The 238,513-nt window shown below is 50.9% G+C and overlaps 11 protein-coding genes across 47 annotated transcripts; 7 read left to right on the forward strand and 4 right to left on the reverse strand.

Moving 5' to 3' along the window:
- The first annotated feature begins 7,993 nt into the window (after nt 1-7,993).
- On the forward strand, nt 7,994-49,655 carry LOC101709785 (uncharacterized). 9 transcript variants are annotated; one of them, XM_087183604.1, is made up of 14 exons: nt 43,372-44,353; nt 44,444-44,741; nt 44,809-44,931; nt 45,172-45,290; nt 45,366-45,525; nt 45,591-46,076; nt 46,244-46,396; nt 47,545-47,699; nt 47,778-47,937; nt 48,162-48,413; nt 48,615-48,848; nt 48,951-49,035; nt 49,142-49,284; nt 49,404-49,655. In XM_087183604.1, the coding sequence occupies exons 2-14, from the start codon at nt 44,490-44,492 to the stop codon at nt 49,647-49,649; spliced, it is 2,568 nt and encodes an 855-aa protein (XP_087039730.1). In that variant the 5' UTR covers nt 43,372-44,353; nt 44,444-44,489; the 3' UTR covers nt 49,650-49,655. The 9 variants fall into 9 exon arrangements, 7 of the variants coding, with proteins under 7 accessions (XP_087039738.1, XP_087039730.1, XP_087039733.1 ...); XM_087183607.1 differs by having other exon boundaries at nt 45,591-45,675; nt 45,868-46,076; nt 47,545-47,937; XM_087183612.1 differs by lacking the exons at nt 43,372-44,353; nt 44,444-44,741 and adding exons at nt 7,994-8,290; nt 14,263-14,408 and having other exon boundaries at nt 47,545-47,937.
- A 209-nt stretch (nt 49,656-49,864) lies between these two features.
- On the forward strand, nt 49,865-81,547 carry Eppk1 (epiplakin 1). Of its 2 annotated transcripts, none has more exons than XM_087183443.1 (2): nt 49,865-50,133; nt 54,316-81,547. In XM_087183443.1, the coding sequence occupies exon 2, from the start codon at nt 54,362-54,364 to the stop codon at nt 78,434-78,436; it is 24,075 nt and encodes an 8,024-aa protein (XP_087039569.1). In that variant the 5' UTR covers nt 49,865-50,133; nt 54,316-54,361; the 3' UTR covers nt 78,437-81,547. The 2 variants fall into 2 exon arrangements, with proteins under 2 accessions (XP_087039569.1, XP_087039564.1); XM_087183438.1 differs by having other exon boundaries at nt 49,865-50,069.
- Nucleotides 81,548-86,734: 5,187 nt separating this feature from the next.
- Nucleotides 86,735-93,677, forward strand: Nrbp2 (nuclear receptor binding protein 2). The gene is made up of 18 exons (XM_004837790.4): nt 86,735-87,071; nt 87,411-87,533; nt 87,603-87,704; nt 87,807-87,896; nt 88,069-88,109; nt 88,199-88,293; nt 88,399-88,422; nt 88,490-88,573; nt 88,653-88,708; nt 88,804-88,899; nt 89,801-89,933; nt 90,040-90,142; nt 90,232-90,282; nt 90,365-90,500; nt 91,524-91,577; nt 91,659-91,722; nt 91,807-91,862; nt 91,957-93,677. The coding sequence occupies exons 1-18, from the start codon at nt 86,943-86,945 to the stop codon at nt 92,023-92,025; spliced, it is 1,506 nt and encodes a 501-aa protein (XP_004837847.1). The 5' UTR covers nt 86,735-86,942; the 3' UTR covers nt 92,026-93,677.
- A 3,551-nt stretch (nt 93,678-97,228) lies between these two features.
- Puf60 (poly(U) binding splicing factor 60) lies at nt 97,229-110,743 on the forward strand. 4 transcript variants are annotated; one of them, XM_087183716.1, is made up of 13 exons: nt 97,291-97,374; nt 98,724-98,763; nt 102,619-102,720; nt 104,950-105,045; nt 105,159-105,248; nt 106,165-106,215; nt 108,531-108,692; nt 108,776-108,868; nt 109,020-109,233; nt 109,317-109,507; nt 109,641-109,776; nt 109,981-110,216; nt 110,298-110,743. In XM_087183716.1, exons 4-13 carry the CDS (start codon nt 104,968-104,970, stop codon nt 110,595-110,597), a joined length of 1,551 nt encoding a protein of 516 aa, XP_087039842.1. In that variant the 5' UTR covers nt 97,291-97,374; nt 98,724-98,763; nt 102,619-102,720; nt 104,950-104,967; the 3' UTR covers nt 110,598-110,743. The 4 variants fall into 4 exon arrangements, with proteins under 4 accessions (XP_004837850.1, XP_004837851.1, XP_087039842.1 ...); XM_004837793.4 differs by lacking the exon at nt 98,724-98,763 and having other exon boundaries at nt 97,229-97,374; XM_087183718.1 differs by lacking the exon at nt 106,165-106,215 and having other exon boundaries at nt 97,301-97,374.
- An 825-nt stretch (nt 110,744-111,568) lies between these two features.
- On the forward strand, nt 111,569-132,702 carry Scrib (scribble planar cell polarity protein). Of its 8 annotated transcripts, none has more exons than XM_013069354.3 (38): nt 111,569-111,733; nt 112,762-112,879; nt 112,963-113,041; nt 113,126-113,215; nt 113,300-113,356; nt 113,443-113,506; nt 113,619-113,693; nt 113,760-113,904; nt 114,378-114,496; nt 115,377-115,576; nt 115,651-115,817; nt 115,912-116,042; nt 116,138-116,263; nt 116,834-116,992; nt 117,550-117,930; nt 118,741-118,803; nt 119,189-119,278; nt 119,899-119,976; nt 120,623-120,946; nt 121,059-121,139; nt 121,214-121,459; nt 121,771-121,881; nt 121,976-122,269; nt 122,339-122,527; nt 128,273-128,383; nt 128,462-128,518; nt 128,664-128,738; nt 129,743-129,805; nt 130,292-130,375; nt 130,535-130,633; nt 130,741-130,900; nt 130,978-131,128; nt 131,210-131,389; nt 131,463-131,605; nt 131,684-131,721; nt 131,857-131,931; nt 132,183-132,234; nt 132,325-132,702. In XM_013069354.3, exons 1-38 carry the CDS (start codon nt 111,575-111,577, stop codon nt 132,468-132,470), a joined length of 4,980 nt encoding a protein of 1,659 aa, XP_012924808.2. In that variant the 5' UTR covers nt 111,569-111,574; the 3' UTR covers nt 132,471-132,702. The 8 variants fall into 8 exon arrangements, with proteins under 8 accessions (XP_012924808.2, XP_012924825.2, XP_012924820.2 ...); XM_013069371.3 differs by having other exon boundaries at nt 120,623-120,871; XM_013069366.3 differs by lacking the exon at nt 131,857-131,931.
- Nucleotides 132,703-132,824: 122 nt separating this feature from the next.
- Nucleotides 132,825-154,943, reverse strand: Iqank1 (IQ motif and ankyrin repeat containing 1). The gene is given in 17 exon segments (XM_087183826.1): nt 132,825-132,943; nt 132,945-132,992; nt 132,994-133,159; nt 133,243-133,279; nt 133,282-133,536; nt 133,625-133,740; nt 133,951-134,045; nt 134,135-134,189; nt 134,268-134,407; nt 141,800-141,925; nt 142,014-142,153; nt 142,156-142,204; nt 142,283-142,446; nt 142,599-142,721; nt 148,556-148,645; nt 152,016-152,104; nt 154,784-154,943. Coding segments are annotated over 16 exon segments (1,773 nt in total). The 5' UTR covers nt 152,101-152,104; nt 154,784-154,943; the 3' UTR covers nt 132,825-132,859.
- On the forward strand, nt 149,788-162,585 carry Sack1h (scaffolding CK1 anchoring protein H). The gene is made up of 5 exons (XM_021250718.2): nt 149,788-150,712; nt 156,929-157,390; nt 158,464-158,628; nt 158,698-158,822; nt 158,988-162,585. Exons 1-5 carry the CDS (start codon nt 150,146-150,148, stop codon nt 161,779-161,781), a joined length of 4,113 nt encoding a protein of 1,370 aa, XP_021106377.1. The 5' UTR covers nt 149,788-150,145; the 3' UTR covers nt 161,782-162,585.
- Nucleotides 154,860-191,453, reverse strand: Mapk15 (mitogen-activated protein kinase 15). Of its 14 annotated transcripts, none has more exons than XM_087183671.1 (14): nt 170,173-170,327; nt 168,944-169,042; nt 168,758-168,787; nt 168,538-168,628; nt 167,889-168,019; nt 167,637-167,800; nt 167,318-167,457; nt 166,574-166,631; nt 166,082-166,219; nt 165,881-165,986; nt 165,585-165,786; nt 165,374-165,483; nt 165,181-165,288; nt 154,860-155,016 (listed from the first exon to the last, which is right to left on the reverse strand). In XM_087183671.1, exons 1-14 carry the CDS (start codon nt 170,239-170,241, stop codon nt 154,963-154,965), a joined length of 1,500 nt encoding a protein of 499 aa, XP_087039797.1. In that variant the 5' UTR covers nt 170,242-170,327; the 3' UTR covers nt 154,860-154,962. The 14 variants fall into 14 exon arrangements, with proteins under 14 accessions (XP_087039797.1, XP_087039776.1, XP_004837858.1 ...); XM_004837801.4 differs by lacking the exon at nt 154,860-155,016 and adding an exon at nt 162,722-165,078; XM_004837802.3 differs by lacking the exon at nt 154,860-155,016 and adding an exon at nt 162,722-165,089.
- Nucleotides 190,374-192,808, forward strand: Ccdc166 (coiled-coil domain containing 166). Of its 2 annotated transcripts, XM_087183729.1 has the most exons (3): nt 190,374-191,081; nt 191,242-191,683; nt 191,766-192,808. In XM_087183729.1, the coding sequence occupies exons 2-3, from the start codon at nt 191,252-191,254 to the stop codon at nt 192,705-192,707; spliced, it is 1,374 nt and encodes a 457-aa protein (XP_087039855.1). In that variant the 5' UTR covers nt 190,374-191,081; nt 191,242-191,251; the 3' UTR covers nt 192,708-192,808. The 2 variants fall into 2 exon arrangements, with proteins under 2 accessions (XP_087039855.1, XP_087039851.1); XM_087183725.1 differs by having other exon boundaries at nt 190,374-191,683.
- A 4,427-nt stretch (nt 192,809-197,235) lies between these two features.
- On the reverse strand, nt 197,236-208,732 carry Znf707 (zinc finger protein 707). Of its 4 annotated transcripts, XM_087183745.1 has the most exons (6): nt 208,530-208,725; nt 206,586-206,739; nt 202,149-202,218; nt 201,301-201,463; nt 200,940-201,053; nt 197,236-200,211 (listed from the first exon to the last, which is right to left on the reverse strand). In XM_087183745.1, the coding sequence occupies exons 3-6, from the start codon at nt 202,161-202,163 to the stop codon at nt 199,379-199,381; spliced, it is 1,125 nt and encodes a 374-aa protein (XP_087039871.1). In that variant the 5' UTR covers nt 202,164-202,218; nt 206,586-206,739; nt 208,530-208,725; the 3' UTR covers nt 197,236-199,378. The 4 variants fall into 4 exon arrangements, with proteins under 4 accessions (XP_087039871.1, XP_004837872.1, XP_087039879.1 ...); XM_004837815.4 differs by lacking the exon at nt 206,586-206,739; XM_087183753.1 differs by lacking the exons at nt 200,940-201,053; nt 206,586-206,739 and having other exon boundaries at nt 208,530-208,732.
- A 14,345-nt stretch (nt 208,733-223,077) lies between these two features.
- On the reverse strand, nt 223,078-229,603 carry Znf623 (zinc finger protein 623). Its single transcript, XM_004837817.4, has 2 exons — nt 229,467-229,603; nt 223,078-224,869 (listed from the first exon to the last, which is right to left on the reverse strand). Exon 2 carries the CDS (start codon nt 224,788-224,790, stop codon nt 223,294-223,296), a length of 1,497 nt encoding a protein of 498 aa, XP_004837874.1. The 5' UTR covers nt 224,791-224,869; nt 229,467-229,603; the 3' UTR covers nt 223,078-223,293.
- Between the last annotated feature and the right edge of the window lie 8,910 nt (nt 229,604-238,513).

The raw sequence follows: 238,513 nt of genomic DNA on the forward strand, positions 1-238,513 counted from the left end.
CTGGGTAAATTGGAACAAAATAAGGGCCTGTGAGAATTCTTAAGGCTTGAAGGCCTAAAATTTAAAACTTCTGCATTAATGCAGCCCAGGCTGGCCTTGAACTTGTGGAGATCCTTCTGCCTCAGCCTACCCCCACCCCCATCCCGAGTGCTGGGATCACAGGCATGTACCACCATGCCTGGCAAGGGACAGATTTCTTGAAAGACACAAATTGCCAACCTCACCAGGGAGAAACAGAGAGCATGGATGGCTATATCTGGGAAAGAAGTTCAACTTCTAGTTTAAAACCTTACCTGCCAGGCATTGGTGGCCCATGCCTGTAGTCCCAGCACTTGGGAGGCTGAGGAAGGAGGATCACCCTGAGTTCAAGGCCAGCCTGAGCTACCTGAGACCTTGTCTCAAAAAATAAAACAAATTTTAAAAAAACCCCATAACAAACAATGTTCAAGATCTGGGCATGCCTATAATCCAAGCTATTTGAAAGGCTGAAACAGGAGGATAACAAGTTGAGGGCCACCACGGGCAACTTTTTGACTTAGGGAGACTTTGTATCAAAATAAATAAGGGCTGGTGATAGAGCCCAGTGCAAAGGCCCTGGCTTCAATCCTGGTAACTGCAAAAAAGAAATATGTTTAAAAAATAATAAAACCTTCCCACCTAACAAGCTCCAGGCTCAGATGGCCTCACCGGGGAATTCTACCAAACATTTGTGGAGAAATAATGCCAGGTCTACATAAACTCCAGGAAATGGAAGAGTAGGGAATTTCCTTAACCAGATAAAGGACATCTATGAGAAACCTACAGCTAACATCATGTTTAGTGGTGAAGGACCAAAGGCTTTCCACCTAAGATTTTAAAAAAAGCAACATTATACTGGAGGTTCTAGCCAGTGGCAAAAAAACCAACAAAAACAAAACAAAACAAAAAAAGCATAAGAAAAGGCATCCATATTGAAAAGGAGACAGTAAAACTGTCTTTATTCACCAATGACATGATTATCTCTGTAGAAGATCAGGTAGTATCTATAAGACAGTTACTAGGATTATTAGGTGAGTTTAGCAAGATTGTAGAATATAAGATCAAAATACAAAAATCAATTGTAGCTTTACATTCTACCAGTGAACAATGAGAAATTGAATATTGAAATTTAAAACCTCATTTAAAATATATCTGAAGTTTTTAGGAATAATTCTGATAAAAGATGTGTAAGACTTGAGCTGAAAACTATAAAACATCACCAAGAGAATTAATCACCTGAGTCAACAGAGAGATTGACCTGGTTTACAGACCGGAAGACTCAGTGCTGTTAAAATACAATCTCCAGCCAGGTGTGGTGGTTCATGCTTGTAATCCCAGCATTCTAGGAGGCTGAGGCAGGAGGATTGGAAGTTTGAGCCCAGTCTGGCCAATTTAGCAACTTAGGGAGATCCTGTCTTAAAATTTTTTTTAATTTAAAAAATAAAATGAAAAGAACTGGAGATGTAGCTCATTGTGAAGGCCCTGGGTTCAATCCCAGTACCACCCCCTCACCCTAAAAGAATCTCACACAATATGCAAAAGTTATCTTAAAGTGGATTATAATCAGGGACCACTATGAAGCATCTAAAGGAAAACAGGAAAATCCTTATGATTTTTTTAATCAGGAAAAGATTTCTGATATACAACACTGAAAATGTGCATGGAGGAAAATATTGATGTCAACTTAATCAAAATTAGGAATTTATGCTCTTTAACATATACTGTCAACAGAATAAAAAGACAAGCCACAGTCTGGGAAAAATACTTATAAATCACATAACAGATAAAGTACTTGTATTTAAAACATATGAAGAACTCTCAACACTTAGTAAAAAGAAACACATTTTAAAAATGGACAAAATATTTGAACAGAGACTTTACCAACAATGACATGGAGAGGGTGAACAGCTCATGAAAAGGTGTTCAACATTATTAGCCATTACACTGAGATACTGTTATACACATGTCAGAATGTCTGCAATTGAAAGGGGTAACCATAACAAGAGCTGCTGAGGATGTAGAGCAAGTAGAATCCTCATGCACAGCTGGTGGGACTAGGAAATGGTTCAACCATGCAATCCACCCATTCCAGGCCTAGATTTACTCAGCAGAAAAGAAAGTATATGCCCACATGGAGGCGTTCAATAGAACATCTTGAGGCAGCTCTGTTTGTAACAGTCAGAAACTAGTAATACCCAGATGTTCATCCACAAGTAGATGGATAAAAAAGCTGTGGTATATTTATACAGTGGAACACAACTAAGTGATAAAGAGGATTGCACTACCAGTGTGCACAGCTACACAGATGGATCTCAACACGTGGAAAGAAAGACCAAGACCAAAAAAAAAAGCAGTAAACACACATTTCTTGTTTGATTCCATTTATACAAAATGCTAGAAAATGAGGTGGCCATGGTGGTGCATGGCTATAATCCTAGGACTTTGGGAGGCTGAGGCAGGGGGGTTGCAAGTTTGAACCCAGGCTGGGCAACTTAGTGACTTTGTGAGACCCCATCTCACAATTTAAAAAAGGGCTGGGGATGTAGCTCAGTGCAAAGGCCCTGAGTTCAATGCAAACAAACCTATGGTGATAGCTAATCAGTGATTGATGGGGACAGTGTTGTATAGAAAGGCTGGAAGGAGGGATTCTAAGGGACACAGAGCAATTTGAGAGTGGCAATAGTTTTGTGGTGTATGTGTCAAAACCTATTTAAGGGCCAGAGGGAGACAGAGGAATCTGTGGCCTCTGGCCTGTTCTGTGGGGCCCAGAGCAAGACTTCTCCATTGGGCCCTCGGCACATACAAATCATGAGGTCAGTGGATATGGAGACATTAGCCAATGAATTGCATATGTCCTCCCTCCTTGAGATGACCTTCAGAGTCCTAGCTCTGGCTTTGAGATTGAGTTCAAAGCTTAAGATTGAGTTCCAATGCCTTAAGATATGCGAGCAGCTGTCCAGGAATGTGTCCAGAAATCTGCTGGGGCATGGAGGGAGTAGGATGGAGCTTCTGAGGATGTGACACTGTGGGGTCATAAGACAAATCACTGGCTTGGCTCTTCAGGAGAGGGGACGCCTGCAATAGATGGCACAGATGAGAGCCAGAGGACGAGTTACAGGTCTTGAAGGAGTTCTCCTCTTACAGGAAGAACTTCATGGAGTTTCCAGCCCAAGTGTAAAATGAGTCCTGGTTTGGAGCTTTGTCCTGGTGCTGTGGTTTTTCTTGAGAACTGACAGGTGTTTATTAGAATGAATGACTCGAGGCTGTGCCACAAGACCTGCAGATATACATGTTATGAGAATATACATCACCAGGGAGCAAAATTGCTAATGCAACACACATTTCTGAAACATAATGACACATCTCCATACTCATGAGTGACTGGTGGTCACACTGAAGAGCAGGCGATGAGGGAGTTCTTCTTGGGGTGTCTGACTGGGCATCTGTTTGTGGAGGGTATTCCAGTTATGAGAATGAGCTGCCTTATTTCCAGGCAGATTTTCTGTAGACTTTTTTATTAGTACATGTTTTCAGTACATAATGATTATATTCATTGTGAGGAGTTGTACATGTACATAACACATCTTCTTTTTATATCATCTTTCCTCCCTCTGGGCTGCATTTTCCCCCCCTACCCTCTTGCACCCTTCCGTCTATTTCTTTTCCCCCTCTGTTACCTATCTTTTATTTTGCTCTTTATTTATATTTTGGGTTTCTCATATAAGAGAAATTTTTTGGATACTGTATACTTCAGGCTGGCCTTAAATTCTCTGTGTAGCCTAGATTGGCCTCAAACTCATGGTGATCTTCCTGCCTCTGCCTCCCAAGTGCTGGGATTATAGGTGTGTGCCACCACACCAGCAAAGAGAAACCATTTAGTATTTCAGCTTGTGTGTCTGATTTATTTCACTTAACATTGTGGTCTCACGATGTATCCATGTTCCTACAAATGGAATTTCCTACATTATCCTTCTTTATGGCAGAGGAGTACTCCATTGTAAATACATTTTCTTTATTCATCTGTTGATGGACGTATAGGACCCTTTCAAGATTTAGCTTTTGTGAATTGTGCTGCTATAAGCATGGATATGCATGTATCACTTTAATATGTCTTTATTTTTGGGGGAGTACTGGGGATCGAACTCAGAACCTTGCACTTGCAAGGCAGGCGGCAGCACCACTGAACTAAATCCCCAGCCTTGTAATACGTCTTTAACTCTTTTGGGAAGATACCTAGGAGGGGAGTTGCTAGGTCAAATGAAGTTTCTTATTTTAGTTTTTTGAAGAAGCTCTATACTGATTTCCATAATAGTTGTACTAATTTACATTCTCACCCACATTGAAGAAGGATCCTTCCCCACCAGCTTTGTCAGCATTTGTTGTTACCTGATTTCTTTTTCTTTTCTTTTCTTTTCTTTTTTTTGAGACAGGGTCTCACTATATAGTTTAGGCTGGCCGGGGATTTAGCTCAGTGGTTTTGCCGCCTGCTGCGCAAGTGCAAGGACCCAAGTTCAATCCCTGGTATCAAAAAAAGAAAAAAAGACATCTTTGGGGCCAGGGATTTAGCTCAGTAGTTCCGCCGCATACCTCACAACTGAAAGGACCCGCGTTTGATCCCTGGTACCAAAATAAATTAAATAAATAAATAAAAGAATATAGTTTAGGTTGGCCTCAAATTCACTATGTAGCCCATGCTGGCCTCAAACTTGCAGCAATCTTCTGCCTCAGCCTACTGAGTGGTGGGATTACAGGTGTGCACCACCATGCCAAGTTTGTTTCCTGATTCTTAATAGCCATTCTTTCTGGAGTAAGATGGAATCTCAATTTTGTTTTAATATGCATTTCTCTAATGGCCAGAGATGTTGAACATTTTTTCATATACTTATTAACCATTTGTATTTCTTCTGAGAAGTGTCTGTTCATTTCAGCTGCCCGTTTTTTGATCGGATCTTTTATTTTGGAGGGCCTAATATTTTTTAGTTTTTTATGTATTCTACATATTAGTCCTCTGTCCGAAGAATAGCTGGCAAACATTATTTTTTTTCCATTCTGTAGGTTGGATCTTCACTCTGTTGGTTGTTTCCTTTGTTGTGAAGAAGCTTTAAAAGTTGAAATGATCCCACTTGTTGATTCTTGATGTTATCTCTTGTGCAATTGGGGTTCTGTTCAGAAAGTCCTTGCCTATGCCTATGTCTTTAAGAGATTTACCTATTTTGTCTTCCAGCAGATTTTGTTTTAATATTTAGCTCTATGATCCATTTTGATTTTAGTTTAGTACATGGTGAGAGACATGAGTCTAGATTCAATCTTCTGCATGTGGATAGCCAGTTTTTCCAGGACCGTTTGTTAAAGAGGCCGTCTTTCCTCCAGCGTGAGTTGAGCCCCATGCTAAAGATCAGGTAGCTGAATGTTGTGGTTTCTGCATCCTCTCTCTATTCCGTTCCACTGATCCAGATGTCTGTTTTTTGTTTGTTTGCCAATACCACGCTGTTTTTATCACTGTAGCTTTGAAGTAAAACTTGAAGTCTAGAATTGTGATTCCTCCTACTTTGCTCTTTTTGCCCAGGATTGCTTTTGCTATTCTTGTTCTCTTCTGGTTTCATATGAATTTTAGGATTGCTTTCTCTGGTTCTGTGAGGAACACTGTTTTGAATGGTATTGCATTAAATTTTTATATCAGTTTTGGAAGCATGGCCATTTTGACTATATTGGTTTTGCCTATCCAAGAACAGGATATCTTTCCAGTTTCTCTCTCTCTCTCTCTTTCTTTCTTTCTTTTTTGTGGTACCAGGGATCGAACTCAGGACCTTGCGCTTGCAAGACAAGTGCAGCGCCACTGAGCTGCATCCCCAGCTTCCATTTTCTGATGTACTTTTCAATCACCTTTTTCAGAGTACTGTAGTTTTCATGGCAGAGGTCTTTTACTTCCTTGGTTAGGTTAACCCCTAGGTATTTAATTTTTCTTGATTCTATTATGAAAGGTATTGTTTCCCTGATTACTTTCTCGGTGACATTATTATTATTATTTATTTATTTATTTTAGTTTTTTTGAGACAGAGTCTCACTGTGTAGTCCAGGCTGGTCTTGAACTTGCTAGGTAGCCCAGGCTGGCCTCAAACTTGTGGCAATCCTCCTGCCTCAGCCTCCCAAGTACTGAGATTACAGGCTTGCATCACCACACTCAGCTATGACTTTATTATTGGTGTACAGGAATGCTACTGATTTTTGTGTGTTGACTTTGTATCCTGCTACACTACTAAATTCGGTTACTAATTCTAGGAGTCTATTGGAAATTTTGAGGTCTTCTGTGTAGAGGATCACGTCATCTGTTAATAACAATAATTTGACTTCCTTTCCTATACATATTCCTTTTATTTCTTTCTCTTGCTTGATTGTTCTGGCTCACATTTCAAGAACTTTATTGAACTGCAGTGGTGTTAGTGGACATCCTTGTATTATTACCAATTTTAGAGTGGAACTTTTAACTTCTGCCCATTTATATGGTGCTAGCCATTAGTTTGTCAAGCTGAGACAAAGTCCCTCTATACCCATTTTCTTCAACCTTTTTTTTTTTTTTGTACCAGGGATCGAACTTGGGACCTTGTGCTTGCCAGGCAGGCAGCAGAACCTCTGAGCTAAATCCCTGGCCCTCTCTTCAACGTTTTTAATCATGAATGGATGTTGGATTTTGTCAAAAGCTTTTTTTGCACCTACCAAGATTTTTGTCCTTGCTTCTGTTTATGTGATGAATTACATTTATTGATTTGCATATGTTGAACCATCCCTGCATCCCTAGGAGGAATCCTACTTGGTCATGATCTATGATCTTTTCAGTAATTTATTACAACCTGTTGCAGTATCTTGCTGAGGATTTTTGTGTCAATGTTCACTAAAGAGATTGACCTGTAGTTCTCGTTTTTGGTTGGGTCTTTTTCTGGTTTTAGAATCAGGGTAATGCTAGCTTTCAGGAATGATTTTGGGAGTACTCCTTCCCTTTTGATTTTATTAAAGAGTTTGAGGAGTATTGGCATTATACAGTGGTATCTCAGTTCATGAACTTAATTTGTTCCAAGATTCTGGGGAAAATGGCCACATTCGTGTTCAGGTGGGGGAAATGGCTGCAGTCGTGTTCATCACCTGATGCAGAGTTCACAAATGGAAGCAAAATTTTGCTGAATCTTCTGTTTGTAACAGAATTGTTCATGAAGAGAAGCATTCATGAACTGAGGTATTATTGTATATTCCCTAAAGTTCTTGTAGAATTTGGGAGTGAATCTTTTGAGACCTGGGCTTTTCTTAGTTGGTAGTTTTTTTTTAATTACTTCTTCAATCCCGTTGCCTGATATGGTATTATTCAGGGTTTTTAAGTCTTCTTGGTTTAGCTTTGGTAATTCATATGTATCTAGGAATTTATCTGTCTTCTGAATTCTCGCTTTTATTAGAGTACAGGTTCTCAAAGTAGTTACTAATAATCTAGATTTTGGTACAGTCCATTGTGATTTTACCTTTTGCATTTTTAATTGCTTTGATTTGGGTTTTTCTTCCCTTTTTTTTTTTAAAAAAAAAGATTAGCTAGGGGATTGTCTATTTTCTTTGTTCTTTCAAAGAACTAGCTCTTCAATTCATTGATTTTTTTGTATTTTTAGTCTCAATCCCATTAATTTCTGCTCTGATCTTTATAATTTCCTTCCTTTTACTAGCTTTGGATTTGTATTGTTCTTTTTTTTCTGGGAACTTGAGGTACATGATTATGTTATTTACTTGGGCTCACTGTGTTTTCTGATGTGGGCATTCATAGCTATAAACTTTCCTTTTAGTAGGGCTGGGGATGTAGCTCAGTGGCAATGCGCCTGCCTCGCAAACTCAAGGTCCTGAGTTCGATCCCCAGTGCTACAAAAACAACAACACAACAACAACCCCCTGCCCCCCCCCCAAAAAAACCTTCCCTCTTAGGACTGCTTTTATTATGTCTCATATGTTCTGGTATGTTGTACTGACATTATCATTTGATTCTAAGAGCTGTCTAATTTCTTCTGTGACCCATTGATTATTCAAGAGGATATTAATTTCCATGTAATTTCTGTGATTTCTTTTGTAATTGATTTCTAGTTTTATCACACTGTGATTGATAATATACATGGGATAATTTTGATTCTTTTACATTTACTCAAGCATGCTTCAGCTGGATGTGGTGGCGGATGCCTATAATTCCAGTACTTGGGAGGCTGCGGCAGGAGGATCATTGCACATCTGAGCCAGTCTGGACTACACAGTGAGTTCAAGTCCAGTCTGAGCTACACAGTGAAACCATGTCTCGAAAAAACAAAACAAAGCAAAAAACAAAAAACAGAAAAAAGAAAACATGCTTTATAGGCTAGCATGTGGTCTATTTTGGACAAAGTCCCATGTGGGGCTGCGAAGAATGCACATTCTGTTGTTGGGCGGAACTCTGTAGGTAACTATTAAGTCCATTTGTTTGAAAGCTTGGTTCTACTCTGATGTTTCTTTTTTTTTTGGTACTGGGGATCAAACTCGGGTCCTTGTGCTTGTGCAGCAGTCAGCGAAACCACTGAGCTAAATCCCCGGCCCAACTCTGATTATTTCTTTGTTGATTTTTTTGTCTAGTTGATCTGTCTATTTGTGACAGTAAGGTATTGAGGTCTCCCGTTATAATTGTTTTGGTGTTTATCTGATTTTTTTCTGTTCAGTAGTGCTTGTTTTATGAAATTGGATGTGCCAGTGTTTGGTGCATATAATGTTTATAATTGTTATCTCTATCTGTTGAATTGTTCTCTTAACCAATATATAGTGACCTTATTTGCCTCTTCTGATCAGTTTTGGCTTGAAATTCACTTTGTCTGAAAATAGGATAGCTACTCCTCCTTTTTTCTGGGATCCTGTTGCACAGAATATTATTTTCCATCCTTTGATTTTCAATCTGTATATTTCTGTTTTGGATTAAATGTATTTCTTGCATACTGCATATTGTTGGATTTTGTTTCTTGATCCATTTTTCCAATCTGTATCTTTGGATTGGGAAACTTAAGACCATTCAAATTGAGAGTCATTACTGAAAGGTATTGACTCATTCCTGTCATTACATTATTTTCTTGTTTCTGGTACCCACCCCCCTTTCAGCTTGACTCCTTACCCTGCCTAATGTATTCATTCTATTAGACTTTTTAACATTTTTATGTTCATTGTCTATATGTAGGTTGTCCTTGAGAATTTTTTGAAGTGCTGGTTTTGGTGGTCATGAATTTCTTTAGGTGATCTTTGGCATGGAAATACCTTATTTCACCATCAACTTTGAAATAAAATGTTGCAGGGTATATAAGTCTGGGTTGAACATTTTTATCTTTTGGGGCTTGAAACACTCCACTCCAAGATCTCTTGGCTTTAAGCTTTTTGTTGACAAGTCTACTGTAATTCTAATGGGTTTACCTTTATAAGTGATTCATTGCTTTTCTCTTGCTGCCTTTAGTTTTCTGTCCTTGTGTTGGACTTCTGGGTATTTTGAATATGATGTGATGTGGAAAAGTTCCCTTTTGATCATGGCTATTTGGATTCTATATGGATCTCTTATCTGTATGTTTAATTCTTTCCCAGTATTTGGAAAGTTTTTTTGCTATTATTTTTGTTAACGGGTTTTTTAAGGCCCTTTGTACTGTCTTCTGACTTTTCACTTATTCCAATTAATTTTATATTAGTCTTCTTTGCATCATCTAGCAGCTATTGAATCCATTCTTCATGTTCTCTTATTGCTTTTAAGCTATCTCTGAGTAATCGGTCTTTGAAAGCATCCTTATCTTCTAATTCTGATATTTTGTCCTCACATTGGTCATTTTTGCTGCCCATACTTCTAATACAATTTTTTTTTGGTACTGGGGATCAAACTCAGGACCTCCAGCTTGCCAGGCAGGCACTGTGCCACTGAGCTACATCCCTGGTCCCCTAATATAATTTTTATTTTTTATTTTTTTATTTTTTTTTATTTTTGGGTACCGGGGATTGAACCGGGGCCTTGTGCTTGTCCTAATATAATTTTTAATCTCCTGGATTTCTGTTTGGAACCTTTTCATGGACTCTCTAGTTCTTTGCTAAACTGGTCATTTATGTTTTGTATCATTTTGTTTAGCTCAGCTAGCTTTCTTTTCCTCTGGAATTCCCTTGTCCTTATTCCCTCTTTTTTATATAACTCACTCCTCTTTCTTTCTTTCTTTTTTTTTTTTGGTGGCGGGTACTGGGGATCAAACTCAGGACCTTGCGCTTGCCAGGCAGTTGTGGTGTCACTGAGCTGCATTCCCAGCCCCTAGCTCAGCTAGCTTTTGATTAGTGTCTTCTATAAGCTCCCTGATTGTTTTGTTTATTACCTTCATTATCTGATTAGTTATAGTTTCTGTGAGCCCACTGAGTACCTCATTTGTCTATTGTTTTTTTTTTGGTACCGGGGATCAAACTTGGGTCCTTATGCTTGCGCAGCAGGCGGCGAAACCACTGAGCTAAATCCCCAGCCCTCATTTGTTTATTTTTTAATCTCTTTTGTTAACCTTTAAAATAATTCAGCTGTGTGGCTTTTGCTTTCCTCTGCCTTAATGCTCTATGAGTTGGCTTTGGGGTAGTTGGGAGTTTTGAAAGGCATTTTGTTGCCTAGTCTGTGTTACTATTGTTTTTTGTTTGATTGGTTTTGTTTTGTGCTAAGGTTTGGAAATTAATTATAGTGGAAGACTTTGTCGCTAGAATGGAGATTTCTTTATTTAGTCTGCTTTTCTTTTTTTTTTTTGTATCAAGGATTGAACTCAGGACCTTCCACTTGCAAGGCAGGCACGGTGCCACTGAGCTAAATCCCCAGCCCTTTAGTCTGCTTTTTTGGTGATGCATTCAGGGCATGGCTAACTATAGTCCTTTGCCTCTGCCCCAAGATCCAATCACTTCTGTTAATATGGGTGGGAGGATCTAATGTAATTGGCCCAGTATCCAGTTCTTTGGGAATGGACCATGGTATTGTTAGTATCGCAAAGGTAATTTGGGTATTAGCATACAAGGTAAACCTATTACTAGCAATAACTATGCAACCTAGGCAATATCAAGTAAATAAGCAATAATAAAATTCCCCAAGACAAACTGGATATTGAAATACCATAAGAACCAACAAGGTACCGCCCTTAGCCTTAGAAAAGAAATCTACGGTGATAGTATAAATCCTAAGACAAACCAAATATTAACATACAGCAAATATCTACTAAATATGATAACTATACCGCCACTAATGAAAGAAAATACTTCAAAAGTAGTAAAATAGAGTCAAATAACTATCTAAAGATTGATAGAGCTTAATAGTTATACTATTGAAGGTATAGGGGGCTGGGAATGGGAGAATGCAAAAAAGAAAAACATTTTTTAAGGGTTTTTTTTTTTCTTTTTTGGTACCAGGAATCGAACTCAGGGCCTAGTACTTGCTAGACAGGTACTGTGCCATTGAGCTATATCCCCAAGCCAAAAAGAAAAATTTTAAAAAAGTAAACAATAGGATATGAGAAGGAGAAGAGAAAAATGAGACAAAGGATCCTATTATGAAGTGGAAGTATATTAATAGAATTAGATAAAGGTAACAGAAAAAACCCCCAATAAGAAATAGAAGATAAAAGAAAGAGGGAAAAAGAAATAATATGGAGATTAAAAATAGGAAAAATTATGGTTCTGCCACCTGCCTCACAAGTGCAAGGTCCTGAGTTTGATCTCCAGTACCAAAAAAACCAAAACAAACAAACAACAAAAATAGGAAAAATTAAAGGGAAAATAAAGTAAGAAAAAAGAAAGAAAGAAAATTAGTCCAAGAATAGAGGAAATATATTTTTTTCTCTGTATTTTTGAATGAATGGTTTCCTTCTAGGATCTACAGCTTGGGAGTCCAGCTAGTCTTAGTCTTTTCCACCTAGCCTTACAGTCTGTAGGTTTGTGAGGTGCACTCCCTAATCCAGAGGCCTCTCTGTTTACCCCAGGCTGTGTCAATGTCCACACTGAGGTATGTCCTTGCTCACATTGGTGGATAGGAAAGGCAATCAGATCTCAGATCTGTGCTAGATGTAGGCACCAGGGCAAGGGTTCACAGGTACTTAATAGTAGCAGGCACTTTCAGACCCAGCTGTTTTTTTGTTTTTTGGTACCAGGGATCAAACACAGGACCTTGCATTTGCGAGGCAGGTGGTGGAAAGACCCAGCTGTTTTTGAACACAACTCAAGCTGGACCTGACTTCTCACCCCAGGGGTTAGGGCCCATGTTCTTCCTGAACTGAGTTTAAACTTCTCAGGGGATCACTTTCTAGACTGCTCTCTGTTCAAGGCTGTTTACCATGGCTGCCTCTCACCCAGTCACCGTGGGAGAGTACACTGGGAGCCCTGAAGTGAAGTTGGTTTTCAGTTGTTCTGAATCCTCAATTTAAACAATCAGTCCCTTCCCAAAATGGTATCTGACCAAGCACTCTGGTGATGCAGTGGGTGCCATTGCTTGAATCCCTCTCTAGCTTTTTCCTGCCATGTAGAAGGAGTTCCCTTGGAGCAAAATCCCACACTGTTTTTGCAGTTCACAAAGGCCATGGACTCCACTGCCATTTTCCCCTGGATCTTCCAGCTCCAGGTACTTGCCTTGCTTCTTGGGAGCCAGGTTCTGCTCCCCACAAGCTGCAAGAGCTAGGGAGAGGGTACAGATTGTTTCCTTTTTTTCCCTTTTTCTGTGTTGTAGACTATTTTTCCAACTTCTCTGTAGCTTCTATTTTTTTTTTTTTTTTTGTCAGTTCCTTCCCAGTTCCTGGTGATCTGTTTCTCTTTTTTTTCTTTGACAAGCTGTTACTTTCCAGTGTTTGGATTCTGGATCTTGGAGAGGCTGAATTTTGCTACCGATCACCATTCCACCATTTTCTTTCTCCTATGTAGTCTTAAAGGAAAAAAATATAAAACACTCTTGTGGGCAGTTTTCATTCAACTGCAGTTTGCACTGTCTACCATCCAATCCATTCTCCAGGTCCATTTTTCTGGAGTCAAATGTAGATTTCTGAATTATCACAATGTGGGATATCACTCATAGTCCTGCTGTGCACATGTCTCATGAATGGTAGGGTAATCTGAATCATTGAGGAGCACCATCTTCCATCACTTGGTCTCATGGGCTCTTGGTAGCACATGGTCATGTACTTACAGGTACTTTGCTTTGGGTTTCTTGATGTCTCACCTAGGAAATTAACCTGATAGTTTAGTCATCTTCATCCACAAAAATTTTTTACATGTATTCATTCTTCAATTTTAAATTGGCTTTGAAATTTAAAGAAAGCTCCAGACCTAAAACCAAAATGCCATGGTATTTTGGAGAACCTGAACTTTTTGCACATGGGAAGAGATCATGGTTCACAAGAACAGCAGCTCTTCCTCCCTCTGTAGCACTTTTAGCCCAGGACTTAGGCAGCTCAGCGAGCATGCAAAAGTAAATTCAAATCCATTTGGTTATTTTGGTGATGACTCTGTGGACATTTAATATTCTTTTCTGCCTTTCTAAATGGCCTTCAAAAAATAGATGTGGTTATAAAACATCACATAAGGAATTACTTGAAATAGAATTCTAAAAATAATTTTTTAGAGGGCAGGGGAGATAGTCATCCTTTTTGCTCTTACTAGAAATAATTATTGTATATATTTCCACTTCATGGAGAAATCATTTAATAAGAATATTTACTTGAAAGTATCATCAAGATAAATTATGGTGAAACAAATACACCTGGATATTCATTATTGCCCAAACATTGCTGCATTGTTATGACCTATAGACTGAGTGAATTAGCCAAATCTGATCACAAATAATTTTGGTATCTATCTTGCTTTCTGCATAACTTCCAAGGTATAGGAAATTAGGGTTTTATTAGCTTTAACAAAATATGTGGTTTAGTCCCTGTATATTAAATGTATCTGTACTTTAATAATATCTTTGTCCCCAAGTCATCTTAGGTTACTCATTTTTAAGAATCCATTACTAAAAATTGTAGAAAATTAAAAGAATTGATTTTTTAAAAAAGAAGATGGGAGGTAAGATGAATGTGCTTCTGAAAATTTTATTAGTTTATGGCTATGGAGAATACCATGAAAATGTATACTTGGCCATTTTGTATTTATTTGTTGAGATAATACACAGTAAGAAATTACTGGGGAGAAAGTCTTTTTAAAACAGCCCCTATGACCAGACATTTTCTCAAATAGGTCTCCACTCTGAAAAAATGTCACAAGCATGCACAAGATGTGCCCATGCTCGCTGCATTCCTGGATGTGGAGTAGAGTTGGAAAGAACCAACAGAGCCTGGATCACTTCCAACAGCTAAGCTATTCGCACACGGGAATAAGCAGAGGTGAGATGAAAGACAAAAGCAGAACTAAAGTCTCAGGCATCAGAGACATGTAAAATGGAAGGTGAGATGTGCTCTGAACACTTGAAAGCCTATATGTTTTTCAGGAGAGAGTAGAGATTTAAGAGCGTGACCTTTAAAGCCTGGCAGCATAGAGTGTCTGCCCTCAGGAAACAGGCGGCGGGGGCGAGGGACAGTAACAAAGGGGTCATTAACAGAATCATGGGCCGGAGGGCGGGTAGGAGGTGGTTTGGCTGCCTCTATGACCTGCCAGCACTTGCAATTGCCATACCAGGCGGGTCCAGGGCAGATGCTGGTGAGTAGGAACTACTTGTCCCTGAGAGGGCGGAACATATGTCTCCTCCCTGTTTCCAAGGTATTTTATCTGTGTTATTTGCCTGGTTCTGGGAAGGCCCCAGATGACTGCAGAATTTATTGTCCAACAGCTGACCCCAATCTGAGAGCATGTGGTACCTAGAAGCTTCCAGAAGCCCCTGAAGCTATGTGGTCGCCTTGCGGTGCACTGGCTTGGAGAACAGGATGGGGGTGGCTTCAGTTCTGGAGTCACATGTGTCTACAGTTCTGGGATGATGCCAGGGCATCCCCTTGCACAAAATTGGACTAATCTATCTTGGGCCAAGATCTGCTGGAGACTGTGCTTGTGGAATACCACTTCTGTCCCCCAGGGGAGGGTCAGCCCAGCACATATGGTAGCCTCAGGTTTCTGGGCCTTAGCTTTCCTGCACCTGAACTCTTCCTCCCACTGGATGGCTATGGATGGGTTGTGTCTCCCGCTCACTTGACTGAGGTCTCTGCTAGCTGATTTGAGGGTCCCCCAGGGCCTGCACCTGGAAGAGTTGAGGCTTCTTAGTTGAGTCCTTTTAGAACATTAGAAACGTTGGGAAGATGGGGTGGTGGAGTGCTCTCCATCCAGCAACTGTACTCCATGCGCACGCACGGGGTGGGGGTCACACTGTTCATCCTTACAAGACTCTAGACACCAATTTAAAATTCTAAATAGTCAGGGGGCTGGGATTTAGCTCAGTGGTTTCGCCGCCTGCTGTGCAAGCGCAAGGACCCAAGTTCGATCCCTGGTACCAAAAAAAAAAAAAAAATTTTTTTTTAAATAGTCAAAAAAGGAAAAGAAGGAAGCACTCACCCTATGTTTTTGCACAAACTGGACCTCTGGGGAACCAAACATTCAGACAAGGGACATTTCTCTGACCTGGAGAGTGACGGGGTGGGAATGTCAGACATTCTGGGGACACAGATGGACACTCCCATGGGCTGATTCACTAATACCACGGGTGTCATTTCACCAACACCAACACATTCCAGAGCCTTTGGGGGCAAAGTCGAAACGGCCCAAGTGGGCAGGCAGCAGTCATCACAGGCTCCATGGAGGGGCAGAGCTGTGACAGACTGCTAGTCCTAAGCCCCAACTGGATCACAACCTAAAGGTCTGTAAGCCACATGGGGTTAGAGGACAAGGGTTGGGGAATGTTGGAGGGCTCTTTTCCCACACTTCTCAAGACGAGGCTCCTCTCAGGACTGATCTGAAGATAGTGGGCCATGGGGCAGTACAGATATGGGCTGGCCAGGGCTGCTGACTGTGCTCCCCTTGCCCCCAGCTCCCCTAAAGAGTTGGGCTCCACTTTCCCCTTACTAAGCATGAGACTGTATGGAGCCAACCCTGCAAGACATGGCACTCCCCCCACTTCTTTGGGGTAGCATCTGCAGACCCTCTCCTGTCTGGGAGACTGGCTCAGAACCAGGGTGAGGAGGAACAATGACTTCAAGCCCGCTAGTAAGTGCAAGATGCACCTCCTCAAGGGCACCATCCCATCATCAACATCTTCCTTAGTTTAGACAATCCCTTCTTATTTTCAGGATCTTATATTTTTGTAGGGCTTCATGGTCAACAGTGCCAACAGCAATGTATTTGTTATGAGACTTTTCCAGCAGATGGCGGCAAAGAGTCATGTTCCAACAAAATCTCTGTTTTTACTCTTGTTTTCTGAGAGAAGAAAGAGAGCATTGTGTTTGATCTGTGAGGCTCCACCTCAATCCCTGAAGAACACCGCCCAGGACCAGAGGCCTGGTCTGCCTGACGTCATCTCAACAGCCTTTGCCCATGAAGCTGGAATGCTCAGCTGATCAGGGGCCTCTTAAATGACATCGCCCTCCGGGGATCTCAAACAGGAACAGTGGTCTGGAAACTCACCCTTCTCAAACGTGAATTTCTATCTCCAAAACATGTCACGGGCAAGATATTTTAAGCAACCTATTAAATAGGGATTCTTCTAATTGGAGAAATTTGTAAAAATGTAAGTCCCTTTATTTTATAGTTTTATTTATTTTTTTAACTTCTTTGGACTAGGAAAAAAAAAACACCTGACAAATGAGCATGGGTGTCAAGTGTGGGAGTGTCCATGGTACCATTTCCAAGCCAACACAGGTAGTGGGGTTGTCTACCCTAACCCTAATCCTAACCCAGAGAAGAAGGTGGAGACAGGTGGGTCACTGGGCACACTGGCAGGGCACTAGCAAGAGGGTTGTACTCCATGGTGGCAGCAAAAGACCGTGCTGTTATTATATTATTTAAAATACCTTGGGCCGGGGATTTAGCTCAGTGGTTTCACCACCTGCTGCGCAAGCACAAGGACCAGAGTTGGATCCCCGGTACCAAAATAAATAAACAAACAAATAAATAAATAAATAAAATACCTTGGGCCAGGGATTTAGCTCAGTGGTTCCGGTGCCTGCCTTGCAAGTGCAAGGTCCCGAGTTCAATTCCCGGTACCAAAAAAAAATCAAAAATAAATTATAAAATAAAATACCTAATTTTTAACAAAAAGTTTCAAGACATGCAAAGAAAAAAGTGTGTTCATGCACAGGAGAAAAATGGTTCAACAGAAACTGTCTCTGAGAAGCCCAGACATTGGACTTACTTGACCAATGCTTTAGCCACTTTACATATATGTTGAAGGAGCCAAGGCAAACAATGTCTAAAGATCTGAGAGAAGGATGAGAACAACATCTCATCAGATCATCTCACCTTGATGGAAAATATCCATAAAGAGACAGAAATTATAAAAAGAAATGGGAAACAACACAGAGGTCCACTGGCAGAAGAACGGATAAATGGTAGGCATTAGATACATAGAACAGAACCTTCTTCAGCTCTTAAAAAGATTACTAGCTGGGCATGGTTGTCAAGACACTGAGGCAGGAGGATTGCAAGTTCAAGGCCACTCTGGGAAATAAAAGTGGCGGGGGGACTGGGGATGTAGCTCAGTGGTAGAATGCTTGCCTAGCATACGTGAGGCCCTGGGTTCAATTCTTTTTTGGTACACCAAAAAAGAAAAAAAAAAAAAAAAGAAAGGATGACATTCTGACACATAATACAACATGGATGAACATTAAAGACATGGCAAGTGAAGTAAGGCAGTTATAAAAGAGCAAATACTGCATGTTTTCACTTACATGAGGTGACTAGAATGGTCAAATCCATAAAGACAGAAAATAGAAGGGGTTTCTAGGGCTGGACACAAGTGAGGAGCTGGTGTTCAGTGGTTGCACAGTTTCAGTTTGGGAAGATTTAAAAAATTCTTGGAAGCCAATCAGTGCCACAGACCTATAATCTCAGCACTCTGGGAGACTGAGGCAAGAGGATCACAAATTCCAACCCAGTGTGGGTAACTTAGTGGCTTAGCAAGACCCTGCCTAAAAAATAAGAAAGGGCTGGGAGTGTAGCTCAATGGGAAGGCCCTGCATTCAATACACAGTATCACCAAAAAGAAAAAAAACTTGGGGATAGAGAGTGGTGGTGAGTGGATGAATGTATGCCACTGAACCGTGTACATGGAAATTATTAAAATAGTAACTATATTGTGTACATTTTAACACAATAAAAGATTTAGAGGAACTAAGTGGAAGTTCTAGAGTTGAAAATTACAATCCCTGAAATAAAAACCTCACTTGGACTCACCCGATTTAAGCAGGCAGAAGAAAGCCCTGAACTTGGATGAAGGTCAACTGAGTGTTACCCCCCACACCACCCCCTGTACCTGGAATTGAACTCAGGACCTTGCACAGGGATGGCACCACTAAGCTACATCCCTGGTCCTACCCTACTTTCTTTTTGTGTCTCAATTTAAAATTAGAGCCTTGACTGTTCATCAGGTATTTCCCAGTAGGCTTGAGACCAAACTGGGGCCTTGACATACTCAGGTACTGACACTGAAAGAAATGGTCCTGGTCCTGAGCCAAATTCCTTAAACTTTCATATAAATGCAAATCCTGTCCCCCTTTCCATGGACACCTGTCTTACTTACTTTTCTTGTTGCTGAGATAAAATACACAACACTCAGAGTTAAAGAAGGAAAGCTTTGGGACTGGGGACGTAGCTCAGTGATGTCATGCCTGCCTGGCAAGCACAAGGTACTGAGTTCGATCCCCAGTAGCCACACCCCCAAAGAAGAAGGGAAGGTTTATGTCACCTCGCAGTTTGTAGAGGTTTCAGTCCATAGTCTGCTTGTTCCAAAGAAGAGCAGCAGGGCAAAGGGGCATTGCAGAGAAGAAACAGTCCATGGTGTGGCAAGCAGAAGGCAGCAAGCAGCAAGCAGCAAGCCTCCCTTTCCCTTTTATTCCATCCAGGCTACCAGCCTTTTGGGTGATGCCACCCACATCCAGGGTGAGCCTTTCCATTATTCACATCTAGAACTATACTAAACCAATCAGTGGACTAATTTAGTACCACACACCCTTAATCCCAGTATCACACACCCTAAATCCAGATAGCTCCAAAAAAACCCCACCTATGAGCACATGAGGCTTTGGGGGGACATCTAGATACAAGCCATAACAATACCTAGGCTAAATATCCTTTTTCTGTTGCATTCCATTCCAAGGATAAATGGCAGTATTCTGTGTAGTTATCCTAATAAGTGCTATGAACAGGTCACCCTGATGTTTAATGTTTCTTTTTTTTGGAATCCCAACTGGCCCCATTTTGGAATAGTCTGGGGCTTTCCCACATGGATTCCCCTTCTACAACTTTTTTGTTGTTGTTCCAGGGCATTGAACTCAGGACCTTGTGCTTGCAAGCCAGGTGCAATACCACTGAGCTAAATCCCTGGCCCTGTTCTGCAACTTTTGAGGCCACTCATGCTGTGGACTCAGAGTGACAAAACACTAAGATTATCCAGTATGAGAAAGGGAAAGAATAATAAAATGAATAAAAATGAACAGAGCTTTAGATATCTGTGAGGCACCAATGACCTGCTCATAATAGGAGTCCCAGAAGAGGAGAGAGAGACAGTGACGGGAAGACTATTAGAAAAAATGATGGCCCAAACGGTCTCAAATGATGGAAGACATTAATTTACATATCCAAGAAGCTCAGAGCTGGGGATTTAGCTCAGTGGTGCTGCTGCCTGCCTCACAAACACAAGGTCCCGAGTTTGACGCACGCCCCCCAAAAGAAGCTCAACTAACTCCAAATAAGAGAAACTCAAAGAGATTTACAGCTACTTATTAATCAAATTGTTGAAGTCAAAACAGAGAATCTTGAAAGCAATAAGAGAGAAGCAACTTATGACATATAATATAAAAGAACCTCAATGAGATCAACAGCTGACTTCTCAGTCACCACAGAGGCCAGGAGACTGTGGGTGACGTACTCATGTTGGACATACAATGTTGGAAGAAAAAACCCAGCCCAGGAGTCTATATCCAGCAAAATCACCCTGCAAAAATGAAGAAAATTTAAGACATTCTTAGATAAATAAAAATGGAGAAAGTCTGTTGTTAGTAGACATGGATTTGTTCTGTCATATAAGAAATACTAAAGGGAGTCCTTCAGGCATCTATGGAAAAAGAATAGACCATAACAAATTCATATGATGAAATATAGGTAAGTACATAGGTAAATATAAAAGACAGTTTTTTGGCTTGTAATTCCCTTTTTCTCTACTTGATTTAAAAGAAAATTACTTAAAGCAATAACTCTAAATCTATGTTGACAATAACAATGTACAAAGATGTAATTTGTGACAATAATAGCAAAAATGAGGTGGAAATAGGAACAAAATTTTTGTATATCGATTAAATATATTAGTTTGTAATAATCCAAATTCAATTATTAATTAAAATGTCAATCATAATCCCTAAGGAATCTACTAAAAAATCTATTGTGAAAAGGAGAGAGCCAGGATGGACAGTAACAGACAAAATAGATTTTAAGCTAAAAGTTGTTACTAGAGGAACAGAAGAACATCTTATAATGATGAAAGAAGATAATGTATATATACCCTCAAAATACATGAAGCACACACTGACAGATTTAAAGAGAGAAATAGACAATTCAACAATAGTAGTAGGAGACTTCAACATCCTAATTTCAGTAGTGGATAGGACAACTAGACAGAAAGCAGCAAAGAAGGAAAACACTAAATAGCTCTACAAGCCCGACAGATATCAACAGACTATCTACCCAACAACAAAAGAACACATAATTTCCTCAAGTGCACATGGCACTTTCTCCAAAATAGATCATATATTAGGCCAAAATTTGATAAATTTAAAAGGACTCAAATAAATAATATAAAGTATATTTTGTGACTATGATGGAATAAAATTTAAAACTAATAAAAAAAGAAATTTGGAAAATTCACAAATATGTAGGAAATTTAACAACATACTCCTAAGTAAACCATAGGTCAGGGAGGATGTTCAAAGGGCAAATTTTAAAACTTTGAAATGAATAAAAACAAAAATATAACTTATAGAACACAATGAAAGCAGTGCTCAGAAGGAAATTTATAGCTATAAACATCTCCACAGAAAAGAAAAAAAATGTTTTTTTTTTTTGGTACCAGGGATCAAACTCGGGACCTTGCACTTGCGAGGCAGGCAGTGGAACCACTGAGCTAAATCCCTGGCCCAAGAAGAAACATCTTAAATCAATAACAACCTTTTTCCTTAGAAAGCCAGAAAAGAAGAGCAAACTAAACCCAAAGCTTCAGGAAAATGGAAATAATAACGATTAGAACAGAAATAAATGAATACAGAATTTTAAAAAAGAGTAGAGAAAAATCAAGAATACCAAAAGCTGATTCTATGAAAACATAAAATTAACAAATCTTTATCTGGACTGATCAAAAGAAAAAAAAGAGAAGGCTTAAATTACTAGAATTATGAATAGAAAACGGACAATTGCAATTGATCTGACAGAAATAAAAATGATTACAAGAACATAATATGAACAACAAATTAAATAACCTAGATGAAATAGAAAAAAAATAAAAAGATGTAAGGACCAAATAACTTAAGAAGAAACAAAAAATCTTAGTAGACCTATAATAAGTAAAGAGATTTAGAGATCTGAAATTCCCACAAATCAAAGCGCAAGAGCAGAACTGTTGAGTTCTACCAAAATCTTAAAGAATTAACACCAATTGTTCATAAAAATTACCCCAAAAAATGAGATGAAGGAAGACTTACTAACTCATTCTATGAGGCAACATTATTCTGATACCAAAACTAGGCAAAAATATCCAAGAAAAAGAAAGGTATAGACAAATAATCCCTAATGAATAAAGATGTGAAAATCCTCAGAAATACTACTAAACAAAATCCATCAGCATATAAAAATAATTATTCACCACAGCAAGTAAAACTTCTGCCAGGAATGCAAGATTGGTTCAATACATGAAACTTAATATAATAAACCACACTAAATTATTAAAATAACCCACAGGACGATTTCAATAGATGCAACAAAAGAATTTGACAAAATCCAACATCAATTCATGACAAAAAGCGTCAACAAACTAGGAAAAGAAGGGAACTTCCCCAACCTAATAAATTGTATCTGAGAAAGCACCTCCAAAAACATTATACTTGATAGTGAAAGGCTGGAAACTCCTCTTAAGATCAGGAAGAAGATAAGGATATCAGTGCTCACCGTACTCACTGTAATACTGGAGGTTCTAGCCAGGCAAGTAGACAAGAGAAGAAATAAAAGCATCCACAATGGAAAGGAAGAAGTAAAACTATTCCTTTTTCAGATGACATGATTATAATATGTATACACATGTATATATAATATATACATATATTATATATATAAAACTCTAGAGAGTGCATCAAAAAACAGCTGATAAGTGAGTTCAACATGATTTCAGGATACACACACAAAAGTCAGTTGTATTTCATGCTAGCAATGAAATAAAAATTCCATATATGATAGCATTAAACATAATAAAATACTTAAGAATAAATTTCACCAAACAAGTGTAACATTGTATACTGAAAACTGTAAGACATTGTGGAATAGACCTTAAGAGGATGTAAATACATCGCATCATCTCATCTTGGTGGGTTGGAAGACCCTATATTATCAAGATCCAAAAATTCCCCAAGTTGATCTGAAGACTCAATGCAGTTTCTGTCAACATTCTAACTCCCCTGTTTTTGCAAAAATGAACAGAGTGATACTAAAATTCAGATGGAATTGCCAGAGACACAGAATAGCTACACAAGTCTAAGAAACAGCAATACTGAAGGACTCACACTTTCCAATTCCAAAATTTCCCCACAATTACAATAACCAATACAGTGTGGGAATGGCCATGAGGAGAGAAAAATGGAAAAGAACCGAGTTCAGACATCAATTCATGCGTTTGTTATCACCTGATTTTGGAGAAGAGTGCCAGACCAGTCAGAGGGAAAAATAATCTTTTAAGCAAATGGTGGTAGACAAGAGAAATCTATGTATAAAGAATGAAACTGGACACTTTCTTCTTCTTCTTTTTTGGTACTGGGGATTGAACTCAGGACCTTGCGCTTGCAAGGCAGGCTCCAGAACCACTGAGCTAAATCCCGAGCCCTGGACACCTTCTTCATACCAGAAATTAAAACTAACTTAAAATGGACCAAACATCTAAATGGAAGAACTAAAACTATTACACTCTCAGAAGAAAACAGGGATATTTGTTACTTTGAATCAAGGAATGACTTTTTTAGGTATAACACAAAAGCACAAGTTGCTGTAGGACCAAAACCAAATAAATATGACTTCATCAGAATTTAAGACTCAAGTGCTGGGCCGGGGATATAGCTCAGAGGCAACCACCTGCCTCATAAGCATGAGGCCCTGAGTTCAATTCCTGGTACCAAAACCAAAACCAAACAGAACAAAAAAACTCCAGTGCTTCAAAGGATGTCATCTTAAAAAATTAAGGCAACACACAACATGGGAGAAAATATTTGGAAATATTTTATCTGACAAGAGACTTGTATTTAGAGTCCATAAAGAGCACTTGTGACTCAACAACACAAACAACCTGATTTAAACGTGGACAAAGGGACTTAGCTCAGTGGCACTGCGCCTGCCTGGCAAGTGCAAGGTCCTGAGTTCAATTCCTGGTACCCCCCCCCCCAAAAAAAGGAAGAAAAGAAGCTAAAGGTGAACAAAGGATTTGAGTATGTATTTTTTTAGAGAAGACATGCAAATGGCAGAGAATCTCAAACAGATGCTCCATGTCATTAGTCATTAGGGAAATGCAAATTAAAACCACTATGAGAAATGGTGTAGCCACTTTGGAAAATAATGAGCTCTCAAAAAGTTAAACATGACTTACTATATGCCCAACAATTCCATTCCTAGAGATATAATCAAGAGTATAGAAAACATATGTCCATCCAAAAACTTATACACTAGTGTTCACAGCAGCATTTTTCAAAATGGCTAAGAAGTAAAATCCCAAATGTCCATCAACCGATGAATAGATAAAGAAAATATAGTGTTTCCATACAAGAATAGTAATCAACCATGAACAGGAACAAATCACTGACATATACTGCAACATAGGTGAGTCTTGAAAAAAATATATCGGTTAAAGAACCCAGACCTAAAAGACCATATGTTGTTGGTTCCATTAAAAGGAGGTGCTCAGAGTAGGCAAATTCACAGGGAGAGTCAGTAGGTTTGTGGTTTCAGGTGTAGAGAGTTGCTGTTAAAACTTATGGGGTGTCAGGCACTGCGATGTGCGCCTGCAATCCCAAGTACTCAGGAGACTGAGGTAGGGGAGTCCTTTGAGCCCGGCCTGGGCAACACAGTGAGACATTATCTACAAAACAAACCCCCCAGAAGATATGGGGTTTCTTTTTGGATGTTGACATGTTTTGGAGTTAGATAGTGATGATAGTTGCACAACTTTATGATTATACTAACAATCACTGAATTGTACATTCTAAAGGGATGAATTTTATGGTATGTGAATTACTTCTGGAGAGAGAGGTGCTTAGATAAGAGCAGGCTGGTTTGCAAGCAGGAATGAAGGGGAAGGGAGCCAGTCCATAATGTCAGGGGCTTATAAAGTTGGAAGAGACAACTGTTTCTCAACCTCAAGCTGAAATCCTTTGAGTGACAGCAGCCGATTGTATCTCGGCCTGAGGTTAAGGGTTAAACTGGGCAGGATGGCACACCCATAGCTAAGTCTCTATGGATTAGGCAGGCACCTGGTTAACCCTTTCAAGGACCAAAATGGCCTAAGAAAAAGAGACTGAAGGTACTGGAGTGATCAAAACACTCGTGATTAAATCAAGAAAATCAGCTCCAGCTGTGCAAAGCAAAGAGGTGCAAAGAATCTGTTAAGTCTCTGGAAAGATCTGAGGGCCTGGCTGATGACATGGGAGCTGTTTCCAGTCAGACAGGTGTGAAACCCATTAGTTTTGTTATTTCTTTAAAGTTTTCATAATGGAGGATTGAAGCACATGCAGAAGTAGAGTACAACCACACAGCCATCAGGTACCTATATCTACCTGGTACAGCTGCCCTGTACAACCACCAGCCACAGCTGTCCCTGTCAGCAAGTTCACTTTCAGCAGGTACAGCTGCCTGCAGTCTGCTACAGCCTGAAAATATTAAAAGGAAATTTCCAGAAATAAACAATTCAGAGGTTTTTAATTGTGCACATTCCTGATCTAAACTGTAACACTATTATATCTAGATGTTTTAAATTCCTTGATTATAACATTCCTTTTTCAGAAGTTTCTGTAGTTATTACCTTTTTATTGCCATTATAATTTTATTTTCATTTTTCTCTCTAATTTTGTATCATTTTACCAACAACCTGTTTATTTTAATCTTTTCTAAAAACAGTTTTTGGGTTGTTTTTCCTTATTTGTTTTGATGTTTTGTTTCACTGATTTCTTTTCTTTTTTTTGGTACCAGGGATCGAACTTGGGTCCTTACACTTGCAAGGCAGGCAGCGGAACCACTGAGCTAAATCCCTGGCCCTATTTCACTGATTTTTTTGTCTTACATAATTATGTATTTATTTCATATTCCTTTGGCTTACTCTTTTTTTTTTTTTTTGGAGACAGGGTCTCACTTTGTAATTCAGGCTGGCCTTGAATTCACTATGGAGTCCAGGCTGGCCTTGAACTCATGGCAATCCTCATGCCTCAGCCTCCTGAGTGCTGGGATCACAGGCATGCACCACCCCGCCTGGCTCTGGTTTACTTTATTCTTTTGAAATTGCTGAGTGGTGGTCTTAACTCTTTTGCTTTTGTTTTCTCTTATTTCCTGATAAAATGTTTCTCAAATAGGTAAAGTTCAATTTTTTTCTTTCTGGTATGGGGGATTGAACTCAGGACCTTGTGGTTTTGAAGCGGGCACGGTGCCACTGAGCTAAATCCCCAGCCCAAAATGTTTCTAAAATAGTACATTACTTCAAAAGACTGATTTAGCTGCACCTCAACAAAATGTGTTATGTGATACTTTGGCATTTAGTCCTCACTATTTTAAAGTGTGCTCCATAAGTCCCATTTTGCTTATTTATTTACTTATTTATTTTTATTTTGGTTTTTGAGATAGAGTCTTTTTTTGCAGTTCAGGATGGCCTTGAACTCACTATGGAGCCCAGGTTGGCCTCAAACTTGAGGCAATCCTCCTGTCTCAGCCTCCCAAGTGCTTTGATCACAGGCATGTGCTACCATGCCTAATTCTATTTATTTACTTATTTGGTTTTTGAGACAGGATCTCACTTTGTAGTTCAGGTTGGCTCTAAACTCACTGTGTAGCCCAGGCTAGTCTTGAACTCATGGCGATCCTCCTGCCTTTGCCTCCCAAGTGCTGGGATTACACCATGCCTGGGCCTGCCTTTTAATACACAATTATCTGGTGCCATGCTGTGTAGCTTCTAGCTGTGGGTACGACTGAGGTGTGAGCTGGGCTGGGGCTACAAAGAGACTGAAGAACACAGGGACTTAGGGCCCGGGATTTAGCTTAGTGGTGCCGCTGCCTCCCTTGCAAGTGCAAGGTTCTGAGCTCAATCCCCAGTACACACAAAAAAGAACACATGGGTTTAAATAAGAGAAGCTGGGTTCTCTATCATGGATGAGTGTGTTTGTGTGTGGGCGTGGGGTCTGGTGTCCCTTTATAGTTCTGCTGTGACATAGGCAGCTGCTTCCTCCTGCCTTGGGGCAAAGCTCTGACCTCTGTTGTGCATCCTGGCTGATGGGAAGAGGAGAAGGTGGCCAAGGCAAATGGACAATAAAGAACTCATTGGCCCAAACCTGGTCACAGCCACAACTTGCTGCAAGGACCGGAAGTGCAAGAACTGGGAGGAAGTGTGGTCCTGGCTGGAGGCCTGTGCATCACACTCTCTGGCTAGGGGGTCCATGAATAAGGAACTGTCACACCCGGGGTTTTTGTTGTCAGAGGTTAATTAATATTGGGCTACCTTTTGGTCAGAGGACAGTCTGTGATTTTGATCATTTGGGGTGTTCTAATATGTCTCTGTGGCCTGTAACTGAGAAGTGTCTTTTGGCATCCACAAGCATATGTTTTGTGTTTGTGGGGTACATGTTGTGAGTCTGTTGGCATCTGAAAAATTAAATTTTCAACTGTGTTGCTTGGGTCTTCAGTATAACACTTTACATCGTGTCTCCCTGAGGTGTGTGCTATTTGCTCGTTTGCCTTAAAGATTTGGGGGGCCTTGGGGTGCTATATTTGTATGTTCTACTGTTCCTTTTTTTTTTTTTTTTTTTTTTTGGTACCAGGGATTGAACTCAGGACCTTGTGCCTGAGAGGCAGGTGGTGGAACCACTGAGCTAAATCCTCGGCCCTACTGTTCCTTTTTAAAAGCAATATGACAACCCTCTTTTCCTGTAAGACATGTCCAAAATTCTATGTCAACTTAAATAATGGAGGGATTCTCCAAAGAAAATGAGTTTAATGGGGAACAGCAGGGCTTTGCATACCCAGGACAGTGTGTGTGATGCTCATAGGCCCATCCTGGGAGGCTGAGGCAAGGGAAAGCCTTTATAGCCCAAAAGGCAGCATCCACACAGTTGTTTTGAAACAAAGCTCATTAGTGGAAGAGGATTGTTGCAGGAGCTGGTGATTGTTCATCAATGGCAGGACTGTTGCTGGGAGATGTCTCCATGGAAGCCATTTATCTGGAATTCTTCACATTGTCAGAGTCCTTGGGAAGAGTCTCATCAGGGACAAAGGTGCATCTCAGCCTTTGGAGAGTCTTTGTAGTAGTTCTTGTTATCAGGCAAATGTGTGTGGGGCCTCCCTTTGTGGTCTGACAGCTTATTTATTTTTAAGGTTTGATTTCAATCTTGAAACCTCTCCCATCTAACTGATCACAGAAGAGATTAAGCCCATTGTGTGTGTGTGTGTGTGTGTGTGTGTGTGTGTGTGTGTGTGTGTGTGTGTGTGTGTGTGTGTGTGTGTGTGTGTGTGTGTGTGGTACCTGGGGAGCTCCACCACTGAACTATATCTCCAGCCCTTTTTATTTTTTATTTTGAGACAATGTCTTGCTAAATTCCCTAGGCTGGTCTTGAACTCACAATCCTTCTGCTTCAGCCTCCTGAGTAGCTGAGATTACCAGCATGTACCTCCACACCCAAGCCTTTCTTTTGGTTCATGTGTGTCTTCATTTTATTTTTTTATTAGCACATGTTTGCAGGGCTGGGGATTTAGCTCAGTGGCACCACATGTGCCTCGCCAAGCACAAGGTCCTGAGTTCAATCCTCAGTACTGGAAAAAAAAAGTTAGCACATGTTTGCAATACATCATGATTACATTCATTGTAGGGAGGGAGTTGGTTCCTAGGCTTGACACATCTTAATTCTTTTTATGACCTTTCCCCCCAGCCTCTCGATCTCCTTCCCATTTACAAAAGATCCATCACCCTGTTTCCTATTGTCTATCTTTTATTTTGCTCTTTCATTTATTTATACATATAAGAGAAATCACACAGTATTTAAGCTTGTTTGTCTGATTTATTTCACTTAAACTTATGGTTTCAAGGTGCATCTATTTTCCTATAAATGACTCAACTTTATCCTTCTTTAATGGCAGTTATACTCCATTGTGTGTAAATACCACATTTTCTTTATCCATTCATCTGTTGATGGACATATAGGCTGCTTCCAACATTTCGCTATTATGAACTGTGCTGCTATAAACATGGGTGTGCATGTACCATTGTCATATGATGTCTTTAACTCTTTTGGGAAGATACCTAGTAGGGGAATACAGTAGTTGGGCCAAGTGGAATTTCTAGTTTTAATGTTTTGAGGAATCTCTGCACTGGGATTTCCGTAATGGTTGTACTAGTTTACATTCCCATCAACCATGTAGGAGGGTTCCTTTTCTCGCAACCTTGCCAGCATCTATTATTTTTGATTTTTTGATGATAAGCATTCTTAAAGTGTCCCTTTAAGCCAGGTGTGGTGCAGAACATCTATAATCCTATAAACTATAAACTTATAAACAAATAATCATATAAACTTATAAACTTATAATCCTATAAACATCTATAAACTTTGGGAGGCTGAGGAAGTAGGATCTAAAGTTTAGGCCGGGGATTTAGCTCAGTGGTTCTGCTGCCTGCCATGAAAGTGCAAGGTCCCAAGTTCAATTCCTGGTACCAAAAAAAAAAAAAGTTTGAGCCCAATTTGGGCCAGTTAGTGAGACTCTATCTGAAAATTTAAAAAATAAATAAATATAAAAAGGGCCAAGGATATAGCTCAGTGTGATGGCCCTGGGTTTAATCTCAAGTATTAGGGAGAAAAGGTACCCCTTTTGCCAATACATTGAGTCTTGTATGTTTATGTTACAAATCCAATCCCAGAATCATTTAGGCTATTCACATTAAGTACCTGCTGTTTGTTATGTTGATACCAATTTCTGTCATCTTATTTTACATATTATTATTTTAATTATTTTATTATTATTTTACATATTATTACTTTTGTGTTTTCTTTCTCTCTCACTCTTTTTTTCCTATTTTCCATTGGACACATCAGATTTTCTTTTGCTGATTTAATAAGTTATATGAAGTATGATAAAAAATACAATGAATATTTAAATTAAAAAATTTGTTACAGTAAAAGATACATTGCCATTACTCAAAATACTCTCCTTGCTTCAAATATACTTAGCTCATCATTTTTTTTTTTGAGATGGTCTCACCATATAGTCCAGGCCAGCCTCAAACTCGTGGTGATCCCCCTGCCTCAGCCTCCAGAGTCCTGGGATTATAGTCCTCTGCTATCATGTCTGGCTTCCCATTATTCTTACCTCTTTTGCATCTTTACTTGCACTGTTGTGGCATCCTTGATGTTCTGAATCGATTCAAAATGTTTACCCTTCATGGTCATTTTGACCTTTGGGGAAGAGTAAGAAGTTGCGTGGTGTCAGATCTGGTGAATAAAGTGAATGAGGAGACAGTGTCATTTTTTTCTTTTTGACAATAATTTGTTTTGTTTTTTGAGACCGGGTCTCGCTATGTAGTTCAGGTTGACCTCAAACTCGCGGCAGTCCTTCTGCCTCAGCCTCCCGAGTGCTGGGATTACAGCCATGTGCCACCACTCCTGAATCTTACTTGATTTTGTTTTTTTCTTTTTTTGGTTACTGTCACCTTTGGGAGCACTTCGAGGTCTCCTCATGGTGACCTCTGACAGTACCACCTCTGAGGCCAGTCCCATCTCAGTTCAGCGGCTCAGGCTCTGCCCCCTCTCTTCCTTTCTTCTGGTCCTGTGGGTGTTACCCATCTCTAGGGTCTCTCACATTTGCTTCCTTCTCCTCCTGTCATTCCCATAAAATGCTCTCACCCTGGGAGGGCTCAGAGTCTGAGAATACCAACATTTTCACAGCCTTGAGTTTGAATGCTATCTGAGGGGCTGCAAGGAAAATCCAGTCCAGAGTTCTCTCCCTTCACTGCCTTAGAACAAGGTACCATTGTCTGTGTGGCTCCCCAGAGGCTGAGAACCTGGCCCCCACCCTGCTATCCAAAGATTTTCTCTTCCTCTGCCAGTTTTAGAATTTTCCTCTTGTCCTTGGTGCAACAGCCTCACCCTGTGAGGGGTGGAGCTCCTCTGTGTCTCTGTCATAACCCTCCCTGACTCTTCACCTGCAGGCAATTCAGTTCCCAGCTCTTTGGAGTCCATGTGTCCTCACCTTGGGGGACCCCTTAGTGCTGGCTGGGTCAAACCTCCATCCTCTGCTGCATTCAGCTTTTCTTTGTATTTTGGGTCTCCCTTTTCTTGATCTGTGGTCTGATTTCCAGGCCAGAGACTCCCCTGTGTCCCTCCTGGCTACATCTCCCACTATCCATATACCAGTTCTCACTCTTACTTCATATTCCTGATAATCTCCATTTTTTTCTTAAATTATACTTACTACAGTTTATTGTACATCCCTCAATATCTTGACTTCAGGTGTATGTGTCACGTAGCTGTCATCTGTTTCTGGTTCCTCTTGGCCTTCTCGATCATGTCCTTCATTGGCAGTTTGCAGGGCACTGCCACCCAGGCCTCAGATGCCTGAGTTTGAGGACACCTCAGGGCGACAAGAGGGCATTGTCTTCTGTGGGTGTGCTATTGGGCAAGAGCACACTGGGGAAGGTGGGCATCTGCAGCCTTGGAGTTAAGAGGAAAGAAAAGGGCTGCAGGAGAGGCTATACTTATTATCAATGGTCACCAGTTGGGCCTGGGTGGTTAGGATCTTCCTTGTCCATGGTAATGACCCTGTAATGAAGTGAGTGGATAGGACTGGCCCAGGCCAGGCCAGGGGACAGTGACCACAGAGCCCGGAGCTGGGCTTTCTCTGTGCCCAGCTGCTTGCTGAGGTCTCAGGAGGTAGATCTCAGAACCCACACTCCCCTCCTGCTCATGGGGTCCCACCAGCAATGGCTTGGCTGAGAGAGGGCCATGCTGGCAGGAGGGGCTGGCTCAGGTGTTCTGGGGACCACCCCTGCAGTGCTCGTAGAGTGACAGAGCCTGATCCAGGCTTGGTGGGGTGAAGACTCAAGACACTACTGGAGAAGATGGAGCAGAGTGTGTGTGGGAAGACCTTGGGGTGGGCTTAGTGGCCACTGCCTAAGCTCAAGAAGGCAGAGGGAAACACTACCTGCAAAGACCTCAGGTGACAGGACCCAGAGGTAGCAGGACTGCCAGAGCCAAGGAGCTGCCAGGGGAGCTGAAGCTAGGCCCAACTAGCCTCTGTGCTGAGGGGTGAGGGGTCTTCCAAGGACAGAGGTCTGAGGGATGTCTTTCAAGACCTCAGCCCAGCTACCTCACCAGTGTGCCCAGGGCAGATCTGTCCAGACCTCAGGCGACTTAGATGCAGCCCCTTCATGAATCCTGAGCTCAGGACAGTTTTGTGGCTACTTTCAGAGGGGCCAGACTTTAGTGCAATACCAGCTGGGGCTGCTAGTCCAAGAATAGCAAGCTGGGCAGGAAAACAGCAGAAACACATTCTACACAGGCCTAGGGACCAAGACTAAGTACAAAACCCAAGACTCAGCAGGGCAGGTTCCTTCTGAACCGATTCCTGGCATCTCCCCAGCTTCTGGTGGCTATGGGTCATACTCAGTGTTCCTTGGTTTGTAGGTATTTCACCCAGTGTCTGCCCTATCTGTGTGTCTTCATCTTCACATGGCACTATTTTTTTTTCCCGTTAACTTTATTGGTACATTTTAGGTATACAATACAGTTACATTCATCATTGGGATCTTGCACCATTACATGAGTCTCTTGGTTCCTATTTTTTTCCCCTTCCCTTGCCCTCCCTTCACCCCCTCCACCCTTCCCTATTTGCAAAGACCTTGTTTCCATTTTTTTCCTCTTCTCATATTTTTTCCTTTCCCTTTTTTCCCTTCCCCTACCCCTCCCAATTCCCCTGCTCTTTTAGACCTTTTCTTCCTGTTACACACTATCAGTTATACATTTTTAAAATTACAATATCTAGGAGACATTACCACAGATTTTACAGAATTTAAAAGGATATAGAAAGCATATTACAAAAATCTTTTTTGAAATAAATTTGACAACTTCTAAGAAGTAACTTAGAAGACAAATTAATGAAACTAACTCTAGAGGAAATATAAAATTTGAATAGCACCTATTAAAGTATATTCCTAGCTTGAAAACCTACCTATATGACAATAGCAGGCTCATAAACATTTTAACTGATAAATTATATCAAACAATTAAAACAGAAAAAAGAAGGAACACTTCTCCCCTCATTTTAGGAACTCAACATTGTGCTAATCCTAAAATTGGATAAAGATAATAGAAGAAAAAAATATGGACATAGACAGAAATTTGTTTAACAAAACAAACTATTAGAAGTCAGAGGGGCCGGGGATTTAGCTCAGTGGTTCTGGCGCCTGCTTTGCAAGCGCAAGGTCCCGAGTTCGATCCCTGGTACCAAAAAAAAAAAAAAAAAGAAGTCAGATCTGGCAGGATGTAGAAAGTGGTTTTGTTATAGGGATGGTAGTGTTGGTTCAGCATTGGAAGATCCACTCCCAAAAGTCATCATTTTAACAGAGGAAAGGAAAAAGCCATATGATCCTGTCACGAGTTAGAGAAAAAGTATTGGACCAAATTCTACAGCCGTTCATGGTAAAAGCTATCAGGAGACTAGAAGTAGAACAGAAACTTCTCAACAAATTAAAGACATTACTCCATACTTCCAGTGAGAACGCCTTGTATGAATGGAGAAGATACAATGCTTTCTCCTTAAGGTGGGGAACAAGGGCAGATATGATTACTCTATCTGTCCATTGAACTTTGAAACCTAGTCCCCACCAAAATAGTCTGGCAATAAAATGACACAACTAGGATAGGATTAGCATGGCAGAAGCAAAATCTTTATATGTAGATGAAATGATCATCTACAGAGAAAATACTAAGAAATCTCTAGGAGCCCCTAGAACTTGTACTTGAATTTAGCAGGATTAGAAAACACAAGGTATATATAAAAATTCAGGTCTGTGTATACTTGCTATAAATGCAGAACTGGATATTGAAATTTAAAAGTTATGTAGGAGTACAAAGGACCCCAAAAAGCCAAAAACAAAATCAAAAACAGTGTTGGAAGACATTTAGCACCCAATTTTAAGACTTCTTCTAAAGCTACAGTAGTCAAGGCAGTGTTGGTGTAAGGAAAGACATATAGATCATTTGAATAAAACAGAGAATCTAGAAATAGAACCACACATATATGGTCCACTGAGTTTTGAAAGATTATTTAACATTAGCATTTTATATAATATAAACTCGATTCAAGAGCCGAGGAAGAGATAGTGTCTTCAGCAAATAGCACTAGAACACCTGGTATCCATATATAAAAAATTAACCTCAACCCTTTTTTTCCATACATGAAAATAACTTGAAGGGATCTATGAACCTAAATATGAAAGCCTAAAAATATAAAACTTTAAGAAGAAATTATAAGGGAAAATATTTATGAATTCAGGATAGGCAAGCACTACCTAGGATACAAAAACCATGATGTATAAAAGAAAAAAATTGATAAATGAGATTCCACCAAAATTTAGAACTTTAAATGACATCATTAAAATGAAAAGTAGTCCTAAACAGAACATATTTACAATGCATATAACCTATGAGCAGAATATATAAAGAATTCTTAGAGCTCATTAATAGACAATCCAATTAAAATGTAGACATAAGAAGATGATAAATAGCCAGTATAGCACAAGGAATGGTGTGCAACTCTAGAATCAGAAAAATACTAATCAGGGCCGGAGATTTAGCTCAGTGGTTCCGCCGCCTGCCTTGCAAGTGGAAGGATCCGAGTTCAATCCCCGGTACCAATAAATAAATAAATAAATAAATAAATAAATAAACTAATCAGTACAATAATAAGATTGAATTATACACTCATTAGGGAGATGAAGTCAAAAGTTTTAAAAGCCTTGTCATGACTTTTTCTTTTGGAAAAGATTCTCCCACTTTGCATTTAATTTGTCACGCCCAATGGATTCATTCTGCTGGGTTTCCTGGGGTTGTGATCCTCATTGTCTTTTCCTAGGGTATTGTCTAAAATTTTTTGGAGTGCCGGTTTGGTATTCATGAAGTTCCTGAGGTGCTCTTTATCATCAAAGTATCTTATTTCTCCACCAGTTTTGAAAGATAGTTTTGCAGGGTACATCAATCTGGGTTGGAGGCTGTTTTCCTTTAGGGCTTGAAATACATCACTCCAAGCTCTTCTTGCCTTGAGAATTTGCATTGAGAAGTCTGCTGTGATTCTGATGTGCTTTCCTTTGTATGTGATTTGGTTCTTTTCTCTCACTGCTTGTAGAATTTTATTCTTCTGTTGGATTTCTGGAATCCTAACTATTATATGCCTATGTGTAGATCTTTTTTGATTAAGGCTAGCTGGAGTCCTATATGCCTCACTTATCTGTATGTCAAGTTCCTTTCCCCTCCTCGGGAAGTTTTCTGCCATCACTTCTGTGAACAGTTTTTTTATGTCATCTGCACTCTCTCCTCTTTCTTCATTGACTCCAATCAGTCTTATGTTATTCTTCTTTGCATTGTCTAGCAGCTGCTGGATTGATTTCTTGTGTTCCCTTACAATTTTAAAGCAATTTTTCTTTTCCTGGTCACTAATTGCAATCTTATCTTCTATATCTGAAATTCTATCCTCACGTTGGTTCATTCTGCTGTGCAGACTTTCGATGGAGTTTTTAATCTCTTGGAAATCTGTTTGTATCTGTTTTATGGATTCCATTTGTTTCCTATGTTGGGATTCCATCTTATTCCTCAGATCCTCTATTTTTTTTATCTATGTTTTCTCTAGATTTATTAATCATGTCTTGCACCATGAGCAAAATCTTTGCTGTTATCTGAGTAATTATTTCTGATTTCATTTTTCCCAGATCCTCTTTTGTTGCCACTTCAGAGAGTCCAGGTGGTTGAATATCAGATTGTTCCATCTCATTTCCCTTTGGGGTTGCTGTAGGTGATCCAGAAGTCTGTTTTTGAGGCTTGTTTATATGTCTTCTCATTTCCACGGTGTGGGGGGGTGCTTCTGGTGCCCACACGGCTCACCTTCTCTGCCCTAGGAGCTTGGGATGACAGCGGGGGAGCTTCCTTCTGGGTGCTAGGACTGGCTCAGCTTTGCCCTAGGAGCCTGGGATGGCGGCGGGGAGCTTCCTTCCAGGTGCTGGGACTGGCTGAGCTTCACTGCCCTAGTCGCCTGGGATGGTGCTGGGAGAGCTTCCTTCTGGGTGCTGGGACCGGCTGAGCTTCACTCCACATGGCACTATTTTTAAAAGGACAACAGACATATTGGACTAAGGCCCACCCTGTACCAGTGTGACCTCATCTTGACTACTCACCTCTACATCATCTTATTTCCAAATAAGGTCACACTGTGAGGTACAGGTAGTCAGAACTTCAACATATCTTGGGGAAGGACACAATTCAACTATTTGTCACCTGATCCTTCTCACAGTGGGCCCAGTGGGTTTATGAGCGAGATGGGGCTATGACTGCAGTCCCAGAATGGAGATAATGTTGTTCATGCTGCTGCTGAGGAACTGGGGTGTGTGGGTTTGGGGTCACCAGTGACAAGGGCACAGAAAGCAGCGGTCAGGGAGAGTTGGCCAGAAACTGTCAGAGGCTTCATCAGGTATATCCACGTGCACCTGGTGCACCCAGGTACACTCCAGGTCACCCAGCTATGCTCCTGGACATGCTGCCCACACAGCACTGATACCCAGGCCCTTCCTCCCTCCCTCTCCTTCCTTCCTTCCTTTCTTTCTTTCTTTCTTTCTTTCTTTCTTTCTTTCTTTCTTTCTTTCTTTCTTTCTTCCTTTCCTCTGTCTGTCTGTCTTTTTTTTTTTTTTGAGACAGGGTCTTGCTATGTAGTTCAGACTGGCCTTAACTCACTATGTAGCCTAGGCTGGCCTCGAACTCCAAGATGATCCTCCTGCTTCAGCCTCCCAAATGCTGGGATTACAGGTGTGTGCCAACATACCTGGCTTCAGGCCCTTTCTTCTCTCCCTTCCAATGCATAGAAAATGGCAGAAACTGGGGCAGCATTTATGCTCCTTCCTTAGGATGAGCCCTGGGTGCCCTGGGGAGATGTTTGCATACTGGATCCAGGAGCAGAGGCCCATGAATCATAGAACAGGGGCTGTTCCAGAGACTTCTCTGCCACTGAACATGCAGCTCCCTTTGTCCCCAGCAGACCTGGGTGGTGTGTCACCCAGAGAGCGTCACACATGTGTATCCTTTTTTTTTTTTTTTTGGTACCAGGGATCGAACTCGGGACCTTGCACTTGCTCAGCAGATATGTGTATCCTTTTTGCTGGGAATAAGATGCAGCTTAGGGGGTCTCAGGATGAGGCTACCTTGCTTTACCCAAGTGACAGGTGTCATCGTGTAAGACTTGGGATGGTGAGAAGAGCAAATGGTAGAGCAGAAACTGGAGCCATCAAAAACTAGAAAAGGCAAAGAAGAATCTGTTTCAGAGCGGCTGGAGGGAATGTCATCTGCGGACACCTTAGCTTTGGATTTCTGGCTTCCAGAGCTGTGAGAGAGTGTGTTCCTGTTATTTTAGGCATGAAGGTTGTTACAATAGTCACAAAAAATTAGAATACAATCCTTTTCCACTTAAAAAGGAGCATGGTATGGGATGGTTTGGCCCTGATTTTTCTTTTAGGTTCCAGAGTGAAGAGGACCCAGAGACTCCAAGACCCCAGTGGTCTTTGTGAGGCCTCCCCTCTCCACAGCTGCTAGCACTGGGAGGTGTGCTTCTTCACTTCCTCACCAGCCCCAGTGATGTCCATTCTGATCGTTTCTAAACCCTTGGCCTTGCTAGCCTGGCTGAGTTAAATAATGGAGTCTTTGCTAAGAGGACAGGTGTCTGCCTGTGGGGAATCCCCAGGATCTGCTCAGATCTGAATGCTGTGGAGCTGAATGCACTTGCGATTTCATCATTCCTGCCAACTTGTCCGTTGTGGGTTTTTCTATCTCTCACAGATGCAAGGAGGCTCCCTTTTGGTTGTTGGCCTTCCTCTTCTTCCTGATATGTGGAGTGACAGTGGACCCAGAGCAGCCTTCTTATAACCATGAGGACTGAAGCTAGGCTGAGAATGGTGGATCAGAAACAGATAGGGTCTGCACCTCAGATGACTTTGACAAGCAGTGTACCAGCCTCAGATGACTCCTACAGACTCAAGGGGAGAGAACAGCCCTTCCTGTACATAGACCCAGGCATACAGGGTAGGGATTCATCTCTGGAGGTGTCCCCATTCTCAGCTCTCAGGCTGAGTCCTCTGAACAGGACCTAGGTGAGCAGCTCTACCCAGGGCTGGGATGTGGAGATAGATCCCTATGGACTCTTGATCACCCCTAAGTGACCTGTCCTCTGTGGACCCTGCTCCTGAGCCCTAGTCAAGGTGAATCATGGGGCCAGGGCAGCAGGAACAGGTGTCCCAAGCTGCCCATCATACACTGGGTTCTGTCAATCCACTGGCTACCAAGTTGAGCTGGTAGCAGTGCTCTACCACACAGAGAAAGCAGCGCAGTAGGTCCAGCAGGTCCCCAAGACCCTGTTTGCTGCACCAGGTGTTTGCATCCTGTGCACTCTCCCTGCTCTTGCCACCTTCCTCATCCCCTAGCCCTGGAAACCCTCAGGTGATGGAGATGTGGGTCCAAACCTGCAGAGAGACATCCCATAGTCCCACCAATGGTGACTAAGGAAGTGCTCCCAGCTGGCAGTCTTTGAAGCCATGCTTCCACTGACCGTAATCCTGGAGGAGGGACCACAGGCAGCTGCTGGTGCCCAGGAAGAGATGCAGAGAAGACAAAGACAGGATGGTATGGAGGGGGCTGGGGGCCACGGGGATGATGGGAAAGCACCACTGGAATGGACACAGGTGTCAGGAGGGCCCTATGCTGAGGAGGCACCCAAGGTCTGGGGACAATGACACATCTGCATATCAGGCTGTTTGCCACCCAGGATCTGCTCAGTGAGGTCCTGAGCCAGGTGGGCCATGGGACTGAAGCTCTGCCTGGGCCCAAGCACAAGCAGTCTTCTTCCCAAGGCTGGTCACTTCTGGTTGCCCCATCTACCCTTGGCAAAAACCAACAATACATCTGAAACAGTGCTGTGCCTGGGTAAACAGACCACCTCCCTTGAGGACCTGGCCCCCTTCCTGCAGGGCTCCAGGCCTGGGAGCTGCCTCTCTACTGCAGCGATTTTCTGAGGGCCTCGGGAGCCCTCCATGGTGAAGCCCCTGCTGAGATGACCTGTCCGAGCCAGTTGAGAGAGGGTCCACATGGCACAACCCTGCCCACAGTGATCCACTCCAGTGTGGACGACCACCCCAAGTCCAGAATCCTCAGTTCATGTGGTCATCGTGCTGACAGGATTGGCTAGATCTGAATTTCTGCTGAATTTTTGCTTATTCAGGGACCCCAAGCTCACCCTTCACCCCACCCAAGTTTGCCCTGACTTGTGAAAATGGAGCAGGTCCCCCAGGAGGATGGCATGAGGGTACTTGGCTGACAGGCAGCTCAGTGCCCATCAGCAACTGTGTCAGTCTCAGAAGGATAAAGGAAGGTCCCAGAGCCCCTGTCCATTTGGGAGCCTTCACCTTGCAGGACTTTGCTGTCAGAAATCAGTTGGTGGTGTGATGGGGCCCTATAGGCTCAGGTCCCTCATGATTCTGTCCACGCCTGGCTACGAGTTTAGAGACTTGGACTGCTTGCTTGCTTCTGGTGTACAGTTTGCTGATTATAAACATCAGAAATCAAAGCAAAGACAGTTTTCTGGGAAGATAATGGGAACCTTATGAACTGTTAGGGGCTGAGGAACAAGCATGGGAAGATGGGGCCAGAGGGTCCCAGGAGGTCAGAGCAGGAGGCACAACAGCGAGGGGAATAGGAGTGGTGGCTAGAACTCCCCTTGAGTTACCTCCAGATGGCCATAGCTGTGGTCAGCTTTGTGCTGACCCATCCCAGCCTCCAAAATTAGTTTTGGGTCCAAATGGAGGTAAAGCCCCAAGATAGAGACCTGAGGAGCAAATGGGCTCTGTCATTCCTGCTGGGGAGAGCTCCTAGGACACACAACTGGGGCCAAGGAACCCAGAGGCAATTGATCCTTCCCTAGGGGCCATAGGTCAAGAACCTCCCCCCCCCCTTTTTTTTTTCCTTGAGACAGGGTCTCACTGAGTAGTTCAAGTTGGGCTTCAACTCACTATGTAGCTCAGGCTAGCCTTGAATTTGCAGTAATCCTCCTGCCTCTGCCTCCTGAATGCTGAGATTACGGGTGTGTGCCACCATACCTGGCTAAGAACCCCTCTCGAAGCTGGCACAGGACATTTTGCCCAGGTGCTGTCACACCTAGATTGGACCCGTTAATACAACATTGATTGTACACCTACTGTGTGCCTGTTTCTGTCTGGATGCAGCTTCTACAGCTGGATGACATGCTTTAGCCAAGGTGCTGTGTGACCAGGGTGAAGGTGTCTTCCTGAGAGCCGTCCTGTGTACCGGGTGTCACCTGAGCTTTCGATGTGGCTAAGAGGCCTGGCCTTGGGCTGGGCTCACCAGGAGCAGAGCCTGAGACAAGGATTCCAGTGAAAGTGATTATGGAGTGAGATCAGAAAGACAGTAGAGGAGTGGGGAAGGGGGCAGGGAGGAAGGAAGGAGGCCAGGAAGAGTGACACAGGGTCTCTGCCCCAGGCTGGGCAGGGCTGTCACAGGGTGCTCTGGGGACTCGCATTCACAGGCACTCTTGTCTGAGGGCACCTTCCCATGCAGGCCCAGTGGGTGTGCATGGCAGGGGCCCTGAGGTTCAGGGACACTCCGATGCTTCCACTGCAGCCCACCCAGCCCCTCAGGTCCACTCACTCCCCTCATTAGATTCACCCCACTGACACCCGTCAGAGCTGTGTCTGCCTTCTAGGAAAATGAAAGACTTGCAAGGGAGGTTTGAGACACAATGAGCATGTCACAGTGTCCTTTGCTCCCACTCCTGGCTTCTCATCTTTGGCCAGCATGGCTATGAGGCCCGGAGAGTAAGCTTTGAACTTGCCCCACTTGGCCCTTGCTGGGAACTGAGCCCCCACCTGCAGGCCAGGTGTATCAGGGAGTCCCAGGGATGAGCTTGTGGACTGGCCACTGTAATTGGCTCACAGCATGTGGGTAGTCAGTCTCCTGGGGCTGTCATAGGCAAGAACCACAAGTGGGGACTTGGGACACTAAATGTGTTCTCACTCAGTCCTGGTCTCAGAAAGCTGAGTTGAGGTTGTTGGTGGGGCATGTCCCTCCACTCCAGGCTGAACCCTCCCTGCCCTTTCCAGTCTTGCCCTTGGTCATGCTGACCTCAGTGGACCTCTGCTCACAGCTGCAGCTCTCACCCTCTGCCTTGGGGTCACACTGCTTCTCTTGTTGTGTCTCTATCTTTGCGTGCCATTCTCTCATGAGCACACCAGTTCTATTGCATCAGGGCCTATTCTAATAACTTCATCTTAACTTGATGATATCTGCAAAACCCCATTTCCAAATAAGGCCACACTTATAGGTCTTGGAATTAGGACTTGAATGCAGCCTTTAGGGGAACAGAATTCAACTTGTAACCTCAGATGACATAGCCAGAATTGTGACAGTTAATCTGATTTTCTTAGAATTTCAGGGAGAGAGACTGGTGGACTTTATCATCAGTGCAGCCCTGCAGATCTGAGACTTCCCATGCTGGGAGGCCAGAGCAGGCTCTCTGCTTTTACTTTTTAACCCAGTGTGTGTTGGATTTCTGGTGCTGGCCAAAGCTCAGGTTCTGCCCATTCCAAAGCACCCTGGATCTGCCAACTAGCTGTTCCAACCACCCTGGCTGCAGGAGGATTAGGGCTGGGGCTAGGGTTGGGGCTAGGGCTAGGGTTTGGGCTAAGTCTAGGGTTAGGATTAGAGTTAGGGTTAGAGTTAGGGTTAGGTCTAGGGTTTGGGGTTAGGTTTAGGGGTCAGGTTAGGGTTGGTGTTCAGGTTAGAGTTAGGGTTAGTGTTAGGGTTAGTACTAGGGTAGGTTTTGCATTAGGGTTAGGACTGGGGTTAGAGTTAAGTTTAATTTAGGGACTATAGTTCTCCTTCAGGTTAGTTTTGGGTATTAGATTTTGGTTAGGGTTTGAGTTAGGCTTAAGGTTACACTGAGGTCTAGATCTAGGCTTATATTACAACTAGGGATAGGAATAGGATAGTGGTAGGTTTACGGCTAGATGTAGCTTTGGGCCTAGGTGTAGGGTTAGGGTTAGTTTTTGGATTTGGTTTAGGCCTAGGAGTAGGATTAGACTTATGTTTTGGGTCTTGTGTTACTTCTAGCCTTAGGGTTAGGTCTAACAGTAGTGTTTGGACTACAGTAAGTGTTTGTGTTACAGATAATGTTAGAATTAGTGTTAGGTTTCTCTGTGCTATTCTATCACAAAGATACTCGCACTATATGTGTAACAACTGTGACTCTTGCCATGTTTTGTTTACTATTTCAGCTTTGTATCTGGCAAAGGAAAAAGTACTTGTCTTGATATACATCCCCCCAAATCCTCATCTAGGTTCTCTACCTGAGCCTGTCCTCCCAAGACTCTCCTGTGTGGCCCCTTTCTCTCAGCTTCTTAGCACCCCCAAGGAAGAAACCTCACACACCAGAGTGCTCAGAGAATCCACAAGTCACATGTTCATGAGTCACGTGAGCAGGAGAGTGGAGCATCTTGGGCCTGTGCTGCTCCTTCCTGGTCCTGGCTCACTAACTTGCAGTGGCCCAGGAGTCCATGATGAAGAGAAGCTTCAAGGTTGGCTGAGCTGTTAGGAGCCTGGGGAGTGGCAATCAGTGCCCTTAGGGCAACAGAACTGGCACATCTTGAATGGGAATCACTGTCCCTGTCCAGCGAAGGGTCTTTCTGGTGTCTGTTTCTGTCCCTGTCCAGGATGGATGGGCTCTGCAAAGTGGCTGGGCTGGCTAATGGCCCAGTGGCTGTGGGAGATGTGGGAAAGGCCCTGAGTTGGTCCCACAGCTTTTCTGGGCCCTCACAAATCCACTTCTCAGTCATTGCCTTGCAGAGGCTAAAGCAGAAATCAGATTTGGGCTGGCCTTGGTTGGTGAGGCAAACAGGCCCAGAGTAAAGGGCAGAGGGTATTGACTTCCTCTCCAAGGATTTGAGGGAAGAAGGGCCTGGGGCATTGCTGCCCAGGCAGAATCTCAGAGCGGAGATGGTACCACTGGTCGTGGGAGCTCCCTGGCCCTAGAGAGCCATTTTAGTATCTGGGTGTGCATATGGGGCTGAAGTCTGGGTGTCAGGAGTGGGCAAGCCTGTGGTGGGACACACTGAGGCCTGTGGAGACCTACATACTCCGGCACCCGCAGGGGTGGGAGCTGAGTAGGTAGGACAGGGTGGGCCGTCCCAGGGTGTGAGACAGACAAGCCCTCCCGGGAGAGGCGTCCACCACCCATCCACCCACTGTGCATCTGCAGCCTGCCCTGGCCTGTCTGCCTCCCCACCTCGCCCAACATTTTCCGATGGAAAGTTCCCAAGGCAACAGCAACACCAACTCATGACTGATGAGCCTGGGCAGGGGTAGGCCTGGGGGTCATAGGCAAAGGAGGGGTGGGGAGGGTGGGGCTGGCTTTGGGCCTGGGACTCTCAGGACTGTCAGCAGCTGAGAGGCCAGTCCACACCCCAGACAGGGATGACTCTTGGGAGGCCAGAGCCTTCATAGTGTTAGACACAGGTGGGCTCTTGGCTTGTCACAGTGTCTACTCCTAGGGAGAAAAATCAGTGGGGGTGGGAGTAGAAGGATAAGGCAGTAGGTGGGCCCATGCTAGAGCTCACAGCCTACAAAGCACCCCATGAACCTGCAGAACAGCAGGGACCTAGGAGTTCCCACACCTTCTGATGGGGTGTTGCCACCTCCTTGTCTGGCAGGCCTTCAAGGAGGGGACTTCAGGCTGGAGGAGGAGCAGGTTCATTTCTGGGCCCAGTGGAGAAAGGTGTGGCTGAGCTGTCTGGGTGTGGGGAAGCCTTGGGTGGGGCAGCTGGAGAAGGGTGAAGAGGAATCAAGGACCACACCCTCGAGAGGCAGATGAAACCCAGAGGTTCCTGGGGTCTTCATGGCTGAGAAGAACTCTTCTGTGGCTCCCCAGCCCCCACTCCCAGCAGTGTGTGCAGTGTCCCTCCCTCCTCTGACCATCCATAGGCTGGGCTTGGGGACCACTGTGGCAGCACCTTACTCAGGCAGAGCTCAGCCCCACAGCAGCAAGGTGGCTTGGATGAGCCTGGGTGGGGAGTGAACTCCTTGAACCCCCCCCCCCTTTTACCCCACACTGTACAGGGAACTGAGGGGAGGCGCAAGAAGCTCCAAATGAAGCCCCTTTCCCAGCCCCTCCCCCACAGCATGGCTGAGGCCAGGCACGGGTTTCCCAGGAAACGGGAAGAAGGAAAGAAAAGTGTTGAGGCCAGACTGGCTGGACTGATAGCTAGAGCGGGCTGAACAGTGCCTGAGGGAAGCCCAGGTGCTGGACGTGGGTGGAAGTGGTGCTGGACTCCTCCAGCCCCCCAGGCTCACTCTAGGCTGCCCAGGCTGAGGCCAGCAGCAGAGAACCCTGGAAGGTAAGTCCTCGCCCAGCCTGTACCCAGGGCGCGGGGTACAAGAAGGCCTTTGGCTCCCAGGCCCTGATCTGGATCCTTCTGCCCCAACAGGGCTATCCTTGGTGTCCTGGTCCCCCTCCCCCTCTTGGAGTCCATCATGGGAAACTGGGCCTCGAGGCTAGGCTGCCTGGGGGAAAGGAGAAGCCGCTTGAAGGCTGGCCCCAAGGCCCAAGAGGGCCCCACCCCATCTGCAGACCTCCAAGGCCTGCACCCACCAGGAGTCTCCTGGGCCTGGTGGGGTACCCATGCCATCCAGGTGACAGAAGTGACAGAGACGGTGGTGACAGAGACTGTGGTGACAGAGGCTGTGGAGGTGGGGCCTGGTCAGCAAGGAAGGCAGCCAACCCAGGTGAGGCCAGGCAGCCTGGGGGCTGGCACTGTGGAGAGGCAGCAGGCTGAGCCTATCCATCTTGCAGGCACCCCCTGAGCTCCTGAATACACTGCAAAGCTGGCTGGATGGTATGGAGGAGCTGCAAGCCTCCCAGGGACCTCTGGCTGCTGATGCCACAGTGGCTGCTGCCCAGTTGCAGGAGCAGGAGGTAGATGGTGTGGGGAACAGAGTCAGGTGGCAGCACCTAGTCCTGAGCCTCAGGTCAAGCCACCAGCACACAAGACTGCTCCACCAGGAGCAGGACCACAACAGATTCCCCAGGGATGGGCTGAATGCAGATACCTGTTCATATTCCCATGGCCAGTAACCCCTTAAGGAGGCAGAGATGGGAGGATGGGGCATGAGCTTCCAGAACACAGTGTCCAGCTCCAACCTCATGTCCCCAAAGCTGCTCCAGTGCCTGCTGGAGGAGCGGGCACCACAGATAGAGCCAAGGCTGCGGGAAGCGGGGAGCCCGGCAAAGCTGTGCGCACAGTGGCACCGCTTGGTGCAGTGGGCAGAGACCAGGTGAGGCCCTAGGGTGAGGGTGGAAGGGTCCCAGGGGAGGGAGAGTGATGCCAACTGACCCATCTTGGTCCCTAGGTTGGGGGTGCTGCAGCAGCTTGTCCCAGCAGCACAGAACTTTGATGCAGCCCATGAGACCCTCCTGGCACGGCTGGGCCCGGGTGAGCGGCTCCTGGCTGAGCTGGGACAGGGCCAGCTGGGACCTACAGGCCAGGAGAGGGTCATGCAGTGCTTGCAGGTATGACCCAAGCCCAGGGTGGGGGCTGGTGGGCTGGCACAGAGCTCAGTGGGATATGTTCACAGCGTGTGTGCAAGGGAGCTACAGCATGTGCTGAGGACCTGGGGAGGGCACTGGAGACTGGTCAGAGGCTGGCAGAACTGCTTGCAGGTGAGTGGACATCAGCCAGGTCACTCAGGTGGGCCAACCAAGCCTGCCAAGATGGCTTCAACCTCCTCCAGCCCCTCATACTTCCTGATCCCCAGTCCAAGTTCCTCCAATGCCTTTGTCCCTGCCTGGTCCTCAAGGGCCCCTCCAATGCCCATGTCTTGGTCCTGGCTTGTCTCCTGGCATGTTTTGCAGAGGATGAAGCTCGGATTGTAAACCAGCAGTTAGAGGGACTCCAGGAATGTGTGAAGCTGACTTTGTCTGGTGCTGTCCGAGTTTGGCAGATGCTGCTATGTGCCCAGAAGATAGGGTCCTGTGAGCTCTTACCCCCAACAGGCCTAGAGGCTCAGCTTGATCTGGAGGGGGTAGCCTCAGAGGGTCCAGGGCTCAAGGATCAGGAGGAGGTATGTATCTCCTTGCCTCCAACCCCCAGAAGAGGGCCCTACCATCCCTGGCCCAGTTTGGGGATTACAGTCCTCCACCCTGGGGAGCAGGGATGGCTGGGAGTCCATCCTCAGGGCCCTCTGTCCCCAGCTGGGGTGCTTGGAACAATTCTGGTCTCTTCCCCCAGCTGAGTGTCCAACTGGCCCAGCTGTCAGAGTGGCTTGAACAGCTGGCATCGCAGGCAGAGGCCCCTGGCCAGGCAGTAGCACCCATGGTGCCCATCCAGGAGCAGTGCCTCCCACCAAGTACCCTGGGGGCTTCAAGGGTACAGCCAGGCCTGGTAGGTGAGGGTGAGGCTGTACCTAAAGATGGGTTCTCAGATGGTTGTGACTGTCCCCAGCTGTGCTACAGGTAAAGCTGGAAGCCCTGAGAGGGTGCTGGTCAGAAACTCAGGAGCAGGATGCTGGGCTGAAGACCACATGGGAGCCCAATGGATTCCATGTGGCCTGGCTGAGCCAGGACTGAAGGCTGAAAGGACTGAAGCCGGAGGGTGGCTGGGTCCCAGGCTTGTAGGTGCTGGGTGGAATGGAGGAGAGTCCTTTCAGAGTTCCCTGAGAGAAAAGGGGTGACCACAGGGAGGCTGAACAAGTAGGGGACCTGAGGTTGAGCTGCTGCCTGCTGGTGAGCCAAAAGGTATGGCAGGGGAAAGGAGCAAAGTGGGGCCATTGGGTCAGCTGGAGGAATCTGGTAGCAACTTCATGGGTTGACCTGTGCTTCCAATAGCCTCTGGTCCCCCAAGATATGGCCACTCTGCTCTCCCAGCAGGGTCAGGGCTGGAGGTGCCAGACAAGGGCCACACTGTGCAGCTTCTAAGGGATAGGGTGAGAAACAGAGAGGGCTGAGGAATATGGGCACACTGTCCAGCTTTTCTAGCCAACTAAGATCACAGTACTGGGCAGGGGATTTAGCTCAGTGGTTCCGCTGCCTGCCTCCCAAGTGCAAGGTCCTGAGTTCAACCCCCGGTACCAAAAATTAAAATTAAAATTAAAAAACCCCACACAGACAGGGCTTCTCTCCAGGGTTTAATGCAACCTTGATGCCAGAGGGGACTCAGTCACATCTGTAGGGTGGGAACAGAGGGGCTTGCCTGGGGGCTGCATGAGTTTCAGGTCCTCTCCACCCGCTGGTGTTTTTCACACCACTGGGACTGGATTAGTTTCCCGGGCGGCAGTAACCAGCTGCCACAGACCAGGAGGCTCAACCTATAGGAACAGACTCCCTGTGCTCAAGTATAGGTGGATGGGTGCTCCTGCGGGCCCAGAAAGCGTTTGGAGCCCACCTTTCCCTGGCTTGTTGATAGCATCTTCTTCCTGTGCGTGTCTGTGTCCAAATGTCCCCCGTTTCAAGGATACCAGTGACGTTGGTGGCCCTACTCCAGTGTGATGTCACCTGGAGAACAGACAGGTCACCAAACTGTTCTGCTGGCAGGAGTTCTCATGGGGACAGCAGACCTTAGTGGTGTCTTGGCCGTGGAGGGGCCCAGAATGGCAAGGAGGGATCAACTTCGAGGGCACCTGCCACCTGAGTCTGCTGATGAACCTGCCAGGCAGCCAGGCTGCCATGTCCTGCCCTCCCAGGGAGAGGTCAGCTTATCACTTGATACTCCCCACCTATTCCCCTGGTCCTCCATACGGCCCACATCTGCCATGTCTCCTCTCCAGGCCTCTCAACCTGGAAGGGCCACTGCTGCTCATAGGTCACCTCTTGGAGGAGCCGCTTACATGCCCCCATGGATTGAGCCAGGCTGAGCCCCTCAGGACCAAGGTGGGGCCTATGACCAGAAGCTCCCACCTGCACAGTGACTTTGTGGAACAGCCCAGGGTCAGCATTATGCCCTGCTCTCAGGTGTCCTGGGCCCTCCTCAGCCCATGTCCTCTGAGAGCCCCTATGACCCACAGGGGGATGCTGGGCAGCACAGGCAGAGGCACTGGCTTCAGGCAGCAATGTGTAAAGCTGTGGGCAATGTTGAGTACAGGGGCCCACCTCACTCAAATCCTGATACTTTCACCCCTCTCCATTCCCTCATAACCCTCCTCACTGCATAGGTGGCACATGCCCAGGGCTGGAGGCTGGAGGTGCTTCCTGCAGTCCTGGGGGCTGATAGGTGGAAGCCCTGGACTGCAGTCCCAGTGCAAGTGCTAGCTCAGAGGGGCCCTGACCAGGCTGGCCTCCTAGGGGTGTCCCTAGAAGAGCTGAGCTGGAGGCTTCCACGGGCAGAGGCCACCAAGGGGAGCTGGAACCACAGGAAGTTGGAGACCAGGGAGAGGAGTTGGCAAGACAAAGATCACCCTGAGCAGGTGAGGGGACAGCACACTGCCCACCCTGGGCACACCAGAGTCTTGGCCTGGCCAGCTTACACTTCCTCACTTGGCTGGCATATACGTGGATTTTTTGGCCTGGCAAGGATGCTATCTGCACTGGCTTGGCCAAAGAAAGAAGGGGGCCTGGGGTCTACTCGCACCTTAAGCCACAGCTAACACTGCCACTCTTCCCGGCAGGATCTCATTGACAATGTGTTGGCATCTGATGAGCAGGGAAAGGATGGATTGGGCTGCCTGGCTACCTCTGGGGGACATGAGCCCACATCCCAGGTCATCACCATGCTGGTGTCAGAGCTCCCTAACGGCCAGCAGCTACCGCCACATAGCATGGCCAGAGCAGGGGACACAGATGGGAACAAGCACACAGGTTGCCAGAGATGGGTCCACAGTCCAGGGAGCCTTGGTGAACAGGTGAGTTTGGGTGGGACGGGTGTGTGTGTGTTAGGGTAGAGCCCCGGAACCTGTTCCCATACCCCACAGGAGGCCTGACCTGACCCTCCTGAGTCTGTGCAGGTGGCTCGGGGTGCCCTGATGGTTCGTGTTGGAGGAGGCTGGGTGGCTCTGGATGAATTTCTAGTCAAGAATGACCCAGGCCGAGGTGAGGGGGAGGGTGGGGGCTAAAGTAAGCCTCAGGCCCTGCCCAGGAGGGGTGAAGGGCATGTACCGTAGCCCTGACCCCCACCCCACATGGGATCTCTGGGCAGCAAAGGGGAGGACCAGCCATAAGATCCACGAGAGGTTCCAGTGCTGTGCGGGGGCTCAGAAGAGCAGGAGGGCTCAGGATATCATCACCCTGAGGCTCTGGGCCTCCATCCCCAGTGCCTCCAGCAGACCCCTGCCTCGGAAGGTGGGTGTTGGGATGGGCTTCAGGGAGGGGGTTAGGTACTCCTCTGTGCACAAGGGACCTTCTCTTGAGACCAGGTGGAGCGGCTGGGCATGGGGGTAAGGCCTGGCCACCGCTCCCAGACAGGAATGCTAACCTGCTCGGCATACAGAGACCCCTGCCTTTCCAAGGTCAAGGCCACTGAGAGGCCCAAGGAGCAAAAGCCCGGAGGACACCAGGACCCAGGAGACACTGGACAGAAAGCAGTTTGTGGAATCATCCTTAGGGGGCTGAGCAGGTCCCAAAGGACAGGGATGGATGAGGAGTGGCTGGGAACAGCAAACCTCAGTGTGCTTGGCTTACGCCTCTCGGGCAATAAAAGGCAATAAAGTCGAGTGTGGGGAACCGAAACTGCAAGTCCGAAGGTCCACATTTCCCTTGCAAAGTCCACTCAAAGGCAGTCGGGGCAGGCGCAGGTCACTCTTCGATCCACCCTCGCGCCCTCGCCCCGCATTCCTCCACAGTGACTCGAAGTGGGAGGGGCCGGGCAGGGTCCCACACTCCGCTGCCCCTCCTCGCCGCCGAGGGGTGTTCACCGGCTGCCCAGCTAGCCCCAGGTTCCAGAACCGGCACCTGCAGCCCCACCTGACCGCCACCCTGCTCCCCGCCCCGGCCCCCGCCCCCTGACGGAGGGCGGGGCCGCCACGACTCTAGGCAGGGGGTTTAAAGGCGCGGGGCGTGGGGCCTGGAGAAGCTGAAGAGCAGAGGAGTGGAGGGACTTCGGACTCAACGCCGGCGCCTTGTGGCAGGTGCGGATCTGCGAAACCGAAACACCTTCTTCGGGAGCTGAGGCAGAGGCCTACGCTGCCCGAGGTCCTGGCTGGGGGCGTGGTGGAGGGGCGCACTGGCCCGGGCTCCTGTCTCTACCTGGCCGGTCTCCTGTCCTGGGCACTCTGAGCTCTCGGGTTACGGTTGGAGAGGTTGAGACCCAGGCCTGGGCATGCCCGGGGCGGGGATCTTGCTGGCCCGGGGGTTCTGGGCAGGATGGGTGCTTGCACTGCCAAGTGGGCCGCAGGTCCCTTTCCTCCGGCAGTTGACCACTCGCCTTCCATTTGTTAAGGAGGCATCTACCGAGCTGCTCGGGGCACCCACGCAGGAGGTAATTAGGCTAACAAATTGAGAGAGAAGCTCCTGGCAGCATTTCTGGGGTAGGGAGGTGGAACTTCCCTGTGGAGGAGCTACCTGCTGTCTGGGATCAGGGGCCGCTGGGAAGGAGAGGCAGGAAGGTCTCTGCCTCCATATCCCCAGCAACTCATCATGCCAGCCCCTATGAGGGCCATTGCTTTCTGTCTGCTTGGGCAAGGTGCAGGTGGGTAAAGTCTACTAGCTGTCCACAGGGAGGCAGAATCAGCCTGGCCTCCTGGTTCTGTTCTGGCCTGACTTCAGGGACACCTTGTCCTCAACCAGAATGGAGGTCCACCCTTTTGTGTGGTGACAGATGGTGGCCCATACCAAAGTGATGTGTATCCACCCAGCTCAGGAATGGCCTTCCCACCCTTTGGCACCTGGGGGGCATCTGAGGTGGGACCCTACAGGGAAACAGGAGGGGCCTGCTTTCCTTCAGGTGCCTTTTGCCAGGGAAATCTCCACCCCCTGACCCCAGTCCTTGAAGGCTACCAGCCTCTTTGTCACACACACAGCTCACTTATGCTGGTGACCCACTCTCTGGAACACTGATCTTTGTTTTGGGGTGTTTTTTGTTTTTGTTTTTTTGGTACCGGGGATTGAAATCGGGACCTTGTGCTTTCAAGGCAGGCGTCAGAACCACTGAGCTAAACCCCCGGCCCCCCGAAACACTGATCTTTGCCCAGGCCATCTATCTGCTTCCTGGCAGATCCTACTCCAGACACCCCTAAACATCCTAGTCTGTCTCTGTCCAGCCACCTTGCCAGGCTCCCACCACAGGCGATAGACATCCTGGTGGTGGCCTGGGAAGAGGCAAGGCCTGGCAAGACTCCTACCCTCAAGGTCACCCACAAGCCAACAGGGCATGGTGCAGCCAGCCATAGGCTGAACCTCACACACTAGAACTCACAGTGGAGCCTTCCATTCCCCCACCCCATTTCCTGCTGAGGCTCCCTGGGTCAGCAGGCTTCTCCCTAAATCTCCTTTGTTCAGGGAACTAGAGCCACTGACCAAGCTTACCTTGGCTCTCTGGTTTCTCATCCAAGTGTTGCCCTTCTGTACATGGCCTGTCCAGCTGGCTAACCATGTCCAGGGCAAGAGCCACCCAAGGCCATGCCTACCTCCTGGCTGACCCTGCCCCACTGTGGCCCCAATGCCCTGTGTTCCACCTTTGCTGGGGAGCAAGCTGGCTACCAACACTTGTCCCTGGGCAGAGGTCAGAGGACGGGCATCTGGCCCTAAGACAGCCCAGTGGCCCTCCTGCCTGTGATCTGTCCTGACCCAGCTGGGCTGAACAGCACCATGCATGAGGCCCTCAGGCTCACAGGCCCTGAGAGGCAGTGCTGTACAGATGGGCACCAAAGGTGCCTGGGCAGGTTCAGTAAGTAGAGTCTGAAGCAGAGGTGATTAGGAAAGGGGGACAAGATGGCCCTCACTGAGGGAGGAGGAGGCGGGTTGGCAGGGGCAGGTCCCTGAAAGCAGGTCTGGGCAGCTGTGTCTACCATGGCCACACTGTGCCCCAGAGCTAGCCTCCAGGATGCTCTGAGCCTCTTCTTGAGGAAGTGCTTTAGATGGACCAGCCATTTTGAGGTTCACTCTTCTGGTCTTGGGCCCCCTCAGTGGAATTGCCTATGCTTCCTGGACCTATCAAGATAAGAGCCCCGAAAGTGTCCGGCTGCTCACTCAAAGCCTTTTGTGATCTGTTCCCAAAGCTTGGTTGCTTAGAAAGAGTCCTCATCAGGCTGTCTCCTGTCCTCTGCATCCTCTCCACTGCTCTGGACGGTATCCCATGCCCCTTTTGGAAAGCTGAAAGATTGCACCACTTCCTGGAGGCTCGGCTCTGTCCACTCCTCCAGAAGGCAGTGGGAGATGGACTCTGTTGGCCCTGTCAAGGTATCTGCCTGGTCTTAGCAATGATGTCCAAGAGTCTGTAGTAGGATGCTCCAAAATGAAGGAAAGGGAAAGGCAGGATTTTGCAAAGGTGTGTGTGTGGGGGGGCGGGGGCTGGGACACAGTCTTAGGGGTAGCCCCATGGGTGCTTAGAAGCTGTGACAGCCCTTAGAGTCACCCCAAGTCATGTGAAAGAACTGAGCCTCTCATTGGCCACTCCAGAAAGGAGGTGCCCTGGGCTGAGGTGGTTCCTGAAGGGACTGACAGTGGATCTGTGTGCCCATAGCCCTCCCTAAGCTGGGTGACATCTGCATACCCACCAGGACATGTGACATCAAAGCTCCCGGTTTATCACGGACTGGGTGATAAACTCATTTTACCCTCAACCCCACTCTTCACCATTCACCTGCTTCTCATGCACATGGTGTTGGGAGGGCAGAGACCCCCTGAGGTGGCCAAGGATGGTCAGGGAGGCTCCCTGATATGGACGCCCAAGCAGCAGGAACAGGAAGGCTGCCAATGAGGTGCCAGGACACAGGTGAGGGAGGTGCACCAGTGTGGAGTGGCATCCTGCAGACGAGCTGTGGGGAGAATCTTGGTGCCATCCAGGGGCAGAGTGAGAGTGGGTGGAGGGCACCCAAGACTGCCAGATGAAGGCCCTCTCTCCTCTTGATGTCCTGGTCACCAGCAGCACTGAGCAGCTTGCTGGGCCAAGCTGTAGATTTTGGGGTCTGAAAGCAGGCTGGGGAGCTTTCTGATTTTATTGCTAAATGGAAGCAAAGCAGGATCCTATTACTCAGGCAACACTCCACATATCCCTAATAGTCAGATCCAAAGTGCATTTGTTGAATTAGACAAAGTGAGTGGGGTGAATGTGGTTGGGGCCAATCCCTCAGACCTTGCAAAGAGGGAACAAGCCCATTGGGGTCCTGGATGGGCTTCTGAGCAGAGGGAAGGGTCCGGTAGCACTGAGAGTATGGAGCAATAGAGGGGCCAGGCCTTGGTTCTGAGGACATAGGGTGCAGGCCCAGCTTGTCAGGGCAGGTGAGTACAGGGTAGGGGCGGGGTGTACAGTGAGCCAGACTGGGGCCAAAAACAGCACAGTCCAGAGTTCTGTGATCAAGGTGTGAGAGAACACATTCCCTCCACAGGCTTCTAGGGGAGGGCTCTTCCTGCCCTTCCCAGCTCCTGGTGGCTTCAGGCTGTCACATGGCCATCTTCTCCTATGTGTCTGACTTATAAGGACACTGGGTATACTGGATTAGGGCCAGCCGCTTGCAGTATGATCTCATCATAATTAAGTCCACAGACATCCTGTTTCCAAATAAGGTCACACTCTTCACAGGTACTATAGGTTAGGACATTGATGAATCTTTTTTGAGCAGTCAGTCCAGCCCAGCTCAGAAGGGGACAGGCCTGGGCAGCTATAGTTGGTGGAGTACTAGGGCCTGGAGCTAGATTACCAGGGCCAGGCAGGGGTTGGGTAGGAAACATGTTTGTGGGGACTGGGGCCTCCATGGCAGAGGAGCAGAGGGGCCATAGCAGGGCTCATGGGGCAGACTGAACTCTCAGCAGTGCTATGGGCAATGAGAGGCCCAGGAAGGGCCCCACTTTCCTGCCTCGGGACCCTGGGGTCCTGGAGTGGAGGTCAGAGGATGATCCAGCGAGAGAAACAGCCCTCAAGCCCTGACAGGCAGCCTGCTGGCCAGTCCTGGGTCCCTGTGGGCACACTGTCCCTTAAGTCTACTTTGGTTGCTGAGTAGCACCTGTCGCCCCTCCACAGGTGACCTGTGGGCAGAGAGATCTCCCCTCCCATAGAGTACCCCCTATGTCCCAGGAGGCCAGCTGCGCCTGGGCCCTCCGCTACCATCCCACGCTCTTGGGCTTCAGCTGGGGGAGGTCTGGAATTGACCTCATGACTGTCTTCCCTGCCTGCCCACCCACTCAGGGTCCCTGATTGAGACTTTTTGTCTCCTACAGGAAACGAGTGGACCTTGGGCGAGTTCTGCACCATCAGCTGTGTGCAATGAATGGCCAGGCTTCTCCTCTTGATGTCCTGGTCACCAGCAGCACTGAACAGGCACCAGTCACCAAAAACATGAAGGCTGGGCTGGGAGCCAGCAGCCCCTCCAGGACGCATGTGGAGACAGCCCTGTGCACCAAAGCCAAGAGCATTGCTGGGGTGTACGTGGAGGCCTCAGGGCAGACCCAGAGCATCTATGCTGCCACCAAGCATGGTCTTCTGCCCACTGTGCTTGGGCTGGCTCTGCTGGAGGCCCAGGCAGCCACTGGGGGCCTTGTGGACCCCATTCAGGGCCAACTGCTCCCTGTGTCCAAGGCCTTGCAGCAGGGCCTGGTGGGGCTAGAGCTGAAGGAGAAGCTGCTGGCTGCTGAGCGTGCAGTCACTGGCTACCCTGACCCCTATGGGGGTGGGAAGCTGGCCCTTTTCCAGGCCATTGGGAAGGAAGTTGTGGAAAGGACTCTTGGGTGGAGATGGCTAGAGGCCCAACTGGCCACTGGGGGCCTGGTGGACCCCACCCAGGGTGTGCGAGTGGCCCCTGAGGTTGCCTGCCAGCAGGGCCTCCTGGACCAGGAGACCTGGCTTAGTCTGTCCAAGCTGGAGCCCAGCACAGATGCCCAGGGCTTCTTTGACCCCAACACCCTGGAGCAACTGCGGTATGGCACACTGCTGGCCAGGTGTGTGCAGGCCCCTGGGTCAGGGCTGGCTTTGCTGTCCCTCAAGACCTCCTTCCGTACCCTGGGAGGGGCAGCCAGTGTTGCTGAGCTGCTGGAAGCAGGAGTCCTGGACAAGGAGGTAGTCCAGGGCCTACAGGAGGGCACACTGGCTGTGTCAGATGTGAGCATGCGCCCTGAGGTGCAGTGCTACCTGGAGGGTACCAGCAGTGTGGTGGGCATCGTCCTATTGCCTGAATGCCACAAGAAAGGCTTCTTCCAGGCTACCACTGAGCACCTACTTTCGATGGGCACTGCACTCCCTCTCCTAGAGGCTCAAGCTGCTACCCGCACTCTGGTGGACCCAGCCACAGGCCAGCGGCTGTGGGTGGATGAGGCAGTCAAGGCAGGCCTGGTTGGCCCAGAGCTCCACAAGCAGCTCCTGGTGGCAGAGCAGGCAGTAACTGGTTACTATGACCCTTTTAGCAGCTCCCGGATCCCCCTCTTTCAGGCCATGAAGAAGGAGCTAGTGGACCAGGCACTGGCTCTGCGACTCCTGGATGCTCAGCTGGCCACAGGTGGGGTGGTTTGCCCAGCCCGCAAGTTCCGGCTGCCCCTGGAGGCTGCCTTACGCCTTGGCTGCCTGGATGAAGAGACTCAGCAACATCTTTCCCAGGCTACAGGCTTCTCAGACCCCAGCACCCATGGCAGTGTGAGCTACAAGCAGTTACTGGCCTGCTGTGTCACTGACCCAGAGACAGGGCTTGCTTTCCTGCCCCTCTTGGGGGAACCCCATGGAGAAGTGCTCCAGGGACCCACATTCATTGAGCACCACACTCGACAGGCCTTGAGTGCAGCCGCAGCCTCTGTCTCTGTGGGGAAGTTCCAGGACCGGCCCATGTCCCTCTGGGAGATGCTCTTCTCTGAGGCAGTCCCTGTGGAGCAGAGGGTACTGCTGGCCCAGCAGTACCAGGAAGGGACCCTTTCTATTGAGGAGCTGGCAGCTCAGCTGAAGGCCACCATTGAGCAGGCTGCAACTACTACTAGAGTCACTTTTGCTGGGCTGAGGGACACTGTGACACCAGGAGAGCTACTGAAAGCTGAAATAATTGACCAAGAGCTATATGAGCAGCTGGAACGTGGGCAGGCCTCAGCCAAGGATGTGGGCAGTCTGGACTCAGTGCAGAGGTACCTGCAGGGCACGGGCTGCATCGCTGGCCTGCTACTGCCTGGGTCCCAGGAACGCCTCAGCATCTATGAGGCCCGCAGCAAGAGGCTCCTCAGGCCAGGTACTGCTCTCATCCTCCTTGAAGCCCAGGCTGCCACAGGCTTCATCATTGACCCGAAGGAAAACAAGAGATACTCTGTGGAGGAGGCTCTGAGGGCTAATGTCATTGGTCCTGATGTGTATGCAAAGCTGCTGTCAGCGGAGCGCGCAGTCACCGGCTACATCGACCCCTACTCTGGGGAGCAGATCTCCCTTTTCCAGGCCATGCAGAGGGACCTCATTGTGCATGACCATGGCATACGCCTGCTGGAGGCCCAGATCGCCACAGGTGGCATCATTGACCCCGTGCACAGCCTCCGTGTGCCTGTGGATGTGGCCTACCAGCGCGGCTACTTTGACCAAATGCTAAACTCAATCTTGTTGGACCCATCTGATGACACCAAGGGCTTCTTTGACCCCAACACACATGAAAACCTCACCTACCTACAGCTGTTGGAGCGCTGCAGGTGCGATCCTGAGACAGGCCTGTACCTCTTGCCACTCAGCAGCACGCAGCCCCAGCTGGTAGATGGTGCTACCCGGGAGACCTTCCGGAACTTGCTGCTGTCTGTGAAGTATGGACGGTTCCGGGGACAGAAGATTTCTGCATGGGAGCTGATCAACTCGGAGTACTTCAGTGAAGACTGGAGGAGGAAGCTGCTGCAGCGGTATCAGCAGCGCAAGGTTACACTGGAGTGGGTCACACAACTGCTGAAGAGAGAGATGAGGAGGTGGGCTGACATCACACTACCTACACTGCGGGGCCAAGTCACTGTCTACCAGCTCCTAGAGGCTCACATCATTGACCAAGAGCTGTTGGACCAGGTGCTGGAGGGGGTGGTCACCCCAGATATCCTCCTCCACAAGGACAGAGTCCACAGGTACCTGCAGGGCTCGGGTGCTGTGGGTGGCGTGTTGTTGCAACCCTCCAACCAGAGGCTCAGTCTCTACCAGGCCATGAAACAGAAGCTGCTGGCACCAGGTGTGGCTCTGTCCCTGCTGGAGGCTCAAGCAGCCACTGGAGCCATCATGGACCCCTGGAGTCTGGAGACCCTGTCAGTGGATGAGGCTGTATGCAGGGGAGTGGTGGGGCCAGAGGTATATAGCAGGCTGAAGTGGGCTGAGGACTCTGTCACTGGCTTCAGAGATCCCTTCTCGGGGAAGAGGGTATCCCTGTTCCAGGCCATGAAGAAGGGCCTTATCCCTGTGGAGCAGGCCACTCGCTTCCTAGAAGCCCAGGTATCCACAGGAGGAGTCATTGATCCCATGGGCCACTACCACCTCCCCATGTCTGTGGCCATCCAACGTGGCTGCATCGACCAGGAGATGGAGGCTACTTTGTCTAGCTCTCCCAAGACCTTCCCCATGCCAGATGGCCAGGGTCACACCAGCTATACCCAGCTTCTGGAGCAGTGCCCCCAGGATGAGGCCTCAGGTCTTCACCTCTTGCCCCTGGAAGAAAGTGCTCCTGTTGTGCCCACTGACACTCAGATCCAGGAGACTCTGCAGGCTACACCAGGGACTGAGGATGGCTTGTCTCTCTGGGACCTGCTCAGCTCCTGCCACTTCACCGAGGAGCAGCGCAGGGGCCTCCTGGAGGATGTGCAGGTTGGGAGGACCTCTATTCCACAACTGCAAGCCACTGTGTCCAGCCAGGTGCAGGAAGCAGAGCTCCTGGCCCAGACCCGAATCATGGTTCCAGGTCCAAGAGGCGAGGTCCCTGCTGTCTGGCTGCAGGATGCGAGCATCATCACCCGGGAGACACTGGTAGCTCTTGCTCAGGGCACACAGTCACCAGCTGAGGTTGCTGAACTGCCTGCTGTGAAGGCTTGCCTCTGGGGAACAGGTTGCGTGGCCGGTGTGCTGCTACAGCCCTCTGGGACCAAAGTGAACATTGCCCAGGCTATGAGGGATGGCCTGCTGCCCATGGGACTGGGCCAGAGGCTCCTGGAGGCCCAGGTAGCATCTGGCTTCCTTGTTGATCCACTGACCAGCCAAAGGATGTCAGTGGAAGACGCAGTCAAGGCTGGTCTGGTGGGCAAGGAACTGAGCGAGCAGCTCAGGCAGGCTGAGAGGGCTGTGGTGGGGTATGTTGATCCTTACACAGGGGGCTCCCTGTCACTGTGGCAAGCCATGGAGAAGGGGCTTGTGTCCCAAATAGAGGGCTTCCCCCTCCTGCAGGTGCAGCTTGCCACAGGGGGTGCAGTGGAGCCTGTTTATGGGGTACACCTACCCCAAGCAGTGGCCTGCAAGCTTAGAGTCCTAGATGAGCAGACCAGCCAGGCACTGACAGCCACCAAGGAGGACAATAAGTTCTTTTTTGACCCCAGTGCCAGGGAAAAGGTGACTTACCAGCAGCTCAAGGAGCGATGTGTGCTGGACAGTAACACTGGCCTGTGGCTGCTGCCATTACCACAGGACACTGTGCTTGCAGTAGATGACCACACTGCTGTGGCACTGAGGGCCATGAAAGTGCCCATTAGCATGGGGAGGTTCCAAGGGCACAGTGTGTCACTCTGGGACCTGCTACGCTCTGAGTACATCAATGCCAACAAACGTCAGGAGTTGGTGGCACTCTGTCAGTCTGGGCAAGCTGCAGCCCTGCGGCAGGTGGTCACTGCAATCACGGCCCTGGTGGAGGCTGCAGAGAAGCAGGCCCCACAGGCCACCTTCAGAGGACTCCGGAAGCAGGTGTCAGCCAGTGACCTGTTCAGGTCTCAGCTGATTAACAAGCAGACGCTGGATGAGTTGACTCAGGGGAAGAGAACAGTTGAAGAGGTAACAGAGATGGACAGTGTGAGGCAGTCCCTGGAAGGAGGCAACTTCATTGCCGGGGTCCTTATCCAGGCAACCAATGAGAAGATGAGCATCTCTGAGGCCTTAAGAAGGAATATCCTGCGGCCTGGCACAGCCCTGGTGCTCCTGGAGGCACAGGCAGCCACTGGCTTCATCATTGACCCGGTGCAGAACCAGAAGCTGACCGTGGAGGAGGCATTTGCAGCTGGGATGTTTAGCAGGGAAACCTATGTGAAGCTGTTGTCAGCTGAGCGCGCCGTCACCGGCTACACTGACCCCTACTCCGGGGAGCAGATCTCACTCTTCCAGGCCATGCAGAGGGACCTCATTGTGCGCAACCATGGCATCCGCCTGCTGGAAGCTCAGATCGCCACAGGTGGCATCATCGACCCCATGCATAGCCATCGAGTGCCCGTGGACGTGGCCTACCAGCGCGGCTACTTTGACCACGAGATGAACCGTGTCCTGGAGGATCCCAGCGACGACACCAAGGGGTTCTTCGACCCCAACACACACGAGAACCTTACCTACCTCCAGCTGCTGGAGCGCTGTGTGGAGGACCCTGAGACAGGACTGTACATGTTACAAATTGTAAAGAAAGGAGAGACCTACACATACATTGATGAGGCCACAAGATGCACTCTGAAGTCCAGAACTGTAGAAATGCATGCAGGGAGGTTTGCAGGCCAGGCTGTGTCTGTCTGGGACATCTTGTGCTCTCAGTACTTCACAGAGAAAAGGAAGAAAGAATTGGTGTGGGAATACAGAGCCCAGAACATGGACCTGGACAAACTGCTGGCAGTCATAACCACCACTATTGAAGAAACAGAGAAGCAAAACCAAGCCATCAGGGTGCCAGCCATCCAGGGGGATGTGACAGTTGCAGAACTGTTCAACTCTGGGGTCATCGACAAGAAGACCCTCGATGCAATTCATAGTGGGGAAAGTCAGTGCCAGGATCTCCGCCAGCTGGAGCATGTGAACACGTACCTGGAAGGCATTGGCTGCATTGCTGGGATGACTGTACCCTCTACTGGGGAGGTCCTGAGCTTTGAGGAAGCCAGCAGGAAAAAGCTGATCCCTGCAGGGTTTGCAGCCCAGATGCTAGAGGCTCAGGCAGCAACTGGGTTCCTGCTAGACCCCCACACCCACCAGAAGCTGTCTGTGAATGAGGCTATAGCAGCCAATCTGGTAAGCAAAGAGCTGCAGGAAAGGCTTGTGGCTGCTGAAAGAGCTGCAAAGGGTTACACTGACAAAGCTACAGAGGAGACAATCCCACTGTTTCAGGCCATGAAAAAGAAGTTAGTCCAGAGAGAGGAGGCACTGAGGCAGCTGGAGGTGCAGGTAGCCACAGGGGGCATCGTGGATCCCCTGCATCACCATCGGCTGCCCCTGGAAACGGCCTATAGACGTGGATGTCTACACAAGGACATATATGTGCTCATTGCAGATCAGAAGCACATGAAGAAAAGGTTTGTGGATCCCAACACACAGGAGAAAGTCACCTACCAGGAGCTTCAGAATAGATGCCAGAAGGATGAGTCAGGCTGGAGTCTGTTTCCACTGATCAGGGAGGCAAAGGATGCTACATATGTGGATGAGGCAACCAAAAGAGCCTTAGAGACAGAGAGGGTAGATATAAAGGTGGGACGGTACAGAGGTCAGAGGCGATCAGTATGGCAGCTGCTGAACTCAGAATATATAACAGAGGAGAAAAAACTGGAACTGGTTAGAATATACAAAGGAGACACAACCCGAGCACTACAAAGAGTGGTACAAGTTATTCTACAAATAATTGCAGACGAGGAAACAAAAAGCAAACAACTATGGTTCAGAGGTTTGAGAACACAAATAACTGCAGCAGAGCTCTATGCATCGAACATCATCTCAATAAAGACGCTGGAAGACCTACAGGAAGGAAGGAGTACAGTGGTCCAGATTGAAGGAAAAGAAGAAGTAAGGCGCTACCTGGAGGGCACCAGCTGCATCGCGGGGGTCCTGGTGCCCACCAAGGGCCAGCCCGGCCGCCAGGAGAAGATGAGCATCTACCAGGCCATGTGGAAGGGGCTGCTGCGGCCCGGCACGGCCCTGGTGCTCCTGGAGGCACAGGCGGCCACCGGCTTCGTCATCGACCCCGTGCACAACCGGAAGCTGTCCGTGGAGGAAGCCGTGGCCGAGGGCGTGGTGGGCGGTGAGATCCGGGAGAAGCTGCTGTCCGCTGAGCGCGCGGTCACCGGCTACACCGACCCCTACTCCGGGGAGCAGATCTCGCTCTTCCAGGCCATGCAGAGGGACCTCATCGTGCGCGACCACGGCATCCGGCTGCTGGAGGCCCAGATCGCCACGGGCGGCGTCATCGACCCCGTGCACAGCCACCGAGTGCCCGTGGACGTGGCCTACCAGCGCGGCTACTTCGACCACGAGATGAGCCGCGTCCTGGCGGACCCGGGCGACGACACCAAGGGCTTCTTCGACCCCAACACACACGAGAACCTCACCTACGTGCAGCTGCTGCGCCGATGCGTGCGCGACCCCGACACGGGGCTCTACATGCTGCAGCTGGCGGGCCAGGGCTCCGCCGTGCACCAGCTGGGCGAGGAGCTGCGCAGCGCTCTGCGAGATGCCCGGGTGACGCCGGGCCTGGGCGCCTTCCAGGGCCGGAGCGTGTCCGTCTGGGAGCTGCTCTTCTACCGAGAGGTACCCGAGAGCCTGCGCCAGGACCTCCTGCGCCGGTACCAGGCGGGCGCGCTGACCGTGCAGGAATTGAGCACCACCCTGACCTCGCTGCTGGCCCGGGCCGAGGACGGGACCCCGCGCACCGACCCTCGAGGGCCCCTGGCAGCGGCCACCATGGAGGTGAAAGTGGGCCGCCTCCGGGGGCACGCAGTGCCCGTGTGGGACGTGCTGTCGTCCAGCTACGTGGGCGGGGCCACCCGCGAGGAACTGCTCTCCCAGTTTGGCTCAGGAGCACTGTCCTTGCCCGCGCTGACCAGCAGGCTGAGCGCCATCATCGAGGAGGCCGAGGGGGCCGAGGAGCCCCGCGGGGCCCGGCCAGAGGTGCGGGCCTCCTCGCCCGACAAGCGGGAGCCCGGGCCCTCCCCACGCGAGGAGGAGCCTGAGGCCGCTGGCCGCAGCCAGGAGCAGGCCCTGCGGGCCTCCCCCATGGAGGTGCGTTCGGGGCAGTTCCAGGGCCAGCCGGTGTCCGTGTGGGACGTCCTCTTCTCCTCGTACCTGAGCCAGGCCCGCCGAGAGGAGCTCCTGGCCCAGCATGCGGCCGGCACCCTGGCGCTGCCCGACCTCGTGGCCATCCTCACCCGGGCCGTCGAGGAGGCAGAGGCACGGCTCAGCAGCGTGTCCTTTCGGGGCCTGCGGCGCCAGGTGTCCGCGTCCCAGCTGCAGAAGTCCGGGATCCTGGGCCCCGAGACCCTCCGGGACCTGGCCCAGGGCACCAAGACGCTGCAGGAGGTGACGGAGATGGACTCGGTCAAGCGCTACCTGGAGGGCACCAGCTGCATCGCGGGGGTCCTGGTGCCCACCAAGGGCCAGCCCGGCCGCCAGGAGAAGATGAGCATCTACCAGGCCATGTGGAAGGGGCTGCTGCGGCCCGGCACGGCCCTGGTGCTCCTGGAGGCACAGGCGGCCACCGGCTTCGTCATCGACCCCGTGCACAACCGGAAGCTGTCCGTGGAGGAAGCCGTGGCCGAGGGCGTGGTGGGCGGTGAGATCCGGGAGAAGCTGCTGTCCGCTGAGCGCGCGGTCACCGGCTACACCGACCCCTACTCCGGGGAGCAGATCTCGCTCTTCCAGGCCATGCAGAGGGACCTCATCGTGCGCGACCACGGCATCCGGCTGCTGGAGGCCCAGATCGCCACGGGCGGCGTCATCGACCCCGTGCACAGCCACCGAGTGCCCGTGGACGTGGCCTACCAGCGCGGCTACTTCGACCACGAGATGAGCCGCGTCCTGGCGGACCCGGGCGACGACACCAAGGGCTTCTTCGACCCCAACACACACGAGAACCTCACCTACGTGCAGCTGCTGCGCCGATGCGTGCGCGACCCCGACACGGGGCTCTACATGCTGCAGCTGGCGGGCCAGGGCTCCGCCGTGCACCAGCTGGGCGAGGAGCTGCGCAGCGCTCTGCGAGATGCCCGGGTGACGCCGGGCCTGGGCGCCTTCCAGGGCCGGAGCGTGTCCGTCTGGGAGCTGCTCTTCTACCGAGAGGTACCCGAGAGCCTGCGCCAGGACCTCCTGCGCCGGTACCAGGCGGGCGCGCTGACCGTGCAGGAATTGAGCACCACCCTGACCTCGCTGCTGGCCCGGGCCGAGGACGGGACCCCGCGCACCGACCCTCGAGGGCCCCTGGCAGCGGCCACCATGGAGGTGAAAGTGGGCCGCCTCCGGGGGCACGCAGTGCCCGTGTGGGACGTGCTGTCGTCCAGCTACGTGGGCGGGGCCACCCGCGAGGAACTGCTCTCCCAGTTTGGCTCAGGAGCACTGTCCTTGCCCGCGCTGACCAGCAGGCTGAGCGCCATCATCGAGGAGGCCGAGGGGGCCGAGGAGCCCCGCGGGGCCCGGCCAGAGGTGCGGGCCTCCTCGCCCGACAAGCGGGAGCCCGGGCCCTCCCCACGCGAGGAGGAGCCTGAGGCCGCTGGCCGCAGCCAGGAGCAGGCCCTGCGGGCCTCCCCCATGGAGGTGCGTTCGGGGCAGTTCCAGGGCCAGCCGGTGTCCGTGTGGGACGTCCTCTTCTCCTCGTACCTGAGCCAGGCCCGCCGAGAGGAGCTCCTGGCCCAGCATGCGGCCGGCACCCTGGCGCTGCCCGACCTCGTGGCCATCCTCACCCGGGCCGTCGAGGAGGCAGAGGCACGGCTCAGCAGCGTGTCCTTTCGGGGCCTGCGGCGCCAGGTGTCCGCGTCCCAGCTGCAGAAGTCCGGGATCCTGGGCCCCGAGACCCTCCGGGACCTGGCCCAGGGCACCAAGACGCTGCAGGAGGTGACGGAGATGGACTCGGTCAAGCGCTACCTGGAGGGCACCAGCTGCATCGCGGGGGTCCTGGTGCCCACCAAGGGCCAGCCCGGCCGCCAGGAGAAGATGAGCATCTACCAGGCCATGTGGAAGGGGCTGCTGCGGCCCGGCACGGCCCTGGTGCTCCTGGAGGCACAGGCGGCCACCGGCTTCGTCATCGACCCCGTGCACAACCGGAAGCTGTCCGTGGAGGAAGCCGTGGCCGAGGGCGTGGTGGGCGGTGAGATCCGGGAGAAGCTGCTGTCCGCTGAGCGCGCGGTCACCGGCTACACCGACCCCTACTCCGGGGAGCAGATCTCGCTCTTCCAGGCCATGCAGAGGGACCTCATCGTGCGCGACCACGGCATCCGGCTGCTGGAGGCCCAGATCGCCACGGGCGGCGTCATCGACCCCGTGCACAGCCACCGAGTGCCCGTGGACGTGGCCTACCAGCGCGGCTACTTCGACCACGAGATGAGCCGCGTCCTGGCGGACCCGGGCGACGACACCAAGGGCTTCTTCGACCCCAACACACACGAGAACCTCACCTACGTGCAGCTGCTGCGCCGATGCGTGCGCGACCCCGACACGGGGCTCTACATGCTGCAGCTGGCGGGCCAGGGCTCCGCCGTGCACCAGCTGGGCGAGGAGCTGCGCAGCGCTCTGCGAGATGCCCGGGTGACGCCGGGCCTGGGCGCCTTCCAGGGCCGGAGCGTGTCCGTCTGGGAGCTGCTCTTCTACCGAGAGGTACCCGAGAGCCTGCGCCAGGACCTCCTGCGCCGGTACCAGGCGGGCGCGCTGACCGTGCAGGAATTGAGCACCACCCTGACCTCGCTGCTGGCCCGGGCCGAGGACGGGACCCCGCGCACCGACCCTCGAGGGCCCCTGGCAGCGGCCACCATGGAGGTGAAAGTGGGCCGCCTCCGGGGGCACGCAGTGCCCGTGTGGGACGTGCTGTCGTCCAGCTACGTGGGCGGGGCCACCCGCGAGGAACTGCTCTCCCAGTTTGGCTCAGGAGCACTGTCCTTGCCCGCGCTGACCAGCAGGCTGAGCGCCATCATCGAGGAGGCCGAGGGGGCCGAGGAGCCCCGCGGGGCCCGGCCAGAGGTGCGGGCCTCCTCGCCCGACAAGCGGGAGCCCGGGCCCTCCCCACGCGAGGAGGAGCCTGAGGCCGCTGGCCGCAGCCAGGAGCAGGCCCTGCGGGCCTCCCCCATGGAGGTGCGTTCGGGGCAGTTCCAGGGCCAGCCGGTGTCCGTGTGGGACGTCCTCTTCTCCTCGTACCTGAGCCAGGCCCGCCGAGAGGAGCTCCTGGCCCAGCATGCGGCCGGCACCCTGGCGCTGCCCGACCTCGTGGCCATCCTCACCCGGGCCGTCGAGGAGGCAGAGGCACGGCTCAGCAGCGTGTCCTTTCGGGGCCTGCGGCGCCAGGTGTCCGCGTCCCAGCTGCAGAAGTCCGGGATCCTGGGCCCCGAGACCCTCCGGGACCTGGCCCAGGGCACCAAGACGCTGCAGGAGGTGACGGAGATGGACTCGGTCAAGCGCTACCTGGAGGGCACCAGCTGCATCGCGGGGGTCCTGGTGCCCACCAAGGGCCAGCCCGGCCGCCAGGAGAAGATGAGCATCTACCAGGCCATGTGGAAGGGGCTGCTGCGGCCCGGCACGGCCCTGGTGCTCCTGGAGGCACAGGCGGCCACCGGCTTCGTCATCGACCCCGTGCACAACCGGAAGCTGTCCGTGGAGGAAGCCGTGGCCGAGGGCGTGGTGGGCGGTGAGATCCGGGAGAAGCTGCTGTCCGCTGAGCGCGCGGTCACCGGCTACACCGACCCCTACTCCGGGGAGCAGATCTCGCTCTTCCAGGCCATGCAGAGGGACCTCATCGTGCGCGACCACGGCATCCGGCTGCTGGAGGCCCAGATCGCCACGGGCGGCGTCATCGACCCCGTGCACAGCCACCGAGTGCCCGTGGACGTGGCCTACCAGCGCGGCTACTTCGACCACGAGATGAGCCGCGTCCTGGCGGACCCGGGCGACGACACCAAGGGCTTCTTCGACCCCAACACACACGAGAACCTCACCTACGTGCAGCTGCTGCGCCGATGCGTGCGCGACCCCGACACGGGGCTCTACATGCTGCAGCTGGCGGGCCAGGGCTCCGCCGTGCACCAGCTGGGCGAGGAGCTGCGCAGCGCTCTGCGAGATGCCCGGGTGACGCCGGGCCTGGGCGCCTTCCAGGGCCGGAGCGTGTCCGTCTGGGAGCTGCTCTTCTACCGAGAGGTACCCGAGAGCCTGCGCCAGGACCTCCTGCGCCGGTACCAGGCGGGCGCGCTGACCGTGCAGGAATTGAGCACCACCCTGACCTCGCTGCTGGCCCGGGCCGAGGACGGGACCCCGCGCACCGACCCTCGAGGGCCCCTGGCAGCGGCCACCATGGAGGTGAAAGTGGGCCGCCTCCGGGGGCACGCAGTGCCCGTGTGGGACGTGCTGTCGTCCAGCTACGTGGGCGGGGCCACCCGCGAGGAACTGCTCTCCCAGTTTGGCTCAGGAGCACTGTCCTTGCCCGCGCTGACCAGCAGGCTGAGCGCCATCATCGAGGAGGCCGAGGGGGCCGAGGAGCCCCGCGGGGCCCGGCCAGAGGTGCGGGCCTCCTCGCCCGACAAGCGGGAGCCCGGGCCCTCCCCACGCGAGGAGGAGCCTGAGGCCGCTGGCCGCAGCCAGGAGCAGGCCCTGCGGGCCTCCCCCATGGAGGTGCGTTCGGGGCAGTTCCAGGGCCAGCCGGTGTCCGTGTGGGACGTCCTCTTCTCCTCGTACCTGAGCCAGGCCCGCCGAGAGGAGCTCCTGGCCCAGCATGCGGCCGGCACCCTGGCGCTGCCCGACCTCGTGGCCATCCTCACCCGGGCCGTCGAGGAGGCAGAGGCACGGCTCAGCAGCGTGTCCTTTCGGGGCCTGCGGCGCCAGGTGTCCGCGTCCCAGCTGCAGAAGTCCGGGATCCTGGGCCCCGAGACCCTCCGGGACCTGGCCCAGGGCACCAAGACGCTGCAGGAGGTGACGGAGATGGACTCGGTCAAGCGCTACCTGGAGGGCACCAGCTGCATCGCGGGGGTCCTGGTGCCCACCAAGGGCCAGCCCGGCCGCCAGGAGAAGATGAGCATCTACCAGGCCATGTGGAAGGGGCTGCTGCGGCCCGGCACGGCCCTGGTGCTCCTGGAGGCACAGGCGGCCACCGGCTTCGTCATCGACCCCGTGCACAACCGGAAGCTGTCCGTGGAGGAAGCCGTGGCCGAGGGCGTGGTGGGCGGTGAGATCCGGGAGAAGCTGCTGTCCGCTGAGCGCGCGGTCACCGGCTACACCGACCCCTACTCCGGGGAGCAGATCTCGCTCTTCCAGGCCATGCAGAGGGACCTCATCGTGCGCGACCACGGCATCCGGCTGCTGGAGGCCCAGATCGCCACGGGCGGCGTCATCGACCCCGTGCACAGCCACCGAGTGCCCGTGGACGTGGCCTACCAGCGCGGCTACTTCGACCACGAGATGAGCCGCGTCCTGGCGGACCCGGGCGACGACACCAAGGGCTTCTTCGACCCCAACACACACGAGAACCTCACCTACGTGCAGCTGCTGCGCCGATGCGTGCGCGACCCCGACACGGGGCTCTACATGCTGCAGCTGGCGGGCCAGGGCTCCGCCGTGCACCAGCTGGGCGAGGAGCTGCGCAGCGCTCTGCGAGATGCCCGGGTGACGCCGGGCCTGGGCGCCTTCCAGGGCCGGAGCGTGTCCGTCTGGGAGCTGCTCTTCTACCGAGAGGTACCCGAGAGCCTGCGCCAGGACCTCCTGCGCCGGTACCAGGCGGGCGCGCTGACCGTGCAGGAATTGAGCACCACCCTGACCTCGCTGCTGGCCCGGGCCGAGGACGGGACCCCGCGCACCGACCCTCGAGGGCCCCTGGCAGCGGCCACCATGGAGGTGAAAGTGGGCCGCCTCCGGGGGCACGCAGTGCCCGTGTGGGACGTGCTGTCGTCCAGCTACGTGGGCGGGGCCACCCGCGAGGAACTGCTCTCCCAGTTTGGCTCAGGAGCACTGTCCTTGCCCGCGCTGACCAGCAGGCTGAGCGCCATCATCGAGGAGGCCGAGGGGGCCGAGGAGCCCCGCGGGGCCCGGCCAGAGGTGCGGGCCTCCTCGCCCGACAAGCGGGAGCCCGGGCCCTCCCCACGCGAGGAGGAGCCTGAGGCCGCTGGCCGCAGCCAGGAGCAGGCCCTGCGGGCCTCCCCCATGGAGGTGCGTTCGGGGCAGTTCCAGGGCCAGCCGGTGTCCGTGTGGGACGTCCTCTTCTCCTCGTACCTGAGCCAGGCCCGCCGAGAGGAGCTCCTGGCCCAGCATGCGGCCGGCACCCTGGCGCTGCCCGACCTCGTGGCCATCCTCACCCGGGCCGTCGAGGAGGCAGAGGCACGGCTCAGCAGCGTGTCCTTTCGGGGCCTGCGGCGCCAGGTGTCCGCGTCCCAGCTGCAGAAGTCCGGGATCCTGGGCCCCGAGACCCTCCGGGACCTGGCCCAGGGCACCAAGACGCTGCAGGAGGTGACGGAGATGGACTCGGTCAAGCGCTACCTGGAGGGCACCAGCTGCATCGCGGGGGTCCTGGTGCCCACCAAGGGCCAGCCCGGCCGCCAGGAGAAGATGAGCATCTACCAGGCCATGTGGAAGGGGCTGCTGCGGCCCGGCACGGCCCTGGTGCTCCTGGAGGCACAGGCGGCCACCGGCTTCGTCATCGACCCCGTGCACAACCGGAAGCTGTCCGTGGAGGAAGCCGTGGCCGAGGGCGTGGTGGGCGGTGAGATCCGGGAGAAGCTGCTGTCCGCTGAGCGCGCGGTCACCGGCTACACCGACCCCTACTCCGGGGAGCAGATCTCGCTCTTCCAGGCCATGCAGAGGGACCTCATCGTGCGCGACCACGGCATCCGGCTGCTGGAGGCCCAGATCGCCACGGGCGGCGTCATCGACCCCGTGCACAGCCACCGAGTGCCCGTGGACGTGGCCTACCAGCGCGGCTACTTCGACCACGAGATGAGCCGCGTCCTGGCGGACCCGGGCGACGACACCAAGGGCTTCTTCGACCCCAACACACACGAGAACCTCACCTACGTGCAGCTGCTGCGCCGATGCGTGCGCGACCCCGACACGGGGCTCTACATGCTGCAGCTGGCGGGCCAGGGCTCCGCCGTGCACCAGCTGGGCGAGGAGCTGCGCAGCGCTCTGCGAGATGCCCGGGTGACGCCGGGCCTGGGCGCCTTCCAGGGCCGGAGCGTGTCCGTCTGGGAGCTGCTCTTCTACCGAGAGGTACCCGAGAGCCTGCGCCAGGACCTCCTGCGCCGGTACCAGGCGGGCGCGCTGACCGTGCAGGAATTGAGCACCACCCTGACCTCGCTGCTGGCCCGGGCCGAGGACGGGACCCCGCGCACCGACCCTCGAGGGCCCCTGGCAGCGGCCACCATGGAGGTGAAAGTGGGCCGCCTCCGGGGGCACGCAGTGCCCGTGTGGGACGTGCTGTCGTCCAGCTACGTGGGCGGGGCCACCCGCGAGGAACTGCTCTCCCAGTTTGGCTCAGGAGCACTGTCCTTGCCCGCGCTGACCAGCAGGCTGAGCGCCATCATCGAGGAGGCCGAGGGGGCCGAGGAGCCCCGCGGGGCCCGGCCAGAGGTGCGGGCCTCCTCGCCCGACAAGCGGGAGCCCGGGCCCTCCCCACGCGAGGAGGAGCCTGAGGCCGCTGGCCGCAGCCAGGAGCAGGCCCTGCGGGCCTCCCCCATGGAGGTGCGTTCGGGGCAGTTCCAGGGCCAGCCGGTGTCCGTGTGGGACGTCCTCTTCTCCTCGTACCTGAGCCAGGCCCGCCGAGAGGAGCTCCTGGCCCAGCATGCGGCCGGCACCCTGGCGCTGCCCGACCTCGTGGCCATCCTCACCCGGGCCGTCGAGGAGGCAGAGGCACGGCTCAGCAGCGTGTCCTTTCGGGGCCTGCGGCGCCAGGTGTCCGTGTCCCAGCTGCAGAAGTCCGGGATCCTGGGCCCCGAGACCCTCCGGGACCTGGCCCAGGGCACCAAGACGCTGCAGGAGGTGACGGAGATGGACTCGGTCAAGCGCTACCTGGAGGGCACCAGCTGCATCGCGGGGGTCCTGGTGCCCACCAAGGGCCAGCCCGGCCGCCAGGAGAAGATGAGCATCTACCAGGCCATGTGGAAGGGGCTGCTGCGGCCCGGCACGGCCCTGGTGCTCCTGGAGGCACAGGCGGCCACCGGCTTCGTCATCGACCCCGTGCACAACCGGAAGCTGTCCGTGGAGGAAGCCGTGGCCGAGGGCGTGGTGGGCGGTGAGATCCGGGAGAAGCTGCTGTCCGCTGAGCGCGCGGTCACCGGCTACACCGACCCCTACTCCGGGGAGCAGATCTCGCTCTTCCAGGCCATGCAGAGGGACCTCATCGTGCGCGACCACGGCATCCGGCTGCTGGAGGCCCAGATCGCCACGGGCGGCGTCATCGACCCCGTGCACAGCCACCGAGTGCCCGTGGACGTGGCCTACCAGCGCGGCTACTTCGACCACGAGATGAGCCGCGTCCTGGCGGACCCGGGCGACGACACCAAGGGCTTCTTCGACCCCAACACACACGAGAACCTCACCTACGTGCAGCTGCTGCGCCGATGCGTGCGCGACCCCGACACGGGGCTCTACATGCTGCAGCTGGCGGGCCAGGGCTCCGCCGTGCACCAGCTGGGCGAGGAGCTGCGCAGCGCTCTGCGAGATGCCCGGGTGACGCCGGGCCTGGGCGCCTTCCAGGGCCGGAGCGTGTCCGTCTGGGAGCTGCTCTTCTACCGAGAGGTACCCGAGAGCCTGCGCCAGGACCTCCTGCGCCGGTACCAGGCGGGCGCGCTGACCGTGCAGGAATTGAGCACCACCCTGACCTCGCTGCTGGCCCGGGCCGAGGACGGGACCCCGCGCACCGACCCTCGAGGGCCCCTGGCAGCGGCCACCATGGAGGTGAAAGTGGGCCGCCTCCGGGGGCACGCAGTGCCCGTGTGGGACGTGCTGTCGTCCAGCTACGTGGGCGGGGCCACCCGCGAGGAACTGCTCTCCCAGTTTGGCTCAGGAGCACTGTCCTTGCCCGCGCTGACCAGCAGGCTGAGCGCCATCATCGAGGAGGCCGAGGGGGCCGAGGAGCCCCGCGGGGCCCGGCCAGAGGTGCGGGCCTCCTCGCCCGACAAGCGGGAGCCCGGGCCCTCCCCACGCGAGGAGGAGCCTGAGGCCGCTGGCCGCAGCCAGGAGCAGGCCCTGCGGGCCTCCCCCATGGAGGTGCGTTCGGGGCAGTTCCAGGGCCAGCCGGTGTCCGTGTGGGACGTCCTCTTCTCCTCGTACCTGAGCCAGGCCCGCCGAGAGGAGCTCCTGGCCCAGCATGCGGCCGGCACCCTGGCGCTGCCCGACCTCGTGGCCATCCTCACCCGGGCCGTCGAGGAGGCAGAGGCACGGCTCAGCAGCGTGTCCTTTCGGGGCCTGCGGCGCCAGGTGTCCGCGTCCCAGCTGCAGAAGTCCGGGATCCTGGGCCCCGAGACCCTCCGGGACCTGGCCCAGGGCACCAAGACGCTGCAGGAGGTGACGGAGATGGACTCGGTCAAGCGCTACCTGGAGGGCACCAGCTGCATCGCGGGGGTCCTGGTGCCCACCAAGGGCCAGCCCGGCCGCCAGGAGAAGATGAGCATCTACCAGGCCATGTGGAAGGGGCTGCTGCGGCCCGGCACGGCCCTGGTGCTCCTGGAGGCACAGGCGGCCACCGGCTTCGTCATCGACCCCGTGCACAACCGGAAGCTGTCCGTGGAGGAAGCCGTGGCCGAGGGCGTGGTGGGCGGTGAGATCCGGGAGAAGCTGCTGTCCGCTGAGCGCGCGGTCACCGGCTACACCGACCCCTACTCCGGGGAGCAGATCTCGCTCTTCCAGGCCATGCAGAGGGACCTCATCGTGCGCGACCACGGCATCCGGCTGCTGGAGGCCCAGATCGCCACGGGCGGCGTCATCGACCCCGTGCACAGCCACCGAGTGCCCGTGGACGTGGCCTACCAGCGCGGCTACTTCGACCACGAGATGAGCCGCGTCCTGGCGGACCCGGGCGACGACACCAAGGGCTTCTTCGACCCCAACACACACGAGAACCTCACCTACGTGCAGCTGCTGCGCCGATGCGTGCGCGACCCCGACACGGGGCTCTACATGCTGCAGCTGGCGGGCCAGGGCTCCGCCGTGCACCAGCTGGGCGAGGAGCTGCGCAGCGCTCTGCGAGATGCCCGGGTGACGCCGGGCCTGGGCGCCTTCCAGGGCCGGAGCGTGTCCGTCTGGGAGCTGCTCTTCTACCGAGAGGTACCCGAGAGCCTGCGCCAGGACCTCCTGCGCCGGTACCAGGCGGGCGCGCTGACCGTGCAGGAATTGAGCACCACCCTGACCTCGCTGCTGGCCCGGGCCGAGGACGGGACCCCGCGCACCGACCCTCGAGGGCCCCTGGCAGCGGCCACCATGGAGGTGAAAGTGGGCCGCCTCCGGGGGCACGCAGTGCCCGTGTGGGACGTGCTGTCGTCCAGCTACGTGGGCGGGGCCACCCGCGAGGAACTGCTCTCCCAGTTTGGCTCAGGAGCACTGTCCTTGCCCGCGCTGACCAGCAGGCTGAGCGCCATCATCGAGGAGGCCGAGGGGGCCGAGGAGCCCCGCGGGGCCCGGCCAGAGGTGCGGGCCTCCTCGCCCGACAAGCGGGAGCCCGGGCCCTCCCCACGCGAGGAGGAGCCTGAGGCCGCTGGCCGCAGCCAGGAGCAGGCCCTGCGGGCCTCCCCCATGGAGGTGCGTTCGGGGCAGTTCCAGGGCCAGCCGGTGTCCGTGTGGGACGTCCTCTTCTCCTCGTACCTGAGCCAGGCCCGCCGAGAGGAGCTCCTGGCCCAGCATGCGGCCGGCACCCTGGCGCTGCCCGACCTCGTGGCCATCCTCACCCGGGCCGTCGAGGAGGCAGAGGCACGGCTCAGCAGCGTGTCCTTTCGGGGCCTGCGGCGCCAGGTGTCCGCGTCCCAGCTGCAGAAGTCCGGGATCCTGGGCCCCGAGACCCTCCGGGACCTGGCCCAGGGCACCAAGACGCTGCAGGAGGTGACGGAGATGGACTCGGTCAAGCGCTACCTGGAGGGCACCAGCTGCATCGCGGGGGTCCTGGTGCCCACCAAGGGCCAGCCCGGCCGCCAGGAGAAGATGAGCATCTACCAGGCCATGTGGAAGGGGCTGCTGCGGCCCGGCACGGCCCTGGTGCTCCTGGAGGCACAGGCGGCCACCGGCTTCGTCATCGACCCCGTGCACAACCGGAAGCTGTCCGTGGAGGAAGCCGTGGCCGAGGGCGTGGTGGGCGGTGAGATCCGGGAGAAGCTGCTGTCCGCTGAGCGCGCGGTCACCGGCTACACCGACCCCTACTCCGGGGAGCAGATCTCGCTCTTCCAGGCCATGCAGAGGGACCTCATCGTGCGCGACCACGGCATCCGGCTGCTGGAGGCCCAGATCGCCACGGGCGGCGTCATCGACCCCGTGCACAGCCACCGAGTGCCCGTGGACGTGGCCTACCAGCGCGGCTACTTCGACCACGAGATGAGCCGCGTCCTGGCGGACCCGGGCGACGACACCAAGGGCTTCTTCGACCCCAACACACACGAGAACCTCACCTACGTGCAGCTGCTGCGCCGATGCGTGCGCGACCCCGACACGGGGCTCTACATGCTGCAGCTGGCGGGCCAGGGCTCCGCCGTGCACCAGCTGGGCGAGGAGCTGCGCAGCGCTCTGCGAGATGCCCGGGTGACGCCGGGCCTGGGCGCCTTCCAGGGCCGGAGCGTGTCCGTCTGGGAGCTGCTCTTCTACCGAGAGGTACCCGAGAGCCTGCGCCAGGACCTCCTGCGCCGGTACCAGGCGGGCGCGCTGACCGTGCAGGAATTGAGCACCACCCTGACCTCGCTGCTGGCCCGGGCCGAGGACGGGACCCCGCGCACCGACCCTCGAGGGCCCCTGGCAGCGGCCACCATGGAGGTGAAAGTGGGCCGCCTCCGGGGGCACGCAGTGCCCGTGTGGGACGTGCTGTCGTCCAGCTACGTGGGCGGGGCCACCCGCGAGGAACTGCTCTCCCAGTTTGGCTCAGGAGCACTGTCCTTGCCCGCGCTGACCAGCAGGCTGAGCGCCATCATCGAGGAGGCCGAGGGGGCCGAGGAGCCCCGCGGGGCCCGGCCAGAGGTGCGGGCCTCCTCGCCCGACAAGCGGGAGCCCGGGCCCTCCCCACGCGAGGAGGAGCCTGAGGCCGCTGGCCGCAGCCAGGAGCAGGCCCTGCGGGCCTCCCCCATGGAGGTGCGTTCGGGGCAGTTCCAGGGCCAGCCGGTGTCCGTGTGGGACGTCCTCTTCTCCTCGTACCTGAGCCAGGCCCGCCGAGAGGAGCTCCTGGCCCAGCATGCGGCCGGCACCCTGGCGCTGCCCGACCTCGTGGCCATCCTCACCCGGGCCGTCGAGGAGGCAGAGGCACGGCTCAGCAGCGTGTCCTTTCGGGGCCTGCGGCGCCAGGTGTCCGCGTCCCAGCTGCAGAAGTCCGGGATCCTGGGCCCCGAGACCCTCCGGGACCTGGCCCAGGGCACCAAGACGCTGCAGGAGGTGACGGAGATGGACTCGGTCAAGCGCTACCTGGAGGGCACCAGCTGCATCGCGGGGGTCCTGGTGCCCACCAAGGGCCAGCCCGGCCGCCAGGAGAAGATGAGCATCTACCAGGCCATGTGGAAGGGGCTGCTGCGGCCCGGCACGGCCCTGGTGCTCCTGGAGGCACAGGCGGCCACCGGCTTCGTCATCGACCCCGTGCACAACCGGAAGCTGTCCGTGGAGGAAGCCGTGGCCGAGGGCGTGGTGGGCGGTGAGATCCGGGAGAAGCTGCTGTCCGCTGAGCGCGCGGTCACCGGCTACACCGACCCCTACTCCGGGGAGCAGATCTCGCTCTTCCAGGCCATGCAGAGGGACCTCATCGTGCGCGACCACGGCATCCGGCTGCTGGAGGCCCAGATCGCCACGGGCGGCGTCATCGACCCCGTGCACAGCCACCGAGTGCCCGTGGACGTGGCCTACCAGCGCGGCTACTTCGACCACGAGATGAGCCGCGTCCTGGCGGACCCGGGCGACGACACCAAGGGCTTCTTCGACCCCAACACACACGAGAACCTCACCTACGTGCAGCTGCTGCGCCGATGCGTGCGCGACCCCGACACGGGGCTCTACATGCTGCAGCTGGCGGGCCAGGGCTCCGCCGTGCACCAGCTGGGCGAGGAGCTGCGCAGCGCTCTGCGAGATGCCCGGGTGACGCCGGGCCTGGGCGCCTTCCAGGGCCGGAGCGTGTCCGTCTGGGAGCTGCTCTTCTACCGAGAGGTACCCGAGAGCCTGCGCCAGGACCTCCTGCGCCGGTACCAGGCGGGCGCGCTGACCGTGCAGGAATTGAGCACCACCCTGACCTCGCTGCTGGCCCGGGCCGAGGACGGGACCCCGCGCACCGACCCTCGAGGGCCCCTGGCAGCGGCCACCATGGAGGTGAAAGTGGGCCGCCTCCGGGGGCACGCAGTGCCCGTGTGGGACGTGCTGTCGTCCAGCTACGTGGGCGGGGCCACCCGCGAGGAACTGCTCTCCCAGTTTGGCTCAGGAGCACTGTCCTTGCCCGCGCTGACCAGCAGGCTGAGCGCCATCATCGAGGAGGCCGAGGGGGCCGAGGAGCCCCGCGGGGCCCGGCCAGAGGTGCGGGCCTCCTCGCCCGACAAGCGGGAGCCCGGGCCCTCCCCACGCGAGGAGGAGCCTGAGGCCGCTGGCCGCAGCCAGGAGCAGGCCCTGCGGGCCTCCCCCATGGAGGTGCGTTCGGGGCAGTTCCAGGGCCAGCCGGTGTCCGTGTGGGACGTCCTCTTCTCCTCGTACCTGAGCCAGGCCCGCCGAGAGGAGCTCCTGGCCCAGCATGCGGCCGGCACCCTGGCGCTGCCCGACCTCGTGGCCATCCTCACCCGGGCCGTCGAGGAGGCAGAGGCACGGCTCAGCAGCGTGTCCTTTCGGGGCCTGCGGCGCCAGGTGTCCGCGTCCCAGCTGCAGAAGTCCGGGATCCTGGGCCCCGAGACCCTCCGGGACCTGGCCCAGGGCACCAAGACGCTGCAGGAGGTGACGGAGATGGACTCGGTCAAGCGCTACCTGGAGGGCACCAGCTGCATCGCGGGGGTCCTGGTGCCCACCAAGGGCCAGCCCGGCCGCCAGGAGAAGATGAGCATCTACCAGGCCATGTGGAAGGGGCTGCTGCGGCCCGGCACGGCCCTGGTGCTCCTGGAGGCACAGGCGGCCACCGGCTTCGTCATCGACCCCGTGCACAACCGGAAGCTGTCCGTGGAGGAAGCCGTGGCCGAGGGCGTGGTGGGCGGTGAGATCCGGGAGAAGCTGCTGTCCGCTGAGCGCGCGGTCACCGGCTACACCGACCCCTACTCCGGGGAGCAGATCTCGCTCTTCCAGGCCATGCAGAGGGACCTCATCGTGCGCGACCACGGCATCCGGCTGCTGGAGGCCCAGATCGCCACGGGCGGCGTCATCGACCCCGTGCACAGCCACCGAGTGCCCGTGGACGTGGCCTACCAGCGCGGCTACTTCGACCACGAGATGAGCCGCGTCCTGGCGGACCCGGGCGACGACACCAAGGGCTTCTTCGACCCCAACACACACGAGAACCTCACCTACGTGCAGCTGCTGCGCCGATGCGTGCGCGACCCCGACACGGGGCTCTACATGCTGCAGCTGGCGGGCCAGGGCTCCGCCGTGCACCAGCTGGGCGAGGAGCTGCGCAGCGCTCTGCGAGATGCCCGGGTGACGCCGGGCCTGGGCGCCTTCCAGGGCCGGAGCGTGTCCGTCTGGGAGCTGCTCTTCTACCGAGAGGTACCCGAGAGCCTGCGCCAGGACCTCCTGCGCCGGTACCAGGCGGGCGCGCTGACCGTGCAGGAATTGAGCACCACCCTGACCTCGCTGCTGGCCCGGGCCGAGGACGGGACCCCGCGCACCGACCCTCGAGGGCCCCTGGCAGCGGCCACCATGGAGGTGAAAGTGGGCCGCCTCCGGGGGCACGCAGTGCCCGTGTGGGACGTGCTGTCGTCCAGCTACGTGGGCGGGGCCACCCGCGAGGAACTGCTCTCCCAGTTTGGCTCAGGAGCACTGTCCTTGCCCGCGCTGACCAGCAGGCTGAGCGCCATCATCGAGGAGGCCGAGGGGGCCGAGGAGCCCCGCGGGGCCCGGCCAGAGGTGCGGGCCTCCTCGCCCGACAAGCGGGAGCCCGGGCCCTCCCCACGCGAGGAGGAGCCTGAGGCCGCTGGCCGCAGCCAGGAGCAGGCCCTGCGGGCCTCCCCCATGGAGGTGCGTTCGGGGCAGTTCCAGGGCCAGCCGGTGTCCGTGTGGGACGTCCTCTTCTCCTCGTACCTGAGCCAGGCCCGCCGAGAGGAGCTCCTGGCCCAGCATGCGGCCGGCACCCTGGCGCTGCCCGACCTCGTGGCCATCCTCACCCGGGCCGTCGAGGAGGCAGAGGCACGGCTCAGCAGCGTGTCCTTTCGGGGCCTGCGGCGCCAGGTGTCCGCGTCCCAGCTGCAGAAGTCCGGGATCCTGGGCCCCGAGACCCTCCGGGACCTGGCCCAGGGCACCAAGACGCTGCAGGAGGTGACGGAGATGGACTCGGTCAAGCGCTACCTGGAGGGCACCAGCTGCATCGCGGGGGTCCTGGTGCCCACCAAGGGCCAGCCCGGCCGCCAGGAGAAGATGAGCATCTACCAGGCCATGTGGAAGGGGCTGCTGCGGCCCGGCACGGCCCTGGTGCTCCTGGAGGCACAGGCGGCCACCGGCTTCGTCATCGACCCCGTGCACAACCGGAAGCTGTCCGTGGAGGAAGCCGTGGCCGAGGGCGTGGTGGGCGGTGAGATCCGGGAGAAGCTGCTGTCCGCTGAGCGCGCGGTCACCGGCTACACCGACCCCTACTCCGGGGAGCAGATCTCGCTCTTCCAGGCCATGCAGAGGGACCTCATCGTGCGCGACCACGGCATCCGGCTGCTGGAGGCCCAGATCGCCACGGGCGGCGTCATCGACCCCGTGCACAGCCACCGAGTGCCCGTGGACGTGGCCTACCAGCGCGGCTACTTCGACCACGAGATGAGCCGCGTCCTGGCGGACCCGGGCGACGACACCAAGAGCTTCTTCGACCCCAACACACACGAGAACCTCACCTACGTGCAGCTGCTGCAGAGGGCTACAGTGGATCCTGAAACTGGGCTCTTGTTTCTCTCTTTATCTTAGGGCAGTGTTCTTTTATGTCTATGTTTTTCTTGTGTCTTTCAGAATATTTTTCAGCATTTTTGTCATTCCAATTCTGTTATACTCTGCTTTTCTCCTTTTATGTTTGAAGGAATTTAGGTTTTCTGTTCCTTTCCTTGGTATAGCCCATTTCTGCATTTCCAGCCTCTATGCCTTTAGCTTATTCTTTGTATTCATAGATATTTTTTTCTGCAAACTCCCATTGTTTCTGTGTGATTTTCACTAATTTATTTCTTTTTCTGTCATTTTGTTTTTGCTTGTTTGTTTGGCTTTTTTCCCTGAACAACTTTCATGTCATCTCTTGTTCACTTGCTAAGCATGGAAGGAAGTGTCTGTTCTCTGGGACCCTCTTATGTCATCCTGATGTGTAGGTTGCTCGGACTATTCTTGACTTGATTGAATTCTGGACATGTAGAGGTCTCTGGATTTTGAGTATCCTACCCTCATCAGAGAATGAGCTTTTGGCATTGTGGCCTCCTTTGAGCAAGAGCGTCACTGAGGCCATGACTTTGAAGGGCATAAGTTTTCTTATGCTTATCCAGTCTCACTGCTTCCTGAGGGCCCCCAAATAAGAGACCACCCTGCCTCTGCTATGATGTTTCTGCATTGGAGCCAGCCAAAATGGACAGAGATCTGTAAAACTGTTAGTTAAAAACAAATCTTTTCATCATTTAACTTGTGGGTATCAGAAATTTCATCCCAGCAATGGAAAGGTGACTAATACATCGTGTCAATTTGTTATGTTCCAATTTCAATAAATGCATTTATTTTCATTATAAAATGATTTTCATGTGTTTGGATGAGCTAAGGTCTTCTGGCTGTGGATTCATGAAAGGCAGGAAACTCCAAACACCCTCCCACTTTAAGAAAGATCCTTCAGGGCCACAACGTAGGAGCAAATTGCTCTCAACCTTAACGTCCACCCATTAGGGTAGTCTCTAAAGTCTACAGCCTTAGTTCAGGCTAAAGTGGCTTCAGGCCAGGCACATTTCACCAAGTCACAAGTGGACAAGGTCCTCTGGATGAAGATGCACCATGTGGCTCCTTTAGTTCATTCCTCTAACTACATCTTAGAGAAGAGTCAGTTGATCAGGGGCAAGCATCTGTGGTTCTAGCTAATTGGGATGCTAAGGCAGAAGGATCACTTGAACCCAGGAATTAGTTCAAGAACAGATCAGGTAACACGGTGAAACTCCATGTCCAAACAAACAAATGAAATAATGAAGTGCCCAGCATATAATCAAAGAAACCAAGGTGCACCAGGAGCTATGACTGCACAGATGAGAACTCCCAGAAAATACAGATCAAGCAAGAGACACAGAACACAGCAACCTTGCATCAGCCAGTCACCCTGCCCAGGATTCAAGCCTGGACACCTACCAGGAATGTGGAAACTATACCAAGAGAAATTCTAGAACTGAAAACAACAATAACTGGGATTAACAATTCAATATCCAGCTTTACCTAGTATGTGAGAAAAATCTGCAGGGCAGCAGGTATGTGTAGAGTAGCACAGGGATACTGTAGAGAGAGCCACCAAGGGGAGGAAAGCAAGAGCAGTAAGGTCATTCAGCATTGCCAGATGCACTCTTCAGAAGAAGGGGGCTGGAAAATGAGGCAGAGGATCCAGTGGGAAGGATATTGGCATGGAATTTTCCAGCTCTGATCAAAGACATTAATGTTCAGATTTAAATCCCAACCTATGTCATAGTAAAAATGCAAATATCCAAGGGACAAGAGAAGGCGTTAAGGCAGCCAGAGAAGAATCTCAGGTCACCTCATAGGAGCAGAGGTGGACTGACAGACAGCTGAGCTTTCAAAAGCAGCCGGAAGGAAGACAGGGGAGACAGAGAAAGCTCGACAGATAGCCAAGGACCCAGACCCTTCCTTCCCCACACATCCAGACATGGGCCCTGAAGAGGAGGTGTTGTGGAGATAGAGCCATCTAAGAGGACCAGTTCTCAGTCTGGCAATATTAAGCATCCCCTTCCAGGACCTGTTTTAATTACTACAAGGAGCTGGGCCAAATCTAGCTTCTGTGCCCTCTACTCTATCATGAGTCTTGTAAGTAATGCTGAGGGGGTTCAGATGTCCCTTTCTTTTCCTGTGCGCTACAGTTATCACAAAGTAGAGAAAAAAGAGAAATTGAACTAGTGGTGTTGGCAGAAGGAAGCCCTAGACACTAGAAGCTGCTTGGGCTGGGGGAGAGGGGCTGTCCTGGCAGACCCAGAACAGCCCTCAGCCAAATTCCTGCCCTTGTAGTCTGAGGAATTTCTTCTTCCTTATTCCATGTACCATCTCAAAATACACTGCATGCTCTTAGGCATTTGGGCACATTCACATGCTTTATGTCCTTCATAATGAATGAGTCAGAGAGTTCTTTTTTTTTTTGTACTGGGGATCAAACTTGGGACCTTGCGCTTGTGAAGTCAGAGAGTTCTGATGCAGAGGCTAATGACACCGTTAACAAATATTTTCCCTGAAGTGTTTTGTTTTTATTTGCTTGTTTGTTTTATGTGGTACTGGGGATTGAGCCCAGGGCCTTCATACTGAGTTACATCCTTATCCCCTTTTATAAATTTTTAATTTTGAGACAGTATCTTAATAAGTTGCCCACTCTAGGCTTGAAGTTGCCATTCTCCTGCCTCAGCCTCTCAGAGTACTGGGGTTATTGGCATGCACCACCACACGTAGCTTTCCTGAAATTCTTAATAGTCCTCACAGAGCATGATCTACACTATAATATAATCAAAGACAGTCTTGTGGACCATGAGATCAATGCCCAATAGCTAGATGGTGAGATTGGACACAGGTTGGGTACAATTATACCTATTCATACCTGTCCAAGGAATTCCCCACAACCATTGAATTAGATGTGGTTTTTCCTTTTATTTCTGAAAAAAATCCAAGGATCTCCTATTTTGGTAGGGTTTCAGTGTTGATTTCATTTTTATGTTATAATAAGAAAAAAATACATTCAGGGGCTGGGGATTTAGCTCAGTGGTTCCACCACCTGCCTTGCAAGCCCAAGGACCTGAGTTTGATCCCTGGTACCAAAAAAAAAAAAAAATACATTCAAAATTTTAAGATTCCTCTAAATCATAATCATCTTTAGCTGGTCACGGTGTTGCATGCCTATAATTCCAGCATTCTGGGAGACTGAGGCAGGAGGATTGCAAGTTCAAGCCCAGCTTGAGCATCTTAATGAGACCCTGTCTCAAAGTAAAAAATAAAATGGTCTGGGACTGTAAGTAGTGCATGAAGGCCCTGGGTTCAACGCCCTGTACCAGAAAGAAAAAAAGTTCCATTAACAGTGAACAACAGGGTCCAGGGATTTAGCTCAGTCGTTCCACTGCCTGCCGAACAAGCGCAAGGTCCGGAGTTCTAGCCCTGGTACCCCAAAAAAAAAAAAAAAAAGAATCAGTCCTGCCTGGACTTGATCTAGGACTTCCAACCTCCAGAGCTATAAGAAAATGTCTTTTGCTGTTGACAGTCACTTAGTCTGTGGTATTTGTTATGATAGCCTAATAAACTAATACAGTGACTATTTTTAAAATGAGAATGAAACTATCACATTATGTCAGTTATTATACAAATTAATTTTTAATGTTCCATCCATATTTAGTCATTATCAAAAAATAAAGAAATTTTCCTTTGCCATCTATTATCAACCATCTCAACAAAAGAAATGTCCAAACCTTTTTGCCTGAGTTATTACATTGTTTTTTTTGTTTTTGTTTTTATGGGGGTTTTTTGGTACCAGGGATTGAACTTGGGACCTCGAGCTTGCAAGGCAGGCAGCAGAACCACTGAGCTAAATCTTCCGGCCCTACATTGTTTTCTTTTCCTCTCTAAATCCAGCCTTACAAACTAGGTGTGGTGGTACACACCTGTAATCCCAGCAGTCAGGGTGGCTGAGGCAGAAGGATCATAACTTCAAGCCCGTCCTGGGCAAGTTAGCAAGACTCTGTCTCAAAATTAAAGAAAATAAGAAGGGCTAGTAATGTAGCTCAGTGTGAAAGCCCTGAGTTCCATCCTCAGTACAATAAATAAATGAATGAATGAATTAATAAAGGCTTAAAGTTTTTAATGTTTGCACACTTTGCAGTGGTACATTGCCACAATCATCCCATGTGGTGTCTAACACACATAACATCTAACTATTAAAAAGTCTGTCCAGTAGAAAACTTCATATTTATTTGTTTTTTTGTTCTGTTGACAAACTGAAATTTAATCTTTTCAACAAGTTTTTGAAATAACTAAAAATGTAATGTTTCACTAGCTCTTTAATGAAATTTGATGAATGTTGTATGAAAGGCTATCTATCATTGACAACCTTTTATACTGAGGAAGCTTACCATAGGTATGTATCAACTATCTCCTACATAGACATTGCTGTCTCTGTGCTTCTATTTCATATAATTCTTGGTGAACTTTATCACCAGCCTTCTGAAATCTTTTTTGAAAGAACTGATCAATACTGATTCCAATCAGTATTGGAAGTACACACACACATGCTCACTTGCACCCACTCCCAAACTCTCAAGAGTGTCAGGTGGTAGCCAGCTATGATCCAGAACCAGCAGTTTCTTGCTATGTGGCTTTCCCCGTTCAACTCACAACATGACATTGGGTTCCTTAGAGTGAAGACAGAAGTCACAGTCCTGTCACCCATCTCAGAGGGAGATGCCCTTGTGTCAGCTGTGTTCTAATCTTGGAAGCATGTCTGAGTCCACCCTGCACTCCTGGGAGAGGCCTGCAAACAGGTGTGTAACCAGGAGACAAGGTCATCAGGGTAGACAGTGGGAAGGGCCTCCTGATCCTCCTCTGGTCACTTGCCTTTCTCCCAGGCAGGGTGTCCTGGCATACAGGACATCTGTCCTGGCCCTGAGAGCCAGGAGATCTTTTACCTGCCAGTGGGAAAGAAATAGGCAGGAATTCAGAGAAGAGGCCACCCAAATCCCCCACAGGACTCAGAAAGACCCCAAGGGACAACCAAGGAGCCTGGGCAGGTCCCCAAAGTGAAGTAGAGAAGGTGGTGAGCACTAAACCTGCAGATGCCATTAAGTGCCACAATAAAAGGACAGACTGGCCAGAGAGCCAGAGACTCCCAGAGAAAGACTATCCCCAGAGAATGTGTAATATGCAGTAAAGGGCCTGACTGGATGTGGGATGGACAGGCATGGAGGCAGGGGCAGCAGGGCACAGGATCTGGAGCACCAGCCAAGGAAAGTAGGTAAGGATGTGCTTCAGCTGCCACCTCTGAGAGCTGGCAGTAATAGTCAGGCCACAGGATCACAGTGTTAAATGGCTGGGAAGCATTAGGGCCTCACACATGAACATATTGTATATACTATTGTTCATTTTGTAGAGGGTGTAATTGGACACTTATTAGTCTAGAACTGTTGTAGCAAAGTACCGTAAATGAAGTGGCTAACAACAACACAAATTTTGTCTTTCATAGTTCTTGAGGTCAGATGTCCACAACCAAGCTGTGGGCAGAGCTGGCTCCTTCTGGAGGTTCTGGGGAAGAATTTGCTCCAGGTTCTCTTGGAACTACTGGTGGCTCCCCAAATCTAGGTAGTCCTCCAGTCCCTGCTCCTAGCATGGCTGCCTCCCTGGTTTCTCTGCACCTCAAGCCACCCTCTGTTTCCCTCACAAAGAAGCCAAATGTTGGGTTCAGGGCCCTTCCTAAGCCCAGCAGGACATAATCTCAGCATTCAAAACTGATTTACACCTGCACAGACCTCTTTCCCAAATAAGGCCATGTTCTTAGGAACCAGGGGTTGGGATACTGACATGTCTTTTGGGGACTTCTGCTCAACTCGCCACAGAGTGTATGTGTCTGGTTACAGGGCAGAGAAAGAGAAGGAAATTCAGAGTTCAGCTCAGATGTTACCTCTGGGGCTTCCTTGGGTCATGCCACCTTGCCCACACACCTGCTCCACTTTGCCCCAACACACTTGCTGAAGCTGCTGGAAGTCAGCCAGGAAGAGTAGACATCTTGCCCTCCTTGAGAGGTAATTGAGATCAATACCCTTAAGAGGGTATTGAGATCAATACCGGCAGGGTTAGCGAACAAAGCAGAGAGGAGAAAACAGACATGGTTAGGTGGTAAAAGTCAAGTGTAGTGTTGGCTGTGATGCTAGGCTATGTGACAGGGCAGCCTGCCAGGGGTGACATTTGAATCAAGACCTTCAAGAAGTGGACTTGGAGGACACCTGGGAAGGTTATACCAGGCAGAGGGCACAGCTAGGGCAAAGGCCTTGCAGGAACAGCTTGGGGCCAGGGTGCCAACAGTGGACTTGATTGGAGAGGGCAGAAGTGAGAACATGGGCAGGGCCAACTGTGGGGCTTTCACAGGACTTGGTCCTCATGCTGAGTAAGAAGGGACCTTGGGGTCCCTCGCACCACCCTCAGGCCCAGTGATTTACTGATAGGACTCCTAGGACTCCAGAAGCTGTGGAAGCCACAAGTGTAATTGCTACAGAGGAAAACCATGGCAGCAAAAGGCCTGTGGGCCAGAGTCTGAGTGTAGAGAAAATTGTCCTCCCACTCTAGCCAAAGTGCCTCCATCTTGAGTAGCTGTCCATGGGTCTTGTGCACCAGTATGCAGCACAAGATCATCACCACCACGGCTGGAAAGTGCATGTTGAGACTGGCAGAGTTCCTGATTGCATGGGAATGGTAGACACAAAATTTCCCAAGAACCTTTCTTTTTTTGTTTGTTTTTTTGGTACTGGGGATTGAAATCAGGTCCTTGCACTTGCACAGCAGGCGACAAAATCACTGAGCTAAATCCCCGGCCCAATCTTTCTTGTTTTGATTCTGCTTTTGCTCTTCTAATTAGTGCTCTATAAAATCAGTGGCTTAATAAAGAAGGGTTGGTGACTTAGGTGGTACTGTACTGCAGCCCACTGGTCATCCACTGCTCTGTAAGTGACCCCTAATAAACTCAGTTTCTTGCCAGGCTGGACTTGACTGGGTCATTCTTCAGATTGTCAGTTTGGAGACAGATATTTCTTTTACGTTTCTCTGGGAAATTCGTGGAACACCAGGCAATGCCAGGTGTGGATGTCCAATGGTCCTCTCCTGTGCAGCCATTGGACAATGTGCATATCTTCCAGCAGTGACATGTGATAGTGTGCACAAGGGCCACCAGCCTTGGTGTCTAGGGTGTTACTGGTTCTGCCACATAGGCAATAGCTGGCCATGAATGGCTGACCTCAGTGTCCAGCCCCTCCAGAGGTCAGGATGACATTGCATGGCCCCAGGACCCACCATCAGTCATATTGTGAACACAGATTGCCTGGTGTGACCTCAGGTCCCAGGTAAACACACTTAAACCATGAAGGATGCTCTAGTGTCTCAAAGGGTGTCTCCCAGGCCCTGTTGCAGGGCCAGTATCTGGAAGATGCAGAATGTGAATCCCCAAACTCACTGAGCTAACCCTTTTAAGGTTAGGGTGGGTGACTAGGGCAGGCCAGAGCGTCTTGAGCAGAACCCTCTGGTGCTAGGTAAAAGCTAGGAGAACAGTGTGGTCAGCAGAAGGAGTTTCCTTGGGGTTTAAGCCTGAGGTGCAGCAGGTACCCTGGTCTGTAGCAAAGGAAGGGGCAGGTGTGAAAGGGAGGTGCTTGCAGGGAGACAGTGGGATATTGGGGTTCAGGAGTTTCTTGTGGGAATCTCATTAGGGTGTGGACAAGGCAGCCTCCTGATGTTTACTGCTGCAAGGGGGTCCCACGGTAGGAGAGGAGCATGTTAGGAGGAGAAAAGAGAAAAAATTGCTTTCTGGGAAGGTGGCCTTGTAAAAGCATAGAATTTTGAGTCAGTAAGAGATCTGTGTTCATGAAGTAAAGTCCATCCCCTCACAGCCTGCTGGTGTATTTATGGGTCACTTTCAATGGCCCTACCGTGTTCCTTGGAGGACTGGCAGGAAGGGCTGGCCCCACTTGTGAGCCTGTGGGGTTTTCTGCAGCTGAAGCAGGCAGGCTACTACCTGGTTGGGCCCCCAGATGCCCTGACCCCCAGTCCCCTCTAAACCCTTGGGGGGCCAAGCTCGAGCAAACCCAGGTTGGGTCGCCGGTTGTGTATGACAGGAATGGGGTGGGGATGCAGAGCCAAGCAGATGCCGCCTCACGCCCGAAGAGGCCCAGACCGAGCGGGCAGGGCCTCCTCCGAGAGTGGGCGGGGCCTCCGCCGAGAGTGGGCCGGCCCTAAGGGAACCGAACCTCACATTGGGCTGGGCAGGGTGAGGCGGGGCCCGTCCGCTGGCCGAGAGCTCCAACCCGGTCCCGGCCCGCAGAGGCGGTTCGCGAGGGGCGGGCCGGCTCCACCCCCCGGCCCCGCGGTCCTCCCGCCGAGCCCGCGCCTCCCAGTTCCCGGAGCCCGGAGGGGGCTCGAGGCGGCGGGGCTGGTCGGCTGGGTTCCGGGCTGGGGAGCCGCAGAGCGGCGGAGCGCACGGCAGACCGCAGCCTGGGCCCGCCGAACCATGGCGGCCCCGGAGCCAGCTCCAAGGCGGGGCCGGGAGAGGGAGCGGGAGCGGGAGGACGAGAGCGAAGACGAGAGCGACATCCTGGAAGAGAGCCCGTGCGGCCGCTGGCAGAAGCGGCGGGAGCAGGTGGGCGGCGGAAGGGTGGAGGCCCGCGCAGGAGTGGTGTCTGTGGTGTCGGGGCAGCCCGAGGCCTCTACAGCGGCTGCGTTCTGGCTGGTCCTTAGGGTTCCACTCCCCGAGGACCAGTGTCCTTCCAGAACCACCTCCCATGTCCCCGGATCCCTGCCAGCCCTCTAGGGCCCTGCTCCAACCCCTGTGGATACCGCCCCTAGGCTCCCAGGGACCGGCCCCCTGCAGGTCCCCAGCTGCCCCTCGGAGCTGGAGCTGGAGGGGAAGGGCTTGGGTGGGACGAGTCCCCACCCTCGACCCTATACTTACCGAGGCACACATTCTCCCTACTCCCAGGTGAACCAAGGGAATATGCCTGGGATCCAGAGCACCTTTCTGGCCATGGACACGGAGGAGGGGGTAGAAGTAGTGTGGAATGAGCTGCACTTTGGTGACAGGAAGGCTTTCGCAGCCCATGAGGTGAGGCTGGCTGCCCCCTCCCGACCTGTCCAATCCTGTGACCACCCGGTGACCGCCTTCCCTCTCCAGGAGAAGATCCAAACTATGTTTGAGCAGCTGGCGCTAGTGGATCACCCCAACATCGTCAAGCTGCACAAGTACTGGTTGGACTCCTCGGAGGCCCGAGCGAGGGTGAGCCAGGGGTGGGTGGGGGTAAGGGAGGCCCTGAGCCTGGTGGGGAGCCAGGGGTCCCCACCTGCAGCGGCGAAGCCCGCGAGCCCACCCGTCCTGCAGGTCATCTTCATCACAGAGTACGTGTCGTCGGGCAGCCTCAAGCAATTTCTGAAAAAGACCAAGAAAAACCACAAGGCCATGAGCACCCGGGTATGGGGAGAGGCTGGGGCCAAGATGGGGAGCGGGTGGGGCTCAGGACAGTATGGGGGGGGGCGCAGGGCGGCCTTGGACCAGGGGTGGCCCACGGCAGGCTTAGCAGGGCCAGCCTCTCCCGCGCCCATCCAACGGGAATCGTGTGTCCGTGTGTCCACTTCGCTGCCAGGCCTGGAAGCGCTGGTGCACGCAGATCCTGTCTGCACTCAGGTGAGGACCAAGCTGCGCATGTGCTTGCCCAGCAGCGCCCATCTCTCCCACGACCTCTGACCCTCGCGCCTTCCCCCACTCATCTGCAGCTTTCTGCACGCCTGCAACCCCCCCATCATCCACGGGAACTTGACCAGTGACACCATCTTCATTCAGCACAATGGCCTCATCAAGATCGGCTCCGGTGCTGCCTGGAAGGGGCGGGGCGGGGCGGGGCGGGGCGGGCAAGGGACCTATTGGGAGCCCAGGACCTGACACCTGCTCTTTCTTTCTGTGGTGGCCTGCGCAGTGTGGTACCGCATCTTCTCCAATGGTGCGTGAGGCCTCTGGGGGTGGGGTCCGTGGAAAGGCCTGCTACTTAGCGCTGTGCTCTTCTGTAGAGCTTCCGGATGATCTCCGGAGCCCCATCCGCACTGAGCGCCAGGAACTGCGGAACCTGCACTTCTTCCCACCAGAGTACGGCGGTGAGTCCAGGAGGGCTGTTGGCGACTGACCTGCCCCTACATCTGCCCTACCCGCCCTGCCTTGCTCTCCCCCTTTCAGAGGTTGCAGATGGCACTGCAGTGGACATCTTCTCCTTTGGGATGTGTGCACTGGAGGTACTGGCCTCACTTCCTAGCCCCCTCCAGGTGGAGCTCCATCCCTTCTCACCTATGCTGTCTCTTCTGGGATCTCGACCTGGCCCTGACCCCAGATGGCTGTGCTGGAGATCCAGGCTAATGGAGACACCCGAGTCACAGAAGAGGCCATTGCTCGAGCCAGGCACTCACTGAGTGACCCCAACATGCGGGTGAGCAGCTTTCGCCATTCCTCTAGGGGTGGCTGAGGGCACCCAAGGTAGGACTATGAGGTGCTCTAGGCAGTAGTTAGATTGGTGCAGCTGAGGGGTGTGGCAGCCTCTGTACTAAGGCCCACAGGCAAGGAAGACCCTTCTGGGAGCTAAGGTAGGGCCTCAGGCAAGAAAGAATTCATAGAGTCTAAGGATAAGGAAGGACAGCAGAGACACTCTGTATATGGTTACTATTACTATGCCAGTTTTATAAAGAAAATAAGGCTCGGAGAGACCAAAGACTTTCCCAAGGCTTTAGAGTAAGTGGTGGAGCCAGCATTTGCACTCAGGTCTGCCTGACCCAAGTCCCTACTTCTAAGCTCCCAGGCTTGTGTAGGGCATGGTGGGCACAGGGCAGACAAAGGAAGTATAGGACGGAGGCTGTATCCACAGCCTCTCTGGTCAGAGTCCAGCAGTTTAACAATTCAACCTCTGGGGATAAGGGAGAGGAGAATGGGACTTATGTGAGCATGAGAAGCCTCGGAGGCAGGGGGGGAGGCAGGATGGGGACTCATAAAGGTCACCTCCAAGTTGGGGGCAGGCTGCGATTAGGAGGGCTTTTATCTGTGTATTGGGGATAATAGTACCCACTCCCCACATTTCCTTGATGATCAAGGGAAGTAGAGCTTGAGTGTTCTGAGCTTGAAGCCTGATTATCCGAAAGCTCGTAAGGTCAGGTCCTGGCCTGGCTGCTAATGGGATACCTTTCCCTATGTGCATCCCTGTAGCAACCCTGAGGAAGGGGCATATGAGGATGGAAACTTGAGGTCTAGGGACTTTAGGGGGGGCCTCCTCTCTTCACACTGTGGGGCTACAGCAGGGAGCCTGTGTCTACCACCACCTCTCCTCTCCACATACCCAGGAGTTCATCCTTTCCTGTCTGGCCCGGGACCCTGCCCACCGGCCTTCTGCCCACAACCTCCTTTTCCACCGCGTGCTCTTCGAGGTGCACTCACTGAAGCTATTGGCAGCCCACTGCTTCATCCAGAACCAGTGTAAGGGGCAGGCAGTCCTGGATGGGTCAAGGGTCTTGGGATTGGGATGTGGAAGGAGCCCTGCAGGACCTGTGGCTGGCAACTAGAGTGCTCCTGTGGCCCACAGACCTCATGCCTGAGAATGTAGTGGAGGAAAAGACCAAGGCAATGGACTTGCATGCCGTCTTGGCAGAGATCCCCCGGGCCCACCAGCCTGCGATGCAGTGGCGGTGAGCAGTAGCTACCCTGCAGCCTCCCGTCAGTTTCCTGGCCAACTCCTGGTTGCACACCCTTCATGTACCGCCCACCCCCTTATCAGGTACTCAGAGGTCTCCTTCTTGGAGCTGGACAAATTCCTGGAAGATGTCAGGTGAGAGCTGGCTGGCATGAGACTGGGGAACAGATGTTGTCAGGCCTGGGCCCCCAGCCACTCTGACCCCATGTGTCCTCAGGAATGGGATCTACCCACTGATGAATTTTGCTGTCGCTCGGCCCCTGGGGCTTCCCCGTGTGTTGGCTCCACCCCCTGAGGAGGCCCAGAAGGCCAAGACTCCAACGCCAGAACCCTTTGATTCAGAGACCAGAAAGGCAAGTCCCACCCCTGCTTCACTGTGCTGTCTCCAGATAACTGATGCCCTTCTCTCTGGGCCTGCATTCTCCATCCTCCTGGGCCAGCTCTCCTCCAGACTGCCCAGGTCCAGGCTGGGGCCTTTGGGGTGTGGGTGGGGCCCTAGGACATGCTAGGATTCCCCTTTTTCCCAGAGGTTCCTTGCTCCTACAAGCCCTTCCCCCATTCTGCTACCTGCCCAGATCCCTTTGTGCTCCAAACAGCTTTCCTCTGGTTATCTCATCTGGTCTAGCATTCTGATACCACCCACTTGGTTGGCTGATTCTCTGACACTTGTGTCCTAGGATACTCCCTAAGGCCTCCCAGGTACCACATTTCCCCAAATTTCTCTTCCTGTAGAGCTGCCTCCTGGTCAGCCTCTGTCTCTCCCTTTACTGTTCATACCCATACCCACTGAGTTCCCAAGGTTCTGGGTTGGCCTTGCTTTGTCCGGGGCCACTATCCTGATTTGAGCCACCTCCATTACTTACTTGGATTTGCACCAGCCCCCAGCCTGGCCCTATTTGTCCTGGCTTCTTCCTTCCACAGAACTACCTGAGTTCATGTCTTAATAGCCAAAGCTACCTGGTTCCTGGCTACCTACAAAGCTCATTGGAGTCCTGAGCCCAAGTCCCCAACACTATTGAGGAATGGTCTTGCTGGCATCCTGCTCTTCTGCACTATCACATCCCTACTGACTTCTCCCCTCTGCTTCCCACACTTCCTTCCTTTTCAAGGCATTCTTTTCGCTAGTGATGTCTCCTATTTATCCTTAAGTACCCAGCCCCATTGTCTACTCATGGAAATTCTCCTTAATACATCAGGCAGCTAGTAGTAAGATGTGCCTTCTGGAGTAGCCCTGGGAGATTTTTTTCTAATTCCCTTTTCTTTCTTTCTTTCTTTTTTTTTTTTTTTTTTTTTCCTAATTTCTAATCTCTGTTGTCCTTTCTGGGCCCCTCTGTCAAGTTTCTGTCCTTGTGAGTAACATGGCCTCCCTACCCCAGGTAATCCAGATGCAGTGCAACCTGGAGAGGGGTGAAGACAAGGCGCGCTGGCATGTGAGCAGGGTCCTGGGCTGGGCTGGGCAGGCAGGGTAGGCCAACTGTGGCTGTGTCCGACCATGCCCTCCCACCCTCCAGCTCACACTGCTTCTGGTGCTGGAGGACCGGCTGCACCGGCAGCTGACCTATGACCTGCTACCAAGTAGGCAGAGAGGGGCCCTGGGTGGGGTAGGCCCAGGTGCCAGGCATACAGCAACCTCACAGTTTGCCCCTTGTCCTGCTACAGCCGATAGTGCCCAGGACCTCGCAGCTGAACTTGTGCACTACGGCTTCCTGCATGAGGTAGGCAGGGGGCATGGCTGCAGGGGTATGGGGTGGGGCTCAGGACAGATTTGTCACACTGCTTCAACCCACCATGCTTCCCTCCTCTCTGCAGGATGACCGCACAAAGCTGGCTGCCTTCTTGGAAACCACCTTCCTCAAGTACCAAAGGACCCAGTCCTGACCTTTCCAACCCTGGAGGCCCAGCCCAGGTGCTGCCGGCTCAGGGTGAGCCACATGGGGAAGAGTCCAGCACTGCTGGAGCTGTCCTCACCAGCATGCCTGAAAGCTGATGAACACCAGCCTGCTAGTGAGGACCCCCAACCTTCCCTAGCAGTGTGGGCCCTGGCATGGTGGTGGGGCCAGTGAGGGGTTAAGGGAGCCTGGGTGGGGTGGAAGGTGGGGGTTATCCCTGAACAAATCTCTGCCAAGGGAATGGTTCCATGTGGTCAGGGTGAGCAGCCATCCCTAGATGGTACCACAACCAGGCCAGGAGCCTGGAACTCAAACCATGTTGGAGCCCTAAGGGTGTCAGACACAGCACTAGGCACCAGAGATGGCTGGAGCCAGCTGAACAAACAGAGGGTAGAGGGCCTGGAGTTGAGGCCATGGTCTGCAAAACCTCTGGTCCCATGCAGAACCACCCTGGATCACCCCCTTTGGCCTTCCACTCACTCTGAGACTAGGACCTGTGCCCCCACCCCCATAACCCCTCCAAGGGGCTGTTTGTCTCCTGTGTTCCCTGGCCTGGAAGGGTCAGAGGTCAGCAATCTACCACACCCTTATCCTGGGACAGCTCCTTCTGGAGCCCTGAGGATGTGCATTCCTGGCTCCTTATCTCTCTCCCACTCAATTACTGTTTCAATTTTGGACATTTCAATACCCTGGTGGATTCTATACATACACACACCCCCAATCCCCTGCCCTGGTCTCTTAAGTTGTATATATAAATTTAATACATCAGGTTTCTTATTAAGCATTTCAAATGTCAAAACAGGAAAGGTCTCTACTGTTACTAGTTCTAGTATATTGCCACTGTAAAATTTATCACAAAATTGGTGGCTCAAAATCAAATTTATTATAATTTGTCACAATAGGTCAGAAGTCTGATATGGGACTAAAGGGGCTGGCAGGCTTCATTTCTTTCTAGGCGACTTAGGGGAGAATCCATTTTCTACTCATTTGGGCAATTGGCAGACTTATTCACTTCCTTGTAATACTAGGGCTGAGGTCCCCATTTTCTTGCTGGGCGTCAACTGAAGACCATTCTCAGCTTCTAGGGGCTGCCTACATCCTTTGGCTCTCTCTCCACCTTCAAGGTCAGCAGTAGCAGGCCAAATCTTTGTCTTAAGTCAGCTGGTTGTCTGCTGCCAGAAAAGTTCTACATAAGGACTCCTGTGATTAGGGTGGGTCCATTTTGAAAATCCGAGATGATCACCTTAAAGTCTGTAAGATTAAACACATCTGCAAAGTACTTTCTGCCATGTAAACTAATACTCACTGGCTCCTGTGGTTAGAGAATGGACATCATGAGGGTAGTGAGATTTTGCCTAGAATACCATCCTAACCAAAAGCCAAAAACCAAAACAAAACTGCCAAGGGATATCAAATAAATTAAACGAACAATTATAGTGAATCTCAAGTTATCTTAAACATTCCAATACTATTTACAACATTTTTAAAAATTTCATACCTTTCAACTTAAAATGCCGATTTCAAATAACTTACACAGTCTAGGAGGGAATTCTATTTAGCTGTCTGATTGTGCATGGTCATGTTGAGTGGCAAATACATAACAGATTGTACCAGTGATTAAAATGAACTTAAGAGCATCAATACTACAGTCTGCATTTAATCATGCCTATGCTGAGTTTTTTATCTTTTCATAGTTATATGCATATTGTTTTATAAGTGAAATGGTTTAGGGGGAGTAATAACAAATAAGAAATGCAGGCTCCTACCCTAATCCACCTGGGATTCAACTCTCTTAGGTGTTTTTCAGGCATTTAGAATCCATGTTTCTCAAAACTACAAGCATGGGGCCGGGCATTTAGCTCAGTGGTTCTGCCGCCTGCCTTGAAAGCTCAAGGACCTGAGTTTGATCCCCGGTACCAAAAACAAAAACGAAAAACTACAAGCATGCGTTTGGTCCTGTTTATTAATTTTTCTACATCAGGTACCCAAGGTGGCATCCTCTATGGCAGTGGTGGTGAACCTATGGTACGCATGCTGCAGTGGGCTATTTGTTATCATTGAAAGCTCTAAAAGGTTCACCATAACTGCTTCAAGTGGAGAAGAAATCATCTGCCTCCCCTCTGATCCAGCATTGTACTAGTGTGATGGGTGGCATAGCTGCCTAGGTATGATTCGGCTTCATTATCATAGGTCTCAGCAGAGAACAAGATATCCTAGGTTATATTTTATTTCCTGCTCAATGTTTTATTTTCTATGGAGTTAATAATTGTCTTGTTTTTAAGTTTTCTACATGTGTCTGCCATTAATTCATCTTTGGATACCCCTGCAGAAATGTGGACCTCCTCTTAATACTTAGAGGAGTCAGGGCATAATTTACCAGTTTCTTCTTTTCTAATAGCCCTTACCATGTGAGCCCTATGTCCCAGGCTGCCTGCTCTTGGATTGTAGCCCACTGCCACCCTAAGTTACCCTTCACTAGTGTCCTAAGACACTCCCTATCTCCTCTGGATCCCATGCTTTCCTCTCTCTTCACTCATCCCATGTGAGAAGGAACATCTTCCAAGTAACCTGAGACAGGATGCATGGGAGGTTAAAAGTCTTTGCTTTCCTGTCTTTATTCTAAACTCACATGCTTGAAAGTGTAACTGGGTACAAGAAACTTGGCTCCATGCCTGTAATATCAGCACTTTGGGAGATCGAGGCAAGAGGATCACAATTTTGAGTTCCACTTGGGCAATTTAGTGAGACACTGTCTCACTGTCTCAAAACAAAAAATAAAGGGCTGGAAATGTAGCTCAGTACAAAAGCCCTGGATTCAATCCCCAATACCACTACCATCAAAAAAGAAAAAGAAAGAAAGAGCTCGATTCCTTTGAAAATCCTTTCTCCCCTAGGATTATGAGGGTGTCACACCATTTTCTTCTAGTTCCCAGAACCTTCATGCCTCTGAATTCTGATCCTTTACCTATGAGCTCTTTCTCATTCTTTCTCAATCTTTTCTTTGTGCCAGTGCTTTGGAAATGCTCAGTGACTCTTTCGTCTATTATCCAGAAACGAATTTTCTTCAATTATTTCTTTGTTGATTTCTTTCCCTATTTTCTGGATTTGAAATGTAGGACTTACCTTTTGAGGGATGCAATCATGTGGTTAAGGGCCCAGGCTCTGGAGCTGACCTGTGCTCCCCGAGGTATGACCTTGGTTGACCCTGCACCTCCTTATTGGGAGTACTGAGGGTAGTCCCTCTGCAGAGTGTTGCTATAAGGAGGGCAAGAACTCTGAAATCTGGGGCAATAAGGAAGGACAGTGCCAGGCTCCAAGTACCTAAGTGTAGTGTTACATATCACTGTCCACTTGAGAACTGCTACCAAGAGGCACCCCTTGGGGCTCACCCACCCCCTCCACTGTGGAAGCTCTGGTGGGCCAGGTGCGTTCTAAGCACTGACCAGTGTGATTATAACAGTTTCTGTTTTCTATCTATATGGTTTTATTGTTATACATTCTAAAGATTCCAACTTTACCTTTCAAACTTATTAAATTGTTCGTTTTCCTCAAATTTTCTTTTTGGAAGGACTCTCTTATCTGATTAATGTTCTTTCTCTGTAGCTCTCTGTTCTTGTTTTTGGGATGCAAAATCTAACAACTCTGAGGATAGTATTTTAGCTCTTTTTTTCTTCCTCTCCTTTTTTGTTTTTTTTTTGTTTGTTTTTTTTTTGTACTGGGGATTGAACTCAGGACCTATTGCTCGCTAGGCAGGCACAGGCGCCACTGAGCTAAATCCCCAGCCCACCTCTGCTTTCTTTTCTTTGCCCACAGTTCCTTTTGAGGCTTGTTTCCTTATTCTCGTTTACCTGGTGATCCTGAGCTGTCCAGTGAGCTTAAGAGTGAACTGCTCTTTGTGGCTAGGTTATTGCCTGATGAGTTGGGAGTCTAGGGTCTAGCTGGACCATTCTAGTAGGCACCCCTGCTGCCAGTCTTTAGAGCTGGGAACTGCTGGAGGGAGGAAATCTCTCAGAAGAGCCTGGGTGGAACATGTAGGAGACTAGGCTCTGGGAACAGGATTGGTAGAGGTAGGGAAAGGGCCAGGACTTTTGCTCACTGCCCTACTTTTGAAACAGGGCAAGGCCTTGGTGCTCATCTCCTGGAGCTCACATCCCAGCCCCTGCTAGTGGGGCAGTGCCTGTCAGCCTCAGTGGTAGGGACAGAGATGTCCTGCTTTCCAGGTCCTCCTTCAGACACTAACCTCCACAGCCCAGTGGACTAGAGCAGCTCTGCTGTCCGGCTCCACAACTCCAAGACAATCCACCTGTCTGCCTTTATAGGCTTTGCCTCTTTTAGAGGGGTTTCACGAGCGATGGGAGGAAAATATTCTGGCATATTTTACTAGATGTGTCTATATTCAATTTCTAAACTTTCCCAAGGTTGAAAAGAGACCTGCCTAGCTAGGGAAGATACTTCATTATCTCAAGCAAATGAAGATGCTTGAGTTTACAGAGGTGGTTTCTTCCAGGTGGATAACTGAACTGAGATCTTGGGATTGGGTACAGCCCATGACAAAGGTCGGGCAGCTCTTTGCACAACACAGATGGACATCCTGAGCCTTTTATTATAGCTCGGGGCCCAAGGGGGACCTCCGTGCATAGTGTTTCCACAGGATGACTGGCTCACGAACTGTTTCAGACCGCAGGCCCACCAATTGTATGCCATCAGACCTAGAAAGCATCAGTATTGAGAGGCACTTCAGTTTTTATGAATAACTAGGAAGGTGAACACGCTGCAAATTAAATGAGGACTCCTGACTTTAGAGATGTTACAACGCAAAGACAATGCATCTCAAAATCTGAGGTGCGGCCTGAGACGTGGTCCTTTTGTCACCCGTCTCAGCTGTCTACGTAGAGTCCCTTGGGCTGAAAGGGCCGTTTGTCTCGTTGTCTCTTTGGTAACAGCGAGCGAACACGCCTGAAATAAATCTGTCCGTAAAGTAGGCAGGGATATAGAGCACTGGCCCGCAACGGGAGGTGACGCAAGTGTGTGGGCGTAAACACGCCGGCAGCCTCGCAGGTACAGGTCCTCCAGAGCTCGCGTCCCCACCCCCTGGGGTTGCCCCGCCCTGCCCTCGTCCGCCAGTCCCGGTGCGCCAGGCCCCGCCCTATCCGGGACTCTAATTTTTCCCGCCCCGGAAGCGTGTTCCTCTCCTATCACGTATCTAGGGAACAGGCATTCTATCGCGAGAGTTGCTCCGTTGGCTGCCAAATCGCACGAGACTAGGGAGGAGGCCGGAGCGTGTGGCGCGCTCTGCGGCCGCGACGGACGCAAGATGGCGACGGCAACCATAGCTCTCGTAAGTGACCCCCATCGGCCACAGGCGGCCCTCAGCTGGTGGGAGCGTGTCATCTGTCGTCTGGACCAGATCGTGGAGGCCCCCCGGTGGGCGGCTGTTTTCCTGGGTCCCTCGCGGATCCTCCTGTGGCCATGGGGCGAGGGTGGGGTGGATCGTAGCTTCCGGCCCGCCGACTCTAGCTTCCGGCGGGCCGCGGGATGCGCCGGCCGGGTGTAGGCCTGTGATGGACTGAGCCCTGCAGTCCCGTGCAAGCGGCCCCCAGGGAGGATGGCATCTGCTCCCCTACCTCCCCCATTGGGCTCCCAGTTGGTGGGAGTGTAAGGGGCAGGCCTGCAGCCCGGAGAGGAAGGGTGGCCTTGGCTCCCCGTGCTAGTCGTTGTGATCGATCCCCGCCGGTGCTCTGCAAGGAAACTCTTAATCCCATCCTGTTATTCCACTCAGGAGAATAAGATGTGTTCTCATCACACGTCTTTCGAGCAATCGCTCTGTGGCAAGAGCTGTGGGAGGATTTTGCGGCACAGTGGGGAACTATCCAGAGGCAAAATTTCTGTCTTGGTTGGGAGTCTGGTGGGCACCGAGAGACCAGTTCTAACTCTGATGCACCTTGTGCTAGGCGCCTGAGGGAGCTGTGCTCGGGGTGGCGTGGTCACCCAGAGGAAGGAGTCCCTCTCTTCTGTCTAGCACCCACTTTTGAGGCAGGGCAGGGCAAGGGTGCACAGGCAGTGATGAACATAAAGGGAAATCACGTGTGCACAACATTTCAGCCTATCTTCCTCCCCACTTAGCTTAGGGAACCCCCTCTTGGACCTTTCCCCCGTGCAGTTCATCCCTCCCACAGCCCACACCTAGAGAATGAGTTAAGATCTGTTTGAAAAGGCAACTTGGGCAGGTGGCTGGAGTCTAGGCCCATAGGGTCAGGGAGTGCACTTAGACTGCCATTGCTAGCATGTGAGCTGGGGCCTGGACCTTGCCCCAGTGGGGCAGAAGCCAAAATGCCCTGGTTTGTGAGGAACTGCCCCACGTGTGACCTTTATGTCATGGATAACTTTCTACCTTGCCCTGCTGTTTCTTGAAGCCACAGGAGCAAGCAGTCTTTGTGAGGAAGAAGCCAGAGGGTTGAGGATTTGGTGACTGTCCCCAGATGACAGTTGATGGTGAAGGAAAGGGAGGCCCGCAGACAAGGATGGGACACTTGGGAAGGCACAGAAGGAGAGTGGGTGCCTCATCTCCCAAGTATCTGCGGAGTAGTGCACAGGTGCTCATGGGGACCAGGGCATGAGCTGGGGCTCTGCTGTTGTGGTGTGGTCCCATACATGTGTTGTCATTACTTTGTTGTTGTTGTTTTTCAGCAGTGGGGATCAAACTCAGGACCTTGCACTTGCTAGGCAGGTGAGGCACCACTGAGCTAAATCCGCAGCCCTTATGTGTTGTCATTACTGAAATGAGTGTGAGCAGTAGATCTGACCCCATTAGCTGGGGTTTTCTTTTCTTTTCTTTTCTTTTCTTTTCTTTTCTTTTCTTTTTTTTTTTTTTTGTGGTACCTGGGATCCAACTCTGGACCTTGCACTTGCCAGGCAGGCAACGGAACCACTGAGCTAAATCTCTGGCCCCTAGCTGGGGTTTTCAGTGGGGTGTTCATTGCCATGCACATCTTCTTGTGGTTAGTACATGTTATTTAACTTTTAAGGCTCAGGCTTGCTGCAGCAGGTTCCAGAATGACTAGCACATCCCTCTTTTAATCTTTTTTGTTGTTTGATTGTTTGTAAATTTTGAACCCAAAGACTTGCATGTGCTAAGCATGCCATACCACTAAACTACATCCCAGCCTCTAATTTTTTGAGTGGAAAGGTTTTTAGAAGTGTTGTCTTGTCCCTACTGTCCTGGTTGAGCTAGTGAGAATCTGTTCCCTGTGTCAGTGCCGCTGGGGATTTAGCTTAGTGGTTTCACTGCCTGCTGCATGAGCACAAGGACCCGAGTTCGAGCCCCAGTACCACAAAAAAAAATGTAAACACCCTGTGTCAGTGTCATGGCACTTTAGCTCTTGTGGAAAGACTAATAGAGTGGCTCAAACTAGCTGACATGAGTTGGATGGGGATAGATGCAGAAAGATGTGAAAAAAAACTCCTTTTCTTTGGACCTCTCTTCCACGTGGTGGCTGCAGAAACAGGGCAATACCACCCTTCCAAGGAGAGATTCAGTCTTCATTATGTTGTATCTTTGATTCATTGCTCCAGTCTTCCCTTCTCTGACTGCTTCTGCTCAAGGCCATCACCCTTGGCATCCTTCTCCCATCCTGATGGAAACAATCACTTTCTTCTCCTGAAGGCCCCAACCTGCATGTCACCTCACAAAGAGGCCTTGCCTGGCTGCCAGATTTTAGTATACCTCATAGTCCCTCACTCCTCATCCCATCCTTTATTTTCTTCTTAGCACTTCTAGCTACAGAAATCATCTTAGGTGCCAGTTAGTACACTGTCTTCGAGCAGTTGGCCATGAGGCTCCTGAGTTATGTTTCTCTCTCCCTTGTTTTTGCTGTATCTGCAGCCCACAGCACAGAGCCTGATCACATAGCATTGTGTCATGTGACAGGACCTGAACATATGGAAGACAGTGTCCTACAATGAGCCCTGCTCTAGGGGTCTGTTGCTGATGTTATTTATTTATTGGTTGGTTTTTGTTCTTAGATTTTTGAGACAAGGTCTTGCTATGTAGTTTAGACTGGCTTTGAGCTCACTATGTAGCCTGAGCTGGCCTCAAACTCGCAGCAGTACTCCTGCCTCAGCCTCCAGAGTGCTGGGATTATAGGCGTGTGCCACCATGCCCAGCTGATGCTGATGCTGATGCTATTAACAGTGCTTATTCTATTTTTTCCCCCCAGTTCAGGGAATTGAACTCAGGACCTTGTGCTTGCAAGGCAGGCGTGGCACTACTGAGCTAAATCCCTGGCCCTAACAGTGCTGTAGCTTGCTTTCTATGTGCAGTGGCTGACTTTATGATGTTTTTCATGGAGGATGGTTTGGTAAATCTTCATGCCACCCTGGAGGTCTGTCCATCCCCTTTATGGTTGAGGAGCCCAAGGCCAAGAGACCTTGTTATTTGCCTTAAGTAACTTACCATTTAATGTCTTCTAGTAGAAACATTCTGTTTGTTCTGGGCTTTTGAGAGGCAGAGCTGGTGTTTCCATCCCTCAGAGGTGGCTTCCCACCTCTTGCACTGCTGCCTGGTGCTAGGGAACATTGTGACCACAGAGCCTGACATTTCTATTGCCAGAGATAACAGCATGTGACTAGCTATGACAATAAGTGACAACTTTTCTCCAGAAGGGTCTCACTATGCAGTTCAGGCTGTCCTTAATAAACTCACCGTGTAGCCTAGGATTGCCTGGAACTACAGGCATCCTCCTGTCTCAGCCTCCCAAGTGATGACTGGTTTTTTTGTTTGTTTGTTGTTTTGAGTTAGGGTCTTGCTATATAGTTCAGGCTGACCTTGAACTCACTATGTAGCCCAGGCTGGGGATCCTCCTTGTCTCATCCTCCCATGTGCTGGGATTATAGGCATGAGCCACCATGCCTGGCCATGTTTTGATTCTTTTTTGAAACAGGATCTTAATGTGTAGTTCAGGCTAGCCTTGAATTCACTATATAGCCCAGGCTGGCCTCAACTTGAGGTGATCCTCCTGCCTCAGCCTCCTGAGTGCTGGGATTAAGGTGTGTACCACCATGCTTGGCTTCTAGTGATTGTTTAGAACAGAATGCTAGGCTCAGTGTGACTGAGATTTTCCTTCTGCTGTAAATGGTGTGCCTGAATGGCTTGTGTAGTGTCTACTAGTAGACCGTGTCCCAGGCAGTGTCGTCTGAACCATGTCAGCGCTGTCCTGGGCCTTGTGTTGGGTGATGCAGTAGTTTGGGGAAGCAGGAAGTTGCTCATATACCTCAAGTTCTCCCTGTTCATAGGTTCTTAGGGCTGTACTGGAAGTACTGTCTTGTGTATATTGAGAAGCAGCTGCTGCTCTGTGGATGGGGCTGTGACAGAAAGCCCCCCTTTCCTTTGGCTCTCTTGGGAATGCCATTTCCAAGCAGTAGCAGGCTGAGCTGGGCAATGGAACACACCCATGCTAGAAGCATTTGAAGTGGCTCCAGGCAAAACCAGGCATGGGTGCATTGGCTTGGTCTAAAGTGTGCTGAGCTATGTTGCTGTCCCTTCTCTAGAGGCCTGAAAACCTGAGAGAGATGCCCTGGCCAAGTCAGCACTCCTCTGGCATTGTCCATGTGGCTGCAGGAGTGGGCGTAGCCTTCCCTAATGTATTTAGATATTGTGATTCTTTTTTTTTTTTTTTTTTTTGGTACCGGGGATCGAACTGTGGTCCTTGCGCTTGTGCAGCAGGTGGCAAAACCACTGAACTAAATCCCCAGCCCCTATATTGTGATTCTTATACCTGAACTGGAAGGGTGAGCATATTTGCCCTGTTTCTGCTGTATAGCCACTGAGAAGGTGGGATAGGTCTCAGGGTCCTTCCACCAAGTCTTCCCACTCCCATGACATTGTCCACCTCCTTCCTGAGGCCTGAATTTGCCCTTGTCATTCCAAAAGGCCATAGTGGGAGCTGCATTTTCTTCGAGGTTGGCTCTGCACAGCAGTGCTCTCTGTACCCTGTCATTAGGTCCTATCTGGTGCAGACCAGAGGACCAGGCTTTCCCTCCCAGGAGTCAGAAAGCCCTGGACATCTTGGTTATCAGGGGAGGGCAGGCTGGGCTTGACCAGAGCCTGTGGGAAAACTGGAACTAATGCTAAGCTAAGGGCTAGCCTCAGGTGTGTGCAGGGTTCTGGCAAGGTACCCTTGCTCCCTCAGAAGGGGTTCCAGAGGACAGCCACTTGGTCTCCTTGTCATCCAGGCTGGCTCATTCTGTTAGCAGGAGAAGGTGACTTTCCTTGGTCTGAAGCAGGACCACTGCTTACTCTCTACCTTGGCCATTCCCAAGGACTTGCTACCAGGCCCAAATGCTGCTCTTGCCCTGGACAGCTGCACATGTCCTAGTGGGTTTGAGGAGTAGGCAGTGTAAAGTGGGGGTAATGTTGGGAATATTAAGGAGCCATGCTGGAGCTAGATCCTTCTTATGCCTGTGTCTGTCCTCCTGTGCTTGACTGTGAGGAGCTCAGTCCTTACTTAGCTTGGAAAGAGGAGAGGGCACCTTGGGTGATGGCATCGTGTGACTACTGGTTACAACATCTCCTTCCTGCCTGCAGCAAGTCAATGGCCAGCAAGGAGGGGGATCCGAGCCGGCAGCGGCGGCGGCGGCGGCGGCGGCGGCAGTGGTGGCAGCGGGAGACAAATGGAAACCTCCACAGGTACTGACCTTAAGCATCATCTCCCTCAGGCCCAGCTGTCTGTCTGCCTGCCTGCCTGTCATAGAGGCCTGGCTGGGGTGGGTAAGAAGGAGCCCAGAGACCCTTCTCTGCCTTCTGGGCTGACAGTGCTGCTCAGTACCTGAGGCTTAGCCCTGTGGCTCTCCTGCTCCCTCCTGATTCTGCTTCTGGCCTGTCCTCTTCCCTGTGAATTTTTCCCGTCCCAGGGCTTAGGCAGGGCTTGGCAATGGACTGACCAGGTGGGGGGACTGGGGACCAACCTCAGCCATGCTTGCTTTTGGTATCAGAATAGTATGGAAGGTGGGCCCTGATGTTCTAGAATGGGCAGCATTTCTTAGAGCCAAAAATGTAGATTTCCGGGCCGGGGATTTAGCTCAGTGGTTCCGGCACCTGGCTTGCAAGTGCAAGGTCCCGAGTTCAATCCCCAGTACCAAAAAAAATAAATATGTAGATTTCCATTTTAGTTCTCTTTTAATTTAAATAATAGAACAAAGCAGCATTCAGGTCAAAGGACAGGTATTATGGGGACTCAGGCCCCCACTTTTTCTATGCCCTAGGCTTCAAAGTGGGTGTGGACAGGTCACAACTCATGAGAATGGGTCCTCTGGGAAGTGGAGCTCTGTTGTCTCTGGGTGATGGGTTTTTTGTGCTTCTCGGTGCCTGCCTACAGAAGGTCCTGGCAGGCCTCCAGAAGGTGGCCTGGCAGCCTCTTGGGACTAGGCCCTTCCCTTGGCCCCCAGGCACCCTTTGGGGGGTGGGGGTGGGGGACAGGAATATAGTGTGCAGCCTGGGAAGCTGTGGGGGCTGAGGCTCCCGGCCCTGGCTAGCTGTCCAGCAGCCATTGGTTGGTGGGAGAAAGGCCTTTTGTTTACTAAGACAAAGAGGAGATTGAAAGGTTTCTACGGGGTTGCAAGGGACTGGCGTTGATTTCCATGGTGACAGCCTGCACTAACATCCCCATCTTGGTCTCAGGCCCCCTCCCACTAAGGAGGATAGGGCTTAGAGCCAGCTGGGAGGATAGAGACAGTCTTAGTGTGAGCCAGACTGTAGTTGCCAGGGAGGGCCCTTCTAGGCTTCATGCCTTCTGACCCTGGGCTGGAATCTCAGCACTTTGGTGGCTAGGATGGGATTCTTGGGGTTTGGATCAACTGGCCCCTGCCTGCCTCCTTTGTATCTTGCCTGTCACTCCTCTTGTTAGGGGCCTCCCTTTCTCCTTTACCATCCCTCAGAAGGCTGTGTCTGGAAGCCTAGAAGGGTTGCTGGTGGCTTTAGAGCTGGTAGGCAGGTGTGCTCTGCTGGCTCTAATGTTGGGCTTTCTTGCTTACATGACTGTGTTCTTTCCCTTGCAAAAAGCTTGGAAACAGCTTTGACAGGAAAAATGCAAACATAATTCTAGTAATTCCCATTGGATCTGCAGCCGCTATGGCGAGCCTACCGTGCCCTGGCACCTCCTGGCCTATAGGCATTCTGGGGCTGCTCTGCTTCTGGCTTCCCCAGGGGAGCTGCTCATAGCCCATGTAAGAATTTGGTAGAGGTCAGCTGGAGGCCCCCTGATGGCTCATGTGGCCTGGGTGAGCATTCAGGCTGCATATACTATTGTGCATAGTATATGCAGAGATAGAGGATGGGCACATTGAGAGAAAAGTCCTGTGACTATACTTGGTCAATAGGTAGCCCCCAAACCCCAAAGAAGCCATGTCTCTGCCCGTAGCAGAGCTATGAGGAAGCCCAGTATGCAAGGTGGTATAGGAGTAAGGAGTCCCACATATCCAGCAAGTCCTGCCTGATCCTGTTCTCTCTTTCCTGGAGCACGAGCTGAGGCTGGTTCTCCCCCTGTATTATGGGATGGAGGAGACTGTGGAGTCAGGCTGGCAGTAAGGGACTAGACTCCTGCCACCTGCTCCCTGTCTTGGGTTCCAAGGAGGCTATTGTGACCTGGGCCCCACAACTGCCCCAGATTGGCTCAGGCCCCCAAGGTCACTGCCTTCCTCAGTCTACGTCCCACCCATGGGCCCCGGGGAAACAGAGGCTTGGGATGAAGACAGCAATATGGGAAGAGCAGATCAGCATCCAAGCCAGGCAGGAGATAGTCTGTCTGGGGCCTGTCCCTCTTTGGGAAGGGACTGGGGAGATGGGTATGGGGTTTCTGGGGCCATGTGCAGGTGACCTTGAGCTTGCTGCTGAACAACTTTCCTGTTCTACTCTCACCAGGGCACAGAATCCATCAAGATGGAGAATGGGCAGAGCACAGCTGCCAAGCTGGGACTGCCTCCCCTGACGCCTGAGCAGCAGGAGGCCCTCCAGAAGGTGAGAGCATCTTCCTGGTTACTGTGCATGCAGCTGGTCAGCTGGGGTCAGTGGGAGCAAGCCACCTCCCTGCAGGCTGGGCCCCCAGTGCTCCTCACTGCTGTTTTTTGCAGGCCAAGAAATATGCCATGGAGCAGAGCATCAAGAGTGTGCTTGTGAAACAGACCATCGCGCACCAGCAGCAGCAGCTCACCAACCTGCAGGTGAGTCTTACCACCCTCCTGCCACCACCACCACCACCACCGCTGCCGCCTCAGTAGCTGGTTCTGCTGGAGGCCGACCCACTCAGCCTGGGCCACGAAGCCTCCACTGCCCCTCCCCACTTCCACCGTCTCCTCCTTTTCCTTCTCTTCCTCCTTCTGTGCCTGTGGCCACCCCCAGAAGGTGTTATGGCTCTCAGATTCTTGAGGACTCATTCTCGGGACTCCCGGGTCCTCCCTGAAGCACAAGTGGCCCAGCCTTTCCCGATTGTTACTTGCTGTGGCCCCTTCTCCACCCCCTTTCCCATTCCTTCTCTGTAGTTCTGCCCATTCCCCTTCTTGGTGTTTCCACTATTACACTGTTACCTCTGGATCTTCCCCATGCCCTTGTTCCCCAGGCTGTGCACAGCTGTGGCAGCGGCATGTAGGGTGTATTTCTCTCTGTCCCCATGGTCAGGCTCCCACCCTGCAGTAAGTCCAGACCATGTGGGCTGGGGTCTAGGGTGAAGGGAACTATCTGGGGGTGCTTCCACTGGGCCCTACTCCAGGCCAGAGGCTGGGGCATCTGCGTGGGGAGAGGCCTGTGTGAAGCCAACAGGTTCCTGGGCCTTGAGCCCCCAGCCCCCAGCCCTGGCCCAGCCCCCAGACATTCATGCTGCCAGGAGATATCCTGGTTGCTCACTGTTCTCCATTCGTCCCTCCCTTCCTTGTGCCCTGGCCAGCCCTGCTGCAAAGGCTGCGGGATGGGCACCTGGGGCTCTGAGGCCCCCCTGGGCAGGTGCCAGCAGCCAACACTCGGCCACAGTGTGGGAAGGCAGGGCGGGGACTCCGGGCCTTGCCGCTGTCTGCGTGAGGTGTTGACGAGAGCGGGAGACTGCTCGGCTCCAACAGACTGAACTCTGTCTTTACTGTCTTTCAGATGGCAGCAGTGACAATGGGCTTTGGAGATCCTCTCTCACCTTTGCAATCGGTCAATAGAAATGCTCACTTCTTCTGGGGCTCATGTCCTTAGTCAGGGCTAGAGGGGGGCAGTGCAGCCCACTGCTGGGGACCTTGCTCCCCTGGCCGGCCCTGCCCGCCAGCTCAGGACGAGCGCAGCAGAGCGCCAGGCATGGCGGGGCCAGTGGTGTGGGCACCCACCCCGGGACCGCCCCTGGGGAGGCCTCCACCTGCTCTGAGGGCCCGCCTTAAAACTAACAGCCAGGTAACTGCGGAGGGCAGCCGTGGCAGCCAGCCAGGGAGGGCAGCTGCCGATGCCAGGCTCGTCTGCACCCTTGCCACCCTGCATAGGGGGCACACCTGTGGGCCAACTCTTCTGTCAGTCTCCAGGCTGCCTGAGCTCTTGGGATGGGGTCAGCCCCTGAGGAGAGGGGTCGTAACTTGTGGCCCCATCAGACCCTGGAGGGAGGATGGATGGGTGGGGTGGGGATTGGGGACCCGAGCAAGCAAAGACTTGGGCTGCAGGCCTGGCTGTCAGCAAAGGGCAGTGGTCATGTGGCCAGGGAAGAGGCAGGGGCTGTGACCATGGCCACAGTGAGCAAAGGAGTCTGGGAAGGATATGCCCCTCCCTTGCCCAGAGGCAGGCTGAGGAGGCCAGGCCCTGTCCTGGGGAGATCCTGAGGGGTGGGGACAAGGGCCTCTACTGAGAGGGGCCAACCCTGGACGTCTCAAAGGGGAGACACACCTAGTGTCCTTTCTGGGAAGTGTGTGTCTGAAAAGGAGCTGTCAACCTTCTGAGAGACCTGGGCTGGGGGAAATGTGGTCAGGGAGAAAGCTCTTTGCTCACCCGTAGTTGGGGAGCCCTGCCCTGAAAAGGAGACATAATGCTGTCTTGGGGGTCTTTGGCCCAAGGGACAGGCGAGGCTTCATGTCTGGAGAGTTCACTATGAGAAGAGGACATGGCTCCACCTTCAAGGGTTCTTGGTTTAATTAGGGCCCGCAGGCCTATTTATTGGGGAGCCTGCTTTTGAGGAGAAAACATCCCCATTTTTTTTAAGGAATTCCTAATTTAAGAGAACATAGGCCTCAATTGTGGGGAGTCATGTGTTGGGAGGAGATGTGGATCTTCATTAGGAGGCCCCTGTCTGAGGCAGAGGACTAGGCCTATACCAGGCATGTTGATATAAAGGGGTGCAGGGTGTGGTGGTGCACACCTGTAATCCCAGAACTTTGGGATGCTGAGGGAGGAGAATTGCAAGTTTGAAGTCAACCTGGGCAATTAAATGACCTAGCAAGACCCTGTCTCAAAATGTTAAAAAGTTTTAAGAGCTGAAGACATAGCTCAGTCCAAAGGCCCTGGGTTCAAACCCTCCATACCAACAAAAACAAAAAGTAGTAGTAAACTGATTTCTGCCAGTGGGACCTTTGTAAGGGTGAGAGGAGCCCTTGTTTGTTCAGAGGGGCAGAGCCCTGGGGTCCATGGTCTTCCTGCAGCCCACCACACATGGCTGTAGAACTTCCTACCTGGCACGTCTTCTGTGAGGTGGCAGGAGAGGGAGCCCCATTCCTGAGAACATGCAAGGGTTCCACAGTCCAGCTCACAGCCAGTGTCTAGGAGCTCCCCAGTATCAAGAATCCCTGTGACTTCTCCATTAGGTTCTCTGCTGCTGCCTAACATGGAGGACAGGCAAGCGGTTCTTGCCTGGGCCAGATCTTGACTATAGGCATAGGCTCCAGGCAGCTTTTTTGTGGGGGGTGTAGAGATGGGGAGAGTGTAGAGTACCCCTGCCTGAGTTAGCCCTGCATGAGCAACTACTACTTGTTCTCTCTAGGGAGCTCTAGTCTGGGCTCCTAAACTCCTCCCCAGGGGTTTCTTCTGGGCATTGGCTGCCCTGTCTTCTGCCACCCTCTCTTCTGGCCTTCATGCTAGTGGGTCCCTCCAGCTTGGATGGCTCCTTCCCTCTTCTGTTGCAGTACTTGGCTGGAATGGTGGGAGGATCTCCCAGCCCAGCCTGGGGTACCTGGCCTCAAAACTGGAGGGTTGGGCTGGGGAAGGGCACACAGCCCTCCCTCCTGACCACCTGTCAGCTTTGCTGCCACAGTCTGCCTGGGACTTGGGTGGGCTTGGGTGCGTCTATGTCCTATCATCGGGCCTGGCCTTCCTTCCTCAGGGTGGGGTCCTGCTGACCCCTGTGCCCTGACTGCAGGGGCTGAGCCTGCATCTTGCTGCTGTGGGGGATCCCTCCCCACAGCAGAACCGGGTGGGTGGATCAGGAGGGGAGAGGGCTTCTGAGCCTCCTGCCCCCCTGACAAGCCAGTGGCTCTCTCTCCTCTGTCCTGCTGCAGATGGCAGCTCAGCGGCAGCGGGCACTGGCCATCATGTGTCGGGTCTACGTGGGCTCCATCTACTATGAGCTAGGGGAGGACACCATTCGCCAAGCCTTTGCCCCCTTTGGCCCCATCAAGAGCATTGACATGTCCTGGGACTCCGTCACCATGAAACACAAGGTGAGCAGGCTGGGCGCATTCTAGCTGCTCTGGGCTCACCCTCTCAGGACTCTCCTGGCTTAACGGGGCTACCCTGTGTCTAGGGCTTTGCCTTTGTGGAGTACGAGGTTCCAGAAGCCGCACAACTGGCCTTGGAGCAGATGAACTCAGTGATGCTGGGGGGCAGAAACATTAAGGTGAGAGCAGAAGAGTTGGTCCTGGATCTTGCTGAGAACACATGGAATGTTCTGTCCATCTCCCAACAGACAACACAAAGTAGTGCCACAGAAGTGTGTAGTGGCTGGGCCTGGCCTGATGGTCCTCTTCATCCCCTTGCCTCTTCTCCAGGTGGGCAGGCCCAGCAACATAGGACAGGCCCAACCCATCATAGACCAGCTGGCTGAGGAGGCACGGGCCTTCAACCGCATATATGTGGCATCTGTGCACCAGGATCTCTCAGATGACGACATCAAGAGTGTATTTGAGGCCTTTGGCAAGATCAAGTCTTGCACGCTGGCTCGGGACCCCACGACTGGCAAGCATAAAGGCTATGGCTTCATTGGTATGACTGAGGTGCTGAGGAAAGAGGGGGTGTCCCACCTAATGCTGGGGCTAGCCCTCCTCACTGCTGCACCTGTCCTGCAGAGTATGAGAAGGCCCAGTCATCCCAGGATGCTGTGTCCTCCATGAACCTCTTTGATCTGGGTGGCCAGTATTTGCGAGTAGGCAAGGCTGTCACACCCCCCATGCCCCTGCTAACACCTGCTACTCCTGGAGGCCTCCCACCTGCTGCTGCTGTAGCTGCAGCTGCAGCCACAGCAAAGATTACAGCTCAGGTGAGGGCTAGTGCAATTGCATGGGTATGACAGTGGGTGGATAGGCCCTCTGATCCTTTGGGGAGTGGCTTTTCAGGTGGTACTGGGTAAAGGTAACCAGATGCACTGATCATGGTGGCCTTTGGGGTTGCAGGAAGCAGTGGCTGGAGCAGCAGTGCTGGGTACTTTGGCCACGCCTGGACTGGTATCCCCAGCACTGACCCTGGCCCAGCCCTTGGGGGCTTTGCCTCAAGCTGTCATGGCTGCTCAGGCTCCTGGAGTCATCACAGGTGAGTCTGAGTGGGCCAAGGCTCCCCTCTGTCCCCGCCTCTTCATCTCCAGGCTCACACCTTCAGCTGTTTTCTGGCCCACACATGCTCATACGTAACTCTTTGAGCCCAGGGCAGGTTAGCCATGGCTGACCATCTCTCTGCTCCTTTCCCAAAAAGGTCTTGGGGTGGGATGACTGCTCGACCTGGTTGGTTTTGCTACAGGTGTGACCCCAGCCCGTCCTCCCATTCCGGTCACCATCCCTTCTGTGGGAGTGGTGAACCCCATCCTAGCCAGCCCCCCAACGCTGGGCCTTTTGGAGCCCAAAAAGGAAAAGGAAGAAGAGGAGCTGTTCCCGGAGTCAGAGCGGCCAGAGATGCTGAGTGAGCAGGAGCACATGAGCATCTCAGGCAGCAGTGCACGCCACATGGTCATGCAGAAGCTGCTTCGAAAGCAGGAGGTGGGTGGCCAGGATCTGGTGGGGGGTGGAGCAGGGGTGGTCCAGGCAGTCTGCAACTCTCTGCTCTCCCCTCCTGCATAGTCCACAGTGATGGTTCTCCGTAACATGGTGGATCCTAAGGACATCGATGATGACCTGGAGGGGGAGGTGACAGAAGAGTGTGGCAAGTTCGGTGCTGTCAATCGTGTCATCATCTACCAGGAAAAGCAGGGTGAGGAGGATGATGCAGAAATCATCGTCAAGATCTTTGTGGAGTTTTCCATGGCCTCAGAGACTCACAAGGCCATCCAGGCCCTCAATGGGCGCTGGTTTGCTGGCCGCAAGGTGGTGGCTGAAGTGTACGACCAAGAGCGTTTTGATAACAGCGACCTTTCTGCGTGACTTTGGCCCTGTTTCCCGGACTTGCACTTGCTCCTTGTTTTCTTTGGGTTTTATAGTGATACAGTGGTGTCCCTGGGACCAGGCACTCTGCCCTGCCCTGCCCAGCCTGTAGTGTGCATAAAGGTGCAGATGCTGCTGTCCCTGAACATCCCTGTGTCTGGTGTTGGTCCTGTGACCCTGTCTGGGGTGTGTGTGTGTGTGTGTGTGTAGGTTCTTATATACCTGCTGTGACAAGGAGGCAGCAGTGACAGGAGGGTCCCTGTTCCTGCACCGCTCAGGGGCTGGTCGGAGGAGCCCTAGGGTGTGGGAATAGGGGACGGGGAGGGCCCTTGAAAGTGGGTTCTGAGCCATCGTGGGCCCGGGCACGTTAAATCCTTGGCCAAGTGCGTGCCACCGGTGTCTGAACCTCCTACAGCGCCGCGGACCTGTCAACGTAGATGGCGGGCGGAGCTTGGCGTCCCTGCTTTTCCCATAACTCCTCGCGTCTGGGCGGGGCTGAGGGTCCCGGCAAGCTTTGCGCCTAGCCGCTACGAGTGCCCGGAGGTATCCTGCCGCGGAGGGTTCTGGGTGCTGGAGTTTTGGGGGACGAGGGCGGGCCTAGGCTTCCCGGCGGGCTGCGCGGCCGGGTGGTTGTCGCGGGCGGTCTCGGGCAGCGGCGGTGGTTCCGGCTGCGGCGCTGCGGGCAGAGGATCAGTGAGTCGAACGGGTGGGAGGGATGCGGAGCCGCCGCCGCGCCCCTGCCGCCTGAGTGCCGCCGGCCGCGCCCCCGCCGGGAGCGCAGTCAGAGCGTGCAGCACGTTGGGAGCGCAGTAGGGCCCAGCCTCGACCCCGGCGGCGGCGGCGGCGGCCCGTCCGAACCGGCGGCCGGCGGCCCGCCCCACGCGTCCGCCCCGCCCCGCTCTCATGCGGGCCGCGCCCCGCCCCCCGGCCCGAGCCCGCCGCGCGCTGCCCGAGCCCGCGCGCCGCCGGCCCGCACCATGCTCAAGTGCATCCCGCTGTGGCGCTGCAACCGGCACGTGGAGTCGGTGGATAAGCGGCACTGCTCGCTGCAGGCCGTGCCCGAAGAGATCTATCGCTACAGTCGCAGTCTGGAGGAGTTGCTTCTTGACGCCAACCAGCTGCGCGAGCTGCCCAAGGTGAGCAGCCGCCGCACCTGCCGCCCCGGTGCCCGCTCCCGGGCTTTCGGCGAGGTCTGCCCCCGCGAGACACCGTGCCTCCAGCCGACCTGGCTGGTTCGCACTGGCCGGAGACCCGCCCCAGCCAGCCCCACCCTACGAAGGCACCAGGTGGCAGCGGTCATCACGTACTCCTGAGATTCGAGCAAAGACAGTCCAGAAAAGCAACTGAAGAGTGAAAAACACTGGGGCCCGCGAGGTGGATGGGATAGGGGTGGAGCTGCTATGGTGATGGATACAGTTTGCTGGGCTGTTCTGGAGGTGGTGGGGGTCTGGACTTACCGCTGCCCTGGCTCCTTTCTATCCTGTGTGCTGGGCTGCCTTCCTAAGGTGGCCGGCACAGAATCTCTGCTCTTCTCTTTGGAGAAGCCACTTCTTATTGCCTTGTGTTCTTTCCAGTCAGTTTGTTTTTCTTCTAAGGCAACTCCACAAAGGAGGCCAAAGGAAACAGATTATATTAGATTTCCTTTTCAAAAGCGGGGTTGAGTGACCTTATGCTTGGGGGCTGGGTGCTGTAGAGGGTGTGGCTCAGTTCTGAGCCTGGCTGTGACAGTTCTGTCTTGTGGGCATTTGCTAGACCCATGTGTATATCCTGTATGTGTAGCCCCCTTGTAGGTCTGCATGTTTGTGGTGCTCTGCTGCTTTTGCTACTGTTACTTGGGTGGTTTTTGCTGAGTTCTTACTGCTCACTGCTGGGGTACAGTAGCACAAACCAGTGAAAGGTTCATCTGTGGGTGGAAGAAGCAGTTCAGGTGGCAAATGGAGCCCTGAAGGTGACACATGGCGGGAGCTGCATCCAATCGGAAACAGGAGTGGAGAGTTGAATGTGGTGATGGTGGGGTGTGTGCCAAGAATGTCTTTGTTCTCCTCACAGCAAACTAGGGCATTATGGCTAAATCTCCGGACCCTGTGTGTCCAGGAGCTTTTCTCTGCCATCAGAGTGTCTCACTACACATCCCATACCCCATGACCTCATCTCCTGCCCACAGCCCTTCTTTCGGCTGCTGAACCTACGCAAGCTGGGCCTCAGCGACAACGAGATCCAGCGGTTGCCACCCGAAGTGGCTAACTTCATGCAGCTGGTGGAGCTGGATGTGTCCCGGAATGGTGGGCAGGCTGGGGGTTGGCTGGGGTCACCCAGAAGCTCCTAGAGGCTCTGGGCATCTTTCCATGGTGACCCTCCCCCACAGATATCCCTGAGATACCTGAAAGTATCAAGTTCTGTAAAGCTCTGGAGATTGCGGATTTCAGTGGGAACCCCCTATCCAGGTGGGTGGCAGCTCTTCATGGGGGATCACCCACAGCCCTGCCAACTTGCTCTTGGCATCTGAGGTCCTCTGCTTCTTCCTCCAGGCTCCCTGATGGCTTCACACAGCTGCGCAGCCTGGCCCACCTGGCCCTCAACGACGTGTCTTTGCAGGCACTGCCTGGGGATGTGGGCAAGTGAGTACCTGCTTGGTCAAAGGGTCTGGGGGACAACTCAGCTCAGCCCTGTCTTCCTCAGCCTCAGCCCCTGGTCTCTTTCAGCCTGGCCAACCTGGTGACCTTGGAGCTCCGAGAGAACTTGCTCAAGTCTCTGCCTGCGTGAGTGCTCTGGGCCTCCACCCTGCTGGGTGGAGCTTTATAGGGACCTGGCCCTGTGGCCCCATACCAACTGTTTTTTTCTACAGGTCCCTGTCTTTCCTGGTCAAGCTGGAACAGCTGGATCTGGGAGGCAATGATCTGGAAGTGCTGGTGCGGTGGGAGCCTTTAAGGGGAAGGGCATGTAGGGTATGGGACGCACCCCTTTGGGTTAAAGCAGGGATTCTCCACAGTCATGCTGGTTTCACCTGTCTCTCTCTTGTAGCCTGATACTCTGGGAGCTCTGCCCAATCTTCGGGAGCTGTGGCTGGACCGGAACCAACTATCAGCATTGCCCCCGGTGAGTGAGGATGGGACCAGGCTCCCACCTCTGGCTGCTGCTCTCTGACATTCTGCCTGCCCTCAGGAGCTTGGGAACCTGCGGCGGCTGGTGTGCCTGGATGTGTCAGAGAATCGGCTGGAAGAACTGCCTGTGGAGCTAGGTGGGCTGGTGCTGCTCACAGACCTGCTGCTTTCCCAAAACTTGTTGCAGCGGCTGCCTGATGGCATCGGTGAGTGCAACCTGGGGGCCTAACACCTTGGATCGGTAGCCCTGTGGTGTCAGGCAAGGTGCTAGGCAGCATCTTAGGTGAGGGCCCAAACTATCCAGGCTGGAGGCCTTCGGAGGGGAGGGTAAGTTGAGGCTCCAGTCAGGTACTGAGTAGGCTGGGTTACAGCCCAAAGAGCCAGGGCAGCTTGAGTAGGGTGGTGAGGATGTGGGGATGGCACGAGGGATGGATGCCAGAGCCATGAGTGCTTGGTATTTTTCCCAAAGAACATCAAGTAGGTGGAGTCAGTTCAGTGGGAAGTGGGGAGGAACAAGTGTGGGTCTACATCAGCTTGGGCTCTGGAAGTCCTAAGTAGCTGTGGAGATGGCAGGGGTGTGGGTAAGGGCAGGCTCTGTGGGCCTGTCTCTGTTCTGTGGGTGGTTTGGACACACTGCTTTGTCCTGGGCCTGACAGTTGCTATGTCTTCCTTGCATCAGGTCAGCTGAAGCAGCTGTCTATCCTGAAGGTGGACCAGAACCGGTTGTGTGAGGTTACGGAGGCCATTGGGGACTGTGAGAACCTCTCTGAACTGATTCTCACGGAGAACTTGCTAACGGTAGGGCAGCTCTGGGGTGCCAGGCTCTATCTCGGCCTTTAGGGAGTTACTTTCAGAGTTAGCTTGAGAGGTAGAAGATCAGGGCAGGCACAGTGAGGTAGGGTGCCAGCATGTAGCAGAGCATGAAGCCTGCTGGTGGTGGCACGTGTTACATACTGGCAGGTGTTAGTGGTGGTTTGGCCCTGGGGAACTACTCTGGAGGGACACCCTTTGGTCCAGGTTGGGGAGCTCACTGGTGGGAGATAAGGCAAGGAAGAGGTCTTCAGGGCAGGGACTTGCTGGTTGGAATAAGGTGTTCAGGGTGTTTTTCCTGGTCTGTGGTATAGCACTAGGGAAAGATTGGAAGGAAGGCAGGGACGGAAAGCAAGCTGCCTTTCAAGCACATCTGCCCTGAGCAGGGCAGGAAAAGCAGGGCTGTGGGGCCAGGGTTAGGCATGGCCATGGTGATGCTGCTGTTCAGACTGGGGAGAAACATTTTACCTATGGATGGGATGTCTGTAGGATGTGCCTCTACATGAGATGCTGCATCACAGCGAGGGAGAAGAGGGAGCCTTGGTGACACAAGGCCGCTGCGTTATCAGACAGGCCATAGGCACACAGCTGGAAGAATTCAGGACTAGCAGTACCTGCAGGAAAAGGCCAGGCATGATGTAGTTGAAGGTCTTGGATGGCCCAACAGGGTGTTTGGTGACTCTAGGTGAAGAAGGGTATAGAACAGAGTACTGACTGGCCTCACATTCAGATTCCTGATCCTGGTCACCAGCACTGTGAGGAGCTAGCCACAATTTTCAGCACACTTTATCTGCCCAAAAGGCATTTCTCTTTTCCTAACCTTAAGGGGCTCTGCGACCCACCCTCTGACCTCTTTCCTTCTTGCCAGGCCCTGCCCCGGTCTCTAGGAAAGCTGACCAAGCTTACCAACCTCAATGTGGACCGGAATCACCTTGAGGTGCTACCACCTGAGATCGGAGGCTGTGTGGCACTCAGTGTTCTTTCCTTGAGAGACAACCGCCTGGCCGTGCTGCCTCCTGAGCTGGCCCACACAGCTGAGCTGCATGTGCTTGATGTGGCTGGAAACCGGTGAGTGCTTGCTTGGTCCCCAGGGACCTGACTGCATTCTGACACAGGATAACCATGTCTTGCCTGGTTCCCAGGCTTCGGAGTCTGCCATTTGCACTCACCCACCTCAACCTCAAGGCTCTGTGGTTGGCCGAGAACCAGGCGCAGCCCATGCTCCGCTTCCAGACTGAGGACGATGCCCAGACCGGCGAGAAGGTGCTCACCTGCTACCTGTTGCCTCAGCAGCCCCTGCCCAGCCTCGGTAGGTTGCTAGTGGCTGTGGCCTTGATGGAGTAGGTGTGGCCTCAGGTGAGGTGAGGAGTCAGGCCTGGGCCTCTGACACTCGCCTCCTGCAGAGGATCCTGGGCAGCAGGGGAGCCCGTCAGAGACCTGGAGTGATCCCCCCCTGAGCCGAGTCAGTGTGATCCAGTTCCTGGAGGCTCCTGAAGGCGATGAGGACACTGAGGAGACTGCTGCTGAGAAGCGGGTATGGAGGGGTGGGGACCCTGGGAGGTGCACCTCTGCCCCACCCCTGCCTGACCACCGCCTCTGCCTCTGTTCCTCATCCCTGTCCCCCTGCAGGGGCTGCAGCGTCGAGCCACACCTCACCCCAATGAGCTCAAGGTGATGAAGAGAGGCATTGAAGAGCGCCGGAGTGAGGCCTATTCCTGCAAGCCAGGCCTCAGGCTGCCCTCACCCACCGAGGAGGTGTGTGGAGCCCTGGATGTCCTTTGCATGCTGGGTGTGGGCTCACTGTGTGGGAAAGGGCAAGGGATAAGCTAAGGAGAGGATGGAGATGCAGGGTGGGGGCAGGCAGGCAGGTGTGCTGTGGTGGCAGGGGATGGCGGTCTGGCTTGGGGCCAGGCCTCTGGAAGGCTGTGTGACTTACACCATTAGCATGTGGGCAGGGGTTTGGTGCTACAGCAGGACAGTCTGGCTGCTCAATTTAAGCTTCCAGCATCAGGACTGGGAGATGCTTTTGCACCCCAGGGTGCAACAGGATCGTTGAGAGGGGAGAATGATGCTAGACCTGCATCCACAGCAGGCAGGACTCCTGGGACTCGTACAGTCCTTGTTTTGCTTTTGGGGAAAGGCTTTCCCAGAGGCCAGTTGAAGAATCACAGCTTTATGTGCCCATAGTTCTAGAGACAGTGGGCTTCCCTGTGGGCCTGGGGGCGCTGTGGTCAGAACAGCAGAGTCCTGCAGTGTGGCGGCATCCCTGGTGGGCAGTCTTAGGTGGCAAGGTCCTGCACAACCTGACATGATTGTGTGCTGCAGGAGAAGAGACTGAGCACAGAGTCTGGCTTGAGTGAAGGCTCTGCCCTGTCTGCTAACACAGCCTCTGAGGGTGAGCCTGAGGCTGAGGCTCAGGGCCTAGGCCAGCAGGAAGCCACACCACCTGGCCAGGAGGAGGACGTGGAGGAGGACTATGATGAGGTGAGGCCAGGGACCATCAGGGCTTGTGGGGTGGAGGCTGCTGGGCTGTGCCAGATAACAGCTAGGCAAGGATGCAACAGAAATGGGCTTCCCTTGTACAGAGTTTACCCCAGAAACAGGGACAGGCTGATGGTCCTGGGGGTAAGGGCCATGTTGCTAGGCGTGCTTGGAAGAGGGGCTGCCCTTGGCTGGCATGAGGGTCCTTACCCTAAAGCCGGGCATTATATCTGTCATCTACGTGCTGTTACTAGATGGTCCCCCTTCCTGACCTCTGTGGATTCTGGCCCATGTTGGCCTTTGCATATTCCCTGCATTTCCATCTGGGGTACACATATCTCTGGAAAACTCTCCTGGACCCAGGTTTCATCAATACTTAGTTGCTGTGTTGTGGTCCCCTTGCCCCACCAGGCAGCTCTCCCAAATCCTTACCCCTGGCCTAGCCCTGGTACCTGCCTTTTGCTGCAGGGCTTCCCTATGGACCCCACCAGCAGAGCCCAGCTCCCTAGAAGGCAGGGGTATCAGAGCCTGGCTGCACCCTCATTCTTGGACCTTCACAGCCCACAGTGCACTTTGCAGAGGACACAATGTTGCCCAGGGAAGATGTCGAGAGTGAGGAGGGGCAGCTTGAGGCCCCCTGGCCCCTGCCAGGAGGCAGGCAGCGGCTCATCCGCAAGGACACACCCCACTACAAGAAGCACTTCAAGATCTCCAAGCTTCCGCAGCCTGAGGCTGTTGTGGCCCTCCTGCAGGGGATACAGCCAGCCGGGGAGGGCCCTTCAGGCCCATCAGGCTGGCACAATGGCCCACACACACCCTGGGCTCCTCGGGCCCAGGAGGAGGAGGAAGAAGAAGAAGAGGAGAGGGCTGAGGAAGAAGGCGAGCCCACCACGGAGGAGGAGGATAGGGAAGAGCCCGGGGCTTCTGCACCTTCTGTCAAGGTGGGTCTCACCTGAATGGCAGCCTGGGTCAAGCCTTGGCCCATTGGCCCACTGGCTGTGGTGTGGTGTATATGTCTGCTGTGATTGGCATTTCTGCCACTGTGTGTTCATTACTTGAACCCCAGGTCAACCCCTACCTTAGTCGCAATTTGTGATAGGTCCCTAGGCCAGCATTGTCCTGACATCTGCAGGCGAGGAGGGTGCTCAGAAGCTGAGAACAGGCATTTTCTGTGTCCCTCAGACCATCTGTATACCAGGGACCCTGGGCACAGTCCTCTCCTGCCCAGGAGCTGCCAGCTTCCAGGATCCTCTTTGCCTTGGGCATAGAGGCCCTCCTACTGGCCTGTGGCTCACCCTGTGAGTCTGAGAATCACCCGCCTGCTCCACGCACACTCTTCACTGGCTCGCAAAGGGTCCTGCCTACTTGCTGGGGACCTATCAGAAAAGCCCCAGACTGGCCAGAGGTCCCATCCTTTATGTCTTCATAGCACCCCTACCCTGAGCACAGGCTGAGGACATACAACAGCTGAGAGGACCTAAGGGTTGAATCAGGGACAGCCAAGCCTCGGCTCTGTCCCACCTGCCATCTCTAGCCCAGTCAGCCAGCCCCCGCAGCTTGGCAGACCCTACAGACCAGAGAGACACCATGCCCAGGGCAGTGCCTGCCCAGGTGGCAAGAGGCCGGCTCGGGCCTTGGGAGCTTGGTGTGGCCTTCCTGCTGTCCTGTCTGCTCATGGTGAGGGCTGGATGAGGCGGTGGTGGTCCCCAGTGGTGGCTAACCCGCATGCCTCGCTGGTCCTGTCCTAACAGGGGGTGTCGTTTGACCAGGCCAATAACCTGCTGATAGAGCCTGCTCGCATTGAGGAGGAAGAGGTCTGTACCGCTCACTGCTGCTCTCTGCTCTCACATTGCTTCCTGGGCTGCGGGCTCTCACCTCTCCCACCCTAGCACTCAAACGCATACCCCCTTCTGGAAGAGTCCCCAGAAACTGCCATAAAACTGGGGTCCCACAGGGGCCTGATGGCCCCTGACAGGAATAGCCCATCTCTGTCCCTGGGCAGCCCGCCCCTAGGGCACAAGTGGAGGTTCTGGGGCATTTCTTGTCTTTCTGCCCATGATCCTTGAAGTATCTCGGCTGTTGATATGCCGTAAGGCCTCACCCCTGGAGGCAGGCAGCCCTGGACTACCCCATGTGCTCCTACTGCAGCCAGCACTTGACCACCCAGGCCTTCCAACACTGAATCTGCTCTGTTTCCAGCTGACACTCACCATTGTGAGGCAGACAGGAGGCCTGGGCATCAGCATTGCAGGAGGCAAGGGCTCTACTCCCTACAAGGGAGACGATGAGGTAAGCAGCTGCCCAGCCGATCACTAGGCCTACCCAAAACATCTTGGATGCTCCTCATTGCTCTAATGGTGTGAGCTGCTTCCCCTTGGCTTCTTGGCCACTGTCTTCTTTTTTTTTTGGTACCAGGGATCAAACTCGGGACCTTGCACTTTCGAGGCAGGCGGCAGGACCACTGAGCTAAATCCCCGGCCCCTGGCCACTGTCTTCTAGGTGCTCTGCCTGCCTCCAAGAGAACACACATGTTCTTCAGTGCAGGGGTTGGGCCTGAGGCACTGACCAGACCCAGGAATATGTTCCTGCTAAAGTCAGGGTGGCTTGCAGGCACCTAGACTGCTTGCCCTCTCCACAGCCTAGTCTGCCTTCCCATTTTCTTATGCTAGCTCTGGGGTCAGATCCTTTTCTGAGATCATCCTGTACCCTCCAGGCCCACTGTTCTTTCATGCATGTAGGGGTCTTTGCAGAGAGCAGGCCAGGGCTGGGGTCAGCAGCGCACAGTCTGTCTCTGCCCAGTGGCTTCCAGGGCTTTCCCAGCCCCCACAGGCTTCTCTTAGATGAGGCAGGACAAGGGCCCCTATGTAGCCTCTGCCTGGCTCATATGGACAGTCCTACTTGTCCTCCAGGGCATTTTCATCTCTCGGGTGTCAGAGGAGGGCCCCGCTGCCCGTGCTGGGGTCCGAGTGGGTGACAAACTCCTTGAGGTAAGTGGTGACATCTCGCCAGTGTGTAGTACCTGTTCCTTGGGTAGTGTGCACAATCCTGCTTATTGGGATGTTTGGCCACCTCCATTAAGAGATGGGTGCCTCAACCACCTCTTCTAAGAGTTCTGAACTGAGGCCTCCAAGAAGTCTGGCTGAGGTTATGGAGCGCAGCTGCCAGCACCCAGGAAGATCCCTATCTGGCCAAGACACACGGTGAGGGTTACTGGCCACTCCGAGAGCAGAGGGGGAGACCTGGAAGCGGTCAGACCTCTAGCAGCTCTGAGAGTGCTCAGTCCCTGTGTGGGAGTGGCCCTAAGCATCTGGCTGTCAGAGAGTTACAGGAAGGCTGTCCTTCCCACCAGCGCAGACCGGGCTCTGGGGGCTCAGGGCAAGAACACGTCAGGTGGGAGTGCTTGGCTCCCATCCCAGCCTCTGCCTAGGAGCTCCTGTCCAAGGGAGTGGGGTTTAGTGGGAGTAGGAGTGGGGTTTCAGCATCCTATTTCCCATGGCCACCTGCATCCTGGTCTCCTGATCTTCCCTTCTACATAGGGGAACATGTGCAAAGCCTTCGTGCATCCTCAGCACACTGTCAGGGTTGGGCTGGGTGCTAATGTGTGCTATGGCTTCTGTTCCCCTCCACCCACAGGTGAATGGTGTGGCCTTGCAGGATGCTGAGCACCATGAAGCTGTGGAGGCACTTCGGGGGGCTGGTGCTGCCGTACAGATGCGTGTATGGCGAGAACGCATGGTGGAGCCTGAGAACGCGGTCACTGTAACACCTCTACGACCTGAAGATGACTACAGTCCCCGGGAATGGCGAGGAGGTGGCCTTCGGCTGCCCCTACTCCAGCCTGAGGCTCCTGGGCCCCTGCACCAGCGCCACACAGCCTGCCTGGTGCGCAGTGAGAAGGGGCTGGGCTTCAGCATCGCTGGGGGGAAAGGCTCCACGCCCTACCGGGCAGGCGATGGGGTAAGGCAGTGTGTCTTGGGTACAGGGTGAGGCTTCAAAGATGCCATGGGCTGGGCCGCATGCTGTCCATGCCCACTGCCTCACCAGTAGCAAAACACCCCCTCCCCAACAGGGCATCTTCATCTCCCGCATTGCTGAGGGGGGTGCTGCCCACCGGGCAGGCACTCTACAGGTTGGCGACCGTGTCCTCTCGGTGAGCTGGGGCAGGTGGGGCCTGCCCAGCACCCTGTTCTGCCCACTCTCCCTGACTTGTGTGTGCCCTTACAGATCAATGGAGTGGACATGACGGAGGCCAGGCATGACCATGCTGTCTCTCTGCTGACTTCTGCCTCCCCTACCATTGCCCTGCTGCTGGAACGGGAGACTGAGGGGCCCTCGCCTCCTAGTCCCCCACCACATTCCTCCTTACCCCCTACCGCTGCTGCTGCTGCCGCCACCCCTGGGGAGCCTGGACTGCCCAGGCTGCCTCCTAGCCTGCTTACTGCAACCTTGGAAGGACCATACCCAGTGGAGGTGAGAAACCTGCTCCCTGGTCACTCTGGTGGATGTATACTTGGCTCCAGGTACGGGGCACTGCCTTCCCAGGATGCCCTACTCATGGTCCTGCAGCCACTCTGGGCAGAAAGCAGCGTGTGCCCTTTGAGAAGCTGGTGTCTTACTCTGTAGTCAGCCTGCTGGAGTGAGCATCATCTGGCTCAACACAGTCTCCCTGCTTATGACTGGAAAGGGATACCTCAGCAGTTGTACTGAGACCTCACCCCTCCACTCCAAAGACCTAACTCCACCCTCAGCTCACCTTCTCCACTCTCTCCTCTTATCCCCAGGAAGTCCGTCTGCCAAGGGCCGGGGGCCCTCTAGGGCTTAGCATTGTTGGGGGCTCTGACCACTCCAGCCATCCGTTTGGTGTCCAGGAGCCTGGTGTTTTCATTTCCAAGGTAGATGAGCCTGGTGGGTGGTTCTGTACCAGGCCTCCCTCGGTACAGATGAGTGAGGCCCCAGCCCACTATGTGCTACCATCCTCTCCAACAGGTGCTCCCTCGAGGCCTTGCTGCTCGATGTGGCCTGCGGATTGGTGACCGCATCCTGGCAGTAAATGGGCAGGATGTTCGGGAGGCCACACACCAAGAGGCTGTTAGTGCCTTGCTCCGGCCCTGCCTAGAGTTGTCCTTGCTCGTGCGAAGGGACCCACCACCCCCAGGCATGCGGGAACTATGCATCCAGAAGGCTCCAGGGGAGAAGCTGGGCATCAGTGTCCGGGGGGGTGCCAAGGGCCATGCGGGGAACCCCTGTGACCCCACAGACGAAGGCATCTTCATTTCCAAGGTGAGGGCCTGGCCTTGCTGGTGGGCAGGTAGGTGCCAGACACTGGGTCTCATTCCACTCTGCCCACAGGTGAGCCCCACAGGGGCGGCTGGGCGTGATGGCCGGCTGTGTGTGGGGCTGCGGCTCCTGGAGGTGAACCAGCAGAGCCTCCTGGGCCTGACGCACGCGGAGGCAGTGCAGCTGCTACGCGGCGTGGGTGACACCCTCACTGTGCTTGTCTGTGATGGCTTTGACACCAGTGCTACCACAGCCCTGGAGGTTAGTGACCTTTGAGGGCACAAATGCTGCCCTGGGATCATGGGCTGGGTGGCAGAGCCTTTCCCCTCAGTTTATGGAGCACTTGGCGACCCTCCATCAGCTATGCCAGGTTGTCTTCTCCTGGAGCCCTGTCCTTGCGCTCTCTGGAGGCTCTGGGCACCCGTGTAGTCTGTCAGAGAAGCCAGTCAGGGAGTGGCATCACTCGTCCTGCAGACTGCATAGGGTGCCTCTACCTTGGCTGTGGCCTCCTCCCTCTCCCGGGCCCCGTTTCACCCCTTGGCAGAGCTTCTTCCCTACCACCTTGCCTGATGGCAGGGCAGTGGGCCAGAACAGGGGCAGAATGTCTGGCTTCCAAGACTAGACATCGTCTTGCAGTTTCAATGCCCTTTTGGGGCTCATGCTATCCAAGCCCCTTCCTTCCCACCTGCTGATCCTGGAACCCCTCAGCATGGTCACCAAATGGGTCTCCAGGGGACTTCTCCCTGCAGTGGCCAGCTCTGCCTAGACAGCATCCTTGCTGGTCACAGTGGATTCTGGTGGCTTTGTCACCATTCCCCAAAGCTTCCAATCCTTAGGACCACCAGAGATAAGGAGTCACATCAGGTTGGCTCCCTTGCACTAAGTCTTGAGGTGGTGACTTCTTATAAGAAGAGAGAGCCTCACCTTCTTGTCTACTCATTTAAAGTTGTAGGGGCTGGGGATTTAGCTCAGTGGTTTTGCCGCTTGCTGCGCAAGCGCAAGGACCTGAGTTCGATCCCAGTACCAAAAAAAAAAATTAAAGTATATTTAAAAGTGTTTCACTCAATACATTTACTTATTTTAAACTTTTTAATTTAAAGGGAGGAAGCCTCAGAAAGAGCTTCCAGGAGAATAGGACTAGCATGTCCTGTATTGACACCAGGCCCGTGTTCCCTAGGCTCTGTTTCTGTTGCTGCTATGTGACACAGGGTGTCCTTGCTGTGCCTGGCACACACCCATCACCTCACACCATCATGTCAATTCTCCCAGCAGCCATCTCCTCTGTGGCTCCCTTCCCCACCGGATGCTGATCTTACCTTAGGGTGCATGGCTGCTCGGCTACTGTATGTCATAGGTGCCTGCCACTCTTGTCAGCGTGGGTGTCTATCTCATGCTCTGCAGCACATGGCTATTTTTCTGTCACTCGGAGTTTTCTTTTTAAAATGGTATATCTTTGGTCACAAAAACATATTTTTGAACTAAGTCTTTTAGAACTTCTAGATTCTGGTTTTTTGTGGAAACTCAGGTCTTTGCGCTGGCAAGGCAGGCGGTGGAACCACTGAGCTAAATCCCCAGCCTCTAGATTCTGGTTTTTGCTTAGGGAACCTTCTTGTTTGCAGGGTCATAAAAACTTCATCCTATGTTTTTCTGGAACTTACACAGTTTTTTAAAAGTGCAGCTGTGCCAGGTGTGGTGGCACATCCCTATAATCCCAACACTTGGGAGGCTGAGACAGGAGGAGTGCTGCAAGTTAGAGGGAGGCCAGCCTAGGCTACATAGTCAGTTCAAGGCCAGGCTGAACTACACAGTGGGACTCTGTCTAAAAACAAAAACAAGAACACAGCTCTGTAGTCCATCTGGAATTTGCAAGTGATTAGATAGATACTAGTTGTCCCAACAGTGCTTTTGTTGTTGGTGGGTTTTGGTGTGTTTGTTTTTGAGACAGGGTCTCACTGTGTAGTTAATGGTGGCCTTGAACTTACTATATAGCCCAGGCTAGCTTTGAACTTGCAGTGATTCTCCTGCCTCAGCCTCCAACAGTGCTTATGTGACCAGCTGGTCATTTCCCTGCTGATTTGAGGACACATGCCTGGTTCCAGGGCTCATTTCTAGGCTCAGTCACGGTGGGCTACAAGTCCCTTCTAGTCAGTGCCACACTGTGTACCTGCTGTTGCTTTATGATGTGTTTTAAAGTCTTAAGTGGTCAAGTCACCCATTTTTTCCATTCTCTATTGAAAAGTTTTGTTGGTTTTCTATTCTGAATAAATCTACCAGGTTTCCTAACAAATTAATTTTCTTTTTTGTTTTTTTTTTTTTAAGTTCTTTTATTGGCACATTTTAGGTATACAGTTCGTTTACATTTATCATTAGGTGTCTGTACCTGTACGTGATGTATCTTGGTTCTTTTTTTTTTTTCCCCATTACCTGTGCACCTTTCACCCCCTCCGCCCTTCCCTATTTACATAGATTTCATTTCCTTTTTTTTTTTTTTTTTCTCATGGTTTTTCCTTTCCCTCTTTTCCTTTCCCCTTCCCCTCCCTTCACCCCTTGTCTTTGGACCTTTTTTCCTATTTCAAATACAAATTAATTTTCCTCCAGCATATCCCTAGCTTGCCCTGGTTTTCTTATCAGTTCCCATTAATCTTGGCCAGCTGGCTTTGCTGTTTCTGGGCAGCAGCCCTGCGTCCAAGCAATGACGGGAGCCTCCTTCCTAGCACTGGGGCTATGGCCAGCAGTGGTGTTAACAGTTTTAAAATTGAGGCCTTCTCAGTTTGTGGCTGTAAGAATTTGTTGGAACGGGCGCTTCTTGGAGTTTCTTGGAGTGTTGTCCTCCCCTTCGTGTGCCTATCAGTGGGCACTGGGGAGAAGAATGAGTTATCCATCAGAACTATGCAACAGGGTCTGGGTCCCTAGCATTTCCTTATCTCCACAGGCCCATTGGCTCCTGGACCCTCTGGAGATGAGATGTTTGTGACTCCTTACCCACTTCTCATTCTTCTTAAACTCAGACACTTGTCTGTTAGCATCTCTCTACCCCATGGCATGTTTGCAACTATATACCATGTCACCTGGTGCTCTGGGAAGCAGGGGTACTGGTTAGGATTCTCCTGGCCTGTGGTCCGGGATCTGAATGTTTTCAGGGCTCCTGCAGTTTGGAGAAAGGGGTCTCTCTCTTACCTCTGGGCCTTGGCCAGTTGCTAGCCTTCTGTTCCTTGGTCTGTGTCCACACAGGGTGGCAGTGGGGCTCACACCCATCTAAACACCCTCAGGTCCTTGAGCAGTCTGGGTCAGTGCACATGTCCCAAGAAAACTTTCCACTTTGCTTTTTCATGTATTTGGTATTAAGAAGCTAATTCTCTCGTCTTCAGAAATTGTCTTCTTTGGGTCGAGGATTTAGCTCAGTGGTGCTGCACCTGCCTCACAAGCACAAGGTCCTGAGTTCAATCCCCGGTACTGAGAAAAAAAAGAAATTGTCTCCTTTTTGTGGATCCTGTTCCGTGCATCTTCCTCGTGATCACACTGCCCCAAGCTCTAGTACAGAGGGTGCAAACAAGATAAACACACAGTACAGACTGAACTTGGATCTTTTCCTGTGCTGAGGTGCTTGGAGAGTGTCAGACTCTCCTGTTCTTCATCCCACTGCCCACCAGTTTGAGCGCCTATAGAGAGCCTGAGCAAATTCCCGGGTAGCTGCTGAACCGTGTCCTAATTCACCACTCTCTCGCTATCCCTTGGCTTTCCCTCCCGTTTGTGTCATTTATTCATCCATTAGTGTGGGCTCAGGTTCCGTTTTATTTTACAGGTGATAGTTTATTGTCATGGTCTATTTTGACATTACCACTGGGCTGTGGAAGGGGCTTCAGGCCAGGCCTGGGTCCTTTTTATACCACCCACCCGCTCTGAGTATGTCCTTGCTTTCTGAACCCCAAGACACTTTGGGTTCTCTTGTACTTTCCTGCCCTGCTTGGGTTGGTCACTTCAGGGAGTACAGGCTCCATTTAGTGGGAAGGGACACTTAGGAGCCACAGTCTCTGTGCTGGGCAGTGGGTTGCTGTAAGGGTGCTGTAGGTCTAGTGACCTCTCAGTGGCCAGCACTAGGGACCATGTGAACGAACATTGCTGCCTGGGATTCTTTCTGGAGCTCTGGGAAGGCTGAGGCTGTCTCATGGTGCCGTCTGCCTCCCAGTCAGCCCATGGATCAAACTCTCTACCTTTCCTATTTTTCCTCTCGTGGATCAGCCTCTCTAGCTTTCCTTATCATCACTGCTTTGATTTTGTACACGGTTCCTGTGTGTATGACAGTCCTCCCCATCCTGTTGGGCCTGCTCCCTCTCTTGGGCCTACCTGCCCAGTAGCTTTCTGACCACATTATTCCAGAAGCTGATGAGGTAGGAACTCTGTTTGCTGTCATCGTTTGATGTACTAGCATTGTCAGGATCTAAAAGACACACAGTTATGTCTCTTGTTTGTGTTAATCTAGAGCTCATATTTATAGTGGTCTTTGCTTTCTGTATTAAGCTGCTCAGTTGTTTAGAGTTTACAGTTAATGATCAACACACTATTTTTGTAAGTGTACCTTCATTGTGACAGCGTCTCCCAGTGCCTACTTGACACTTACCTTTAAATTCCATCTTCTCAGGTCAGCGCAGCTGCTCTCTGTGCTGGTCTCTTTCTTATTACCTCAGTAGTTTTTGCAACAATAATATACAACTGGGTTTGTGTTTCAGCCCACACTGACTGTCCCTCTGTGGTGGGGGACACTTGGGTGTGAGTGATCATGGATACCTCTCTCTCCACTGTTCTACTTGCCCCCCCCTTTTCCTGCTAGTGCCCAAGGCCAGAATCAGTCCCTTTTGTGCCTTGTAGGGTAGAAGTGAGCTATTACTGTTTCCGTCACCTGTTTTTAACCCTTGATCTCAAGGAGAGAAGCACGTTCTCTCCTTGCCTTCACCTAGCCTCCTGGGCCCACTCACTCTGCCTGGTGTCCAGGCATCTTTACTTTTTAGACTTCAGTGTCTCTGGGTTTTTGTTTTCTTTTTTTTTCTTTCTTTTTTTTTTTTTTTTTGAGACAGGATCTCACTAAGTTGCCTGGGTTGGGCTGAACTTATGATCCTCCTGCCACAGCCTCCTAAGTAGCTGGGGTTATAGGCAGGTACCACCATGCCCTGTGCAGTGTGGGGTTTTTTTGGTACCGGGGATTGAACTTGGGTCCTTAGCTTTTGAGGCAGGCGGTGGAACCACTGAGCTAAATCCCCAGCCCAAAGGGCCAAGAGGAAGTGATAGTGTTTGTACTGCAGTTATACAAATGAAGTGACAGAAAGATAGCAACTGCTTCTCAATTATCACTGAAAGTCTGATTTAGAGGTTCACTGCAGTTCAGGTATTTTCCTTTCTTTTCTTTTCTTTTTTTTTTTTGGTACTGGGGATCGAACTTGGGACCTTGAGCTTTCAAGGCAGGCTCCGGAACCACTGAGCTAAATTCCCAGCCCCCAGTCTGGGTTTTGACGGATGATCTGGCTGTCTGAGACTTGGAACAAAGTGGGTTTCCTCTTGCAGCATGGCCTCGGTTTCAGCCCCTCACTCAGCACCCACTTGCACGTCCTCGGCGCTGCATGTCTGTCTGGACGCACTAGCCTTTGACACAGGCACATTGCTCTCTGTGTTTCTTCCTATCTTGGTTTTTTCAGTTCTTTGTTCCAATAAAGTGTTTTCTGCCCCATCCTACAGTCCCACCCTGCATACATGCCCTGCACCCACAGCAGCCCTGTGAGCCAGGCACACCAGCTCTTCTGTGTCTCTGGCAGGCTGGGAATGGGCAATGTCCTTGCTGGTGTAGCAGGTTGCTCCTGGAGGCCGCCTCAGGTGTGTGAGTGGCCAGCCTGTTGAGGTGTGGGCTGCATCCACTGCATGTCACTAGCTTGCCCTGGGCCCAGGCTTCAGCCTGCCCTGGAGACGGGGTCTTGCCAACAGGGGACCCCTTCCATCACCCTACTCCTCTCCTCTCAGGTGTCCCCAGGTGTCATTGCCAACCCCTTTGCGGCAGGAATCAGCCACCGGAACAGCCTGGAAAGCATCTCGTCCATCGACCGGGAGCTAAGTCCTGAGGGCCCAGGCAAGGTCAGGACCAGCTGTAGCTGGCAGCCCCAGTCCCAGAGCCTGCGGTGCGGGTCCTGATTGAGTCTGCTTTGCTCACAGGAGAAGGAGCTGCCTAGTCAGACCCTGCCCTGGGGTCCTGAGGCTGCAGAGGCCACAGTGAGTCCTACACAGCCTGGTTAAGTGCCCTGGGCTGCCCCTTTCCATTGGAGCACTGTAGGAGTGAAAACAACTGTGAGGCAGCAGGGGCCATGTCCCTGGCACATACAGCCTCTGCCAGCATTGTGTCTGCTCTACCCCCCAGGTTCAGAGTCCAGAGCCCCTGAAACTGGACTACCGTGCCCTAGCCGCTGTTCCCAGCACTGGCAGCATGCAGAGGGTCAGTGTTAAGTGTGTACTGCATTGCACCCCCTGCCCTAGCTACCTGTTCACCTGCCTATTGGTTTCCTTTGCCTTAACTCCCTCCCTTCACCTGGGGGGCTACTACCAGCCAGACAAGTACCATAACAACCATGAAGGAAACCTTTGAGGTGGGGGCCTAGGGTGGATTACAGGAGGCTACCTTGGGCCAGCAGTTGCCCTGTGGGAGCTCAACCTCCTAACCTGGCAATATCTTCTACCTTTGATGTGTGCCCTTAACCATGCAAGGCAGGTGCTGTTGTCCCCTTTCGTAGCTGAGGGCATAAGGTACAGAGGGAGTCCTTTGAACACCCCTGTCCTCTTCCACTCCCCTCGTCTTCACCAAGCAGCTGGGTATGGGTGACCCCGAGCTCAGCCTGTGGCAGGCAGAGAGGCTCTTGGTGGAGACAGGGCAGCTGGAGGTTACAGAGCTATCCAGGGTTTCTGGTGGGACTGGTATGCATGAGATGCTGGGGGAGGCTGTGCAGGGCCATGGGGGAGGGGGCTGTATAACAGTAGGGGCTGGGGCTGGGGCTGGGCATGACTCGAAAACGGTTGTGGGCCTGGGGTCAGGCAGGAAGGACATTCAGTTCTCATTCCTTCCCAAAGGATATACATAGCCCACTGGGAGACCTGCAGGACTGGAGTGCTTGGGTTGGGGGAGGTTGGCCAGGATGCTGCCCAAGTAGTGGAGGACACTGGAGAGACAGGTAGGGCCTAGGGGGTGAGGGAGCCTGTTTAGGGGCTTTTGGACACTGATGCTCCTCTGCTACAAACAACCCCAATAGGGAAGCCCTCAGGAGGGACAGGAGCCCAGCATCCTGTAATGGAGGAGGGGCACAGCTGTGGGCAATTGGCATAGTTCAGCCAGCCAAGGAGCTCCTATGCTGCCTGCTGCCTGCTCCCCCACACATCCCTCCAGTTCTTCCTTAGGGAATAGAGCCTTGCCTGGTCCTCCCCCTACCCACTGTCTGGCTTTTTCAGGTACCATCTGGGGCAACCGGAGGGAAGATGACCTCGGCCCCCTGCTCCCCCAGTGGCCAGCAGGTGAGCATCCCCATCATAGGTGCCGCACAGGGCCTGCAGTTGGTGCTGGTGTGCAGATCCCCTAGGAAGGTGCTGTCAGGAAACCTTGCCTCCTTTGTGGGGACATCTTCCTGACCAGAGCTGATCTCCGAGGGGAGGGTACAGCTCTTGGGCTTGTGTACCTAGAGGGGCTCGGCCCTTGGGCTGCTTGCACTGGTGTCCTAGCCCTGCTTACTGCATGGGGAGGGCCAGGCCATGGGACCCCTGCTGTGCACTGCAGTGTGGGGTGCACGTAAGGGCTCCCCCAGAGTCCAGCTCCCAGACTCAGCCTCTCAAACGTAGAGGCATTCGGTGAGTGTTCACCCTACCCCTGCTACCCATCTTGGCTCCATCTCTCTCTCTGTCCCTCCCTCTTCCTTCCCTCTTTCTCTTTCCCCCCATCCCTCCCACCCCTTTCCTGGACCTCTGACCCCGCCCTCCTCTGGCTCCCACCCCTGCCCTTTGCAGACAAAACCGGGGGTGATCCAGCCATTGGCTCAGGCCTGGCCAAGGGGCTCCCCGACCCCTAGGGGCAGAGGTGGTCCCTGCTCCGTGAGTGCCCTGTCCCACAGGGGGTAGGGGTTTCAAAGCTTCCTTCCTGGCAGGAAGGTGGCCGGGGGTTGGAAATCGGTGTGGACAGCTGGTGGTTGGGTGGGTGCCTACAGCAAGGACAGCTGCCCTAGCCCAGCTCATGAGAACTCTGTCCGCCAGCCACCCTCCCCAGATGAACTGCCAGCCAACGTGAAGCAGGCCTATAGGGCCTTTGCGGCAGTGCCCACTGCACACCCTCCTGAGGACGGTGCTACCCAGGTGTGTAGGGAGCAGTGCTCTTCTGCCACGCATGCAGTGTGGGTAGGTGACCCAGCTGGTGCCCCAGAGGGAACAGCCACCAAGTCTCAGGGCCCTCTTTTCCCCAGCCCCCTGGACCAGGGCCAGCGGCCTCCCCTGAGCAGCTGTCGTTCCGTGAGCGGCAGAAGTACTTTGAGCTGGAAGTGCGGGTGCCCCAGGCTGAGGGCCCCCCAAAACGTGTGTCTCTAGTGGGTGCTGATGACCTTCGGAAGATGCAGGAGGAGGAAGGTGAGGAGTGCAGCAGTGGGAAGGGCCCAAGTGCAACTGCCTGGCCTGGCCTGACCCGACCCGCCCATCTCCCACAGCCCGCAAGCTGCAGCAGAAGAGGGCACAGATGCTACGGGAGGAGGCTGCAGCCATGGGGCCCAACGTGGGCCTTCCCCTGGATGGGGAGGCCCTGGATGAGGAGCAGCAGGAGGAGGAGCCACCCTGGGCCGCCCCAAGCCCTGCAGGAGGGTGAGGGTAGCACCACACCCCCAGCCTTGCCCAGTGCAGGCCCTTGCCTACAAGAAGCCTTGTCCCCTTCCCCACATCTAGCCCAGCATCACCCCCACCCATGGTGGGCGGTGCTCCTGTTCGGACAGCCAAAGCCGAGAGGCGCCATCAGGAGAGGCTGCGCATGCAGAGCCCAGAGCTGGCTGTGCCTGAGCGGGCACTGTCCCCTGCAGAGCGTCGGGCCCTAGAGGCTGAGAAGCGGGCACTGTGGAGGGCAGCTAGGTAAGCCCAGGCCCTTCCCGCCCCTCCCCACCACATTGAGGGCCCAGCTTTGCCCACCCACTGCTTCCTGCAGGATGAAGTCTCTGGAGCAGGATGCCCTTCGAGCACAGATGGTTCTCAGCAAGTCCCAGGAAGGCAGGAGCAAGCGAGGGCCCCTAGAGCGTCTAGCTGAAGCCCCATCACCTGCTCCCACCCCATCACCCACCCCCTTGGAAGGTATGTGTATCGAGGGGGAAGGGGAGGGCTCAGCCTGCCAGGTAGGCCTCTCCCAACACTAGCTTCTTATCCCTCCAGACCTCAACTTCCAGACCAGCACCTCGCCCGGACGCCTGGTGAGGAGCCAGAGGCTGTCACTTTCCCCTGCACCCCCCGGCACAGGGGAGGGGGTCCAGACTGCCCCCACCCACTGTCCTCACCTCTCCCTCGAACTGTGTGTGCCTCTTTTCCCCTCACGCTGTCCTTTCAAGCCTTTGTCTGGAAAGAAGTTTGACTACAGGGCATTTGCCGCCCTCCCTTCTTCCAGGCCTGTCTATGACATCCAGGTACTGGTGCCTCCAGGCCTTTCTTCTGCATGAACATGTGCATGGGCCCGGTTGCAGCTCCTGTACCACCCTTCTGTCCCCTCCCTTTCTGTGTGCTTCTGTGCCCTGTTCCTCTGGTGTGGGGTTTTCCCACCTGCCTGCCATTTCAGCCCAGTTCTGTGAGCCTCAGAGCCCAAGAACCAGCCAAGTCCATGTGGGTGGTTTCAGGCAGGTCTGGGATTGGCCCTGACCAGCCCTTCTCTCCATTGCAGTCGCCAGACTTTGTGGAGGAGCTGAGGTCCTTGGAACCATCTCCCAGCCCTGGTGAGTTGGCACCTAGCTGGGTTAAGTAAGCTCCACAGTTCCTTGGCCATACTGGACTCATGGTGTCCCTGGCCCTGGCCCTGTCCCCAGGCCCACAGGAAGAGGATGGAGAGGTGGCCCTGGTGCTCCTGGGAAGGCCCTCACCAGGTGCCATGGGCCCTGAAGACGTGACGCTGTGCAGCAGCCGCCGAGCCATGCGGCCTGGGCGCCGCGGCCTGGGCCCTGTGCCCTCCTAGGGAGCTGTGCCTCCCCGGACTTGGGGTGGGGTTGCTGCCAGCTCCAATACTGCCCTTGCCCCGAGTCTTTTAACCTGGGTGTTAGCATTTTGAAGAGACCCCTCAGGAGTTCTGGCTCTAACTCCCGCCCCCTCCCAAGCCAGGATCTCTTGGCAAGACTGTAACTAGTGATGTTTGTACAACCAAAGACTCTATTTTGTGGTTTAAGGAGAATAAAGTTGACTACGTTTTACCCTGTCTGTCCATCCATTGGTTCCACCAGGCTGGCTCCCAATCTTTGGCCTTTCCCTAGCAGGGTTCCCCTGCCAGGCCCTGGGATCCAATATCTAGTAGTCAGGGTCTGGACTGGTGCAGTCAGGGATGCAGTGTGTGCTTTATTGGGGGCAGCACTAGAGACCTCTGCTGGGCAGCTGCACAGGGAGCAGGACTTGGAGTTGCTCAGTTGGCAGCCACTGCACCTGGGTGACAAAAAAAGAGGCGGAATTGCTCCAGGCGCGCCTCCTGGAACTGGGCAGGATCATAACTCTGCCCCATCAGTGGGCCGCAGCAGTGACAGGTACCGCTCTTGTGCTAGGAGCCCATGGCTCAGCAGTGCCTGAGCCAGGCCTGGCTGCACGGCCTCCAGCTGCCGCTTCACCACAGGAAACAGGTCCACCTCTCGAAAGTCAAACACCAGCAGCTTCCCATACCTGCAAGCACTGCCAGTGAGCATAAGGTGGAGCCTGGAGCCCCTGTCTGCCCAGCACCCTGCCCAGTACCCTGCCCATCCTACCTCAGTGCCCCCAGCAGCGCCATCCGGATAGTCTCAGGTGCTCTGGGTTCATGGTATCTGTATAGTTGGTGTCCTGGTAGCGCAGGAAGGTGGCTGCTTGGCCTGAAGGGTCTATGACAAGAGGCCACCTGGGGGAGGCCGCCAGGTCACCGCTGGACACAGCCATCCCAGACTCACCTGGGCCGAGCCTGAGTGCTGACCTGCTGTCAGCACTAATGCAGTTGCCCACATCCTTCATCAGCATGTCGTGGAGCTCGGTGACCTGGCACTTCAGCCCTGGAGCCTCCTCTTCCTCTGTGAGGATGTTAGGATAATGCCCTTGGGAGCTCCCAATCCAGACCCCTCTCCCCCGGCCTCACCACCCTCCACCCCCAGCAGAAGCCCCACTCATCCTCCTGGCTCTGCTGCCGAAGCTCCAGCTGGGCCATGGCCAGCATCTCCTCAGTCTTATGTGCCTCCTGCCGCAACCTGGCCACGTGGGCCTCTATCCTTGATGGCCTGGGGGGAGGTCCACACTGTCACCTTCCCTTCCCCCTTCTTGGCTCAGGGCCACTGCCTTAGGCTTTACCCATCTCCCATGGTGATCTGGGTACTGGCCCCAAGTTCCAGGGCAAAGATCCCAGCAATACTGGGCCTGGCAGGGGAAGCCCTGGGCAGGTGTAGGACAAGGAGAGTACAGGAGGCAGGGCACAGCTCAGGAGTAGCCACACCTGCAGTGTGAGCTCAGCCTTGCCCGGGCACTTCTGCTGGCACCTGTCATGCTCTGAGATCCTCTGATGGAGTTCACAATAGGCCTGCTGTAGCTGGGGGTGATGGGGAAAGAAGAGGTGCTAACATCAGCCTGCCTTTTGAGGTGACCCCTCTGCCCCCTCCACCATTCCTCCTTGCTTACCGCCTCGTGACATTGCTGCTGCTCCCTGGCCAGCTGCTGCACTTTGAGGGCCAAGCTGCAAGGGAGGGAAGGGCAGTCAAAGGATGCCCTCTCCTGGTGCCCAGTAGTGCCCCCACTGCCCCTCAGCACATACCAGTTAGTCTCTGCAGCCTGCTGCTGCTGGGCTTCCTGGGCCTGGCACTGCCACTCAGCCTCCATGTTCTGCAGCATGGCTTCAGTGAGGCTGAGGTCCCAGGACTGTAGCACACTGGCCACTGCATCCAGGGAGGCCACCTAGTGATAGGAACACATGCATAGTGAGGGTTCTGCTCCATCTGGGAAGGAAGTACTTCTCCACTATTTAGAGAAAAGGTCATGGTGGTCCAAAAAAGTGACAGTGCCGACAGCTGGTCTCTGATGGGCATGTGGTACAACTGCCCCAAAGCCAACACCAGAGAGGGGCCTCCGGGACTCCCTGCCCAAGGCCAGGAAGGCCCATGTCCTGTGGTAGAGCCACCCCACATCCCCTCCCCAGCCCCCAGGGTCCCCACCTCCATTCTCTGTCAGTAAAGTGCACCCCTGAGGCCTGGCCCTCCTGAAGCTGCCTTCTTCTGTGGTCCCCTTGCAGGACACAGGTCCCCCCCCACACACATTCCAGGCTTCCCTTCCTCAGCCCCCCAGGAGCTATAGGAGTAGATACATTCCTGGGGCTCAGAGCCAGTTGCTCTTGTGCCTGGCTCTCCAAATCTGTGGAGCAAACTGGTGCATACGGAGCACAAGTCTCCCTTATGGTGCCAATCCCAGCCTCACTTTTGGCAGGAAGCTGTAATGAATGACTCTGAGTCCTGTAGGGTGCCTGCTGTCCAGAGGGGAAGATATGGCCAGCTGCCTACTAGGAGGGGTGAGGTGGTAGGCTACAAACAACAGAAGAATCGGATGCATACAATCCTACCAGCCAAAGATGCAGGGGCAGCCAGGCATGGTAGCGTATGCGTGTAATCCCAGCACTCAGGAGGAGGCTGAGGCAGGAGGGTTGTCATGAGTTCAAGCCTGAACTACATAGCAAGACCCTGTCTCAAACAAACAAACAAACAACAACAAAACACAGATGCAGGGGCAGCTGAGCAGCCAGGCCAGTGGATGGCAAAGGTAGGGCAGGCTCACTGCAAGTTCTTGTTATGGAAAGTACAGAGATGCAGTGGGGTGGGGGCAAGTATCCTGCAGGGAGAGGTGGCCAGGAAGCCTGAGTCAGGCCACAAGGCCGAGGGGAGCCCCTAAGGGTACCTGAAAGTGGGCAGATGCAAAGATTTCACAGTTGTGAAAGGAGGGAAAGCAATCGGTGAGAAGACAGAAATGGGTAATACAGAGGGCCCCAGACCTGCCATCCCAGAGGCCTGGCAGACTTGCATCGTACACAGACCCTAGAGGCAGAAAGGAGAGAAGGGGCCTTCTGTAGGGCTACTGGGGACATGCTGACACATGGAATGTCATCTCTCTGGCCCCCACACATTGATGGGTTAAAGACAGCCCCAGTCATTGGGTCCTATGTTCCTTTCAGAGCAGCCAAGATATTAGCTCAAAGCCTCCCCCAGGGCCAAACTCAAGTATTTACACACCAGCTCAATACAGGCAAAATAAGCATTTTAGACATTTAGAGATGGCCTGCTTTGCATGCCCTGCAAAATTATACCCACTGGTAAGATCAGCCCCGCTGTTTCTTGGGCCCCCCGCCCACAGCTGCCCTTCAGAGCTCTCTGACTTGTTACTTGCTGCTGAGCAGCTCTTATGGGCACTGGGCCCCCTGACTTTGTCCCACTGCTGCCTGAATAAAACTCACCAGGTTCCACTGCCACCCCTTGACTGGTCCCCAAGCCCTGCAATTATTCCCCATGGCCTCATCCCTCATTCCCCTGCAACCACAAGACCTTCCACTACCACCCTCCATGTGGGACCAGCTCAGACATTTACAGCACAAGTGGGCTCCAAATCTCTTTGTAGGTGACCTTGGGGAGCCAGGCCCACCCTGGATACCTTTCTTAAAATTCCAGTCATAAGCCTGGTGTGGTAGCACAGGCCTATAATCCCAGCATTTGGGAGGCTGAGGAAGGAGGATTGCCATTAAGTTTGATGCCAACCTGAACTACATAGCAAGACCCTGTCTCAAATAAAACAAAACAAACAAAAAATTCCAATCACAGCCCTTGGTTTGAGTCTAAACCAGTTAGCAAACCTATAACACAAGTACCACAGCTTGAAAGCTTTAAAGGTTCACCATCAGTGGTCTAAACCCTTTTCCCTGTTCCACTTTTCACATTCTCCATGGCACTGATCATACTGTGGACTAATGATCCCACTAGTGTGGGCTCTGTGACCAGAGGAACTTCATTTTGATCGAGGAAGTGCCCCCAGCACCAAGAACAGCTCCTAGCGCATACATCTTATTCGTCAGTCAGCTCAAGGGCTGGACACTGAAGGATTGAATGCATGGGTTATTGTACACCTGATTGTACTTACATATGAATAGGTAGCAAGAAACAGGAGAGATGTACATATGGACAGATTCATTGATAAATGAGTATATAGAGAAATGCACAGATGGATGGATGAATAAGTGAGTAGATGGATGACAGAAGGAATTTTAATAAGAGTGATCCAGAATTAGGCTCTTACAAAGACTTGAGCTCAGCCTCAGACCTCTCAAGCTGTAAAACTGGTAGGGTGACTCCAGACTGTGAGTGAAGTGAGTGAAGAAAGGTATTGTCTTGCTGGGCTTCAAATTATTTCTACAGATAAAACATATGACACAATAAAAAGGCACAGGAAAGGTAAAATAAATGGAACCTGTAGGACTACAGGTAACAGAAACAGATCTACTGGGTTGTCAGCTACAGATTTTTAAAATTTAAAGTTACTGTGTTCAAGGAGATGGAATACAAGATTGAGAATTTTGGCACAGAGTAGGAAGATTATACAAATACACTTACTGTATATACAGTATATATAACAAAGGAACTTTCTTGGAGATAATCAAAATTAAAAACAAAGTACATATTATTTAACAACTAGCTAAATGCACTGAAGAGAGAATTAGTGAACTAGAAGACAAATCATAAGAAAATATTCAGAATAAACTGAGACAAAGTGATGGAAAACAGAGGGGAAAAAGGTAAAAAACATGGTGGTCATTAGTACTGATCATCATCTACATCCCTCCCTTGACCTTCTACACAAGGCAAGATGACACTTTCTGACCAACTTGTGGTTTGGTGGAGCCAAATGATTAGGTCTAGCCAGTGAGCTGCAAGAACAAGCAAGTTGTGCCAGACCCTCCAAAGTGCTCCATCCCCCTGGTACAGTGACCAGCAATGCTCAGGACAGTGACTGCTCTGTTGGCCTTGATCCCTAAAAGACTACAATGACCAGAAGCCCCCTGCCAGCCCTCAATGAACATGCAGCATAAGAAATACACTTATTTAGTTTTAAGCCATCAAAGTTTGAAGATTGATTGCTTGATCCATAGGATATCCTAATTGACCCTGACAGGTATAAAAATATGGAGGCTGTGATGAGAAGGTCTGCTATATAAATATTTGTAGTATGAGAATAAAGGCAGAAATAATAAAAAGAAAATGGCCAGGAACTTTCCAAAACTCTCTAAAAGTGAGGTGAGGAGATTTGCTTTGCCTGGCACAAGGCTTCTTATTAGTGACCATGACCAAGACACCAGCATTTACATAAGGATAGACACAAAAACTGTGGGATGGAACTAGGACCCCAAATGGAGCTGCATATGCTATTTGATTCAGGATGCAGGTGGCCGTGTGGAGCAATGTGGAGAGTGCATTCTTCAAAATGTTCTTACGACAATTACTTGTACCTTCTTGTGAAAAATCAACAACTCACACAAAACAGAAATAAGGCACATTAGATTGTAGATCTAAATGGAAAGATCTAATGGACTGTGAAAGAAAATATCTTCATGTCTTGGGGAACGTAGACAAACTGATACCAGAGGTACCTGTTTTTGTGGTTTTCCAGTACTAGGTATTGAACCAAGGGCCCCACACATGTTAGGCCCACACCCTCCACCACTAAACTATAAGCCCAGCCCTATCTATCTATCTATCTATCTATCTATCTATTTATTTATTTTTATCTTTTGGTACTAGGGATCGAACTCCGGTCCTTGCCCTTTTTATTTTTTGAGACAGGGTCTCATTAAATTGCCCAGGATGGCCTTGAATTTGCAATTCTCTTGCCTCAGCCTCCCAAATAGCTGGGATTACAGTGTGCACCACTGCCACTGGCTTAGTTTTTTTTGTTGTTGTTGTTATTGTTGTTGTTGTTTTGGGCTTGGTTTAATATTTTAAGACTTCTAGTTTACCTTCTTTGTTGGCTTATTAGCTACAACTCTTGATATTGTAGTAGTTGGCTTAGGGTTTACAATATATAACATCACAATCTACCTCCAAATGATATTGTTTCACTTATAAATAAAGAACCTATGACAACACACTTCCATTTCCCACTCCCAGTCCTTGTGGTATAATCACACACTGACACTTTTATTTATGCAGTTTTCAATATGGAAACCTACACAGGTTATAAGACCACCAGCAAGCCAGGCATGGAGGTACATGCCTCTCAACACTCTGAGAGGCTGAGGGAGGAGATCAGAAGTTCAATCCCAGCCTGAGCAACTTAGTGAGACCCTGTCTCAAAAGAAAAAAGAAAAAAGTGTGGAGATGTAGCTCAGAGCAAAGGCCCTAAGTTAAATCCCCAATATGGCTAAGAAAAAAAAACAAAACATAGCACAATTGTCTGTGTTTTGTTTTGGTTTGGTTTTTTTGTTTGTTTGAGACAGTGTCTCACTATGTAGTTCAGGCTGACCCTGAACTCACTTCACTATGTAGCCAAGATTGGCCTCAAACTTGCAGTGATCCTCCTGCCTCAGCCTCCGGAATGCTGGGATTACACATGCACCACGCCCAGCTCACCTTCTTTTCATTTAGGATTCTTTCTTCTCTGTGTTTATTTTGCATATGTTGCAAATTTTCTATTGCTATGCCATTAAATTCACTATTATTTACCTCTACATTAATCCCATCCAAGGTTTTTTTTTTTTTTGGTACTGGGGATCAAACTCGGGGTCCTTGCGCTTGTGCAGCAGGTGGTGAAACCATTGAGCTAAATCCCCAGCCCTATCCAAGGTATTATTTCAAACATTATAATTATCTCTGTATGTGCATGCGTGTGTTTGTGGTACTGGATTATCAGGGACAATCTACCACAGACCTACATCCCCAGGCTTTTCCCCCTTAGCCTTTTTAATCCCATCTGATATCACAGACTATTTTTCATCTCCAACACTGCAGTTTCCACCTCCCAGAAACCAGGAGCCTGTTCATGATGCAGATATAATAACCTTAACATCCCTGTCCACCAACTCTTATCTGTGTCATTTCTGACTCAGTTTTTATTGATCAACCTTTCTCTTTATTCTGTTATTTTTCATGTCTCTGATGTTTTTTGGGTTTTTTTTGGTACCGGAGATCGAACTCAGGTCCTTGCAATTGCTCAGCAGGCGGCGAAACCACTGAGCTAAATCCCTGGCCCCTCGTGTCTCTGAATACTTGGTAATTTTATTAAATTATTATTTGAAAGTAATTATAAGTTGAAAGGAAGTTGCAAAATAATATAGTATTCCTATGTACCTTTAGCAAGTGGCCCCCAGGAACAGCATCTTATCAATTCTACAACAATAAACAAAGCAAAATACTGACAGTAGAAAATCACTGGCGTCTCATTCTATTTCAACGTTACAGTACTCATCTGTGTGTGTGTGCTCGCTTGCTCTTGGGCACTGCACAACTGCATCACAGATTCAGAATTACCCCACCCCCAGGATCCCTCCTGCTCCTCCTTGCCAGTCACACCCATTTTTCTCTCCTTCCCTTTCCCCTGCAAACTACTAATCTGTTCTGCATCTCTATAATTTTGTCATCTTGAGAATGTTATGCAAATGAACTCATCTAGTTGGTAACTTCTGAGAGGGCTTTCTTGCTCACATACTTCCCTTGGAGAGCTCCCCAAGCTGTTCTGCCATCACTACCTCCTCGATGAGGGGCAGGTGGGCACGCCAGGACCAGGTGAGCCACAGCTGGTTTAACTATCCACCTGCTGGCGGGAATCTGGGATATTCCCAATAAAACTGCTTTGAATATTGTGTACATTTTTTTGAGGACACAGTTTCATTTTATTGGAATAAATACCTGTGACTGTAACTATTGAGACACATGCTAAATATATGTTCAGTTTTTAAGAAACTAGCAAACTATATGCCAGAGAAGTGTAACATTTTACATTCCTATGAGCAAGGTGAGATATCCAGGCTGTCTGCATCTTTGCCAGCACTGGGTATTGTCCCCATTTTCCTTTTTTGGCTATTGTCACACATGTCTGACAACGCTAAAAACCTCCTGAATTTATCTGCTCTTGTAACAGCCTCTTCTGTGAAATTTCTCTCCCAGTCCTTTGCTCATTTTATAACTCGATGTTATGTGTTTTGTTGTTGTTTATTTGTTTGTAGCCTTGTTGGGGACTGAACCCAGACCTACTCACTGAGCTACAACCCCAGTCCCTTTTTATTTTTTATTTGGAGATAGGGTCTCGATAAGTTGTCCAGGCTGGGTTTGAACACCACTCTTGCCTCAGTCTTCCAGAGTGCTGGGATTGCAGGTGTGTGCCACCATACCCAGCTAAATTTTCATTTTGATGAAGTCCAATTTATTGATTGTTTTTTCTTTTTGGATTGAGCTTTTGGTGTTGTATCTGAGAAGTTTTTACCATGCTCTAGGCCTCAAAGATTTTTGTCTTATGCATTCACCTAAAAGTTATATAGATTTACATTTTAATCTCTAGTCTATTTTGAGTTAATTTTCTATCAAGTGTGAGGTCCTGATCAAGGCTTACTTCCTGGCCTGTGGACATACAGTGTCACCCATACCCTGGGTTAAGAGAGCCATCCTTTCTGAGTTTTGTTTCCAACAGGCACCCCCTCCCTCTCCACAGCTCCCCATCCACCTGTCCCTTGACTGCCCACCAGCACCAGCTCTGTTGGGTCCTCTCTCCAGCACCCCTGTCGGCCCACTTGCACCCCCTAACTTCACAGAACCCACCACCACCAACACAGGAAGCCACTGGGCAGACCAGGTCAGTAATCCAGGCCCAGGGCAGTATCCACAGAAGGCCAGCCTGGGAGTGGCATCCAGAGCCGCAGGCTGGACAGAGCCCCTGGTGCCCCGCATTCCTGAATGTGGAAACAGGGTTTGCCAGGAGGCTGAGCCCATCCCGTATCCAGGTAGGCCTCAACTTTGGGGATGGGATCTGGAGTAGGGGGTGAGACTAGGGTTCCAACTGAGTTGACCTGAAGGAAAGGAAGGTAGAGGCATTTCCTAACTTGGCAGAATGAGCCTCCTGCACCCCCCCTGCCTTGGGAAGCCAGGCCGAGGCACACCTGCTCCCGTTCAGAGGAGCAGGGCTGGGGAGCAATGCCGGCGCGGGGAATGGGAGAGTCGGGCCCCTGGCCAAGCCCCTGCCCGGCCCCGGCCCTGCCCCGCCCCCAGGTCCTAGTGACTTCTGGAGACTGACACGACAAGCTGCTGCCCACGCCTGCGCGTTCCATACCTGCGCGGGGGTGCTCCCATCTTCCGCGTACACGCGGGTGTCTGCTCCGAGCTTCAGAAGCACCTCCACGGCTTCCAGGTGGCCCCCAAAGGCTGCCCGGTACAGCGGCGTCCGACCAAAGGCGCCCTGCGGGAGTGGCTCCTTGAGAGAGAGCCCAGGCCACAGGGAGCAGGCTGCCCGCGCCTCTCTCGTGTCCCCGGCTCGGGGAACCCACCTTGCTATTGGTGCTGGCGCCGAGCTCGGCCAGAAGCTGGATGGCCAGGGGCTGCCCACCCGCGGCTGCCTCCGACAGCGGCGTGTTCCCGTGGCTGTCCTCACACTCCACCATGGCCACGCGCCGCTGCAGCCTCCGGGCCGGCCAGCTTTGTCTTGGCCCACGCCATCGGGAGTCAGCAGCTGCTACACCTGCGCAGGCCACGGGCTCCAGGCCCGCCTCTCCTGGTCCCGCCCCTCTAAGGCCCCGCCCACCCCTGCGGCGCTGACCTCGTTCAGGACCGCCCGGATCTCGCCCAAATACGCGTCGAAGGCGGCGTCCAGGAGGCGGCGGCGGCGCTGCAGTTCCTCCAGCCGCTCACGCCTCGCCGCCTCCTCCTTCTCGCGCCGCCGCCGCCGGGCCGCTTCCTGCTCCTGGTGCCCCGAGGCCATACCTGCCAGGTTTGGCCAGAGGTCACTGTCCGCAGCCCTGGGGTTAAAGTCTGCAGCCCGAGGTCACTGTCCCCTCCAGCCCGGGGAGAGTAGCCTCCACCCCTACCCTGATTCATACATTCCCCCGCCTCGGGCCCGGTGGCTGCCCAGCGGCTCACCTCCCTCTGCAGCTTCTCCATCTGCTCCAGGTATACCTGGCGAGCCAGCTCCTTCCTTGCCAGGTGTTGCTGGAAGGCACAGTGGATGAGAGTGGCTGCTTGGTCCTCTACGCTTGGCCCTTGGTTGGGGAGAGGACTCACATGAACCCCAGGACTCACCTCCAAACCACCATCCTTACAGCTGCTGGGGCCCAGCTACGCCAGTGTGGCCCCATGGCGAAGCCCAACCGACCTCCATTGCTGCTTGACAAAGTTCCAGCTAGGGGAAAGAAAGGGTGGAACACATCGTACCCTCATATTTTATTTTTTCTTGCCATAATGTTTATAAGTGTTACTCTGATCACAGGAGTCACTGTGTTTGTGACTAACAACAAACTCTCCATGAGGCAAATTGGTAATGATATATTGAAATCTGATCTGGCTCACAAGTCCCAAATTCCAGTTTCTCTTAGTTCTATTGCCACATCCACTCCTAAAAAAACCTCTCCTAAAACCCCCTCTGTTTCCCCACTACTATAACTCCCCCTCTTATTGCTGACATTCTTTTTACTAAAGGGGTCTTATGAAGAGATTGGAAGGACAGACTTTAGATATAAGAAATAGTGGAAAATGGGAAATAGAAAGAACGTTAAGACAGGTAAATGCATTAAGGAGGCAAGTTACTCAATATTTCTCAAAGTGCTGTAAACATCTCCTGCTCATAGACTATGAACCCAAATGACATTTAGTTAAGATGAATAGAGGTAAAGAAAAATAGAGAGCTAATAGCAAACTATATTAACCATTGTGCAGTTTCTCAAGAGCCAGCTGGTGACCACAAGTTTGACACTTAATTGATTGACTCTTGCTTGTACCCCCGCTGATATAAAGATTTTGATTAAGTTACCTTCTGTTCTGCTTAGGTGTGGGTGAATAAGGGGACAATTGTAATTTTTAAATATATATTCATGACATTCAATGAAATGACACAGCTTAGAGGAATTGTACTTTGTTTAGCAAAAAATAACCTTTACTTCAATAGAAATTGCTAAGGCAATTTAAAATGTAAACATGTTCCGCCCAATGCCTCCCAGCTATTGCTTAAAGATATAAAAATAAATCAGACCCTGAGACTTCTCAGAGGGAACCTGAACATTGCTTGTGAAGGTTCTTTTCTCATCACTGGCCCAGGACATCTCCCCTTCCTACCCTACATCGACATCGACTGCAGCTGGTCTGTGGCACCCCCAGCTCCAGGTTAACCTGGTGGTGGGTCTTGCAAATCCCCCAAACTGTTCTCAAAATCCATGAACCTCAAGCCAGAATAATCCACCATCAAAGACCAAAGATGAAGGTTCTAGGGGTGGGAACCAAGGAAGAAGAAAGGATCTAGGTCTTGACAGGAAGTTTTCCACCTCCTGAGACCTTGGAAACCTCAACTAAGCCCATGTCTGTAAGGACAGACACTAAAAAAGTTGGTAGGAAACCAAACAGTAAAGGCTAAAACTGAGGTGGACTTTGTATTAGTCAGCTTTCCAATTAGGGACATAGTCCCTAATGGCCACAACTTACAGAAGGAGAAGTTTAATTTGGCTTAGGGTCTCAGGGGATTCAGTCCATGGTAAGATGGCTCTAAGGCAGGAACATCATGGCAGAAGGGGCATGGCAAAGCAAAGCTCCTTAGTTCAGGCAGACCAGGAGGCAGACCAGGGGAACAGTGCCAGAGAGGAAGGGATGAGGGACCAGATATAGTATCAAGGTCACACCTCCATGGCCCACCCAGACACAACCAGAGTGTGCTTTACTAATCTGCTATGCATTTCTTAATCCAATGAAGTTGACATATCAGGATTAAAGGTCACCGACTTGAAGTGGCAAATGCCAACTAAAACTCAGACTTTAGTTAAGGATTAAGAAAAGTAGAGAGCACCACCCCAATTGTTAAAAGGTCTGAGCAGGTCAAAGTGGGATCTGGTTGATTCTTTCACTGGACAAAATGGCATGACTCCCACAAAGCCTGATAAGCCTAAGTACCCGGAATGAATGAGAGGAGTCTTCACAAAAATGAGGGTTAGATCTGCTGGTAAATGAAACTGAAGAGAGTGACAGAGCCAAAAGAGGGCAGGGATAGGAAAAACTTTCCACAGAGAGAAAGCCCAGGAACAGGAAAGGTTAGACAAAGGACCTCCCTGAGGGCACAGAAATAAGCCCAGTTTCAGGGAAAGGGGACTTCCCCGGACCACGGGGAGACTAGAACCTAGAGGGGATATGACTATGTCCCCTTCTTCCATCTCTGCTCCACCACAGTCGTTTTGAGCAACTGGAACCACAGAGCCTGTCAGATTGGTAATTTACCACACAGTCCTCTTTATAGAAACAGAAAAAGCACTTAACGAATATCAACATTTTTATCAACAAATATCAACAGCATGGGGAACTGTCTTTCCTCTTGCAGTGGATATACTAGCATGCACCAGGTCACTGGGTCCCAGAGACATCACTGATATCTTAGAGCCCTGAAGGCCATCTCTAGCTCCTCCCACCAACAGTGTCTGAGCTGGAGAGTGCCTTGCCTACCCATTCTAATCAAGGCCTAGGGCATCCTGGGAAGTTCCCTGATGCTTCCTGCTGGGAAGGCACAAAATCAAGCCTGATTTATCGCTGTTCTGTGTGACATGCTGGAGCTTTAATCTTTGGTCAGGAGTGCCCAGAGCCATGAGGAGAGCTTTAAGTCCGCATTTTGTTGTCTACTTTTTCTTCTCAGATCTGGAGAGAAATGCATTAGCACCTGTGATGACTCATCTCAAACTTGATTGGCTTGAGAGATATCTAGCAGATTACTAAAGCACACTTTTGAGTGTGTCTGGGTGGGCATGACTTTGGGGACTGTATCTGATCCCTGCATAAAATCCAAAGGTCATAGAATAAAAGACTGGTGGATTTGGGCCAGGGATTTAGCTCAGTGGTTCCACCACCGCCCGCCTCACAAGCAGAAGGACCCAAGTTCGATCCCTGGTACCAAAAAAAAAAAAAAAAAAAGACTGGTGGATTTTAAAAATTGATATGGCTGGTTGCAGCTGATGTACCCTGTGGTTCCAGCTATTTGGAACACTGAGGCAACAGAAATGCTTGAGCCCAGGAGTTCAAGACCAGCCTGGGCAACATGGCAAGGTACTGTCTCAAAAAAAGAATAAAATAACAAAATGAAAAATAAATGAAGCCAGGCATGGTGGCACATGGCCATAATCCCAGAACTTGGGAGGCTGAAGCAGGAGGATTGCCATGAGTTCAAAGCCAACCTGGGCTACCTAGTGAGTTCAAAGCCAGCCTGAACTACATAGTGAGACTCTGTCTCAGAAAACAAACAAACAAAAAATTGCTGTAAGTATATGATAACTACAAAAGACTTACTTTAGAACAACAACAAAAAAACATAAAGAGGTTGAAGAGATAGAAAGCGAATAGTAGTGAAAACTACTATTATCAGACAAAATAAACTTTAAATCGAAAAAGTTTACTAGAGATAAAGGACATTATATAGCCATAAAAGATTCAATACTGTAAGAATATATACCAATAGCCAGGTGTGGCAGCATATGCCTGTAATCTCAGCACTTGGGAGGCAGAGGCAGGAGGAGCGCTGTGAGTTCAAGGCCAACCTGGACCACAAAGTGAGTTCAAGGCCAGCGTGAACTATAGTGAGACCCTGTCTAAAAAATATATATATATATACCAACTATAAATATGCATCTAATGATGGACCATAGAGTAAGTTGAGAGTAAGGAACACTTCCTAACTCATTCTATGAGATCAGATCCTAGAAGCAACACCCTTCTCCCTAGTCCACCAGGCTCACCCAAAAGTTCGTTTCCCCTGGGAGGCCTCCCTAACCTACTCCAGGTAGGGTAAGGGTCCTGGCTGTGGCCCCAGAGCTCCTCACCTCCCCTACTGCGCAGGGAGTTAATGCTATGCAATTGCCCCAGAGCTGGTCTGACCCCACACCTGTGGCGTGTTGCTGAGTGGAGAGCAACTTAATGAAACAGGGAATGACCATGGAAATAGGACAAAAAATGGTTGAGAAGGGACAAGGAGCAGGAGGTGACTGAAGGCTGGCTGGCGGAAAGGACTCAGGCAGGATGACACGGAGTAAACACTTGGGGTGGGAGTGGCAGGCAAGAGGAGTTGACTTGGGATGGCTGAGCACAGAGCAGGGGCTAATAAGAAGGGGTTGCCAATGGGGGCCTGAGGGAGAAGTGGGCAGACTGGGACACCCAGGGGCAACTAGGGCTTGCATGTGCAAACTAGGGGTGGTATGTGTGCCCATTGATATGTGAGCTGTGTGGGGCCTTGGTACTTGCAGGGTCCAGGTGTGCAATGGACTCTTGGTATACATGGGGGGTCACAGCATATTTGTGTGAAGAGCAGGTTTGTAGGCAGCAACAGGGAAGCAGAAAAAGCAAGCTCCCTATGGCCTCCTGGAACAGCCCAGAGGGTGACAACAGTCTTTCTGCAAAGAAGGCTGGGTCAGCAAATGGCCCAGAGGACCAAGTGCTCCTTGAACCCAGCCCTGAACCTGCACCTGGACACAGCAGTTCTACTCAGCACTTTCCATGTGAAGAGGGCCCTGTACTCTGGCTGAAACAGACGAATCCTCCTGGCTTATAGGTCCCTTCCTGACAGCTGCACCTGCTGTCCCAGCACCCCAGCAGCCTTGCTCCCAAGCTGGGACCCATCTTGCAATTGCAAGCTGGCCAGCAGGGCCAGGACCCACAGTGGCTTACTAACCCAGGTCCTGGCAAGCAGCTGGCTTTTGTGAAGGCTAGGGACACCACCCTGTGAGGCCCACTTCCCAAGACAGAGAGCAGGATGGGGACATCTGAGTCTCCCTTCCCTGACTCCTGACTCCCATCACTGGATATTTCATAGGGTCAAGGTAAGGATTAGGCAGGACTTACACGAAGCAGTAATGGTCTAGCCTGAGCACAGCTGGCATGTGCTCCCTATTCCCTCTCAAGCCAGTCTCCAGCCCCAGGACAGCCTCCCCACACATTCTGTCTGCTAAATGTCTCGGGATCTGCTTCACTGTGCATTACCCATAACCCAGCTCAGTCCACCAGGCAGGCACAACTATTATAAAACAACTATCAGTACTTCACAGACCCTTCTGTGGCCAACCTCGGCCTCCGGACAAGGGTCAGTCTCCCTTAACTGGACCTGGGGGGAGGGGACAGGTGACAGTGGTACGTACGAGATGGAGGAGGCAGCACCCTCCCACAGGAAGCACGCCGCCTCTGGCTGCTCCAGGAACTCCGACTAAGAAACAAGCGGGAGGGGGAGGCCAAGTGATCCCAGCTGGAACTGGGAGGTGAGAGAGGTGAGGCAGAGGAGGGAGAGGGGAAAGAACCCAGTGAGCCGGGTGGAGCGGGGCGCAGGTTCCTGGGGAGCACGGCCCAGGGAGAAAGTTGACCAGGAATTTGGTTCAGATCCGCTGGTGGGCTTCTGGACACCCAAGGGGGGCTCGGTGGCCACTGAATGTCGAGTTGAGGTGCAAAGGGAGGTCTGAGCTAAAGGAGCGCCTCGGATGCAGAGCCGGCTGGAGGTGGGAAGGCAGGCCCGGGACCTTCCCCGGGGCTCGGGGACTCAAGGCAGAGTCTGCTCCCTTTTCTGCCACCTGAAGACGCTCACTGAGCTGAAGGAGGCCATCCCCGGTCAGCCCAATGGCCGGAGGCGCGGAGGGACAGGGCGTCTACGAGCCGCGGCGCGAGAGGGTGGGGCAGCGAGAGCGGCTGGGCGGGGAGGGGCTCACAAGGCGGGGCTTGCCAGGCCGGCTCCCAGGGCAGGCTCATACTTATGCACGCACGCGCTTACACACCCTTGCATTCACACACATGCTTATGTAGGCACCCACTCTCGCACGTTATGCGTGCGGAGGCTCAGGGCAGACCCATTCCCATGGGGACACTCAGCCCTCACCTGCAGGACCTTCTGGACACTTAGGGGTCGCAGGGCCCCTTGCCTGCTGGCCAGTCTTCCTCTGCAGCTGACGGTTCCCTCCAGGCTTCCCTGAGGAAAGCTGCAGTCAGAGCGGTAAGGGTGTGAAACACCCTCACCTCAACCTCAGGAGGAATTATAGGACATTTGTGAGACAGCATTGGGGAGCTCCCATATGCAGCCTCCTTGCAGTGCCATGGGACAACTTTAATGAGTAGCCAGGCAGCGTCCTCCAGCAGCAAATACCACCCTGCCCCTGGTGACCCTGAGGGTCTGGCAGCGGAACTGCCCCTGTACTTGGGACCCAGAGCTCAGGCCCTGTGAACCCAGGGGTGGGCATGTTGTGGTCCCAGGTAGGAGGGCTATACTGGCTCCCCCTGCCCCATCCTGCCCACCTGACCCCACCCAGACCAGTGGACTTTGGTTCTCCTGTCCCTCCTGGGTCTGTCCAGTGCAGCATTCCCAGGGCAAGTGCTCTCCATCTGCTCTGAAGGCTTCTGGGCAAGGGGGTGTGCACTGGGCTGGGCTGAGCCAGGCAAACCAGTCCAGTCAGTAAGGGGCCCTGGGCTTGGATGTGAGTCAGCGGCCTGGGGCTGGGAAAATGCTGGGGAGGAGGCCTGTTGGAGCCTCACCCTCCCAACAGGATGCCAGGGGAACCCCAATGTTGGGGCTGGTCCTGGACCCTCACCCCCATCTGGGGAACTCAAAGGCAGGCCAGAGGAGGGCTCCTTAGCCCTTGTTTCAATGGGAAAGTTGCTGGGTCCTAACCAGAATGTCAGCCAGTGCTCCCACCCTGCACCCAGGACCAGCCTGGATTCTTTCTGCCCATTTCAGTCCTTAACATGCTGTCTGGGGCTTCAAAGGCCCAAAGTCTTAAGAGCTCACAGCATGACCAGAGACCACTGTGTGGGCCCTGGGGGAGGGGGGCAAACTCAGGGCAAGCTCAGGTACCCAGGGTGTCTGGGCCTGGGACCAAGGAAGTGCTCAGGGTGGGCTGGGGGCTTCATGGCCATCTGGTGTCTGGGTCCTGACGGTCAGTGTAGCCAGGATGCAGCTCTTAGCCAGGTGGCCAGTTTGAATTTCCCGCAACCAGGGGTGGGGCCAGGGAAGGGGGTGGGGGGGCCTCAGTGCCTCCTAGGCAGGACCAGGCATGTCATCCTGCACTTAGGTCTAGCGACTGAGAGCCGCCTCCAGTTTCCCTGTCTCCCTCCCAGTCTGGCCAGCAAGGCCTGTGGCCTGTAAAGTCCTGCGCCCTGTGTCAGCAGGTTAGTCAGCCTCTTGGGTCTGGCTGAGCTGCCACGCCGCTGAGTCCCTATAAACTTCCATCTGGACCCGGCCCAGCTGAGTGGGGCCCTGAAAGGCCCACAGGCAGAGCCAGAGCCGAAGTCCTGCTGTGTAGCTGAGGGGCAGGGTGTGCTCCTGGGACACAGGAGCAGAGGGCAGGAGTAGTGGGGAGGGGGCAGTGCATTGTAGCCTCTTGGATGCCGTCTGAGCCACCTGACTGAGGCGCCAGTTGATGAGCCTGGCCCTGGGGAACAGACATCTGGTGAAAGAGGTGCCGGAGCCAGGGCCATGTCTGGGAAACGTCGAGCTCGCAAACCTCGAGGGAGGAGGGCAGGCCGGGCTCAGCGGGAAGTGGGGCAACAGGGCCCAGAGGCCAAGCCCCCGCCCCCTGCCACAGGGGGCCCATGGGACCAGGTGGGGGTGGCTCCTATAGGGCATGTGACCAGCACCCAAACGGCTGCCCAGGGACACCCCAGGACAGCCGGACCACAGCAGCCAGTACAGGCCACTGCTTCAGGGTCTGAGCTGCTGCTGGCCCTCCCCCAGCACATGGAGGGCTACGGAACCACAGGCCAGGCACTGGCCCTGGGCCCTGAACTACTGAGGCTCCATGAGGTTCAGCTGTGCCTGGCCCAAGAGCAGCTGCTGCTGGAGGACCAAAGGAGGCATGTCCAGTTGCAGATGCAGCTATGGCAGGAGGAGCAAATGTGGTTGCAGCAGCTACAGGAGGAGCAGCTATGGCTGCAGCAGCTACAGGAGGAACAGGCCTGGGTGCACATGGAGGGGCTGCAGCTGGCCATGGCCCTGGAGCAGCTCCGGAGTGAGGGTCTCGAGGCACTGCAGACCCAAGGCCAGGTAAGGCCTGGGGGAGGATGGGAGGGGCTCGGGACAGTCTGTTGGCAAGGTGGCCACTTGAGCATCTTAGAGATGCCAAGCTGCTTTAGCTGCTTTGGCAAATGTTCACATTTGCCAGTGGGTGCTAGCGCCCATTGTACAAGACACTTCAAAGACCGAGAACAGCAGGACTACCCAAGCCATCCAATGCTTGGTGGACAGAGGTGACCCAGGGAGGGTTCTTGTTTGGGGACAGACATGTCCCTACAGAGGACCCCAGCATTCTGGGCCCAGGGGCTAGGCCAGGCAGCTAATGTGCAGGCTGAGGCATGAGGGGAGGGCCTAGGTGTACACAATGGTACCGGTGGAACTGAGGGACACCCCCCTAGTTCCTGGCCAGCTTCTCGTCCACCAGCCTGACCCCTGTTTACAGCAATGCAGGACCAGGCTTGAGATCATGGAGGCAGCACGCGGTGTTTGTGCCCATTATCCTACTTCCTAGAGGAGTGTCAGCCTCAGACGCTGCTGGGGCTATTTTGAGCAACCAGGATCTAACCCTGGCTTGATGTGGAAGAGTCACCACTACCCCACCAGCTTCTGGAAACCTAGGAACTCTCTGGGGTCCAGGAGCTTGGGCCAGGCCCACCCCAAGCTGAGGGGTGCATTTAAGACTGGGTAGGGTGTCCTCTCAGCAAGCACAGATCCCAGGCAGACTGGATGCAAAGGGCCAGAGATCCAGCCTGGAAGGAGTTTGCGGCTATGACAGAAAACAAATGGGACTCAGAGGACGGGAGTGATAGCTGCTGAAAGTGGGTGGACACAGGGGAGGTCCCCTTCCTGACTGACCTTTATTTAGCAGGACCCAGTCTAGGTGAACTGTCACCATTCAACCTGGAAGTGGCATTGAGAAGGTGGCCTGAAAGTGAAGCATCAGGCAGGGAAATGGAGCAGAGTCAGAGTGGACCACATACAGTACTTACCTGAGATTTCCCAATTTGGAATCAAGCCCTGCTCTTTTTCAAAATCAGTTTTAGCCAGCAGAGCCCCTTCCACTGGCTCCTGCCCTTCTCCCACCTCCACGGCTCTAAAACTGTGTTACTCTGAGCACCGTGCCCAGCCCCAGAGTTGCAAGATGCAGGGCCAGGGGTTGCAGCAGATATCTGAGCTCTGAACCCTCAGTCTGTCACACCCGAGCCAACAGAAATCACATGAAGAACACTCTGGGGGTATAGTCATTCCCAGATGGGAGGTCCCAGGTGGGTGCAGAGGGTCTCACAGGTCAGTGTTTGGGTGGTGGTGCTCTGGAGGTCAAGGGTGCACTCACCAGCAGTAGCTCTTGGTTTGGACCCAGAGTGAGATGTCTGCCACTTCCCTGATGCAGCTCTGGTTGCCCCCATCTTAACGTTCATTCTCCTGGAAGAAGGAAGGGGCAATGGGGAACAGCACTGCACACCGCCATGAGCCTGGGTAGACAGTAGGAACTCAGAACACCCCCACACACACTTCCCAGCTAGCTGCCTGGTCCTCCCACCTGCTCCCAGCAACTTCAGGGGGGGATGCATGACAAGACCATGTCCCTTCACCTTCACAAGCCTGCGCCCTCCACCCCTTTTTTAGCTTGTCTTTTGGGGCCCCAGAGTCTAATGTTCAGCACTCACATCTCTGCTCAGACCACCAGGCCATCAGCTGGACAACTGGGTCCTGATGTACTTGTCTGAGCAGAACCATGCTGTGTCTTTGCCCTTCTCACGATGTTCTGGAGCCTGGCCCCTCTCTACCTACAGATCCTCTTATCCTGGCCTTGACAGGTGCTGTGGTCAGATCCTAGAAGCAACACCCTTCTCCCTAGTCCACCAGGCTCACCCAAAAGTTCGTTTCCCCTGGGAGGCCTCCCTAACCTACTCCAGGTAGGGTAAGGGTCCTGGTTGTGGCCCCAGAGCTCCTCACCTCCCCTACTGCGCAGGGAGTTAATGCTATGCAATTGCCCCAGAGCTGGTCTGACCCCACACCTGTGGCGTGTTGCTGAGTGGAGAGCAACTTAATGAAACAGGGAGTGACCATGGAAATAGGACAAAAAATGGTTGAGAAGGGACAAGGAGCAGGACGTGACTGAAGGCTGGCTGGCGGAAAGGACTCAGGCAGGATGACAGGGAGTAAACACTTGGGGTGGGAGTGGCAGGCAAGAGGAGTTGACTTGGGATGGCTGAGCACAGAGCAGGGGCTAATAAGAAGGGGTTGCCAATGGGGGCCTGAGGGAGAAGTGGGCAGACTGGGACACCCAGGGGCAACTAGGGCTTGCATGTGCAAACTAGGGGTGGTATGTGTGCCCATTGATATGTGAGCTGTGTGGGGCCTTGGTACTTGCAGGGTCCAGGTGTGCAATGGACTCTTGGTATACATGGGGGGTCACAGCATATGAGGACAAGTCCCTTGTGCTTTCAGAGTGCATGATCATGCATGTAGGGTCAATGGGCATGAAGTCCCCTCTATTTGTCTGGACGAGGCATGGTGGGTGGTCATGCCGGATAACAGCATCTATTGGACTTGGTGTGCTTGTAGGATTCTGTGTGACCGGGCATCTCCCGTGCTTGTGGGGTTAGGGTACATGGGGGTAAATCAACGCAGGCTCCTTTGGGTGCAGGGTCCCCTGTATGTTTGGGTATGCGAGTATGAAAGGGTCTGTGGGGGCTCCCGGGTGGGCCTATGGGGTCCCAAATAAGTGGACGGGGTGAGTGGGGTGATTGGTGGAAGAAGGCTAGGGTGTGAGGCGTGTCCTTGTGTGGTGAGGGGGTGCCCAATGTGAGATGGGTCCCCAGGTCCAGCCCTCCCTGGGTTTGGTCCGCCCTCCCAGCCTCACCTGCCAGTGCCAACTCGCCCAGGCGAGAAGCCCCGCCCCCTACGTCGGGCCAGCGGATCGCCCAGGGATCCAGCCGGAACTTCCTAGTCACCTTGACTTCCGGGGCGAGGGTCAGGGGTCAGGCTTAGGGGCATGAAACCTTCAGTTCACAGATGGGGGTTAGGAAGCTAGGGGTCCTTGAAGTAGGGCCCCGGTGGTCTCAGGTGGCGCAGGCCAGGGTCCTGGGCGCGGGTTCGGGGCACCGGTGAGGTGGGGCGCGGACAGGGGTCGAGGGCACCGAAGCACGGCTGTGGACTGGGGCCGGGGTCCCGCCAGGCCGGGCGCAGGAATGAGGGCGCGGCGCGGGCGGGGCGCCCCGCCCAGGTGCTGCCTGGGCAGGCAGGAGACAGGAGCGGGCGGGGCGGGGGCGGGGGCGGGGGCGGGGGCGGGCGCGTGAATCAGGCCGGGCGGGCCGTGCCGGGGAGTGGCTGCTGGACCGACCGGACCGCGAGGCCCCTGGGCGGCGGTCGGCTCCTGCTGCCCCTGTGCCGAGACCCCGCGCACCTGGCCAGGTAGGGCCCCCTTCCGGGCCCGGGCGGGGCTGGGCGCGGGCGCCAGAGGGGAGGCCGGGGGCCCCTGCGCGGCCTCACCAGGGCTGGTGCTCACGACCCGGAGCGGGGTGGTGCAGTTTGCGTGGCCGCGTGTGCCAGGCCTGGTTTGCGGGGCGCGGGCCTGGCGGGAGATGAGGGGCGACCCCCCACCTGCGCCGACGTTGGCTGAAAAGGAGCCACGGGGCGGGGGGGGGGGGCGGGGGCTTTAGTACAGCCTGCTCAGTCCTGACTTACTCCCGCCCTCGCGGCCTAGCTAGAGCCTAGGGAGGGTGCTCAGCTCGGCCTGGACCCTTTCCTAGGGACACCCCTCCAAGGCCGCCAGACTGGGGTGTCCAGTCGCCTGGATCCTACGTGAAGGGCAGGAGGCCCCAGCCCCTTGATCCCTTGTTCCTGGACTGGGGTGGGCAGATGGAATGCCTGTCATGGCAGCCGCTAACTTCCTAGGGTGCACTAACTGTGGGCCCTGGTGCACCCTCAAGCTATAATACATTGACTTCCAGTCTGTGAGCCCCATCCAACCGAGTACCACCTTCCTCATTCCTAATCCTGCCTCAGTACTTGGCCAGGGTCACCCTGCTTTGTGTAGAAGTCCCAGAACCTTCCCATGGGATTCCCGCTTCAGGACACAGGAACTCCGCTTCTTGCCTGCGTGGGAAGGATCAGGTTCTTGAAATGGAGGTGTGGGCTCTGGAGACTGTCTGGCTTTAGGTCAGAGGTCAGCGGCAGAGGACTCCTGCTGAGTCACTGGTCTTGGGGGGATAGGCCCCTTCTTCCCTTCAGCTGACTCAGGTAGCAAATGTGGGGAAGTAGGCTGTTGAGGTTCTTCATTGCCAACTGGGGAGTGGCCACTGCCCTGTCCATAGTCCAGGGTGTGTACCCTTAAAAGGAAGCAGGCAAACGATAAGGTTATTCGAGGTGATAAGTACTGCTGTGAGGCCAGGCTGCCCAAAGTAGGCACTCAGGACTGGGACCCCCTTCTGACCAGCAGTGTCTATAGGAAGGCTCCTCATGGAGGTCCACAGGCTGGACAGATCTTCACCCCCTGTTACCCACAGCCTGGACAATGCGGACTCCCCTCCCCAGTGAAATTGAAGGGACAGGAGTGTCCCTTCCAGTGTCTTCCCCATGCTGGAGGTCCCCTCTCAAATAGCAGGATGGTACACCAGATCCGTATGGCCAAGTGCTGCCTCTAAACACCAGACCTGACTGTGGTCAGTGGTTGACCCTGTGGCAAGGGGACTGTCCAGGTTGACAGGCCACAGTTCACTCCAGGTGGGCTGTGGGACCTGCTATTGCCAGGTCAGCAGCCCCTGACTCACATGTCCAGTGCAAAGGAGAGCGTGCCTGAGGTCAGGGCAAGGCCCCACAAAGGAAGTCAAGGCAGCTTTTCCTAGGACCAGTGGACAGGTAACATCCAGAGCTGGTGAGGGAGTGGTTATGAGGAGAGTCCCCACTTCTCACCTTCTTGACACATTCTACTTTCAGTTAGTGTGTCATCCCAGGAACACCAGCAGTACAGCTTCCTGGGCTGTACCTAGCAGGGTCCTGAGCCACAACATTCTCAGGCAAGGGTCTCCTTCCAACCCCAGTGCAGTCCAGGTGGCCAGTGCCCAATCTTAGCATCACCCAGCCACACCTGGGGCACACTCCTCCCTCTGGGCGGAACCAGTTCCCCTGCCAGGCCCAACATGTGGGAATCAGTGTGCTAGGCAGGACAGGAATCTTACCCCTTCCCAAACCTGAGATACAGTGGGGATGGGATGAACAGTCCCTGGGGCAGGCCATGGCTAGAAGCCATGAGGTCCCCAGGTACTCAGTGATCACGTCTGATGGCTTCCCAAGCAGCCAGACTCCATGGAGGCCTACTCAAGAGGGGCATGAATGTGACGGCGAGGAGGATGATGTGGAGCTGAGGACCTTTGACTTAATCCTGAGTGCAGTCAGACAGGGCCTTGGAAAGGTTCCTGTTGCAGCAGGACTAGGCCTGGCAGGGACAGGACTCCAAATAAGTGGGGAGCCAGGTCCTGCAGGGAAGGGCTGGCACCAAGGGGCTGCGGCCAGGAAGATGTTCTCTAAGACCGGTGGCAGAATAGAGCTGGAGGAAGACTGGTGGACTGGCGCAAAATCTAGAGGTCAAGAAGGCTGGGAGGTCAGGGGTTGTGGAGTGGAGAGCTACGCCCTGAGGATGGGGAGGCAGTGTGCCAGGGGCAGTGGGTGGAGCTAAGGCTGCTCTCCCAGGATGAAATCAGTGGTGTTGGGTCCTGTGGAGTCTTGTCAGTCCTCCCAGCTGTGTTGTACGGTGGAGGTTACACACCAGAGAAGCACAATGACCTGCCCTGGGTCTTCCAAGCAGTGGGACAGCACCCACTTGTCAGCATAATATCAAAAAGGCTAATGTTTAAAAAGAAACAATATAATAAGTCCAGCCTACATTTGTCTTTGAACCAACAGTCAAAATATTTTAAATCTATTTTTATAAAGGGGACCCATAAAACAAAGACATGTCTGGGGCCATGAGTACCATAAAGTAACCCTGAATGAGGGGTAAAGTCAGAGGCCCCACCTGGAAGCTGGGGATGCTGGCATCTGGGGCCTGGTGACAGTGCGGTCCCAGCCAGTGAGGCCAGAGGGGGACAGAGCTGGGATCCCTGTGACCTATCAGCACTGCAGATGCCTCCCAGGCCTGGGCTGAACTCCAGAGTCTCTGGCACCCCTTCCACATGTGTGAGGAGAGGAGTGGACCCCCAGTGCCCCTATCCCTAGTTAACGTCTCCTTGCTTCTCTCCCCAGACCCCCACCCACAACATGGCTCGTCGCTCCCAGAGTTCCTCACAGGGGGACAACCCTCTGGCACCTGGGTATCTGCCACCACACTACAAAGAATACTACCGCCTGGCGGTGGATGCACTGACTGAGGGTGGGGCAGAGGCCTACAGCCGCTTCTTGGCGTCTGAGGGGGCACCCGACTTCCTGTGCCCTGAGGAGCTAGAACACGTGAGCCGCCATCTGCAGCCCCCACAGCATGTTGCCCGTGAGCTCCCTGAAGGCAGCCCTCCTGATGTGGACATGGATGGCTCCTCTGGCACCTACTGGCCAGTGAACTCAGACCAGGCCGTGCCTGAGCTTGACCTGGGCTGGCCCCTGACCTTTGGCTTCCAGGGGACTGAGGTCACCACACTGGTGCAGCCGCCACCACCTGACAGTCCCAGCATCAAGGATGAGGCTCGCAGGATGATCCGCTCTGCACAGCAGGTGCACTGTCCTGGGCTTGGTGGGCATGGGGAAGGGCTACACCCGGTAGGAGGAGTACGAGGGAGCCAAGCAGGCCTGTCCAGATCTCTTCAGGCTTCAAGCAGGACCCTGGGGGCTCAAGATACAACATGGGCCCCTGGCAAAACTATTCCAGGGCCACCAAAGGCTTGATTAGTGTGGGCTTTAGGCTCTGCTCAGGTTTGCTTGCCCATAGTCATGGCCAGTGTCCAAAAGCTGAGGGGCTTTGTGATGCTGGGGTCTCCTAGCCTGCATTTGTTGTTCAGATAATTCTCTCTAGTCTTGCCCCATGCCCCAGCAGGTGGCAAACTGCAAAAGCAGCCTGGTAAACCAGGGAAACTGAAGCAGCAGGGCCAGATGCTACAGACCCCTCCTCTTCCTCCCTGCCCCAGGCAGGAACTCCCCTCCTGGGGCCAGAACTGGAGCCTGGGGTCCAGGCAGCTCAGTCACCTGCAGGGCAAGGGGATCACAGGGGTTTACCTTCCCCTACCAGGCAAAAGACAACCCTCTAACAGGATGTAGACCCTGTGCCTGCATGGGGCTCTTTATTGGCCACCAACTCTCCCCCCACCCCTTTGGTACTGGGGATCAAACTCAGGACGTTTCACTTACTGGGCAGGAGCTACTGAGCTTCATCCCGAGCCCCAACTTGGTTTTTTGTTTGTTGGGGTTTTTTTGGTTTGTGGGGCGGGGGAGCTGTTTGTTTTTGGTCTGGTTTTTTTGTTTGTTTTTTGGTTTTATTTCTTGAGACAGGGTCTCACTATGTAGTTCAGGCTGGCCTGGAACTCACTATGTTACCCAGCGATCCTTCTGCTTCAGCCTCCTGAGTGCTGGGATTACAGACATTTGAAGGCCACCAATGTGACTGACCAGCAGCCCCACATGGCCCCTGCCAGACCCCATCTTCCTGACCCACATTCCCAGATATGGTTGCTCTTTCCTAGGGTGGGCTAGTGACCATGTTATACAGTGTTTGTCAGTGATCTATGAGGGTAAGGCTGGAGAATATGATGGGGACAGCAAGAGTCTGCCCTCTCCCCTGACAATCCCCACAGGTGGTGGCTGTGGTGATGGACATGTTTACAGACGTGGACCTGCTCAGTGAAGTGTTAGAGGCCGCCGCGCGCCGCGTCCCAGTCTACATCCTGTTGGATGAGATGAATGCACAGCACTTCCTGGACATGGCCGACAAGTGCCGCTTCAACCTGCACCATGTGGATGTAAGTGACCCCCAGGTGGGAGGAGGCGAAAGAGCCTGAGCGTGGACCTGACTCCCTCTCACGCCCTAGTTCCTGCGCGTGCGCACTGTGGCTGGCCCCACCTACTACTGCCGCACTGGGAAGTCGTTCAAGGGCCACTTAAAGGAGAAGTTTCTGCTAGTCGACTGTGCCGTGGTGATGAGTGGGAGCTACAGGTGTGCCCAGCTGGGTGTCCCACAGCCCCAGCCCCTCCCCATGAGATCATCCCTGCAGAAGTCCTTCCCCCGTAGCCCCTGACAGCCCTACAGATCTGGGTCCTGTCCTGCCTACCCCACCTGGGTCCCTCCCTTTCCTTGACTCTGACCCCTACCCGCCCACAGCTTCATGTGGTCCTTCGAGAAGATCCACCGCAGCCTGGCGCACGTGTTCCAGGGAGAGCTGGTCTCCAGTTTCGATGAGGAGTTCCGCATCCTCTTTGCACAGTCTGAGCCACTGGTGCCCTCGGCGGGGGCACTGGCCCGCATGGACACCTACGCTCTGGCTCCTTACTCAGGCGCCGGGCCCCTAGTGGGCGTCCCCGGGGTCGGGGCACCGACTCCCTTCTCATTCCCCAAGCGGGCGCACCTGCTGTTTCAGCCGCCCCGGGAAGAGGGCCTGGGCTTCCCCTCCTTCCTGGACCCTGACCGCCACTTCCTCTCGGCCTTCCGCCGGGAGGAGATTCCACGGGGGCCTGGGGGGATCCTGGAGCCACATGCGGGGATGCGGTCATTGTCGCGGCGGTTGGACATGGAGGCCGGCCCCAGTGGAGAGCCCCCGGGCACGCGGGGCTTCTTCCAGGCGCGGCACCTGGAGATGGACGCCTTCAAGCGGCACAGCTACACAGCAGCCGATGGCGCAGGCGCTGTGGAGAACTTCGCGGCCGCACGCCAGGTGTCGCGCCAGACATTCCTCAGCCACGGAGATGACTTCCGCTTCCAGACTAGTCATTTCCACCGCGACCAGCTCTACCAGCAGCACTACCAATGGGACCCGCAGCTTAATCCTACGCGCCCGCAGGGCCTATTCGAGAAGATCCGCGCCGGCCGCCCGGGCTTCGCTGACCATGATGACTTCACACTGGGCGCTGGGCCGCGGTTCCCAGAACTCGGCCCTGACGGGCACCAGCGGCTGGAATACGTGCCATCCAGTGCGTCCCGAGAAGCGCGCCACGGCTCGGATCCCGCCTTTGGGCCAGGCCCGCAGGGCCTCGAACCTGGTGGCGTCCTGCGCCCAAATCTGGGCCAGAGGTTCCCCTGCCAGGCAGTGGTGAGGCAGGGCGCAGACCCCGCTGTGGAGACGGAGACCCAGCGTAAGGGGGGTGCCGAGGGGCGCGCGGGGCTCCGGCACTGGCGCCTTGCCTCCTACCTGAGCGGCTGCCATGGCGAAGACACAGGCGAGGAGGGCCTACCCATGCCCATGGAAGTCGAGGTCTGTGAGGATGACGTCCTGGCTCCCGCGGGCCGAGCAACCGCTGGGGACTTGCTGCCCTCAGCCTTCCGTGTCCCTACTGCCTTCCCAGCCAAGGGCCCTGTACCGGGCTCAGGAAGCGGAGACGGTGCAGAGCGCGAGGGTGTGGAGGAGGCTGGCCTGGCCAAGCAGGACTCCTTCCGCTCGCGCCTGAATCCTCTCATCCAGCGCAGCTCGAGGCTCCGATCCTCGCTCATCTTTGCTTCCCAGGCACAGGCAGAAGGCACGGGTGGGGCCATGGGGGCCACCACCGAAAAGGTGCAGCTGCTACACAAGGAGCAGACCATCAATGAGACACTGGGTCCTGGTGGAGAGGCTATGCGCTCCACCGCCTCCGCCAAAGTGGCCGAGCTACTGGAGAAGTACAAGGGGCCAGCCCGCGAAACCGGGGGCGCTGTCACCGTCTCTAGCCACAGCAAAGCAGTGGTGTCCCAGATGTTGCGGGAAGAGGTGGCAGCAGCAGGCACAGGAGGGTGCGAGCGCCGCAGCCTGGAGAGCTGCCTGCTTGACTTGCGCGACTCCTTTGCTCAGCAGCTGCACCAGGAGGCTGAGCGGCAGCCTGGAGCCGCCTCGCTCACAGCTACACAGCTGCTCGACACACTAGGCCGGAGTGGCGCCGACCGCCTGCCCTCTCGCTTCCTTTCTGCGCAGGGCCGGTCCACCTCCCCGCAAGGACGAGATAGCCCCCCGCCAGACAGGCCTGGAGCCCACCAAGTGCTTCATTCTGAGCCAAGAGGTAGCCCCACCTTGGCCTACCCAGAGCGGAAGGGGAGCCCTACGCCTGGGTTCGCCAATCGAAGAGGCAGCCCGACTACAGGATTTGTTGAGCAGAAGGGGAACCCCACATCACCCTACCCAGAGCGCAGGAGCAGCCCTGTGCCTCCTGTGCCAGAGCGCAGGAGCAGCCCAGGGCCCCCTGTGCCTGAGCGCAGGGGTAGTCTTACCCTGGCCTTGGCCGCGGAGTCTCCAAAGACCACGCCCACAGAGGAAGTGGCAGGTGGCCCTATGGAGGTGCTGCGCAAGGGATCCCTGCGGCTCAAGCAGCTGCTGAGCCCCAAGAACGAGCCACATGGGGAGGGTGAGGGCAGCTTCCCAGTGCTTCAGGAGAATGGGCAGCCTGAGAGTCCCCAGCGACCATCTCTGGGACGAGGTGATAGCACGGAGGCTGCAGGAGATGAGCGTGGCCCCAGGGCACGCCTAACCTCGGCCACAGCCAATGCCTTGTACAGCAGCAACCTGCGGGATGACACCAAGGCCATTCTGGAGCAGATCAGTGCTCACGGTCAGAAACACCGCGGGGTTCCTGCCCCAGGCCCGGACCCAACCCGCAGCAGCCCTGAGTTGGGTCACGTAATAGCTGCTGGAGGCCTGGCCCCAGATATGTCTGACAAAGACAAGTGCTCAGCCATCTTCCGCTCAGACAGTATGGGGGCGCAAGGCCGCCTGAGCCGCACGCTGCCTGCCAGCGCAGAGGAGCGTGACCGACTGCTGCGCCGCATGGAGAGCATGCGCAAGGAGAAGCGAGTGTACAGTCGCTTTGAGGTCTTCTGCAAAAAGGATGAGGCTGGCGGCCCAGGTTCAGGGGACAATTTGGTAGAGGACGCCAGGGACAGCAAGGTGGGCAAGTTCATGCCCAAGATCCTAGGCACGTTTAAAGGCAAGAAATGAGTGTCCTGGCCCTGCAGGCCAGGGTGCTGCACCGCACACTGCCAACCTGCATCTGGAGCACTCAAGAGGGGAAGGGAGCTCCATGTCCCTGTGTCTGAGGGATGGTCACCAGGCCCTCGTGCCAAAGCAGTCTGGGGTCTTCAGCCTTGGCCTCTCCTTCCCAGGGGCACAGCCCCTGTCTCCTACAACTCCCTTCTCTCCTGGGCACCCTTCTCAGCTCTGCCTCCACGTCTCCTTGCACTAAGACCCCCTCTTGGCCTTTATTCACCTCAGGGAGCCTTCTGTGTGCCTTAGTCCCCTGTCTTTCAGGGGGTCTCCGTGCCTTTTGTCTCCTCAGGGTTTCTGCTCTCAGGGTACTCATCCCAAAGCCTCCTGAATCCATCCAATGGCTCTTATCTGCTGACACCCGCATCGTACTCACTCTTTCCCTCTTCCTCCCCACTCTGGGCACCTCTCCTCTCACCTCCATCTCTTCCTCTGGAATTTTCCCTGTGTGGAACCCATCTCTTTGTGGCCTCTTGGCACCTGCCTTGCTATGGGGAATGCAGGGCTGTCTGCAGGCACTTGTGAGGGAGGGGTGGAGTCAGACCCCAAGGATGTTCCTCTTGGAGCAACAGGGAAGCTGGATAGGGCAGACTTCTGGGAAGGAGGGACACAGAGGACCCCAGAGGGGCTGCCCTGCCACCTAGTAGCAGCTGCCTCAACCAAGTCTGCCCCCTCCTACAGCACAGCCTGGGTAAAACCTTGTAAGGCACAGGAGGGGAGCACTAGGCTTTGCAGCACAATAAAACATCTGGACAGACACCCTCAGCCCCAGCCTCATTAAGTATCTCCCACACAGGCACCACCCCAAGCTTTGCCCTAGAAAGAGGCCCTTTTAAATTATTTTATTTTGACACAGGGTCTTGTTAAGCTGCCCAGGCTGACCTGGAACTCTTGAACTTCCTGCCTCAGTCTCCCAAGTAGCTGGGATTGATTACACCCAGCTCAAATAGTTTTTATTATTACTACATCATTATTATAAACCCCAAGGGGGAAAGGATGTGAGAAGCAAGGCCAGCGAACAAAAGCAGGTCTGACACCAGCAGCTGAGAAAGGGTGGTGGTGGTAGTGTTTAGTGGCCCTACTTTGACCCCGACAGCTGTCTGGGTTCCAGAGTCACCTCCCAGGTAGGGATGGCAGCAGGGACTTTGGGCCAGGTGAGAAAGGTCCCCTGGGAGATGGATGAGCTAGAGCATCTCTTGGCCTGGTGCTTGCTAACAAGGTTATATTACTGTGTGTTACGTGGTGTCAGAGCAGACAGGTTCCAGGCGCACTGCTAAGGGAAAACCCTTGAAGGAAGAGGAACATTCTCCCCATGGAGAGGCTAGAGGCTGGTAGCCCAGCTTGGGGCCCTCTGAGCCTGCCTGCACTGTTCACATCTTGCTGAATAAGACACCTAAAACATGATGTTGCACATTCTGATGACAATAAAGGTTGCACAAAATATTCTAATATATATATATAAAACCACCCAATTACATATTGCAACCTTGAACCTTAGGTCCCTAGTTTGCCTTCTGGACACAGCCATGAATCCTGGGGGATGCTTAAGACCATTCCTGCCTCTACATCCCTCCTGACGCATCTAACCCCACACCAGCTTTCCACTTCTGGGTCCTCCCTCCTTCACTTCTGAGGCCCTCTGGTTTTTTTGTTTTTTGCTTTTGGTTTTGTTTTGTTTTGTTGTACCAGGGATCGAACTCGGGTCCTTGTGCTTGCAAGGCTGGTGGCATATCCACTGAGATAAATACCCGGCCAAGGTCCTCTGTGTTGGTGCTCTGAAGGCATTCACCCAGGGTACCCTGGCCACCAAGCCCAGCAGATGCCTCCTAGCCTCACCTTGTAGCTCCTGCCTAGCCTGAGTCCTTCGTGCCCTGGTGCCAAGTTCCCAGGCTTCAAAGGCCCACCCATCTGTGGCATTTACTCCCACACCCTCACCTGTCCTGGTTGCTCACCACCTTGAGGCTATGCCTCAGGCTCTTGAACCACAAGCTGACTCCTCAGCAGCCCTCTCAGAGTGAGCTACCTAGCTGTCTGACTCATGTTAGAATCAGGGCCCCATCCCCCTGCTTTCTGGCCCTCACTTGGGAGCCCAGCACCAGCACCAGCACCATTGCAGTGCAACCTCCCAGCCTCTGCCTACACATCATCCTTCCTGTCCATCCCCCAAGGTGACCAGGAGCTTTTGACTTCGAGCTCCTCCAGCAAGGCAGTGGGGAAGCGGCACCCCTGCATTCTTCCCCAGCCCAGGGTTAGGTATAGTGCAGAACACCCATGGTATCCTTGGATCTCTTTGGCCCCTATATTCCTGGCCTGAACTCACACCACACCCTGTGCCTGGTGATAACCAGAGAAAGTAGCCTTGAACCCCATCATAAGACATCTCCAGGTTGTCCCCCACCCTCCAACTACCAAGACCTAGACAAACCAGGAGCCAGTCACTGTGTTGGTGGGCACAGGCTCCAGTTAGTGACAATGGGGGGAGGATCCAGAGGGAAGCAAGTGTTACTGTGGGAGGGTGCTCCTCCCCTTTTCCTCTCTGGTTCAGTTACACAGTGACTTGCACCTAGGCAGGTAATTTGTCTGTCCACAAGTTCCTGTCTCAGGACAGGACTATCTGGAGCAGCCTGGACCCTGGACCCTGCAGGACCCCCAAGCTGGGCTCTGATGGTGCTCAGTGACAAAGCAGGCACTAGGGCACTTATGGACAAAGGATAGGAAGCTGGTCTAAAGTGCCCAGCAGGCCAGCCCTAGGTAGACAAGATTCATGGATGGCAGAGACCAGGCCTGTGCAGCTTGGCACTGTGCTATTGTTCTAGACTGGCACAGAGAACGCAGGATGGGAGTGGCAGGTTCTCAGAAGAGGTGGGCTCTGGGAAGGGAATAAGGGCCCTCAGGCTAGGGGATGCTATGGCCTATGAAGGAAGCCCTTCAGAAAGGAACCTCTCAAAAGGGAGTAGGTGAAAGCAGCTAGTTGGGCTGGGACAAAGACTTTATTAGGAAGAAGCCACTGGGGCTGGGATGGGAACCTTGTGTGCTCTCCTGAGGACATCAAGACAGGAAGTGTGAGGTGGGGAGGCAGCTCACCCATGGGGTCCAGGGAGCAGAGGCAGGTGGCCCAGCGCTGAGTGACACACGGTTCCATAGGCCTGGGAGTAGCCCCCGAGCAAAGCCCTGGCATTGCCCTGGGCCCCCCATGAGGCTGAGGTGAACATCCTCCGGCCAGGTCGGGGCTCTGGGGCTTCCTGGGGAACCCTGGGAGGGACCTGTACATGAGTGTGGTTCATTGTCAGGGTGGGTGAGTGGAGGGAAGGAGGGTCCTGAGGGGCATGGATGGGCACTGGGGACCTGGCTCACCCAGAGTGCACGCCGGGTGGGGTTGCCTCGGATCAAGACCTGGTTGGCCACTTGGGCTGCAGCCTGCATAGTCAGAGAGGGTACCATGCCTCTCACACTTGGCTTCACCTGGGAAGGGGCATGTCACAGGGTTACTGAAAGGTATAGCAGAGTGAAGGGGGTCTCCTCCCATTCCTGCCCTTCCTTGACTCACCCTAAGGGGTGGCCTGTCCCCCCTGCCTGGGGCCTGAGGTTGGAGTGAGAAGGCTGACCTCTGCCTTGGGATGTTCCTAGCTGCACTGGGGGCTTCTGGGGAAGGCACACCTGTAACAACCCTGGGTTACGTCTGATCTGCAAAGATTGGTGGCCCCACATAGAAGAGGCCAGGGATGTGACCCCAGTGGGGACAACTGAAGCTCACATACCATTCTCTGGGTCCTGACCCAGGCTATTCTGTGGCCTGGGTCCTGGGTTCCGGGCAGGTGCCCCGATAGGGAGCTGAGGATTGACTTGGGGCTTGATCAAGTGGCCCTGGCCACAGGAGGCCCTGGGCTCTGTCCCTGAGGTAACACCCCCCACACCTTCCTTTCTTGGGCCATGGCTGTTGCCTCTCTGCTCCAGGATCATCTGCAGGTGGGAGGGGGTTAAGGTCAATAAGGCGGGAGGAGACCTCCAGGGTGTTGAGGAAGTCAGATGAGGGGAAGGGTCAAGGGCTGAGGACCTGGTAGAGGCGGCTGCGGTACTCAGATGCAGAGAGCTGGTCTCCTTCGTGCACTGGGTGCTGCACGTCCACACCCCGCGTCCACTCTCGGTAAGGGCAGTGGAACCTGCGGGGCCAGGGAGGCAGGTGGAATAGGGGCAGTTGTCCCCTTGGCCTCCCAGCCCACCAGGCACTTCGAGCCCACCCTCACCACAGCCCCACCTCTGCACATAGGGGTGCTTCAGCGCCTGAGCTGCACTAAGCCGCTTGTCCGGGGCAAACACCAGGAGTTGCCTGAGGAGATCCAGGGCCTCTGGGGGAGTGTCTGGCGGCAGGAGGGCGTCCAGTGTCTGTCGTGGCCTACAGAAGCCTCCTGTCATCTCCTCTCCAGGCCCCTCACCCATGCCCCTTCCCAAAATTGTCTGTGGCCTGGGCTGGGCTTCCAATCCTCTGCCTGTCCCCTTTTCCTGACTCAGTAGATCCCCAAAACCAGACACACAGGCAATGTGGATAGACCCCTGTCTCAACTTTCTTACCCACCTTCTCAACCCTGGGAAGTTCTTTCTGCCTTTCTGGCTCCCACCTCAGGCTTTGGGGCCTTCCCCACAGCCCCCACCCCACTGGCAGAGCTATAGCAAGGCTAGAGTTTCCTCATTTGTAGCATGACCAGCAGCTTCTCAGGTGACAGGCCCCACACCTAAGTGCTCCACTCACCCGGACCCCAGGCGATGCAGAATCAAGTCACTGTAGCCTGAGCCAAGAGCGAGGAGGTCTGAAGGGAGGGTGGCAGAAGGAGGTGTGACCAGACCTGCCTGGGGCATGGGGGCTCACAGGGGTCTGGGGCCAGCCATCTCTTCCAGCACCATCGACTGCAGGTGAGCCTCCTGTGAGTCTATGAGTATCTGCCCCTGCACCTGTAAACCTCAACTCACTCACATGAAGATGTTGGCACTGGCCTCCTGGATCAATCCCTTGCATCTCTACCAGGGAAAGCAGGGACTTGGAGAGAGAATAGGATACTCCTGGGTTCTGCAAGTGTCACCCTTTGCCTGTTCCACCCCTACCTCTTCCCTCAGTGCCCCAGTGCCCTTGCCCTGTGCTGCTCCAGCTTCCAGCACAGCAACACTCCTCACCCCTGCTCCCCACATCCCTCAGCAGTGCTGGAGCTTTGTTCTGACCTGGCTGGCCCCTTTGTGTCACAGCTTGGCCATCATGGTCCCCCTGGCCAATCCTGCCTCCCTTGCAGCCCCTGTGCAGCTCCTCTACACTGGCCCCAGCAGCTGCTCGCTAGACCTCCATACATAGAACCCACCCCCCCAGGCTTCCTGAGGCTCCTGCCATCCCCATCCTCACCTTCCTCCCTGTGAAGTCCCAGCCTATCAGGCAATGTCCCCCTCTCCCCCAGCTGCCTTCTCTGACCCAAGGACAGGCTGCCAAGCCTGAGTCCCAAGTGCTCACCCTCTGCAGATGGAGGCGGGATGGTCTCCAAGATCAGCTCCAGCTGGTGCAGTGTAGATGAGCCTGGGAACAGGGGCTGCCCTCGCAGCATCTCTCCCAAGATGCAGCCGAGGCTCCACATGTCCACTCCAAGGGTATACCTGGGGCAGAAAGGGGTGTGAGCAAGGGGGCAGCTCAGAGGCAGAGCGGGGGGAGCTAGGAGGGGGAGGGAAGGGTGCAAGTGGACATAGGCAGACCCAGGGCCCCTCAGCTGGACAGAAAGACATGCCCTGGGGTGGCAGGACCTGCAGGAGAAGACAGGGGCGGTTGGGGGTATTACCGGCTTGAAGACAGGAGCACTTCTGGAGCCCGGTACCAGCGTGTGGCCACGTACTCTGTCAGGGCCTGGCCCTCGGGCCCCTCAGGGAGGTTGCTCAGAGAGCGGGCCAGACCAAAGTCACAGAGCTTCACGGAGCAGTTGGCATCCAGGAGAACATTGGATGGCTGGAGAGAGGAGGTACGCTGAGGGCTGGCAGACTGGGGATACACTCTAACACTGGGGGCTGGGGGCAGATGCAGTATAGGGCCCAACCTTCTGGTCCCGATGGATGACATGTCCCAAGTGGATGAACTTGGTGGCCTGCAGGAGCTGGTAGAAGATGTAGCGCTTGTGGATGTCCTCCAACAAGTTACCCTTCTGTATGACGGCATTCAGGTCAGTGTCTGGGATAGGGGACATACAGGCCAGTCTAGGGGTGGGAGATGAACAGGTCTATCCCACTTTGAACACTACCTGGCTATCAATGGCCATCATGGGCACTCCCTGCCATGCCACCTGCCGGCATCTGTCCTGTTCACTGTCCACACAACTATAAAAGTTTGTAGAATTATTTGAATACTTATACCGTGTTGCCTTTATTTAATAAAAAGAGTAGAAAAGGAAAATATAGCTGCACACAAAGACAGAGCAGGAGCCCCTTACAGGTATGGTCTAGTCAGTGGTGGTGAACCTATGGCACGCATGCTGCAGCGGGCTATTTGTATCATTGAAAGCTCTAAAAGGTTCACTATTACTGGTCTAGGTGGTCCCTGCCAGGCTCTGCAGGTCAACACTTGCTGGCTGTGATGAGGGCACTGCAGGGACTCAAGCAGTGGGAGGACACCTAAGGGACCCAGGCCATGAGGCGGGGACTGGGGTCAGGACAGAGGTAGGGTAGGAAGCTGAATGCAGCCTCACTTACCCATAGACTCAAATACCAGGTATATGTCCCTGTCGTTCTCTGCACGGATCACATCAAGGAGGCGGATGATGTTGGGATGGTCTCCAAACTCCTGTGGAGAGCAGGTTGTTGCTGGAAGGTCAGGGGTTTTGCTATGAGGGTCCAGGGGCCCAGCTTCCCACTGATCTGGAGAGACTGCACCTAGAGAAGGGAAGCAGCCAGGATGGCCTGAGCCACTCACCTGGAGCAGCATAATTTCCCGGAACGTTCTCTGGAAGAGACAGAAATAACCAAAGATGGTTGACACTTGTCACCCAAATACTCACTCAGCCAGGAATGCCAGGAGACCTGCTGGGATTGGGCCTCCCAGTCATGCCTGAGCTCCCAGACACCCAACCTTCCGCACACTTCTTCCCTATTGATTTACCTGGGCGTCTGTTTTATCCCTAAAGGCATCAAAGATTTTCTTGATGGCCACGACCTCACCAGTCCTCCGATCCACTGCCTTCCAAACAATGCCATAGGCCTGTGAAAGAAAGCTAGTTTCCTGTCCAGCCATCCCCGGCCCATCCAAAAAAGCTCCACAGAAAAGCTCTTCCTTCCCACTCTGGGTTGAGAGTGTGGTGAGCCCTGGAGCACTGGACCTGCAGAGGGAACTGTGGGCAGCAAGAGGCTGTGGTCACCAGGAAGGCCCCTGGGAGGAAATGAGGTCACAGGTGGGCACTTCTGGGCAGGCCCTGAAGCCCCTCCAGCCACCCATGCATTCTCAGTCCTATTCTCTCACACCCATCCAGCTTGCTTAGCCAATCCTGCTGAATTCCTCCTGAATCTGACCACTTCCTACCATCTCTGCTACCTCTACTGTTGTCTAGGGCACTGGCATCTCTTCCTGGATCACCACCCTACCCTCTTAACTCATTTCCTGTCACTCCCACCCACCCCATGGTGGCTGCTCCACAGAGCAGTCAGAGTGAGCCTTGGAAAGTGGCACCAATGACTGCTACAGCTCCTCCAGTGAATGACAATACAGGCCAGAATCCCTGAAGTTTCTCAGAAACTGCACCCCCACCCCATTTCCTCACCCTGGCTTACTTCACACCCAACTGTGTGGTTTATTAGCAGGTCCTTCTTTGACTCAGAGCCTCTGGACTTGCTATTTGAAGTCTAGTATCCTCTTCTTCCCTTCCCTCAGTTGAATATATACACACAACCAACCACACACCACGTACAAACTCACACTCAAATCACAAACCCACATGAGGTCACACACAGTTCCACCTCACATACCCGACAGACCTTCCTGGGCATGCTGAGATCCACCTCCCACCCCCGTGGCTGAAGCAGGGGCAACCTTCTGGGCGCGTCCTGTAGGCACCTAGAGAGGCAGCCTGGAAGCAGGGGCGGTAGGCTGGTGGGGCACCAAGACGGCTCCTCCTGAGACCACGGGGCCCTGTGAATCACCTTTCTTCCGGAGCCAGGTACCTGGTGGTCACCCAGTTTCCCAGTTTCCAGTTTCTGAGACACAGAGGGGCCCGAGGCCAAGCCACCCCTCCAGTTCCGGAGGAGGAAGGATGTGATCCAGGAGAGCTGCAGACATTGGAGGGACTAAACTCTGGAAGGGCCCACCCTGCCTGCAGGTGGCCTCGCCCTGCTTACCCCTTTCCCCAGCCGCCTCCTGAGCATGTATCTCTGGGCTACGTGGCTGTCCACCTCGGCGGCACACATGGCGGCGTTTTGTAGGCTTAGCTCACCCGAGGTAGGAGCTGTTGATCGGTTGCCATGGGAACCGTCAACTTACTGCACCTCCCCCGAGTCTGCGCCTGCGCCTGCGCCTGCCTGCACTAGTGACCAGGGTCTGTAGCCCTCTCCCAGAACCCGAGACGGCCTTGGCCCCGCTCCCTGACACTGCCCCTTGATGGTGCCGCTGGCCCTTCTGTCCATCCGCAACCCAGCCTGAGTTCAATCCCTAGTACCGGGAGAAAAAAAAAATCTGTTGCAGATCAGTAGATGTATAAAATACAGTGACGTGGAACAACTAGAAAAAATTCAAAACAAACAAAACCCCATTTTTTTCCTGGATTCTACAGTTTCTACAGTGGTAAAATTACCCTGTGCTACAGCTCTTAAATTTCTTAGCTCTTCCTCTCCATTTCTGCCTTACTTCTTTGTATACCCACCTAAAACCCTTTTCGGGATGTGCTGGAAAAAAAGGAAGAATAGATCAGTGTGACAAGACAGAAGACAGGGCAGGGCGCATGCTTAGAGAACTGTGAGATTCCTCCACAGGCCTTCTGGAAGGGCGACCATTAAGAAGACTGGCGAACTCGGGTCCTAGTGCCCAGTCCCTTAACCCCTGCTCGAACCCAGTGAGAGGCCTGAAGCACTTGGAAGTCACGTGCTGCCAGGGTCGCTTCAGTGATTGGCTTAGCTGAACGTGAAGATGCGGCGGTGGTTGCTGAATATTTTTATTCACCTCGGCCTGGTCTTTGTAGTTGCCTGGCCTTGCAAGTGCCAGAGCGTCTTGGGTTGTGGTTTGGTTGTAGGAATGAGAAACGCGCTGGTGACATTGTATCCCCAGTGCGCCTGCCCTCTTCTGATACCGGGAGGGCAGGAGATGCAACTTTGCATGCTTCTCGGTGTAGACCTTTAACGGCCAAGGGTCACAACTGAATGCATCGAAAAGTCTCGCTGCGGACCTTCATAGGGAGACAGGAGGATATATAAGGCAGAAGACTGAAAGGCTTCTCATCCAGTTATTCAGATGCATCCTGCGTGCGAAAATGTGTTCTAGGAGTCACTATTGGAACAGTTTTGTACGACCTGCTTCCGACGGGGGGGTGTGAGGTCCCTTCAAAAGCAAGCATCTGAAAGTAGAATCTTAGGCGTTTGATGGTGTATCAGACTTGTGGATGGTAACTTTGTGATACTGTATTTTATTTTCCCCAAAGATTTGGAATTGATGGGTGGTATTTTTGGGGGAGGGTTATCAAGGCAAGATTGCAAGTTTAAAAAAAAAAAGACTGACCTCACCAAGTGAGGGACAGGATGCTGCTACCTGGTGGACAGGAGTATACAATGCTACAACCACTTTGGAAAACAATATGGCAGTTTCTTAAAATAGTGAACATAAATTTGTCTTTTATTCCAAGGTATTTAGCCAAGAGAAATAAAAATATACACCCACAAAAAGAATTCTAATAGCCCCAAACTGGAAACAACTCATACGTTGCTTCCAGCATTTGAAAAGGGAAGGGATAGCCAAATTGTGGTCCACTTATTGAATGGAAAGCCACTTAGCAATGAAAAGGAAGAAACTAATAATATACCCAACAGCATGGATGAATCCCAAGATCATTGTTGGCTGAAAGGAGTCAGCCTCCCCTCTTGGAAGAGTACTCTGTATGATTCTATTTTACACCATTCTAGAAAATGCCAACTACTGGACAGTGGAAGATGAGGGCTGGTGGGAGGTGAGACAGATTGCAAGTGTGGGAGCAAGGTTGTGGAAGTGTCAGAAATAATCAACTGTGGTGATAGCTTTGGGGTATATATTTATGTCTAAACTATTTGAATAGGGCCAGGTGTGGTGGCACACACCTGTAATCCCAGCACTGGAGAGGCTGAGGCAAAAGGAGCTCATCAAGTTTGAGGCCAGCCTGTGCTAATAGTGAGTTCAAGGCCAGCCCCTGAACTCCATAGCAAGAACTTGTTTCAAAAAAGCAAAACAAAACAACAACAAAACCCTGTTTGAATAGCATACATCAAATCTGTGAAGTTTATTGTACCCAATTATACCTCAATATAAAGTTGGAAGGGTAGGAAATAAATTAGAAAAGAAAAAATAAAAAGGATTGGGAAACTTCTGGTAACTGGACCTCTCCTACTTCAATGAAACCTGGACCAAGTATGTGAAGCAACTGTTTGTAAACTTTGGACAAGCAGGGCAGGCCTGAGGTCCCTGCCAAAACAAAGAACAGCTGGGGGGGGGGGGGCGTGCGCTGGGCAGCTCCCCTGAGATCACAAAGAGAGGGGAGATCTTCCAATGTCAAACAGAAGGGACCACCCACGAGACACCTCAGTGACTAGAGCTAGAGCTACTCCACACACCCCATGAGGCTCAAAAACAAACACTGGAAGGAATAAAATGATGCAAAGATAGCTCACCAAAACGAACTTCTCCACTCTTTAAAGATAAAGAGAAACAGCAGCAAAACAATGTTTAATACCAAAATGCACAATAGTTAGCAGTATGATGAAGGGATTTGAACAGAAAATACTCCAAAGAGGGCTGGGGATTTAGCTCAGTGGTTCCGCCACCTGCCTCGAAAGTGCAAGGTCCTGAGTTCAATACCCAGTACCAAAAAAAAAAAAAAGAAAATACTCCAAAGAAGTGTGGCCAACAGCACATTAAAAGATGTTCCACACCATTAAAGACATAAGACACATCATTTTATAGTCATTAGGATGGCTATTCTTTTTTCTTTGTTATTTAAAATTTATTTATTTATTTTTGGTACCAGGGATCGAAATCGGGTCCTTGGAAATCGGGTCCTTGCACTTGGTCAGCAGGTGGTGAAATCACAGAGCTAAATCCCCGGCCCTGTTGTTGTTTTAAATAAGGTCTCACTATGTAGTTCAGGCTGGCCTTGAACTCACTGTGTAGCCAAAACTTGCAGTAATCCTCCTGCCTCAGCCTCCTGAGTGCTGGGATTACAGGTGTGCGCCACCACACACAGCAGGATGGCTATAATTTAAAGAGAAAAAAACAAATGTCAGCAAGGACATGGAGAAATTGAAACCCTTCTACATTACTCAGAGAAATGTAAAAAGGTATAGCCACCCTGTAGAAAACAGTTTGGCAAGGGGCTGGGGATTTAGCTCAGTGGTTTCTCCGCCTGCTGCGCAAGCACAAGGACCTGAGTTCGATCCCCAGTACCAAAAAAAAAAAAACAAAAACAGTACAGTATAAGCAAAAAGTAACTGGAAAAATAAAATTGGGCTGGGGATTTAGCTCAGTGGTTTCACCGCTTGCTGCGAAAGCGCAAGGACCCCAGTTCGATCCCTGGTACCAAAAAAAAAAAAAGGTTAAACATAGAATTAGCATATGATCCAGCAATTTCACTTTTATATTTATACCCAAGAGAATTAAAAACAGATTTTCAAATGCTTCTACATAGGTGTTCAAAGCAGCAGTATTCACAAAACCCAAAAAGTTGAAACAAGGCAAATATTCAGCAACCAGTGACTGGACTGTATTAAAGTTCTCCAAAGAAAGCAAAAGGATGGATGGATGGATAGATGGATGGATGGACAGATAGACAGATACAAAGATAGTGTAAGAGAGAGTTTATAATGAGAATTAGCTCATGTTATTTTGGAGGCCAACAAGTCCTGTAATCTGACATCTGCAAACTTGAGAACCAGGAACACAAGTGGTATAATTCAGTCTGAATCCAGACTTGAAAAATGGGGGAAGGGGGTGCTGGTGTGAGTCCCAGATGCCAGAGAACCTGGAGCTTGGGTGTCTCTGACCAGGTGAATAATCAGGGTCAGAAGATGCCTGACCCAGCACCAGAAAAAAAGCTGATTTGTCCATTTTGTTCTATTTGGGCCCTCAGTGGATTCGGTGATGCCCACCTGTATTGATGAAGGTAGATCTTCTTTCTTCAATCTATAGAGTTAAGCACAAGGTCCTGAGTTCAATCCCCGGTACCAAAAAAATTAAAAAATTAGAGATCTATAGAGTTAAATGCTACCTCTTCTAGAAACACTCTCACAAACACAATCAGAAATGTTTTACCAGCTGTTTGGGTATCCCTTATCAAAGTCAAGTTGATATATAAATGTTACCATCACAAGATAAACATAATATGGTATAGCCATACATTTTCTCTAGCTATGAATTTACTGAATAGATTCCTGTCTAAAAGGAAGGTATAGCCTGGGATGTAGCTCAGCAGCACAGCACCTGCCTGGCAAGCACAAGGTCCTGAGTTCAATCCCTGGTACCAAAAAATAAAATAAAATAAAATAAAATAAAATAAAATAAAATAAATAAAATAAAGGTACAGCCCAAGCACCTTGAGTGTATAGGACCGAGTTGCTTTTATTTGGCTATAAAATCAATAGGAGATGAAAGAAATGTCCCATTGGCAACTAACTTGGTCCAAATAAGTCAGTATAGGTTCCCGGTTTCAGACTTGATGTGAATGGAAAAGATTGTATTGGAAAGTCAAAGTGACTACTGCCTTTCAATTTGTACAACTCTTATTATTCACTCATTCAAGAGAACCTGCCATTTGAAAGGAAAACTAGCCTAAAATTTGAAAAGACTACAAGCTCATCTTAAGGCATGTTACTGCAGGATCATATTTTCTTTTCTTTCTTCTTTTTTTCCAGTACTGGGGATCGAACTCAGGACCTTGCACTTGCCAGGCAGGTGCTGTGCCACTGAGCTAAAATCTCCCCTAGAATGTTTTCAGAAACACTCCAAGATAAAATGGCAGAGATCTGACCTTCTGGTAAGTATCAGAGGTTGATAAATCCTCTGACTGCCTAGAAAGGGGGATGGTGAGGGCTAAAGAAAAAAAATAGAGACTTACATAGTTTCAAGTATAAGGGGGCAGGTCAGTGCCTCAGAGTAGGAAAAGATGAAGACATTCCAAGCTTGCCACTATTTATTGGGGTTCATAGGAGAATCAGATGTCTCAGAGGGTGGCAGTAATCCTACGAAGATGAGGATCTTATGCTGATGAGGATCTCAGGTGGAAGAGGAATTTATGTTGATTAGGATGGTGAGAGGAGCGAAATGTTCTTAAAATAGTAGGTGGGATGAGTTAAGCTGATAAGGAGTTTATCCCTCCTCAGGTGAAACCTTTCTCTTTTTGAGTGTGCAGGCCTTTTTTTTTGGTACTGGGGATCTAACTCAGGACCTCACACTTGCCAGGCAGGCCCTGCGCCACTGAGCTAAATCCCCAGCCTAACCTTTCTTTTTTTGTATTACTACTCCATTCTCAAAGAACTAGGATGTCTTCAGCTGATGGAATCTTGCCCTTGAGCATCATAGCATCATGGGAGTATTGAGGCCTCAGACAACCCTAATCATAATTTAATTGTGAAATGATTTTCCTCCAAAAATTATGTAGAATGGCTCCTGACAGGCAAGAGCTTGTATCCAAGTGTTTAACTGAATAGTCATCAAACAAGTGTTCCAAACCAAATGTTAAGAAGGTGAAGTGGATTGTTTCTGGGTATACTGCATGGCAACTGAACCATAGTTACTATAGAATAACTCACCTTCTAACAATTCCTGAAATGGTTCCTTAATTGGTAGATTTGGTTGTTATTCTCCATACAGAGAAAATTCTTTAATTTTCTTCTACAATTTATTTTGGGGGGTGGATTTTTTTTTTTTTTTTTTTTTTTTTGTACCGGAGATCAAACTCAGGTCCTTGCACTTGTGCAGCAGGTCACAAAACCACTGAGCTAAAGCCCTGGCCTGGGGGGTGGATTTTTGAGACAGGGTCTTGCTATGCATTTCAACCTAAACTTGAACTCACTATGTAACCCAGGCTGGCCTTGAACTTGCAATACGCCTGCCTCATACCCACCCCCCCATGCTGGGATTACAGGCATGGCCACCACACCCAGCCTCTTTTAAAATTAAATATTGAAATCTTATCTTCAAAATAAACCAACTGGACTTGGAACAGCAAAAGGAAAAAAATGTCATCACCAATCTAGTCAACTAATATTTGAAGGCATTTACTATATATAAGGTACAACAGTCTAAGAAAAGGAATTATCCAATCTCTGACATATATGGTAAGCATTTCATTAAATTATCAGCTTAGAGAACAACATCCTTCTTAATATCTGAATTTTTAAAGTAGTCCTGAAGTAGTGGATTTTTTATTGTACATTTTGCTATATGTAGTCCCAAGCTCTAGCTCATTTAAAGTTATAACAGGCCAGGCGTGGTTTTGCATGCCTGTAATCCCAGCACTTGGAGGCTGAGGCAGGGGGATCGCCATGAGTTTGAGGCCAGCCTGGGCTACATAGTGAGTTCAAGGAAAGCCTGAATTACATAGTGAGACCCTGTTTCAAAAAACAAAAAAACAAGCGCAAGGTCCCGAGTTCAATCCCTGGTACCAAAAAAACCCCCCAAAAAACAGGGCCAGGGATTTAGCTCAGTGGCACTGCACCTGCCTCGCAAGCACAAGGTCCTGAGTTCAATCACTGATACCAGGGAAAAATATAAATAAATTAATAAATAATAAAGTTATAACAGAACCAAAAGTTTGATCCATATATGAACTAATTTGAGACTCAGCTTACAAGCAGAATCATTATGAACTTGAATATTATACCTTAAGAAAAAGTAATACAGAGCAGATGATCTGTGTTGGGTTTCTAAAAATTACCAATATGTCTCAATGAACTGCTACAGCAATTGGAATACTAGAAAGTAATTATATTCAAAACAAATGTAAATTCACTCACAGTATGTATTCTATATGTTCTTGCCATCTAAATTTATTCCAGTAATGATTTATCTTTTCCTATTCAAAACTAAACATTAGCGTTTAATACATCTACTTATGATTATGAAACTTAGGTATGAAAAATTTACTTTTAACAGCTAGTAGTATTTTTTTTTTGGTACTGGGGATCGAACTTGGGACCTTGCACTTGCAAGGCAGAGGCCAGAACCACTGAGCTAAATCCCCAGCCCAGCTAGTAGTATTTAGACAAACTTTTGATAAGTGGGGTTTTGTTCTTTACAGAAATAATATTATTGCAGCAACAAAGAACATTGCTTTGAAGCCTTTCTCCACAAGCCTGAATATGGATTCCATGATTTCATAATAGATTTAAGCTATGAAGCCTTCAAAATCACAACTGGATTAATACAATGTTTTCCAACTTTGGGAAAGCTGCCTAATTAATAAAATTCTGTAGTAGGATCATTTAATTTGAACTCATCTGTAAAACTAAAGGCATAAATGTGAAACCCTTAATACCAAACCTGCAAAGGTGAACTGTGAATCTTCATTTCTAACATTAATCTAACTTTCTATATTAGATTACTATATTATATGTAAGTGATATTAAAAATGGTAACCTACTTAATTTAAATGTTAAATTTTAAGTTATGAAGTTTACATCAAAGCCAACATTTCATACATGCATTTTTTGAAGGCATAATAAGGCCTGCCCATGGTGGTACGAGATGTAGTCCCAGCACTCAGGAGGCTGAGGCAGGAGGATCGCCATGAATTCGAGGCCAACCTGGGCTACATAGTGAGTTCAAGGCCAGCCTGAATTATAGAACAAGACTGTGTCTCAAAAAAAAAAAGTATAATAAGGGTTATATTCTAAATAATGTAATGGTTTCTTGGCACCCATAATGCAAGTAATAGATAATTCAGAGGTGAGAATGGTATTGCTATAGGGGAATTACATTTAAAGACATTTATATTAAGTCAAAATACAGACCTAGTAAGTTTGGCATAGTCACTGAGCTATCTTTAATATTTCTTCTAAAAAACAGGTGATGTTTATATCCATGATAAAAATTATTTTTATACAGAATCTACTTCCTCAGTCAACAAGTATATTCTGTTATACTACATAATAACTCAAAGTCAATTATCACTCTGAAAACTTGCTTTACCCTAAGTTCTGGCTAGATAGAGCACTCCAAAAGTTTTTACTATGGCCTGTTACTTTAAAACTGCCACTGTTTCTAATGTAGTTTTTTAAAAAAGGAATAGAATATACTTTCACAAATTTCCAAACTGTGTCTTAAGAAAAGTAAGTAGGCATAATTGTGAGATCAGTGATGTAGTGTTCGAATTCTCCATATGAGCCAATGAATATAAGGAGATGTACATATATTGTTAGTGTTGTAAATAGTTACTCAGTGAATCCTGAAGCCTGAGTCTATCCAGAATGGATGTAATCAATTTTGACATTGTGTTATAGATAAATAAGCATTGAAAAAGAAAACCAAAGAACTACAGTATATTCCATCTTTAACTCTTTGTAAACCATGTTTTGTGAGTAACTTCAGTTTTACCAAAAGACTGATATATTTCAATATTTTGAAAACATCAGTATTAATTTTCTTTTTTCGGTACCAGGGATCGAACTCGGGACTTTATGCTTATGAGACAGGTGGCAGAACCACTGAGCTAAATCCCCGGCCCTAGTATTAACTTTGAGTGGCAGGGCCAGGGATTTAGCTCAGTGGTTTCAGCCCCTGCCATGCAAGCACAAGGTTCCAAGTTTGATCCCTGGTACTAAAAAAAAAAAATTGTTTTTGAGTGGCAGAGGTAACCTAACCAACTGGCATTATGTTTGGTACTAAGAGACATACCTGCTGGATGTGGTGGCAAATGTCCATAATCCCAGCACTCAGGAGGCTGAGGCAAGAGGACTGCTGAGAGTTCAAGGCCCACCTATGCTACATAGTAAGTTCAAGGCCAGCATGAATTCCATAGAAGACCCTGACTCAAAAAACAAAATCAGGGCCAGGGATTTAGTTCAGTGGTTTCGCTGCCTGCTGCACAAGTGCAAGGACCCGAGTTCGATCCCCGGTACCAAAAAAAAAAAACCCAAAACAAAAAAAAATATCAAACAGAGCCAGGCATGATGGTGCACTCCGGTAATCCCAGCATTCGGGAGGCTGAGGCAGGAGGATCGCCAAGAGTTGGAGGCCAGCCTGGGGTACATAGTGAGTTCAGAGCCAGCCTGAACTACAAAGGGAGACCCTGCCTCAAAACAAACAAACAAAAACAAAAAGATAGAGAGACCATTCAATAAAATCATTGAAATTTTTAAAAAGAAATGCTGTAGACCTATAAGCCAGGCATGGTGGTGCACACCTGTAATCCCAGCACTCAGGAGGCTGAGGCAGGAGGATCACCACAAATTTGAGGCTAGCCTGGACTTCACAGTAAGTTCAAGGCCAGCCTGAAGTGCATGGTGAGACCCTGCCTCAATAAACCAAAAAAAAAAAAAAAGGATCTATAAATATGGCAGAGATGATGGAATTAGCAATGTTTATAAAAGGAGCTAGCCTAAATATGCTGAAGAGTTTAAAGAAAAGCATGAATATAACTAGATAAGAAAGATAATTATTGAAAATAACTAAATGGAATTTCTAGAGCTTAAATATAAAATATCTGAGCTGGGAATGTTGGCACAAAGCTATAATCTCAGCACTCTGGGAGGCTGAGTCAGGAGGATCACAAATTCAAGCCCACTCTGGGCAATTTAGCAAGACCCTGTCTCAAAGTAAAAGATTTAAAAAGGGCCAGAGATATAGCTTAGTGTGAAGGCTCCATGTTCAATCCCAAATACTAATAACCCTCCCACACACACACAAAGAAAAAAAAAAACAAAGGGAGCTACTTACAAAGAAACAAAAAGAAGCATATAACTTCAGAGCTCTCATTGGAAAACAATTTCAAACCAGGGCTGGGGATTTAGCTCAGTGGCGCTGCGCCTGCCTCAAAAGCGCAAGGTCCTGAGTTCGATCCTCCGTACTGAAAAAAACCCTTCAAGCCAGGTGACAAAGCAATGATATCATTAATGTACAAAAAGAAAAAGAAACTACGCTAACCTAGAGTTAAATCCTCAGAGAAAATATTCCTCCAAAGTGAAGGAAAAGAAACACTTTCAAGCATACAAAAGCTGAGCATATCTATCACTGGCGGACCTGTGCTATAAAAGATATCAGGAAAACTTTCTCAGGATGAAGAAAGATGCAGTCTGGATGAAAATATAGATCTATAAAGAAATGAAGAGCCCAGGAAATGATAAACAGGTAGCTAAATATAAAAGACATCTTTCTCCTTTATTAAATTTCATCAAAAGACAGTTGACTGTTTAAAGCAGAAATAATAATATCTTGTGGAGTCTCTAACTTGCAGAGGCAAAATTTATGACACCAGTAGCATGAAGCATGAAAGGGAGCTGGGACCAAACATTTATATTACAAAATAATATGCAGTTGTATAAAATAAGTTTCCTACATTATATGTAAAATATTATAATATTATTTGAAGGTAGACTGTGATAATTTAAAGATACATATCTTTATCCTTAATACAACAAGTGAATATACATAGAGATATAGCTAGTAAGCTCATTCTAGAATTTTAAAAATTATTCATTTAAAAAGAAAGCAGGAAAATAAGGAAAAAGAACAAGGGAGGGATGAGACCAAGAGAAGATAAAGAGGAAAATGGTAGACTTAAACCTAACCATATCGATAATCATATTACATAAAAGTAGTCTAGGGGGCCGGGGATTTAGCTCAGTGGTTCTGGCGCCTGCCGCGCAAGCACAAGGTCCTGAGTTCGATCCCCGGTACCAAAAAAAATGTAGTCTAAATACTTTGGTTAAAAGAGAGATGATATAACTATTTCTAAAAAGTTAAAATTCAGGGCTGGAATTATAGCTCAGTGGTAAAGCACCTGCCTAATATGCTGTGGGCCCTAAATCTTTAGCAATTTTCTAAATATCATTCTGTTATTTATTTTTACAGGTGAAAGAATCTAAGCCAAGGCCTCACACATGCTAAGGAAGAGCTCTACCACTGAGCTACATCCTCAGCTCCTCTGTTATTTATTGTTAATTCAATCCTGTGGGACCAGAGAACCTAATTTATATGATCGCAATTCTTTTAAATCTGAGATTCTATCCCTAGCATCACCTACACAAAAAAATTAAACAATGTTTCAATTATAGAAATTATGTGTGTATAAAAATTATGCACATTTAGCAGCCAAGTATGTTGGTGCATACTTGTAATCCCACCACTCTGGGAGGCTGATTCAGGAGGATTGAAAGTTTGGGTCCAGCACGGGCAACTTACCAAGACCCTGTCTTAAAAAAAAAAAGGACCGAAGATTTAGCTCAGTGGCACTGTGCAAGGTCCTCAGTTTGATCCCTGGTACCAAATAAATAAATAAATAAAGGGCTGAGGATGTAGCATATCACAAAAGCCTTGGGTTCAATTCTCAGGACAGTGGTATAAAAAAGCATTCATATATTAATTAATGCTATGTATGTACAATCATACAAGGAGTAAATTTTAATTATGAATGGTTAAAGTTAAAATGATAAAAGATATAACATGTAATCACTAGTAGTTAAACTAATACCAGGCAAAGTAAACTCCATGGACTATTCAGACAGGAACAGGTCACCATTACCAGTGTTAACTCATCAAACAAATATATCCTGAGAGTGTACACACCTAGCAAAGCCTGAAGATCCAAAAGCAAAGCTGACATAACTGAAAGGAGAAATAACCAAATCTACACTGAAAATTGGAGATGTGAACATTACTCTTTCAATTACAATAGAACAAACAAGCAGAAAATGAAGATGTAGCAGACTTAAACATTGTTATCATTGAATTTAACCTGACATTTGTAGGACAATCCACTCCACCCACAACAGAATACACTCACTTCCCTAGCATGTGTGAGGCCGTGCTTAGATCCCTATGCCTGTAAAGATAAACAGAAAGACATTTAGAAAGTAGCTAAAGATTTAGAGATTAAACAGTATACTTCTAAATAAACAATGTGTCAAAGAAAACCTAAATTAAATTAGAAATACTTTGAACTGAAAGATAATGGAAACAATAAATGAGTGACATGGAGCTAAAGCAATTCAAAGAAGGTCATACGTAGTTCTAAATATTTTACATTAGAACAGATAAAAGGTTTCAATAAAAAGGAGAAAAAAGGGCCAGAGATTTAGCTCAGTGGTTTCGTTGCCTGCTGTGCAAGCACAAAGACCCGAGTTTGATCTCTGGTACCGGGGTGCAGGGGGGAGGAAAAAAAGAAATAAATAAATAAAGGAAAAAAGTGAAACTCAAAATAGGTAGAAACATGGTAATAATAGTGGAAATTACTATACTGTAATGGAAAATTGACAAGCAATAAAGCAAACCAATAAGACTAAAAAGCAGGTTCTTTGAATAAATGGAGTACAATCTAGCTAGGCTGATTAAAATGAAGAGAAGGACATTACTGAGGTCAGGATGAAGGAACATACATTCTTACCAAATTCATCCTCCAAAGATTAAAAAGATAAGGGATTCTTACCAACTTCACACCAACACGATTAATTTCTTAGATGAGATGGCAGATTCATTAGAAGAGTGGGAGAAGACACCAGATATAATTAACATGAATATGAATTTAAAAGGTGACTAGTCACAGAACCAACAGGAGTAGGACCCATAGAGGGAGATGGACAGAGGCCTGGTAACGATGGGCCAGGCTGGAGGAAACTGAGCTGGTCGTGCTGATGGCCGGTCCAAGGCCAGGAGTGGGGCTGTGAATGGAGCCAGGAGACCAGGAAAAACACCACGCCAGACCTGGATGCTGCAGGGAGGCCCCCTGCCCCCTGTTTGGTCATCAGGAACTGCAGGTACATGCAAAAGACTTAGTAAATGAGATCAAGAAGACCCAGAGCTTTGTGTGGTGGTGCACACCTGTAATCCCAGCACTTTGGGAGGTTGAGGCAGAAGGATCACAAATTCAAACCCAGACTGGGCAATTTACTGATTTAGCAAGACCCTTTAGTAACCTTAGCAGGCAATTTAAAAATGAGCTGGAGATGTAGCTCAGTTCAAAAGTCCTGGGTTCGATCCCCTTTACTTTTTTTTTTTTTTTTAAAGGGTCATTTTCAAGCCACAAGCCAGGGGCAGTGGTGCATACTGAGACAGGAGGACAGCTTAGCAAGTTCTTGTTTCAAAATAGAATAAAAAGAGAGGGCTCACTTCGGCAACACATATAGTAAAATAAAAAGACAAAGAGCTGCAGGAGAGTAGCTTCAGGATGCCACTGCAGAAGGTAGTGAGGAAGACTAGCTGGTCCTCAGACCACAGAGGGTGGGTGACAGGTGCAGGCTAGCTCCTCCGCTCCTCCTGTCCCCTCTGTGACCCCAAAATACAGGAAGCTTGGGTACTGCCGCTCTGCAGCCCTCCTTCACCCCTGAAGGTGGCCAGTGAGCAAAGTTATACCAACACCAATGAATTCTCAACGAAAACAATTCTTCAGGATGAACTTCAGTACACTTCATTACTCCCCTCCCCCCATCCCCAACCAGGGATCAAACTCAGGACTTTGCACTTGCCAGGCAGGTGTGGTGCCACTGAGCTAAATCCTCAGCCCAGCACACTTCATTATTTTTTTTAATGTTTTAAAAATAACTTTATTATCAAACACACACATATATAAAAAATTAAAACCATTCAAAGAAGAACAAAGCAAGAGGGAAAAAACTACAATAATATTCAAATACAGTAGAATTCAACCAAAACTGAAAAGCACTTAAACATTTTTCCATATAACTTTAAAAAAGCATCTCAAGCACCAACAAGACACGAGGCTGTGATTTGTTTCAGAAAGATTCCCAAAACCAACAAATAATGAACAAATAATGATCTGGAAAAAAACTAGTTAGTAGATTCCGCATAAGCCAAACTCCTCCCTAATTTAAATTTTGATACAGTCATATGACACACGATGGAAACACAATCCGAGAAATATGTTGTTAGGCCATTTCATCCATGTGTATCCTAAATTACACTTTCAGTTTCTCACACTAGAGAAACTACTCGGTATTTACACATATGTGTCCTATTTATTTCACTTAAGAGAATGGCCTCAATATGCATCCATTTAGCTACAAATGTCTCTAGTTTCTCGTTCTTTATGGCTGAGTAGTACTCCATTTTATAAAAAAAAAGACCCACATCTTCTTTATCCAGTTTCTAGTTGATGGGCAATTGGGCTGTTTCCAAACTTTCGCTATTACAAACTGTGCCGCTATAAACATGGGTGCACATATATCGCTGTGGTATAATTCTTTTAATTCTTTGGGGAAGATACCCAGCAGGGGAATAACTGGGTCAAACGGGACCTCTAGCTCTAGTTCTTTGAGGTATCTCCATACTGATTTCCACAGTGGTTGCACCAGTCTGCACTCCCACCAACAATAGAGAAGGGTTCCTTTCTCCTCACACCCCCGCCAGCATTTATTAGATGATATTTTGGGGGCGGGGGGGGGTACTGGGGATCAAACTCAGGTCCTTGTACTTGCAAGGCAGGCGGCAGAACCACTGAGCTAAATCCCCGGCCCTAGATGATTTCTTAATAGCAGCCATTCTTTCTGGGGTGAGGTGGAATCTCAGTGTTGTTTTCATCTGCATCTCTCGAATGACCAGTGATGTTGAACATTTTTTCATATATTTATTTGCTGCTTTTACTTCTTTGTCTGAGAACTGTCTGTTCATTTCAGATGCCCATTTTTGAATTGGGTCTTTGAATTTGGGGGTCTGATTTTTTCAATTCTTTATATATTCTAGATAGTAGTCCTTTGTCTAAGGTAGAGTTGCTGAAAATTTTTTCCCATATTGTAGGTTGCCTCTTAGCTCTGGTGGTGGTTTCTCTTGCAGTGCAGAAGCTTTTTATTAAGATCCCAGTTGTTGATTCTTTGTGCAAGTTCCTGTGCCACTGAGGTTTTTTTCATAAAGTCTTTTCCTATACCAATATCTTCAAGAGTTCTAGCTATCTTCTAGCAAATTTAGTGTTTCTGTCCTAATATTTAAATCTTTAATCCACATTAATTTAGTGCATGGTGATAGGTATGGGTCTAGTTTTAATCTTTGGGAGGTTGAAATCCAGTTTTTCCAACACCATTTATTAAACAGGCAATCTTTCCTCCAATGAGGATGGCTGGCTCCTTTGTCAAAGATGAGGTGGCTGAGCATATCAGTAGTTGTTTCTGCATCTTCTAATCTATTCCACTGATCCTCAGGTCTGTTTCTTTGCCAATACCATGCTGTTTTTATCACAGTAGCTTTGTACTATAGTTTCAAGTTGGGGATTGTAATACCCCTAGCCATATCTCTGTTGCCTAAAATTTCTTTTGCTATTCTAGGTTTCTTCTGGTTCCAAATGAATTTTTGGATTGTTTTTGCACTTCATTATTAAATCAGTTTCTTAGGAACAAAATTAAACCATTTCCAACTTTATGTGTTTTCTCCGAGGGCCACTATTTCTACCTAGTCCAATTTTCTCTGGTCCTAATATACTTGGAGATAAAAGTTTTGTGAAGAGGATTTTATTTTCCCATCAACTGTCAATAATAAATTCTGCCAGGGCTGGGGATTTAGCTCAGTGGCACTGTGCCGGCCTCGCAAGCTCAAGATCCTGAGTTCAATCCCCCATACTGCCAAAAAATAAAAAATAAATTCTGCCACACACAGCTGTAACCTTCAGCTTTATTTCGAGCGCAGCATCAACCTGAACCTTGTGTTTAATGTTTAGCAACGAGTAGGAAAATCGTGGGTAGTTTAGGCAGGGCTCATGCAGAAGACCTGAGTGTATTTAATAACCTTTGAATTGCTGGGACACAATACCTGATGTTTACAACTTAAAGGTTCTCAGTTTCAGAGCTTGCAGTCTGTTTTAGTTACTTTTTTCATGGCTGAGACAAAACACCTGACAAGTTAAAGGAGGAAAAGTTTATTTCAGGTCACAGTTTGTAGTCCATGGTCAGCTACCTGCAAAGCAGTGTGGCATGGCAGAGGGGCACTGCAGACAAGAAACAGCTCATGGCAGAGCAGGCAGGAGGCAGCAAGTTGCAAGCAGAGAACCAAGCCAGCAAGCAGCAAGGGTCACTTTTCTTTTTTTTAAAGTTTTTTGGAGACAGGGTCTCACCATGTAGTCCAGGCTGGCCTCATGGCAATCCTTGTGGCTCAGTCTCCCAAGTGTTGGGATTACAGGAGTGCACTACCATAACAGGCTTCCTTTCTCTTTTTGTCCCATCTGGGTTATCAGCCTTTTGGGTGGTGCCACCACACCCAGGGTGGGCCTTCCCATTTTCCACACCCAGAACTATGCTAATTCCAATCAGTAGAGTAATTTAATACCATACCCTTAGTCCCATTATCACACATCCTAGATCCAGCCAGCTCCAGCTCTGAAAAGCCCCGCTATGAGTGCATGAGGCTTTGGTTGGACATATAGATACAAGCCAGAATGCACTCCATGGTCAACTGGCTCCAAGGCAGGAACATCATCATGGCAGAGGAAAGCTACTTATCCCATGGCAATCAGGAAGCAGAGTAAGAGGGAAAGAGCCCGAGAGGAAGGGCACAGGGCTCACCTGTCCCCTGCTGTGCTACATACAGCCTGCCTACTGCCCATCCTGTCTCATACACAACCTCCCCTAAGACAGTGAAACTTGCAAGCAGCTGCCACATTGAGTTTCAAAGCTGTCTTCTCTCTCCTGCTTCCAACGTGGGCTTCAAATTCGGGTGCCCAGGCTCCAGCCTCCTGTCCCTCATCTGAACCTCTCCTAGGAGGGTATACTGTGTAGGAGCTGTACACCTGGCTGTGCCTGGGATCATGCACCTGCAGGCTTGGACTTGGAAATCAGGGATTGGGGAAGGCACGCCCTGGCTGGGCTCCCCTTACACTGCCCTTGGGACCTCTCAGACTGTGTGGGGTTGAGTGTGAGCCTGTTGTCATCATTGAGCCTGTCCTAGGCTCTGGTCCCTGGGCATCCTGTTTTCTACCCTCTCCTTCATAAAAGAGGTGGCGGGCACCCCAAGATCCCACATGGGCCCCAGCTGCCTTGGTCAGGCATAACTGGGAGCTAAGCCTCTGAACACCCTTGAAGCTGCCATCCCTGACTGCTGCAGCAGCAGGCCAGCGGCTTGGTCCATGTGCTCCATGTACCCACCAGGGTCTCCTGACGCAGACCTGCCCTTGCGCTGGGGAAGGGGGTGGCAGCAGCCATGGCTTTAACTGGACCATGTGACAGAGGGGACAGAGTGCTTCCTCCCAGGTCAGCTCGGGCCTGGGCCTCATACTTGCATCTGTGAGCCTTGTATGGATCTAGCATGGGTTCCAATGTGCCTGGCTGTGGAGGGGAGGGCCCTTGTTCCACCTCAGGGGGGGTTGGGCTGGGGGAGGGGTGTCGTAGTTACTGTTCTCTCATTGCTGAGACAAAATACCCAACACCCAAACTTAAAAGGGGAAAGGTTTATTTAGCTCACAGTTTGTAGAGGTTTCAGTCCATAATTGGCTGGCTCCAAGGCAGGGTGGCTTGGCAGAGGGGTACCACAGAGGAGAACCACTTTATGACAATCAGAAGACACCAAAAGAGAGCAAAGGGGCAAGGGACCTGACAAACCTCTTTCTGTCCTTTATATTGTATCCAGGCTACCAAGATTAGGGTAGGTGCCAAACCAATCAGTGGACTGATTTAGTAATCACCCACCCTTAATCCTAGCATTGCAAGCATTGCACCATGAATCAGTCACACACTCTAGATTTACCTCTGAAAAAGCCCCATCTAAGACTGCATGAGGCTTTGGGGGGACATCTAAACACAAGCCATAACAAGGGGGCAGGCTCTAATTGGGCCCAAGGATGCAGATCATCCGGCCCAGGGCCTGACCCCAGCCAGAGACCACACTGGCCAGATCCACTGGACCTCTCTCACTGACCTGCCCGAGCCTCCATTACCATGGTGGTTGCCATCAGCTCTCTGCTTCTGACAAAGAATAAGCTCCCCAGAGTGGAGCTAGGCACTTCGTCCTGCCAGGTTCCTGAAGGTTCCATCATCTGACCACTGGTCAGTATCTGGCTGCCCCTGTGGGGCTCAGGCTCCCACCTAGGGCTGTATGGGAGACCAGATGGAAGAAAAAAGCCTAATTTGCCTCCTCCGTGAGCACTGAGAAGAAAGAGGGCATGCAAGTGTGCTAACACACTGCAGGGAAAAGTAAAACATTTGAGGTTGTTTATCCAGAGAAGTACCATGGAAGGAGACAGACAGATGAATCCTGTGGAATCCTAATTGTTTGTGCCCGTGTCTTAGTGAATAAAGTCAAGGTGTGCCTGTCATTTGGGGCTCTATGTCAAAGGGAGACCATAAGCCCCCTGGCCCCCAGATTTTAATCTGTTTCTGTGTCTCTTTATATTTCATCCTTGTCATCTCTTGGTCAAGATTGAGCTCTGCTCGTAGGCTGTTCCTACAGGGCTGAGCTCTAGGACAGGGTCTCTGACATCACTCAACTCTGCAGGGAGAGTGGGCCTTTGCTCGTGGGAGTTTCAGGCTCTAGCCAAGTGCTGGGCCCAGGCTGTTTTGACACTTGCCCCAGGGTACAAGGCAGGGATGGGGAAGAGGACTCTGTAAGAGGCATCAGTGATAAGTAGGAAGAGACCACCAAGGTCCAAATCCATCCAGGGGGGCCTTCAAGTCACTCTATGCCTCAGTTTCTCCATGTGTGAGATGGGAGCAGAAGCTTCTGGGAGTGCTCAGCTCAGGGTCCAGCATACAGCTACTCCTGGAGAAGGGGCACTCAATCTGTAGGAGAGGACCATCAGGCAGAAGGAACAGCAGGATGGCCACAGGGGCAGAGGACAGGGAAAGCTGTGGAGGGGTCTATTGGCTAGTAGGAGCCAGTGGACAGCAGGGCCCTGGGCTTTTGCAGCCCCAGACTGCCCTCAGCCTGAGTCCAAGGGAGGCATGGCTTAGGGCCCTGGGCAGGGACAGGAGCAAAGACCACTAGCCCATCCAAGGACAGAGGGAAGGACTTCAAAGGTGGGGGAAATGTCACAGGGGCTCTGAATCCAGGATTCTTGGATATGAGTTCTGTCACCTGAGGGTGATGGGGCCTGGTGAACACTGGACATGCCATCCTCACAGGGTGCCTTCGGGGTCCTGCAGAGGCCTCTCAGCCTGCCTCCAGGCCAGAATCCCTCCCCTCTCCTAAAAGGAACCACCTGAGGCCAGTGCAATGTCCACCCCTATGAGTGGGCACCAAGGATCAAGGCCTAGACCAGCTGAGGACCAGACTGGCATGAATGAGCAGGTTTCTACTTCTTACAATTTTATTTTACCTATCTATTGAGTCCTGAGGGTGCCAGAAAGGGGCCTTGGTATGGACATGGAGGCATGAGGGCCTAGGACGGGATGGAAGAGCTCCTACTGCAGGGCTTCTACTTGGTCTTTCCCCAATTTTCTGTAACAAGTTAGGCACCACTTTCATATTAAAAGCCCACATTTTAGGGCTGGGGATTTAGCTCAGTGGTTTTGCTGCCTGCTGTGCAAGCACAAGGACCCAAGTTCGATCCCTGGTACAAAAAAAAAAGCCCACATTTTAAGCTAATGTCCACATGCTGTTTTAGTTTATGAGTTAATGTTTCTATTTATTTATTTATTTATTTATTTATTTATTTATTTATTTATTTTTACTACTGGGGATTAAACTCAGTGCCTTTGCACTGAGCTACATCCCAAGCCCTTTCTTTTTCTTTTGAGACAGGGTCTCAACACGTAGTCCAAGGTGGCCTTGAGCTTGTGCCAATTCCCCTGCCTCAGCCTCCTGAGTGCTGGGATTACAGGCATGTGCTACCACTTGCTCTAAAATCTTAATGCCAAAACAGAGACTCTGTGTTATCTTGCAGTTTGTCCTATTTCTTATAAAATACATTTGTTGGGCCGGGATTTTAGCTCAGTGGTTCCACTGCCTGCCTCCCAAGCTAAGGACCCGAGTTTGATCCCTGGTACCAAAAATAAATAAATAAATAAATAAGTAAATAAATACATTTGTTATAAGAAGGAAAATGCCTCAGTTGTGTTCCTAATCTTAAGAGGCCCTGCCACACCTTTCTACCAGATGTAGCTAATTAGAGCAAGTTCACTGCCCTGGCTTTAAAACCAACGTTAATGCATTCAACACAAATTGTTATTCAAATGTGGCTTCTAAACTCCTTTACTCATCAAGTTCAGGCTCTGGGATCCTCAGATCTACCCATAACCGAGCAAAAGAGGACAGGCCTAGGCAGACTCTACTTTAGCATTGATAGGACACAAAGCAGGTGTGGACTTGAGCTGCCATCCAAGGCTGTCCAGCAACACCTCTTGCCAAGTTTCTAGCAGGATGAGGGGCAGGGCCAACCACCACTGCGCAGCCCCTCCAGGCCCCAAAAGGCCGCTCACATTTTCAAGTCAAGATCGAATCAACGATGCTGCTACCGGAGACAACGGCAAAAATAAAAAGCAAACGAGCAAATCCCTGGTACATCCCTTATCCCCTCCAACACCTGGTCCACCTGGAAGGAAGCCAACAAGGTGAGACCCACAGGATGAATCACATGTGTGAGATTACGAGCCCCTGAGAGAGACGCACTGCCCAAGGACTTAACACCTCCCAGTACCGCCACCACCACCCACCGCTGTGGAGGCCTCAGACACAAGAGGGCCTTGAAAGCTGAAAAACTGGGAAGTGCTTCGTCCCGACTTCCTGCGATTAGGTGGGGAAGGGCTCATTCTGGTGGTAGGGGTGCTATGCACGACTCAAGGGAGAGAACTGCAGGAAATAAGGGAGTCCAGTCGTTGCCCAAGCAACAGGGCCCAGTGGGGGAGGGGGGCTAAATTCTATCTCCATGGAGACTGCGCTGGCTAAACAACACTAATATTAGACGCATCCCTAGAAGGTCAGCCGAGGTCTGGAGGTAAGCCAGAGTATAGATTGACAGATTGACGACACTGCCCTCATCTCTGATTTGCGACCCTGAGACGCGTTGCATCCCGAGACCTGGGCCTAGAATTTTAGGGCTGGGGAATAGGAGGGGTTGAAGCCAGTCAGTGACCTCGCGAGTCCCTGTGCCCCAGGTCCCAACCCATGACGCCCAAGAAGCGTGAGCCGAGCGCGGGGCGCCGAGCAGCGGGCCAGGATGCCGAGCCGCCGCTCTCAGAGCGCTCACAGTACCTGCAGCGCCAGTACGCGCTGCTCTCAGAGCAGCTGAAGGCTTGCGAGGAGTGCGTGGACCGAGTGCTACGAGAAAACGCCTTCTTGGACAGCGAAGAGCAGCGCTTGCGCGAGGAGAACCGGCTTTATGCCAGCTACGTGAGCGCGCACGCGCAGCGCTGTGCCCAGGCCGTCGTGGGGCTGGATGAGCAGAACCGCGTGGACCTGGCGCAGATCCACGGGAAGAGAGCAGAGCTTGCTTCACTCTACCGCGAGCGCGAGGACGGGCTAAGCGCGCAGCTGCTCGATATGGAAGCGCGCGCGGCGCAGATGGTGCAGCAGGTGCAGGAGCTGCAGCCCTACAAGGTCAGTGCCCGCACGCTCGTAGACAGGGCGGGACTGAGGGCGGGCTCGCCGCGCCCCTGCGCTGACCCCGGCCTGGTAGCAGGAGCTGCAGCTGGAACAGCTGGCGCGGATCCGGGCACTGGAGCGCGAGCTGCTACACGTGCGTATGGAGCACACACAGCTCCTGCATCGCGAGAAGTGCCGCTTCTTCGAGGACAAGGCGGCCTTCGAGCGCGACGCGCGCCAGAGCGTGCAGACTCTGGCACGGCGTGCGGAGCGGGATGCGGCGCGCGCACTCATTGCGCACACACAGGCCATCAAGGCAGACAACGGACGCCTGCGGCAGGAGCTGCTGCACCTGCTCCACCGGGCCCAGTTGCTGCGCGACACGCAACACCAGCTGCTTCAGCAGCGTGAGCATCTGCGGCGCGAGCACGAAGACACGCGAAGCCTGGCGCGCGTGCACAGCTGGCTGCGCAGGGGCTCCGGGGGTCCGCCACTCTGGCAGCCGCCCGCCCCTTCCCGGCCCACCTCGCGCCCTGGATCGTATGCGCCCACAGGCCCATCGCAGGCGGCCTCCAGGGCTCCATCTGTGGCCCAGTCGCGCGCGGTTTCCCAGGTACCATGGGTGGTCTCACGCACAGCCTCCAAGGTTCCCTCTTTGCGGTCACGGGCGACTTCTCAGGTCCAGTCGTTGATCCCATCGCTAGCGGCTTTGCAGGAGGCCTCCAGCCTCCCTTCCCTGTTCCTAGCGCGCCCCGCCTCCCGGGTCCAGTCCCCGACCGGGTGGAGCTCAGGCTCCCAGGTTACGTCCCTGACCTCCTCGTTCTCGAGCTCTAGTACCTTGTTGCCAACGGCGTCACGCGAAGACTCTAGGACCTCTCCACGGCCGTCCTTTCCTGAGACTGCACAGGGCACTCTCCCCTCCTCAAAGTCCAGCCCTAAGCTTCCCTCGGGGCTGGCCCAGGGTGCAGCTTCTTGTACCCCACAGTCCGAGGCTGTGGACACCCGCACTGCAGCAGAGGTTGCCCCGGGGCAAGTCTGAACCCCACCAGGAGAGAAGACTGAAATCTCCAGGTTGGGGAGGTGAGGAGGATCCGTCCCTGGTCCCTATGGGTGTTAATAAAGGTGTGGCCCCCACGCTGCCCTGCGCTTGCCTGGTTTGCTGCTGTAGCATTTCCGGAGGGCATAGTGGCGCTCACGCCCATCGCGGACTCCTGAGCTGCCAGGGTCTTGAGACCTCTTTCCCCCTGTGTGTCTGCTGGAATTCAGTGTCTGCCCTCTGCCAACTCTGCCAACCATGGACCCCAGAGAGAGCCGGAGGGCGGTGCAGAGTGCTTGGTGGAAGCTGGATAGTGGGACCTTGAGGGCCAGGTCTGAGGTCCTGGACTGCACTAGGTTCTCAGTGCAGCAGAGATTTTCGACTATTTTGAGTAATATTAAAATAAAATTTCCAGCTGGGGATGTATCTTGGTGGTGTCCCGCCTGCCTCACAAGTGCAAGGTCCTGAGTTCGATCCCTGTACCGGAGATTCAAAACAAAACAAAACAAAAAAACGGCCAATTTACAGAAAGTTGCAAGAATACTACCAGGGCTCCCATAAACCACATCCAGGTGCACAGCAGCATACCTTTTGCCCATGTGCTTCTGTTACTGCAGTTTTAGAGCCAAAAGCCTGACTCTAAGTGTCCCAGCATACCACACTTGGCCACCCATCCCATAATTCCAGTGAAGGAAATGGGATGAAGCAGTGTGAAGGACAGGAAAGGAGCTTTAATCAGCATGACCATGCTGGGAGACACAGAAAAAGAGGTTCAAGATTTGTTTTGGGGGGCCTGACAGAAGCGTTGGGGTTTCATAGAAAAGTGGAACAAGCCATGTGTGAGTGCTATGGTGCCAGCACTCTAGGAGGCTAAGGCAGAGGACTGAGTTTGAGTCTAGCCTGAGACTTAGCAAGACCCTGTCTCCAAGCAAAAACTAAAAGAGAGCTGGGGATGTAGCTAAATGCAAAGGCCCCAGTACTGGGGGTGGGGGTGGCAAAAAAGCAAGGGTTTGCATAGCAGGCAGCACAGCAAGTAATCCTGGTTGTCGATCTGGTTGATCAGTATCTCAGGACTGGTTCTTCAAGGTTCTGGGACAGATTTTCATGTTTGGGGTGGGGGTAATGTGGTTCCTATCATTAGATGATGGTTTTTGTTCAGGGAAGTAGCCTTGGTTCATGGAGTCATTGCTCCCACTTGAGGGGTGACCTCATCATGGAATGGTTTGTAAGGCTCTGCTTTTCCTGGAATCCAAGTGGTGCCAGGTATAGGACAGCGACTGAAGCCTTTCTAAAACTGCTTCAGGGGGTCTGGAACTGGAGCTTGTAAAAGCAAGCAGTTGGCCTCCCTGCAAATCTTTATCGCAGTGTCCTTGGTCTTGAAGGGGAATGAGCTAGACTAGGTCAATTTAGGGCTAATAAACTTTGTATTACAGACACTCCTTAAGGGATTAACAGCCTGGGTGCAGAGCTGAGCAGGGATCTGACCTAACGTTTTAAGGGAATAAATGAGACAGATACAAAAAACAAAGGCAGAGATGCTAACCCTCACCCTTTTAGTTACCCATTGGGCATCTGCAGGCCTATCTGATATTTCGGTCCCTGTCACTTGGTGTCCATGTGTGCAGAGTTCTGAGCTACTTTGGGTTGCAGGAAATATACCATGGAAAAAATACTATCTAAATTGTAGCTCACATTCAGACTCTGTCACTTGTTCCAATAGCATCTTTCCCACCTCTGCCACACTTCCCAGGGTCACAACTTGCATTTCATTGACATGTCTCAATGTGCAAAGGCAGTTATAACAGTGTTCCTGGACCAAGGTTTGAATTTGTCAACACTGAATGAGAGACCTGCCTTGTGCCCTCGGCCCTGGCCCAAAGGTACTCAGGGGATGGGCCAGGAATGCCCCAGGGCAGAGCAAGTTCTGGGACCAGCGCTGGGCCTGGTGGACCGTTGTGGTTACTCATGGCTCTGAGCCAGCTGCTCCATGCACCCTGGGCTCCCGAGTGGGCACGCCAGGCCTTTGGCAGCCCCTCCTGAGCCCAAGGCCTCAAGTTTCCTCCAGGGGACCAAGTGGATCTCCCGCTCACCCTCCCTCCCAGTTCCTAGGGCAAGGTTGGAGCTGGGGAGGGGAAGAATGGAGGTATCCCAGCAGGCCAGTGTTGGAAGCGTGTTTTGGTTTTTTTGGTACTGGGGATCAAACTCAGGACCTTGTGCTTGCGAGGCAGGCAGTGGCACCACTGAGGTAAATCCCCAGCCCCAGGAAGTGCTTTTTGCCAAGAACTCAAACATTTTTAAAAGTTGGATCTGGGAATGATGGCATGTCTGTGATTGAAGCAGTGTGGGAGGCTGAGGCAGGTGGATCTCAAGTTGGAGCCCAGCCAGGGGCAATTTAGTAACCAAGCAAGACACTGTCTCAAAAATTTAAAAAAAGGGCTGGGGATGTGGCTGCACAGTGAGGTGGGTGTCAGATTTCCTAACTGGGGTGCATGTGGGAGTGGAGGGCAACACGGAGAGGAGAGGAGTGTGGAGGTGCCACACCTAGTCTCCTATCATCCTTACTTTCCCACTGCGATTGGATCCCAGGCTTCCACAGTCCAGTCCTCTGGTCTGAAGACAGGCTGGCTAAAAAGATGCTGCTTCTAGTTTAAATCCAATATTGGTCCCACCATTAGGCTCACACTGGCAAGTCAGATGTTTTAACATTATTGTTCAAAATCTACACATTCCACCCAGGTCTGTGATGTATGCCCATAATTCAAGGGAGTAATTGGGAGGCTGGGGTAGGAGGATCGTTGTGAGTTCGAGGCCAGCGATGGGCTCCATAGTGAGATCCTGCCTCAAAAAACATAAAAATCGGGCCGGGGATTTAGCTCAGTGGTTTCACTGCCTGCTGTGCAAGCACAAGTACCTGAGTTCAATCCCTGGTACCAAAAAAAAAACAAAAACAAAACAAAAAAACACATAAAAATCTACCTATTCCAAATTCCCCAAAGCATTTCATTTGATGGGTCCATGATTTAGGTCCCAAAAGCCACATATAGAAACACCACAAAGTGAACTAGTAGGGCCAGCCTTGCCCTCAGAGAACCAGTGGTCATCTCCCCTGTGGGACCCCGTACTTCTGAGACCGTGAGACTGGGACACAGCAGATCCCACCAGCCAGGACAGTTCGGTAGCTCATGGTGCACTGCAACTAGAATGCACCCAGATACTGATTTCCCTAGCCTTCCACTCCCCCTAGGAAATGCATCTGTCTACAGCACGTTCTCTTCCCGGCACTGTGGACTTCTCTAGGGCAAGGTCTTCGGTGAAAACCACAGGGCCCTTATTGTCCTGGAGCTCTCTGCTGCTCCTACCACCTGGTGCATCTCTGGAGGAACATGGTTGCCCAGGCCAGACTAGTGAGTTACCTGTGGACAGGGGAGGGAGGAGTCTGCTGGCCAGACTCACCTATCCTGAGAAGGTGGTGCCTAGAGGACAGGTGCCAGGGAGCCACCCTTGTTGCCCTACCCTGGAAGGCACTACCAGCGGAGAGTGGGTAGAGTCAAAACACAGGCTATCCTAGCACCACTGTACCTGTTCCCTGCTTCACAGCAACCAGGCTCTGCCCTGGGATGTCTAAGGGCACCTAGGTGAAATGAGGAAGGTCAAGCGGCAGCCTTAAGTTAGCTAGGGATACCCCCGCTGTTCCTCACCCGCCTGCCCTTACCACTTCCAGAATGCCAGGAAGGAAACCCCCATGGGCACCAGAGCCCATGAAGCAGGCAAAGGATGCAGACTGGTCACGCATGGCTATCCATCAATGGGCAAAACTGCCACCAAGCACCAGGTGGCCTCCTCTGGTCAACAGATAACCATCATCAGATGGAGCACGGTTCATCACTAAATTCTGTGTCATTCATATTTAATCCCACAACTGAAGTGAAAGCATCATGAAGAATTAAGAATCAGGTACAAGGAATTCAGACAAGGCCAGCTTGTTCCAGGACTCTCAAAACTCAAGTCCAGCCAGACATGTGGCACATACCTGTAACCTTAGTTACTGAAGAGGCTGAGGCAGGAGGATTCCAAGTTCAAGGCCAGCCTAGGCAATTTAGCAAGACTGTCTGAAGATAAAATAAAAAAGGCCTAGGGATGTAGCTCAGTACAGAGCACCCCTGGGTTTGATCCCCAGAACTGCAAAAAACAAAAACCTCCAGTTCAGGTTGTGCCATCCTTGGCATCCACTGCCCACAGGTACAAGGTGCTCCATTCCAAGACAGGCTTTTCACCTGCACTCAACCACCTGAAGGCCTTCCTGACTTTCTCCACTGGCCAGGACACAAACAAGACACCTGCCCAACAGCTGTGTGGTTTTTTGCATGTGCTTGGATGATACAAGCAAAGAAAAGCTGTCCACAATCCCTTGGGCAGCCTGAACTGTATCCCCCTAGGGCTTGTATGGTAGAGCTCTAAACCCAATGGCATGACACCAGGAGGGGGGCGGTCTTTGGGAGGTGATGTGGTTTAGATGAAGTTACATGTGAGGGAAAAAGAAGAATCAAGATATATTATGTACAAGTACAAATTCCCTATGATGAATGTGATCATTATGTTTATCTAGAGTGTATCAAAAAATTAATTTTTAAAAAATGACGTTACATGGGTGGGGCCCCTCAATGGGAGAGAGACACCAGCCCCCAGGCCATCCATCACAAGCCAGGAAAAGCCCTCACCAGAAGGAAAGATGCTGGCACCCAATTCGTCTTCAGCCTCTAGAATGGAGGAAGTAAGTTTCTGTTGTTCACGCCACCCAGTATGCAGTGTTTCCTCATGGCAGTCTGTGTAGACTGAGAAGCCTAACCTCATAGCTTCTTCAGTATGTATTAATGAACTTAAAATAAGAAAAAAAATACAGAAAATGGAAACATAATTCTTTCTTGAACAACTTCCAAAATTTTCCCAATTTCCTTTTCCTTATTACAATTTTAAGGCAAATCTCAAGACACCGTGTCATTTCCCCCATAAATAAGTCGGAATTTCTCTCAATAAGGACTCTTTATAATAATAGCCGTATCATCACAAATTCCCTAACCCTCAGGCCCTGTTCAAATTTCCACGATTGTCTCAAAAATGCCTTCTTACAGCTGGTTTGTTCCAATCAGAGTCACCCCCAGCCCCACCCTGACTTTATGCCTCTGGTTTACTGAGGAAGGGTATTTGGTAGCATCTCTCATGAGGTCTGACTCATCACATCTTGCCAGGCTGAACTTCTTCATCCTACTTCCTACAAACTCATTTGTAATTCCATGTACCCTTGTTAACCGGAATCCTTAAAAAGCCAAAGCAAAATGCTTCATAAGCTATTCAGATAACCTGAGATAGACCAAGTGCTTTGGCCCTTGATCACCTCCAGAATACAGGGCTGCCCAAGAGTTCTGCATGGCAGATATATGTTTCTGGCTGGATCAGCAGTGACATCCCAAGGTGAGAACAAAGAGGTCACCTCTTTCCCAGAAAATGCCCCAAGGTGAACACAGGCACTGTATACTGCTCTAAGATCCAACCAGCTCCCACCACCTCCGGCCACCCAGTGCCAAGGAGAGCCCACAACATGTGGTAGTGTTGGACCAAAGGGGCCCTATTAACTGAGGGTCCCTAAAAGCAGAAGGGCCCAGGGCTGAGCTGAACAGTCCCAGGTTGGCAGCAGCTAGATGGCTCATGGCCCCATGAGAATGCAGGGCTGGTGTCTTGTCCTTGCCCGCATACCCAACCCAGAGCCAGAGGCTCTAGCTGCCTCTACCCGGCACTCTGACAGCTCTGCCCTGAGGCAGAGGTCTGAGCCCAAAGCAAAAGGGCTGTCCAGATGCCCCACCGGGCTCCCCACCCAGCCCTGGGGACAACCTTCCCAATAACAACCTACTTAAGCACAAAGAGAAGATGCAATGCCATTTTACCAAAGACACCACCTGAGTCAGTTTCAGTTTGAGAAACTAGAGAACAGCCCTCTGAGGACGTAGCTTTAAGAAATTTGTGACTTCGCCACCTGCTGTGCAAGCACAAGGACCCGAGTTCGATCCCTGGTACCAAAAAAGAAACTCTTGACTGTCCTGTACACATGGGATGCTTTCCCCACACAGGCAGTACGCTGTCAGCAGCCTATGAGTTCAGGTCTTTCCACAATCCTTTAGGGGTTGCAACATTACAAAGGTGCTCATTTCAAAGTCCCCTCTGTGAAGGTTGCAGAAGGGTCTTTGCTTCTGTGCAATTCAAAGCTGCCTTGCTTAGGCCACACGGAAGACAGAAGGGAGAAAGCACAGGTGAGGAGAGAGAGGCAGGAAAGGAAGTTAAAGTGCACAGGAGTGACACTCAGAGAAGGGTTTGGTTCCTGGGCAGAGAGCCACGGGTGCTGGAGAGGGCAAAATACCAGGAACTTCTCTGTCCACTCTCCCAGGGCTGCACATAGCCTCAGGCCATCTTGGACCCTGGCCATCTGGGAAACAGCACTGTGGCTCCAGATCTCTTTCCCCTAACAGCAGTTTTTCTGATAAACTTGGGGGATTCAGGAAGCTCTGAACAGTTGCTTTAAGGATCAAGAAAGGCTCTTCCAGGCTGGAGAGGGACTGTTGGACCAATCTGTCCCCATGGCCCAACTTTTAGTCAGGACACAGGCCTGCTGGACCCAGGCACTTCTACATTTTGCCTCGCCCATGGGTCCTCTGGTGCCGAGTGAAGAAGCCCAGGTGGCGAAAGCCCTTCCCACAGCGCTCGCACTCGTAGACCCTCTTGGTCAGGTGCAGCCTCTGATGGATGCTGAAGCCCTTGGGCCACCTGAAGGCCTTCCCACACTCAGAACAGGTATAGGGCTTCTCACCACTGTGGATCCGCTGGTGGTGGCTGAGGTTCTCCTTAGTGCGGAAGTCCTTGCTGCAGACGGCACAGTGGAAAGGCCTCTCACCTGTGTGCACCAGCTGGTGGCGCAGCAGGTTAGATTTCTGTTTAAAGGCCTTGCCACAAGCACCACACTCGTAGGGCCGGTGCCCCGTGTGCACCTTGCGATGCTGCACCAGGCGGTCCTTTAGGCTGAAGGCCTGTCCACACAGCTCACAGCAGAAGGGCTTCTCACTTGTGTGGTTCCTCTGGTGGCGCAGGAGGTTCGAGACCCAGCGGAAGGTCTGGCCACACTCGAGGCAGGCGAAGGATCTGGCACCCGAGTGTACCATCTGGTGGGCAGCCAGCCGGCTGTGGCAGCTCAGCACCTTCCCACAAGTGCCACAGATGAACACCTGTGCTCTGCCGCTGCCCTTGTGCTGCTCCTCAAGGCCTGGCCGCTGCCCAAAAGACTCACCACACACCTGGGCCTGCAGAGCCACAGGCTCATCTGCTCTCTTCCCTGAAGCAGCTCTGGGAAACTGCATATAACTTGCGGGGGTGGTGTTTGGGTGTCTTCCCTGAAGGTGGACTTTCTTGTGAGCCCAAGCCAGCCGACGGCAGCGTCTCCTGCAGTCAACCGGCTTCCTTGCCCCTGTGGAAGACACCAAAAGGTTTATACAGGGCTGACGGCCCAGGGACAGGCCAGGTCATACAAGCCAGTACATTAAAAGATACCAAATATTAAATTAACTTATTTCAATCTAATTAGAGAGTTGCTCCAAAAAAGTGACATGAGTTATATGTTCACCCAACTAGACAGCAGCTAGACAAACCCTGTCATGACCAGCATGGTGAAGTACTATAAATTGGTTTAAATAGCCCAATAGCACACATTCATGTGTATCTACCTAGTACAACAATTGAGCCAAGAGAATGTGCTCTAAACATGCATGCATCCACCAGCAGGCCTGCCCTGGCTAGAAGTAGAGCTCCACAATACAGACCACTGAGCCCCAAGCCAGAAGCTGCCCCAACTTAGGACCTGGTGCCCTCCCCAGCCTGTGGCTTCACATGCTCCAGGGACCTTCCAGTCTGTCTCAGGCATGCAGCTGCCTGATCTCACTTGTGAGGGGGATCTGAAGGAAAAAATAAAACCTAGGACTGGAGTGTGGCTGCCCAGTAGAGCACTGGCCTAGTACACACAGTCACGCCTCAGCTGCCCCTGTGCTTCTAAAGTCCCTCATGTGGACAGTTTCATGTCCCTCTCCTGCAAAGAGGGGAAGGGGCCCTTGGTTGGGGCTATATGCTGGGTACCAGCTGGGAGTTGTGGGGATGGAGGGATGAGCCGGCCAACCCCAGGCCAGACCCCATGGTGCTCACCTGGGCAGGGGGCACTCTGTGCTTCCTGAAGCTCAGTCTTCTCACAGTCCTCAACCCACAGCTCATCCCACTGCTCCAGGCGAGAGACAAGGTCTGGTCTGGGGCCGCAAAATCCTTCTCAAAAGAGAGAAGTGTTTTATTTGTCCAGAAGACAAAATGCAGGGTGTGGCTCACACTACCTCTGGGTCAGGATAATGTGAACCAAGCAGCCAGACTAGCCTTAGGGGCTCCTGGAGAAGCCACCAGGAGACAGACAGGACAGGAGGGAGATAGGAGTCTAGACACCAGGACCCCACCTCTTCGAGGACCAAACTTGGTGCAGGGAGGATCCCTAGGTCCTGAGCCATACATGCAACCTCACCCAGTGCTACCAGGCTCCTGAAATTGTCCAGCATCACATTCCGATAGAGGGCCCTCTGCTTTGGACTGAGACACTCCCACTCTTCCTTTGAGAAGTACACAGCCACATCCTTGAAGGTCACTGGCAACTGAAACATGCATGGCGGCTCCAGGGCTAGCTGCTCCTGAGAGAGGGCAAGAGAGACAGAGGCGCTGAAACCCAGGAATCCAGGCAGGCAGGGGTGAAGGCAGGTATTCCCCAGGGAGGAAAACCCCCGGGAGCCCACAGTTAAGCACAGCAAAGGCACCAGTTATGGACAAGATGTCTGCCCCCAAATTCATATGCTAGAACCCTAGCCCCAGTACAGTAGCCCCTGTACTGGAAACGGGGCTTCTTAGGAAGCAAGCAAAGTTAAATGAGTTCCTATAGCAGGGCCCTGGACAGAGGATACTAGGGTCTGCATAAGAAAGCCAGAGACTTCCCTGGCTCTCTCACCTCACACAAGGATACAGTACAAAGACAGCCTCTACAAACCAGGAAGCAGGCCTCACGAGAAACTGAATATGCTAACACCTTGGACTTGGAGCCTCAGAATAGAGAAGTAAATGCCTTCTGTTTAAGCTGCCCAGACTGGTATTTTGTTTTTGTAGCTGTAGTAGACCTAAGACAATACCTAAGAAACTCAAATATATGTTCCAAGCTTACTATCACATCTATTCTACTCATCATGTAGATAAATTAGATTCTTTTCTCTTTCTTCCTCCCTCATGAAAAGAGAACAAGCAAAAGGGCAGGCCCACACAGGAAGCCTCCTGGCCTGTGCTGGAGCTTGGGGGGTCCTGTGGGGCAGAGGGAGGCCGTGGGCTCACCTGGGACACATCCATGGGAACAGCAGTGGCTGCCCACCCCGGGGAAATGCAGGTGCCAGAAACAGCTGGTCTGGGGAAACAAAGTGTATGAGCATGAGCACCAGGCCTAGGAACCTCACCTGACCACCAGAGGCTGCTCCCAACTTACAATTCCAGGGAGTTCAGGAAAAACCGGTGGTGCCCCCTCCTCCCACTTGGCGTATCTGGTAAGCACAGAGCCAGGCAGGTACACAGGAAGGCAAGTGCCCTGGTTCCTCCCACACACAAAATCTCTGCAGCACCAGGAAGCAGGCTAGACCTGTCACCAGGTGAGGCTGAGACCAGCCAATTCTGGCTGAAGACGTGGCACTACAGAACTTGGTACTAAAACCCCAACAGAGGCACTGGAGTTCCAGGCAGGCAACCTAGCTGTTCCTGTAACACTGGGCATGAAAAATCTCCCCAGGCACTTTCCCACCAGAGGCCACAGGTCAACCTCCCCCCACATTTAAATATGGGGCAGCCCCAGGAAACACATGAAGGAAATCTTTACTGAGTCTCTGGGGCCAGCCAGTTGCTCCCCTAACCTGCAGGTAGGGATGGGGCTTCTGCCTCAGGCTGTGTCTCTTCAGAGAAGACAGACCCCCAGGGTACAGATGAGGCCAGTCCCAAGTCACAAAAGACAGAAGCTTCAGGAAAAGTCTACACCTTATTCACACATCAGAGATGGACTGGGTTGGAGATGCAGCTCAGCGGCACCGCCCCTGCCTGGCAAGGGCAAAGTCCTGAGTTTGATCCCAGGTACCATAAAAAAAAAAAAAGAGAGAGAGAGAGAGAGGGACAGCAGGAGTCCCCTAAGGGGCTGACAAGTTCAGCAATTTACATGAAACGGACAAATTCCCTGAAAAAGACATTACCAAACTGACAAAGCAGAGGAAGTCCAGGCTCTACCTGCTACACTTTCCAGTCTCTTAGTGAAGTCAGCACAACCCTGAATCAAACCCTTAATATTTCAGAAAAGACCAATCTCTATTATAAAGAAGCAGACATTCTAGGGCCGGGGATTTAGCTCAGTGGTTTCGCCGCCTGCTGCGCAAGCGCAAGGACCTGAGTTTGATCCCTGGTACCAAAAAAAAAGAGGCAGACATTCTTAAAATACCAGGATGTGAAGTCCAGAAATATATGAAAAGAATTCTACATCACGACCAGTGAGTTTATCCAAGAACACAAAGTTATTTCGATCTGCATTGGCTGGAGCTGGTGACCATGAGTTTGAGAGGCCCGACCCTGCAGGAGACTGCCCAGCCAGCTTCTCTGCACAGTGGTGCTACCTGTGTCCACCTCCCCTCATAAATGATTATCTCTTTTTCCTCCAGAGCCTTATTAGTTAATACCTAACCACTAAATGTTTTTATATATCTTCCAACTTGTAGTCTATAGGAATCTAGCTTGTCATAGCCACAGCCATTTTGGCCCAAAGATGCCATTTTTATCTACCAGTTGACCCTGGCATTAAGACAGTCCTGAGTGTGGTGTGCTAGGCAAAGATACCGACTATTTCTTCTTTTCCTTTTGGTACCGGAGATCGAACTTGGGACCTTGCGCTTGCTAGGCAGGCAGTGGAACCACTGAGCTAAATCCCCAGCCTTACCCACAGTTTCTTTTTTTTTTTTAACCCACAGTTTCTTAACTGACATTTGACATGGCAATGGTTTTTTAGAAAGGCCAGGTATATTCTGGTTAATCGTGGTTAATCGCACCATTGTCCAGCTCAGCATATAAACCCTTTCCTTTTGCCTAGGAGTACAGGGAGCCTCTTGTCTTGCAACTGTCCAAGACAGGCTTCTTTCTGTCAGTAAATCCTCAATAAATTGAGTTTTTCCTTTCAAGAGCATGACATTAACTTTAATCACAATGAATGCCTGTTATGGCTTATATCTAATGGCCCCTCAAAGCCTCAAGGGCTCATAGGTGGAGCTTTTGGGAGGTAGCTGGATATCAAGTGTGTGATACTGGATCAGTCCAGTGACTCATTTAGCATAGTTTTGGGTATGGATGATGGATTTACTGAAGAGAGAAGACCCACACTGGGTGTACGGGGCACCAACCAATAGGCTTGTAGCCTGGGTAGAATAAAAAGGGAAAGAATGGACCAGGGATGGTGGTGCACATCTATAATCCCAGCATTCAGGAGGCTAAAGCAGGAGAATCACTGAGAGTTCGAGGCCAACCTGGGCTACACAGTGAGTTCAAAACCAGCTGGGGGGGGGGGCAGCCTGAACTACAAAGCAAGACCCTCTCTCAAAATACAACACAACACAACACAATACAATACAAGGCCAGGCGTGGTGGCACAGGCCTATAATCCCAGGAATCAGGAGGCTGAAGCAGGAGGATTGCTGGGAGTTTGAGGCCAGCCTGGGATACATAGTAAGTTCAAGGCCAGCCTGAATTACATAGTGAGACCTTGTCTCAGAAAACTAATAAATATGGGCCAGTGGTTTTGCCACCTGATGCACAAGCGCAAGGACTCGAGTTTGATCTCCAGTACCAAAACAAAAACAAAAACAAAACTAATAAATAAGGCCAGGGATGTAGCTCAGTGGTGCTGTGCCTGCCTGGCAAGCTCAAGGTCCTGAGTTCAATCACCAGTACCGGAAAAAAAAAACACAAAAAACTAATGAATAAATAAATTAATTAAAATAAAACAGGAAAGAAAGAAGGCTTGCTGTTTCCTGCCTGCTACACCATGAACTGTCTCTCCTCTGCCATGTCCCTCTGCCATGCTCCACTGCCTCGAAACCAGACTATGGGCTGAAACCTCTACAATATGTGAGCTAAAATAAACCTTTCCTCCTTTAACTTGTGGTTGTCGGGTATCTTGTCCCAGCAACAAGAAAGTTAACTAAGACACTGCCCCAACTTTTCCAGCATCAATCATAAATGAACCAATACCATTATCCATATTAATAGGGCAAAGGACAAAAACCATAATTAAAATCCTGGGCTCTCTATGATGAGCGGAGGTCCCACACTGTTCATGTTATCTTCTAGTGAGATCCAACCATAGTGTCCACATGTAAGGAACACCTCTGCTCCAGGGAAAGATAGCCGGAGACCTGAAAGTGGGCAGCAGCTGGACCATGACAGAGCTGGTGGCTCTGCTCCTCCACTTGCTGCTGTCTCTGGGAAGCCGGTGCCAAAGCTAAGGGGCCTCCAGGGCACAACAATCTCCTTCCCCAGGGAGGGCAGAAGATGCCAGCGAAGAAGAGAAAATCCTCTGGGGTGGCAGCAGCAATAGCAGAATATAAAGGTTTGAAAAAGTGTAAAATCTTCAGCTATTGCAGATCCAGATCCCCTGCTGAATAGTAAGTGGAGAGTAACACTGTTGAAGCAAGTGCTTGGCTTGGTTTTATGAGTACCCAGATTCTGAAGAAGTTTAGGGCCAGAAGGAATGGAAAGATTTTGTGAAGACACTGTTGTTGAACTTTAAATTATGCTAGTTTTAGTGTGGAAATTGGAGGCTGAAAGCATAGGGTTTTTTACAAAGGAAGAATGGTTAAAGGGAATGACTTCATTACAGTGTGACTGCACAGAAAAGTTAGAAAACAAATTTGACTTTTTACCCTTAGCTGAATGATATTTTGTCATTTAAGAATATATACAGAGGGGCCGGGGATTTAGCTCAGTGGTTCTGCCGCCTGCTGAGCAAGCACAAGGACCCAAGTTCGATCCCCAGTACCAAAAAAAAAAAAAAAGAATATATACAGAAAGCTGGGTGTGGTAGCACATGCTTGTAATCCCAGCAGTGAAGAGGCTGAGGCAGGAGGATGGATGTGCATTCAAGGCCATCCTGGACTACCTACATAGAGAAACCCTTTCTAACCCCCGAACCAAAGATGTGCTATGTACATGTACTCACTCCTCACAATGAATGTAATCATTAAGTACTGTAAATATATACTAATAAAACTAAAAATTTATTTCTGTATGTTCGGGCTGGCCTTAAATTCACTACGTAGCCCAGGCTGGCCTTGAACTCACAGCGATCCTCCTGACTTAGCCTACCAAGGGCTGGGATTACAAGTGTGCACCATGCCTGCTAAAAATTAAAATTAAAAAATAATTTTTTTTTGTATCGGGGATCGAATAAAAAATACTTTTTAAGGGCTAGGGATTTCGCTCAGCAGCACAAGGTCCTGAGTTTGATCTCCAGTACCAGAAAACAATAATAATAATAATAATAATAATAATTTTAAGTAAGTGTTTCCTTTTTTTTTTTTTTTCTTGAGGCAGGGTCTTGCTATGCAGTTTAGGCTGGCCTCAAACTCACAGCGTTTCTCCCCCCTCAGCCTCCCCAGTGCTGGGGTCACAGGCTTGTGACACCATGCCTGGATTTCCTTTAATACTGAAAAACAAAAAACCAAAAGATATTGAGCTGGGTGTGGTGGCACACACCTGTAATCCTATTATTGGAAGCTGAGGAAACAAGATCCCAAGTTTGAGCTTAACCCGGGCAATTTGGCAAGATCTGTTTCACAGCAGGCAGCGAAAGGCAAGATCTGTTTCAAAGGGTTGAGGATGCAGCTGCATGAAGGCCTTGGTTCCATCCCTAGTACCTCAAAAAAAAAAAAAAAGACACTGACTTCAGATTCCAAGGATGTCAGGAGGTAATGTACCAGCAAATGGGTTAAATTAGCACACCCATGTTTATAGATGTTTTCAGCCCTCCCTAAACTGATCTACAGATTCCACAAGTCCATGAAAACACCAACAGGCTTTTTGTGGAAATTAACAGAATGATTATAAAAGTTTATATGGAAATGCAAAGCACAGGAATAACCGATCTTGAAGAATAAGTTGGAAGACTTCCACTACCTGATTCTAACACTACCTATAATAGGGTGTCTCCTCCGGAGTTGTCCCTGCTTTTTGCCCTGCTGAAAGGTTGTTGTACCACACTAATCTTATTATGTGACCTCTCTTTTGCCTGCCATTCTAAATTCTAAACAGAAAACCAACCAGAAGCAGAAGATGTTAACTGCTAAATCTTTTAGAACTACAAAACTCGTATTTGTTGACCTTCGTAATGCTTCTCTTTAGTCTTTACTTCTGTGTAACTAACACAAAACATATAAATTGATGTCAGCTTTTTAATATGTCCAGCTAGGTGTGGTGGTGCAACCTGGGAAGCTGAGGCAGGAGGTCCAAGAATTGAGCCCAGCCTGGACTCCAATGGTAGCTAGATTTTGTCTCAAACTTTACAAATGAGCCAGGTATGGTGGCACATGCCTGTAGCACTCAGGAGGCTGAGGTAGGAGGGCTGCTGCAAGTTCAAGCCCAGCCTGAGCTACATAGCAAGACCCTAACTCAAGAAACCAAATATAAATAAAATAAGAATAAAAGACTGGGAATGTAGCTCAGTCCAAAAGTTCTGAGTTCAATCCCTGGGGACCCCCTCTCCCCACCAAGTATTATATATATCCCAAAAGACCTACTGCCAGAGGACCCTATGGTGACCCACTCCTGTAATCTCGGCTACTCAAGGGCCTAGGCAGGAGGATGACAACTTCGAAGCCAGCCTAGGCGACTTAGCCAGACTCTGTGTTAAAAAGGTGTGTGTGTAAACTGGGTGTGGTGGTGCACACCTGTAACCCCAGCACTCGGGAGACTGAGGCAGGAGGATCCCTGCGAGTTCGAGGCCAGCCTGGGCTACATAGAAAGTTCAGGGCCAGCCTGGACTACAAAGGGAGACCCTGCCTCAAAAAAACTAACTAACTAACTAACTAAATAAATAAATAAAAAGATGTGTGTGGGGGGAGTATGGTTCGGTGGTAGAGCACTTGCCTGGCATGTGCAAGGCCGTGGGTTCAATTCCCAGTCCTACAAGATAAAAACAGGGCGGGGAGGAGAGAGTTGAGGGATAAACTGAGTGATCAAGAGACCTCTCAGCATGTAGACTTCCTGCCCTGCTCCTCCTTTCTACTCTTTGCGCCCCTCAAAATGGAACTCTGAGGAGAAAATCCCTCCATCTTATGCAAGGCCGGCCCTTGAATGACCCTGATTTCTTCCTACCAGTTCTTACTACTCCTACTACTCCTCTTCGAAGTAGAAGTGGCCTTGTACTGGCCGTCGCCGCGGACAGCCTTAAATTATTCGGGTAACACACTATAAAGCTAGAGTAACGAAGACAGGAGGAGGGGGTATAAAGATGGACATGCAGGCCAAGGGAACAAAATAGTCAGAAATAGCCCCATATATACAGTGCAGTGGGGTACGACAAAGGCACCAATGTACCTCAAAGGGCAAAACACTGCTTTTGGCAGAAGGGACGGCCGGGGGTGCAGGCTGGGGCGAAGGCGGAGGGGTAGGAAGAGGGAGGAAAGGGCTTCGCCAGCTTACCTGAGGACCTCGCGGGGGCAGAGGGAGGACTCGAATCAGGCCTCTGGTGCAGTGCAGCTAAAGCCAGGACTGAATGCCTGAAGTGCAAGGTGTCACAGTGCTTGATTAGACGCCTACGACCAGCTAGGAACTGTTACGACTTTGGCTCCGCGCGCCTACTTCAACTTCCCGGCGGAAGTGCACCGCCCAGGAGGCTGCTTCCGGTCCCTCTAGGAGGCGAGTCTTGGTGGTGCCCGGCCTCCCTAGGCCCCGCCCTCCTGACACTCACCTGGCCGGGGTTTAACCTGCACTGACTTTGCACCCCTTGCTGGGCCCAAACGCTGAACCCTCCCAGCTGCTATGGACCCGCCCGAGACCCCTACTTCAGCTGGGTGGGGTGTAGACGCCTTCCGGAGATATTTTTTCTTTTATGGTTAAATGTAGTTTGTGGTCTTGACCATTGGTATGTGCACTTTGCTGTAGTGTTAAGAAACTTTAACATGTTGTCTTGTGAATCTCTGCAACACTTCATTGTGCAATATGGAAAGTGGGACCCAGGAAATACTAATTCTTCACTCCACTCCAGCAGGCCTGACCACACTAGTCTAGTCTGTTTCTATGAATTTGTCATATAAGTGGAATCTAACAAGATTTGACCTTTTATAACTAGTTTGTTTCATTATGCATCATGTTCATCCATGCTGTAGCCTGCATCAGAATGTATTAGTAGTCAGCTTTTCATTTCTGTGACAAAACACTTGACACAAATCAACTTTAAGGAGGAAATATCCAAGAAAGGGAGTGTACCCCTTCAATCCCAACACTTAGGAGACTGCGGCAGAAGGCTCACCAGTTGGAGGCCAAGCTGGGCTACATGGGGAATCCCTGCCCACCCCTCAAAATTTTTTTTAAAAATTTTATTTATTTTACCTCACATTTTCAGAGGTTGTAATCCAGTCTGTCATGGGCTGGCTCCAAAGCAGAAGAAACATCTTAGTGGAAGGATATGACAGAAGAAAGCTGCTCACTTCATGGCAGCCTGGAAGCCAAGAGAGATTGAGAGTCTGGGAGAAAGGCGTCGGAAACCAGATAAAGGCCCCTGGATCACATTTCCATGATCCACTCCCTTCAACTAGTCCCCACCTTCTATTTCCGTCACTTCCCAATAATGCCATCAAAGTATGATCTCATCAATGGATAATCCACTTTTTAGATCTCTCATGATTCAATCACATCCCAAAATCCCATCAGATGCCAATCAAGCCTTTGGCAGATGAGTTTGGGGGAATACTGTATTTCAAATCCAATTTAGAACATAGGGTTTCCTCCCTCTGCAAGGTTGAACAATATTCCACTGTATGACTAGACTGTGTTTTGTGTATCTGCTTATCTATCAACAGACACCAGAGCCATTGTGATGTCAAATGTAATTCTAAGGATCTCAGTTGACTTCATTTGCCTTTCTAGAATTAGGGAACACTTCATTGCATAAAATAGAATATATGTTCTGATGATCTGAGTCAAGTTTGATTTTATAGATGGAGAAAGGCTAAAAAAAGCAGAAACAACAAATGAAGAGCAGATTGGTCTTGATCTTTTTTTTGTTTTGTTTTGTTTTTAGTTTTTAGTGGGGTTTTTTTTGGTACCGGGGATCGAACTTGGGACCTTGCACTTGCGCAGCAGGCACGCAGAACCACTGAGCTAAATCCCTGGCCCAGTTTTTAGTTTTTTGTAGGTAGGGTCTCGCTTTGTAGTCCAGGCTGCCCTTGAACTCACTATGTAGCCCAGGCTGGTCTCAAACTCACAGCAATCCTCCAGCCTCAGCCTCCTGAGTGCTGGGATTTTGGGTGTGCACCACCACGCCCAACTTTTTTTTCTTTTCTTTTCTTTTCTTTTTTTTTGTGGTCATTTCAATGTTACTTTTTGCCTGAGTCAGAAACAGGGAGACAGACAATAGAAAAAATAGCTATCAAATACTCCAGGTTATTTTTTTGGTAAGGATTAAATGTGCAGGAACTTTATTATGCCCATTCAGAAGCACTCTCCTGACTTCTCAACATGTCAAATAACAACTTAGTTGCAGTGCAGTTGTATGGGACTTCAGTAATTTTTTTTTTTGTACCGGGGATCGAACTCAGTACCTTGTGCTTGTGAGGCAGGCGAAGTGCCAATGAGCTAAATTCCTGGCCCTATCTTTTAAATTTTTAATCACGTATGCTGGGGCCCAGTGTAGAAGCCTAGTCGAAAACAATGGCCACCTATAATTTTTACTTAATAGTGAATAATGCTGCTAGGAACAAAGGTATATGATTATCTCTCTTTCTTTGGGGGGAGGTTGTTTGTTTGCTTTTGGTTTTTTTGAGATAGGGTCTCCCTATTTATTTTAGGCTGGCCTTGAACTCACTATTTAGTCCAAGCTGGCCTCAAACTTGCAATAATCCTCCTGCCTCAGCCTCTCAAGTGCTGGGATTGATGTGTGCCACCATGCCCAGCTTATGAATTTCTCTTTAAATACAGGCTTTCACTTCTTTTGGATATAATAAACCCAGAAATGGAATTGCATATAGTAATTCTATATTAATTTTTTGAGTAATAGCCATACCATTCTCCACAGTGGTACCATTTATGTTCCTGGCACAGTGTACAAGGCTTCCTACTCCTCCACATGTTTGCCAACACCTGTTATTTTTTTATTTGGGTTGTTTGGTTTCTCTTTATTTTGCTTTCTTGGGTTTTTCAATAGAAGCCATCCTAACAGATGTGAAATGGTAGCTCACAGTTGTTTTCATTTGCATTTTCCTAAAAGTGATATTTGTAAGAAATAAAAACTTAAAGAGGTCTATTTTCAGGATAAGGTCTTTAATTCTGAGCAGGAAAACCTATTAGTGTGGGAACATGACTGAGGTCATTCATCCAAGAGGGTCTCTAAACAAAGAGGGGAGGGTAGACAGTCAATAAAGTATGGCATTCACTAAGCTAACTCTAACTGGAAAAGCACGTATAGTTAAGAAGTTATCTCCTGTAGTTTAATCTCTTGTTTTTAAACCCCACAATCTGTTTACAGACGGAGTGGCCTAAGAGTGTGGACACTGATCACAAAGATTGTGCCCCCCCATTGCACTCAAGCCAGTGAGGAAAAGGGAAAGGGAACTGTATGGTAGGAGTTAAATTGCTCACTAAAACTGCTTTGTGTTTCAGTCTGTTTGTTAGGCTGATACTCGTTCTTGCAAAATCAAAAAATACACTCTCGGGCCAGGGATTTAGCTCAGTGGTTCCAGCGCCTGCCTTACAAGTGCAAGGTCCTGAGTTTGATCCCTGGTACCAAAAAAAAAAAAAAATACACTCTCACTTTTGCTGCACCCTCCCAGTCCTCGGTCTGATCCATCCGTTACACATGATCAAAGATGAGTGGGGCTTGTTCCTTGAAATATTGAGCATCTTTTCATGTACTTGTGGGCCATTTATCATCTTCTTTGGAGAAATCTTTATTCAAGTCCTTCATCCATTTGTGAAGTGGGTTGCTTTTAGTCCCTGAGTCTGAGTTCTCTGTATTTTCCAAAGATTAATCCCTTTTGGACTCGCAAGTTTGGTTTACAAATATTTTCTCCAGTTTTGTGATGTTATGGCTTCTGTCTAGATGTCCCCAGAGCCTCATGTGGTCATAGGTAGGGCTTTTCAGAAGTGGCTGGATCTAGAGTGTGTGATACTGGGATCAAGGATGTGTGATTACTAAATTGGCCCACTGATTGGCATAGTTCTGGGTGTGGATAATGGGAAGGCCCACCCTGGTGTGTGAGTGCTACCTGCCCTAAGAGCGTGTAGCCTGGATAGAATATAAAGGGCAGAAAGAGGGCTGCTGTTGTTGCTTGTTGCTTACTGTTTTGCTACTTCAATGCTTGCTCCCTTCTACCTGCCATGAACTGTTTCTCCTTTGTGATGCCTGTCTCCCATGCCACCCTGCCTTGGAGTCAGCCAGTTATGAACTGAAACCTCTACAAACTGTGAGCTACAATAAACCTTTCCTCTAACTTTGGGTGTTGGGTATTTTGCCTCAGCAATGAGAAAAGTATTTTTATTCTGTTAATAGTATCCTTCGATGCACAAAAGTTTTAAATTTTGATGAAGTCCAGTTGGGCTATTTCTTCTTTTGTTGCCTGCATCTTTGGTGTAATAATAAGGCTTCCTTACCAGATCAAGTGTCATGATGTCTCTGCCTGATAGTTTCTTCTAAGAGTTGCACTGTGCAGCCAGGCAGGGTGGTGCACAATTGTAATCCCAGGACTCTGGGAGACTGAGGCAGGATTGCAAGTTTGAGCCCAGCCTGCACAATTTAGTGTCTTGGCAAGATCCTGGCTCAAAATTTTTAAAAAATTAAAAAATAAAAAACAAAGGTTGAGACTGTAGCTCAGTGTGAAGGTCCTGGGTTCAATCACCAGTACTGAGCCAGGCATGGTGGCACACACCTGTAATCCTGGCACTCAGGAGGCTGAAGCAGGAGGATTGCTGTGAGTTCAAGGCCAGCCTGAACTATAAAATGAGACCCTGTCTCAAAAAAACAAAAACAAAACAAAACAAATCAATAACCAGTACTAAAAAACAAATAAATAGGACTGGGGAGATGCTCAGTGATAGAGTGTCCTGAGGTTCACTCGCTAATGTGTATGTGGAATATATATTTATAATACATAAATATACATTATGTATACAAAATTCTCCCCAGCCTATGGTGTAAAAGTGAAAAGAGAGATAGGTACTTTTTCTTCCTATTCATTGTACACTTTGAACTTCATGATAGCTTTATGAACTTCATGTTCTTTTTGGGTTTTTTTGGTACTGGGGATCAAGCTTGGGACCTCGCGCTTGTGAGGCAGGCGGTGGAACCACTCAGCTAAATCTCCGGCCCTGAACTTCATGTTCTTATTCACCATTCAACACATAATTTTTATCTCTGTGCTAATAATTAGTAAGTGTTCTGTAAATATTTGGGAAGTAAATACAGAGCTAATATCTAACTGTTCATTTGAATGACAAGGAATCATTCATGTGAATGGCACAGGAGAACATTAGAGATAAAAGGAGTGGGGAGTCCATGGGCTCTCGGTTATGTATGACAACTATAAGACGCTCACAGCACAGGATAGCAGTGGGACACCACCACGGAGGCTGGAAGGTAGGCACAAGGAGAGTCAGAGAAGTGGAAAGGGTTAGATCATAGATGGCTTTGTAAAACAGTGTAAAGAATTCTTATTTTATTCTTACTGTGTTAGAAAGCCAATGGAACTGGCTGTGGTGGCACACACCTATAATCCCAGCACTCTATGAGGCTGAGGCAGGAGAACTTCAAGTTCAAGCCCAGCTTGGGCACTTGGTAACTTGGCAAGATCCTGTGAAATAAACAAACAAACCAGTCAATGGAAGCTTTAAAATAGGCTGAACATAATGGATTTACATCTAAGAGGCCACTGTCCACAGTCATGCTCGGAACTATTACTGTGTAAACCACTAAGTGATGCCTGTCATACAGCTCAGGTTCCTAGTGGCTCAATTCTCAGCAGTCACATGGAAGGGCAGCCCCAGCCCCATTGATATACCCCCTAGCGAACCTAAGGGAAGATGCAGTGGTGGCGGGGGGGGGGGTCGCTGATCACTCTGGGGCACAGGGTGGTGAAATTTCATGACCTCTGCATCAAAGTCAGTCAGGAGACAGGGGCTGCATGGTGATTTGAACAACAGTCTAATATAGAGCTCTACGTATGACAACAGAATGATCTACAGGGCTCAGAGGACCCGCAGGATACTGTGGGCTGAGAGGCTGTGGGTAGGACCTGTGTGGAGACCACCCCTCTCCAGGATCGGGGCACAGTCCCCACAGGGTGGTTGCAGAGGTCCTTGATTGGGATGTTTACATCTAGCTAGAGCTGGGCCACACCATAGCTCTAGTCAATGGGCAACACACCCATGTGTGGCAGGCCAAGGTCAGTGAGCCGGACCACTGTGAGATTCCAGGGGCTGAGGGTGGGGTGCTGGGCAGTGGAGCACTTACAAAATGGCTGGGAAGTGCGAGGGACAGTGCAGCCCAGACTTGATAGGTGAGCAGCACTGGGAGTACCATTGGCAGTCTGGGCAGGAGGAGCAGACAAAAGCAATAAAAGTGGAAAACAAAGCACCTTTTCCTGCAGTATTCCTCTGGCATCCTCTGCTGACACATTTTAACATCATAAACCCTAATCCCAGCACTCAGGAAGGAGATCAAGGCAGGGCAGGCGGACCTCGTTGAGTTCAAAGTCAGCCTGAATTATATAATGAGACGCTGTTTCCAAAAAAAAAGCGGGACATGGTGGCATATGCTGTGTTGGGAGCAATGCTACATAATTCTAGGGAAAAATCATTTGGTTAGCCTAGTTCTCTTGCCTACAGCCCAGCTACAGAATAACTCCAGTTTGGCCTCCGGTCACAACTGAGACTTCAGTGATCCAGTGATGCTGTGATTCTCCAGGACAAGAAACATCCTGGGAGAACAAACATCTGCTCAGTTCCTCGTTGTTCTTGGACTGTTAACATCTTGTTTGCGGGAGATGTACTGAACTCTCTGCAAGCCTTCCGTTACACCTTGTTTATCCCAATGTGAACTACTGAACTCTCTGCAAGTCATTTGTTACATTTGCTTCTCCCGATGTGCTGAATAAAAGGTGTGGTAAGCTGGGGGCTTTTGTCTTTGCGGCCCAGAGCAGCACGGATCAGACCCAAAGCTCAGCTTCTTCTCAGTCTCATTTTTCTACCTTTCCTGTAATTCGCCGTGTGCTGCCGTGGCTCGCAGGAGACCAGGACTCACTGCAGAGGTTCTGGTGACGTCCCCTTCCCCTGTCCCCTACAATGCTGTGATCTCAGCACTTGGAAAGCTGAGGCAGGAGGATCACCTTGGAGAAGTTTGAGGCCAGCCTGGGCTACCCAGTGAGTTCAAGGCCACCCTGGACTACATATCGAGACCCTGTCTTAAAAAGCACCCCCCCCCCCAAAAAGTGCCTAGCATTCATCTTCCACTCCCTTGCTCCTCTGGCTCTTCCCCTGTGCTCTGCTTCCAGGCTGCCATGAGGGTGTCACAGGGAAGTGACTCCCAACCTGTTAGATATCAGATGCTCCCAGTTTGTTTCTCCTTATACAGAAGAATGGATTCAAGGACAAGGGAAGTTAAGAGTAGGAAAAGTTTATTGAGAGAAAGCTCCTGAGAGACAGGAGGGGTCTCAAAAGTGGGTGGTCACTGAGACTCTTTGTCCAGAGGTAATTTATACACAATTTAATTACAACTCGGATAACTACAGACCAAACTATAATCAACCTATCGGATTACAAATGTGGCCCCTCAGCTAGTATTAATCCAATAGGGATGGGAGGCACATAACAAGGGTATATGGTAGACATCATTAACTTTAGCTTAGCTTTAACTTCTACTATACAAAGAACACAGGCATTCCTGTAAAGGGATGGGAGCACAGGTCAGGGTGTTCTGGTCACCCACCCGTGTGTTTGACCCACTACCCAGGCTCACTGGACCAGGTGGTACCAATTATGGAACAATCTCAAGCTGCTGTTCATCACTAGGGAGCCCTGAGGGCTGGCTCACTTCAGAATTGTCTCCAGCTGCAACAGTGATGTGTCTCATCTTTTGCACTGACTCCCTTGAGGGTCCTATCCCTTTCTGATCATCTATTAATTGCTATCTAACTCAGGTGTCTCTATAAGGTGAGCAGCTTCCCTCAACCATGCCTGCCATGATAACCAGGTGACCATGGACTGAAACTTGAGACTGAGACAAAATAAACCTCTCCTTTGTTAGGTATTTTATCCCAGCAATGGAACACCAACATACACAGAAAATTGGTACCAAGAACTAGGGCTGTTGCTGTGACTATACCAGACCATGTAGTTCAGAAGCCTTTGGAAATGGTTTCTGGGAAGAGTTTGAAGAAGTTGGAAGAATCAGGTTGGACAAAGCCTGGAAGACTGTAAGTAGAGCTAAACAGGCAATTCTGGTGGGCGTTCGTAAGAGTAGAAATGCTAATAGAAACGTGGACAGTAAAGACTGCTTGCCATAGGAGACAGTGTATAAAGGGCCAGTGACATGGGTGGTTGAAGAATTTACCATGGTGAGAATAAAAGTAAAGATAAGAGCTTATTTAACAGGGGCAGTGGGTCAGTTTCCAAGACAGGGATCACATCATTAGGATGGAGATAGGGGTCTTTATAAGGATGTAGGAAAAGTCTAGGCAGCAAATGTAGTTATTTTAACAATGTCTTTTTTTGCTAGGCATGGTAGCACACTGTTATAATCCCAGCACTCAGGAGGCAGAGACAGGAGGATGGCAAGTTTGAGTCCAGCCTGGGGCACTTAGTAAAACTCTTGTCTCAAAAAAAGGAGGTGAGAGGGCCAGGGATTTAGTTGAGTGGTCTTGCTGCCTGCCTCGAAAGCGCAAGATCCCAAGTTCGATCCCCAGTACCAAAAAAAAAAAAAGGAGGAGGCAAGGGGGCTGGAGATATGGCTCAGTGTGAAGGTACTGGGTTCAATCCCCAGTACATTAATATTCGGAACAACTTTATGCCAATAATTCATTTATTTGAAATTAATAACTCCTTGAAAAATAAAAAAATTACCAAAATTGGTGCAAAAATCTGAACAGCATTGTATCTATTAAAGAAATGGAATCTGCAATTTTAAAAAACCTTCCAGGTATGGTGGCACATGCCTGTAATCCCAGCACATAGGAGGCTGAGGCAGGACTGTCCCAAGTTTGAGGCCAGCCTGGGGCACACAGTGAACTGAAAGCTAGCCTGGGCTACATAGTGAGACCCTGTCTCAAAAACCAAAATACAGGGCCGGGGATTTAGCTCAGTGGTACCGTGCCTGCCTCGAAAGCGCATAAAAAACCTTCCCACAATTAAAGTCCTAGGGCTCCACTGATGGACTCTATGAAATAGTTAAGGAAGAAATGTATCATTATTACACAAACAACTCCAGTGTGTATAGTTTTTGAGAGCAACATTATGTTAATACCAAAACAAGACAAACTAAGAATGCACTTCAACACATCTAGTGAAAATTTTAAGACAGGAACAGTGGTGCATGCCTATAATTCCAGCATTTGGGAGGCTGAGGCAGGGTCACAAGCTTGGTCCTGGCCTGGCCTAAATGAGACCCTTTCTCAGAAACAAAACAAAACAAAACAGCTGGAAATGAAATTGAGTGCAAAGGCCCTGGCTTCAATCCCCCTGACCAGCAAAAACAAAAAAACAACTGAAACATATGCTAGTCAGTGTAATAAAGCAAGAAAAAAAAGGTCCATATATATTGGAAAGATTAATAGGCAGATGATATGATTATATATACAGAAAACACTGAGTAATCTAGGAAAAAAGCTACTAAAATATGTGAATTGATCTAGGTTGGTGGATTATAAGATCAAAACACAAACCTAGAGGCCGAGGATTTAGCCCAGCAGTTTCGCTGCCTGCTGCGCAAGCGCAAGGACCCGAGTTTGATCCCCGGTACCCCCCGCCCCGAAAAAACAACACAAACCTAATGAATTTCTGTACACTAGCAGACACAACTGAATAGTAGCTTTTTAAAAAGCTATATGTTTTCAATAGCATATAGAAACATGAGATGCAAAAGTTTAAAATAGGAGAGACCTGTACACTGAAAGAAACTAAGAGTATGATATACCATCCTCTAGGAAAACTTACAATTATTAAAATGTTAATACTGATCTTTTTTCAGATTAAAAAAAATTTTATTAGTAGTACATGTCTGTAGTACATAATGATTACAATCATTGAGGGGAACTGGTACATGTACATAATTCGTCTTAACTTTTTCCCCCTTCTCCACCTAAACTGATCTACAGATCCCACACAGGCTTCCTTTTTTGTACAAATTGACAACTTGACACTAAAACTTATACAAAAATGTAAAGGACCTAGGGTAGTCAAAAATTTTAGAAAAGAACAAAACTGAAGTACTTCCAATACCTGATTTCAACATGTATTGTAAAATGATAGTGTCATACTGGGGTGACAATACATGAACAAGAGGAAAGGAACAAACCACTCATACATGGTCACTTAACTTTTTACAAAAGTGTGGAAGTTTATTCAATGAGAAAGTATGGTCTTCCAACAAATGGTAAAGAAAAAAAAAGGCTTTCCATATGGATGAAACCTGAATCTTGATATTCACTGCATGTTATACAAGAAAAGGAACTCAAAGCCAGGTGTGGTGGTGCATGTCTGTAATCCCAGCTACTTGGGAGGCTAAGGCAAGATGACAAGGCCAGCTGAGGCAGTTTAGCAAGATCCTGTCTTTCTTATTTTTGGTTTTTTGAGACGGTTTTAACTATGCAGCCCAGGCTAGCCTTGAACTCAATCCTCTTATTAAAAAAAAAAAAAAGCTGGGGCTGTAGCTCAGTGTGAGGGCCTGGGTTCAATCTTCTACGACCACCACTGCCAAAAAAAAGGAGGCTGAGGATGTAGTTTAGTGGCAGAGCACTTGGTTAGTACTTTATGTCTAAGTCCCTGGGTTTGATCAGCACACCACAAACACACACATACACACACACACTCCTCAAAATGGATCACGCACCAAAATATAAAAACTAAAACTATAAGTTTGGGTGTGAGTAGGCAAATGTTTCTCAGAACTTAAAAATTATAACAACTGTAAGCTGGGCATGGTGGTACACACTTGTAGTCCCAGCACACTGGAAAGCTGAGACAGGAGGTTCAAGCCCAGCTTTAGCAATTTAGTGACTTTATGAGACCCTATCTCAAAATAAAAAATTTAAAAAGGTTGGGAGTGTAGCTTATTGTGAAGGTCCTGGGTTCAATCCCCAGTACCATGAAAAAGAATCATAACTATAAAAGATTTTGAGGGCCAGGGATTTAGCTCAGTGGCACTGCGCCTGCCTTGAAAGCAAAAGGTCCTGAGTTTGATCTCCTGCCCTGGTACCAAAAAAAAAATTTTTTTGATTGCCACGCATGCCTGTAATCCCAGAACTTGGGAGGCTGAGGCAGGAGAATCACTGCAAGTTTGAGGTCAGTCTGGACAGTGAGTTTAAGCCCAGCCTGAAAAAAAAAAAAAAAAGTAAAAAATTTTGGTAAGCTGGCCTTATTCAAACTTTTAAAATCTGATCTTCAAAAGACACCAGTAAGATGAAAAAGCAAAGGCTCTAAGAAAATATTCACAGTAGACATATTTGGAGAGGCTTTCTCTAGAGTATGGAAGGATTCTTACAAGTTGGTAGGAGAACCCAGTGTAAGACGGACTAAAAGATGTGGCCACATCACAAAGGGTAACGCAGAACAGCAATAATCCCTTGAAAAGGTGCTGTGAGCATTCAGCAGGCAAGTACAAATCATAATCAGCGAGAAGAATGGGGTCAACTTCAAAAGACTGACAATGTAATGTGCTGGCCACTACTGAGAGCCAACAATGGCACCACATTGTGGCAGGAGGGTGAGACAGTACCTGTGGCAGTTTTTACAATGTTAAAACACTATAATACATTGAATATTTACATAACCCCCAAACTTATGCTGAAATCCTAACCCCAAATGTGACAGTATGAAGAGGTGAGGCCTTTGAGAGGTAATCACACCGTGAGGGCAGAGCCTTCAGGAATGGGATTTATGCCCCTGTAAGAGGGAAAGGTCCCTAGACCCCTTCTGCCATGTGAGGTTACAGTGAGAAGACATTCATCTATGGAGGAAGAGGGCCCTTACCAGACACCCTACTGCCTGCACCTTGGATCTCAGCCTCCACTGCTGTGAGAAATAAATTCCTGTCCTTTATAAGCCATCCAGTTTATGGTATTCTGTTAGTCTCCTAAATGAACTAAGGTCCTTATAACCCAGCAATAAATGTTGTATTTGCCCAAGAGAAATAAAACACATGTGCAAATAAATACATAAATGCTCATAGCAGTTTTATTCCTTGTTTGTTGTTTTTGGTAATACTGGGGATTAAACCCAGGAAGCACTGAGCTACATCTCCAGCCCTTATTAAGACAGGATCTTACTAAGTGGTCCAGGCTGGTCTTGAACTTGAAATCCTCCTGCCTCAGCCTCCCAAGTAGATGGGATTAGAGGCATACATGACCACACCTGGCTAGCAATTCTTGAAATAGTAAGGACAGAGCCCAGGGCCTCATGGATGCCAGGGAACGACCCTATCACTAAGCTATGAACCCCAGCAAATTTTACTCTTCAGAGTCAAAGCTGGAAATGCATATTTCCATAAACAGATGAATGAATAACAAATGATTTCTCTATACAATGGGACGTTAGTCAGCAAAGAGAACTACCAAAACACAAAATGTGGTTGAACCAAAAGCCATGTTGAAGGGACAGAAGTCAGACACTAGTGAGTACACAAGAGTCCACATATGTGTGGTTCTAGGACAAGCTACACTACTCTACACTGACACAAAGTGGTTACTGGGGTTGGGGATGGGCTGATGGGAAAGGGAAAGAAAACTTTTAGGTGGAAGAAATTTGTTCATCTTGACTATGGTTGGTGGATACACAGCTGTATTTCCCAAAGCTCTGTACACTTAAAAGTAGGCATTTTATTGTCTGATTAAAATGTTCTCTTAACACCTTTTATATCATCTGAAATATCTCTAGTGAATTTTTCAGAAAGTGGACATTGTATGGCCTTTTGAATTATCTATTCCCTCAAGGGTTGTTGGGAACTCAAAATATGCTTTATGGGAAAAAAAAATTTTTAAATCATCTCAAAGCTAGTTGTTTCAGTTAACATTCAAATGAAAGAAAATCAAAGGCCAAGGTGAGCAGTTCTGCTGAACTTTCCCATGTGCCAAAGCTGCCTGCTCTGCTGCCCAAGCAACAGCCTGTTGAGCCTGCCTGTGTCTGTGGAGCTCTCTCTCCCAGGTCCTTTCTCCTCCTGTGGAAAAGCACCCACTGGTCTCTGAGCCATTTAAAATGTCACCTCTGGGCCAGGGATTTAGCTCAGTGGTTCTGGCGCCTGACTCTCAAGGGTACAAGGTCCTGAGTTCGATCCCCGGTACCAAAATAAAATAAAATAAAATGTCACCTCTGGTGTGAAGTCTTCCCAGAACTGCCATGCCACTACAGTCACCCCCTAACGCTCCTACAAGACCTGGAGCACACTTCCATCTATCTTGGCACTTCACTCCCAATACCATCCTCACTATATTCCTCACCACTGCAGTGCAGATGGTCTCTTATTCTTGATTTCCCGATATCCAGAACTATTTCTTATAGACCTCAACACAATACATTTTCAAATAAGTGACGTGAGCCAGGGGGCAAGAAACTGTAAGAGTTGAGTCAATCTTGGAGCTGCTGTTATGGTCTAGATCTAAGTGCAAGGTCCTGAGTTCAATCCCCGGTATGGGATTGGGGGTGGATCTAAAACATCCTCTGAAACACTCAGGTGGCCAGTGGTGGAGGTTTTGGAAGTGGATTGGAACATGGGGCTGTTATATTCTTCAGGGCATTCATGTACTAGTAAGTTCAGCAGCTGAGTATGGTGTTAGGAGTTGGGGCCTGATTAAAGGCAGGTCACTGGGGACATAACCTGGAAGGGCGTTATAACCCTCTGGCTCCTCTCTTCGCTCCCTGCTTTCTGGCCTCCAGAACATAAACCATTTTCGTCCGATAAGCCCCTCTACTATGCCATTTCTTCCTTGGAATCTGTGGAATAGGGTCTGAAACTTCTGAAAATGTGAGCCAAAATAAACCTTTCCACCTTTAAGTTGTGGCTATCAGCTACTATGTCTCACTGTCAAGAAAAGTCATGAAGACATGCTGAGCTAGAACAAGGTTGTGTAGTACACTGGGGTTGTGCACCCGAGTACTTGGGGGCACTCAGGGCAATAGGCAGCTCCAGGTGAGGCTATAGGCAGCAATGGGAGGGTGCCAATATAGACAGGTGATTCGGCAACTCTCGGGCAGGAGCAGAAGGCAGTAAGGGGTCTCGGAGAGAATATATGGCCAGTAGAATAGATCATACTGACACAAAGAAAAACATCCCCAAATTTTAAAATAACAATACAAAAAGGACAAAGAGAGCTGTCAATTACACAGACATGCGGGGTGTTTTCTATGGTCGCACACTAGGCATCGGGGATGTATGAATCAATCAGACACGATCACCATCAAGGAATTAAGTGTAATGGTTAATAATTCATAATTCAGTTACAAGAGGTAAGCACTGAGCCTCAAAAGCATGGAAAACTTGCTGGCTAAGTGCAAGGGAAATGTTCCTTGACATGATGCCTGAGCCCTGCAAGATGATGAGTTGGAGTGGAGTGGAGCAGAGCAGCTCGGAGAGTGAGAACACACCAACTGTGGCTGGGAACTAAGCAATCAAGGAGATAAAAGCCTTAGAACACAGGATGTGAGGGTTTGGGGGTCATCCCCAGGACAACAGGACACTCACTAGAGGCTTTGCATGAGAAAATCCTTCTCGAGCTTTTGATAGGCAAGCCTCTTTTAGTAATAAGATTAAATTCACAGCTCTGCTCTGAAAAGATGGAACTCAAAAGTGGGCTGTATTTTGTGAATAAAATCTAAGAATCTTTTCTACCCCAACCCATTCCAGCTCAAGGCCAGCTGTCCAGTAGCAGGCAACAGGCCGCTCCAAACACAGCCCCCCCATGTTTCAAGAAACTGACATGTCCAAAGCTTGGAAGCCATTAAGAACCCTAATTCCACCCATCTCCAAACACCACTCTCTGAGTCAGAGTGATCATAAGTTATCCATATGACCCTCCTGCCCTGTGGACCTCTCGCCTAAACATGTAGAAGTCTCACTTAGGGAAAGGCCCTCTTGGTGGATAAAGTCGGAGGGTGGTGTACAACCCTCCTCAAGCTGGCTACACTCGTATAGCCTCTCTTCAGTGTGCATCTTCTGGTGTTGGAGAAAGTTCGACCTCTGGATGAAGCCTTTCCCACAGAAACTGCACACATAGGGCTTTTCCCCAGTGTGCACAATCTGGTGCAGCAGCAGCTTAGAGCTCTGGATGAAGGCTTTCCCGCAGTCTTTGCACTCAAAGGGTCGGTCCCCAGTGTGGATCTTCTGATGCTCTGTGAGGTGGGCTTTCTGCAGAAAAGCCTTTCCGCATTCTTTACATTCGTACACCCGCTCACCAGTGTGGATTTTCTGGTGCCGGATAAGATATGAGCTCAAGAAAAAGGCCTTTCCACATTCATCACACTCATACAGTTTCTCGCCGGTGTGGATCCTCTGATGTTGAGTGAAGTTGGACGTCTGGCTGAAGCGCTTCCCACACTCATTGCAGACATAGGGCCGCTCTCCAGTGTGAATTCTCTGATGCTGAATAAGCTTTGAACTTCGAATAAAAGCCTTCCCACACTCATTACACTCAAAGGGTCTCTCCCCAGTATGAATCCTCTGGTGTTCAACGAGGTCAGAGCGGTGGCGGAAGGCCTTTCCGCAGTCCTTGCACTCATACTGCTTTACTTCTGTGTGGATTTGGTAATGCCGAATAAGACTGGAGCTCCTGATAAAGGATTTCCCACACTCGTTACACTCATAAGGTCTTTCACCTGTGTGAATTCTCTGATGGCGAATGAGTAAGGAGCTCTGGCTGAAGCCTTTCCCACACTCTTTGCACTCAAAGGGCCTTTCTCTAGTGTGAACTCTCTGGTGCCGAAGCAGGTCTGAGCTGTGACAAAATGCTTTCCCGCACTGAGCACACCGGAATGGCTTTTCTCCTGTATGCACTTGCTGGTGCTCAGCAAGGTTTGTGTAGTGAATGAAGTCTTTCCCGCACACATTGCACACATACAACCTGTTTCCAGTGTGGGCTCTCTGGTGCTCTGTGAGGTGTGAGGTCTGACTGAAGTCTTTTCCACAATCCTCACATTTATAAGGCTTCTCTCCAGTATGAGAAATCTGATGTCTAATTAGGTCTGAATTAAATGGGAAGGTTTGACCACAAATACCACAAGGATGGGCCTCCCCTTCTATAATCTCTCTTTGAAGTATAAGAAGGTTTGGGTTCAGAATAGGGTTTCTCCCTGGCTTACTACACATCTGGGCTGTCTCTCCTGTTTGGATTTTCCAGTGGGTCACTGTGACTTGCTTGAAGCCATCCTCCTGAGAGGGGGGACTCCCTAGGTTCTGCCCTTCTCGGTTTCCCAATAGCTTCCCTAATCTGGTTTCATGGACTTCCCTAGACTCAGAGGTGGGGTGCTCCATTACTGTGAGTCTGTCTGACATCGCCTTATGAGAACTTTCATCCTCAGAAATTCAAGTTTTGGAGTCACCTTCTCATCACCATCTCATTCTGCAGCAGAATCTGAAACAAGAAGAAGATTGTTTTTCCCCTTTGTTAACAGGAAGCTACTGAAGCACATGGAGGATTCAACTGTTTCCTCTGCCCATACTCCTGACCCCACGGTTACCTCAATCAGCCATCCTTACTTGGGAAATTTCTTTGTGGTTCTACCTCTGACATATCCAACTCCAAAACTGTGGTGCCCAGCATTCTGCTGACCCTCTGTACCTCCTCAATGTGGGATACAGTGTCAAGGATATAGCCTGGAATCTACGCAAAAATCAGGATCTGTGTTTCTAAATGAACACTGAAATGCATCAATGCTACCACCTGGTCACTGTCTTTTATTCTTTCATATCTTTTTTTGATTTTGGAGACAGGTTATTGTTGTATAGTTCAGGGCATTTTTTTTTTGGTACTGGGGATCGAACTCGGGTCCTTGTGTTTTCGAGGCAGGCATCGGAACCACTGAGCTAAATCCCCAGCCCTATTGTTGTGTAGTTCAGGCTGGCCTCAAACTTGCAGCAATCCTCCTGCCTCAGCTTACCAAGCGTTGGGATTATAGGTGTGCACCACACCTGGCCCAGTCCTTCATATCTTGCCTTCAGTCCCCACCTACTGTGGTCCATGGCACTTCATTCACTTGAGGCTGCATGTGTTATATACAGCCATAGCACTAACAGCAGCTGCAGATCACCCAGGAGCCAAGTCCAGTTAGGATCTCCTGACGTCCAGTCCTACACGCCTTCCAGTGGTTTTGTCATCTAGTTCCCTGGATCAAAGCCCTTGCTGTTTACTGTGGCTACAGTGGTCTCTGCTTCCTGCCCAGAACTCCTTGGCACAGTTCTTACCACCTAGCACTCGGCCCTGCACATCCTCAGTTCCACATCTGTGAAATGAACAACTCTGGATCAAAAACATTTGAAGAAAAAAATGGTCTGCACTGAACATGTACACTTTTTTCTGTTGTTATTCCCTAAAATAAACAAATCACCCAGTCACTAAACCAGTAAGGAGAAGAGCTAAGTTCAAATTCAGATCTGTTTTCAGATCCTAGCACCACAAAAAACAAATTCAGATCTGTTTGCCTCTGGTGTCCATTTTCTCATTGTGAGAGATGTATTTTCCTTTCTCAAGAGTTAGATATTTTGCGTAGAGATCAGCTGGGATTAGTTATTTTGAAAGTACTTTTATGTTAAACCTTGCCATTTTTCTTAATTTAAAAAGGGAGCCAGGCATGGTGGTGGACACCTGTAATCCCAACACTTGGGAGGCTGAGGCAGGAGGATTGCTTGAGTTCAAGGCCAACCTGGGCTACATGGTAAGTTCAAGGTCAGTCTGAACTACAAGTCAGACCTTGTTTCAAAAAACCAAAAATAAATAATTGGCTGAGGGTGAGATGGAGGTAGTCTCTCATTTTGGAAGTTAGTGATACCTAATGACCTTTTTCTCCTTTGCAGTACTGGTGACTGAACCCAGGCCCTCACACATGCTAGGTAAGTGCTCGACCACTGAGATACATTTCCAACCCTTTTTATTCTTTTTTTTTTGAGACAAGGTCTTGCAGTGCAGGCCAGCCTCAAACTCACAGTGATCTTCCTGCCTCAGCCTAAAGTGCTGGGATAACAAGTGTGCACCACCACACCCAGCTCTTTATTTTATTCTTGAGACAGGGTCTTACTTAAATTGCCCAGGCTGATCTTCAATTTACAATCCTCCAGTCCTGGCTTTCTGAATAGCTGGGATTATAATCATCACCACTGCTCCAGGTGCTTTTTATTATTTATTTATTTTTTGGTTTTTTGGTACCAGGGATTGAACTCAGGACCTTGTGCTTTCGAGGCAGGCATCAGCACCACTCAGCTAAATCCCTGGCCCTGCTTTTTATTTCTTAAATGAGGCTACCTTAAAACAAGCTTGGATCTGTTTAGAATATAGTTTAAACCAGTTGTGTGCCTCTGAACGGTTTTCATATGTATTTTTTTAAACTTTAGAGGTAGTGGTTAAAATAGAATTGTGGCGCATGCCTGTAATCCCAGCATTCAGGAGGCTGAGGCAAGAGGATCATTGTGAGTTTGAGGCCATCCTGGGCTACATAGTGAGTTCAAAGGCCAGCCTGCATGACAAAGTGAGACCCTGTCTCACCCTACCCCCCAAAAAAAGCATATTCCTTGCTTTGAAGAGACATCTGTCTTGGGGCTGGGAGGTAGCTCAGTGGTAGAGTCCTTGTCTAGCATGCATAAGGCTGAATTTGATCCCTAGCCCTGCCAAATGAATGAACAAATCAAATAATTATTTAAAAAAGAAAAGCATTTATCTCAAAATTAGCAATTGGGGGAGGCAGTACTGAGAACTGAACCCAGGATCTTCACAATGAGCTACATCCCCAGCCCTTTTTTTTAGCAGAGTCACTAAATTGTCCAGATTGGGCTTGAACTTGTGATCCTCCTGCCTCAGCCTCCCAGAGTGCTAGGATTACAGAAGTGTGCTACCATACTTCGTTAAACTCAGAAATCTTATATTTCTACTTAGCTCCTTCTTCTTCTGTGAATATAAATAAAATTGAACCAATACTTTTTCATTTAAAATAATTTCAGTGACTAAAACTATGCCAGGCTTCTGGCTCCATATGACCCTTTTCTACTCCAAAATATGGAATCTGCTGGGAAAAAAATTTACATGAAACGGTCTAAATTCACAGCCAAAGCTGTGCATCAGCAGCACTTGCCCTGGGATGCTCAGAGGGTGCCCCTTATAGCACTAGAAGCTCAGATTTTACATCCGTACTGGTAAAGGAACATTCCAGTCATGACCTGTTGCTTGTGTCCTAAAGAAAAGGAGAAAGAAGGTTTGCTGAGTTTCACCCTAAAGAATAACAAAAGCAGACCAAGCAAGCCATCAGAAGCTGTGTACCTGCCACTGCAGTAATGGAGACATCTGATGAGCACTGTGTATACCAGACACTAGGCAAGATGTGTTATGTCTTATGTTCTCTTTATAACCATCCATGATGTTCTGGGAGGTGACTTGGTCAAGGTCAAACAAGTGAAATGAAGCCGACCACTGGGCATGGTGATGCACGCCTGTAACCGAGGTACTCTGGGAGACTGAGATAAGTGGACCACAAGTTTGAGCCCAGCCAGGGCCACTTGGCAAGATTCTCTCAAAATTTAAAAATAAAGGGCCAGAGATTTAGCTCAGTGGTTCCACTGCCTGCTTCAAAAGTGCAAGGTCCTGAGTTCCATCCCCGGTACCAAAAAACAAAACAAAACAAAAATGTTAAAAAAATAAATAAATAGGGCTGAGAATGTAGCTCAATGCAAAGGCCCTGGGTTCAATCATCAGTTCTTGGGTGGGGGGCGGCGGCCAGGTGCAGGCTAACCCCTCTCCCAGGTCATTCGGCTTCTAACCCCAGCAGCTACTCATTTAGGGCTCACCCAAGCCAGGCATTGATGGGAGAGTTTTCTTTTCCTGACAAGCCCAGTGTTCTTTTACCAGCCATCCTCCATGACCCAGGCAGCATTCAGGCTCTCTGAACTGTTTCAATGGTGCCACCTTGTTCTTTGATAACTACTTCCCTGACCTCTGCTTCCATCACCAGCTGAACTCATGAGTGCTGTCGGGGCCTTCCCCGCTCTGCCCTCTCTCCTTATCATCACCAAGACCATTCCAGTAAAACCAGGAATCCATCCCCAAAACTCCAGGAAAGGCCTGGAAGATTGTGAAATCTCTCTGTACCTCCTGTAAAAAGGTTACAGCAGTTATTAAGATTCTGTATAATATCACATCCCTCACAGGGACAAAGATCCCCTGTCTGTGGATAGGGAATGAGGTAAAGACTCGGGACAACGGCCATCTATGAGATCTTAGGTGGGCAGAAGACATTTCTTTCAACCACTGATATTAGACCTCAGAGGAACGAGACCTCTATGAGTACTACAGGGCAACTTCGAGTATGAGCTCCACAGACAGACGGTCTGAGCTCAGGACCTGCAACCAGCTAACACGCCTAGAAACCTCTGGGACACTACTCAGGACCTAAGCACCCTTGACCGTGATACAGCTAGAGTGTAAAGGGTGCAAAACGTCCCTCGGATTAGCACAGAGAATTCTAAGGAAAAGAGAAGCTTCAGGAAGAGCTAGGGCAGCATGACAGACCACCTCGCCTCCTCTGGGAATTCTCCGTCAGGCCTAAGCTCTGGAGCTGGCTTTGCTCGTCACACCTCCCTCTTGGCCTCTGCCCTAGCAGCACATTGGTGCGGATGCTGCAGCTCCTAAGCACAGAGGCAGCAAACCCAAGCAAGATCCGAGCAGAACCGCAGCGACGCCCTAACAAGCGCCACAGACACCTGGGCAGCAGCCCTGTGACAGCAGCGCAGAGGCTCGAACACTGCCACACGGAAGTCGAAGCCGCGGGCGCGGTAGCCAGGATGTGCAAGCCCTACGGGCCGCGAGGACTGCGGACAACGCGGGGTGGAGCCGGGTAGTTGCCACTCGGATCTCCCGGGAGAAAGACGCAAGCTCCAGCCCCGGGCGGCGCGACACGCTGAGGCCACCGGCAACAGGCAAACGCGGCCGGGGCGACCCAAGCCCCCACCCGCCGTAACACACCACTCACCTGGTGCCCAAGGTTGAGAGGACGGTTCTGACCGGAAGCCGGAGCCGCCGACGGCCCCGCAGGCCACCGACAATACCCACACAGTTACCGACAAAGCCCGCACGACCAACCCGCACACCGCGGCCGGAACTCGCTCGAGGCCCCGCCCGAGAACTTCCGTCGCCGCTCTAGGAGCGAAGTCTGGGCAGCTGCTTCTCTGTGGTGCAGACTTTCAGCCGAGGGGAAGAGAAGACCCTGGGGTGCTTCGCTCTCGGATTAGGGACAAGGCTGGCCGTAGCCTGAGAATCAGCAACCTCCCAGGAGGCGGAGATTCTTGGGGAAATTGGATATGTTGTAGGTCTTCAAACTTCGGCCACTCTCGCATCCCTCAAAGAGTGTTGGAACGGCCCCCTCCTGAGGAACATTTCATCTAAAGTTTAAGTAGGCGCAAAGAATTCAACTTCTGGAGAGCTATCAGTGCAGGCACCAAAAAACAAAACGGTTGTGCTCCTCCTCCTGAGAACTGCAAAAGTCTCGGCGCAAGGCTCCGTGTGCTCCCCCGCCCCGAGAGGCTGGCCTGGGGCTCCCAGCGCACTCGGGACGACCCCAGCCAGAACCAACTGTTAGTCTGGGCAACAGGCTCCTGAGCTTCTTTTCCTAGAGCCTTTAATAAAACGAGCTTGCGGGCTGGGGATTTAGCTCAGTGGTTCCGCCACCTGCCCTGCAAGCGGAAGGACCCGAGTTCGATCCCTGGTACCAAAAGTAAAAAAACAAAAAAATAAAACGAGCTTGCAGTTGACGCTGTAGATCTCTTAAAGCTCAGCAGAGTCACTTTAAAAGACCTGAGTGCCATTGTTTTGAAATACAACCAGCTAGGGCATGCTCCCTGTGTCTGTCTCTGTGAGAAGATGAAATCCTTGCTTCATTACTGCTCGCTAGGGACACAGTGGCTAATCGTATTTACACAGATCAACCTTTTGTCATTATTCAATTCCTACTGTCTCATTCTCTCTTTAAAGCACCCAGTCACCTCTGCACAAATCAGAATGGAGCTCAGCTCTTTCCCGAATGTCAGTAGTGAATAAAATTTATTTTTACATCTTTAAGGAATGTCTGGCTGTATCTGTGACAATCTTTCAAATGTATCAAATGGAATCTAAATATTACAGTGACTGAGTACACATCATCTCTTTAAAAATATGTGACTAAGCCCTTCTTTAGCTTTCAGAAAGTTTTAAAAGACCCTCCCCTTTTTGAATTTGTAGTTACATTCCACTTTCCCCACAGAATTTTATCTAATGTGATGTATTTCCCATCCTTAAGGACATAGGATTTATTTCTGTCAGGTTTGTACCTAGAAGTGGGATTTCTAGATCATACGATAATTATACGTTTAATTTTTTGAGGAACCACTGATTGCCACAATAGCTACACCATTTTACATACTCATCATATACAAGGATTTTTCTTTCTTTCTTTTTTTCTTTTTCTTTTTTTTTTCTTTTTTTTCTTTTTTCTTTTTTTTTGGTACTGGGGATCAAACTCCGGTCCTTGAGCTTGCAAGGCAGGCAGTGGAGCCACTGAGCTAAATCCCCAGCCCTTTTCTTCTTTTTTGAGACAGGATCTCACCTTGTAGTCCAAGTGACCTTGTCTTCACTGTAGTCCAGGCTGGCCTTGAACTCACAGCAATCCTCTTGGCTCAGCCTCTTTTTTTTTTTGCAGAACTGGGGATCAAACTCAGTACCTTGCACTTGCTAGGCAGGTGTGGCACCACTGAGCTAAATCCCGCTTTGTCCAATTTTTTTTTTTTGTCCAATTTTTAATTGGGTTGTCTTTTGTTAAATTGTAAGAGCGCTTTCTGTGTTCTGGCTACTGGATGGTTATCATACATCATGATTGTTTCTGGACTCAGTTCTATTACATTTGTCCACATGTCTATCCTTATGCCAGTACAATTCTGTTTTGATTACAACAGATATCCTTCTGTTTGTAATATATATATATATATATATATATATATATATATATATATATATATATTTCTTCAGTGGGGTGGTTTGAAGGCAGGGTCTTGCTATGTAATTCAGGCTGGCCTTGAACTCACTATGTAGCCCAGGCTTGCCTAGAACCTGTGGCAATCCTGCCTCAGCTTCCCAAGTGCTTGGATCACAGGCATGAGGCACCACGCCTGGTTTGTTTGTAGTATCTTTTGACATTTAGGAAATGTGAATCCTCCAACTGTTTTTTTCTTTATCAAGGTAAGTTTATTCTATGACTCCAGATGAATTTGAGGATTGACTTTTCCATTTCTACCCAAAAAAAGGTGATTGGAATTTTGTTGGGGGTTATACTGAATGCTTTGGTTCATTACCTCCCAATAATGCTGTGAAATTATGATCTTATCAGTGGGTTAATTCACTTGATAAAGTTAGAATCCTCATGATTTAATCACTTCCCCAAAAGCCCATCAGGTGGCAACCAAGCTTTTAGCACATGAGTTCTGCTTGGGGACATTTCAAGTCCAAACCATAACTTGCATCCCTAATCCCAAAAGGCTCATGTCCATCTCACTGTGAAAATTGCATTCAGTCCATCTCCAAGAGTCTACAAAATCTCAGTTCCAGAATTCCTCAAAAGTCCAAAGTCTCCTCTGAGACTCAAGGCAAACTCTTAGTTGTGAATCCCGATGAAAATAAAAAAATCAAGTTATAAAAAGAGGCAACATGTATCATGTACAGATGTAAATTCCTTATAAGTGTTACCATTATGTACACCTAAAATGTACCAATTAATGTTTTGCAATAAAAAGAACAAAAACAGGGCTGGGGATTTAGTTCAGTGGGTCTGCCACCTGCCTTGAAAGCTCAAGGACCTGAATTCGATCCCTGGTACCAAAAAACAAAAATAAATAGATTTTTTTACCCCCCCAATCAAGTCATATACTCCCAAGATAAAACACCACAGGGTAAACACTCCTCCAAAACAGAGGAATGAAGGCATAGAAAGGAAGGATGGGACTAAAGCAAGACTGAAACCCAGTGGAAAAACATTAAGTCGTGTTTCTCCCTGTCTGGTATTAAGGGACACATGGTGATGAGATATGACCTTCTAAAGACTTGAATAGCCCTGCACCCCTGGCCCTGTTGGTTCCAGCCCAGATGAGTTGCCTCTGTTTCTGTCTCTGTCTCTGTCTGTCTGCCTGTCTCTCTCTGGCTAGGTATACTTAGAGCCTGCAGATTACCCCATGCTTGCCATCTCTAATTTCCTGGAATCTCCCCCACAGCTTTGGCTTCACTCTCACAGCTTCATACATCACCATCTCAGGGGCTGCCCAAAGGATCTCAGACCCTATCACACATTGTCTGGCTCTCAGGACCTCCTTTGATATCTAGGTGGACACCTCCATGGCCCTATAACTCTTGTGTTCTCCCCAAAGTCCTCAAAAGCAGATCTTACAGACACTGAAATACAGAAAGCTATAAGCAAAGAATTCACAAACCAAATGGACAGAATGTTTGAAGAAATAATGAAGAAACAAAAGTAAATGAATAAGAAGTTTAACAAGATCAAAGAAGATTTTATTAAACAGATGAACTTTGCCAATAAAATATTAGATGAATATAAAGAAAAAACAATGAACTAACTGAATTAAGTAAGACAAGACATGAATGACCGCTTCAGAAAATAGTTAGAAAATATAAAAAGAAAGCATGCAGAGATAGATGATATGAAAATTTCAATGGAAAACATGAGCAGCAGACTTTAAAAAAAATTTATTGGTACATTTTAGATATACACTATAACATTTCATCATAGAAAATTTGTACCTGTACATGATACATCTTGCTTCTTTTTTTCCCCATTCCCTCCCCTCCCTTCAACCCCTCTTCCCCTATTTACAAAACCTTTGTTTTTATTTTTTCCTTCTATTCTTTTTTTTCTTGTTCTCTCCTTTCCTGGTCTCCCATGCCTTGTTCCTCTTCTCATTTGAACATTTTCTTCCCACTTTCCAATATCTATTATACACTTTGGTCCTTATTTACACTTTTGGTTTCTCACACCAGAGAAACAATGTGGTATTTAAACATGTGTGTCCTATTTATTTCACTTAAGAGTACGGTATCAAGGTGCATCCATTTAGCTAGAAATGTCAGAAGCTTATCCTTCTTTATGGGAGAGTAGTAATCTATTGTATTAAAAAAAATACCTCTTGGGGCCAGGGATTTAGCTCAGTGGTTCTGCTGCCTGCCTTGCAAGTGCAAGGTCTCAAGTTTGATCCCAAGTACCCCCCCCCAAAACAAAACAAAACACATCTTCTTTTATCCATTTGTTGGCTGATGGGCATTTGGGCTGTTTCTAAGATTTAGCTACTACAAATTGTGGCACTATAAACATGGATGTGCACATATTGCTGTGGTTTGATGTTTTTAATTCTTTTGGGAAGATACCTAGAAGAGGAATAGCTGGGTTGAATGGAACCTCCAATTTTAGTTTTTTGAGGAATCTCCACACTGATTTCCAGTAGTTGCACCAGTCTACACTCCCACCAGCAGTGGAGAAGAGTTCTTTTTCCCTCACAGCCTCTCCAGTATTTGTTACTGGTTGATTTCTTGGTAACAGCCATTTTTTTTCTGGAGTGAGATGAAACCTCAATGTTGTTTTATTTTGCATCTCTTGAAAGGCCAGTGATGTTGAACATTTAAAAAATATATTTACTTGCCATTTCTTCATCTGAGAAGTATATATTATTTGCTTCCTCTTCTTCATCTGAGAAGTATCTATTCATTTCAGATGCCCATTTTTGGATTGGGTCTTTAAACTTGAGGGATCTGATTTTTTAGTTCTTTATATGTTCCAGATATTAGTCCTTTGTCTGAGGAACAGCTGGCAAAAACTTTTTACCACACTGTGGGTTGTCTCTTCTCCCTGTTGGTGGTTTCTTTTGCTGTACAAAAGCTTTTTTTGGTACCGGGAATTAAACTCAGGACCCTGCACTTGCCAGGCAGGTGTGCTGCCACTGAGCTACGTCCCCAGCCCTGCAAAAGCTTTTTAATAAGATGAGATCCCAATTGTTGATTCTTCGTGATATTTCCTGTGTGATTGGGGTTTTATTCATAAAGTCATTGCCTATACCAATGTCTACGAGAGTTCTACCTAGTCTATCAGCTAGCAGATTTAGTGTTTCTGTTTTAATATTTAGGTCTTTAATCCATTTTGATTTTAGTTTCATGCATGGTGAAAGATATAGGTCTAGTTTTCATCTTCGGCATGTGAAAAGCCAGCTTTTCCAGCACCGTTTATTAAAGGGGCTATCTTTCTTCCAAGGTAGTTGGCTCCTTTTCTCAAAGATATGGTGGATGATTATGTTTGGAGTTGTTTCTGCATCTTCTAATCTGTTGCATTCATCCTTGGGTCTGTTTTTTTTTTGTTTTGTTTTTTTTTTTGCCATTATCACGCTGTTTTTATCACAGTAGCTTTGTAGTATAATTTCAAGTCAAGAATTGTGATGCCGGCCCGGGGATTTAGCTCAGTGGTTCTGGCGCCTGCCGAGCAAGCACAAAGTCCAGAGTTCGATCCATAGTACCAAAAAAAAAAAAAAAAAAAAAAAAAAAAAAGAATTGTGATGCCCCTTGCCTCACCTTTGTTGCCCAGAATTGCTTTTGCTATTCTAGGTATCTTCTGGTTTCAAATGAATTTTAGGATTGTTTTTTCTAATTCTGTGAGATACATTATTGGTATTTTGATTGGGATTGCATTAAATCTGTATAACCATTTTGGAAGAATGGCCATTTTTCACTACATTGGTTCTTCCTACCCAAGAACAAGGGATATCTTTCCATTTTTTGATATCCTCTTTGAGCTCCCTTTTCAGAGTACTGTAGTTTCAATGTAAAGTTCTTTTACTTTTTTCATTAGGTGGATTCCTAGGTATTTCTTTTTTTTTTTCTTTTCTTTTTTTTGTGGATGCTATTGTAAAAGGTGCTATTTCTCTCTCAGTGAGTTTGTTATTTGTGTACAGGAATGTTGTTGATTTTTGACTGCTGACTTTGTATCCTGCTACACTACTGAATTTGGTTTTTGAATCTAGAAGTCTCTTGGTGGAGCTTTGGGGTCCTCTATGTACAGTATCATGTCATTTGCAAATAATGATAATTTAACTTCTTCCTTTCCTATCCTTATTCTTTTTATTGTTTTTCTCTTGTCCAATTGCTCTGGCTAATGTTTCCAGAACTATATTGAATAAGAGTAGTGATAATGGAAGTCCTTGTCTTGTTCCTCTTCAGTTTTTGACTGTTTAGTATGATACTGGCTGTTGGTTTTCATAGGGAAAAGTTTTAGAGAACTTAATAGATTGAACATTAAGGTAGTTGTAGAAGCAAAATAAGTAATGTGTTCTTTTAAGATTTGCTTTTCCTATAACTCCTTGTTTAAAGTGATGGTTATCTGACTCTTTAACCAGTAACTTCATTAACCTAACAAAGTTACAATGCCAGGGTGAATTTACAATGTACATGGCCTATCTTGTATCTGTGACTTGTAAATGGGAACTGGAATTGTATTTACACATCAAAGACCATTAGGGATGAGATAATGGCTAAAAAGGATACAAAAAGGGAAACGCTGTACAAAGAGGGTGAGGATAATAACCAGACCTGTTTCTGGTGTTCCTGCCCACCCCCGAGAAGAAGTTTTATTATTTTATCCGAATTTTGTGTCTCTGTGTATTTCTTTCCGAGATTTCTGCAACATTTGGTGCATTGGCTGGGAATTGGGAATGAAATAGTCCTTTTGGGCACTGGCCTGAACCCCAGCAGAGAGAGCGGCTCTCTGTCTCCTCCGGAGGGAAGGGACACCCCTGGGACTAATTTCCTAGGCTCCCCAACAGGAAACAGAGACCCGCTCATTGGCTGAGGATCGCCCGAACCCAAAACGGAGACAACAGGGAGGACTGCTGCTCTTGATGTCTCGTCTGTCTCTTTCCTTTGCTGGGTGAGAAACCCCAGGGAAACCCCCTAGTTGTTAACTTTCGGTTTTGGATTTGTATTTTGTAACTTTGGGCAAATAGAGCGCAGGGGCCTGATCACCCCTTGTGCTTTGCCATTTGGGGAGGTAGCTTCTTTCATTTGTTTTGGTTACGGTTAGGGGGGTCACCGGGAGGGAACGTGATTACTTCTGAATAAATGTGTGAGAGTTCTGGTTAGGAGAGTGTGAGAAAAGAGCTGTGGAACCAGACAGGGAGGAAGCGCTTGCGCTTAGAGTCCTCCCCAAGTCATAGAATTTGTGTGTGGTCATGTTTAACAAAGGCATAATGGTGAGCTTAGGCGACAGCCCACCTTAGCCTGAACAGACCTTAAAATGACCGAGAAGCCCGTAGCCAGGCAGGCAAGCGAGTGATCCCCCACCTTTGTTTGTCTTGCATCTCCAAACAAGGGTACCCATACACACCAACACTCTGATTGGCTGATCGTGAGGACAGAAACATCTTCTCCTACTGTTTAGGAATGCATGCTTAAGAATTTTAAGAAAGGTTTTACTGGAAATTATGGTATTAAGATGAAACCCCAAAACTTAGAGCCTTTTGTGAGTTAGAACGGCCCAAGCTTTGTCTAGCTTGGCCAACTGAGAGATCCCTAGATGAGGGTCTCATCTGGTCTGTCTGTCTAATAGTCACCGCCCCTGGACAGGAACATCCAGATCAATTTTCCTATATTGATTTATGTCTCAAATTGTGCCACAGAATGCCTCCTTGGCTTCATATGTGCGCCCCGGAAGCAAAAAGCAATATCCTGGTCCTCTGTCCGAAAGGGGACGATACTGAAAAGTAATCAGTCCTCTCAGATCCAGACTGAGATAATTTAGACTTTCTCCCTCCTTTTGAGTTGCTAAATTCACAGGTTTGGAGGAGGTGGGGACAAAAGCATGAAAACTGCTTGGCTTCAGAGCACCATGCTGTGGTCAGACTCAGAGAGGATCAAATAGGGCTTACACTCAAATTTTAAAAATTAGAAAGAAAAAATAAGTAATGGATTAAAAACAGCTAAAAAAGCTCTGAAGGACATAAAACAAAGCCAGAGAAAGTAAGAAATTTTACAAGGGTTACAAATTTTAGCTAATTGATAAATGTATCAGTGTTTCAGTTTAAAAAGTTACAAATTTTAGCTAATTGATAAATGTATCTGTGTTTCAGTTTAAAAAGTTACAAATTTAGTTAATTGATAAATGTATCTGTTTCAGTTTGAAAAGTTACAAATTTTAGTTAATTGATAAATGTATCTGTGTTTCAGTTTGAGTTGATGTTTAATTGGTGTGCTTAAAGTATTTCTTGTATATTGCAAATTCTTCAATTGTAATTATAAGGTTAACTTGCTCTTTTCTGTACTTTGTTGATTAAAAAAAAAACAAACCTCAAGGTTACTTCCGTTCTATTGGCAGCCAACAAAATTTAAAGTGTAACAATCTGAGAACGAAAAAAGGGACACTTTAAAATTTTTTTTTTTTGGTACCAGGGATCGAACTCGGGTCCTTGCGCTTACGCAGCAGGCAGCGAAACTACTGAGCTAAATCCCCGGCCTGACACTTTAAAATTTTAACAGCTAAAGACAAGTTTGTGATAAAAGGTCTATAGTGAGATAAAAAATATATATTTAAAAGCTATAAGTAAAAGAGGTACAATTTTGAATGTTTGTCTTGTTAAAAAGATAAAAAAAATACAAGACCAAAAGGCCTAAGTATGTCAAAGATGCGCGAAAGTAATTTATCAAAAAATATGTATGTTTCACAAGGACCCGAGTTTGATCCCCGGTACTAAAAATATATATATATATATATATATATATATATATGTATGTTTGTTGGTTTCAAGTTTGTTATAAAGTTTAAATATACTTACATTAGTTGTCATCAAAGGGTTAAGTTCTAAATATGTTACTATAATATGTGTACATTGGTCATCTTCAAAGGGTTTAAGAGCCAACAGGTTACAATATGACCTCCTTTATAGTTAGAAAAAAGACTGTTGGAAAAAGGCACGAATATGTCAGACCAAGGTGCAGTATTTGAGATTTGAC

The sequence above is a fragment of the Heterocephalus glaber genome, unplaced genomic scaffold (assembly GCF_053883595.1).
Source record: "Heterocephalus glaber isolate CG9 unplaced genomic scaffold, H.glaber_assembly_v1.0 deba00000281, whole genome shotgun sequence".
In the NCBI taxonomy this organism is placed as follows: Eukaryota; Metazoa; Chordata; class Mammalia; order Rodentia; family Bathyergidae; genus Heterocephalus; species Heterocephalus glaber.

Coding starts and splice junctions, on each gene's coding strand:
- Mapk15 (XM_087183630.1), bottom strand. CDS start 170,241: ATGTGTGCCGCCGAGGTGGACAGCCACGTAGCCCAGAGATACATGCTC. Junction 168,629..168,757: donor GGGAAATTATGCTGCTCCAG/GTGAGTGGCTCA, acceptor TGCTCTCCACAG/GAGTTTGGAGACCATCCCAA. Junction 166,632..167,317: donor CCCGCCTCCATCTGCAGAGG/GTGAGCACTTGG, acceptor CCCTCCCTTCAG/ACCTCCTCGCTCTTGGCTCA.
- Eppk1 (XM_087183443.1), top strand. CDS start 54,362: ATGAATGGCCAGGCTTCTCCTCTTGATGTCCTGGTCACCAGCAGCACT.
- Znf623 (XM_004837817.4), bottom strand. CDS start 224,790: ATGTCAGACAGACTCACAGTAATGGAGCACCCCACCTCTGAGTCTAGG.
- Nrbp2 (XM_004837790.4), top strand. CDS start 86,943: ATGGCGGCCCCGGAGCCAGCTCCAAGGCGGGGCCGGGAGAGGGAGCGG. Junction 87,072..87,410: donor GGCAGAAGCGGCGGGAGCAG/GTGGGCGGCGGA, acceptor CCCTACTCCCAG/GTGAACCAAGGGAATATGCC. Junction 90,501..91,523: donor TTGATTCAGAGACCAGAAAG/GCAAGTCCCACC, acceptor TCCCTACCCCAG/GTAATCCAGATGCAGTGCAA.
- Puf60 (XM_004837793.4), top strand. CDS start 97,351: ATGGCGACGGCAACCATAGCTCTC. Junction 108,693..108,775: donor CCGTCACCATGAAACACAAG/GTGAGCAGGCTG, acceptor CCCTGTGTCTAG/GGCTTTGCCTTTGTGGAGTA. Junction 110,217..110,297: donor AGCTGCTTCGAAAGCAGGAG/GTGGGTGGCCAG, acceptor CCTCCTGCATAG/TCCACAGTGATGGTTCTCCG.
- Scrib (XM_013069354.3), top strand. CDS start 111,575: ATGCTCAAGTGCATCCCGCTGTGGCGCTGCAACCGGCACGTGGAGTCG. Junction 119,279..119,898: donor CCTACAAGGGAGACGATGAG/GTAAGCAGCTGC, acceptor CTTGTCCTCCAG/GGCATTTTCATCTCTCGGGT. Junction 128,384..128,461: donor GTCCTGAGGGCCCAGGCAAG/GTCAGGACCAGC, acceptor CTTTGCTCACAG/GAGAAGGAGCTGCCTAGTCA.
- LOC101709785 (XM_021250665.2), top strand. CDS start 44,490: ATGGGAAACTGGGCCTCGAGGCTAGGCTGCCTGGGGGAAAGGAGAAGC. Junction 46,077..46,243: donor GGCTCAAGGATCAGGAGGAG/GTATGTATCTCC, acceptor CTCTTCCCCCAG/CTGAGTGTCCAACTGGCCCA. Junction 48,414..48,614: donor ACAAAGATCACCCTGAGCAG/GTGAGGGGACAG, acceptor TCTTCCCGGCAG/GATCTCATTGACAATGTGTT.
- Znf707 (XM_004837815.4), bottom strand. Junction 201,054..201,300: donor CAGGAGCCTGGTAGCACTGG/GTGAGGTTGCAT, acceptor TCTTTTGAGAAG/GATTTTGCGGCCCCAGACCA. Junction 200,212..200,939: donor ACAGAGTGCCCCCTGCCCAG/GTGAGCACCATG, acceptor TGTCTTCCACAG/GGGCAAGGAAGCCGGTTGAC.
- Sack1h (XM_021250718.2), top strand. CDS start 150,146: ATGTCTGGGAAACGTCGAGCTCGCAAACCTCGAGGGAGGAGGGCAGGC. Junction 157,391..158,463: donor TGATCCGCTCTGCACAGCAG/GTGCACTGTCCT, acceptor CAATCCCCACAG/GTGGTGGCTGTGGTGATGGA. Junction 158,629..158,697: donor TCAACCTGCACCATGTGGAT/GTAAGTGACCCC, acceptor CTCACGCCCTAG/TTCCTGCGCGTGCGCACTGT.
- Ccdc166 (XM_087183725.1), top strand. CDS start 191,252: ATGACGCCCAAGAAGCGTGAGCCGAGCGCGGGGCGCCGAGCAGCGGGC. Junction 191,684..191,765: donor AGGAGCTGCAGCCCTACAAG/GTCAGTGCCCGC, acceptor GCCTGGTAGCAG/GAGCTGCAGCTGGAACAGCT.